This window comes from Miniopterus schreibersii (genome assembly GCF_964146895.1).
Source record: "Miniopterus schreibersii genome assembly, chromosome: 5".
NCBI lineage: Eukaryota > Metazoa > Chordata > Mammalia > Chiroptera > Miniopteridae > Miniopterus > Miniopterus schreibersii.
Window position 1 is genome coordinate 48244817 of NC_138106.1, and position 269845 is coordinate 48514661.

Here is a 269845-nt window from a genome sequence, read left to right on the forward strand (position 1 = left end):
CATTGTTTTTTGCTAACACTCCCAGTTAGAACTAAAGGGTAGTAGAATATTCCACCCAAAATATGACTGTAGGAGTTCAAGACATGCCATCTCCAAAATAAGCTGCTTTGGTATATTGATTATTTTGAGCTGTAGGGACTTATAAAACAGCAAACACAGGAAGAGGCTTTCTCTGAATTCTCCTCATCTATTAAAAGATAGAGCCTCCAAAAGGAACTCAGCTGTCATAAACCCCTCCCCAGGAGTTTCATGAACCAGGGAACATTGACTATTCACAGAAAAAGAGGCTAGAAGTCGCCCCACACCCAGACAAATGTCAAGCTATCCTATGCCTCATCTCATTCTTCTAAGGCCCATTCATCTTTCCCCAAAATAACTTACTCTCCCCTAAGAGACCTGCATCCCCCTGTCCCTTCAGCTATTAAGAGAGTATTTAAGTCTGAATTCTAAGCCATCTCCAGGAGTTATTCATTCTCTCTGGATCTCTTCCAGGTATGCATGAGGCATACATGTTATAAATTTCTGCATGTTTTTCTTTTGTTATTCTGTCTTTTATTACAGGGATGTCTCAGCCAAGAACTCAGAAGGGTAGAGGGAACATTATTTTTCCTCCCCTACAGAACATTCCCCTGGAGGGGGTGACTCACTCTGACCATCGTATACCTCAACCTTTTCTCTCTTTATGAAAACAGAGATTTAATGACGTTCATATAACTAAATGAAAACACCATTATCTTCCCACTGTCCAGTTAAGAAGGCAACAAATAACTGTATTTCTATAAGCCAATACTATGCCCTGCAAAGAAAGTCCTGCTCTCATTATAGGAATATTAAATTCTTTAAAAACCTAATTTTAACAATTTTACAGGATAATTCACTGCAAGTCGTGCTGCTCTTAACCCAACATGAAACATTCCCTGTATCTGTGCTCTTGCCTCCTGTGCCCATACACATTCTTGGTCCTTTTATAGTTATTATGGGTGTGTGCACATAATTTGGTATTCTTCCTTTTATGTAACGTGGTTTAACCAAATGTTTTCTATTTCCTCTATCATCTTTACATTTATGATGTTTAGTGTATCGTTAGAGTATATCATTTTGGTATACCACAGTTAGCATTTATATTTCTGTAATGTTGGATCTTAGCTTTCTTCCAGTGTTTCACTATCATAAAATAAACATTCTATATGTATACTTTTGTTTTTTATTAAACATTATTTCCTCAGGATAAATTTTATTACTTGGTCAGGGGTTAAGCATATTTATGATTTTTTTTCCAATAAAGTACCATTTCGCCCTTCAGAAAGACTGGCTCCCTTTACGTTGCTATCATTAATGCATGAGCTTGTGTGCTTTCCTGAAGCCTTGCAGGCTTGGGGCTTTATCACTTCTTAAGTTTTCCTAATTCTTTTTTAGGTACAAAATGAAACCTTCCAGTAGGTTTAATTTGCCGTTATTTTACTGACAAGTTTGACAAAATGTTTTAAAAGTCGTGATTTAAAATCATGTTTCTTTTTGTATGAACTTTTAATCATTTATACCTTTTCGTTATTGAACTTTTGTGTTTATGTGCAAACGTTTTCTCCATTCTTCTGAATTTTTAAATCTCAGCTTTATTGGTCTTTATTCCATCAAAGGTAAAACTATTTAAGTAATGAATCTGTCCATCTTTTTTATTTATTTCTACTCCATCAAGAGTCAAAAGGTAATTTCCTTTGTGCTAGTCTATTCACATATGTGGAAGTGTATTTCTTTTGACTTTTAAGTATTACACTTTTAATCCACCTGAAATCTTTTGGAGAATATGATGGAAAGCGTGGGTCTTTTAATATTCTCATTATTGATATTTTTATATACCAAGGGTCTCAAATTGGTTATCAGTACATTTTAATGTCTGCTAGGACAAATTCTTCTCATGACCCCTTTTGAATCAGGAATACTGTTTGATGTTCTTGTTCATTTATGCTCCCATATAAAGTAAAAATCACATTAATTTTCATTTTAAATTACATTTGTTCAATCTTTTTTTTTTTTTTTAAATATATCTTTATTGATTTCAGAGAGAGGAAAGGAGAGGGAGAGAGAGAGACAGAAACATCAATGATGAGAGAGTCATTGATCGGCTGCAGCCCATAACCCGGGCATGTGCCCTGACCAGGAATCAAACCCTGATCGCCTGGATCCTAGGTTGATGCTTAACCACTGAGCCACGCCCTGCCGGGCTACATTTGTTCAATCTTAACCCTGAACCCAATTTTTAAAATGTTCATGTACTTAAATGTATTTATCTTTGCCTCTATAATTTGTGCTTTTTTTGTCTTGCTTTCCAATTTTTAGTTTAAAACTATAATAAAATTTTCAATATAATTTTGGTATTATCTTAGTTAGCCCTGAAAAATAAGAAGGCAGGAATCGTTATCCTAATTTTAAATATGAAGGACTGAGGCTCTGAGAGTTTAAATGACTTGTTCAAGTTTACACAAGTAACACATTAGTTCTGGCATCAGGACTAAATCCAGATCTACCAATACTGGGCCAACACTAAGTGATGCCACCTCTTGAAATTCTAAAACTAGTTTTGTTTCTTATTTGTTTTTATTTCCAAACCCTTCTAATTGTCCCATTTCTCTAATAGGAGAGAGAAGGAACTGGGAAAAGAGATTCAAAGAGTCAATTCAAAACAAACACATGCCTTAGCATCTTGTCTCAATTGTGTATCACTGAGGAAGCTATTCATCCTAGAGTACCTTTCCTTTGGGAGTGGAGACACAGGAAAAGCATTGAGTTTTTTGTAGCTAAACACATAGGCCACTTGACTTTTTAATTAAAATTCATTTTAATTATATTTATTTATTTATTAATGTGGACAATTGTTTTATTTATTTATTTTTTAATGTTTCTTTATCTTTATTGTTGAGACCATTACCGATGTTCCCTTTTTAACCCCACTGACCCCCTCCACCCCACATCCATCTCACCCCCAGGCCCCTAGTTCTTGGCACACAGGTCTTAAAACCCTTGTAGTTTCCTGAGTGATAACAGCAGTAGGAGCAACTTTTGTTCTAAAATTTGACCTCAGGCCCAGCCGGATGTGGTTGAGTGTCGACCTAGGATCCAGGAGACCATGGTTCAATTCCAGGACAGGGCACATGCCCGGGTTGCGGGCTCGATCTCCAGTCGGGGGCGTGCAGGAGGCAGCCGATCAATGACTCTCTCATCATTGATGTTTCTGTCTCTCTCTCTCTCTCTCTCCCTCTCCCTCTCCCTTCCTCTCTCTGAAATCAATGAAGTTATATTTAAAATAAAATAAAATTTAACCTCAGTTCCTGATACAAAAGTTCTTAAATAACTTGGAATTTCCTAAGTGTGGTAATGTCCTATGTTCTAATGAGGTGACTCTTGGTGGGCTCCTGGGTAGGGGCTGGTCACCAGAGAGACCAAGCCATAATTAGAGACTTGGAACTGTTGACCTTAAACAAAAAGTCCCCTAGATATTCCTCCAACAAAAGGGGTTTACTCTGGGAAGAAGAGGGAATTGCAGTCCAATAAACCTTGGCAAGTTCACCAGCACAAATAAAGAGGAAGTTCTTTTACAGACAGGAAAAGGAAGTTAGGAGGGCTGTGATAACCAGAGTTCTTCCCATTCAGCTTCTCCAGTGACGGGGCATGAGAGTGCTCCCTACAGGCCCTCTGGATTCCAATCTGATTGAACTATTAATTTTTGTACAGAACTTTCAGCCCCATTGCCTATTCTCCAGAAAGGGAAGAGGAACTGGAAATTGAGTTGATGATTAATCGTGCCTAAGTGATGAAACCTCCATAAAAATCTCTAAGGGATAAAGTTCATGAGCTTCAGAGTTGGTGAGCACATGGAAGTGCTGAGAGAGTAGCTTGCTCTGAGCAAATGTGGAAGCTCCCTGCCCCTTCCCACATACCTTGTCCTATGTAACTCTTCCATTTGAATGTTCATCTGTATCCTTTATCATATCTTTCATAATAAGCCAGTAAACATAACTGTTTCCCTGAGTTCTGTGAGCCATTCTAGCAAGTTAGTGAACCCAAGGAGGGGCTTATGGGAACTCCAGTCAGTCAGAAGCACAGGTAACAAGATTAGCATCTGAAGTGTGTGTGGAAGGGAGGGAGGGAGGTAGTGTCAGAATTGAGTGAAACTGTCACAGGGAATTGCTTAGTGTAGGAAAAAAACACCCCACACATCTGGTGTCAGAAGTGTTGTGTGGTAAGTAGTGTGAGAATAAAAGAGAAACACAGAGGAAGATTGAATTTTTCCTAAACAGCTTGTAAATGTAATAATTTAATTAGTTAAGCTTGTAAAGCGTGTTTACTAAAAGAAACTGCATTTATTCTAATAAAGTATTTAGTAGAAATTGAATATTAGCTGTAAACAATCTTACTAGCCTTGTGACATTTAACCTACCACACTGTATGTAAATGAATTCACAAACCTTGTGTTCAATTAACATATCCCCATACATACTACATGGAATCTGACTGGCTCTCTACTACAGATGGGGGGAAAAATAAAAATGTGATCCCTGATTCATCTAAGCAGAGTGTGTGTTCTCATTTTTCCACAGGTGGGGGAAAGGATTGGAGTGGGGTGGGGGCAGGGGCTGAGAAGCAGAAAAATGCTAAGAGAAGTAAACAGAGAAGATATATGAGACAGTAAAGCCCTCTGTGAAAGCAGAGTCCAGAATGGTAGCCTGTGGTCTATGATCAATCAGGTACCATCAGCCTGAACTTTGGAAATCTACAGAGAAGAAAGCCTTTCCTCCAGAAGTAGAGAAGTAGAGACCTTTCTGGTCATATGCATAGAGGATGCCAAACCAGCTGGGAAACTGACTTAAAAGACAAAAAGACATGATTTAGACCCTGGCCAGATTGCTCAGCTGCTTAGAGTGACATGCCGATATGCCAAGATCGTCGGTTTTATCCCTGGTCAGGGCACATATAAGAATCAACCAATGGCCCTGGTGCGGCTCAGTGGTTTGAGCATTGGCCCTCTAACTAAAGGGTCAAGGGTTCAATTCCCGGTCAAAGGCCCATACCTGAGTTGCAGTTTCAATCCCCTATCGAAGTTTCTTTCTTTCTCTCTGTTTCTCCCTTTCACTCTATCTAAATTCAATGGGAAAATATCCTCAGGTGAGGATTAACAAAACAACATCAAAAGAATCAACCAATGAATGCATAGATAGGTGGAACAACAAATTGATGTTTCTCTCTCTCTCCTCCCCTCACCCCCTAAAAAGTCAAAAAAAAAAAGAAATGATTTAGCTTCAGACTGATGGAAGGTAAAATTTATAACTATATAATTATCAGTTGGTTTATATTTTCTTCTTTAAGAAACCATTACAACTTTAATAACATGGGAGGTTTATACTCATGACTTCTGTGTCTGACTACTGAAGTAGGAGTACAGCAAAATAAATTGGGGAGTCCTTGAGTAACAGCACCAGAGGAGACAGAAGAAGCCAATTTACATTATAAGTAAGCAGCTACCTTACCTAAGGAAAAGGAGTCATTCCGTGCTCCAACCGGTTTATTAGAATTCTCCGCTGGGATTGGGAGCCAAGGCCCAGGTCGTTAACAGAGCATTATTGACATTGTTGTATTCTCTAGGGCTTTATTTCCCTCCAGAAATCCAGGGAGTGGCATCTTGTTGAAGGCAGATTATGGTCTCTGCATTTCATATTCCAATCATATATTCATCTAGAAATGTAAGCACCCTCTTTTGACATGACATACATGCAAAAACGTACATTGAAATATGATTTAAATTATATATAAGGTATTTAATGACACATAAGGGGAAAATGATACATAAAAAGGAAAATATATAGCACATAACAACCATTAAGATTGTTTACAGAAAAAATCATCAATAGCATGAGAGAAATACTTATAATGTTAAGTGAAAAAATGTAGATACAGTGTTGTATAATTGGCTAATTGAATAAAGTGTGTTATTTTAATTTAATAACATGTGATCTTTACTTTCTTGAGGGTGGATAAAGAAACTAGAAGGGAGTACATAAGAATACTGGCAGTGGTTTCCTCGGAGTGTTGCAATTACGGGTGACGGAGTTTGGTGAGAATTTTTTTATGCATTTCTGTACTCTTTAAGTGTGCACGTGTTTTATTTATGATAACATAAATACTTCTTAAATGTCTGCAACTCTTGAAAAGTAGTGTTTCAGGATAAATAAGCTGCTAATTATTTTAAGAATTCACCTAACTTTAATATAAGGGATAAATTTGGAGGGCCACCATCTGTAAAAGAAATGAGATATGTTCTGTGTAAGTGTGGGTAGGACAGTGATCAGCAGGCAATAGACATAAAAGAATAGATTTCAACTCAGTGTAAGCAAGAGTTTTCTGATAATTAGAGCTGTCCCACAATAGAATAGGTTCTCTCAAGATGCTGTGTGCTGGAAGTGGTCAAGCAGAGGCTAGAGGGCTTTTTGCCCTAGGAGTGGAAGACAGTGAAGGGGTAAAGATGAGGGGTCAATGAGACTCAATGATCTCTAGTATCCTTTTCACTGCTAACATTTTATCAATTTATCACTGATTCACTTATTCATCTGACCTCCCAGATGGTCCCTTAAATAAGGCATGACCCTTGCCTACCGGTGTTCATGCCTTATTTAATTCCCTCCCACACCGAATGAGCTGATTCATGTAACCAACAGAATATTGTAGAGAGGGTGGAGTGTGACTTCAGAAGCTAGGTCACAGGAGACATCGTGGCTTCTGCCTTCTCTCTCCGGAACTGCTCACTGTGGAGTGAGCCAGCTGCCATGTCATGAGGACACTAAAGCAGCCTGCGGAGAGACCCATGTGGAGAGGAACTGAGGAGTCCTGCCAACAACCAGCAAACACTTGCCAGCTATTGGAGTGCTTCCCCTCGGAAGCAGATCTCCCAGCCCCAGCGAAGGCTTCAGATGACTGCCTCCCCTGCCGACACCTTCACTGCAGCTTCATGATAAACCTTCAGTAAGAACAACTTGACTAAGCCGCGCCTGAATTCCTTACCCACAAGGCTACCAAGTTTGGCAGTAGTTTGTTATGTAGTTAGATATCAATATAACACATCTTTACCTGATTTGTTCCACAACAAGCATGACATAATATTCTTTGATTCAGTCATTCTATTGCTAATAAGTGTTCATTAGGAGGCAAAATCCCCAGCTGTTACAGATGCACAATAGCAGCCTATTCATTTAATAGTATGGTTTAGCTCAACACAGTTTGATGTCTTAACATATTCCAATAAGAACAATGATAACTTGGCTTTAGAATGATTCATTTCATTTCCAATAGAAAAAGAGAAAGGTGCTCTTTGTTCTCCTATGGATTTGGTATCAAGAGTTGTAGCTATATATGCATATATACACAACCCAAGGACATGGACAATGGTGGGGAGAGGGACTGGGGAGGGGGAAGGAACGGGGTGGAATGGGTCATTGGGGAGAAAAAGGGACATCTGTAATATTTTAAACAATAATAAAATTAAAAAAAAAAAGCTGTAACTATAATTGTGTCACATTTCTCAGCTCCCACTCATCAATATGCTCAAAAAAAAAGTAGGCTAGAAATTGCAATAAAGCATTTTAAAAGGCTTTTTTCAGCATTATAGTAACTAAGATGGAGATTTTTTTAAAAATCTGTGTAAGCAAGACAAAGGCAAAGGCAAAAACTTTCTAAATTGTTCTTATAAATAGATGACTAAATCACCTCTGAGATTTTTTTAAATCCTCTCTTTTAACATCTGAAAGTTATGAGATATTCTGGGTAAGCTTGATTATCAAAGAATACCACAAATATACTTGGATGCTGTATATTGTCTGTGACAGAGTCAAACAGATCTGTGGAATTGTAAGGGTTCTTTGATGGAGGGGTAATTAATCCTTCATGCCCAAGTGTGTAGACTCCTGTAAGTACTCGTACAACATAAATGTGCTTCCTCCCATTGCTGTCTGGTCTGGAGTATTTATCATCAGCCGAATAGCTGGCATCAACAGCAAAATAGGTTCCTTTTCCATAGGCTACAGCTGTAAAGAGAAAGACAAAACCCTTCATAAGAACATAAAACTATCACAGTATGGAGAACCATGCCCAAACCTGACAATTAAAACTTCCATGCAGTTCTTGGTCACTAAAGCCACTCTTCATTATTTCTAAAATTCACCCCATCTGCCCTCAGAAGGTTGCCAGTCTCCTTTTGGGTGAAACAGAATGAGCTGTACCCTGACAATGGCAGCAAGGCTGCCACCTACGGCTGCGCTGCTCGGGATGAACATTCAACACCAGCCCTTCGTTCGCCTCACTCCACCGGCCAGACGACAGCTTGCTCACCATTCCTCCCGGCGTAGCTGCGGTTGAAGCCGAGCTGATTGACATGCGGCACCGAGCCCGCGTCCGTCCCGTGGAAGAGGATTCTCTCATTATCTGTACGGCCATTCTTGGTGTCCATGTGCTTTTTCTTTATCTGGTAGCTCTGCCAGAGAAATCCATTCTGTATCCTCTCAATCTGCAAATGACAAAGAGCAAAACATTTTGGAAATGACCCAAGAGCTCGGTGTAGTGTTTGTTGTGGCCTTTAAGCAATATAGAGAAGAGAAAGGGAAGGAACTGAAAATGAACAGCAAACTCTGAGTAGGTGATGACAAGAGAAAAATGCTGAGGTGTTCTAAATTGAATTACAGTGGGCTGGAGAGGGAGAGAAAGACAGAACAGCCAACGAGACTGCTGCCATTCCTGAGGGTGTGTTGCAATGTGAATTAACTCCCAGGTGGCTACTGCTGAGAGCATCTAAACAAGAGAAGGCCAGGCATCATCAAGCCCCAGGGGCCTCGGCTTCTTGTTTACACATGAACTTTCCAGACTGTTGCGGACCACCAATCGGAAGGAGCAAACACTTCTTCCTTACAGACTCCGTGTCTATCCCGAAACTAGCCCTGCTTCACCTTCTCCCACCCCCTTTATCTACAGCCAATGTAAATTCTTTCAAACCAACTTCCATCTTCCTCTGGCTGCTTGATGTATGAAAACACTCGCCAACTCCAGGAGGGTGGACATGGTGCCTTTTCCACCTGGCACTGCTGCGGGAGAATTAGACTTCACGCCCTAGGACCTGGTCTTTTTTCTTGCTAGCAATGACCCAATACTTTCAGCCATGGAAGCTGAAAATTTTGTTTAACGGTAGCTTTTTTGCCTTTCAAAAAAGGATAGGCTAAAAGTATCTGTATGTTGTAATAGTGCTTATTATTATCTATTTTACATAAAAGAACTTATAATGTATATTAAAATTTTTGCCTATATATATATATTCCCTGGAACTCCTGGAAATTTATTGACATTTCAATTCCTACTCAAAAATTTGTAATCATTTAATAATTACTTCCTTAGTTCCTTCTGATCTCCCAATCACAGTTCTTTCTGCATTGCTCCAATTATGGTCACAAATCACCTCATAACTGCTTAATTTAATAACTATTTCTTTCCAGAGATCTCAATAGCATTTCAAATCGTGAATCACCCCCATCTTGAAACTTTTTCCTTCTTTAACTTTTTTTTAAAATAAGAATCATTCTCAATTGGTTCTCATTCCTTCTAGGAAATGAATTTAGCATACGTTCACTAATCATTTATTAAACATCTAGTATGAGTCAAGCACTGTGTTTGGTCTCTGCCCTCAAGACACTTTCATTCTAGTGGGGGAGAAAGACAAGAAAATAAATCGCTGCCCCTCACAGTGATAAGAGATGGGTTAGGAGAACATACACAGAGGACGAAAGCATCAGCAAGGGGCCCACATAGTCTATGTCTCGGGGGAGAGGAGGAAATCTGAGCAAATGATGTTCTAGAAACAAAGGTTGGAGAAGATGGGAGTGGACATCGGCAGCAGATGTTGAGGAGAAGACAGGTGATAAAAGTGGGAGGGAAAGTTATTTTGCTGAGCATGATGGAGGCCTCGAAGGGATGAAGGTTTGGAATAGGGAATGCATGAGGGAGTTGATGGGAGGGAGCAAGGGAGGATTCCAGGTGCCCGGAGGGCCCAGCTGAGGTTGGAGACCATGAAAGAGTAATGATTTTATCTAGCAGGAGCAGGAGAGAAGAGAGGTTAGGGAATTAATCCAAAGGTGAGACTTTTCAAAATGGGTATGATAGGACAAGAGCCAATAATGTTGCAGATATTGGGTAAACACAATTGAAGCGAGGCTCCAGTACTCTCAGCAGCTTTTAACATAATGAAGCATCTCCTCCTTCAAATCTGTCTTTTCTGCAATCTCTCTTTTCTGATTCTCCTTCTTTTTCAGGAATTTTTATTCATTCCTTCAATAGGTATTGTGTCCCACAATATACTAAGTACTGGGAATGTAGAGATGAGTAGGAGGTGATTCCTACCTTATGAAGTCCACTGTCAAACAGGGGAGTCAGGCATGTGAAAGGTTACCAAAGCACAATTTCATAAGTGCTCTAAAGTAGTTAAGTACACAGTTTTATGGACACATCAGCTATACTTTAATTTACTAGGCTGTTATACCCTGCTCTGATGAAGATCTTCTAATAAACTCCTATACTTTACTGACTAATATTTTTATGCAGCATAGTGGATGACCATTGTAGAATCTCTGAACACCCATTCCACTTCATCCCCATTGTGGAGCAGCTTCTGGTTTGGATGGAGTTGGTCCTCCTTATAGTCGTAGGATGGAGCCTAATTGGGTTAAACAAATCTCGTGATGGGACCCAATAGCCCAGGTCCAAGCCAATCAGCATACGGCATTCTCCCAACCCAGACTGGTTGGAGTGGTCCACTCAACACAAAGCCTGGGATTCTTATCTATTAATTGTGGGACAGGCACAGTGTCTCTTCTGCAGAATGTGAATGGGGGAAGCTGAGACTCTCTGATTGCCACCAGCAGCCACCCTGTAATCACAAAGGGAATCCAGCCTTCAAACAAAGCTGACACTGTGGACAGCAAATCCAGAGAAACTGGATCCATGGCATTATTGAGCCACTAGATCAAACTGCTCCAAACACCATCCTACTTCTGGACTTTCCATTAATCTCCAGTACAGTTCTTCTTTTTAATCAGTTTTAGTGGGTTTATGAATTGTAAGTGAAAGAATCCCAACATATACATGTGACTTTTGGGAGTCTCCTTCGTTACTGCAAATGAATGAATCATGAGATTTGAGGTCTATGGAACTTGAGTGAGCCTAATTAAAATAAATATAATTTATTATATTATATTTATAAGGTATAAAAGAAGAAAGTGTTATATAAAAAGATAGCTTTCAGGTTAGTTCTTCAAAATTTAAAATAAGTCCTTTTTAAAATGCAATATTACCTTCTCTATTGTGTAAGAAAGACAAGTCTGAGAGAACTTGTTCTTCACAGCGTCATATTCTGACTGTCCAGGTTGTAGTGGGATCACACAAAACAGCTGCTGGTTCATGTCAGTCCAGTGTTCAGGAATATTATCTGGAAAGTTAGCATGACATTCATTACCACAGTTCTCTGAAAATCAAGGCATTTCCTATGCTCTTTTTTCTCATTCATCTAATCCTGGCCTTTGGGGTTGGGGGAAGCTACACTTTTACTATCCTAAATTTTATAAACACAGATGAAGTGAGCAGTCCTGACCCTAATACGACATAGGTTAATTAACGATTTAGCTAAAATATTTAGATAAACTTAGATTCACTATAGCTTGAAATGATAATCTTCCCAGAAAGTTCTATGGAATTAATTCCATAGAAGCTGATATGTAAACATGAAAGCTAATTTACTGATGTTTTCACTTTTATCAGTTCTATTTAGTGTGGCTATTATTTTTCTTTGGCAACAGGATTGCCCTGCTAAAGATACTTAAAGCACATTGCTCTATATCCCATCTTCCATGATAAGCAAACACCACCTAAAGAAAATAACAGAAGTGCTCAGTGAGTGCTTTCATATAAAGTGGTGATGCTCAAAGTTTTCCTTTACTTTCCAATGGCTTCCAGAAACTTTGAACACACTGAAGCTACACATCAATGTCCTGAGATGACATGACTAGTAGAAATATGGACAGATACTATTAAAGAAAGTACCACAATACCACAGATAAAAACCAAAAGATTTCTTTCTCCTTACAAACAAGGCCACAATTTTTAGTGAAAGATATGCCAGGCCTAGGAGAGGGATCCAGGGCACTCCCTTCCTGTTTATCAAGTCCATTCAGGGAATGAAATTGTAGTGACGAAGTGAAGCATCTATCCCTCATCTGGAAGGTCTTTTCAAATGCAATTTTCAAAGAGTGTTTCTGGAGAAGTTTCCCATGGTAGGGTGCATAGTTTCTGCAAATTAAGCTCTTTGCTTTCCTCCGCTGTCCATCCCTTCCAGATCTTTTGACCTAATCTTTTCTAGTCCTAGGCATTAGAGCCCTCTTGGACCTGCTCCTTTCTTTTTCTGAATGCAGCAGGCAAGACTGGAAAGTAAGGGAAGTGTTTCTTTGCCCCCCCTTCCCTTCATGGCATGAGGTTGCAGAGCAGAAAACTACCAACACTTGGAGTCAGGAGACCTGATAAGCCTCAACCTATGACCAACAATCTCAGTCTTCATTTTCTCATCTGTAAACTGGAGATGATAAGATCTGCTCTCTTCACCATCTCATGAGTTTGTTACAAGTTTAAAATATAATAAGAGGCATTAAAGCACTTTAGGGAATGCCAAGTCCTTTATAAACACATGGTTATTATTCTTAAAAAACGATTACATTTGATCTTTTCTACATCCCAGAGGTATTTGTACTTAAAAAGAGAGTAAAGCCCTGTCCAGTTTGGCTCAGTGGTTAGAGTGTCAGCCTGTGAGCCAAGGGTTTCGAGTTCGATTTCCTGTCAAGGGCACATATCTCGATTGCAGGTTCGATCCCTGGCCCCGGGTCAGGGCGTGGTGGGAGGCAACCAATCAATGTCTTTCTCATGTCAATGTTTCTCTCTCTCTCTTTCTCTCCCCCTCCTCCTTCTTACCCTCCCTCCCCCTTCTCCCCCCCTTCCACTCTAAAATAATCAATGGAAAAAATATTCTGGGGTGAGGATTTAAAAAAGGAAGGTGGAGTAAAGTATAAAGCCAAGGGTATTTTCTTGAGAGGAAGGACTTTTTTTTAAAATCCTCACTTGAGGATATTTTTTTCCGTTGCTTTTCAGGGAGAGTGGAAGGGAGACAGAGAGAGAGAGAAACATCGATTGGTTGCCTCCTGCATGCACCCCGACCAGGGCCAGGATCAAGCCTGCAACCAAGGTATGTGCCCTTGGCCAGAATCAAACCCAGGACCCTTCAGTCCACAGGCCAATACTCTAACCACTGAGCAAACTGGCTAGGGCGAGAGGAGGAACTTTTATTTTATTTTATTTTTAAACATATCTTTATTGATTTCAGAGAGAGGAAAGGAGGGGGAGAGAGAGAGAGAAAAACATCAATGATGAGAGAGTCACCGATCGGCTGCCTAGCCCGCAACCCGGGCATGTGCCCTGATCTGGAATCGAACCCCGATCTCCTGGGTCCTAGGGCGATGCTCAACTGCTGAGCTACGCCCAGCAGGGAGAGAAGAAGAACTTTTAAATCACACCCTTAGGCCACACCAGATTGTGCTACCTCCTCTGCCTGTGGACAAAAGGTGTCTCTGGCTAGACAATTTAAGGATGAGAAAATTGAGTCCCAGAAAAGCCGAATACTCAAGCATCCAACATTATGTGGAAGCCACCATCAAAGCAAGGAACAGAATTGTGTTCTGTTGTCATGCAGCCCAGTGCTTCATAAAAAATAACATAATAGCCACCTTTCTTTAAGAGTTTACTAGGCACTTTCTTGAGCTCTTTTCCTATAAATCTCTCTTAAAAGACAAATGTCCCTGTCCTTTCCCGTTCTGGGCACTGAAGATAAATGCCCTCCTACACCTCTCCTTGTGTACCTGCCTCAGTCTCCTCTCCACATGTGGAGGTGGGATAAACACCAAGAACCCTGACTCTGCCTTCAGTCTCCACTCTCTTCACCCTGCAAAGATGACCTAAGCTGGTCCAATCAGAAGGAATCTCAAGCCTTATAATGGTACTTCTGTTCCCAGGCCTAATTGGATATATTGTTACTGGATACTCTTTCCTATTGGACCTGATCATACGAGGATATGGACCTGAAGCTGCGAGCAGCCGTCTTTCACTATGTGAAGCCTGATAATAAAGACAACCCAGCTGAGGAGAGAATGAGAGATGAAAAAAGTCAGAGTCCAAGATAATATCATATGAGTACCTGGATCAAACTGGACCTGAAGCCAAGTATGTCTGGACTTTACGGACATGTGAGTCAATGAATTCCATTTTTTGCTTAAGCTAGTTTAAACTGGATTTTCTGTTACTTGCTACTGCTAGAGCCTCAACAGATCCAGCTATTATTTTTATTTATTTTGTGCGAGTGCGTGGAGCTCTTACATGTACTGTGTGTGGCAGCACATTGAGGAGAATAGTTTCAGGAAATAAGTGTAGGGAGAAATGAAATTCCTGCTGGCAGACAATTCTCAGTTTAAGAAGGCTGCTGGTGACAGGTGTGCCTCATTACTAGTAAAACTCACAGTGCTTCTGGGTAAGTGCTCAAAATGGATAAAAACAGCGATTGCAAGAGGAGGCTACATTTCTAGCTATTTTAACAGCAGTACAGAAGTTACAAAATGGGAGAAAGCTAGCTCAGAGGAGCAGGTCAACACAGATACTTTCACAGCAGGAATCTGTCTGCTCGTGATGTACAATCTGTACCGCCGGATGACCCTGGCCACTCAGGCATCTGCTTCTGTTCTCAGGCTAACTTATCTAGAGGTGGATGACCAATAAACCAGTATTGACCAGCTAGTTCATAGCTCCAAGGGGCACTGAGGGTCAATACCAATCAAAAAGGAAGAAAGTGAGATCATTGGCTTGGATTTTCAAAGTCTATTCTCCTGTTTCTGCTTCCTCACCTCTTCTCTCCTCTCCCTGTTCACTTGCTATTCCTGTTCTCCAGGCGTGATTTTGTCCCTCAGAAGAACAACCAGTTGACAGGAGATTGTGTTCCACATTTCTTCTACTTTTCCCAAATATTATACGCGGTTGTCTGTAAAGTCCTGGAACTGATAGAAACAGTGAGCATTCACATCTAAACATTTTCTAAGTGATATTAGACATAACCACATGATTTTTAAAGAACATCTTACATGCAGCCTTGGGGAATGTGGACTGAAAGGTAGGTGATGTGGTGTTTTCTCTTTTCTTCATGTTGTCATAGAATACAGTTAGCAGGTCGGCTCGAAAGACAACAACTTTAACTTTTTTTAATGATGGGTCAAAATGTTTCTCTGTGAAGTCTACAATAGCACTGATCATGTCATCAGCAACTCTGACGGGGTTTTTCCCAGCATTTCCTGGAAAAAAAAATTTTTTTTTAAGTGACAAAAGAAGTTTTAGGTGGGACCAGATTTGGCAAATGCAGTTCTCGGTGCTGAGGAAAAGGAAAGCAGCACCCGACAGCCAGGAACTGACCTGGCACTCACAGCTGGGTCCTGGTGTTTTCCAGCTGAACACAAACAATTTAATAGAACATCATCAAAAGTAACCACTCTGTAGCCGTGATGAATTAAGCCAAAACAAGACCACTGCATAGTCATGTCTGACCATAGACAAAAATCTGAACACTATCCAAACCACATAAATGGCTCAACACTTCCCATCTTGACTAATATAAGCAATCATTGCTTCATTAGCAATCACAGCTTTAGCTACACTCTTCTTCTAGATAAGATACCCAATCATAGAATTACTTCCTGGAAGCATCGGACATAGAGCAAAGTCCTACGTACTTGTAACTGCCATAAAGTCTTCTAACACAAGTTCAAATCTGTTAATAAGTCCTTCCTAACAACCTCTTGCTGAGATGCTGCATGGTTCCCCATAGTATGTTTTCCTAGTGGTTTTAGCTGAAGGGCATTGGAAGTGCAGAGAAAAGAACATGTAATTTGGATGCAGACAATCTGGGATTATGTCCTGGCTCCCCACTGATTAACTGTGTGATCTTAGATAAGTCATTTGATCCCTCTTATATTAGTTTGCTAGGGCTGTCATAACAAAGTACCATGGATTGGGGGCTTATGCAATAGAAATTCATTCTATTAAAATTCTGGAGGCTAAAAGTTTGAGATCAGGGTATTGGAAAGATTAGTTTCTTCTGAGGCCTCTCTTCTAGCCTAGTAGGTGGCCATCTTCTTGCTGTGTCTTCACATGGTCTTCCCTCTGTGTCTATCAGTGTCCTAATCTCCTCGTCTTACAAGGACACCAGCTGTATTGGATTAGGGACCACTCTAATAACCTCATTTTAACTTAATTACCTCTTCAAAGGCTGTATCTACAAATACAGTCACATTCTGAGATACTAGAAGTTAAGACATCAATATGTGAATTTGGGGGGACACAATTCAGCCCACAATACCTCTAAACTTCAGTTTACTCAGCTATAAAATTGGGGTGATAATAGAAGGGAAGAATATGGTAGCTAAGAATATAGCAATTAAGAGCACAGTGGTAAAAAAAAACAAACTCACAAAAACACAACAACAACATAAAAAAACAACAACACATGATGTAAAAAACCAAAAGGGTAATAGTTGAAATGTACAGGCCAGGCTGCCTGGGTTTGGACTTGGCTACGTTGCTCACTAGCTATATGACCTTCTGCTTTAATACCTGAAGTTCTTATCTACAAAGTGGGGAAACTAATAGTCAAGGCTGGGTCCAGGTTTTGTAGGTTTTGAAATTTATACATCTCAGGAAAAAAACCACAAAATTACAACTATAAAATTATGATAAAAGTGAATATTTAGAATCGGAAAAGAAATCACAACAAAGGATAAAATTTTAAATGCTGAAAATGTATTTCCAAGTCAAGCTGTTTTAGCTGTTTTCCAAAAATGCTTGCAGCCACGCCAACACCCAGTGCAGGGGAAGACTGAAAAGCCAAAGTAGGAAGTAACAGTGGTCTTAACCCATGGAGGTTAAAATGGCTCACTTTTGAAGTTTTGCAAAATCATATAACCATGTGAAGGCATCATTAGGGCCTCTCTCAGGGCTTTTTAAAAAGCTTGCGCAATTGGGTGTGAATGAATCAGGGAGTGGGTTATTAACATCATCTTCACCTAGGAGCGAATTATTGTATGATGTGATAGAGAGGATGAGGAAAGTGTTCCTAGAAACTGAGCAGGATGAACAGGAGCTTGTTGGTTAAGGATGGCGACTGCATCTTACTCATAGTTTTATCCCCAGTGCCTTGCATGGGGCCTGGGAAACCGCATTTCAATCTAATGAATGAGGAGCTACTGCAGTAAACTGGATGGGAGCAGTCTTAAGGCTTTGGAAACTGAAAGGAAGGCTGAAACTGAACAGCCCCCTGGAAGAAGATTTAATAGGGCCTGCTGACTATGGGAGTCTGGGACACAAAGAAGCAAGGGTGGCAGGACAGCTGAGAGCTCATGGCACCATCGAAGCAGGAAACTAGAAAACGAGACAACTCAAGAGATGATGACAAGTTTGGATTGTGATATAACTAGGTTTTTAGTGACAACCTCCCAGGGGAGATCCTGGAGAAGGCTAGAAATGCTGATTTTGGAGTCAGTGCAGAAATGGTCATTGATATAATGAGAGCAAATGAATCCCCCAAAGGAAAAAAAATGAACAGTGAGAAAACTATGAAGTTAAGGGCCAAACATGGAAAGATACTTAGGAAACCTAAAATAAAAAGATGGATGAAAGAGGCACAGGCCCCATGCATAGCCCTGAAAGGGTCTGAGAAGCTGCACCCTCTCTGCTTTACCTCACTATCGCTTTCTGGACTCAGCACTGAGTTCACTAAGAGTGAAGCTGTCTAAAGGAAACGGATTATTCCAAATCTTTGAGGGATGAGAGGCTGCAAACCTGTTCCAATGGCGGGAAGGGAAACAGATGTGTGCTTCCTCTGTTCACACTCTTCTAGAACACTGGAAACCGTTTTCTTGACATCATTTTCCCCAGGAACATGAATTATTATCTTGCACATTAAGTGTCCACCTTGTGTAACTATAAAATCTCTGTGAGGCTGTGTTGCTGGAAAAAAAGGTGGGGAGGGGAAGAAAAGGAAACACACAGAACACATGACTTATGGGAAGCAATGCTGATTACTGAGAAATGAAAATAGCTGACCAAGTCCAGCCTCTGTCCGTCTAGCTAGTTTCACTCTCTGGGACTGTGACAGGCTCACTTCCTTTACAACCTGGATTCTACACTGTTAAATATTTTGAGTACTCTTCAAAAGCACTCTACTTGTGTTAATCCACTCAATCCTCAAAACAAGCCTAGGGCGTAGGTTCTGTTTTCTCCTTTTCATGGATTAAACAAAAGCACAGAAAGGTTAAGGTCAGCAGCCCAAGATTGCCCAGGATTTGAACCTAACCAGTCACTGTCCAGAGCTCTTAACTCCCACCCTACTGTCCAGAAGAGTAATTTATATGCTCATTCAGCCAGATTCATTTTTCCAGAGGTGAAAGTAATGTATTCTGTGGTGTGGAAGTGTGAAAGGAGGTGCCCCTCCCTCAGGACCTATAGAGCTCTTGAGCACATGGAAATTATCAGGGCTTATTTTAATGCACCACCTTTTTGTACGCTGAGTGAAACAAGGCTCCAGGAAAACGCAGGAGGAGAGTTGGTCCCTGTCCTCCTGTGGAGCTCCCATTGCCCAGGCACTCCCTGCTGCCCCTTGGTTGTCCCACCTGCTTCCTCTCCCAGGTAGCATCCTTAGACTTTTCCAGCTGTTCAGCCAAGTTTCATTCTCTGCTTCTGCCTTCCAAGGTGCAGCTAGTTCTTCCAGCACACAAATAAATCCCTGCTAATGTCCTCATGTTGGGATCAATATTACCATCCTCTGATCTGTCTCCAGGAATTTATTCACTCCAGAGAAAATGTCTTAATCAGAGGAGAGCTATTAAGGTGGGAGTTTCAGGCATGATAGTAGGTCAGTAGTGGGAATGTATTGTCAAACATGAAACACTGTGATTTCTTCAAATCACACTCATAGCTACTCTGCAAGGTTCAGTCCTGGTTTTGAAGGATGAATAGGTTTTGATCACTCTTACAGTTTCCTCACTGTGCTGTAATAAAACATAAATATTTTGTTTCTGCAAATCTCCTGAGTGATAAGAGTGTCTTTTATGAGATGACTCTTGGAGGATGGGGGTGGTGGGAAGGGGGTGGAGTTAGATAGCTCCCGAAAGACCAAGCCCTCCTTCCAGGATTAGAACTCTCAGCCCCACCCCTTGACCTCTGGGAAAGGAGAAGGGCTAGAGATTGAGCTCAGGTGCAAATCCGATGGTCTAATCAATCATACCCATGTAATGAAACCTCCATAAAAACCCCTAAACAACAGAGTGCAGGAACTTCCTGGTTGGTAAGCACATCTAGGTGCTGGTAGGGTGGTGTCCCTGGAAGGGGCATGGAAGCTCTGTGCCCCTTCCCTCATACCCTGTCCTACGCTGGAATAAATTTTTAGGTCCACTCCCGCCAGGGGTGCCACAAGCAAACTGAACTTTCAAACCAAACCTTCATATTCCTATAAATGTTCCACTTAACCAGAAACACAGTATATCCATCCAGCCAGCTAATCCCCAAACAGCAACTCAACCAACCCTGGACTCCACACTTATTTCCTTGTGCCTTGATCTCTCTAAATAAGGTAAGATAAGGCACGCAACCCCAGCCAGTCACAGGCTGTCTCCACGGTTGCGCTTCGAACCCTCTATAAAACCCGCGCTTGCCCCCCCCCCCAGGAGAAGGCTCCCCTGCTTGTGAGGAGGCCCTGCGCTCCCCTCCACGGGTTGTTTTTCTTGAATCAAGGATGTCAAGCTCATTACTAAATTGTTTTAGTGTTGTCATTTGACACAGTGTGTCTTTCATTTGGCTGTTCCTGATTTGTGTTCTTTATAATATACTGGTAAATGTAAGAAAAGTGTTTTACTGAGCTCTGTGAGTTGTTCTGGTAAAGTGTTGAACCTAAGAAGGGGTGACTGGGAACCTCTAGAGCCAGCCGGGCAGAAGTACAGGTGGCCCCTGGGACTTGAAACTGGCGTTGGAGGTGGGGGCAGTCTTGTGGGACTAAGCCCTCGAGCTCGTGGGATCTGGCACTCGCTCCAGGTGGGTAGTGTTGGAGGTGGAGAACTGGTTGGTGGGGGAAAGCCCCCAGGCCCACATGGCCTCCTACATTCATTCATAATAGAAGCAGAAGTCAGCTGCATGGTGTGCTGTATGAAGCAGAACAAGACTGGGGGGCGTGGACGGTAGTTTGTACAGCACTTCACAGCTCACAAAACTTTTTTTACACTCCTTGTTCCTTCTCCTCTCACAACCACATGTGGGGCAGCCCTTCCAGGCTCCTCATCAGTAGAACCTTCTTATGGGGGAAAGAAGCGAAACTCGCAGAGGTTGGGTGACATGCCCGGGATCCCTCAGACGGGATAGAGCCTGGATTATCAGCACCCAGGCTGGGTTCTTTTTCATTCTCAGGAAGAGACAAGTGGGATGGTGGGATACAGGATCTCTCCCCAACAGCCACCGCATCCTATACCACCGATGTCTGCTCTCCCAGTGAACCGACCTTCTTCCAAAGCGCTCACCGCTTACTGCGCCATGGGCCCTCTCACAGCAGTCTCAGCCCTCAAATTTTCAATAGGTTGTAGGCAAAAGCAACATGTGACCATACCTAGCACAGCACATTCATCTTCCACAGCTGGTCCAGCACCTTCTAAAATTGCTTTTGACACCCCTACAGAAGACATGTTAGTGATATTAAGATATCTGTTAAAATTCAATAAGTGGTTATAGCTTTTGTACATTAGACTTTTATTCAGCTCACCCTTTGCATATCCATTGATGCTCCCTCCCTCCAAAATCACCCTTCCTTCATTCAATGGCTGATGAATGAACAATCTGATCCACAGGATGAGGGCACTGTCCAATAGCTGAGTCTCCAGTGTCTGCAATTTTACCGTCTGTATTTGTACCAGAATGTTTTTACAGTTGTTTAAGGGGTTGTTGTTTGTGTGTGTGTGTGTGTGTGTGTGTTCTATGCTTATTATTTTACAAAATTGAATTAAAAATATAAAAATAAAAGTTCTGATATGAATGAAAAGCATGGATCTCAAAACTATAACAAACCTGAGCATTTTACTTAAATTCTTTGATTTTGTTATTTAATTCTGTTTAGTTTGTTTTTTCACAATTAGACAGGCAGTTGGCTTCTTTGGTCCAATGACTCTTCTAATCAAGGCTGCAGCTTCACCACCTTGGTCATGTCTAAGGACAGCTGGGTTGAGCGGTTGAAAACATGGACTTTGCATTTTGGCACAGAGTCAGAGTTGACTCCACATCCTACTAGCTAGTATGTGACTAGTCAGTTCCTTATCTGTTACACAAAGGCTGGCACAGTACTTTTCTTACAGGGTTGTATGAACATTAAAAGAGATAATGGATGAAAAATGCTTAGCACAAAATCTAGCACACAGAAAGTATTGAATAAATGTTAGTTATTTTAACATCATGAACATCGATTGACCTATCATCTTCTATCTACCTATATCTCCTTGATTATGCATGTGTTATGAATTGTATCTTTTTAAAAATCTCTGTTTTTAAAAATTTGTTTTGGTCTCTGACTTTGCAATGGTGGAGGTTTTTCTCAAATATCAGGTGATATTTGTCACTCCATTGATATTTAACAGTGAGTTTGGAAGCTCCATGTGCAGGCGGCTTGCTGAGTGATAGGCTTCAGTGTAAGGTGAGCAGGCAGTAAATACTGGACTTTAGGGCAGTCAGGTTCTCCCCAGAAGGATCCTCCTGTCTCTTGTCTGGAGGGTGTAAGCCCCTCTGCTGCTCTGGGAGCCCTGCAGGGACAGGGGCTGGGCGCTCGCTGTTTACTACAGATGTTTCACTGAAATCCTCTTTTCAGTCTAGCTCCCCACCCATCTCACTTGTTCCCACTGTGCTAACTCCAGGTTCAGTTTCTCTAAAAAATACACTTCCCGTCTCTGGCCAGGAAAGAGCAAGGGAAGTTACTGCTGCAAGGGGGTAGCATCAAGAGCTCTAAGTGCTATGGATACAGAATTTCATCCAATTCCATTTTCATCTCTTTTTATGCCCTGCCTCCCAGGTTCCTGCTGCCTCCAGTTCCTGTGTTTCTAGGGGCTGCTGTTCTCTTCCACGGTACAAAGTTTTCTCCATTCCCTGTCAGTTACCTCCACTGGCTAGCTGCTTCCCATCTTCTGAAAATATGCTGCTATCTCTGTACACTGTTGTTTTTCCTCCAACTCTCTTTTTCTCTGTGGGTTTATCCCCTTTTAATTCCTTTACTGTTGCTTTGATGGAATTTCAAGAGGGGGCAAAGATAAATGCATATGTTCAATTTACTATGTTTTAAATAACTAAATGTTCTTTATTTTTTTTAATTGAATGGATAGTCTAAAGATTCACTTCTGCATAATAAGTTCCATAATATTTTGCAATTCAGAAAATACTTAAGTTTCTACTTATATTTGTTTTATCTTGCCCTTTTAATTTAAAAATTAATGTTTTGTAATATACAAACTGCATCAGCATACGAGTATATGTATTTAAGCTATAAATGAATAGGTGCTCAAAGGTGTTATATCAGTTGGGGTGGTCAAATATTTTAGAGAAAATCAAGAAAAAGAGGTTGAATTTCATTTTGATCAGTATAGTGTAGAGGAGAGTTACAGGAAGTGAGATGTGAGTACTAACTGAATTACATAAAAAAGGAACTAAAAATAGAAGAACTTAAAGCTGATTAAATTAGAAGTGTGTAACTTTGATAGTTCAGAGCTAACAAGGGGATGAGAGCTGACATTGACTAAATATAATGCATCAGTTACACCCCACCTTTACATCACTTAAACCCCATCTAATACTTCTTTGGGAAATAGGCATTTCACAGGCAAAGGGGTTAAGTGATTTATCCAAGGCCACAGAATGGTAGGTGGCATAGCTGGGATTCAAACCCAGGTCTTTCTGATTCCAGGGCCTGCATATTTACTACATGCCTCTCTGTCTACTCAGGGCAACATTAGCCACCATTTCCCTCCCAGAAATTAGTCATGTTAATAGTTACAATCAAGTATGCTACTTAAATGAAGTACCTGATTTCAGATTAAACATCCTTGTTGTTGAGTTTACAATAACATCTACACTTTCTTCTGTGATATCTCCAACAGCAACCTGGAAAGTAAGTGCACCAATTTTCATTTCATACGTTGTGGAGTTGGGGTTAGTGACAGTCCTGGAGATACCTGTACAGAAAGAGAATGGATGCAAGAATAGCTGGCGCCTGCAGGAAGAACAAACGTGACGGGGCCCTACTCTCTTCCCGGTCCTCCTCTTTCTTTCCCTCGACATAAATCCAAACATTACCCTGTTTAACATGGCCTGTTAAATTGCTGGGTGTTCTTTTTAAAGGAAATCGGAAAACAACGCTTTGAGCAGTAGGAGCACCTACATTTTCTCTGCTAAATAGGATGAGGCAGGAACATCTGAGGGGTGAAGGGTGAGAAAGTAGGGGAGAGTGCAAAGTGCACTCTCCTTTCACACTGACATTTCTGGGAGATTCTTTTTTCCCTCCAGCTTTATTGACATATGATTAACAAATAAAAATTGCATATATTTAAGGTGTACATTGTCAGGTTTTCATTGTTAAATGATTGCCACAATTGAACTAATTAATATACCCATTCTCACCTAGTTACCTTGTGTGTGTGTGTGTGTGTGTGTGTGTGTGTGTGTGTGTGTGGTGAGAACACTTGAGATCCACTGTCTTAGCAAATTTCAAGTATATGATACATTATTATTAGCTATAGTCCCCATGCTGTACATTAGGTCTCCAAAGTTTATTCATTTTATAACTGAAAGTTTGTACTTCTGGGAGGTCCTTTTATTACTTTTTTACAAAAAGGAAATGGTCTTAGAATGGCTAGGTCATTTGTCCAATGTTAAACAACAACTTACTAACCAAACATGAGCTCTTCCTGCCCCTTCACATCCCACTGAAATAGCAGTATCAAGGCTGCTCTAGGAAAATTACCTTTAATATGTTGACATATTACTGTCCACTCTATACTCTGGGCCTTTACAACTTAGATGTGCCTTTTCTACTCATCCTGTAAACTCTTTAGGCCTCTCCTTCCACATTTATACAGTGCCAATAGAACCAACCACCTGCTTATGGGGCCATGGTATAGGGTTAAGTAATATATATGAAAGCAATAAGTAAAGTTCAGTGTGTCATGTACATTTTAGTTATCTTTTATTATCATATCTTAGAAATTCTGGCCTCATTACCAATGATTTGGTTCCCAACAATATGATTTATTCTTTGGAATGCTCTAACGCCTTCTCCATTACTGATTTGTTCTTTGTGGGAATCTGTCTCCTTCTTTTGGGCTTTAACACAGAAAAGTCACTAAGCAAAGGGAAATATTTCCCCAGCAGAACAATTTCACCAGACCTTGAGTACCTCCAGCCATGAGATTCCTGTGCTTTTTGGGCTTTCCACTGGACCATCTAGTGAATCTATCTAAAAATGCCTGAAGAGAAAGAAACACAGTTACTGATCACAACAGTGCTCTGTAGAAATATTCATCCAGTTCTTTGGAACATGGAGCATCAGACATCAAACAGGAACAATTGTTCTCAATAGATTTTCTCATCTCAGAGACTTTTAATTAAAGGGTTGTGATTCAACCTAGGAATTTTTTCAATAAATACCAGTGCTGACTTACATTATTTCATGGGAAGACCATACTTCTATCTTAAATTCCCGAGAATAACTAAGAACTCAGAAAACAAAAGTATATTTGATATCTTTTTTTTTTTTTTTTTAATATATCTTCACTGATTTCAGAGAGTGGAAAGGATAGGGAGAGAGAGAGTCATTGATCGGCTGCCTAGCCCGCAACCCAGGCATGTGCCCTGACAGGGAATCGAACCCCAATCGCCTGGATCCTAGGTTGACACTCAACCGCTGAGCCACACCAGACCGGGCTTGATATCTTAAGTGCTCATTTTAGAAAGTTGTAGCACTTGCCCTTAAAGTCAAGCAATAATAACCACTTCTACAATCAGTTTTGAGACTTCCTATGTGCTAGAAACTTCAAATACATCCTCTCTTAATTCTCACAGCTGAAAGGTATTGTTGCCATGCTGTTTACACATAATAAAACTGAGATTCAAAGAGGTTACTTCATTCGACCTTTAAATGGCAAAGCCAAGATTCAAACCTAGCTGTACCTTTCTTCTTCATACTCTTTCCTATTGTTTGCATTTTTGTTATGAGTATACAATTTATACAAAATCAATAAAACTTTTTCAAGGGTGAAAAATAGATTTTGATACTCAGAGTAGGCCAACCAGCTGAGGATCATGTCTCAAGGAAGGACACTTTACAAGGGCAGGGCTACTGGGAAGTACTTGGTAAGTGTGCTCTAGCTGATTCTCCAAGACTAAACATGGTATGACGTTTCCAGCTTTAGACTCTCATAGACCTGTATGGACAGGCTATATTCTATTTAAATAAGTACATTCTTGAGGCTACTCATGCCTGGCTTTTTCTCTATAGATAAAGTCATGACTTAGCTTTCCTTTAGTCATTGTTAAAATATCTGGGCCACTTTTACACCAATAACTTTCTTCTTCTTTCTAAGAATTTATTTATTATAAATTATCTTGTCCTTTGATAAACTGTCTAAGAAGGATTGTATGTGTTGTCAATGTTACCTTATAGTTAAGCCATATGACAACTCCCATCAGCAACCCACACTTATGGGCAAAGAAGTAGAAAATGCTGTTATTTATAGATTTTCTAAGACATCAGACTGCACTTAGGTTTCTTGCCAGAATGACAGAAGAGATACATAACCATACCTGAGGGCTTTCATCATCATCTAGATGTACCAGAAAGTGCACTTCTTGTAAGGTTTTCAGCCATGAACTGCTACTAAATTTAGACACTTCTGAGAGCATTATTTTAGCAAATATAGCTTTGGGAAATCCCAAATTTCCTGTTCCAATCATGGGAAATGTGATTGATGAGAAGGATAGCTCTTCTACAGTCATCAAACATTTCTTGATTATACTTGCCATGATCTGAAATGTACAAAATACATCTATATAAGCAAGGGCTCAAGTTAGTAGCAGTCGTAACAAGCCAAATGTTCTCCCCATGAGATAAATGTGAATTTATCTCATGGGGGGAACAGATCTATACCATGCCAGAAGATTACCAATGCTATCAAGTGAAATGGAAAACTAAGGACTTTTTCTACCTGCTGAGAAGACCCCATTCCATTATCCCAGTCTGGAGCCACAACATGGAGCACAGCTTTGCAGTCCAGATTGTAGCCACTTGTCATGAATATGCTACCCACTTCCTCCTCTGTTTCCTGTTTGGTGGCATTTAACTCTTCCTGGAGGATGGGACCAGCTTTCTGCAAAAGAGCCTGAGAGAGTGGTCCTCTTCCAAGCTGAAGATCCGTGGGTACAGTGTTGACAATGACATCAGCCTTAATGAAAACATCAACAATTTGTTAAAGGTTGAATCAATAAATACTTACTGAGCACCTATGACCTATTAAGTATTGTGGGGTAATGCACAAGATATGTGTTGCCCTACCCTCAGGGGGAGTTATATTCTGTTGTTAGTACTTAGATACCATAATGACGTGAGCCCCAAAACTTAAAAATTAAAGAAATGTATTACCCACTACCATCAGGTCAACATGTTATAAGTCAGAGTAGAGCTATGAAAATGACTGAAACAGACTAGAGATAGAGAGATATAGAAAAAAAAAAGTGTGAGAGTGAAAGGCAGAGGCAGAAAGAGAAACATAGTGAGACTGAGGAAAAAACACAGAAAGATTGAGAGAGACTGAGGAAGAAAGAGAGAATTGTTTTTAGGCTGGCAGGAACTGAGAGTAATTGTTTTGACTTTATTAATATACATAAATAAAGAATGGGTCCCTCTAAAAAGGGGAGTTCTGGTCAGTCCTAAGAGCCTAGTCAAAGGAAAGTCACTGGAGTGAAGGTTGGCAGTGTCCATGCAGCCTCTTTCCAGGGCACTCTGTTCTCCAGTGTCTGTTCTGAGGCCATCTCTTTGGTGAGATGGGGTCATTGCCTGATGCTAACAGATATTAGATATTCAATTCATCTAATTCATTTACTCCAATTTTGTGTTCAAATTTGGAGGGAGAATGCTCTGATCATGTGGATTTTGAGGATTCTGGGTCCTTGGGGTGCTCTTCCTCATATAAATTCAAAGGTATATATGTCTCTGGGCCACATAACAGTACTATTTCACACTCTAAGTTAACAATAGGCCTCTGTGGGTCCACCTCAATCTTATATGAGGTTAGTTAACATAAACTAATCTCTGGGCCCAAGAAGCTCCCTGCAGGGATAAGAGTGAGTGAGCCTTCCAAAAAAAACAACTAGATCCAGCCCACTTTCGCCTCACTCCCACTTGTAGCCTCACTCTCTACTTACTAATTCAATACACTAATATGTAAAAAGTAAAATAGTCTTAATGTTCAAATCAGTTCAAGATAACCAAAACCACTCTGTGTTAAATATACAATTATTAATTGCTATAGAATTCAAAGAAGATAGGTATCCCTTAGATTGGATTGGCTAGTAAAGACTTTACAAAGAGGATAAGGGATATAAAGAGGACAAGTAGAAAGAAGGCAGGAAAGCATTCTAGGTGGGCTATCATCTAAGAAAATGCATGGAATTGAGGAACGTCAGAGAGTTGGCCTATTTAGCTAAAGGAGAGTTACAATAGTGAGAAACACTATTTACTCCAATAAATAGTGTCTGGCTGGAAATAGATTTGGGGCCAGATGATGGAGGACTCTGAAAACCCACCTTTTTCTGGACTTTATCCTAGAAGCAGTAGGGAGCACCTGACAAAACAATGTTTTTGGAAGATGCACCAAGCAGCAGCATAGAGGACAGGCTGGAGGGTGAGAGCCTGAAGGCAAGAAGGCGAGGCCAGTGCTAAGGGGATGAAAAGGAAAGGGCATGTACAAGGGACATTGGGCAAGGAGTCTTGGAAATTAACTTGATAGGGAAAGGAGTTCAGAGATGAAAGAGTTTAAGAGGGTTCCAAAGTTTATACAGCATCATCCAATGGTAAGAATAAGTACCCTGACATGATTGACAAGAGTTTAACAATCAATAGAAAGTGTAGAGGAAGGACCTCAGTTTCCTAGACTATAAGATGAGGGTAAATAATATCTCTCTCAATTAGACTGTTGTGGTAATTGTGTGAGGTGAAATTTAAAGTGGTCAGTTGTAAGTGGATAATGATAATAGCTGTCATTTTCTGAGTCTTTACTATGTGCCAGGAAGGTGCTAAGGGCTTTTATATGACGTAATTTTTTTAAACCTCACAACAACTCTAATATCATCATCACCCACATTTATAGATAAGGACACTGAGGCATAGGGAGATATTGACCGAGATCAGTGGATGCTCAGTGGTAGAGTGGTATTTGAACCCTGCCAGTACTGGCTTTACAATTGGTCTGGGTAACCACTGCACTGTGCTGCCTCCTAGAGTGACAAAGAAATTTAGTGTACTTTTATGTCGTTCGGTTTCTTTCTAGTCTGATTATATTCACCAAGCAATCTCAGAATAGTCATCTACAGAGCTCACTATTACCAGGAGCCATGGCAATTAGCTTTCTCATTGCAAATTAAATAATTACAATTCCATTTTACAAATGAGTTTCTTGAATTTGGTTAGTGTCAGATCAAGTCTGGTTAAAATGATAAGATTCAACTTCTCAACCTGCAGATCAAAGGACAAAGTCCTGAACCCATGTGACAAAAGAGTCTAAGGGCTCTATTTACTCTAGAGAACATGAAGAAAGTGGCTGGCTGCCACCCCTCTGCCCTCTCCTTAGCTGCAGCAAAAGCAAAGAATATTAGCTCATAATCCATAGGAGTCTCTAAATTTCTCAGAAGGGTTCTCTACCCATTAGTCTTGAATGTGTGCCATCTGAAGGTAAATATCAAGTGTCAAAATGGTGGACATTTTAGAATTCTGAAGAAGACTCCAAATCAATAATAATTCTCAGCCCTAGATTAGAACCACCTGGAATGCTTTCAAAAACTACTGACACTTAATCCACGTACCTGACCAACTAAAATCAGGATCTCTTGGGGTGAGGTCTGGGCATTGGTATTTTTTAAAAGTTTTCCAGGTGATTCTGAATTGCAGTCAGGATTGAGTTTCATGGATGTCAACTTTAGATGGAACACATGGCCTGTTAATTGGTGATTCCAAGGAAAAGAAAGGAATAGGAGGAGAGGGACAGGCAAGAGCCCAGCTGAGCATTTAGTGCCTGTACTGATAACATTTCTCCCTCCTCATTTCTCCCGTGCCTTAGAAGGTGATCAGGCAGGAGCAATGGTGTGTGTGTGTGAAGGGTGATATTATAATGTGATATATATGTGTCTTCCCCATTAATGCTGATGAAACAGGAGAAGAAAACAGAGTTGAGTTCAGAATAGGTCAAGATAAGTTATAGAGAAATAAAAGAGGTGGATTTGTAGAACCTGCTTGGTGGTTAAACTTGGATCTCTCCACATGAGTACAGGTGGAAAGATATAAGAGATGGTAAGTACAGTGCTGCATGAACCTCAGGTGGGTCTAACTTCTCAAATTTATACGATCTTAATCGTTGACCCTAAATCACAGAACCAGTTCACTAGACCCCACTGTTCTTATGTAGGCTTACTAAATAGAACCACTTACACAGAAATATGAAACATCTCCACTTATCAACACGAGGTTCAAACCTTCTTTGGTTTGGGTTGAGGCTATAACATTTCTGTTTGAAAAACAATCTTTCAAGCTGACATGATCCCTTGACTGTAAAGAAAACAGCAAAAAGCATTACCAGGTAACGCCATTTGAAGACTTTCCCCATAGGTGCCCAAACAAAAAATAACTATTAGATTTCACAGACTTCTCTAACTCAACTCATAATCGACCCTAAGATTCAAAAGCAAGTAATTTATTATCACAATGTTTTAGTATTATATTTAGCATTGTACCCCAACTGCCAATGAGCACTTTTACTTATTCTCCCAAGAATCCTAGCCTAGCAGACCCTGTCCATTTCCCCTGGCTCTTACTATTTAAAGGTCCCTCGGTCATATTGGCAACTGTATTTCCTGCCTGGGGACTTTCCATACATAGTGCGAAGGTCTGCTTTGCTTGCCAGTGTAGCAGAGAGGAAGTGCAGGTAAATTAAGCTGCCCTCCCTTGCCCTCAAGCCCTCATTCAATGATTGGCAGAAGCTGGTGTAAAACTATCCCAGCAACCTTGCCTGCCAGATAAGACTAACTCTGATTTGCCCAGTGGGATTAAGTAGTAACTGATTTGATAACACACCCTATCTGTGTCCTTTACTTTTCTATATAAATCACTTGCACTTGAATCTGTCTCAGTTCTTCTTCTGGGGGAACCCATAAGTAAGATACACCCCATAGTTTTCCACAGTAATGCATTAGCAGTTTGACTAGTAATCAGTCACACTGATAGTCAAAATTCTAATAGAATTTTGGAATTTAAAGAGTCAGCACAGATCATTCAGTACAGAAACTTCATTCTCCTAAAAGGGAAACCAGTGTGCAAAGAGATGAAGCCGCTTGCTCCACATCAAATTACTAGCTAATGAGAGATACAATACTTGAATCTGCTCTTCACAGAAGAGGAGCCAAACAGTAAAAACATGCCATATGTCTCATACACACACACACACACACACACACACACACACACACACACACACCCCGGTCCCCACACCTGTGACAGACATTATTCATTGGTATCTGTACTCTTTTTCAATAAACCCAGATACAGTCTCAAAATCTTTCTCAACACAGAGCTCAGGCAACAACTATCATTTGATCAGCAATAACCCATTAAATGAAATGTATTTTCCATGTCTGATCTAACTCAAAAAGGATATGAATTTTCTTTGCTTAAAATAATCTTAGAGAATTTTTCACACTCTACTTTGTGTAACAAACAGAAAACGCCAGAAGGACTGGGAATGGGCTTCCTGAGCAATCCTTTTCACTTGCTCCAGAATGTCATTCTTCTTTTGTACTGTCCTTCCTGCGGTCTGGTATGAATGGTGAAAGCAATATCAATGATCTCCCACACTCAGAATTCCTTTGGTATAGACTCTTCAAAGCACTGATGTGAAGACTAGAAAACCTTTCAGAAGAACCAGCCACCTTCTCTGTCACAATGTTTTGGTTGGTGTCTTTAGTTGCATTACAATTCTTTTCACATCCTCCAAACAACCTGTTATTATGGCCATCTCCTTGAACGTATCAATCAAAACCCTTTCATCTTCATGCAGTTTTTTATGCCCTCCCATACTACTGGCTTCACATTCATTTTGGTGGCTTGATATTTAGACATGATATGAGAAAAATTTTTAGAAACGCCTCCTTTCCAGATCTTGATGACATTGACCTTTGTTCTTCCTTGAGTGAACTAGGTGGCCTCAGACCTGAGTGTTACCTCCAGCTGACTACCTCCAGCTGACTTGGGGCCAGGTTACCTCACAGTGGCCCCTTCCCCTTTTATAATTTATCATTCCAATCAGGTGATGCTTTCTCTGTAAGATTCTTCCTTATGAGAGGATCCAAGGCCACCAGGAATGGTGCCTGCAACTTTCTCAAAGGCTCCTCCCTTCCGTACAAGGCTGTGTTGAAAGAAACATAATAGGAAAACACAGATGTGGGCCTTTCATTGAAGACAAGATTTTTGATCAAGTAGGTGTCCACCACTAAAAAATTAAAAAATTAAAAGGTTAGATATTATACAGCCAAAATCTTTGGCACAAGAAGAAATCCTGATATTAATGAGACTCTGAAATACGGTGTGTCTACTATCTAAAATGGTACCACTGTCAAGCAGTTCAGTGAAGGATGTGACATGCATAAATGCAGTGGAGCTAATCCTCACCTAATGAAATAGATCTATTCCATTCATGGTTACTTTGCAGTGAAGTTTTATAAAACTAATTTGATTTTCCCATGGACATCCATTATACTGGAGAGGTGATTTTTTTTCTGAAAAAAAAATCTGCCCCTTAGAGATTCAATAAATGCAAACAATAATGCATGAGCAATTCAGAATAACTTGTTAGAAATTAAGCCAATGCCATTCTTTAAGGGAATAGTTATAATAATCAAAAATATTAAAAACAATTGTGTGCTGTAGTCAAAAGAAGTCATAAAATTAGGTCAGATTCTCTAGAAGCAGAGCCAGAGATGGGGATTCATATACAAGTGATTTTTTAAAGTTGTGCCCTCAGGAGAAACCTGTAAAAAGTGAGAGAAGAAGATAGAGAATGTGGTTTAGGTTAAGCCTGGCTTCTGTGTGATCGTGTAAGGAGCTTTGGATTATATAAATTATATATATATAAGTTGTCCTAACTTTGACACAAGGGAGCTGGGTTCTTGTTCCTCCATACCAATCAGTTATTGTCTAAGGGCCCTCCTGGTTGGGAGATGAACGTAAACTCCCAGGCACCTCTAGTTTCCAGACATTCAGTCTCCCAAAGTCCTTCACAGCAAGACATACAGCAGTTATAATTGCACCTAATAAATAAAAGAGATCCCAGGGCATCTGCGAGAGGCACCAATGGAAAGAAAGAGCACTTAGGGAAGTCCAAAAATTAACTACATAAGTCTGGGAGAAAGAGAATGTGACTTAGTAGTGAAGTCATGCAAAAACATCTAAGGGATTTTGGTTGACAGTAAACTCAGTATAAATTAACAGTGATGTAGCTATGTTTGAGGGAGGAAACAAAGGTTACCAAATGCTGGCAGAGATGTGAAGCAAAAAGAACTCTCATTCATTGTTGGTGGGAATGCAAAATGGTGTAGCCACCTTGGAAGACAGTCTGGCAGATTTTTACAAAACTAAATATACTCCTTACCATATGGTCCAGCATTTGCTCTCCTTGGTATTTACCCAAATGAGTTGAAAACTTATGTCCACACAAAGCCTACACATGAATGCTTACAGCAGCAATATAGCTTTATTCATAATAACCAAAACTTGGAAACAACCAAGATGTCCTTCAATAAGTGAATGTATAATAAATTGTGGTACTTCCATAAAATATAACATTATTTAGAGATAAAAAGAAATGAGCTGTCAAGCTACAAAAAGACAGGGAGGAAACTCAAATGCCTATTGCTAACTAAAAGAGCCACTCTGTAAGGCTACATTTTTGCATGTTTCTAACTATATGACATTCTGAAAAAAAACAAAACTATGGAGACAGAACATAGATAGTATACAAATATCAGTGGCTGCCAGAGGTTTGGAGAAGGGAGGAAGGAATGAATAGGTGGAGCACAGGGAGGTTTTAGGGCACTGAAATTTTTCTGTATGAAACTGTAATTGTAGACACATAACATTATGCATTTGTCAAAACCCAAAGAACCATATAACAAAAAGACTGAACTCTAATGTAATGGACTTTTAATTAATAATAATGTATCAATACTTTTCATCAATTGTAACAAATATACTAAAATAATGCAAGATGTTAATATTAGGGAAAACTGGGGCCAGGGTAATTCTCTTTACTTTCTGCTCAATTTTTCTGTAAACATAAAACTGCCCTAAAAATAAAATCCATTCATTTAAAGATAAAAAGACAATGGTGAGGCTATAATAAGAGAAATAGTAACAAAAATGTGGGTGGTGAAAACTCTATTCTACATTTCACTGTTAAAAACAGACAACTCCTGGGTATTGTATTGTGCTTAGTTCAAGGTGTCAACTTTGCAAAGGGAATATGAAAACTAACTCTGTTCAGAAGAGGGAAGCTGATGCTATAAAAGGACTCTCATCACATCAGGCTATATAAAAGGAATTAAACATATTTAACTTGCAGAAGTAGAGAAGTAAGATGGGGTGGGGAGGGGTGGGATGCAGGGAGCAGGACATAATATAGCCCTTAAACAGTTGAAGGGCTATCTTAAAAAAAAATTTATTTCTACAACTCTAAAGGAAGAACAAAGACTAATAGATAGAACTATAGAAAAATATATTTGGGCTTAATATAATGCAGATTTTAAAAATTCTCACCCAAGGGTGTTTTTCATTGATTCTAAAGAGAGAGGAAAGGAGGGAGGGAAGAAGCGAGAGAGAGAGAAACACTGATAGGTTGCCTCCCACATGGGCCCCGAACTGGGAATGAAACCACAACCTGGGTAAGTGCCCTAGCTGGAAATCGAACCAGAGACACTCCAACCACTGTGCTACATCAGCCAGGGCTATAATGCTAAGGTTTAAAAAAATAATTAGAACTATTGTAATAACTAAGTTTGGTGCCAGGTGGGTACTAGACTTATTGTGGGAATCACTTCATAAAATAGTAACTTGTGTTTCCCATTTTAGCTAATTTTATAATTGTAATAGCTTTATTTATTGAATATCTGTTATGTGTCAGATGGTTTACAAATATTATCCCACTTAATTTAATCTTCACAATGACCCTGTGAGATAGATTTTATCTCTACTTTTTTTTTTTTGCACGCAATTGAATTTACTGAGATGACACTGGTTAACAAAATTATACAGGTTTCAGGTGCACATCTCAGTCTCTATTTGGATGTGTAATTATCATAAAGGTAAAGTCCTATAACTATTAAAACTCACTGAAAATTTGGGGGCACATGTACAGTGGTTAAGACAATACACTCAGAAGTCAGAATGTCTAATTTGGAATTTTGACTCAAATACTTATGAGCTGTGTGACTATGAGCAAGCAATTTACTCCTTTCTAAGCCCAGATTTCTTCATCTTTACAATGAAGACAATAATAGTATCTATCTCATAGTGCTAATATGTTATGAGATAAAGTAAGTAAAAACTTAGCATAGAGCAAGCACTTGATAAATGTTAGCTATTAAAAGTACCAGAAGTAGTAATACATATTTCCTTGCAATTATCTCACTGGGAGTTAGAAAGAGCACAACTTTTAAAGACCCATTGTGAGATGCCTGGAATCTCAAAGTTGGATACAACCACAATTTGTAGATGAAGGGTTAAAAGTTATCATCTGTCTTACCAATATTTTTGAGAAAAGTGACAACAGCAACTTTAGTATTCTGTATTGCTTCCATCCTGAAGTCAGCATTGGCTTCTGACAGGCCACAAGTCAAGTCCAAAAGCAAAGGTCACCCATTCTCAGTCACGGTGTCTTGGATATTATAAAATGCAACCAACAGAGAGGCTTTACGAAGGGTCTTTTTAAACTTCATCAATTTCATCCACTTCCATTTCATCCACTGTACTCACTCTTCTGGAAAGTTTTACTTTTGTACTGAGGTCTCCCAACTCAGCAATTTTTAGGGAGACAAAAACACTTAAGATGTTAGTTTTTATACCTGATTTGAGACTTGAAAGGCTCTGTTCTTTATGTTACTTACTGATGTTTTAAGTACTTAAAAAAATAGATTTCACTCATTGCCTTATTTTTAAAAAAAGTAACTCTTTGGCTAAATGATCATGTGAAGTTAAACATTATACATTGTAAAGACAGATTTACTCACCCAATCACAGGAAAACAAAAGTAATAAACATGACAGTAAATGATGGTGTTCATCTACTGACGTAAACAGAGCTACAACTTGTTACTGAAAAGAAAGAAATTTCCATTATGGCATAATGAAAGGGCAATCTACAGAGATAACCAAAGTACAAAAACGCTGCCTATTTACTAAGAAGATTGGGTATGAGTAGGCATTTATAGACATAGGGAGAACAGAGACTTCTAAAGACTTCTCAAAAAATGCATTTTTAAGTAATAAGTACAAAACTAAATAGTTCTAAATTAAGAATAGGTAATATGACAAGAGTAGAATAAAAATTCCAGAAATAAGTCTCAATCTAGGAAAAAGTGCAGTGTATGAAGTATTAAGAGGAATAAGAAAGTGGAGAGATGAATCATAATTTAATAAATATTGCTGGGAAAGATGACGGCAGACTGAGTGGAAGCTACACTGACACTCTCCCGGGACCAACTGGAATTACAACTAAAATATAGAAAAACCATCCTGAATAATCAATTGCAACTGAGGACGAGCTGGAGAGCACCCTCATAACCAAGGAGGAAAAGTGGAGACCGCATAGAGACTGATAGGAAGTGCAGAGGCACAAGAGGGCTGGCTGGGCTCCCACAGGAAGCAGCTGAAGGTCCAGAGGGATATCTCAGCTGTGGGGGGTTCCCAGTGAGGATTCTGGGGCCTAAACCCCAGGCTGGGCTTCCCAGTCAAGAGCAGCAGAACTCAGAAAGGTGCCCACATAACATCTGGCTGTGAAAAGCAGCTGGGTTTCTGTCAGCTGAAAATGCAGGCACTCTCTTAAAGAGCCAATGCACAAAGTTTCGTGTGCAGCCACTCACCTTGGGCTCCAGCAGAGGGAGGGCAGAATGGACTGGAGCTGTGCGATGAGAATCTAAGGTTGTGGGCTCTGGATATAGAGCTCAGAGGGCACCCCTCTGATTCCTGTGCCAAGTCATTCCCCCATACTGCAGAGACAGACATTTACTTTCCAAGCAGTTTTGCCTGAGGGGGAAGCAATTGTCCCACCCTACTGGAAAACCTCTCTCCCTACCCTGTGGAGTTTCTACAGCTGGAGGCTCATTAAGAGAATCAAATTAATCAGCCTGCAGCCAGAGGCAGATCTCAGAGTGCTTTGAGTCTTTGTTTGATCTGCTCCTGGACCTAGGCCTTGGAAAAGCAGACTTTGGTGTGCATCTCAGTCCTGTCCAAATGCACCCAGCCCCAGCAGAGGAGACCTCAAGCCAAGGATTGTTGACAGCTCCAAACAGGTTACTCAAAGCCAGTCACAAACAGCATCTGAAATTGGCCTGCACCAGAGACCTTCCAAAAATCCTGAGAGTCCTAGCAGGCCTACCTAACACATAGAAACAAACCCAAACAGGCAGCCAAAATGGGGAGACCAAAAAACAAGCCCCAAATGAAAGAACAAGAGAAGTCTCCAGAAAACAGCTAAATGGCCCAGCTGAGTGTGGCTCAGCGGTTGAGCATTGACCTAGGATCCAGGAGATAGAGGTTCAATTCCTGGTCAGGGCACATGCCTGGGTTGCAGGCTAGATTCCCAGTTGGGGGTGTTTAGGAGGCAGCCGATCAATGATGACTCTCTCATCACTGATGTTTCTATCTTTCTCTCTCCCTCTCTCTCCCTCTCTCTGAAATCAATAAAGATATATTTAAAAAAGAAAAAGAAAAAAGCTAAATGAAACAGAGATAAACAATCTATCAGATATAGAGTTCAGGTACTGATTGTAGGGACGCTCAACAGCATGAAAAAAGATATGGAAACTATGAAAAATGACCAGTCAGAAATGAAGAATGGCATAGCAGAAATAAAGAATACATTGGAAGGAATAGACAACAGATTAGAGGAAGCTGAGGATCGGATCAGCGAATTAGAAGACAAGGTAGAAAAAATTACTCAATCAGAGATCCAAAAAACAAACAATTAAAAAACAGGAAGACAGTCTAAGGGAATTGTGGAACAACATAAAATGTAACAATATTCACATCATAGGAGTGCCAGAAGAGGTTGAAAGTAAGCAAAGGTTAGAGAACTTGTTTAGAGAAATAATGGCAGAAAACTTCCCTAACCTGATGAAGGAAAAAGTCACACAAGTTCAGAAGGCACAGAGTCCCAAGCAAGAAGAATCCAAAGAGGCCCATGCCCAGACACATCATAATTAAAATGCCAAAAATTAAAGACAAAGAATATTAAAGGCAGCAAGAGAAAGGCCGTCTATTACCTACAAAGGAGCTCCCATAACATTGTCAGCTGACTTCTCATCAGAAACTCTACAGGCCAAAAAGGAATGGCATGAAGTATTCAAGGTAATGCAAAACAAGGATCTGAAACCAAGACTACTCTATCCAGCAAGGCTATCATTCAAAATAGATGGTGAAATAAAGAACTTCCCAGACAAAAAAAAAATCTAAAGGAGTTTATCACCACCAAATCAGCATTGCAGGAAATGTTAAAGGGATGGCTGTAATAATAAGAAGAAATAGAGAAACATAGGCATAAAGAATTAAAATGGCAATAAATAAGGACCTAGCAATAATAACCTTAGGACTTTAAGAGAGAGATCAACAGCAATACAGTCATAGTCATGGACTTTAACACCCCAGTGACTTCACTACATAGATCTTCCAGACAAAAAGTCAACACAGAAACAGTGACTTTAAATGGCACACTAGATCAGATAGATTTAAGTGATATTTTCAGAACATTTCACCCTAAAACTGCAGAATATACATTCCCCTCAGGCGCCATGAGTCATTCTCAAAGACAGACCACATGTTTCGACACAAAACTAGTCTCTACAAGTTCAAGAAGATTGAAATCATATCAAGCATCTCAGATAATAATGGCATGAAATTACAAATCAACTGCATTAAAAGCACTCAAAAACATTCTAACACTTGGAGGCTAAATAGCATGTTATTAAACAATGAATGGGTTACCAAAAAGATCAAGAAAGAAATCAGCCCAGCTGGGCTTGGCTCAGCGGTTGAGCATTAAACTAGGATCCTGGAGATCACGGTTGGATTCCTGGTCAGGGCACATGCCCAGGTGGCGGGCTGGATCCCCAGTTGGGGGCGTGCAGGAGGCAGCCGATCAATGACTCTCTCATCATTGATGTTTCTTTCTCTCTCTCTACCTCTCCCTTCCTCTCTCTGAAATCAATAAAGGTACATTTTTAAAAGAAAAAAATATTAAATGAGATCCATTCCTTAGACCACATACAAGAATAAATCCCAAATGTACTAGAGATCTAAATATAAAAAACAAAAAAAGCATGGGTGATGATAAACTGGGTATAGGGGAAAAGTTTTAAAATATGACTAAAGTCCTGATGCAATAAAACAAAAGGTTGGTAAATTGTATTACATGAAAACAAACAAAAAAGTTTTGCGTGGGGAAAAAAGCCACCATAAGCAAGCTCAAAAGACAAATGACAAACTGGAAGGAAATATTCATAACATATATCAGAGATAAAGGATCAATATTCCTAACTTATAAGGAACTTTTAAAAATTTCAGGGGGAAATTCTCAACGCAGTCTATGGAAAAAGATGCCCCACACTCTCTTCCTGGACAAGTCAGGGTGGTAATTGCCTTCCTAGAAGAGAGGGTTCTGAGGGAGTGGGGGGTCTCTGCGCAGCCTTGTGCTACGCATGCGCGGAGAGCCTGGCAGGTCAACCCTGTCGCCCCCTCCTCACCCCTTCCCCGGGCGAGCCTCTCACCATCCTGCCAACAAAGAGCCCCAGGAAGCGGGGCGGGCTGCCCAGCTCCTGGCAGACCTCAGGCTCCCCGCCTCCGATCTCTTCCGGCTCTGGAGGTCCTCCTGAAACTTGGTGTGCAAGTTCTTAGGTAGACCGGGGCCCAGAGCCCCAGGACTCCCACACCAGCAGCCAGGGGCTGGGCGTGGCCATCCCCAGCTCCATCTGCCCCCACTGCCGGCCTGCCCCACCCGACAGGCTGGTGCCTAGATCTTTCGCTTTCATTTCTATGAAAACTGCTTCTGCTTTAGGTTGCAGTCTTGGCTAACAAACAGCAGCTGCCTCGAATTTATGTCACCCTTTTGAAACAAATATTGCTGTCAATCAAATTTTGGATCTAAGTCTTGGGCTCTATAGTTTCTCAGTCAAGTAACAGCAGTCAATGGCATCTGTACAATGGGCATAGCCATAACTACTTCATGATATTATTGTGAGGATTCAATGAGATAAAGTCTGTAGAGTGTCTAGCACATTTTTTAAAAATCAGTATTCTCAGGGATCTCGGACCCTTGATAAGGCTTTTCCAGGGGATCCTGAACTGCTGGAGTGGGGGCCACCGGAGCAGCAGGAGGTCCTGTCCCCCGGGGAGCCACTGGTTTGCCCAGCTGAGATCAACAGCTCCTGCACTTCTATACAGGGCAGTGCCAGAGCCACCACTCAGCACTGCAGGCAGCTGTGGTGGCCCTGATGTCCAGCCACCATGGGTCAAACAACCCCCATGCCTCTTTGTGCCCCATGGTAAGCAGGTGATGGTAGCTGCTCACTGCCTGGTGTTTATTGGGACCACCCTGGACCAGCCGGCAGCCTCCCCCCTTCTCTAAGCACAGGTCAGGGCTGCAGGTACAGCACTGGGCCAGGCATTGTGGGCTACTGTGCTCCCTGGCAAGGGAGCTGCCTTGGGCTACCCATCCCGTTCTGCAGCCCAAGAGATGGTGCAGTGTGCAACACAGCTGGAAGGGCAGGCCCTGCAATCCACCACCCTGCTCACCAGTCCGGCCCCATAAGGGTCCCTTGGCCCTGCTCTGCCCCTCCCCTGCCTGCCCCAGCCCTCTTCTAGTCCTCGGGCAGCTGGAGGCTATGTTTTAGAGACTAGGAGAGGTGGTGGTATCTTTCCCCATTCTTGCCCCTTTCAGTCATCTGTGTCTCACAGAGGCATCTCTTCCACCACCCACAGGTGTTTGTATGAACCATTTTGTAGAAATTATTTTTCTTTAATACTATTTTTTGCTTTGTCAGGGGCAGGTGCCAGGTCCTCTGGGGGAGGAAGGAACTGAATGGAGATCAGGTGGCTGAAACTTGGGCCACCTGGAACCCCTTTCTTGTCCTGTTTTTTGGCTCTAGGACATCAGTGCCTCACTGTTCGTTGGGAATGAGGCAGGACATTGACCACTTAGAATGTGAAGGTCTGAGAGAAGCCAGAGGAAAGTTGGAGAGATCTGGACCTCGAGCACTATGCATGCACCTCAATAAATCCTATTGTCTAGTTAAACAAACAAAAAAAATCTGTATTAGTTCCCCTTTCTCCTGGGCATCCCATTCCTAACCCACCCCTTTCCCTACCTACTCATCTTCAGAAAAATATACTGGGTCCTTTTCATGCCCACTAAGACGGGTGGTGGTGGCTGCTCACTGCCTGGTGTTTCCTGGAATCAGGTCTAGCCTGACAAGACATTATTTAATTCAACCAACATGTATTGAAAACCCTTGATATGCCTGGCATTGTGTTAAGATTATAAAGAGCAATTGAACACAGACCCCTTCTCTCTGGGGTGAGCATGGGAGTAAAGAGAAGGAAGCAAAAAAGCACCTTAATACACATTTATCTGGTATATCACACCTGGTGTATCCTGGTGTATTATGGTACACTCAAAATAGGTAATTGAGGAGAGTTTAATAAAGGGATTAGATAGGCGTGGGCAAAGAGTAAAGAGAAACCAGTGAGAAATGGTGAAACACCATTGCCTTCTCCTTAATATCTAGGCTGAAGGGGCAAGGAGGGGGCATGTACTGAGCCTGGTAAGAGCCGTACCTATAGGAGAAAGCCACTGCAAGAGAACCATAGCTGATTTGGCAAGACAGCAAGGGGAGTGAGTCCCCCGACCACTCTCTCTGCTGAACCTCCAATCTCTTGCTGGTACCTCCCTTTGCTGAACCCAGCCAGTAATCAGAGGGCATGAGAATGGGGTTGCTGCAGTACTTAGAGGTCAGTGCCCAGCACCACGCCAAGGCAGAAAGCTGGGTAAATGGATTCTGGCATCACTGATGGTTGCTGGTGCCGATTCAATGGGAATCTCCGATTTGGGGTGTGGTGAAGAAAGAAACTATTCAGTGCAAAACAGCTCAATTGTGATACAGCAGGGCTGAGGTGGCCCTGGGGTCAGACCCCTCTCAGGCTAGACAGCTCTGCTCTACTCCTCTCTGATCTGCTTTGTTCTGCACCAGTCTACCTGTTCTGGCCTGTGCTGCTCTGCTCTGCTCTGTTCTAGTGAGACATCTGCATTTCAACCCCAACAGGGAAACAGTTTTTTTGTATGTTTTTTTAATTTATTTTTAAAAATTTTATTATTGTTTAAAATATTACAGATGTCCCTTTTTCTCCCCAATGACCCGTTCCACCCTGTTCCTTCCCCCTCCACAGTCCCTCTCCCTACCATTGTCCATGTCCTTGGGTTGTGTATATATGCACATAAATTCTTTGGTTACTCTCTCCCCCTCCACCCACCCGCCCTCCTCCATCCCTCTGACATTCATCAGAAACAGTTTTTGGTGGAAAGGGAAAGCGCACTCTCAGGGCCAGAGGAAAACTGACTTATATAGACAGAAGTCCCTGCCCCTGGCCCCTGATTGGTCTGTCTTCATGCAAATGAGGACTCCAAATCCAGTTTGATTGTGAGGCATTGTCCTGGTTGGTCAGGGCCATTCTGATTAGTTGATGAAGAAGCTGATGGGGACATAGCTGCACAGCTCTGGTTAGATGGAAAAAGCCTCAGTCCTATTGTTTGAAATAGGATTCCAGGAACTTCTTTATAAGGGCTGGCCCAGATGGCAGAAACAATACAGGCAGGCAGTGCAGACACAGGTAGTTCAGTGCAGGTTTTTCCCTGAAGTGCAGTTTATATGAGAGGTTCCTGGGTAGAAATGGGTGCTGGGATGTTTTTGTTTTTAATTTGAGCCCAGTTAGCCACTAGAAGCCCTTTTTACTAAGTATCTTATTTCTCAAGGTCCACAGCGTTAATAGAGATAGGTATAAATTATTAAGGAACACAGGGAAATACATGATTCATAATTTAGAGGCAAGACTGAATGAAAGTTCATCTAGTAGTGACATTTGAGACCTTGAATGATGAATAGGAGAGTTCTAAGAGATGAATGAGGTGGAGAGGCATCCCAGAGGGAGGACACATAGAGCAAAGGCCATAATAATAAATGTATGGACTAAAAGTTTGGAAAAGCTGGTGGTGTGGTGTGACTAGACCATGGGGTTTTGGTAAGGAGGGAAGGACACGAGGTAAGGACATGAGAAACCCCTGATGGACATGCTGGGGAGTTTGACTTTATTTTCTAGGCCAGTGGTCCTCAAAATGTGGTCTGAAGATCATCATCATCAGCAGCAGCAGCAATGGGAACTTGTTAGAAATGCAAATCCGTGAGCCCGACTTCACACCTACTGGGTCAGAAATTCTGGGGGTGGGTCTTAGCAATCTGCACTTTATTGAGCCCGCCAATGATTCTGACACAAGATCAAGTTTGACAAGCACTGCTCTGGGCATCAGGGAATCACTAATGGCTTATCATCAGAGGAGTGATGAGATCAGAGCTATTTTTTTCAAAAGATAGTTTTCAGTGGGAGGAAGAAGAGAGATGGGGACAGAGAGTTTTTAGTGGTGAGAGAACTATGAAAATACCAGCTGGGAAGCGAGATTTGAAGTGGAGACAGGGCTGGTGATGATGAACATGCGGGACAAGAGGGAGAAGCCAAAGGTGCCACCAAGACTACATTTTAATGTATACTATTACTATATTTTACATTGTTGTTTTCCCAGGAAATAAAACTAAGTTTCCTACTCTATAAAATAAGACATTTCAACATAATTTTTGCAGTCCTTTTCAACTCCTGTGCCAAGCAAATAAAGCTGCGGAGTGACCTGCTGTCTTTTCACAGCTTTATGAAGCAGTGGCTGGGCATTGCATTGTATCACGTCTTAGGTGGCCTCACTTCTCTTTTTGCTTGTCCTTACCTTCACTGTCCTGGGCCTGCACCTCCCAAATAAGTTGGCAGCATCTTGATTTTTGCCTAAGGCTCTGTTTTAGAGGACTCAGAACCCAATCAATAGAAAATAGTACCCAACTCCCATATGGAAATCAAAGCAAAACCAGTACTACACAGTACGATAAATGTAAGGAAATACCACAAAGGTTTGATTTTTCTCCAAAAGTCTGCTTTGATGCTATCTGTGATATTGTGATTTATAATAGGAAATATGTATTTGGCCTTTGTCCCAGTTTGTGGCACAGACCTCCTAAGACCCTTGGAATTTCCTAAAAGCTGAGAGCCCATAAAGATGTCTTTTATGTTAATGGAGTGATTTATAATGAGGTGACTAAAAATGGGGCCTGGCTGCCAAAGGAACCAACCACATGATTAGAGGGTTGGAACTTTCAGTCCACCCCCTGACCTCTGGGGAGGAAAGAGGGGCTAGAAATTAAGTTAAATTACCAATGGCCGATGATTTACTCATCATGCCTATGTAATGAAGCTTCCAAAAAATCCCAAAAGGACAGGGTTCAGAGAGCTTCTGGGTTGGTGATCAAGTGAAGGTGCTGGCAGAGTGGGATGCTCAGAGGGCATGGATGTTCCATGCTCTTTTCCACATACTTTGCCCTGGGCATCTCCTCCATCTGGTCTGTCATTTCTGAGTTATATCCTTTTGTAATACACAGATAATCGCATGAGTAAACTCGTTTCCTGAGTTCTGGGAGTTGCTCTAGCAAATTAGTTAAATCCAAGGAGCAGGTCATGGAAAGGAAGGAAGAGATGAAACCTGCAGCCTACTCTTACCTTTGTAGTACTCTGTGTGTTAAGGGGGGAAAATATTAAGAAATGTGATTTTCACAGCTGAAAGTGACAGCAATGAAGTTGAATGTAGTTTGTTATACACTGTATGTGTTGCAGGAAACCACCAGAATCTCAACCTAAGAAAAAAGGAGTGGGGAAAGAACACAGACAATCTGTTCCTAATGTGTAACTTTATTTAAAGCAGATACAGATGATAATACCTCCCACAGAGCAAAAGCAGCAATCCAAAGGCTCACCAACCACTCACACCATTAAACTGCCCATGCACACACTACATTGCAATCAAGCATCTAGACCTAAGCAGGAACCAAACTTTTGGTTTTTTGAAGCAAGCTAGCTAAAAGGTGAGTAGATACAAAACAACTACTTGTAACAGTGAAGACTTCAATGAATCACCAAAAATTAAATGTATCATCTGATTAACCAAAAAAAAAAAAAAAAGGCTACCATTTAGTTTAAGCTTCCTCAACTCTCTGGACAAAGGAAGAGATTCTGGATTCTTCAAATAGGACTTCTTCAGGGGAAATTTGCTGTGAGCACTGTGTAGAAATGCATTTCTGAGAGAGGCCCGGAATAATAGGCACTCCCCAGCCAGCTCCATGGAGGAGAAGTCCCCCTATGGGAGGCAGTATAGCTCTGGGGTGCAGAAGCTGTGGGGACAGACTATCTCCTTCAAATCCCAGCACTTCTACTAATTAACTATGTGACCTTTGTCAAGGTATCCTTTCTGTACATTAGTTTTCTCAGTTATAAAATGAGGGTACTAATAGTATCAATCACACAGATATAAAGATCTTATAAAGGGGATAAAATAAGTCCACAATAAATATTGACTATTACCCTCTAACCAAAAATATATGTGTGTGTATATGTGTATCCGTAGGGAAAGAAAAAGACATCCTGTTCATCCTTTTCGGAGAGAAGCTGGGATGTGGATGACCAGATAAGAAACTCAGTTTTTCAAATCAGGGTGAGGATTCTAGAAATGGATTCCTTATTCCTGCCTCTGCTAAAGATTTAGGGAGCACATATCCCTCTGCTGGGGTATTAACCCCGAGTCAGGCAGCAAAAACTTATTAAGCACCAACTGTATATACCAGGCTCTGAGTCATGACAAATAGCCTTATGCTATTTATTACCCAAGGTTGCACAATCTTTGCTCCTGGCAACTTTTCTGGCCTTGAGGGAGGGGAACATGTGTCTTTTAATAATTTACCATAGCCAAAGCGTTCCCCCATACCCCCCTCCCCCATTCACACTAGGATTTTACCTTTAGGGTACTTAAAGGGCAAACCAACCAACCAGCAAACAAAAAACTAAAGGACCACCCCAGAGATGGTAATAAAAAGAGGACCAATTGGCAGCTAGTATTTCAAATGAAGAGCACAGAAGATGATTTCAGACCCACAGCACTCCATTCCCCTCTCTCCCCAACAATGACACAAGAACGAGGCACAACACCTCTGCAGCAAAAAATCACACAGGTCTTTGGGGCTTTTATCTTTCATAAAAAGTAAGACTCCAGAAATGACAGACTATCAGATTCTTGCTCTTACATGAATCCCCTTGAGATGAGCATTTTAAAAAGGTGTTTCTACATTAGGATTTAGATTGGTATGTACTCTGCTTCTTCAACCGTGTCTTTTGAAAGCTTGGCTCAAGATATCCTGCCAGCAGTCTTCTTACTCAATTCCTTTATCTTTCAGCTCCAGCTTGACGCGTGTCAGATAATTAGCATCAGGGTAGCCAAACCTGCAGAAGTAAAAGCCCTTTAGCTTTATCACACATGATTTTAAAGAATCTGTTAAGCAGGTAACTGGCATTAACATTGTGTTGCAAACATTAACAAGCAATCCTGCGGCAGATGATTTATAATTATTTGTAAGTGTGCAGATGTGAGTCATTTAGCTAGTGAGTAAGCCTAACTGTGTGTCTAGGATCTGCCTTCCAACAAGATATTTTTATTTTCAGCTCGTGGTAAGCAGTGACTCCCAAGAAATTATACTATACTATAAATTTATACTATACTATAAAATATATATAAAAACATGTTATATATAAAAATATAATATAGTATATATATTTATATTTTATATATAAAAATGTAGTATATGCTACAAGAGGATTTTCAAATTTGGAAAATTTGCAAAAGTCTCAGGGCCCTTTTGAATTCTAAGGGTCTGAGGTATTCTATCTGAATTTCACTAGGAACAATTGGGTTGCCTACAACACAACTTCCACAACATTAAATAAGAGTTTTTCTAAAGTACTATTAGCGAAGTGAATTAAGGATCTCTACAGAATGATGGAGGAGAGGGTAGAAGAAAGGATGCTCTTAAAAGAAGGCAAAGTAAATAACATTCTTAGGATCTACCCTTCAAATAAACAGGAAACCTCAAATCAAGTCATCTGAGATATCACTGATCCTGGATTCTGAAGACCCCTGCCTTTGATGAAAAATTTAGTAACTGTATGATGCTTTCTGGTTGGGAGAGTAGAAGGTGATGGGAACCAATCTTTTTGCCTTTGAGATTAACATCTCTCAAAATACTGTACTATATCCAATCCCACTGCGAAAAAGAGTCCCTGATAGCCGTATCCTCAAATTGCCATAGTTTACAACCTCTAAATTCTGTTTAGCAAGTATTATATTTCAAAAGGTTCTCACTTTGCTGGTCCGCCATACTGGGACGTTTTGTGGTGGATATCATTCCATGTAATGACATTTGACATTCCTGAAGCTCGAGAAGTCCCCACTGTGAAAATTAGCTTTTGCTCAAAGGCCTTACGAAGCAGTGCCAAAACCTCTTCTCCTTCCTTGTTAGCAGGCAAGTATGCAGTTCGCAGTGTTCCAGAATATGGAAATCCTGGGTTTGGGTGCTCTTTCTGTGTGAAAACAAAACAATGTCACGTGAAAACACTCCGAGTCTAAATTTTACTATACTATGCAGATAGAGCAAATCAAAAGCAAAAAAAAGTATTAAAGGTTTGCTCATATTCCCATTAGTTCATATTTCTCCTCTTTCCCTAAATTCATGCTGGGAATATCATCCATCTTCCTGACTCCCCCCACCTTGACACATAATCATCACCCACCCCTTCTCTCCCTTAATAGACACAAGAGATAAGTTATAAGCAAACACTGTTACTTTCATAACTACTTAAAGCGATTGCCTATGACCATGGAAATAAGTCCCTGCAAAATCCACTAATTGGTAACAGCACAGTCTCTTGTGTGCTGGTAATCCTAGCACATTAGAAAGAAACCCAGAGATCTCAGAAACACTTACTGTTTGTATGCCTCCCTTCATCTCATAAATAATCTCGATGGAGCCACAGCTTTCATAACCTGGAAGTGAAGTTTTTAGGTAACGGGTCTTCATGGTTCCCTCTGGCTGATTTCCTTTCTGGACACCATAGGGAACCTGGCACAGAGGACAGACTGGCTTATACACCATGGCTTGGTCGATACAACGGGTGCAGAATTCGTGCTTGCACTTTGATAGCACTTTCTTGTTCTTAATGGGCTCCATACAGATGGGACATGGATCTTCTTCCTTGTCTACTCCTGACGCCCCAGAACTGGCAGAGCGCTGGGATGTTGGTAAAGCTGTTTCTGAATCATTACTATCAACGTCCATGGGTGTTTCATGATCCCCATTTGACTTCTCTCCAGCTAACAGGGGTATTCCCCTTGTGTTTAAGACATACTGCTTTGCCTTTACAAGGTGATTTGGCAGCCCAATAAAAGTTATTGATTCTTTATTTAGCAACAAGTGTACCCCTGGATGCTTTTTTCTAAAGTCAACAGTGAACTTGGTCCCAAACAAGTTCTTTCTCTCCTTGCCCAGAGGTTTCAGTGAAAGAACTTCTCTAATCAGCTGACAAGAAATATGTTGATAGGCATCGATGAAACTTGCATAAGCATGCACAGACAAATCTAACTCCTTGTCCTTAGGTTCAAATATAATGTAGGTTTTCTGACTTTTCCCCAAAACCTTATATTGAGTGTTGTACTTTTTTTCTATCTCTGATATCTCCTGGAGTAATTCAGCTTCTAAAAGCTTATAGTGAGCTATGTCAACCTCAATTCCATTCATCATGCACCTGGGAGTCAATATTTTCACAGGTGCCTTGACAAGACTTTCAGAGATTCGGAGGGCAAGAAAATGTTTGGCAGCTGAAATGTCATTTTCTGTCCCAAGGAGAGTTAATTCTGCTCCATTCTCCTTTATAAAAAGCTTTTCAAACTGGTGACTCAATTCCTGTTTGATTTTATTTGCCTGCTTACTGTCTGATAATGCAACACTTTCCTGCCTTGTAGTTCCCATGATTTTCTGAAATTCACTGATAAAACAGTCTTGAGCTGCTACTCTGAGGTCATGTGATTGACTTGAGGTGAATTCTAAAGAGATCGTGTTCAGAGAACTCTCCCAGCTTTTTATTTTTACACCAAATCTTTTCTCTATTGACTCCATTTTTTCAGGATTGGTATATTTGAAGTATTCGAAGAAAGGCAGGGGAATTTCATAACAGTTGCCTTTTCCTTCTGACCTCGTTTTTGGTTCAGAGAGAGAACCGTAGCTGTTCTGGTCCAACTGATGGGGTGGCTCCCTCTCTGTTGTCAAACGGGATGATTCGTGTTTCTGCTCACTTTTTAGGAGTTGCTCACTGAAGAAGCCATGTATTTTTTCAATATCTCTGAAGTCACCACACACCTTCTCAATTCCATCATAGCCCTCCATTTTTTTGACATTGGGACAGAGAGTGGTTATGTGTTCCCTCTGCTCTTTAGAGAACAGGTTACAGTTCAGGTCAGCTGTGACACTGAGGAAGATCTGAAATTTAAAAGGAACAAATGAAATCTCTCAGACACCCAAGCCCACAGTCTCCTCTCAGGAGAAACAACAACTTAGCAGAGGGTGACTTCTTCCAAATCCTTTTCACAGAGGACATAGCACACTGTCACCCAGAGGTTCTCCACCCTGTCTGCACATCAGAATCACCTGGGAAGTTAAAAGGGGGAAAAAAAAAAAAAGGCCAACGACCAGACACGTCGCCAGAGATTCTGATGTAAATGTAGAGCCTGGGCATGAACACTTTTAAAGGCTCTGTGGACAAGCAGTTTGGATTCTAGAGCTGCCACTATCTGTTTGACCTTGGGGAATGGGGTGGAGGGAAGGCATTTTGTCTTTCCATGCAAGCTGCTGTTGTTCTCACAAAAGTCTGAGAGCCTGGAAGGGAGTCATAAATTTGAGAAATACGGTTTTTTTCCTATTACTTTTTTTCTAGTCTTCAACCACCTCTTATTTATTTATTTATTTATTTTACTAAACACCTAAGTGGATGAAGTGTTGCTGGACTCTCTAAACCCTAGCCTTTAGATGCTCAAGTATAAGGCAAGCACAACAAATTAGGCTAAAAAAAAGACAGGCAAATTGAATGGAATAAAAAAAACAAGATTTCTAATGTTTTGTTCCCCCTCAAGGCCTTTGCACATGCTATTTCCTCTGCATGTAACATCCTCATTCTAGATCTTCCTTCAAAATATTTCCTGAATCCAGCCACTTCACACACCTCCATCGGGACCACCCAGAGTCCAAGCTATTATTGTCTTGCACCTGGCCCACTGCAAATCCTCCTAATTGGACCCTGACCTTCCACTCTAGCCCCTTCCTACAATCAGTTATCCACACAGCAGCGTAAGTGATCCTTTAGAGACCCAAATCAAAGTATTCCACTCCCCTGGCTCAAAACTATCTGATGAATCCCCTAACATTTAAGTGAAAATCCAAAGTCCTTACCTTCATCCCCCAAAATCTGACCTCTCAAAGTTCCTCTTATAACACTCTCTCCCTTGCTCACTGCCCTAGCCACACTGGCTTCCCTCCTTGAAGCTCCTGGAGCTCAAGATGTAAGCTCCTGTCTTGAGGTCTTTGCTCTTGTGCTTCCCTCTGTCATTTATCTTGCTGTATTCTTCTTCCTAGCACTTGTCACTGGCAGACATTTTATTATAAATCTATTTGTTTACTATTAGTGTCTTTTTCCTTCACTAGAACATAAGGTACCTGAGGGCAGGGTCTGCTGTGTTCCTGGCTATAACCCCAGCTCCTGTGACAGTGCCTAGCACACACTGTCACATTGATTTGTCAAATGACTCTGCATGGCTGATTCCTTCTCATTCAAGTCTCAGGCCCAATGTCACCTCAGAGAATTTGTCTCTGACTCCTGGTCACAAGTAGCATGATCTCCTTTCCTTCCTTGCTCTGGCCCAGTCACTGTCTAAGGCACACAGCACTCTCTAAAATTGTTTTATTGTCCTTCTATGTAGCTCCCCACCCCCAGCAGGGACCTGTTATCCTCTGTGCCCCAGTGCCTAAAACAGTGCCTGGCTTAGCCAATGGTTGTTGGACCAATAATGAAAGCAAGGTGACTGGAGAGAAAGTTGCAAGTACATACCCAGCTGCTTCTTTCAATACTCACCTTTTGGACACGGGAATCCACAGCATTAGGAATATGTTCTTCATTTGGATGCTTCTCACCAGACTTAGCCCCTTCCTGTGATGGTGTTTGCACTTGAGACATTCCATTCTCCTCTATTGGATTTTCAGAGGGTTCCAGGAAAATAGTCACAAGTTTGTCGTCAACTGTAATTTGGTGCTTTCCTTTTTTCAACACTCGCTCCTTAGCTTCAGTGGAGACATTAAACACACACATACACATAGACATGGGAGTGATTTCAAATAATCGTGTTATTCAGGCATCTGCACCCTGCCCAAGCACCCCACAGTACGGGCTCCCTGCATGCTGGGATGGCCTGTTGCGATAGGGATGTGAGGGAGCTATTCAAAACTCACAGGTGGGCAGCTTCAGTTTTACTGTACAAATGAAAGCTCAATAATAATAAAACATCAACAACTCATGAAAAGTCGTCTCTGAAACTCTCTCGGTTTCCCTTTTCAGTCATATGGAATAATACTCATATGGAATAATACTCATATAAAGTAGATTAAAAAACAGGGAGTGAACAGTGCAGACTCAGAATTTTGTAATTATCCGTATGTGTTTACTGACATTCATAGAAAAAGGCTGGAAGAACCAGACTGGTGTTCTTCTTCATTCTTTTCTCTCTCTTTTCTATAGTGTGCATATATTACTTTTGTAATCCTCAAAAATAAATCAATGGAACAGTTGTTTAAAACATAAAAATGCAATACCTAAATGGCAAAGGGTGACAGGCGTGGGGGGAAGGAAAAGGTGTTCTTCGGGGAGCTGAGAAAGACGAGTCAGGACCGGCCTGCTGGAAGGTGGCCCCGTCAGGCCAGGTCACCAACCAGACGCGTTGGGCTCGATCCTCCACCGGGGGCGGCGTTTCTTGGCAGCAAGAGCCCCCGGTTGCTGCGGCCGCACCAGACGCGCCACACCTTCCCCCACCCTCTCCCCTGGGTCGGCCCGCCGGGCCTGCCCGCAACCCCGCGGGGCTGGGCCCCAGGGACGACCTTTGCGCCCCCAGTCCCAGGCCTGGGGCTCACCTGCCCTTTCCAAGAACTCCACCTGGTAGGTGTGGGGGGTGCCGGGGCCCAGGTGTCGGACGGTGCACTCCCCGCCGCCCGACGGCCGGCTCTGGAAGTAGCTTTCCAGCTTCCGACGTACGTTCGTCGGGGGGCCGGGCTCGGACACCCGAACGAGCAGCGGGGACGGCGGGCAGGGCGCCGAGGCCATGGCTTCGGACATGGGGCTGCCGTGGCGGCTCCGGACGTGGCTGGGCCTGGACTGAGGCAGGGGTGCGTCCCGCCCCGCCTTCCGGGGCTGCAAAGTTTCAGTTTCGCTTTCCCGAAGGTCCCTCCCCGTTCCCGGCAGAGCCGTTCCCCCTCCTCTCCTCGCAGCCTTCTCCTCGACAGTTCGCCTGGTGAGTGGGTAGCGTCCGCGTCCCCCGCGCGGTGGGCGACCGTCGCCCGGGGGTCTCCTCTCCCGCGGGCTTGGGCGCGGGCTTGGGCGGGCGCGCGGGCTTGGGCGGGCGCCAGGGCCAGGCCCCCCATGTGAGGATGAGACCGGGGAGAGGCTGAAGTCCAAGTTTCTCCTGAGTCGGTGATTACTTTGAGCTCTTGGTGGTGTTACCATTAAACGCAGCTAAAATGTAATTCCCATTTGGAATTCAGATTAATACCTGCATTTTTTTAAAAATTGCGTTCACTTGCGTTATGACATATCACCTGTTACCTCCCTCCAACTTTAGCCTTTAGACTGGCTCTCCGGGTCTGCATGCCCTCATTCCTGGACTTGACCAAACAGTATGGACCACTGTGTACTAGGGAATAAAGGTGATCATGGAGCCCCTCACCTCACCGGAGAGTAAAGGGAGGTGGGGAGATGGTGGGTGGCATCTGAGACACAGGGACCATTGTGACCTGAAGCACAAACCGAGCACTGGAGCCTTGGAGGAGAATGAGATGGGTAAGGGATGTGATGGAGGAAGGGGCTAGATCATTGCTGTCTAGTACAAATATAATGGAACCAAATATGTAATTTAAAAGCTTTTATGAGCCATAACTTAAAAAGTATAAACAGGTGAAATCAATTTTAATGATGTTATTTAACTCATTATATCCTAAATTTAATCATTTAATTTGTATACATCCTAAATTAATCATTCATTATGTAATCAGTGTTAAAACTTATGACATATTTTTACATTCCTTTTGTCATATTAAGTCTTTTCAATCCAGTGTTTATCTCACACTTACATCTCAGTTTTGGGACTAGCCACATTTCAGAAGCTTAAGAGTTGCATGTGACTCATGGCCCACATTGGACAGATAGCACAGGTCTAGGTAGTGAAAGGTCTTGGAAGATCAGTGGGGAGAAATGGAAGGGTTGTGAGCAGGGGAAACAGGAGAGTGATTTGTCAGATGTGCATTTTAGAAAAATGGTGTTGACAGCCATGTGGAGGACACATTTCCAAGCAGGGATCAACAGAGGCAGAGAGGCCAGAGAAGGTTTTTCACATGGCTGGTAAGACTGGAAATGGGTCAGTCTTTATGGAGAGCAATTTGGCAGTACTGTCAGAATTACAACTGCATAGACTTTACGATTCTGCAGTTAGGGGTCGGAGGGAGCCTTTCACACTTCTAAATTGAATCCAGGAAACATAATACCTATCCAAAAATAAAATGTAAATTGAATACATTTAAATCTTTAAAGAGAGTGTATTGACATAGCTCAGGCAAGAGGTCCTGAGGCCCTGAAGTGGTCAGTGGGCAAGGAGTGTAGGGGCATGAGTGACTTAGGTGTTCTAACCTAGTTGATGGGTTGGTTATGGCACAAAAGAAAAGATTCTAGATTTCTGACTTGAGTAGATAAATGGTGTATCATTGATTGAACTGTGGAGTCGAGGAGAGAAAGCATGGATTTTGGAGGAGGTCATATAAGGGTAGGGAGGTGAATCTAGGCAAAAGGCCTATAAAGGTAAAGTGAAAGGTTACAAAAGAACCACTGGAAGATGGCATAGGAGAAGCTAAGAAAGCAGAGTTTTAGGATCCAAAGAAAGAGGTCAAACAAAGATTAGAACAGAAGAGAGTGTATTGGGATTAACCTCATGGAGGACACTAACGATCAGTTTCAGAGGAGTGCTGGGAGTGAGGCAGGAGCCCACTACAGTGGGCTGAGCAGGCAGATGGATGGAGGAGAGTCAACTTCTTCATGTTGCCCATGCAGAGAAAAGAACACAGTAGGAACCAGTGATGGAAAGTTGGGAAGGGGATTAAATATTCCCCCTTCAAGTCTATCCCTATGCCTTTAAAGCCTGATCTAAAGGAAAAAACAAGTGAAATACCATCTAAAGCAAAAGCCCACTGGAAGCCTGCTGCCAAAGCAAACACAGACTTCCTTCTTTTGTGAAAACAGCAGTGCCCTCTGGAGGCAAAAATTCATCTTGTCCTCTTACTGTAGGATTGTTCGGGACTTGCTGTTTTTCCTGACCTGTAAGAATAATAGTGCTTTGATGCTGTACATAGCCGCACAAAATTTTTCTATTGCAAAGGCATTGAAAATCATTTTAGAGGCCTTTTGGCAACTATGTGGGCAGCAAGTATAGGCTACTGTGTCGTTAAGCATTTTCATTTCTACCTATTAGATGGAAAATCATTAAAATAGTTTTTCCAGAGTTTCTGATTTTTATCCAAATATTCCCCTTCCTTATTAGATCAAGGAATTTATTACAAACTCAGTACACACACCCTGATAGGCGTAAGTACAGTTCCTTTCTTCAGACACTCTCCAAGGTTCTTTACACTCACTCATAAGGCTTGTTTTTCCTCATTGCTTTTTTGAATGCTGTGCCCAGTCTTACCACTTGGTATCAATCTGCTCTTCTAACTATGTAAGAACCTGTTCCATCCTTCAAGGTCTGGTTCTAGTCTCACTTTCTCCCTAAAGCTTTCCTTGCTGTAGCCCACATGGCTCTTTCCCTTCTCTGAATTGTCATTACGATTTCAATTGGAACCTCTCTGTAAAGGTTAGAAGGTAAATAGTAACTATAGCAGCAAAACAATATTGCCTTTTCACCAGTAAAACTAAAACCTACTCAAGATCAGAAATCATGTTCAGTCTTCCTATGATGCATTCTTACCAAATTCCCTAAGATGCTGGTCAATGCTTATTGCATCCTTTGTGTTCATTCCTAGAAGTGGGCCCCCATATTTGGGAACAGCAGTCTATATTGGAAAAGCAAAACAGAGTGTAAAGATTTGAAGACCCCAGGGCCCTGGAGGATGGACTTTTCCAAGGTAAAAGTACTTATATATAAACGTATATAAATCATGAACTTTGATCAGCACATGAATAGTTCTTCCTATAACAGTAAGAAATCTGGGTCTTTGGTTTGGTATTAGTAGCCCAATAAAAGTTTCTCCTTACACCATGTGAGACAAAGGGAATAAAGAATACGCTAATCTAATCAATGGAGGCACCAGGAGGATGGATGATTTGTAAAAATGTGCCCTTGGTGTCATTTTTATTTTGTCTACTTATTCAGCAATTCTGCTTTTGCAGGATGGGAAGAGGAGGATTGTGGAGGAAGAATAAAAACAAAGAAATAGAGAAAAAACACCTCATATGTTTAACCATAAAATTCTACATTCATGCTTTTGTCATGAAATAAGTAATTGAAAGTGGGTCCTTACTGGTAGATGGGGAGGTGTAGCTGATGAAGCTCATGTCCCCAAGTCTTCTGTCTAGAAAAAACCCACAAGCCTTTGGAAACTGGAGGTCTGTCAGAAAGCTTTGGGTCATTTTGGTCTGTGACATTTGGGCCTTTACCAGTGTTAATCTCTAACCCTTCAGCTCAGCCTGAATTAGAAATGCATTGATTGGCCCCCTAGGAAGCCGCATAGGGTCAATGTTTGCTAAACATTTAGTATTTCAAGTATGTCAGGCACACAGATTAAACAAATGAACAAACGTGTTCCACTTCCCCCTCAAACCCAGGGCTTTTAGTAGAATTTCTGTTGCGTTGTGATTATTAAACTGTATTTGTTATCAGTAATCTGTAGTCACTCAGTTTCCATTTTTTTTCACAGGGTGCTGGAGCAGCAGCTTACAATGAGAAGTCAGGTAGTACCAACTTAATCCCAGTCTTGTGTCAGAAATTGTTTGCTCAGATCTATCCTCAGTGGAAAAAGGGGAATACAGAACGAGACTGTCTCCCCTGCAAGAATTCAGGTGCGTGATTGCAGGACCTTATGGCAACCCGGTGCCTCAGAAGGGGAACTGCCTCAGGGCCAGTGTACATCAGCAGGCATGTTCTCTTAGGGTTTCCACTGATCCCTTGCTTTGCCCACAAGATGTGAGACTCTTCTGACCACAGCCTGAGAACTTGGTCAGAAGAGGTGATCCACTGATTGTCCCTTGTTCAACAAGGGCTGTAAGAGGCAAATGGAACTTGCCTAATTCTAAGGATGGCCCACTTGAATTTTCAACCAAAGTGCAGGCCAGTGGGATCTGGCTACTCCCATGCTGCTTCTTTTAGGTAAATGAAGCCACCAGAGGTTTTTCTAGGTGGCTGAGATTAGAAATGGGAGTTAAAGTAAAATATAATTACTACATTTTACCTATTTTAGAACACACAGCTTTTCACATCTCTGAAATACAGCTATTCTCTGTCAATCATTAGTGTGCCATGGTTTAACCGGCATTGTTTTTAAGTGGCATATAATAATGATGTCTTAGCCCGTCTGGAGTAGCTTAGTTGGTTGAGTTGTCAGTTGTCCTTTGCACCAAAAGGTTGCCAGTTCGATTCCCCATCAGGGCACATACCTGGGTTGTGGGTTTGATCCCTGGTCAAGGTATATACTGAAGGCAGCCAATCAATGTTTCTCTCTCACATCGATGTTTCTCTCTCTCCCTTCTCCTCTCTAAGCATGTCCTCGAGTGAAGATTAAAAAACAATAATGATGATGTCTTAGATTCCATGAAATACAGTGTCACAGGTTGGGTTCTTAAGGAAGGTAGAAACTGAGAGGGAGTTAGGAATGCAAAAGGTTTATCGTGAAAGGAAAAGAGAAGAAACTGGATTGAATAGGTGGAGCCGTCAGACTGTAAGGAAAACCTGATGAAGCTCTGCCAGTCTTAGATTGCCCATCAGGAAAGTCCCACATTGGACATAAATGACCTTGATCAGCCATTGATGGGGGCCACTCTGAGAATAGGATGGCCTTGGCTGGAAAGCTGAGATGGACCCTGAGGGGCTAACAACTGGCAGCTGGTGGCTAACTGTAGTCCCTCCTTCATAACCATATTGAAGGGGGAATCACATCTTCTTTTCCGCCACATGTAGTAAATAATTTTTAGTCAATCAGTTTTAATTCCACAAAACTAGAGTATGATGTTCTACCCATTTGCTGGACCATGACCCCCACAGAACATCCTTGACCAATGACTGACAGAAGTTGGATGAATATTCCAACTCCTTTCCCTTCCGGTGATATAACTCTAAGACACACTGTCGCCTGGTGGAGTCAAGTTTCATTTGATTTGTAACACATCCTTTGTTCATTTCCTTCCCTTTTCTGTCTTACTTTCCTACTCTGCCCTCCCATCTCATGCCTCTGATATTTTCTAGGATCAACTCCCAAGTAAATTTACACTCAAATCCTTATCTCAGAGTCTGCTTCTAAGAGAACCCAGACTGTGGCACTAAGACTAAGCAAACAAGTTATGAATAAAGCCTCCACTTGATTTTGACTCATAATTAATTCCTTTTCAACATTTGTGCCTTAAACATGGTTCTTCCCAAGCTTACCATTTTTATGTGGATTTTAAAATTCATGAGCCCCTGCCCAGCCAGTGTGGCTCAGTGGTTAAACATCAACCTATGATCCAGGAGATGGAGGTTCAATTCCTGGTCAGGGCACATGCCCAGGTTGCAGCCTCAATCCCCAGCGGGGGGCGTGCAGGAGGCAGCCGATCAATGACTCTCTCTCATCAGACTCTCTCTCATCATTGATGTTCCTCTCTCTCTCTCCCTCTCCCTTCCTCTCTCTGAAATCAATAAAAAAATATATATTTAAACAAAAAATAGCCCAGCCAGGCGTGGCTCAGCGGTTGAGCGTCGACCTAGGATCCAGGCGATCGGGGTTCGATTCCCGGTCAGGGCACATACCCGGGTTGTGGGCTCGATCAATGACTTTCTCATCATTGATGTTTCTATCTCTCCCTCTCCCTCTCCTTTCCTCTCTCTGAAATCAATAAAGATATATTTTAAATAAATAAATAAATAAATAAAATTCATGAGCCCCCAAATACATAGTTTTCTTACCACCATCATTGTATCATAGTAGAGTAGCTACCACTTAATGGAGTATTTACTATATGCCAGACAGAAGACTAAGCACTTCATGGGTGATTTACCATTGAAAACTCTTGGGTATTCTTGGTCTAATTACATATCTAGGTGAGAAAGAGAATCAGGAAGGAGGCTAGAGGAAGTTCCTCTCTCTTTTGTATATAGGACACTCATTCTCCTCATGTGAAGCGGAATTACATTCTTTTCAAAAGAACCCTTGCTCATTTCTTGATTTTTTTTTTAATCTTCTCTCCTTTTCCAGAGACGGACATTCTTGGAGAAAACTATATTTGGCAAATACCCGTTAATCACAATGACTTCAAAATTTTAAAAAATAATGAGAGTCAGCTGTGTGAAGTCCTCCGGAATAAATTTGGCTGTGTCTCTACCCTAGTCTCTCCAGCCCGGGAAAGTAACAGCGAGTCTCGGCAAGTCTTCAGGAAAAGGCTGACTCCTGGGCTAGAGCTATCTGTCTGGAAGGATGACCTCACCAGACATGCTGTTGATGTTGTGGTGAATGCAGCCAATGAAGAACTTAGACATGGGGGAGGCCTGGCCCAGGCCCTGGTGAAAGCTGGCGGCCAAGAAATCCAAGAGGAGAGTATACGAGTTGTTTCCACACATGGTAAAATACCAACTGGTGAGATAGCTGTCACAGGAGCAGGGAAGCTTCCCTGCAAACACATTATTCATGCTGTTGGGCCTCAGTGGGTGGAGACGGAGAGAGAGAGATGTATCATTTTTCTGCAAAAGGCCATTTTAAATATTCTGAGGTGTGTCACTTCTGGCCATCTGCACAACACTGAGACAGTAGCAATTCCAGCCCTAAGCTCTGGGATTTTCCGGTTCCCTCTGAATTTGTGCACAAGCACCATTGTGGAAACTATCGTTCATTTCCAAAGGAAGAACCCTGCCTATAATTTAAAAGAAATTCACCTGGTAAGCAACGAGGGCCCTACTGTTGATGCCTTTAAAACTGCTTCCGAAGTCTTCCTAGGGAGCAATGAGCTGGGGACCTTGGTGAGTCAAGGAGCCATCCTTCCTTCCAATACAATGGTTGTGAACAGCCTGACTCTCCAGATTGTCCTAGGCCACATCGAACTGCAGGGGGTAAGCCTTTGTTTCTATTCTCTTGCACTGCCAAAGGGGATCCCTGAACTGTTTATTACCTATCAAGTATGTTTTGAGTATATACTATTTCAAACACTGTTTAATCTTGTTAAGGTTAAGAGTATGGACTTTAGAGATGGACCATCTGGATTTGAATACTAGCTTTGCCATTTACTAACTGGGTGACGTGAATCTAGTTACTTTATCTTTTGGTCCTCAGTTTCCTCATCTGGAAAATGAGGGTAATAATAACACTTATATCTTAGAGTTGGAATCAATACACATAAAATGCTTAGAATAGAGCTCGGCACATGACAAGTATTTATAACTATTATTGGTATTATTCTTAGGCATCATGAGGAAATAAAACAATCCTTGATTCCAAGGAACTTAAAAGCTATTATACTCTTTTTATGTTAAAAAATTCTTTATTTGAAAAGTCTCATTGGTAGACAAACGATCTGAACATTTCTGAAGCAACCTACCAAGAGTAAACAAAAAAATCTTAATACAAAACAAATTCATAGTATTTAAGAGTATGTCAATTTGTGACAAGAGTGGAGTGGACTAAGAAAGATTACTTCAGAAGATGTGAGTTTTGGATCTGATCTCAAGTTATAATGGATATGGATTGCCAGGAGGAATGTCCTGGTTGTTAGAATGACTTGATCAGAGAAACACAGAGGATAATAGATAGAAAATAATGGGCTGGACCAGTCAGGAGGCTTAGGTGGGGCTGTAAGTTGTTTTCTGAGTATATGGCTCTGTGCCAGGGGCCAGGAGGATATGAAGTGTGACTTAGCATTTAGCCAGGGTTCAGTGAGCTCAAAGGAGAGGACTCAGGCAGGGAGGGGAGGGAGTCAGGGTAACAGTGAACCTAGGTATTTCTGGGTTAATGCAGCTCCCTTGCTAGGCAGAGAGCACCTTGAGGATGGGGATCATGGCTAGTTCATCTCTGTAGCCCCAGAGCCCAATCTGGGCATGCTTCTAGGTGTTAGCAAATTATTGGTGAATAAGTGAAGGAGGAAGCAGGGAGCAGGGGGCTGCAACAGAAAAAGAAAAAGAATATAAATATTCTTTTTATTTTCTGGATCAATGATGTCATACTTAAGACTCTCCTTTGGTCACAATCAAATAGACTTAATCGTATGTGAAAAAATACCACGTACTGCCTGCAAGACAATAGAAAGAAGGTTGAGGGGACCCCCACAAAATGCAATGCAGTCAAACCTCAGTTCTTGACCATCTCTGATCTTGAACAATTCAGTTCTTGACCAAGTTGTTCATGGAAAAATGTCTCAGTTGTCCAACAAAACTTTCAGTTCTAGAACCCTTTCATTCTGATACCTGTATGATCAGTCACACGTCTCTCAGGCAACAAAGGAGAGAATGCTCGAGTATGAGTGAGTTTACCCCTAAACCCCGAACTGTTAACATCTCAGGAAATTGTGCTGTGAATATTTTCATGTTTTGTTTTTGTTGCTGCTTATTATTATTAAATATGTACAGTAAGTCACCATGGGTCCTAAGAAGGTTAGTGATAGCAGCAAAGTAAAAAGGAAAGTTGTGAGAACAATGATAGAGCTTAGACATGTACTGTATATAAGAAAGGTTAGAACAGGAAATCATTTGGGGGTCTGGAACAAATTAACTCAATTTACATTATTTCTATTGGGAAAATGATTCGGTTTTTAAACAAATCACTTCTCGAACAGCCTTCGGAATGAATTAAGTTCAAGAACCGAGGTTCCAATGTATTTATTTGATAAGTCATTAATATGCCAATTTGAAATTAAAGTGGAAACATCCTGATTGAATAACTTGTTCCTTTAACTAAAATTTTATTGTATTTATTTATTGCCAAGAACATTAGGAACCTTAAAATTTTTAAAGGGGGCCAGTTCCCCCAAATTGCAAATTCTGATTGTACTTTCAAAATGAAGCATTAATTAACATCTATAAGAAATACCTAAGTTACCCCCAAAGGGAGCCAAAACCATCAAGATGATTTAGGGGGATTTGGGCATGGTGGATGAAAAAGATTACAACCCTTTTAGCACAGTTCTTACAGCTAAATAGGTGATATTACTTAAAATGTAAATACAGCCCATATGAATGTACAGTCTGTTTCTGAAAGGACATACGAAGAACTGGTAAAAGCATTTGCCTATGGGACAGGTGGGTGAGTGCGGGATCTGAGGACCCCACTAAGATGGAGGCCTACTTTTCACTGAAGATTTTTTGGTCTCATTTTTACTTTCTTTAACCATGTACTACTAAACTTAAAAAAAAAAAAAATAGAAGGTAGAAATTTCCTGAGAAATTTTACTTCTGCTCTGTTTAAAGCAAAATAGAAAATTCACACAAAAATAGCAAAAAGAGATGACAGTGGGGCAGGGAATGAAACCATTCATTAATAAAACTTAAAATAAATCACAGGGAATGCTCAGAATCTGGGGATATGGGAGGTATAAGCCAGCAAGGGGCTGACAGATATTTGCAATAAAAATTGTATCATCCACACACCTTACCTAATTACTGAATAGGATAAACAGACTGATCAGATGATCGTTCTTTGGAAATATGAGTTTCTATCCATTATTAAATGGTATTTTTTGTGAATTTAGGATCTTCAAAAGTATTTTTCAAAGCTCTTCAGGGATATAAAGATTTAAATTAGTCATTTAACAAAAAGTAATTTAACAAGGAATCTTGTCCATTTTTCCCCTTTCAGACGGATATAATTGTTAATTCTGTTCATCCAGAATCTGGTATCAGATCTGGTCCTGTGTCAAAATCAGTTTTACAAAAAGCAGGAAATGCAATGGAAGAGGAATTTATCAAAGAACAGAGTCTGAAATCTCAGGATTCCCAGCTGCTACTGGTCACAAGAGGATTCGGATTGTCCTGTCAATATATATTCCATGTGTTGTGGTCTTCAGAATATTCTGGACAAGTTCTGGTAAGGTCACAATAAATTTATCTATGTAGCTTGTAGTCTGTGTGGTCTTTGTTGAATTTCCATCATGCCATTACATTCATGAAATATTGTCAAGTGGTATAGTCCCCATTTTCTACCACTCCTGTAAACACCTGAAATAATGAATAACTCTTGTGGTCTTAATAAATTATCTTAAGAAGTTCAATCTAAAATATTACCTAATACATGTCTAAATTTTAAGTGGGCGTACCGCCAATAGGCACAGAAACATCAGTCTGCACACCCATCCACCTCACCACACTGTGACCCTGTAGGCCGTTTCCCAAGTGGGCCCGGCAGGCAGCCTCTCCATATTTCCCTCCATCTGTTAAATTCCAAGAGGACCTGGGATTTCCTTTCTAGCACCATGCTGGTCAAACTTAACTATCTGTGGTGCCTTCCCACCTGCCTTAGTCTATATTTTGTCACCATTTCTGGTTCTTTCCTGGCTAGAGGGCCCTGTAACCCCAAATTGGTCCTCCAGTCATCTCTACCCCTCAGTTTTCCAAGGTCAACCTCCCGGTGTTAGTATTCAGTTTGGATGTTGAAACATTAAGAGAAAGTTTAAATCTGCCAAATATACTAGCACTTCTCAAGGAGAAATTACATGACAGACCTTAAGTGACACTGAATAAATGCTGCTTGCTTATTTTAACCTCTGTTTCCTTTATGAAACTCCCGGGAGCTCTTTATGTTGACCTGGAAGTGGCAGGTGAGCAGAGATAAACTGGACGGGTCAGCAAGGCCACATAAACTGGGGAAAATCATGGTGCCCAAAGGTCCTGAATAGCACATAAAGGACCACTCAGTTACTTCAGTTTCTTCAGCCCTTTCGTTTTTCATCATTTAACCTTATAGCTGTAGTGGGTTCCCTATGGAGTGGGACTTTTCCTGCCCTCTGAGGAGGCGTGGACACAGCCCCTAGGGAGAGTGGAGATTAACATTGTTAAACATGGGCAAGATCAAGGGGTAAGTGAAGTCTTATTTTTGATTTGAAGACTGATCTTAAAATTGTTTTTTTCCCCCCCTACAGATATTGAAAAATGCAATGAAGGAGTGTTTGGAAAAATGCCATGAGCTAAATAAAACTTCCATTTCTTTTCCTGCCCTTGGAACTGGACTCATTGGCATTAGGAAGGAGAAAGCAGCAGAGATTATGTTTGATGAAGTTTTAATGTTTGCCAGAAACTCTTCTGGTAAACCGCTAACTATAAAGTTTGTGATCTTGCCTCAAGAACTGGAGACATGTAAGGTAAGTTAATATCTTAGAAATGTCCTACAGTTCGTTCGTTCATTCATTCATTCATTCAGTCAGTCAGTCAGTCACATCTGTTTAGTATCTCCAGTGTAAGACATGGGGCTAAACTGTATGGCGTGGTGATATTCTAATTTGGTGAAATTTAACTTTTATAAATTTTCCACTTCAAGCATAGTAAAGAACGCCATTAGAGAAACCATGTTTAACCGACTGCCTAGCTTTCCTCTTTTCCTTTGTTGGCACTTATTCTTCCCTCTGGTCCTTAAAGGTAAGCAAACTCCTAGTTTCAGTGCGGGGTCCTGTGCTCCTCTCTCTTCTTTCTTCCTCTAAGAACACAGCTGTTCTTAAACTTCTGCCATAACTTCTGCAGAATCCTATCTTCTGAGCCAACTCCATCCCCAACCGTCATCCCCAACTCTCTCTCATTTCCACTTAGATACCTGACTCTCATCTTAAATTTAACATATTTAAAGCAAATTCTTTGTCTTTTCCCCTCCAATCAATCAATGTCTGTGGGCCAGTTAAGTTCCTTATTTGTACCTCAGTTTCTTCAGCTTTAATATGGGTATAATAACTACCATCTTAGAGAGCTATTGTGAGAATTCAGTGAGTTAATACATGTAAAACACTTAGAACAGTACCTGGCATACAATAACTCCTGTCATATTAGCTGTAATGAGCTGCAGTTCACTTAAGTGCTGAACTGAATACTAAATTAAGTGAATTATTTTTTTCCAATTAGAGTATAAGTTTTTTAACATCAAGAGTATATGTAACTACTTTTGCCATGTCCCCAGTATTGCCCTCAAATTCAATCTATTCTTTCTTAACTCGTCTGTAGGTGACTTCAGAAGGAAATCAGCTGTGGTCTGACACAAATGGAGGGACATGTGGGGGGCAGGGGCAAGTGTCTATATATGTCTGAGTGCAGAGATCTGGTGTCCAGCTTCTTTCGTTTTCACTGCATCTCAGCTTTTTGCTTTCAAGTGGCCAGGTCAGCTGAGTTTCTCACATGTGAATAGGTCGTTGATATATTCAGCATAATTAGTATTGCTGTGCTGCCTTTAAAGTGCCATCTCTGCTTTATTCTCGCTTAGCTGGCATTTTCAGAAAGGACTTTAATGATGTTAAGGAAAACTAAAAAAGAAATGAGAGAAGATACATTACCTTACACTAGATTTTGAAGACATTAAGTTTCTGATTCTATCTACAGCAACATGGAAGTGCTAGTGCGACCTCCCAGGCGTGTGTCTGGGTTCTGGGTGTAAAGGGCCTTCTGAGTGCCCGGCCCAGAGTGGCTCCGAACATTAGTCCTGTTTCCCTCTCTCAGCCTGTCTCCATGTGGGTGGTTGCCATTTTATCTCCTTGTACAGGAAAACAGATTTATATTGGTTCCAACCTGCTCTTTCCAGGAACAAGTGTAAAGGTTCTTACTCCTTTTGCTGCCTGACTAGACACAAGGAGGTTTGTAGTGTTGCTGACTTCAAACTATCAGTGTGACACCACTGAAGGTGGAGTTGAGAAGACATGTGAACAATGGGCTCTTGTGAGCCATTGTCAGCCTCTGCCAGCATACCACTGTGTCTCGTCCCAGCCGACCTGCAACAAGGTGGTGAATTACTGCTTCTTGACAAAATGAATCATCCTGTCCTTCAAATGAAGTCCACCAGTTCCCCCAAGCAGAGGACTATAACTGGGCCCACATAGGTGTTCTGAGTATATTTTTGTACTGTTCATGAAGGACCATATCCCTACAAGAGGAATTAGCCACATCTAGAAAAGAAGGTTCATTCTTTCCAAACTACAATAAAAAATGTACATGGAAGTTCAATAAATGTAGAAAGATTAACCACAGTCTGAGGGCTGATAATAAAAATAGCTGCCCTGTATTACATCAGCCAAGTACTGTGCTAAGAAACTCATTCCATTCTCCCCCCAATCCTGTGATGAAACCACTGTTGTCATCTCCGCTTTACAAATGGTAAAACTATTAACCCAGAGGTTAATAATATACACACAGCTAATCAAATGGCCAAACCAAGATTCCAACCTAGGTCTGTCTGTCCCCAAAGCCTGTGTTCTGAACTACTAAAGAAAAACAGAAAAAATAACTTGAGAGATGATACATCTTTCAGTTCTATAACTCAAAGGAAAGGACTATGTTATACAGTAACTTACATTATACCCTGACACTGACCATCCCTTCAGGTTTTTTTTAATATCAACCCTATATTATATCCATGTGGAAGTATGATGAGTGTGCATGCATATGTATACCCTCTGGCCTTCTGATAAACACAACTTTTCTCCCTAAACAAGTCTTTCAGTGAGGAGTGTGTGTTCAGAGAGGTCAGAGGGCAACTTACACATTTCTCTCAGCGGGTGTTACCTTGGCAAGTCCCAACAGTTCAGAAAATGGCTTTGTCAGACATCCAGAGATGACCTGACTCAGGAAGAACAACCTACACTAAACTCGCAATAAGGTGATACTTATATTCACACTCATGAATTTTCCAATTCATGAATGACAGTGAGCAAGTAACTTCCCAGCTGACTGAACTGCTTGTGTTCACCAGTATTTCATGGTGATTAGAGTCCTGGTTGGAGCTGAGTATCTGTAAAAGGTGATGGAAAATCATTCATCTGTTGAGTTAACAAATATTTATTGTGTATCTACCTTGTGCCAGGCATTATGTCTCAGAATAAGGAACACCTCTTTAGGAACACACTACTAACGTCCTCACATTAGGCATTGGTCATTTGTGGACAGAGCTGGAAAAACTGCCAAATTCTTGCCATATTGTTCCACTTTTCCAAACTTACAGACCACCTGCTTGTTATCTACACATTTCTTCTAAGTTATTATACTAATTAAGTTACTGATTTCTTTCAAATTTAATTCAAAAGCCTTGCCTGATTGACTTCTCACCCTGCAACACATCCTGACATTTAAAGGGACTTTGAGAGAGAGCTGATTTTTATCCATTTTGTGTTGGCAGCTCTTCTTAATCTATTTATCAGCAGACGATGTTATCTTATTTGTTTTTTTCCAAGTTTTTGGATAGGGAGTGCAGGGAAATGCCCCATAATGACCTCTCCAGGTACAAAATATGGTAAGATGGAGGGCTTTTTGCTCTGGAAATAGCAGCTGCAAATATAATTCATGAAGAAAATGCCTACAGATTAAGAAATTTTATTGTTAAAGTTTCAGATGCAAAGCAAAATCTAGCTTTCACTTCATTATTTACCATCTTTTCCATGAAGCAATTAATGCCAATTGTATCAACTTTAAAAAAGGAAGACGCTGCTTATGGTAATTCCAAACTCTAGGAGAGATGAGATTTTTTGTTTTTGTTTTTTGAAATAGACAAATCTTTGTCCATAGACTGCCATGTAATAATAATTACAATAACTAACATATTGAATATTTACTAAGTGCCAGATACAATATTAAGCACTTTATAGGAATTGATCATTTATTTGATCTACAGAAAAAGCAATGTGTATATAACTTTTTAAATATGAATTTATGTTATTAATTACAAGAGCATCTGCCTGTGTATATTTCTTCTTCAGGGCCATATCCAGAGCTTTAGTTCAGTGCCTAACACACAATAAGCAAGGCATTAATATCTGTTGAATGAATGAATGATAATATTTGCCTTGGAATATACGTTCTTCTTTTTTATACCAGATTTTGGTTTTCTTTCCATTTTTCCTATACTTGTTTCCCCTACATATTCAAATAGGTTGTGGCGCTGTACTTGCTGTTCCCCAAGATTTTCCTACAGGCCGCTTTATATTTGTAGCAGTGGAAATGGGGACTCACAGAGTGGATGAGGTCAAGTGTGGTGTGTGCAGGTAGAGGGAGGGATTTTGATGACATTGGTTAAAAGCCCTGTTCTGTTTTGCTTCTTGTAGGCTTTCATGACTGCAATGGAGAAGAGTAAGTCCAAGCTGCAGCCTCCCAACAACTACAGTGGTGAGTAAGAAATATATGGGCCTAGAAGTAGCATCTCCCACCCGAGGCTCATTCTGTTCTTGGTCATCTAAACTAGTGGAGGGAAGAAGAATAATAAAGAAGCCAAATACATTTCATTGTGCTCCTGCTTAGATACCAACCTGCTCTATACCTGACCGAGTTCTTGCTCAGTCCAGTTTTACGATATGAGCAGAGCGAGGCAAAGTTGCATTAGGTAATCCACAGTGTGGATAGTTCATTTACAAATGCTGTGTATAATTTTTTTCTAAGAAGAAGTTCTGCCCTTCAAAAGCTGACTTAGCCAGCACTCTTTCTACTTTGAATGAGCAACCATCTTAATGGAGTTACCCTTTAATAATTATAGAAAAAACATCTCAGTAATACCAGATAACAATAAATGGATTAATCCAATGCTACCCAAACCTAAGTAATCACTGGGATCATAATGGAAGCTTTAAAAAGCAAGCACACCAACAATCGTATGTATAAGCCCCAACTCTACAGATTCTGATTTAGGAACTCTGGGTCTGGGCCAGGCATGTGTATTTTTCAATGCCCCCTTTTTCAGTAGTTTTGCTACTGAACCACGTATGGGGATCACTGGAACTAAACCAATCCTGGTTGTTGGGAGCTGGAGAATGTTTAACTTTGTCTTATAATTATATTCCTTCAGTGGAGTTTAGGTGAACTGAGATGGAATTGCCTCATGACAGCTAGGTTGTGTACATCTGAAATAGTCTTTTCATCTAAAGTATTCGGTAGATGTTAAGAACACTAGACATTCAACCAGCAATAGAAACTGTTAGGAGATTTCCCATTAGGGTCAAAATGATTTGTTTATACCTTTTAATAGAAGAGTTCAGTTATGGATGTTCAGTGGTCCAGCAGTGCTGGAAATAAAGGGGGTATTTTAAGAGCCCTGGTCTGTGACTGCACTTCTTATGAACCTGTTTATGTTAATCTGTAAAATGATAATGGCAGACTGTTGTGAGGATTAGAGATTATGTATGTAAAAATGTTCTGTAAATTGCAAAGCATGAAATAAATGCCAGGGGATAAATAATGAATGGACAAACTTCCCTTGTAGCCAAGAGGAGGGAGAGATTCCTTCTACTGCAAGGGATCAAGAAGAGCTTCATGGATGAGATGGTTCTAAGCTTGGCTTTGAGGATGGCAAGGTTTTCAATGACCAGAGTTGGTAGGGTGGGGCACCCAAGGTGAAGAAAGCCCACAGAAGCAAACAAACACAGCGCATGTTTGGGGATGCTAGATAGCAGGAGTTTTGGGTGGGAATAATATGAAAAAGAAACATACAAATGTTGCTGTGCCATTTATCTGAATTATGGAGCCAGGCATTATTACCATTTGCTTCAGTAATTCTTAAGGACATCTATAAAGGAATTATAGCCCAGGACAATAATTGACATTAATAATGACGAATGATGATGATCTCAGATTATAAAGGAAAAGTTAAACCGTTTAGGAAGGCAGTGTGGTTCCATTAGAAATATTTAACTAATAGTTAAAATTAAGTATGTTTTGGTGTTAGAAGAGTATCCTTTAAGTGATCTGAACAATGTAGTTACCTAGAACAGTTCTTATTTCATGATAGTGATAAATAAATTATCAACATGTATTGTTTTTATTTTCTCCTGAAAAATAATGTAAGCTCCCAAGCAGAACAACGGTTAAACCTCCCCACCCCCTACCCCCCTCACCAAACCCTGCCCAGCCGGGCATGACTCAGCAGTTGAGCATCAGCCCAAGATCCAAGAGATAGAGGTTCGATTCTGGTCAGGGCACATGCCCGGGTTGCAGGCTCAGGGGGCGTGCAGGAGGCAGCTGATCAATGACTCTCTCATCATTGATGTTTCAACTCTCTCTCTCTCTCTCTCTCTCTCTCTCCCTCTCCCTCTCCCTCTCTCTGAAATCAGTAAAGATATATTTTTAAATTAAAAAAACACCCCTACACCCACACTCACACACACACACAGTTGTCTAAAACATTGGTTTATATTTTTACTCAGTGGGAGACCATCTTCCCTCTCTTCTAGGCCTGTCCTGATACTTTTTCATAGTTCCTGGTACCACCCAACTACTACATTAGGTAAAATATGCTAATTGCCACTATTGTCCTGGGATCACTCACTGGGAGGCAGAATTGTGTGAGCACTGGAGTCAGACTGCCCACACCTACTAATTCCATGGCCACCACTTACTAGTCTTAAAACCATGGGCAAGTTACTTACTAACTCTGAATTCATTCCCTCATTTGTAAGATGGGGCTACTAATAGTATCTATCTCATTGGGTTGTGAGGATTGAGTGACATATGTAAAGCTCCTAGAATAACACCTAGAACATAGTAAGTTCTCAACTTACTTTTTCCCCCTCAAAATATGTTACTGAGATTCATCCATGTAGCTAAATTCACTACTTTTCATTGCTATAATATTCCATTGTTGAAGGACACGGGTTATTTCCAGGTCTTGGCTGTTACAAACAAGAATGCAAACTTCCTTGTGCACGTTCCCTGATACATGTGTGCCAAAGTTTCTTTACTATGATTACAGGAGTGGTTGTTTACATCAATCATGAATACGAAAGAATGCCAGTTGTTCTTCACCCTTCCCAACACTTGAGATTGTCAGACATATGAATTTTTGCCAATCTGGTAATTTTTTATATTCCTGGTTACCAATGAAGAGGAACATCTTTTCACACGTACGTGGGCCATTTGTGTTTCCTTTTCTGTGAATTCTTTTGCCTACCTGGCTACTGGATTGTTTCTTTTTTTTAATGATTTGAGGGAATTCTTTCTGTATTTTAGATACTGCCTCACCTATGAATTCTCTCTCAACTAGTCCATCCCCCCATCACTTTGGTGTGTTTTTTTGCAGTTTGGGTTCAGAGCCACCCTAATCCATCAGCAATTCTTCTCCTTCTCCTTCTCCTTGTTAATCCTCACCTGAGGATATTTTTCCCATTAATATTTAGAAAGAATGGAAGGCTGGGATTGAACCTGCAACCCAGGTACATGCCCTTGACTGGGAATCGAACCCTTCCGTGCGCGGGCTGACACTCTAACCACTGAGTACACCAGCCAGGGCAGTGATTCTTCTTCTTGATACATATCTTTACTCCTTGTGGAGGGGGTTGCAGAGAGAAGTATACATGATGGGTATGAATCAAGTTCCATTTCCTTTTCTGCTGGAATATACTGTGTCCAGCAGCAGGAGCTGCTAAGCTCCCAGCTCTGGTTGTGCAGGTGCAAAAGGTCCTGTCACACACAGATAAGATGTAAACAGGAATCCTAGGTAGTGGAATTACAGGTATTTCCTTCTTTCTTTCTACTTCGATAATTTTCCAGTTTTTCAGCAATAAACATCTATTATTTTTACCACCAGAAATACATTTTTTAAAGGTATTTTCAATCTTTAAGCTCTACGGCTTTCTGAGATGTTTGAATCTGTAAATTGGTAAATGCAACACAGCAGGGGCAAGACATGATAAATCCAACCTCTTACAAGCTAACTGTGTTCTCAAGGAAACTGGAAACTATACATTTAGATTTCCTTTATACCCTGCACGGCTCTCAGAGATAGTACTTAATTGAAGCTGCTGTGGCAGACCATGGTGACAATATCCTGGGGCAAACACTGGCCATGGCGTATTGTTCTGCTCTGGTTTAAAACCCACCAGTCTTCTGTGGTTGCTTATAATAGTCTTTTCAGTCCCCCAGGGAACCAGAGAGAACCAAGAAAATGGGCTAAAAGCTAAATCTCCTGCCATCAATCTGATGGGATCTAACCGGGATAAGATGTTTGAGGCCCAAGAGTGGATCCAAAGGACACTGGCCCACCAGGACCCTCACATCATTGAGAATAATCATATCTTCTACCTTGGAAAAAAGGAACATGACACCTTGTCTCGGCTTCAGGACATCTCAAGGGTCTCTATCTCAGAGGTTCTCAGTCTGGGAAAGGCAACTTTAGAGATTAAAGGAGCCCAGCCTGACCTCCTTGAGGTGGTTCTAATCATTGAACAAATGCTGTGTGAAATTCAAGAGGAAATGGCAAGAAAAAAGGAGCAAGCCCTTTGGAGCTTGTCAGGTGAGTAACTTCCTATGAAGTTGGAAAGTCAGCTCTCCCAGCTGTCCTTTTGGGTGTGATTATGCATATATATATTTGGATAAGAGGTATATTAGAAGAGACAGAGAACAAACTATGTAGGTTCTGGGCTAGGCCATAAACTTTTATAACCATTTTGGGGCTCTGTTTGTAAGAGCAGGGTTAATGAATAGTAAATCAACACACACACACACACACACAAAATTGAATTTACTTATGATGACATGGATTGCCTAAGAGGCAATTATCTGGAAAGCCTGGAGTAATCCATTCCCTGGCAGTGGGGGAGGAGGGGGTACATCTTTAATTCTGCAGATGGAGCATTCAAATGTGGACACATTCCACTTGATTTTTTTAAATTGAGTTTTATTGCATTTATTTGTTGCTGGCAACCTTAGGAACCCTAAAGTTACTTTGAGCCTTCTCACCAAAGTAAATTATTAATTGATACTGTTAAGTACACACAAGCATCACCCATTTAGTGGGGCAAAATCCATCAGGATGACTAGGAATTCGGGTCTGGAGGGATCCTTTTAACATAGCTCTAGAGCTAAGTAGGAAATTATACATTGAAAACACCACCTTAGGAGACAGAGGCTTATTTCATTCATTTATTCAATTAATGAATATTGCATCTATGATATGTACCAGGCATTGTTCTAGGTGCTAGATATACATGATAAAATGGACATTGTTTTCACTCAAAAATCCAATTGGGGATATAGAGAAGCAAGCAGGGTTAGTTATGAAAGAGGGTGAAAGTGCTCTGGGTGCACTTAGGAGAGGCCCCTAACCCAGATTTGGGAGGTCGGGGGAAAGCTGCTAGGTGGTAGTGTCATAAATGGGAACCTGGCTCTAGCCAGTTTTGCTCAGTGGTTAGAGCGTCGGCCTGTGGACTGAAGGTTCTCGGGTTCAATTCCAGTCAAGGGCACGTACCTCAGTTGCAGACTCGGAGGGGCGTGCGGGAGGCAACCAATCGATGTGTCTTTCTCACATGGACGTTTCTCTCTCTCCCCCTTCCACTCTCTCTGAAAAACAATGGAAAAAATATCCTCGGCTAAAGATTAAAAAAAGTCTGTCATTCATTAAATAAATAGAAAACTGAAGGAAAGGAGACCTTAGTAAGGCAAAGAAAGAAATTTTTAAGAAATCAGACCATAGTAGGGCCTAGATTATGCAAGACTTTATAGGCCCCATGAAAGGATTCAGTTTTTCTTGAAACAAACGGGGAGCCTTAAAGGATTTTAAGCAAAGATAAGGTCAGACTTGTATTTTAGAAAGATCACTGGTTGTAACATAGAGAATGGATTTAATACAGAAATTCAGATGCAAAATTTCAAAGAATACCTTATATTCACCATGTGTTTATAAAAATAATGTAGACAGAAATAGTCAAAGTGAGTGGGAGTTTGTGGTAAATGTTGTATCCACATTCCATAGAAAACCCAGTGCCCAAAAACATGGACAACAATAATACACAAGAATGAGACCCAAGATTATGATTTCTACTTAGCTTTTTAAGTGTAATGTCTGTGGATATGTAAACTGACACTGATACCTCTCAAGAGAACAAGAGACAAAAAAATACTGATCTCCTGTAAAGTAATGCTTATGGCATTACTTTAACTGCATTTATAAGGTTGGCCCATCCTCCCAGCTACTGGCAATTTAGTTGTGTAAGTCCCTTGTTCTGCTGCAAGGTGGCATTTTTAGTAGCTGATGACTAAGCATACTATTCCACAGCAGCAGTCCAGAGGTTCATACAGACTCATCCTCTCTTAATCAGATTAAGATCATCACTAACAAAATGGATCAGTTTGAAATGAGCTATTACTGCAGAGAACATCAATGATCCATCAGAATGATAAAATTTAAATAATAGAAGTTAGGCATCTCCTCTCTTTTATGTTGCTCTTTTAATACTTCTTGGCAAGCTTTTCTGACAGCAAGAGTTTGTAGATTTTGAGTCTCCAGTGCATGGCATGTAATAGGAATTCAATAAATGTTTGCTGAACTCAAGTCAACTGAACTTAATACTGTACTTCATCAGTGCGAGCTATTGCTCTCCAGTTTAACTTAGTCTCTTCCTTTGAAATTTCTCGGCTTTGGAGTTCCTTTGCTATGGAGTTTTGTCCCTCCTGCCTTCCAGATTTACAACTTGACCTTCAATTGAGTTTCTCTGGACTTATCATCTGTTTTTTGTAGTTAAATTCAGCCCACTCAATTAGATAATGTGCTGGGAATTAGGTCATTTTAGTATGCTTGGTCTAAAGTCAAAACTCAAACTGAAAGAAAGCCTTTTCGGGGAGTTTCCATTTTGTCTACCTGTATATTTAGTCCAATAAGGAGCTTCTTTGGACAATAACAGGTTGTCCCTTGAACTTAAAAAAGGAAGGAAGGAAGTTAAGCAAGAAAGAAAGGAAAAAAGGGAGGAAATACATGATACAATTTACTGTTAATCTCCAAACTTTGCTCTTCTTGGTTGTGTGGTGGCATATGAGTGATATATATGCCAAATATTCTGCCTTGCCCCCTACAGAAAGTACTGATGAAAGCCAGGTTTATAATCTTGGATCTCTCTACTTATTAGCTGTGTGATATTGGGCAAGTCACATAAGTCTCTGGGTTTTAATTTCCTTATTTGTAAAATTGTGGTTGTATTTGTAATGATCAAATGAGGTAGAGGTGTGAAATCTCTTTGAAAACCTTGCTTTGTTATATAAATGGCATATCGTTTTTCATCTTCCTTAAAGTTTTCTTATGCCTCTTTTTTTGTTGCTGGGCATCTTGACTTAAAATGCAAACATTTCCTATGAGCATCACAATTATATATCATCATTACAACATTAGTGGGGGGAGATATATTAATGTTCTTTTTTTCTCAGCCTCATAATCCAAATCATCTGAGGGCAAATGTATTAATCCTCTTATTTTTTCTTATGGCATCTCACAGTATTGTAACTCTCCTTGCCTGCCCTAAACATATGAGGCATACAGTTTAAACTGGCTAATCTATTCCTCCAAATTTCTTTAATTTGTTTCATCAAATTATTTTACAAACCTGTTGCCTCTTACAGAGCATTGAAAAAGAGTTCTGTGTTGTTCATTTTTAGGACAATGGACTAATCAGCAACCAAAGCACCAAGATGAAATGAAAGAAAATAAGTTTCTGAAATGTCTAATGCTTTCAGCTCCAGAAATTCAGGATCAAAAGAAACTGTTTGAAAACTGTGGTTTGCACGTTTTAAAGGTATACATAATTAAGGGAAAGATTTGACTTATTTTGCTATTAATCCACTTGGTTCTGTAGCTGAAAGAAAACACTTACCTGCTGATGGCTCTAAGCTAGCTGCTCATTGATCAGGAATTTCAGAAATAAGGCTGAGAGGAGGCTAGAGATGGGCAGGTACTAGGGTATAGCTGGAATCAGGAGGTAGAAATTCAGGATGTATAGAAGCATAGATCAAGATCCAGGAAAAAGCTGCCTATCTTGATGCAAAATAAAAGAACTGGTATAGCATTTTTCACAGTGCATTATTATAATTTTTATCTCGCATTGAACTAGGAGCTTTCAGAGGGCAAACACGGTAAATATATTGTTGACCATTTCATTACCAGTGCCTGCACGTGATTGTTCGGTGCATTTTTATTAAATGAATTTGTCAAAGAAAGGACAGGGAATTTTGAAGAGATAGAAGTCAAACTAGTAGAAGGTTGGGGCCAGGAGAGACTCTTAGTACTTTGAAATGAAAAGCAAATTGCATGCAAAGGAATATGCACATAAGTGCCTTTATTTTTGAAGCAGTGGGGCAGGCCATTTAAATAGTAGTTCTCCAGTCTCTTTTTCAGTTTTTCATCCCCTTGGGTTCTAGGTAGAGAAGATAGACAACATGGCTCTCATGGCTGCCTTCCAAATAAAGAAGAAAATGATGAGCGAGAGAATGACTGGGAAACCTGTGAGCCACAGATTGTTTCAGCAAGTCCCACAGCAGTTCTGCGAATTGATAAGCAGAGCTGGCTTTCAAAGAATGTACTCAGTGCCCTGCGGTAGGTGTCAGCCCCTCAGTATTGCAGCTACTGTGTGTGGGAATTGGTGAGCAGACATTAGCAGAGGACTCACCACAAATAGCATTAGTTGCTGTGATGAGGGGATCATTTGCAGCTAGGATTTAGTTTCTATCAACTAGGAATGATGTTTCTCTCTCTCCCTCCCTCTCCCTTCCTCTCTTTGAAATCAATAGACATATTTAAAAAATAATAATTGTCTATTATATACATACCTGCATACATATCATATACATGTCTGTTCAGTTGACTTTGTTCTGAGCTTTGTCCTCTCTGCCCCGGAGGTAACAAGTAGCAAGAACTCAATGGGTGGAGGAACAGAGAACAAGAAGAAACTCCCAGGAAAGAAATCTTTGATTTTTTTAATCTCAAAATATTTCCTTGCCACATAAAATTGTACTATAATTTATCTGTTTACATATGGGGAGTTCCCTTTTATGAACTTCTGAAAATAAGGATCACGTCTGAGTCATTTTTGAAACTCTAGAGCTGTACAGCCCAGTATGGTAGCCACAAGCCAGCCACATGTGGCTGTTGAGCACTTGAAATGTGGTTAATCTTAATTGAGATACACTGTAAGTATAAAATACACACTGTATTTTAAAGACCACTACCAAAGAAAAACATGTAAAATATCTCCTCAATAATTTTGCATATTGATTACATGTTGAAATGATAACATTTGGATATAATAGGTTAAATAAATTTATTATTAAATTAATTTCACCTGTATTTTTTTACCTTTTTTTTAATGTGGCTACTAGAGAATTTAAAATTATATACGTGGCTTACATTGCATTTCTTTATTTTTAAATATGTTTTTATTGATTGTTAGAGATGAAGGGAGAGGGATAGAGATAGAAACATCGATGAGAGAGAAACATCATTGATCGGCTGTCTCCTGTATGCCCCCTACTGGGGATCGAGCCTGCAACCCGGGCCTGACCTCTTGGTTCCTGGGTTAACGTTCAACAACTGCGCCACACCAGCCAGGCTTACATTGCGTTTCTATTGTTGAGTGCTGCTCTAGAGCCTGATACAGTGTTTGGTTAAGTTCCAAGTAAGTGTAAAGAAAGAAAGATGGAGGTGAGGGAGGAAGGGAAGAAGGGACAGTAGGAAGGAAGGAAGCTATATTTAAATGTAAGCTATTATTATATTGATGATATCAGTATTTTGTTTCAAGGGAACAACTTTGGGTCTCTTTGCTACAGACACAGGAACTTGGGACCAGAAAGTTGTGATTATTTGGAGGACTAGAGAATATATATTAGTACCCAAATAGGCAATATGACTCTCCAGATCATAATAACTGTTTACTTTTTTTTTCTTTTATCAGACCCAAAGTATGGAGCTGGCATATACTTCACCAAGAACCTAGCATTCCGGGGCAAGAAAGCATCTGCCACAGATAAGCTGATCTATGTGTTTGAGGCTGAAGTACTCACAGGCTCCTTCTGTCAGGGTCATCAGGAAGATATTATTCCCCCACCATTGAGTCCTGGAGCCATAGATAGACATGACAGTGTGGTTGACAATGTCTCCAGCCCTGAAATCTTTGTTATATTTAGCAGTGTACAGGCCATGCCCCAATACTTGTGGACCTGCACCCAGAGTCCTGTATAGCCAAAAGAGCACTCATCAAAATCAATGATGCTGGCGCCACAGTCGAATTGGGGGAAATTCTCAAGAGGCAGTCCTATTGATTTACCTCCATATCATTTTAACAACTGACATGGCCTTGCTTTGGAGGAACTAACCAATAATGACCATCGATGACTCAAAGGGTGGTTTGAATTGTCAAGTGGGTTGTCTGTATGGACTCATTGCGTTAGAAGGAACCAGCTACATACTACTGGCATCTTAGTCTTTGTCTCCTGGGGCTGGGATAGATAGATACCAACTAAAACACTGTCAGGATCATCCCTCTCCTTCAAGTTGTTCTTTCACCTCTTTTACTATAGGTAATATCAAAAATGTTTTACATATAATGAAGAGACTTTTCTAGTATATAATCCAAGTCTTTTATTTTCTAAAATGATGAGAGTGTGACATTTTAGGACAGAGGATGATTTTAGATTTTCCAGATAATCTTATATAGTGCTCTAGATATCAAAATAAATCACCTTTGCTTTGAAAAATTACACGTAAAATGAAATTATTTTAAGTGGAAGGACATCAAAAGGCTGATATTCTACTGATAACCTGTGTGGATTCAGCCATATCAAGCAATACCACTCAAGCACCACTAGGCCAAATTATTAATTAACCATGTATTTCTTGAGTATCCTTACAATCAGTATTCTGAACTCTATATCTAATTGATTGCTTATCTCCATTTCATTTAGCTCTTTTTCTGGAGACTTCTCTTGTTCTTTCATTTGGGGCTTATTTTTTGGTCTCCCCATTTTGGCTGCCTGTTTGGGTTTGTTTCTATGTATTAGGTAGATCTGCTAGGACTCTCAGTCTTTTTGGAGGGTCTCTGGTGCAGGCCAATGTCAGACACAGTTTGTCACAGGCCCTTACTATCCTGTTTGGAGCTATCAACAACCCTCAGCTTGAGGTCTCCACTGCTGGGGCTGGGTGCGTTTGGACAGGACTAAGATGCCCACCAAAGTCTGCTTTTCCAAGGCCCAGGTCCAGAAGCAGATCAGGCAAAGACTCAAAGCACTCTGAGGTCTTCCTCTGGCTGCAGGCTAATTAATCTGATTCTCTTAATGAGCCTCAGGCTGTAGAAACTCCTCTGGGTAATGAGAGAGGCTCTCCAGCAGGGTGGGGCAATTGCTTCCCCCCTCAGGCAAAAGCCGTAAATTGTCTGCCTGAGAAAGATGCCTCCAGAGTCTGGGGAATAACTCGGCACAGGAATCCAGACGAGGGTCCCCTGATCTCACTCTCCAGAGCCCACAGCCCCAGATTCTCCCCACACAGCTCCAGTCCCCTCTGTCCTCCCTCTGCTGGAGCCCAACGTGAGTGGCTGCACGCGAAACTTTGTGCATTGGCTCTGTAAGAGGGTGCCTGCATTTTCAGCCATCCCTCCCTGGCAGACAGAAACCCGGCTGCTTTTCACAGCCAGATGTTATGTGGGCACCTTTCTCAGCTCTGGTGCTTTTGGCTGGGAAGCCCAGCCTGGGCTTCCAGAGTCCTCAGTGGGAACCCCCCACAGCTGAGATATCCCTCGGGACCTTCAGCTGCTGCCTGTGGGAGCCCAGCCAGCCCTCTTGTGCCTCCACACTTCCTACCAGTCCCTATGTGGTCTCCACTTTTCCTCCTTGGTTATGAGGGTGCTCTCCAGCTCGTTTTTAGTTGCAATGGATCATTCAGGATGGTTTTTCTCTATTTTAGTTGTAATTCCAGTTGGTCCCGGGAGAGTGTCAGTGTAGCTTCCACTCAGTCTGCCACCATCTTTAATCCAAGCAGCCATACATTTCTTGACCACCAGATGTTTTTCAGTCACTTTCTGGGTGCTAGGGATATGATGCTGGACAAGACAAATGTCTTCATACAGCTTTCAGCCTGAATAATTAGAAAGGCAGCTATGGACAAATGAGGAATTACAGATTCTTTGGGAAAATGTAAGGGGGAGAGGGATCACGGGTTGGGTGGGAAGGCCTTCTAAAAAAGTGAAACTAAAGCAGGGACCTGAAAAATTTGTTAAGAGTCAGATAAGTCGGGTGCAGCAAATAGCGAACAGAGTCAAAGAGTATTTATGCAGAGAGAATAGCTCTGTGACTGTGCCCAAATTTGGCTTCAGTTCTGCAATGTAGAGGCCAGCTAATCCCTCCATGCATCTCTTGCCTATTCTGAAATCCATATTTCTCTATGCTTCCAAACTTTTCTGACTCTCACATCCTCAACCTCTTGCATGAACACACTTTCCTTCTCATCTTGCCATAATCAGCCTTATTCCTCTTGAAAAAAGCATGCTTATTGTTTCATATGGTACTGCCCTTGGATTGGACAGGAGGACCCTGCTGCAGCCTTCCTCTCGCTGTGCCCATCTCCACAAAGTGAGGGGTTGGCATGTTCATGTATACCTCACTCCTAAACCAGCCAGTAGGTACCTGGAACCCCCAAATTTCCTGCCTAAACAGCTCTATGTCTACTTACAGGACCTGATGGGCCTCTTCTTGGGTCTCTCCTCTCAAGGGTGGAATATGCCACAGTCTGCATCAAGAATGGCCTCAGGGTGACTGTTTGCAGGGATGGGGCTTGGACATGAGTCTCAGGTATTCATGTGCCTGTGGATGATGCCTGTGGCTCAGAGCTGAGGATGACAAGATAGCTTTGAAATATCGAGCATATGTTTAATAGGGATTTCGAAAGAGAATGGAGGAGAAGCAATATTCACAAGGGCAAGAACAAAAGAAAATCCATACCAAGAAACAGTGAAACTGTAGACCACCAAAGAGGCAATCTGTAAAGCGCCTAGAGAAAACAACCAGATAATCTACAAAGAAATGACAATTAGACCGACGGCACAGGTCTTGTGGTAGGCAGAATAATGTCCTCCCCAGCCCATTGCAAAGATATCCAGGCTTTAATCTGAATCTGAATGTGTTACCTTACCAGGCAAAAGGAATTTTGCAGATGTGATTAAGGTTACCCTTCAGATGAGAATATTAGCTAGACTATTCAGGTGAGCCCAATCTAATCACATAAAAAAAGTAGAGAACCTTTCCTAGCTGGGTCAGAGACATAGCAGCATGAGAAGGACTTAATGCCCTGTGCTGGTTACGAGATGCAGGGGGTTATGTGCAAGGACCAGAAAGAAGCTTCTAGCAGGGAAGGGTAGCCCCCAGCTGACAAACAGCAAGGAAACTGATATCTCAGTCCTTTAACTGCGTGGAATTGAATTCTGCTTATACCTGAGAGAGCAAGGAAGTAGACCGAAAAGGCTTCCAGAATGGAGTGAAGCCTGCCAACACTTTGATTTTAGTCCAGTGAGGCCCATAGCTGACTTCTGACCGACAGAACTGTGAAACAATAAATCTGTGCTCTTTTAAGTCACTAAGTCATTGTAATTTGTTACGGCAGTAATAGAAAACTAATACGCTTTTTTAACAGCAATAATAGAAACCTGAAGACATTAGTATAATATTTTCAAAGAGGCCGAGAGAAATTAACTGTTAACCAAGAATTCTGTATTTAGCTAAACTTTTATTTTGCCTTAATTTTTGAATAAAGACACTCTCAGACCATCCAAAAACTGAATTATCAAAGAGACTCTCATTTAAGAAACTTAAAGGGTAGACTTCAGGAAGGAGGGGGGGGAACAAAAATTGAAGCTGCAAGAAGGCATGATGAGCAAAGAAATGGTAAATACGGACACACGTAAACAAGCATTGTCTTCATAAAACAGTAACAGGAACTTGGAGAGTAAAATAAGAATGAAATAAAATACTGAAAAGTGAACCATGTAAAATGGTAGAGTAATGACTACAGTTAAAGGGGTTTAAAGGCCTTGTGTTGTTCAAGAGATTAGAGTTAAATTTCTTAAACAGATTAAGACTTAAGGGCAGCTACTATAAGGAAAGAAATAAAGTATCTAACTTCTAAATAGTAGACCTAAAAAAGGGAATTTAATTGTAGGTTTGATTCCCAGTCAGGGCACATGCCCAGGTTGTGGGTTCAATCTTAGTCAGGGCACGTGTGGGAGGCAACCAATCGATGTTTCTCTCTCTCCCTTTCTCTCTAAAATCAATGAAAACATCCTCAGGTAAAGATTTTTTTTTAAAGGGAATTAAAAAAAACAAAAACTGGGAAAGCAAGGAAGGGGGAAAAGGGAATTAAGGGAAAATAAGTCAGACAAACAGCACAAAATGGTAGAAGTAATTCCGAACACATAAGTGACCAAAGTGTGTGTAATTTGGACTAAACTTGCTAGTTAAATCACAGACTGATAGATTGGGTTTTAAAAATCCAACTACATACTGTTTACTGGAGATATAAAAAGGTATTAAAATACAGAAAGATTGAAAATATAGAAAAATGTAATTAGCAAATACCAAAAGAAACCTGGTGTAGCTTTATTAATAACAACAAAATAGACCTTAAGTTAAAAAATGTTATTTGAGAATAAAGATGACTTCTGATAATAACAAAAGATTCAGTTAATGTGTATGCAGTTAATAATATAGCCCCAAACTATATAAAGCAAAAACTGACAGAATTACAGGCAAAACTGGCAACTCCACTATCCCAGAGATTTAACATAGCCTTCTGAGTAATTAGATCAGCAGTAAAAAGAGAAAAAATTATACTATAGAAGATCGGAAAAACACAATGTTTAACTAATGTACTTTTTAGAACTCTATACCCAGTAATTACAGAATACACATTCTTCTCAATTTTACACTAAACCTTTATGTATACTGACCATATTCTAAGTTCAACAATTTTAAAGACATTTTCAGCTGGACCATGTTCTCTGACTACCATCCATGGTGCAATAAACTTAGAAATCAGTAAAAAACAGCTTAAAAAAAAAATGTTTGGAGATTAGCTATACACTTCAAAATAACACTTCATGGGTCATGAAAATGTAACAAATTAGAAAATATTTTAAACCGAATGATACAATATTACTAATACAGTTTGTGACATAAAGCTAAAATAGTGCTTAAATTATTCCTAACCTTAAAGCTTATATTAAAAAATATAAGCAGTGCACCCTAGTACACTCCTGGTGCTAAAATTTATATGGAACCAAAAAACACCCCGAATAGCCACGGCAATCTTGAGAAAGAAGAACAAAGTTGGAGGGATCACAATACCAGATATCAAGTTATACTACAAAGCCACTGTAATCAAAACAGCCTGGTACTGGCACAAGAACAGACATATGGATCAATGGAACAGAACAGAGAACCCAGAAATTGACCCATGCCATTATGGTCAATTAATATTTGACAAAGGAGTCAAGAACATACAATGGAGTAAAGACAGTCTCTTCAATAAATGGTGCTGGGAAAATTGGACAGGTACATGCAAAAAAATGAAACTAGACCACCAACTTACACCATACACAAAAGTAAATTCAAAATGAATAAAAGACTTAAATGTAAGACATGAAACCATAAAAATCCTAGAGGAAAACATAGGGAACAAAATCTCAGACATCTCTCGTAGCAATATGTTTGTTGATACATCTCCTAGGGCAAGAGAAACTAAGGAGAAAATAAACAAGTGGGACTGCATCAAAATAAAAAGCTTCTGCACAGCAAAAGAAACCATCAACAAAACGAAAAGGGAGCCCACTGTATGGGAGAACATATTTGCCAACTAACGACACATCTGATAAAGGGTTAATATCCAAAATATATAAGGAACTCATACAACTTAACAAAAGGAAGACAAACAATCTAATTAAAAAATGGGCAAAGGACCTAAACAGACAATTCTCCAAAGAGGGACATACAAATGGCCAAGAGACATATGAAAAAATGCTCAACATCACTGCTAATCAGAGAGATGCAAATTAAAACCACAATGAGGTATCACCTCACACCTGCCAGAATAACTACCATCAACAAATCAATGAACTACAAGTGCTGGCGAGGGTGTGGAGAAAAGGGAACCCTGGTACACTGCTGGTGGGAATGCAGACTGGTGCAGCCACTATGGAAAACAGTATGGAGTTTCCTCAAAAGATTAAAAATTGACCTGTCATTTGACCCAGTGATCCCACTTCTAGGAATATATCCTAAGGAACCCAAAACACCAATCACAAAAAACTTATGCACCCCTATGTTTATAGCAGCACAATTTATCATAGCTAAGATCTGGAAACAGCCCAAGTGCCCAGCAGTAGATAGTGGATAAGAAAGCTGTGGCACATTTATACCATGGAGTACTATCAGCTATAAAAAAGGATCTTTTATCCTTTGGCACAGAATGGAGGGAACTAGAAAGTATTATGCTAAGTGAAATAAGCCAGTCAGAGAAAGACAAATACCACATGATCTCACTCATATGTGTAATATAATAAACAAAATAAACTGATGAACAAAATGGACCCAGAGACATAGAAGCATGGAACAGACTGAGGGATCACAGACATTGGTCTGGGGAAAGCCTGGGGATGGGATAGATATAGGGTGGAGGGGATCAGTGGGGATTAAAAGGGGACATCTGTAATACTTTCAACAATATAGATAAAGAAAGTTGAAAGGGAAAAAAGAATGTATCCAGACACATGGAAGCATGGAACAACAGACTGGTGAGAAATAAATAAATAAATAAATAAATAAATAAATAAATAAATAAATGCAGAAATTAAAGGACCCAACTTAAGAAAAGAAAATCAGAATAAACTTTTAGAATAAACACAGAAAATAAGAGAATAGAAGAAAAAAATACAACAGGGAGAAGTAATAAAGCCAATAGCTATTTCTTTGTAAAGATTTGAAAAATAGACAAATCTTTGGTAATACTGATCAAGAAAAAACAAGAAAAGGTACAAATAAAGAATTTGAGGAATAAAAAGAGGATGTAACTAAAATATATTAGAGATCTAAAAGTAATAACACTAGAAGTAATTTTGTGCTGAAGTCGAAAATTAGACAAAATGTAGATTTTCTTAGCAAAATATAACACCAAAACTGACTGAAGAAATAGAAATCCTGAATTTTTAAATATGTATAAGTTGAATTAGTAATTGAAAATTAACCTACCAATTAAACAAGTAAATTCAACAGGTTAAATTGATTTTACTAGTGACATTTATGTAAATAGATGCACAAATCCTAATCAAAATATTCACAAATACAATTCAGCTCTGTATAAATAAATAAATCATAGTCAATTTGGGTTTATCTCAGATATACAAAGATAAATTAACTTTAGAAAATCTATTAATGTAACTCACCATATAAACATAGTTGACCCTTGAATAACTCTGGGGTGAGGGGCACCAGCTTTCCAGCACAGTTGAAAATCCTTATATAACTTGATTCCCCATGGATACCAAAATCTTTGGATGCTCAAATCCCCTATATACAATGGCGTAGATCAGTGCATATAGTTGGCCCTCCACACCTGCGGAATCCCAACTGCAGATGGAATACATTACAGATATTTATAGAAAAAAATTTGCACATAAGTGTACCCATGCGGTTCAAACTCATGTTGTTTAGGGTCAACAGTATATTAAAGGGTATGCTCATTTCAATACATAGAGAAAAATCATTTGAAAAATGTAGGTTTACAGTTGTGAGAACAGGGAACAGAGTCTATTCTTGTATTATTAGTTATTGTATTATTTTCCATACAAACAACTGTAAACCTACTTTTGCCCCACTCTGTATATGTATTTCTATATATGTATTGAACATATATGATACATAAAAATGCCTGAATATATATATTTAAGATACACATCTCTCAAGTTTATATATTATATATACTATACAAATTACAGAAATATATATTCTACAATATTTATAATCCACCTTTTCACATTGCAGGCTTTATGGTGTCAATATTTTATGGTACATTTTAAAATTTCCAGCCTGGCTGGTGTGGCTCAGCGGTTGAGCATCAACCTATGATCCAGGCGATCGAGGTTTAATTCCCCGTCAGGGCACATGCCCAGGTTTCAGGCTTGATCCCCATGCAGAAGGCAGCTGATCAGTGACTCATCATTGATGTTTTTCTCTACCTCTCCCTTCCTCTTATTGAAATCAATAAAGATATATTTAAAAACAAAAATTTCTAGTCCTGGTCATGGCTCAGTTGGTTGGGCATCATCCTGTCCACCAAAAGGTTGCTGGTTCAATTCCCAGTCAAGGCACATGCCCAAGTTTTGGGCTCAGTCCTCAGTAGGGGATGTGCAGGAGGCAGCTAATCAATGTTCTGCTCTCACATCAATGTCTCTCTCTCCCTTCCTCTCTTTCTAAAAATCAGTTTAAAAATCTTTTTAAAAAATGTCCAGCAAGTATTTTTAATTAGAAGCTAAATACCATTTAAAAGTCAGAATTTGTGGGATGAAGAATATAATTGATTTCTTATTCAAGCTTCCATGATCAAGTCAAAACTGCTACTCAATACTTGCATTTTTGCTCACTAGTTCTTTTTATTTTCTGAGTATCCTGTGACTATATGCATAGTTTTCTCAATATAGAGCTCTGAGTGTGTGCTCTTGTATGACTGACAGAGGTAAAATTGCAGATTACTGGGAAAACAATGGACTATCTCAGTAAGTGGTCTTGGCCAACTGGTTAAGGAAATGGAAAACAGTACATTTGGATCATGTTCTAGGTCGGGTTCCCTAGAAGCAGAGCCTGAGATGGGGATTCTTGTTCAAGTGATTTATTGGGGGAGTGCTTTCAGAAATATGGGGATGAGGGAGACAGCACAGGGCAGGGGAAAACTAGCAAAAGTGTGGTCTCAGCTGATGACTAGCTTTAGTCTTATTACAGGGGGAAGATCTAGAACACAAATTGTAACCATTAGAGTAAGTCCCGCACTGCAGCAAGGGTTGGCCTTTTGAACTCTGATACTAGTTATTGGCCTAGATCGGTCCTTGGGGGTGGGAGTGGGAGCCTTCTAGCAAGCTGGGCAGTTAGGCCTGCAATTCTTCAGAGAAGGGTGCAGCGGAGTGTTATCAGCCAGCACTCATAGCAGGTAGGGGAAGGGTGTACTGGCTAGATGAAGGGGCTACATCTGGCCAGTGCAAGTGGAAAAGAGTCATCAATTGTCCTTATTTGCCTGACCTTCCAGGTTTTAGCATCAAAATTCCCACACCCTGGATAACCCTCCCAGGACACACACACAAGTTCCTGGTCTTCTGTGATGGATGTGGGAAGTTGGGGGGAAAACTACAAAATCCATGACTGCCCCCAAAAATAGGGGATGAAAGCAACACTGCTTTTAGTGTCAAATGGATACAGCATAGATTATTTGACATCTATGTTTTTTTCCTGACCACTGATATGGATAACCATGAGCTGCAGTTCATAGTAATGATCATTCATTGTTGCATCATTCTGAAGGATGTGACCTAAGTGTACAATTTAAGTACATTGTAATCATAAACACTAGCAGTCTATCCTTGGCTTTGCCTGTGGATTAACCATTGTGACTCGTATAAGTTAAATTTTTTAGCATTGTGAATATGGCGGCCATATAGAATGAGTTAAGATAATAAAAATGAGAATGATTACAATACCAACAACAGCATGACCCACACATCACTGAAAAAGAAAGCTAAACGACTGTGTAATATTAACGACAGAGGGCAATATAACTGGATTAGGAAGGTAAATAACAAAAACAGAGCATACTGCATAATATGCAGAGAAGAATTTGGGATTGGGTATGGTGGAGAAGGGGGTGTGAAAGCACATATGGAGACTGAAATTTTTAAGTCTGGAATGAGACAGACGAGTACTTCAAAATCAATCAAAAGTCTTATAGTTTTCCCTAAAGACACCCATACTCGGTTGAAAATAGTGGGCATCACACGAACCAACATACATTATTTTATCGTGCCTTTGATTGCTCCATGAGTTCGTAAGGTTACATTTCCAGATTCAAAAAAGTGTTCCCCCAGCTCTTAAGGTAATTTGACATGAAAAATGGAGTTCAAATTGTCATCTTGATATCGATTTAGATTTTAATGAAGCCACAACACATAAAACAAAGGATATTATATCTTGTCCAAAGACAAAGTAGATTTGACTCATTTATCTGCTTTCAGTGCAAATGTTAATTTTGACAAATTCTACTCAGTTTATAAATTTCTTACCAAAGAAAATGAAATGATCTCACCCGGTAAACACCTTATACAGAACACTGTTAAAAGAGGGGTGTGGTATGATTGATTACCTGTGATATGGAGGTTTTCATAATGAAAGTGTTTGGTCATTTTACTTTCCTCACAATGTGAAGAAGCATTTAATGAATTTTTTTACTTTATACAAATAGAAGGAGATAGCTCCCTTAAATATGTGTCTACAAGATAGTTATCATTGTTGCCAGCCATAGAAAAATGTTAAAATGTTGGCCTGTCATAAAGTCATATTTTGAAGTATGGAACAAGAAGAATGTCTTGCTCCAATTTGAAAATATGTTGAAGATGAGAATGGAGAGAAAGATTTCAGTGAAACAGAAACTTGTTGGTTCTCCAAAACTGTCTAATAATCTTTGAAGAAGCCATAAGGAGTCTAGAAAAGGAACAACCAACTGCATCTGAGTTATTCAGTGTTGTATGTAGATTGTGACAAAAACTTCAGAACCTAAAAAAAAAAAATGTCCCTAGAAAAAGGCAACCACATTAAACAGAACTTTCTGAGGAGAGAGGAAAGGGGGGACAAATGGTGATGAAATGCAGCTTGACTTGGGGTGTTGGACACACAATACAATATACAGATGATGTATTATAGAATTATACCCTGAAACCTATATATTTTATTAACCAATATCACCCCAATAAATTCTGTTTTAAAAAGAACTTTCTGAATTTCTTTACTAAAACTGTGATCTTAGTTGGGTTCTAACTTCAGTTTCACAAGTTCAAATTACCTCTATTCTTTTTTTTCTTTTTTTTAAAATCCTTACCAAAGGATATGTTTTCATTGATTTTAGAGAGAGAGGAAGGGGGAGAGAGAAACATCGATGTGAGAGACAAACATCAATCAGTTGCCTCCAATACGCACCCCGACAGGGGATCTAACCTGAAATGTAGGCATGTGCCCTGACTGGGAATCGAACCCACAACCTTTTGGTATACAGGATAGCACTCCAAATGAGCCAAGGCCAAATAACCTCTATTCTTTAAAACCATTTTCCCTGGGGAAGAGAGGTTTAACTTAACATGACATACAATGTGCTTCAGAGTGTTTTAAAAATGATGGGCATTTTAGATAAGGAGAGCCTGCATGGTTAATTTATAGATGCTAAGGACCCTGATTGACAAGCAGTTGGTTTACGAAAGTAAATCTTAGATACAAAAATGGGTGGACATTTTAGAGAGTTGGAAATGAATTCCAGTAAGTTTAAAAATCTGCTATGCTAGTAAATAAAACCTATGGCCAAACAGTGTTGTTGAGAGAATATTTAGTTTGACATCATTTGTACCAACAATAACAGTCAATGTAGGCAGAATAACAGAGCTGTAAGTAAAAATTAATTTTATACTTGATTGTATGTAGTTTCACCATTACATTGAAGAAAAGAAAGATGTCCTAAAGGCTCCAGGCAGTTCAGAGGAGTATTAATGAAAAAAAGAATAAAAATATCCCACTGTATCATGGGACAGAAACATATCACGGCATTCTTTTTTTTTTATCCTCGCCTGAGGATATTTTTTTATTGCTTTTCAGAGAGAGTGGAACAGGGAGACAGGGAGAGAGAGAGAAACATTGATGTGAGAGAGACACATCGATTGGTTGCCTCCCGAACGAGCCCTCCCCAGGGCTGGGGATCGAGCCTGCAACTGAGGTGCTTGCCCTTTGCCAGAATCGAACCCGGGACCCTTCTGTTTGCAAGCCGACGCTCTAACCCGTGAGCCAAACTGGCCAGGGCTGCATTCTTTAATTTAATATAGGTAGTATGTTTAATTAGTTCTATTGTATTTACATTCTCCTTTAAAAATTAGTATAGAAACATAAAAATATTGTTATATTTTCTCACACATATTATTTGCTTGGTTAATCCTTCTATTAATTATTACTAGTTGCCATTTTTAACTAGTTCTATTGCTATTTTGTTTAATAGCATTTATGCAACAGAAATGTAACAATACATAATTTCAAGTAAGTACCAATTTTTCATGTTTTTAAGTTAAATAACATGTGTGATTATTATATATTATTTTCACACACATCAGATTGGCAAAAATAAAAAATGTCAGCCATTTCCAAATATTATCAAGAATGTTTAGAAAAAAGAATCTTATACATTGCTTATGGAGTATAAATTGGTACAATCACTGTGAAATAATCCAACAATATCTAGTACATTAGTTTTCTCTTGCTGTTGAAACCTAGTGACCTAACATACCTATTATCTCACAGTGTCTTCAGGCCAGGAGTCAAGGTAGAGCTTAGCTGGTTCCTCTCTTCAGGGTCTCACAAGCTGCAATCAAGGTATAAGTCAAGCCATCATTTCATCTGGAGGCTTGACTAGGGAGCGTCTACTTTCAAGCTCTCTTAGGTTGTTGGCAGAATTTATTTCCTTGTGAGTAGGACTGAGGGCGCTAGCTTCTTACTGGCTATCACCTGGAGCTATACTCAGGTCCTAGAGACCATTCATAGTTTTCAGCCATGTGACCCTCTCTGTAGGCAGTTCACAACATGACAGCTCACTTCTTTAGGGCAAGCTCCAGGCTGTTAAAAAACTTACATATGAAATGTGATCATGGGAGTGGCATCATATCATTGTTGCCACATTCTATTGGCTAAAGTCAAATGTTCTACCCACATTACAGGGGTAGGGATTATACAGAGCAACACCAAGTAGGCAAAGACTATGGGAGCATTTTAGAATTCTGTCTACCATCTCAAGTAAAATTAAAGATGCAGTGTCCTAGTATCTAGCACATTCCCTGTATACATGAAGATATGTACATGAATGTTCATAGCATCATTGTTTATAATAGCAAAACTATTGTTTTATAGTTTTTAAATTTCTCAAAATACAAAAGATATAGTCAGAGACATTAGCTAATAAAATACCAGGTATGATATGATAACATTTTAATAAAAGCAACATATATATAGGAATTCTGTTTTGATAATGGCCAACTGCTGTTGTCTTGAACAAATCCTCCCACCATTGAAAACTGGACAAATATAAAGAAGATTAAGGCAGTGAACGGCTACCATGGCAGTGAGAATTTATGGGTCTAGGATTTGGAAGAAAAGGGAGCCATAAGGGATGAGCCAGGCATTTGCCATAACTTTTCCACCTGAGGTGATTGCTAATTCTGAAAGCAGTGGCTAGATAAAGCTTTTGGCTGTTTCTCATCAGGCTTAAGAGGCCTGACTGAGGAAGAGAGGCCCTACTAAATATGCCAGACTTTCGGTTTTGTTAACCTAAAAATAAAAGGCCTTTCAAAGTAAGAGGCAACAAGCATTTATTTGAGATCAAAGAATAGCTATTCAGGAATCACTGATTCAGAAAGAAACCCAAATAGTCTTCCAATTAGAGACTAAGGCAAGGGATATTTATGAGAAAGGGGAACAATTACACCAAGAAAAAGAAGTCATTTGTATTGGTGCAAATAACAATAGTGATGCTAATTCCACACAGTTTTAAAAAATTTCAGTATAGTATTCATCACTCTGGTGAAATAATATCTGCTTTTTCTTTATCTTTGCAACCAGTTCTTTGGGACACAGTGTTGCCTTAGGCCCAATCCAAAGGTTATTTTGCCCTGCTTTAAGTTTGAGGCATAAGATGTGTAAGGCTGTTCCTCTGGGATGGCACCTCCGGCTCCATTTTAAAGTGACTCTGTTTATATTATTTTTACAGTTGGAATCCTCAAGAGATAGGATACCCTAGTTAGGATTAAGGATGAACTGGAAATAAACTAGTTTTCACAAAGACTAAAGTCCACCTCTGAATAATCTTAGCTCCTGAATGGAATAAAGTGATCTGTCCTCAGATTTACTGTGGTCAGGCATGCTTGCCCCTAAGCCTCTCAGAATACCTTCCCTTTCCCTAGGCCTCTAACTCAAATTCAACTCTGATCTTAGAAAACACACAATCAATGTTGAATACTGATGCTGCAGAGAGAGATCCAGGACAAATGAGCATTGTATAGCCTAGGATTCAGGTAATGTGATCCTCTTTCCCACACTTATGAATGTATTAAGCTATCCCATCTCTTTCATCTTGCTTCTTAGTGGGTGTTTTAAATCGATATGATAAACCATGTCACACGTGAGACTTTCTATTTCTTGATCTCTGCTCGTCTGGCTTCAGTCTTTCTTCGCTCGAAGCCACTGCTCAAAAAGAATTCACCAAAAATATTCCATCCAATTTAACAGTAACAGTTAGTTGCCTCAAATTTTCGTTTGAGGGCACTGATTGAGAGTCAAGCAAGATTCTGTGTTTCGTTTAATTTCTTAATGATTTTTTATAACCCTCATACAAAATACAAAGGGGATGGGAGAGAGCTAAAAAAAGAAATAACCAGAAGCTTCCTCAAGCATGCTGCACGTGAATGCCTGAGACTCGAGGCACCGACTTTTAACACTTTCGTTATACTCCCTCACACTTCATTCATCCCATCCTGCATTCAAGAAACGTGTACTTGATACCAACTGTGCTAGGGGCTAGATACGGATAGAGGTGAGCGAAGACCGATCCGCCTGGAAGAGCTTCGAAGATAGGTTTGTGGACTTAACCTTGCAATTCAACCTAAGAAGCACCGTTTAGTTGTCACCCCACCACGACTCTGCAGCCTTTGCCATTGACTGCAGCCTTCGCAGCGACTCCGTCTTCCGGCCTCGGACTCTTCCACTGGCTCGGGGCTAACCGCTAGGGCTTCCAGTGAAAGGCCTCGGAAAGACTACAACTCCCGGCAGCCTCTGCAGCAAGGCAGCGGAGGGGCGTGCGCAGGCGCGCGGTCCGGCCCCTATGCGCAGACGCACTGCGAACGCCGGCTGAGCTGGGTCTTGCTGCTGGTGCGCGGCGGCGGAGAGTGAGGCCTGGTGAGCACCGCCCGGGTGCGAGCCGGCTCTTCGAGGCTGTGTGTGCGCGCTAGGTACGGCGGGCCGGCGAGTGAGCAAACGGCTCACCCCAACAGTGGCACCGACGTCGGTTGCCGTTAGCCTGGTGAGTGCTGGGGTCCCCTGCGGTCCCGGCCCCTCCCCCTCCCGCCGGCGGATCCGGCAGTTCGGCGGGACCCGGGAGAGGTCTCGGGCGAGGTCTTGGGCTGAGGGCGGGCGCCGGCCGTGCTCGAGCTGGGTTTCCTGGGCCCAGGAGCTCGCTGCGCGTCTGTGCGTCACGGGCCCGGCACTGTTAACGGCCGCACGCCCGGCGGAGTGGAGGGTGGGGGTGGGGAGCACTGGTGTGATCGCCATGGGGAACGCCGGTTGGGGCGGGGCGGCGGCGGGGCTGGAAGCGGCGCCGGGGACTGCGGGGCGCCGAGACGTTGGGGCGGAGAGGAGGCGAGCGCGGAGCGTGCGCCGCGGCCGGGCGCGAGCGGGCGGGGGTGGCCTGCGCGGGGAGCTGTGACAGAGGCTGGGAGGGGTGGGGGACGTTTAAAAATCTTAACCTTCGCGGGAAGGGACCGTCTCGGGATTCAGAAGTTACAGCCCAAGCGGGAGCCGCTGGTTTGGAGGGAGGTACAGGAGGTGGGGGACAAGGGTGGAGACCGACGACTGCAGTTTACCGATGTCATAACAACATGGGCCTGTAGTGGCTGACAGGGGTGTGGTAATTATAGGAATGACAGAACTTCGTCTGCACACAGAGTGTGTAAGTGGTGATTCCCGGGAAACAGCGGAGTATTAAGCTCAAAATGGGAGAAAACTGAAGGATTACTGGAGTCAGGGAAGTCGTCGTGAAGGAATGTTTCAGGTTCCAATGAAAGTATTTAATGTTCCACTTTTAAGTGGAAGATGCCACAATAATTGATTTTTAAGGTTTAAATTTAGAATAAACAATTTTGAAGCATTTTTCTAAAACTATTAAATAATATTGCTAACTTTTTCAATCCTTTTTCTTTAAAAAGTTTCTTCAAAATCTCTGTTTCTTAGCAGTAGATGAATGACTTTTTCCTCCCTCTTGTTGCTTCAAATCTCATTCTTGACATTGTTTTTTCCTTAACTTGTTCTTGCATTTGTAATATTTTGGAAGTAATTCACAAGTTATCCCCCCTCCATTTTAAAAATTGAAGAGATGAAATTTTAACTTTTCAAAGGAAAGTGAGAATGAACTGTATTTTTACTGTAGTACTTTATTCTTGGAAGGGACTGTTTTATGTGTAATACCTGATTTTAAGTTGGAGGACATGAGCGAAAGTAAAGGAATTAGCATTTATTGAGGTCCTTTCCAGGTATTGTGCTAAATACTTTATGTATATTAAAACATTTAACACGGTAACTCTGAAGTAGATACTAATTTTTCCTATTCTACAGATGAAAGCTTTGAAGGTCAGAGAAGTTAAGTAATTTAGGTAAGGTCATCCAGCTCCTGTTGGAACCGGCCTTAGAACCCAAAGTTTCTGCCATTTTAAGAATTATTGCTCTTCTCTTCTTAGTTGTGTTTTCTTTATTTAATCCATTCATTCAGTGAATACTTATGGAGTGATCAGGTGTCCTAAGACTGGGGATATAGACATGATCACGACACTGTTTTTGTCCACATGGAATTTATAGTGTAGTGGGGAAGACTAACAAATATCGAACATAAATACTACATGACATTTTATCTGTTGTCTTAATTGAGCAGAAACTGTACTTTACTGAATAGCAAAGGAAGTTCAAATAGAATCAAACAACATCATCCTTGAGTTTACAGTCTAGTAGGGAAACAAAACACGTTTATAAAAACTTAGAATAAACTAAACAACAAATAAATGCCTCACCTGAAGTCAGTATACTTGCACTATGTTACTTTAGGTCTTTATAGACGTTTCTTCACAGAACTACGAGTTAATAATGCACTGAGACTTTTATCTAGGATTGGTACTTAAGAAAAGGCACCGTGAAAAAAAATCTTCATTGCTGTCCAAGACATTATTTGTATTTTATTTATCAATTTTTATAAAGTAGAGACCTTAGAGACAATTAAAAAAAAAACAACAACAACCCAGTGATAGGCCTTTTACTTTTCTAGTTTTGCTTTTTTAAAAAAAAAATTTTTTTTTAAACGACCGCTTTTATTAGATCATTTGTGTTTTGTAAGCCATCCTGTTTCACTTTACATTTTGGCTGTTGGGAGGCTTAGAACTGGGTCCAATTTTTGTAATTTTCCTTAGCCTCAACTGTGTTATAAATTATACCATATAGTCTGGAATTGCTCTCAATTGACTCCTGGACTATTTCTTTGTTCCCTGTTGCTCTCAGTTTTGTTTTTATCTTTTCCCTTTCATTTGAAAGTAGAGATTGTATCTTATTTTTTTAATTTACAGTATTTTAGCTTAGTGTTTGTTGAATTAATGATAAAATCTTGATGATTTCTGATGTTTGTGTTTTTACATCTGTCAGATTGTTTTTAGAAGTGTGTATGGAAACTTTGTAGAAAATCCATTAAGACTTTTGGCCATGCAAGTAAAGATGACTGACCCTAGTGATAAAGATAATTCCCTATTACTCTCTTTGTTTTAAAATCTCTGTACTTTGCCAGGTATGAATTCAGTGATAATGGAAGAAAACATTGGAAATGGTAAACACTTTAATTAGCTGATTGGGGCTGATTTTACTCTCTTTTTGCTGTAGTAAGTAGGAGGTGGCCCCAGGTCAAAGAGGGGTCAGATAGGGCCTGCATTAGAAAATGTTGAGGCCCTGCAGTGAAAGAGCAGGGATGAAGACTGATCACAAACAGTACAGTTCTTTTTTTAAAAAAAGATTTTCCAACTCTATAAAACAGACCTAAGTGACAAAAATGGTTCTGACCTAGTGTAGTAGAGTAATTGGGACAGTTCTTGAAAGCAGGCAATAATCCACAATGTGGATAATGGGGATAATCTCCTCCACATAACAAGAATAATGCTGCCCGTCATATACAAAGATAAGTCTGCTTACTCATCATCATTGATTTTCCAGTGTGAGGAGGAATATATGCTGAGTTGTCCATGAGTTTCTATACTCTGACCAACAAAGCAGCTTGGGGTCAGAATGTGGGTTTGTAGCTATGGAACAGAGACAAGCAGAAAGTTTTAACGTCTATTGATGGGTCAGACACTACATCAGGTACTTTCACTTAATTATCCTTGCAAAACCACTTTGAGGAGGTGGTTATGTGTACAGGATGGTTAGGTAACTTGCCCTGCTTCACGGAGTAAGTGGTGGAGCTTGGATTCAGACACAGGGTTATTTGGACTATGTTCCCATCAATCATTAAAGCTTGATTTTGTTTTTTGTTTTGGTTTGCAGTTCAGTGTCTCCAGCAGAACAAACTAGACATAGTTTGTTTAGCATCAAGAAATAATTTTGTGAAGATTTAATTTACTGAAAGCTGAAAGCTGTTCATGTTCCCTGCTTTATTGTTATTAAAAAATAATTTAAAAAATTAGAATAATACCTAAAAACAATTGTCAGCTTTCCCAGCCTCTGCACATTAGAGGCTAACATTTTCTTTCTTTTAGCTGTTTCATATTTATAAATAACTTGGTTCTCTTGCTATTTCTTGATAAAGCAGTGTTGGACATTATTTAATAACTTTTCTCCACATCTCCACACTGCCTGTACTGTCCTCCCAATATAGTTATTGCAGGTGTTTATTAAGTAAATATTTAGTGTGTTTACAGTATTACAACTTTCAGTATGCACAGCTGAGTCATGTAGTGTATTGTGTCATTTATTCACTTAACCAATTTTTATTTTTCCAGGAGTTATTACCCCACCCCTTCATTTCCTGGGACAGTTGTCCTGCAAGCCTCTATTCTGTTAATGCAGTCTGGACTGGTTACTTTCTAGGCCTACTTCATAGTTGTTATCCTGGAGTTTCTTTTTATGTCATCCTTAAAATTCTCTTTGCCCCTTTCCTATATTGGATTTTTTATTTCCCATATTTTCTTAGCTTTCTGAGAAAGAGTACCTGGGAAGTAAAGACTTTCCGAAAGCTTCCACAATTGAAAAAAATCCTTATTTTACCTTAACATTATCAATTATTTGAGTATAAAATTCTAGGCTTAGAAATTATGGAAGTCATAACTCTATTGTTTTCTGCATTCTAGTGTTGCTGTTGAAATCCAAAGCCATTCTGATTCTTCTTTTTTATATGACCTTCCCTGTTATTCCTCCAGTCTCTAGAAGCTTTTAGGATATTACTTTTAACCCCTGAATTCCATAATGATGTGCCTAGATGTGGGTCTTGTTTCATTTAAGGGCACTCTATGGACCCTTACAAGCTCGGAATTCATGTCTGTTCTGGGAAATTTCTTTTATTATTATTTGACTTTTGGCAAAATAAGTCTTAGAATTATTCTTCTCAGTTCTTGACACCTATCAACAGACCATACAAGCTCCTTTAAATTTTTCTCTTTCATTTCTGAGCCCTACTTCCATTACCTTTTTCAGCAAGCACCCACTCCATTGTGATTGCTAGTTCCTGGATTGTATATGAATTATTGTAAAATATGTAGAGGGTATGTGTGTATTTAGTTTATGTGCAGTCATATACCACTTAATGACATTTCAGTCAACGATGGACCACATATACTACGGTGGTCCCATAAGATAACGGAGCTGAAAAATTCCTGTCGACTAGTGACATCATGACATTAGTCCTATGACATCTTAGCCTACGTGTTTGTGGTAATGCTTGTGTAGATAAACATACTGCGCTGCCAATCATATAAAACTATAGCATATGCAATTAAATGGTAGGCTATACCATGTAGGTTTGTGTAAGTGCACTCCATGATGTTTGCACAAGATGAGTCAATATCACATTTCTCAGAACATGTCCTCATTGTTAAGTGGTACATGATTGTACAGTTGACCCTTTAGCAGCTTGGTTGGAGCAACAACACCATGCAGGACAAAATCCAGGTATAACTTTGACTCCCAAAACTTAATTGTCCCTTGGTATCCTTGGGGGATTGGTTCTAGGACCTCCTCCCTTCCCTGTGGATACCAAAATCCACTGTTGCTCAAATCCCCAATATAAAGTGTCATAGATCAGTGCATACGGTTGGCTCTCTGCATCTGCAAACTCCCAACCGTGGGTCAAAAACAGTATTGGTATTTATTGGTAAAAAATTATTAGTGTAAGTGGACCTATACGTTTCAAATTTGTGTTGTTCAAAGGTCAGTTGTATTGTGTTATAGACTTGATCTCTATTTTACTTTTTTAACAGCATTGTTTTGCAGACCTTCCTGTTTTGCATGTATATATAGTTGTATGTAATGTAGAATTCCATAGTGTACATCTACCTCATTTTACTTTTTATTCCCTAATAATTGATTGAAACATGAATTGCCTTTCTGGCATCACAAATACATTGGTAAATATACTTTTACTTGTCATTCTTATGGATCTGTGTGAGAAGTCCTTTGGGATATACTATACCCAGGAGTGGGATTCCTGGATCATAGAATAGAGCTAGTTTATGTGCTTACTAGCAGTGCAGGAAGGTTCTTGTTTGTTCACATCTTTGCCAGTACTTGGTTTTATCCAACTTTCTATGTGGGATAGTTGTAAAGTGGTATCTCATTTTTTCAGTTTACATTGTTTGCTAATGAGTTTGAGCATCTTTTGGATCCTTTTGGTAATTGTCTATTTTGTCCTTTGTCTATCTTTTCTTTGGGTTTCCTGTCTTTGTTTTTAGTTGGTTGAAGTTCCTTGTGGAGATTAGATTGGAATGGACTGTTGTTTTGGGACTTGGAAAATATTTTCTCTAAACCTGTCATATTTCTGTTAATTTTGTCCTTATTGTCTTTTATTAAACAGATACTCTTAAGTTTGTTTAGAATATCCATTGTTCCTTTGATAATCTCTTCCTCATCAGTATTTTGTTTTCTCCATTGGAATTTGGGTATTGGGATTCTAAGGTGGTTCTTTTAATTTTCTTTTCCTTCCTATTTTCTCTCTCAGTCTTTTTGTTCTGTTGCCAGAGAGATTTCCTCAGTGTTATCTTCCAACCCTTCAAATGAAATTTTAATTTCTATATTTTAAATTTCTTAGAGCTCATTCTTATATTTTAAATATAGATTTTATTTCTTGGAAGAGTTTTAGGTTCACAGCAAAATTGAATGGAAAGTGCAGAGTTCCCATCTACCTGTACCCCCAAATGCACAGTCTCTCCTACCAACGTTTGTATCAGAGTGGTACATTTGTTATAATTGAATCAACACTGGCACGTCATTGTTACCCAAAGTCCATAGTTTACATTAGGGTTTATTCTTGGTGTTGTATGTTCTATGGGTTTTTACAAATGTATAATGACATATATCAGTCATTATACTATCATACAGAGTAGTTTCGCTGCTGTAAACGTCCTCTGTGCTTTGCTATTTATCCCTCCCACTCTTCATACCTCTTGCAAAGAACTGATGATCTTTTAACTGTCTCCATAGTTTTACCTCTTCCAAAGTGTCATATAATTGGAATCATACCCATACATTTTTCAAAAAGCTCTCAATGTGGCAAATATAATACACCTTCCCCTCCCAAAGAGGAGGGGAGTGGAGGGTATTTATATAATCAGTCAATCTCATTTATGGATACTGGTATAGAAATATTTAAGAAAATATTAACAGAATTAAAAAGCATGATACTCCATGACCAAGTGTGTTAATTCCAAGAATCAAGAGTCGTTCAGTATGAAGAAATCTATTAATAGCTCATTATATTTAATAGGTCAAAGGAGATAAACTGATCATTTTAATAACTGGCAAAAAGGCATTTGATATAATTCAACACACATTTCCGGTTTTAAAAATTTTAGTAAAGTAGGTACTTATTTATATATATATTTTAAAGAGAGTATCTCAAAACAGCACTGCAACATGGAGATCTCATTCATTGCTGGTAGGAATGCATGATGCTGCAAGCACTTTGGAAAATAGTTTGACAATTTCTTATAAAGTTAAACATATACTTACTATAGACCCAGCAGTCTCACTCCTAGGTCTTCACCCAGAAGGATGAAAATGTTTGTTCACACAAAAACCGTGTGCAAATGTTTATAGTGACTTATTCATAATCACCCAAAACTGCACACAACCTAAATGTCTAGTAAATGGTGAATAAACTAATTGTGGAAAACAGTTCAGCCAAAAAATTAATGAATTACTGATAGATGCAACAACATAGATGAATCTTAAATTAGTTAATAGTGAAAGAAGCCACACTTAAAAGGCTGCATACTATATGATCCCATTTATTTCACATTCTGGAAAATGTAAAACTATAAGGACAGGAAATACATAGTGATTGCCTGGGGCTTGAGGGACTAGATTTACTAGAAAGAGATCTGACAGAATGCTTTGTAGTGAAGAAAGTGTTCTTTATCTTAATTGTGGTGGTGTTTACTTAAATGGTAAATTTTACTGTATGTAAATTATACCTCAATAAACCTGGCCTTTTAAAAAAACCCAATATCATGTTTAATGGCAAAATACTGGACATAGATCAAAATTAGAAATGAAATAAAAATGCCAACTCTAACCTTTGTTGCTTAACATTGTTCCTGAAGTACTAGTAATATTTTTGGAAGGAAAGTGAAATGGGATACAAACTTTAAAATGGAAAAGGCATAAGTTACAATTTTTTAGAGGTAGTAAATCTTAAATTATCAGCTGAAAGTATTAGAAACAATTCAGTAGCTGATTTAATTCAATGGCTGGCTTAAAATTAATATATAGTAATGAGTAATTTTCCTGTATACAGACAGTAACCAATTAGAGTATAATTGAAGGATTTAGAATAGAAGGAAACTTCACATTTATTGTAACCAAAAAGGTAAATGGAAATACATATTTAATTCTTGAATGAAACATTGTAAACATGTTGTTTTCTTTTGACTGCTTATCTGAATACATCAGGGGACTCTTTTAACCAGACAGAAAAAATTATTTGGACCAGGGGTTCTCAAATTTTTTGGCTTCAGAACTTCTTTACACTCTTATTGAGGACCCCAAAGAACTTTTATGTTATTGTTTTGTATCTGTTAATATTTACTGTATTAGAAATTAAACAAAATTTCAAAACACAGGAATGTACAGCACATAGTTTGTTAGGAATAAGAATGACAAAGCCATCACATGTGAAGTCTCTGAAAAACTTATGAGTGAAAAAAGCATGTAATATCTTAGTATTACAAAAATAGTTGTCATGAGATGCTGTTTGTTTGTCTTTTTTAAACATATATTGTCAAATATGAAAAAGTTTGAATCAGTCCTGCGTTAGTGGTGGTGGTCATGGGGAACTGACTATCACACTCAATATTACTATAAATTTGTGCAGTATTGTAAGAGGATACTTTTATAACATCAAAGTTTTAAATGTACATACTTTTGACTTTGAGGTTCCATTGTTTAGAATTCATTCATGGATATAATTGCACAGTGTGTGCAAATAAATGAAAAAATATTGGTTATAGCATTGTTTGTGTTAGAAAGTTAGAGACAAGCTTAATTGTGTGATGTCTAGGGTCTGGTTATGGTATACTAGTTAATTACTGTATTAGTTAAAAAATGATTTAGCTCTATAGGTATCGATATAGAAAAGTTTGTCCAAAGTTGAAGTGCAGAACTCTATGTATAATTATCTCATCAGTGTACAATAAAAACCAAAAGAATATGTGTATTCTTGTATAAGTTTTTAAAATAAATCTCTTGCATCTGAATACTTTTTTAAAAGTATGTTTTTATTGACTTTAGAGAGAAAGGAAAGGGGAGAGAGAAAGAAACATCGATGTGAGCACACACCCCAACGGGGGATCGAGTCTTGGGCAGGTGCCCTGACCAGAAATCGAACCTGTGACCTTTCGGTGCACGGGATGACACTCAACCAACTGAGCCTCACCAGCCAGGGCTATAACCAGTTTTTGAAAGGATATACAGAGAATTTGAATGAGGCTTTCTTTAGAAACCAGGAGAAGTGTACTTTGATTTTTCTCTTTATACCCTTCCATATTTGGGTTTTTTTAAAAAACGAGTTTTTTTGTTGTTTTTTAAGATTTTTAACTGATTTTTAGAGAGGGAGAGAGAAATATCAGTGTGATGCTTAACATCAGTTGGCTGCCTCTTGAACATCCCCCACTGGGGAATCAAGCCTGAAACCTGAGCATGTGCCTTGACCAGGAATCAAACCGGCAACCTTTTGGTGCACTGGACAGCGCCCAACCAACTGAGCCACACTGACTGGCCAGGGCCTTTTTATAATTTAAAAGGAAGGAGTATTTGAAAGGCAGAAGTACACTGTATGGATGGGAGGAATTGTTAAGAGTGTTGGAGTCATTTGTGAGTTCTTGGATACTGCAGTTTAACAGAAAAAGTAAGAAAGAAAAAAACCTAGAGGCCCTGGCATTTCTCAAGTATACCTGCCCTTTTGAAGAGTAGTTGCTCCAGTCATTTGGGATTTACTGTTGTTCCTCTTCAGTTATATTTTCTAACATCTGTGTCTTTATTTTGTCGTCTTCTCTCTGCTTCGTGGGTCTTTCTCTTTCAACCTCAATTGCTGAAACTCATCTATTCTTCACAACCTATCTGAAACATCATCTTCTCTTTGAAGCCATCCTTGATCATTTTAGTAAGGAGATCTTTTTTTGAACTTTTAGAGCAGGGATGGGGAACCTTTTTTCTGCCAAGGGCCATTTGGATATTTATATCATCATTCATAGGCCATACAAAATTACCAACTTAAAATTAGCTATGAAAAAAGCTCCTAGATTTATTGAATTTTTGAGTCCCGCCTGTGGTTGCCTTTGCATGGCCAGATCACATGATTTTGGCCCTCAGACCAGACATTCCCCGCTCCTGTTTTAGAGCTAGTTGTAGCTATTTCTTCAAAACAAAATTTTATCAGGTGTGAGCTATATATGGGCCAGATAGTGGAAGTATGCTTTCATATGTTACTTCTCTTCCCCTCATAAGCTATCTCCACTGTGAAAATGAGGAAACCAAGACTTACAGAAGTTAAGTATTTTCCCTACATCATTGTGTTGAGAAGTAAAATTGAAAATGGGGGCCCAGCTGGGCGTGGCTCAGTGGTTGAGCATCGACCTAGGATCCAGGCAATCAGGGTTCGATTCCCGGTCAGGGCACATGCCCGGTTGCGGGCTCGATCAATGACTCTCTCATCATTGATGTTTCTAGCCCTCTTTCTCCCTCTCCATTCCTCTCTGAAATCAATAAAGATATATTTAAAAAAAAGGGGGGGGGCTTCAAGTCCAGACAACTTCTCTGGACTTGCTGCTTATGTCACTTTAATAAAAGAAAACAAGTGAATAATTTTTGTGTGAACATTCCTTTCCTCTTAGATTTTTTAAAAAATTTTGAAATAATTTCAAGCTTACAGAAGTTTTAAGAAGACCTCTACTCCTGTTTACCCTTCATCCACATTCCCCAATTATTCATTTTACCTTTACTCCATTTGTTTTATCATTTATTCTCTCAGTATATGTGTACTGTGTTCCCAATATGCCTTTTCTTAATTGCTTGTCCTTCCAATTCCATGTGGAATACAGGCTTCCAGTTACTTAAGTCTAGTTGGCTTTTGATCTTTTCTTGTTACTGTAGGCTTTCTCCTTCCTTTGACCTGAAATTTCTGATTCTTGACCTTAGATCATCATTGCAACACTGCTGTTATGCTATTTTGTGATATTTTGGAGCCAAAATGCTGCCTATTTCAGGAACCCAGCTCCTTGTATCATTTTTCAGCACTTAAATATGATTTCTTTAGAATTATTTGCAAAATCTTGTTTGTATTGCACCTACCTTTCAGTCTAATACAGTCCAATCTGTCAAAATACTTCTGGGTAAATGTATTAGTTGGCTTGGGATGCCATAAAAAAGTACCACAGACTGGGTGGCTTAAACAACAAAAAATTCATTTTCTTACAGTTCTGGAAGCTATAAGTCCAAAATCAAGGTCCCAACAGGGTTGATTTCTGGTAAGGCCTATTTCCCTGACTTGCAGGTGACCACCTTCCCCCTGTGCCCTCACATGGTCTTTCTCTGTGCACATGCTAAGAGAGAAGGGGAGAGAGTACAGTGTTTTCTTCCTGTTCTTACAAGGAAAACAGTCCTGTTGGATCAGGGCCCTAAAAGGCCCTATATCTAAATATAGTCACATTGAGAGTTAGGGTTTTAATATATAAATTGGAGGGGGAGGGCACAATTAAGTTCATAACAGTAGAGCACAGGGTTTATAATCAGGAGACCTAAAATCATGTCCTTGCTCTCTTTTCTATTAAGTGTGTAACCCTGGCCAAGTCACAACTTCTGTGAGCCTCCTGAAACCTTACTTATAAAAAGGATGAGAATAGTAATTCTTACCCTGTAGGTTTGTTAAGAGATTCAGATAAATTAGATGATGTTACACAGCACATTGTTAATCAGTTATTCTCAACCCTGGCTTGCATGAAAATCATCTTAATAACTCTTTTTGTGACTTCTAACCTGACAGCATAAGGAGCTCTGCAGATCAGCTCTCTAGTAAAACTGGGGGAAATAACTAAAAAACAATTATTTAAAGCCTCTGGAAGTGGTCCTAGTACATGCAGTTAATGAAGAGCTTCCAGTTGGAGGGAAGATTTTCTTACTGAGAGGAGCAGGACATCGGAATTTCTCATCTTGCCCCCAGCTACCTGCTGCTGAGGCTTAAATTCTGGGAGAATGCAGTGGACGGGTAGGAGACTACTTTTTGTCCAGTTCCCGTTTGTGGAAGAGAAGTTTTACCTTGGGCACAGAGCTACTGAGAGTACTAGGGAACAGATTACCTTTTCCCTTTTATAAAGGTGGTAGTTCCATGTCAGGAGAGTCAGGCTGAGAAAACCTCAGGCTACTGCCTATCCCCCACCAAATATGCAGCTCCTAAAAGGAGGTGTCACTCAGAGAAGTGTACTGTTCACACCCCCAGCTTGAGAGCCCTGATTCAGAGAATTTGCTTGGGGATATGGGGGAGGGAAGAAGTGGGTCCTAAAACAGATAGTTCTTTTCTTCTCCTGAAGGAACTGACTTCATTTGCAGTAGAGCTGGAGACGTTCAAACTTAAGAGTATTTTCAAAAATAGTGGAGGTTATGGTGAAAGGCAGAGGTAGTTAGGAGATTTGTAGATTCAAGAAGATACTGGCTAAATTGCAGGCTAGCTAGTTTTCTGGAAAGAACTGGAATAAGATATCTGGAAGGAGTCTTCCTGGGGCCAAAGCAAATTTCAAAACCTGACCTCTGGAACTACTTTAAAGGAACATGAATTTGATTGGATTTCTTTGTAGAGCAATTTATGCCTGAGACCATTGTTGAGAACAATAGAGTAATCAGCTGGCAATGATTAGTGGAGGTTAACAGCTGGGAGTTAACAGGGAAAGAAACAGAGCCTTGCCAAACTACTGTCTTGGCAAGGAGGCTGTGGGCATATTTAGGCTATCCTCCCTGAGGATCAACATCAGAGGCTTAACACTGCAGGGAGGGGTGTGAGGATGAGAAAGTAGTCTTCTTTAAAATAATCCAGCAAATTACTTAACAAATAAGCAACTAAAAACAAAGAAACCTGTGTGAGGTAACCAGAGTTGCCACAAAACATTATATAAAATATTGAATTTCCAGTAAAAAGTTATGACATGCAAAACAAACAAATAGACCAAAAAAGCAGGAAAGTATGTTTAATACACTGGAAAAAACAGACAGCAGAAACTGCCTGAGCCTGACCAGTGTGGCTCAGTGGTTGAGCGTCAACCCATGAACCAGGAGATCATGGTTTGATTCCTGGTAAAGGGCACATGCCCAGGTTGTGCACTGATCCCCAGTAGGGGGCATGTAGGAGGTAGCCGATCAATAATTCTCAATAAAAACATATTTTTAAAAAAGTTTTATAAGGACTAAAAAATATTTATCATGCAAACAAACACAAGAAAGCTGGAGTGGCTATACTAGTATCAGAAAAAAGTGGACTAAAACAAAAATGATACTAGAGATAAAGAGGGACATTTTATACAAATGAAAGAGTCAACTCACTAGAAAGATAGAACAGTTCTATGTGTACTTAATAAACAGCACAAAATACGTGAAGCAAAAACTGGCAGAGAAAGGGAGAAACAGATAATTCAACAATAATGGTTGGGAGACTTCAATATTCCACTTTCAAAAATGGATAAAACAACTAGGTGTAAGGCCAACAAGGAAACAACAGTATAAACCAAGTAGACCCAGCAGACATCTATAGACCACTCAGCAACAGCAGAATGTACAGGGTGGGCAAAAGTAGGTTTACAGGTATAATACAAATTAAGAATACAATCATAATACAAGAATAAGCTTTGTTTCACGTACTCACAACTGTGAACCTACTTTTGCCTACTAGGCCACAGAACAAACCCTAATACATTTAAAAAGATTAAACTTTAAAATAGCCCTAGCCAGTTTCGCTCAGTGGTTATTAGAGTGTTGGCCCGAGGGCTAAAGGATCCCGATTCCAGCCAAGGGCAGGTACCTCAGTTGCAGGCTCAATCCCTGGCCCTGGTTGGGGCATGTGTGGGAAGCAAACAATCAATGTGTCTCTCTCACATTGATGGTTTTCTCTCCCTCCCTCCTACTCTCTCTGAAAAACAATGGGAAAAATGTCTTCAGGGGAGGATTAAAATAATAATAAATAAGTGAAGAGATTAAAATAATACAAAGGATGTTCTCTGATGACAATGTAAAGAAATTAGAAATCAGAAAGAAATTTGGGGAAATCATAAATATGTGAAAATTAAAGAACATACTTTTGAGTAAACCGTGGGTCAAAGAAGAAATCAAAAGGGGAATCGGAAAATCTTTGAGATAAATGAAAATGAAGTTACCACCTAAGGAAACTTATGGGATACAACCAAAGCAGTGCTTAGAGGGAAACTTCTACCAATAAATGCCTGTATTAAGAAAGAAGAAGTGTTCTGGCCAGTGTGGCCTGGTTAGAATTTCCATATATCAAGAGGTGGTAGATTCAATTCCTGGTCAGGGCATATTACCAGGTTATGGGTTTTATTCCCAGTTGGGACGAGTATGCGAGGCAACTAATTGATGTTTTTCTCTCCCTCTTCCTTCTTCTTTCTAAAATCAATAGAAATTAAAATAAAATAGAAAGCAAAGTTCTGGAATCAATAACCTAACCTTCCACCTTAAGTCACTAGAAAAAGAAGAGTAAAGTAAATCTAAAGCAAGCAGAAGGGAGTATATAATGAAATTGGAGTAGAAATGAATGAACTAGAGAAAATTAAAAGCAATAGAGAAAATTAAGGAAACCAAAAACTGGTACTTTGAAAAGATCAACAAAATTGGCATACCTTTCGCTAAATTGACTTAGAAAAAGAGAGAAGATTCAAAGTACTAGAATCAGAAAGGAAAAAGGAAACATTACTACTGACCTTACAAAAGTTGAAAGGATTATAAAGGAACACTTTGAACAACTGTATACTAATGAATTACATAGCTTAGATAAAATTGATAATTTTTTAGAAAAATAAAAAGTACTAAAACTGACTTGGGAAATAGACAATCAGAATAGACCTATAACAGGCACAGAGATTGAATTTGAATTAATCATAAAGTTACCTACAAAGAGATGCCCAGGCCCATATGACTTTACTGCTGAATTCTACCAAACATTTACAGAAGAATTAATACTATTTCTTCACAAACTCCCCCCCAAAATTGAGGGAGAACACTTACCAACTTATGAAGCTAGTATTACCCTAATAGCAAAGACGTCACAAGAAAACTGCAAACCAGTATATCTCTTATGAATATGAACACAAAATCCTGAACAAAATACTAACAAGCTAAATTCAACAGCATGTGAAAAGATTTATATACCATGACCAAGTGTTATTTATCCCAGAAATGCAAGGTTGGTGTAAAGTTCACAAACCACTTAATGTAACATATCAGTGAAATAAAAACAAAAGTCACATTGTCCTTACAATAGATGCAGAAATGATAAAATCACTCAAAAACAGACTAGAAGGGAGCTTCTCAACATAATAAAAGATATCTATAAAAATGCAAAGGTAAAATACTTAATGGTGAAAGACTTGGAGACATCTAAGATTAGAGTTAAGACAAGATTGTCTGCTTTCTCCACTTCTATTCAACATTGTATCGGAAATTCTAAACTTGGTAATTATGCAAGAAATAGAAAAGGCATCAAGATTGGAAAGAAAAAAAGCAAAATTATCTCTGGCAGATGACATGAGCCTATATGTGGAGAATCCTAAGGATGCCACTAAAAAATTATTAGAACTAAGTTGAGCAGGGTTGCAGGATACAAAATCAGTATACAGAAATCAATTGTATTTCTTGTTATGAACAATTCAAAAGTGAAAATTAAGAAAACAATGCCATTTACAATAGCAGAGAGATTAAAATACCTGGGAATAAATTTAACAAGAAGTATGAAACAGTCTGAAAAGTACAAAACATTATTGAAAGAAATTAAGATCTAAGTAAATAGAAAACATCCCATATTCGTGGATTGCTAGATTTAACATTGTTGAAGTGACAGTACTCCCCAAATTGATTTACAGATTCAGTGCAGTCCACATCAGAATCGTAGCTGACTTCTTTGTAGAAATTGACAAACATTCTAAAATTCATATGCAGTTGTAAGTTATCCAGAAAAGCTAACAAAATCTTGAAAAGAATAAGATAGGAGAACTTACACTTCATGAGTTAAAAATTTATTACAAAAATGTTCATCAAGACTGTGAAATTGGCACAAGAATACACATGCAGATAAATGGAATAGAATTCAGAGTTGAGAAATAAAACCATGATTTTCAACAACTGTGCCAAGACCTTTCAATAGAGAATAGTCTTTTCAACAAATGATACTAGAACAACTGGGTAGCCAAATGCAAAAGAATGAATTTGGGTCCTTACCTCGTACCATATGCAAAAATTAATTCAAAATGGATGAGAGACCTAAATAAGAGCTAAAACTTTAAAACTCTTAGAGGGAAACTTAGGGTTAAGAATCCCTAAGTATGCCACTAAAAGTATGAGCAACAAAAGAAAAATTAGATTAACTTGGACTTTATCAAAATTAAGAACATTTGTGCTTCAAAGAACACCATCAAGAAAGTGAAAAGGCAACCTATAGAGTGGAAGAAAATATTTAAAAATCATATATCTGATAAAGGACTTTTATCTAGAATATATAAAGAACTCTTACAACTCTGAAAAAAGACAACCCAATTTGAAAATGGGCAAAGAATCCGAATAGACTTTTTTTAAATGGAGGATATACAGTTAGAAAATAATTTTGTGAAATGACATCTAGCCCACTAGGATGGCTAGAATCAAAAAGTTGATAGCAAGTGTTGGCTAGGATATGGAGAAACAGTCAACACTTACATGCTGGAGGGGATGTAAAATGGTGCAGCCACTTTGGAAAAATAGGCAGTTCCTCATATGATTAAACAGTTACCATATGACCCAGCACCTAAGAGGTATGAAAACATCTATGCCAAAACTTGTCCACAAATAGTTATAGAAGTATTAATCATAATAGTAAAAAAGTAGAACCCAAATGTCTATCAGCTGATGAACAGATAAATATAATGGGGTATATTCATACAGTATGATATTATTCAGCCATAAAACGGAATAAAGTACTGATACCTGCTGCAACATGGTTGAACCTTGAAAATATTATGCTAAGTAAGTGAAAGAAGCCAGACAGAAAAGATCACTTGTATGATTCATATGAAATACCTGGAATAGGAGTGATAACTAATGGTATAGGGTTTCTTTTTGAGGTGATGAAAATGTATTTAAAAATTGACTGTGGTAGTGGTTGCACCTAGCTAAAAACCATTGAATTGTATACTTTAATAAAGCTGTTAAGAACAGTAATCATTTCTGGTATCTCTATGAAATGGACCTGGGCATGTATACATGTAAAAGGCTGAGCTGTTAGAACAGAGCTCTTTACAGTAAGCTAAGCTCATCTGTTTCTTTCCTCTTATTTTTGTAGAAATCATGACTACCCCAGGAAAAGAGAACTTTCGCCTGAAAAGTTATAAAAATAAGTCCCTGAATCCTGATGAGATGCGCAGGAGGAGGGAAGAAGAAGGACTGCAGCTACGCAAGCAGAAAAGAGAAGAGCAGGTAAGTTCTTTATTATTAATTCCTTTTAACGAACTTAATGTTCCATTTTAAGCCTGAAACCATTTTCCATTAATTTTAACAATGTTATATCTATATCTGTATCTGTATCTGTATCTATATATATCATCATCTATATCATCTATATCTATCTGTATATACATGTACATATATATATATCCCACAGACACACTATCAAATCAACATATTTGGGGGTAGGGGAAAAGTGAAAAACAGGAATGAAGAAATCTGTTCGGTTCTCATTTTCCCACTATAACCACTGTTTGATACTTTGGCCTATTTGTTTTTAGTGTATTCTGTTTTTCTAAAGTTGTAACTTTCTTAAGACTTTATGTGCATTTGTTAATGAATTCTCAAGTGGCCAACAAAACATTGCTTTTCATTGTAAACCTTATTTGAAACTTGGTAAACCTGTACACAGGTAAAGAGCAAATAATTAAGTTCATAAACCTATCCTCTGGGTTCAGTAATTGTTAACAGTTCGCCTTACTTCATGTCTGTCTGTCTCTACATTTCTTTATTATGTAATATTTTAAAGCAGAGCCTAAGGAATATGTCTTTTCACCCTTAAATTGATTTTGTATTATTCAGAAGTACATGTAGGATATTACTTTTTTTTTAAAAAATATATCTTTATTGATTTCAGAGAGAGGAAAGGAGAGGGAGAGAGAGAGAAACATCAATGATGAGAGAGTCATTGATCGAGCCCGCAACCCGGGCATGTTCCCTGACTGGGAATCGAACCCCGATCGCCTGGATCCTAGGTCAACGCTCAACGGCTGAGCCACGCCCGGCCGGGCGATATTACTTATTTTTAAATTTTGAGTTAATTTTATTTTTAAAAATACCGGGTGTTGCCCGGCCAGGCGTGGCTCAGCGGTTGAGCATCGACCTAGGATCCAGGTGATCGGGGTTCGATTCCTGGTCAGGGCACATGCCCAGGTTGTGGGCTCGATCAGTGACTCTTTCATCATTGATGTTTCTACCTCTGTCTCTCCCCCTCTCCTTTTCTCTGTCTGAAATCAATAAAGATATATTTAAAAAAAAAAAAAATGCAGGGTGTCCCAAAACATATATACACACTTTAACAGCTGGTAACTCACTTAAAATTTTCACTCCTTTTCAGGTTTAACTGATTTGAAATAATGGATGAAGCCAGACTAAGCTTTGAACAAAGAAAATTTATCCACTAGACTTTTTAATTGGGATGCATACATAAAAGATAAAGTTTACAGTACAAAACGGGCAACAATTGATGAATTGAGGGCTCACAAATACTGAACCATCATTCTTGATTTTTCCAATTCCATTGCTTCGTGCTATCAGCAATGCCTGGATCAGAACAGTCATCAGTTTGAAAACAGGCATTGACAAAAAAATTACTCATTTCTGTAGGTTCTTTTAAAGTTTGAAAATGAACTGTTTTTAATAAACACTGACTTTGTAATCATTCAAAGTGTGTGTACAGTTTTTTGGGACACCCTATATATTTCCCAAAACCCATCCTCTGTTATTGATGGCTACTTGAAGTGTTTCTTCCACTCTTTCCATTGTAGAATATTTAGGGAGATAGAGGACACTAAAACATGTCTGTGCACTTATGGAATCTTTTTCATTTAAGTTTTCAGGACTGCAAAATGTTTTTATGTTTTTTAAAACTTCTACTTGAGTTCTGTCATTTCCTGTAAGAAACTCAGGAAATTTTATTTTCCTCTAAAGTCATTTTGTGTAAAGCCTTCCAAAACATCACTGTGGTGGGATGGGAATTGTCATATCCTTGTTCATAATGTGCATTCTTTTCAAATGTTTCCCAGTCATAATCTGTATTTCCAGTAATCTTTTATTTCCTCAGGATGGAAAAGAAAAATTCAGTAATTTCCTTGTCACGCAGCTTGTTAAATCCTTTTTGAAATTCTTCATAAACGCCTTTACAGAGATGTTGGAAATATATTTGGCATAGGTAGAAATAGTCTGTCCTGTTAGTCTGGACGACAGTTATGCAACTTCCATTCGGAATTAAGTCATTTTTATCCCAGTGCATATTAAAATGGATATAAAATACTTCTCCAAAGTCAGCACTGTCATCATCCGGAAGTGTTAGCAAACTCTTTCTGAAAACAGGACTGCGTTCTTTCAAGCCTTCCAGTCCTGGTGTTTGGTAGTACGTTATTTTTAAAAATCATTTTAACCTGAGAACATCTACAGGAGAATCTGGAACTCACCGTCAGTTTACCTTCCTCTAAAAATGCTTAGGACAAATCGTCCATCACTTTCTGCAAAGAAATTTAGAGACATAACACTTAGAATACTTAGGTGACCTTTTTTTTTTTTCTTCTTTTTTTCCCCCTGCTGCTAAGGAGAGACTTTTGAGCTTGGAAGGACCATTTGACCCCCACACTACAAAAGCTCAGTAAAAGGCAAATGAGTCAGAACCATTCATACCTGAGAAATAAGGTAGTCTTTCATAAATAGTTTGCAGTTATAGTGCGCTAGACCTGCACTACAAGCAGTGTTAAAGGGTGTCCTTTAGACAAAGTAAAATAATACCCTACGTTACTTTGACACAGATTCTAGATATCAAATTATTTTATTTATAAATATTTCAGTAAGTATCTCTAAAAGATAAAGACTTTGGAACTTAAACCAGAGTAGTGTTATTGTACCTTAAAAAGTTGACAGTTCTTTAACATCAAAGCACCTAATCAGTAGCCATCAGTTTTTCACCTCAGGCTTTAGCAACCTTTGATGGTCATTGCCTAGATCCATTACTAAATCATTAAATGACCATTGCAACGATCATTCCTTCTGCTTTTATTAGCTGGTAGGTCACTCAAAAGAAGAGCTTTTCCTCAATAAGTGTTTGGTTTTCCTGAATTACCTATCATACAGGAAAGAAATACTTTGATTCTTTCCCTTGTTTTTAAAATAAAGAGTTGGTTCCTTAGCATCCTTCAAAGGGACCAGTAGAGTGAGTCTGTTTTAATGTTATTAGGAACTTAAGATGTTTAACATAATATTTCAATTTATTTCAGTTACAACTCTATGCTGTCTTTAAAAAAAACCTTTTTGGTTGTATAGTTGACATATAATAAAGTGTATAATTTGATGTTTTGATATATTGTGTGAAACAACCACTGTAATTAAGATAGTGAACCTATTTATCGCTCTCAGAACTTTCTGCTACACCTTTATACCTTTTCTCCACCCCTTTCCTATCTCCAAGCAATTTATAATCTGTGTTCTGTCACCACTGATGAGTTTGCATAAGTGAAATCATACATGTATTTATTTTTTTGTCTGCCTTCTTTCAGTCAGCTTAATTAGTTTGAGGTTTGCTTATGCTTTGTATGTATCAGTAGTTCATTTTATTGTTGAGTAGTATTTTGTCGTATGGATAAACCACAGTTGGTTTATCCACTCGCCTGTTGATAGTAATTTGGGTTGTTTACAGGTTTGTTGATTGCCAATAAAGCTGCTGTGAACATTCATAGCCAGCTCTTATGGATACATATTTTCCTTTCTCTGGGATAAATATCTAGGAGCCGAATGGCTGGGTTGTTTAGTAGTTGCATAGTTAAGAAGCTGTCTGCTGTTTGCCAAAATGAATTGTACTGTTTGACCTTCCCCATCAGCAATGTATGGTGTTTTAGTTTCTTCACATCCTTGTCAACATTTGGTATGGTTAGTCTTTTTCATTTTACTTATTCTAAGGTGTGTGTAAGTAGTATGCCATTATGATTTTAAAATTTGCATTTTTCTAGTGACTAAAGTTGAGTGTACCTTTCCATGGGCTTATATACCGTCTATATATCCACCTTAGTGAAGTCTGTTTAAATATATTCTTTGACCAACAGGAATACGCTTGTGTTTTAGACATATTTTTTCAGCCTTTTTCTCTTTTATTTTGGAGTGTTTTTATTGCAGTGTCCATAAATCCATTAATCTTTTTTTTTTATATATAATATCTAATCTGTTAATCCCACTCAGCATACTTTTCATTTGAAAAAATTTTCATCTCTAGGTGTTTGATTTGCCTTTCCCCCCCGTTTTCTAATCTCTCCTTCTCATGGTTTATACTTTCCTCTACTTTTTGAATATGTGGATATATTTATAAAAACTATTTTAATGTCCTGGTCCAGTTTGCCGCCTTTGTCATTTCTAGGTGATTTTGATTGATGTGATTGATTTTTCTCTTCTTCATGGGTAGTCTTTTTCTACTTCTTTTGCGTGCTTGGTAGTTATTAATTGAATGCCAAGCATGTGACTTTGACCTCTTTTGGTGTTGGAGTTTTTTCTATGTATTTTTAATAAGTATAATTTTGTCTTTTAATGTATATAATTCTGACATTGTCATTGGATGTAGTTGAGCTACTTGGAGGCAGTTTGCTTTTATGTTTCGTCAGGCTGGACCAGAACAGCCTTTAAGGCTAATTTAGCATCACTACTGAGTCAATAACCCTTCTGAGTATTCTACTCAGTGCCCCATAGATTAGGAGTTCTGTTCTGTTCTGTTTTCTTTTTAATCCTCACCCAAGGATATTTTTTCCATTGCTTTTCAGAGGCGGGGGGGAGAGAAACATCAGTGTGAGAGAGAGACATTGATTGGTTTCCTCCTGCATGCATCCCAACTGGGACCAGTGATCAAGCCTGCAACCAAGATATATGCCCTTGGCCAGAATCGAACCTGGAACCCTTCAGTCTGTGGACCGATGCTCTAGCTACTTAGCCAAACTGGCTAGGGCTAGGGGTTTTTTTTTTTCTATTCCAGCCTGTCAAAACATAAACTACCCCTTGATCTCTGTGACCTCTGAAATTGTTCTGCATACCTCTCAGAAGTGATTCGTTTTCCAACTTTGGATCTTTTCCTCACACACCTGCAATGATCAGTACTAAGCTAAAGATTCAAGGAATACCTACAGATTTTTGGAGTTCTCTGTTGATATCTCCCCTTTAGGACTCTGCATTGTGGATTTCAGGGAAGAGGGAAATGGCCAAGCATGCCCCAGTTCCATTTTACAATCTTACCTTTTTTATATGTCATGCAGTGAGGGCTCTCAGTAAGTTTTACCTCATCAAGTGATAGTTGTAGTAGATTATGGGACTGTGGAAAATTCTGAAATAGTTGCTCATCAGGAAAGGTTGAAGGGGGCACAAACTTTAGAATTTTCCAAATGATTATCAAAAGGCTCCATCCTTATTACCTTTTAAGTGGGGTGACTAGTTTTTTGGTATTAAATGCCCTTGTGTTAAAATTACTTTAGTAACAGTCTTTTATTTTTCAGTTATTCAAGCGAAGAAATGTTGCTACAGCAGAAGAAGAAACAGAAGAGGAAGTTATGTCAGATGGAGGCTTCCATGAGGCTCAGATTAATAACATGGAGATGGCACCAGTAAGTAAGATAATGAAAGAAACTCTTAGTGTTTCTCTGATGATAGGAGGTTTAGATAGGTTACATGTCTACAAAGAGTACTTGACATTTGATTTTTAAAAAGAAGCCATATACGTAATCTCATGATTTACTAAATGTTTATTATATTTTGACTAACATGCAGATAAACAGGATTAACTGAATTATGAAGATTAATCCAGCTACTGAAATTTACAAAAATAATTAAAATAAAATTATTCCATAACCGTTGAATAACAGGATACGTTAATGGAAATCCCTATTTGTTACCCATTTCAATTACAAAATTGGATATGTTTGTATGATTTTAAAATTTGGTTCCTTATCACTTTTGGAATTTTTAACATAATCTGTTTTGTAACTGTCTTGAGGTTACGAAAACAGATAAAAATTGTGCTTTATATGGATCACACCTGTCTACATTTCCAGTTTATGATGATAAATTCGATACTGTTTTATTAGGACATATATATACACATGGTTTTCAAAGAGAAAATCCTTTTCTTTTACCTTAGTCACCCATTGTCTTTCCCTAGTGACAACCACTGTTATTAAGTTCTTACTCTTTTGAGAAAATAAATTTTCTCCCCCTCCTTTTTTTAAATGGTGGCATATTATGCACAGTATTGTAGATTTTTTCCTTTTTTCCACTTCATAGGTCTCCATTTTTTATGGACCATTTATACTATCATTTTGTGGTGAATTCTTCTAGACCCTTCAGAAAGTCAAGCTGTTCTCTTTTTTTTAAGTGGATGTTAAATGAATATGAAGTATTTTGTGGATTAGATTACGGTTCTACAGATGAAACAACCAGTAGGAGAGAGTTAGAGAGAGGTAATGATTGATTGATTTTAAGGAATTAGCTCATGTAATTGTTAGAGCTGGAAGTCCAAAATCCATAGGGCAAGCCTGCTGGCTGGAAATTCAGGTAAGAGTTGTAGTTTTGAGGCTGAATTCCTTCTTTAGGACACCTCAGTCTTTGCTCAACTGATTGAATGAGGTCCACTCACATTTTGGAGGGTAATCTGCTTTCCTCAAGTGTCATATCATATCTAAAAAGTACTTTCACAGCAACATCCTAGACTGGGTTTGTCCATATAGCTGGATACCATAACCCAACTAGGTTGACACACAAAATTAGCCATCCTAGTCCACTCTTTGTCAATTTGACATCCATATACAACTCCTTAAACCATACTGAGTCTCAGATAAACACCAAGAACAAAGCCATACCTCCACATAAAGTGATATAACTAACCTGCATGCAACTTATAATGCACTGACCTTTTCCCCAGAATAGGATGCAAAGTTCTTGATTGTTACTTGCTTTTCACCCTGATGTCCTGTAACTTAAATACTATGATGTAGCCTGGCCGGGCATGGCTCAGCGGTTGAGCATCGACCTAGGATCCAGGAGATCACGGTTCAATTCCCGGTCAGGGCACATTCCGGGTTGTGGGCTCGATCCCCAGCCAGGGGTGTGCAGGAGGTAGCCAATCAGTGACTCTTTCATCACTGATGTTTCTATCTCTCTCCCTCTTCCTTCCTCTCTCTGAAATCAATAAAGATATATTTAAAAAAATAGAAATAAAAATACAGTGAATGTAAAGTTAGTACATTTTGTTATTTGATAAGGAGATACAAGAGGGAAGAAAACAAAGATAAAGATACATATACATAATAGGATTATATAAGTACCTTTGTTTATTCAGGAGTTAGTCTTATAAGTTTCAAAGTACAGGTAGTTTATTTTCTGATTCTTAAGAACAGAATGCTTCATTCTCCCCATGGGAATTTCTAAGTATTAGATAATGCTTACCAACCATCCAGCATTTTCAACTCAGTGCAGCTTCCTTCACAGTTCATCTTGTTGACTGTACCCCTTCATGAAATAGTAAGAACTTTACTTCATTGGCAAATGATCTTGAGAAGAAAATTAACTACTAATACTGGGGATGGGTTATAGTAGAATGTGGAAGTGTTCTAATAAAGCAAGAAAATAGAAATTTTAAATAAATTTAAGGATCAGCTGTTCAGTTTAGCTGTGGCTGGAATCTGTGATTTATATAAGATGACTCTGTACTCATTCAGTAAATATTTGAGTGTCTACCGTATGCCAGCTATCAGTGATAGAGTGGTAAGATAGGGTCTTTGGCTTTCAAGGAGCTTACAGTATACTGGGGGAACCTGGGTAGTAAACAAATAACTAAGAAAAATATATATCTGATAGTGAAAAGGGGTGGACCCAGGGTTAAAATAGAGGGATGGGATGGAGATGGAGTAGACCCTTTACATTTGGAGGTCATGAAAAGCAGCCTTTTAGAATTTAACATTTAATCTGAATGACAAGGAATAGCTATCCTGTTGATAAGTAGGGAGAGGAAGAATAATGAACACCTTGTCTTAGTATTTACTGCTAAGATTACTACTTTCTCACTGTTGTGAGCTTTTTAATGATAGAGTTTGACTTCATCACATTACTAATCGTCATACATTTCTACATGTAAAGATTATCTTTTGTGTAAGTCTTCTAAATGTGATTAACTTAATAACATGGCCACAATTTATACTGTCTTTATCTTTGAATTAAAGTTAAAATTTCCTTATATTTGTTTTTTGTTTGTGATCCCAGGGTGGTGTTATTACTTCCGACATGATTGAAATGATATTTTCCAATAGCCCAGAGCAGCAACTTTCAGCCACGCAGAAATTCAGAAAACTGCTTTCAAAAGGTGAGTATACTATTTATTTACAAAATACTACTTTCCCATGACCTATTGTTCACACCACAGATAACTTGCTTTGGAGTTTGTCTATCAACAGAATACAAGGATGCATACAGACATATATATGTAATTAATAAGCCATAGCAAACTTTTTGATTTCCTTATTTATTTGTGTGATCTTACAGAGACCAGAAAACAGCATTATTTTTATTTCTGAGCCATCTTATAAAAGACCTTAAAGTGGTAAGAACAATAGTCAATATTTTATGTTAATTCATATTGAGAAACTACACTCTTTTTTAAGAAAAACTTCAAAAATACCACTGAAAGAGCAATAATTGTTGATTTTAATGCTTTAATGAAATTAAGTATGGATTTATTGGTGGCCAGGGTGACTACCTTTTGTAGAATTAGGGTAGAATGGAATATAATACTGTCATCTGGGCAAGTAAAAAGAACTCTGAACCATATTCATGTCAATAGTAAGTACTTAACTGACCGCCCCCAGTAGTAAGTTACGATTGTTTTATTAGTGAGAAGTTAACATACTCCTTGAGGCTAACTAGAATAAAAACCTACCACTATAACAACAACAAAAATTGTTTTTTGCATGACAGCTTATTAAATATTTGAAGGCCATTATCATGTACACCTTCCCCACCCCTCTAAAAATGTCTCTCTTCAGCAAGCTGAGCCTAATGGATTTCTCACATAATGTGTGGCTTTTTAAGGCCTTTCACTACTCTAGTACTTTCCTGCATGTATTGTAGTTTTCCATCCTCCTCTTTAGAAATGTGATAACTAGAATACAGTACTGCTGATGTGTTATTACTCTCAGGAGTGAGAGATTGCCTTCCTGAGACTATACATTACAGTAATGTACAGTAATGTACAGTACTTCGGTTTTCGAATGTCTCCCTTGACAAACATCTGGGCTTTCGAACACCATAAACCCGGAAGTAAATGCTTTGGTTTTCGAACTCACCTCGTAAATGGAACATGCCACACAGCTTCCTCTGAGGGCAAGACCCTGAGGCCTAGCTGTCAGCTATTGATCCCTCAGTTTTTGAACATTTCAGAACTCGAACGGTCTTGCGGAGCGGATTACATTAGAAAACCGAGGTACCATTGTATTCTAAGATAGCATCAGTTATTTCAGTAGTCATGGCACAGTAATGTTTCATTGTATTCACAGCATTCTAAACTCCTTAGTATTTTTCTTTATGAACTGTTTTTAAGTTTTGTCTGTGAAGTCATGCAGATTGTTCTTGTTTTTAATTTTTTAAAAATTCAGTTGCTGAGTTTTGCTTTACCTGTTGCTTTCTTGCCAACTTTGGCTTAATGTTGTTCTTTTTATATATTGTTTTTGTCAATCTAGCATATTAACTACTTTATTATATCACCAAATTTATTTGTTGTGTTTATCTGAATGGTTGGTAAAAATGTCAAACCAGGCAAAGAACATGTCATTAGAGTTCTCTCCAAGTTATCATTGTACCATTAGTCACCTCTTGCAGTAAAGCCATTGACTTGGCTAAGAATTCCTAGTAGTACTGTAGTCTAGCTGCCATTTGTCTTGGATTGCTACATAAATGTCATAAAAATTTTTGTCAGATCTCTTGCTGAAATTATTATGCTGATTGATTAGGATATTTCCTATTTATTTGCCCCCCAAGTTTCTACTGACTGACTTCATTTATAAGCTACTCTATTGTTATAGTTGAAAGTGAAGTTTCGCAAGTCATCCTTGGTGCATTCTTGCTCTGGTTTCTACTTAACAGCTGCAGAATTAAGTCTTGCAGGCACACTCAGAATATCCTAATCTAGTTCTTTTCTTCTTCTTCTTTTTTTTTTTTGAAAACTTCTAAGTCTTTTTGAGCCAAACTGACTTTTGCTGGAAAGCAAGATCTCAAATGCTCCCCTAATCCAGTTTCTTTTTTCCTTCCTTTCTTTTTTTGTTTTGTTTTGTTTTGTTTTGTTGTTAATACTCACCAGAGGATATTTTTCCCATTCTTTTTCAGAGAGAGAATGGAAGGGGGAGGGAGAGAGAGACATCAATGTGAGACAGATCAATTGGTTGCCTCCCACACACATCCTGACCTTGGGGTGGGGGGCGACCAGCAATCCAGGTACTGCCCTTGACCGGAAATTGAACCCACAGCCCTTCAGTCTGAGGGCTGATGTTTTAACCACTGAGTCAAACTGGCCATGGCCTAATTCAGTTTCTTAAGACAGTTTATGTTAAATAAAAAAGACAAACAATAAACCCATACACAGATAAAGGACTAGAAGGAAGTATACCAAAATAATAACAGTTGTTATCTTTGCTGGTTTTCCCTCTACTTTCTAAGTTTTCTAAAATACTTGAGGTAGTAATTTTAATTTTTAAGAATTCTGCCCATCATTTCCATGTTAAGGCTTACCTTATTGTGAAATCTTTCAAGCTACCATAGTCTCAAAGTCACTGAACTCAATTTTACATTTTTTTTCTTTTTTAGATTTCCAACATGAAAGAGATGCTAAAATAGAGGGAGGGATATTGTGAAATAATTTTGAGCTATAAATTTTTTGCATTGAAATCAAAGAATTATTTCTCTTCTTTCCTTTTATTTTATGGGGAGACAGAACCCAATCCTCCTATTGATGAAGTCATCAGCACACCAGGAGTAGTGGCCAGGTTTGTGGAATTTCTCAAACGAAAAGAGAATTGTACACTGCAGGTGCGAACCTTTTCATTTCTTTTCTCATACCTTCTCTTTGCAAACTCACATTTTGTTACTTATTTTACTATATATGAAGGGTTAGTTTTTTATAATGATACTCCCAATAACCGTATTGCAAGTTTCTTTGATAGTTTTAACATCCAGGCCCTTGGTTTTACTCTTTAGAATTTTTGTCATTTTTAGTCATGTAAAAGATTATTTTATGGTGATTGTGGATAATACTTAACCAGTAAGGAATCCACGTGTGAGCTATGTAAAATTTGGTTTTGAAGGATTTTTAGATTATACTCGTTAGCTTTCTCAGGGCTGTGTAACATGGGCTAGATCAGAGACTCACTAATCCCCCAATCTAATTAATCTTCCCCCCTACCTCAGGAGAGCTGATGGGGAGGTAGCCTTGTCAGGAATCCATGTGCTTTCTGCTGTTAATTTAGTCTATCAAGACTGTGCTATGTGAGAATTACAAGAGGAAATCCTCAACTTCTGGATTGGATAACTTTCACAGTAAAAAGAACTGCTGTGAACTGACTCATCCTGGGACTTATTTAGAAATTTTAAAATAATATTTTGTTCCTGAATAAAATTGGACTCTTAGTGAATTGGTAATTTTTCAGTAGCTAGACTTTCTTGGAGTTACCAACTGAATTAATTTCTCTCTTCTTTAGCAAATACCTGTGACACCTAAATCCTCAAGTACTTCTATGATCTCATCTGAAGGATTTAGGCAACTATAAAAACTGGTTAGGTACCAAGTAGATTACAAAATGGGGTTATTTTTCCATGTAAATACTTGCCAATAACAAGTTAATTATAGCGATTACTTTTGGCTCCTTGTTTGCTTTTGCCTTACTCTGAGGCTATAGGAATTGGGGCATTTTTGTACATAACTCTCTCTCCAGGTTCCTTACTGTCCAGAGTATTGTAGATAATTCTTAAGACTTGGTGCTTTGTCTTGATATTTTCTCTCCTTTCCTCCCACCCCATCTTTCTCCTCTTTTACTCTCTTTGTTGCGGTGATGAGTTTCTTCCAGAGGAAAAACAAGATATCCAGAAAAGGTAGAGTACTTCAGTGACCCATCAGTTTTTCTTCTCCAGTTTGACATTTACTAATCCCCAAGTTCATTTGAATTAAGATTCTGTTTTGCTAGCTGTCTCCTGGATTGTAATTCTGGTCCCCATCTAAGGCCAGGATCACCATCACCTGAAAAATTATCAGGTTCACCTAAAAAGCAAGGAAAGACTTTTCTCAGAAAAAAAGGAAATCCAGACAATCAACACTGCAGAGAACAGAGCCTGAGCCCATAAGCTACCTGCCAAGAGAACCAGAGGAACCAAATGAAGAGCCTTACTGCAGTTTATCATTTGAAAAGCTTTGTAGGAAGAGGGAGGTAGGGAAAATTATTTTGTTCATGTGAAAATATGTTTCTATCCTGTCTCTGACAATGAGAGTAGTTCCAAGGTACTGAATTTACTCCTGGATCTAACAGTTTTTAATAGGTGACTCCAGGGGTCCAGTTTCTTAATGCACTAAAGAAAAATGGTATAACCTAGACCTAAAATGGAAAGTCAGAGAAATGGGTGTTTCCCCATCTCTGCATTCTCCAGTACTCCCTACGGAGTACAGCATGTTCTCAGACAGTGCCCTCTCCTGGCTAACACATGTAAATTCTGTAATTTTTTATTCTAATCCTAGAATTTGTATCTTTAAAACATCTGAAGATGAATGCCTTCAGAAATCTCTAATTTGCTTCTATCTAAATTTTCAGATTCCACCCTTTTGAAAACTAATAATAGGCTGAAAGATCGAGAAATTATTCCTCTGGAAGTGACCACCTCATGATTTTCACCTTAGCTGTCCAAAGACTGAGAAATAGTCAACCTGTTTATTATCTAAAGGTCATCCCCACCTTTTCTTCTGTGTACATTTAAACACAACATGGTGTTCTTTCTCCAGTGTGACTAATGACCACCCCCAGAAGCAGGAGCAGTAAGTATATTGAAGGGGAGACCTTAGGGCCAGGAGGTTTCATGCTCAAATAATTAGATGTGCTCTGGTAAACTTGGAGGGTACTCCTTCCTCTGGCTTCTTGGAGAGCACTATGATGTAAGTTGTCTCAGATACTCCTACCTGCTTGCTAGAAAGTTGAATAGTGTGTCTTTGGAATGGGGCTTTTGCCATTTCTCTTCCAGGAAGAGAATAATAATATGGTCATAATAGCTAAACGCACTAATAAATCCTGTGGACAAACTTTATTCGTTCATTCCATAAAGGACTGTGAATCCTAGTAAAGGGTCTCTTCACTTCCTTTCTGGCTTTCCTTATTCTGAAATCAGTGAGGTGCCTCAAATCCGAGAGATAAAATCTCCTGCTTCGGGCAGTGCTACCCAGATGCTCTCTTACCCTTAAACGAGATGAACATGGGTGGAATCTAGGATTTTGGTAACAGACGGTACCATTTGCCTAAGAGCATCCTGAGTCCAGGCCCAGAATCTGTATTGTCCTTAGCAGTGCTAAGATGTTACATTCACAAACCTTATAGAAGCTTATAAAAATATTTAGAAGTAAGTAAATTGCCCCCTAGCTCCCATAATTAGACACGTACTCTCCTTAAAATCATAAATTTGAAAACAATTGGTTTAGTTTCCCCATTTCTGCCTCTCGCGTCCCTTCTAAAAGCTTAATGTGATAAGCTGCAGTAAGCCTTCATCCTCCTTCGTCTTTACCCATCTTCACTGAGCCCCTCTACCCTTCTTGCAGGGTTGCTCAGATGACTCAGGCGCTGTTCTCTGCAGAGTTTTCTATCTGGGTTTATTTTTCTGATGTGAGCCTTTCTTTTCACTTGCTCTCCAGGTGAGCCTGGCATTTGCTAGGAACCAGAGTGGACCCAGCAAAGTGGCCAGCAACAGAGTCCTGATCCAAATGGAGAAAGGGAACCAGGCGTACCTCAACCTGGAGTGGGAAACTTGATAGGAGGTCAGAAGTATTTCAGCTTTGGATTTTCATTTTCCTTATTTAAGGAACTAAGAACCAGAAGGTAGAGACAGAAAGGGAAGAGAGAAAATATCAAATCTTCAGTATGCCCTTCAGATTTCAGTTTTAGCCTTATTTAGCAAGTTTTGGATAGTGGAAAATAACGGAATTACAATTTATAAGCAATTACAGCTGCGTGACAGGTTGTTTCCTTGTATGGTGCCATTCTTGGAACACTAAGAATATAGTAGTTTAAAACGACAACCAGGAAATAAAGATGATAGTTATTCTTGCTACCATTTGTTACCTTAGGTAGTACTATTTTTTATATATAGTTTCATTTCTTCATGTTACTGATTTGTTTGTGAGTCACATGGTTACTTTACTTAAATTACTTTTCCTGGCCATTTCTATCATAACTTTATGCAATTGTGCTATCAATTCTGGGCTTTCCCATTTCACAACTATCTTTCATGTTAAAATCTAATCAGGCACACAGAGCCGAAACATTAACCAAAAAAGTGACCGCATTACCCAGTGAAAGCATTTATCACACACATAATACATGGGTATAGAAAATTGCACAAATATAGCTTGATGAGTTTTTATGAGGTAAACATTAATCAGCACCCAGTGTGTATGTATGTTTTAATGCCTTATTAATGCATGAATATGATTTAGTTTCCAGTGGCCTTCTGATTATAAGTTATTTGTCTATTTTTGTCCTGGTAATGGCAGAACTGATTTCTTATTTTCATTTTTACCAAGAGGGACCTTGAATCTTTGTGTTCAGAGGTTGTCATCATTGTGTACTTCTAAGTAATAAATGTGACTCTGGTACATTCTTCTTTTGATGAGATGTCCTGATTTCTAATTTTCTTCCATTCATATTTAGGCTATTTTTTACTTACTCCATATTTTCCTAATCATTGTCACTATTTTATTTTGCTTCTCCATTTTACTTACTTTAGTAGCATCTGAATTCTCTCTCATTTCCTGTGATACTGTTGGTCATCAGACAAATAGCAGTTTGGAATCTGGCAGCAATTAGTATTCTGGTTTCTTCTTGTTGATACCTCTTTAATATATCCTTTACTCAGATTATTGTTACCATTTGTTTTGCATTAAAATCACACTACAGTCTGTTTTCTCTTTGCTGTAGATTGGTATGTATGCTGATCTGACTCATTATTTACAGATTGCTTTGCCCCACAGTTTTCATTTCTTTGACTTGATCTTTACATACATGGTAACTCTTTGTTGAACTTTGAGCCTGTCTTCTGATAGGAAAGTTTGCTTTTGTATTCACATCATACATGTCTGTTTTACTAATGAATTTTCCTAGTAAGCAAAAGAAGCTGAATAATCTGACATCATTATTTGATATTTCTGTCGCTAGATACCAAAACTACAGTTGAAAGATTCTTGTTAGTGTTACAAGTAGGCTTCAGAGAGGAAACTACAAAAGAGGGAGCCAGAGAGGCAGGCTTTAAGTGTAGAATAGAAGGCTATAATCTAGTTCTCTTTGACTGGCTGTGTAACATTACTCAAGTCATTAGTCAGATTGTTGGATCTTTTTCCAATAGTTTCCTCATTCATAAACTAGAAGGGCCAGACTTCTCTGGGTTGCTGTGAGAAACACCTGAGAGTATGTGACTAATGCTTTGAAAATGCTATATAAAGTGCTGTATAAATGTAAAGTTTCAATTCAGACAGATTGAAATGGGTTTGAGCATTGGTCTCAGTAGTGATTTAGTTACAGGAGGATATTTGGTGGGTTATTGTAGAGCGAGAGAGAAACATTAATTGATTGCCTCCCATTGGCAACCTTTTTGGTGGATAGGACGATGCTCAACCAACTGAGCCACCCAGCTGGGCTGATCGGTTTAATTTGTGATAATTCAGCATTTAAAAGTCTCCTGAACTTTTCTCATAACAAAAAGTTAACAGACAGAAATATGTTCCTTTTACGTGTAAGGGTGCTCTTGATCCAGTACTCACTGCTGCTGTAATATCAGTGTTCAGCGTGGCTACCAAACCACTGCATCTCACTTGTGGATATCACATTTATAGGTTTCTTTGAACGTCCTCTTCTTTAAACATCTTGTGCTATGAATTTGCTATTATTCGTGTGACTTTGAACTGTGCTAACCAGATTGCCTTCCATTTCTTCTTCATCTTTTGCCTCTTAAGATTATTTGTTTTTCATGTGACAACTGCCTTTCAGTCTACCTAAAAACTTAGAAGAGTCATAGCTCATTTTTTTTTTTTTGATGACTTTTTATTGCTCTCTCATTCAAGGGGCATACCACTGGATTTTTTTTCTTCATATGAGCTTCATTAAAGAATAATTAAAAGACAAAATGGGAGAAGGAAACAAAAACTAAGAACTCAACTAAAATAGAACTGTAAGAGTTAATTTTGGGATTTTAATAATTTCTAATTTCTAGGTTCAAGAATCAAGTTACTATAGAATGGGTAGGATTGACCATAATGTCACATCAAGAGGGTATTTGCCATACCCTCTGTTTACCAGTTTATCAACCATTAAGAATGCTCTTTTTAAAGTCTTACCTCTATGCCTTGGTTTGGAGCCTTCCTATTTATTGGAAGGTCTTATGCTCTGAAGTTGCCATTTCTTTTAATTATATGCCTGTTAGTTTCTTTTGGCGTACTTCCTTATCATTTAACATATCTTTTGCCTTTTTCACTCTGCCTGTATTTTATACATTTTACACTAACATCCTCTCCCCATTTCACTTTTCCCATCCTATAGAAATTAATTTTTTTATTAGATAATGTACGTGGTTTGAGGCCAAAAGGTACAGAAAGCTTTACAGTAAGGAGTTTTTCCTTCCCATCCTTGTTCCCCATTCACCCTGACCTCTCCATGTAGGTAACAAGTATTTATAGTTTCTTGAGACTCCTTCCAGAGATAGTCTGTGCAATAAGTAATGCATATACATTCCTTCTTAGCCCTTTTAGAAAATATAGTATGGTATCATATTAATGTATACTGTTTTTCATTTTTAAATATAATTTGGGAGATCATTCCATATCAGTATATGAAGCACTCCCTCCTTCTTTTTATGGTCTTGTCAGCTCTGCCTTGATCTGAAATTTTAGACACCCTGAATAGTCCTCTAGGCTGCTGAGGTATTTCTTCTGGGAATTCTTTTAAAATTAATATAGTGTTCACCTGATACATTATATGCAAATAATCTCAGGGCTTTTTTCTTCATGTACAGAAAACCTTATTGTTATAAGTAAGCAAGCTGTTAAATTCTAATAAGATAATGAAATTATTTTTATCTTTATAGTTTGAATCAGCTTGGGTATTGACAAATATTGCTTCAGGAAATTCTCATCAGACCCGGATTGTGATTCAGGCAGGAGCTGTGCCTATCTTCATAGAGTTGCTCAGCTCAGAGTTTGAAGATGTCCAGGAGCAGGTAAAAAAATGAAACAGATAAAGAGAAGCAGGTGAAAGAATACAATTTTTCCCTTCGGTCTTACATTCAGGGCCTCAGTTTTACCACTTGGCCATGACAATCTATGATTCATTACAGGGAACATTCTAGAAATCTAAATTACCCAAATAGAAAATTTCCTAGTGAATGTAGGTAGAATTTCTCCTAGAAACAAAACCATTTTTCCTTCCAACCCTGAAATTCTTTAAGCCGTATAGATAAACTTTTTAGACTGTGTAAGCAGTTACTGAGCTTTTTCTTATAGGAATCTAGTATTTATTGAAGTAGCAGGTCTTTGCCGTTTTTGTGCACAAAAGACTTAGAAACATGAATTTTTTATTATTGCAAACTTTATCAAATTCATAAATATGAATCACTTCTAAATGAGAATGCTTTCCTCCTGCAGCTTTATTGAGGTATAATTGACTTACAATAAACTGCATTTATTTAAATCTGATAAGTTTTGACAAATGTATATACCCGTGAAACCATTATGACAATCAAGAAAGTTAATATATCCATCACCACTGAAAGTTTCCTGCATTTTGATTGTTCTTAAATTTTTGTTTACTATTTTCTTTTGTAAGCAAGCTTAAAAAACATTTTTAACCTGCTGAGTAAGCCATAGGAATCACTGCTCTGTACCAAGAGCTGTTGTGAACTGTTACATAGGGGTGGGTTCCCAAAAGGTAAAGAATATGTATAAGAACTGTTTTTTTCTTTATTAAGCTTACTACCATAAGTGTTCCCATGTACACTTTATAATATTATTGATCTTTCCCCAATCCCACAACTATTTCATCTGACTCCTTGATGAGGAACTTTGGGATATTGATAATGTCCATGTATAATATGTTGATTAACTACTGTATAATTTTGTAAAGAATTATTGTGATTTGTTGACTTTTTTTTTTTTTTTAAGAGTTGTAAGAGAATTAAACTCTACAACCTGCCATTAATGAATGATTTTTTCACAGGCAGTCTGGGCTCTTGGCAACATTGCTGGAGATAGTACCATGTGCAGGGATTATGTCTTAGACTGCAACATTCTTCCCCCTCTTTTGCAGTAAGTTTCTAATTTTTTTTTTAAGTAATGAAAATATGAGAAGTTCATTAGAAAGCAGTGCATCTTCGGAAATCATTTTGGATTTTCTGTTATTTTTTGTTGTAGACACTTGTTCAGATCATTTCTTTAGTCATCCTGTCTTATTCCAGTCCCCAAATTCTGAATTATTTGGTTAGAATTAAACTTTATTGTTCTGGAGAAAATGGCTTAGTATTTATATTAATGAGAATTAATGTTCATTGTATTGTTTACCTCTGTATCATCATACTTGTAGGTTATTTTCAAAGCAAAACCGCCTGACCATGACCCGGAATGCAGTATGGGCTTTGTCTAATCTCTGTAGAGGGAAAAGTCCACCTCCAGAATTTGCAAAGGTAAGGATTATACTTGTGGGAAATTGGCAGAAAAAGTACAATTAAAAGAGTGAGCAACTAATATTAATATGAAAGGAAAGAGATGATAAAATTCTAAGAAATTTTATTAAAAATTATCTGGCCCGGCCAGGCGTGGCTCAGCAGTTGAGCATCGACCTAGGATCCAGGCGATCATGGTTCCATTCCCAGTCAGGGCATATGCCCAGGTTGCAGACTTGATCCCCAGTCGGGAGCGTTCAGAAGGCAGCTGATCAATGACTCTCTCATCATTGATGTTTCTATCTCTCGCTCTCCTTTCCTCTCTCTGAAATCAATAAAGATGTATTTAAAAAAAAATTATCTGTTTTTAGGGAAATAGGGCTTGTTTTTATTTTTATTTGGGATACATTTTTGCTGCCTGTTAAAAGCTCTGAATTAATCTTTAAACTTACAAGTTTTTTGTTCGTAAAGTATCTAAAATACAGAATTTCTAGCTTTAGCACTTGGGAAAGTTCCTTTACTTGTTCTACAAGGGATCTCTCAGAATTGGTCTGTATTAAACTTTACTCCCTTAAATTATTTTCCTTGAGCTTTCACTGCCTCATCAAAGTAAGCTACAAGGCCACTGACAGCATTCCCAAAGATAGACATGCCACTTGGCCACTTGCTACTCCATCTCTAGAAGTACCACTAATCACCCCAAAAGTTAGCAAGTGTGTGCCTGGTTGTTTCTAGAGTTTATCACCTCACTTCTGGCTTTTATTCTATTGAATTTTATAATCATATCTTCCTTTTACAGGTTTCCCCCTGTCTGAATGTGCTTTCCTGGTTGCTCTTTGTCAGTGACACTGATGTACTGGCTGATGCCTGCTGGGCCCTCTCATATCTATCAGATGGACCTAATGATAAAATTCAAGCAGTCATTGATGCAGGAGTGTGTAGAAGACTTGTGGAGTTGCTGATGTAAGTTATCTTTAAGAAAATGAGTCTGCTTTTTCTGTCCCAATATTAATTTTTTTAGTTGCTGAACTCAAATATTTATTTGTTACATTGACTTACTGTGCTTTGGGCTTCTGTTCTTTAGGAACTTTTGGAAAACTGTGTAATTCCAGCTCAAGTTTAATTTCCTGAGACCAACCACTGGATAGTGAAAGGCATATTGCCACTAAAAATAGTCATTACTTTCTATCTCATTTAGACCTTATTCTGGACTGGTATACTTTGAATTTTATTTTGCTATATCTCCTTGTGATACTTCTGATTTATGGAGTGGAGAATTTACAACATAAATAAAGATTGTATTATTCAAATTTTTAGATAATACTAAAGAAAAAAATTAGAGTGATAAGATAATGGGGAAATGATACACAGTTACAAGGCACATGAAATTTAACTCAAGTAAGTACAAGGTAGATGCCGGGAGACACTGCCCCAAACAAGACATGTGGAATGAATTGGATCATTGTAATGTACACAATGCAAAACTCTGGCATTATAGCTGGTTGCAGACTGGGTGCACATCAGCAGCATAATGCTATTGTGAATTAAAAGCAATCTGATGCTCTAGGAGTCAGAAGTACAGCATTTAAAATCTGGGAAGTTATCTTTTGTACTCTTTGGTCACTAGATTACTATATATCTTAACTATTTCTTTTTAATCATCCAATCTTAAATATGAAGGAACTGTCACTGTTTTGAGAAGAGTAATCTTATTTAAAAGGGAGAGAAAATGGGATTTTTAAGGAAAGTTAAAGGATATTAACTTATTTAGCCTGAAATAAAGACTTAATATTTGTCTTCAAATATATAGTTTTGTGGAGGGTTTTATTTTATTTGTTTTTTGACCAGTATGTCAGGAGTGGTTTAGCAGAGTGAGTTCACTATTTGAAATGTGAAGCCTGGCTTTTATTTTCAGGTTATTTCAAGTTGATGTATTTTCAACTCTAAAAAAATGCTATATAAATGTTAACCATTGCTCTTCGTTGTATCAGCAACCATAGGGACCAAGTAAAGAGGAAATGAAGACTATAACAAACAATGAGAGGGAAACCTTAGAATCCTGGTGATAGAATACCTGGGAAATATTATTAGGAAAGATTTGTAGTGGTTTTTTTTTTTAATCCAAAATACTAAATAAAGGGAGAGACAGCTCTTCTAGGGGACAGCAAGCATTCTGTCATCATGACAGGGGTCCCTTAATAACCACCATTGGTAATTTTCTGTCACGTTATTTAGTTTGGATTTTAGCCCTAAGGTAAAGAGACTAAGGATAGAATTGATATAACATTTCTTTTTATGGTTGCAGGCATAATGATTACAAGGTGGTTTCTCCTGCTTTGCGGGCTGTGGGAAACATTGTCACAGGGGATGATATTCAGACACAGGTATGAATAAGTGGCAACTATTTTTTCCTTCAAAAATAGTATATTGAACCCCATGATTAAGTTTCTGTTATACTATTCAATTCCATATTATTGGGGAGAATTGATACTTTGTTTCATTAATGTTTGTTAAAAATTAGGCAACTACTTTCACTATCTGTCTGTTTTGACCTGGTACTTGTAGCAGTTTTGGGGTCCCTTTGATTTAACTTAACCTTTTGGTCAGGCAGGTTTATTTCCCTCTACCCCTACTTGAAATGGTTCTTGTGAGCATCAGAAGCCTCCAGTAGCATCTTTTCTCTGTCTCTGTCATCTTTGTCTCATCATCTCTGATAGCTTCCTTCTTTTTGTACATGGTAAGTCTGCTATGTGAGGAGGATTCTTGCCTTGTAGTTCCTAACGTCACTCCATTCAACTTCTACATCCAGATACATCATTCACAGTGGATTATCCTAGCCATTTTTCTTCTTGATCTCTCAAATACATTGGTGCATTGCTGTCGTCTTTAAATGATCTTTCTAGGCTTTGTGGTGGTGAAGTGTTTTCAGTCTCCTGCCTCACTGACTATTTCCCTTTAGTGAGCTCCTTTTTCTGTTTCTTCCTTTTTGTGGAAATCCTCTGGGAGATGATACTTCAGCCTCATTCACTGATCTTTTTTATAAATTCAATCATTACTTTGTGTGCATGAATTGAGAATTAGGTTTTAGCCTTACCTTAGCTTTTTCTTAACCACCATTTACTTTCACAAGACATTTAATGTCTTTTTTAATCTCTGAAATTTAGGAAGATTGGATTTGTTTTCTGAGGTGTCTTCAAACTTCAGTGTTTACTTTAAATTTATTCTGTCCATTAGGGAACTCATTATTTTCCCTTATCTATTTGAGCCTCTGCTTATTTATGTGCCCTGTTTTAGTGAAGGGCACCAACAGTTGCCTGAGGCAAAAACCTGGACATCAGCTTGATGCTTCTCCACTGCTCTCATTAGTCTCTAAGTCTGTTACTCCATCTCTCCTTATCCCTTGTAGTGCTTAGTTCACACATTTCTTGTACCATTCCCATGTTACCAGAAGGATGCTTGTAAAACACAAATTTGATCATGTATAATCTTTTACTTATAATTTTTTTATGGCCCTCTGTTGTCCCTGGGTGATGTTTAAGAACATTTAAAATCTGGTAGCTGTGGAATGGAATGCTGTGCAACAAAAAGCAGCAGCTCTTAAGCCCTGATATAGAAAGCCCTCCAGGTTATATTGCTTATAAAGAAAAACAAGGGGCCGTGGAGCAATGGCAGTGCCCCAAGGTCAGTGGTGTGACTTGTTGGCCAAGCTGCTAGTTCAGGATTCATCTCAGGCCTGTTCTGGCCCTGGACCCAGTGGCCTCAAGGAGAAGGGGAAGCAAATCCTGAAGGAACTAGGTGAGTACTATGAGAAGTTTAAATGGGAGACAGACAGAACCTGAAGAGGAGAGTGTTGCACTGCATTCAGAGAGCCCTGGTTTGGAGTCAGGAGCTAGGTGATGAGAAGATCCGGTTGTGAGTCGTATGGTGGAGAACTGGACCAGGCAGGTGGACAGTCATGTGGAACTCTTTGAGGCACACCAAGAGGTCAATGACACCACTGGCCACAGTGGCAAAGCCAGCTAGGATGAGTCCAAGAATGAGACAATCACACAGGCAGAAAAGCTCAGGAGGTGCCAGTTACAGCACAGAAATGAGAAAATTGGGAGAATGCAGCTAATGATCGTGACCATGATGTCGTCACCTCTGGAACGCCCAAGGAGAAGAAAGCAAAAGCCTCCTAAACAAGTGCTTCAAGGCCAAAGCAGAGAGGGAAGCATCTCCCGTAGACCTTCCCATTTAACCAAATGAGCTCACTTACTGTCTATGCAATCAGTTCTCCTATGGAGAAATAATCGATGAGTGCCCCATGGAATAGCTCCACTTCCCATGTGTAGGACTGAGTCATAAACCACAGAGCAAGTGGTACTGTCTCAGATGTCAAGGGGAGAACGAGAAAACCACAGACAAAGCCCCGGAGAAATCCAAAAACGAAAGGATTTATAGCAGGTAGATGGTGGATTTCCCTAACAGTGAGAACTAAGCCAGTATATTTATTACATCACCACCCTTGGTGAGGCGCAAAGACTGTACAATGTATATTTTTAAACAATGTTAGAAAAGGAGCCCTATTTTTGTGTGTCTGTGTGTGGGGATGGCAGTGATTCTCTTTGCCTTTTGTTTTCATTGGTACACATGTGTAACAAGAAAGTGGTCTGTGGATCAACATTTTAGGAACTACAAATATAGGTTTAAATTAAACACTAAAAAACAAGGGGCAGAATTGTGTGTAAAAAGGGGTAGGGAAGAAAGGAGGGAAAAATAGTATACTATATGTTTGATTATGTTTGCATAAAATTTCTCTGGAAGGATACATAGGAAACTAATAATATTGGTTGTCTCTGTAGAAAACTGGGTGTCGGGGGTACTGGAATGGAAAGGAGGCTTTTAAGTATATTGTTCTTCATACTTGCTGTATTTTTAAACCATTTCAGTGTATTTACTATTAAAAAGTTTCTATGTTCCCCTTCCCACACCATATTTTATGTTCTTGCCGTTTCCCCTTTAATTAGCTATGACCACACTCAGCTCTGAGCTTTAACACATACTTTCTTTCCCCTGCATGGAACATATCTACCCCCCATTCCTGCTCTGACCACTACCTCACATGGATCCACACCCTGCCACTGTTTTCTCATCTTCAGGTTTGGTATGACAAAAACAGTTTTCTCTGAGAAACTGTGTTTGCTCTCATACTCTTTTTTTTTTTTCTTTTTTAATTTTTAAATTTTATTTTTGTTTAAAATGTTACAGATGTCCCTTTTTCTCCCCAGTGACCCATTCCACCCCGTCCCATCCCCCTCCCCAGTCCCTCTCCCCACCATTGTCCATTTCCTTGGGTTGTGCATAGATGCTCTCATACTCTTAAGTTACGTGCTGCTGCTTTTGTTTCATCCATCATGGCACTTATCGCACTGTATCACACTGTCTAATTACTAGATTGTAAGCTTCTAAAGGGGAATCTGGGTCATTCTTGTTCATTTTTATGCCTCTGTAATCTAATAGTTCCTGATACAATGTATAGGAACTCAAATATTTATTGAAGTTCTGAATCTGTACATCTAGTTATGACTTCCTCTCAAGTTTCAGTCCCATGTCTCCAGTAGCCTGTTAGGTGTTTCTGCTTGCATGTCTCACATTTGTCTCTCTCAGTGTATGTTCTCCCGCAAAGCATGTTCCAGCTCTTGATTTTTCCCATTGCAACTAATGATATAACTCTTCATCTACACTTGAAACTTTGCAGTCATATTTGATGTTTCCATATCTCTCACACTTTGTATAGTAAGTCACCAGGTCTTGTTGATTCTTACTGTTACCAGATCCACTTCCTATTATCTTATTTTGGTTCCTGTTTTTTCACACACAGGGTTGTTGCTGTACCCACCTGATTTATCTTCCTACTCTCCCAGTTTATTCTCCCTAATAATGACTTAACCTTCCCTAAAATAACCTTGTTCACATTACTTGTTTTCCTCTTAGAAACAAGCTTCTTTAATGCCTATGAGATAAAGAGCTTTGAAAGACGTTAAGGAAGACTTGAAGGAATTTGTACTTAAAGATTTTAGTCTCATTCTTCTCTTTGGCCTACTGTTAATTTTGGCCTATTTTCTTAGTTTGGTACTTCGTGGTAGCCCAATCTCAGCATTTTCTCATTTTCAACCTACCTGCAGGGTCCTTTCTATTCTTTACTTTTGAAATCTTGTCTCTTTTAAAGTGCCCCCCCCCCACACACACACACACTCCCTATGAAGTCTTTGCCCTACTACTCCTCCTCAAGTATTGTTTAATTTCGGATGTGTTTATTTTCCAGACCATGTGTTTTGGCATTTTAAAAATTGCTTTGTGACATCTTTTATACTGTTACTTAGAAAGGTTGTACCTGTTTAAAGTTTTATTTTTGAGCTACGTTAATTTAATAGGCAAAAAAGAAAAGACTTCCTTTTAATTTGCATTCTTTTCATTCTCACATTCTTGTGAGATAATAGCATCCCTCTTATCTGTTGCATTTCCCCCCTATTTTTTTCATTGTTTTTATGCTTGATAAGTCCTTCACTATCCGAAAACCATCTATTTACTCATATTTTCTTCTGTCTTATGGTTTCTCTTTTATATTTACTCATTAAACCAGCTGCAAATTAATTTTTGTAATGGGTTAAGAACTGATTTTTTAAAAATGTTTTCAACAGGTTAACCCCTTTATTCTAGTTTCATCTATTAAATAAGACCACCAATTACTGTAGGAGGAAAGGATTAACTTTATTATATACTTAATTCTTTATAAAAAGCTGCATGTGATTTTGGACTTTATATCTATTCTGTTGTTCGTGATTGATTCTTGAGCCCGCCACCTATTATTTTAGTCATGACAACTCTATGATTTTAGGTTTTGGTAGGGTAGATCTCCTTCATGTGTATTTATATCTTATCTCCCTCATCTTTGTAAGCTTTTCTGGTAGCTGGGGATGTATTCTTTTTATCTTTGTATCTTATAAAGCACCTGGTATGCTTCATTATGTATTTGGTTCATTGACTACCAGGTAGAGGGTTATCAGAGGACTTAAAAATCCAAGACCACTTCTGAATTTCTGGCCACTTGATACAGTACTCATCCAAAGGCATTTTAATATGCTGTAGGGATAGGAAGGTAAATAAGACATTATTATGCCTTACTAAGTACAGGTTTAGTATTTGAGAATATGTACAGTGAAACTGCTTTAAATGATCTTAGAAACTAATTCTTACTAGCAGTGAATACTTTTTTCACATATATAAAGTTATTTGTTTCTAAAATTTCAAGGGGAGAAATTAAGTTATTTGCCTTTATTTTTTTCTAAAATAAAGTTTTTGAGTTAAAGATTTACTTATATCTGTTTGGATAAATACAAGAAGTAAAATTTTCAAACTTTTCCTTTAAGGTAATTTTGAATTGCTCAGCTCTGCAGAGTTTATTGCATTTGCTGAGTAGCCCGAAGGAATCTATCAAAAAGGAAGCATGTTGGACAATATCTAATATCACTGCGGGAAATAGGGCCCAGATCCAGGTAAATTCATATAGCACCTGTCTTTTTTGTATATTTTTGTAGATAAGTAAGACTCTTTTTCTGTCACCCTTTAAAATATATTTTTTCATTATTGCCTTGGAGACCATTTCCAACGTTGTTGTCTTATTTGATTTGTCTACGTCTGTCTTTTTTAAAAAGTCCTACTTTAAAGAGGTTAAATCTTTTGAACTTATATTTGGGCCTTGGTATTTTCCTTTGCCTTTAATGATGATTTGCCAAGATAGTGAAATAGTGTCTTGTATTCTTGCAGTATTTTGTTGGACTTGATGCTAAACAGATTAGCTTTACTCTTGCCAAGTAAAATACTTATTTTCTAGTGGACTAATGTATTAGATTGCTTCAATTTTTCATGAACCTTTGAGGACCCATTTTTCTCTAACTGATTATCTGCCTTTTCCTTTTATTCTTGTATCAATGGGAGAGTAACCCAAGTGGAAGACTAGCAGTGGGCCAAATGGTCCAGCATAGGCCATGAGAAAGGCTGGAACAGCAGGTTGAATTTATGAGACTTTGAGCTGAGTGGAATCAGAGGTCATCTAATCTAACGTTCTCATTTATAGATGGAACTGAGGCTTAGAAAAATAAAATGATTTGTTCAAGGGCACCTCTAGTAAATGACAGGACCAAGATGAAGTGTCTTTCTGCTAAACTTTGCTTACTTCCCTCATTGGTGTAATAGAAAAAGTTCTTGTCCAGGAAAGCATGGGTTAGTCATCCCCTAACAGAATGCTATCAGGGACTGACATTGGTAGCTATTGCAATTCATAGCTTACATACGAGAGGATATCAGCTGCAGTTGATTGCCTCATAATCCACCAGGCTCTTATGTAGAACTCAGTTTCTTGATATAGGAAATGATATGAACTCATTTTAGGTTCTTGAGCTAAAGAGAAGCATGAAGAAAGTAATTTGAGGAAGCCTACTTTCGTGTTAGTATATGAAAGGGACTGAGTAAAAGTACTCTGTACAACTAAAGGCTATTCTGGTAATCTGGATGGGAGGTGGTGGCTTGGAATATGATGATGGCAGTGCTAACGGAAAGGAAAAGATGGACTCAGAGCATTTTAAATTGAAAACCTAAAAGACGTGACTGACTGAATTTTGAATAAATAAATAAAAAAAGACTTTGTGAACTTCAGCGATTTGAAAGGAAACCTGATACAGAGGGCAGGTGATGTGTTTGAGGCAATTAGCAGATCTAAAGTAAGCGGTTGGCCATCCTGGGCTGGGGCTCCAGTGAGAGGAGTACCAGAGAGTTACAACTCATGTCAGGGTGGATGCTATGAGAGAAATGAGAATAGCAGAGGAACAGAGAATTGAACTTTTATATAAGTTATTGTGGAACAAGAGAGGACAATAAAAGAGGAAACTCAGAGGGAAAGGTAGATTATAAGGTCATAGACTCCAGGGAGGGTGTTATTGATACCAAGTATGGCCAAAAAATTAGGGATAATGAGAATTTAACTTCTTCCTGTTTATTTTTAACAGGGGGAGGGATGTCATTAGTGGAACTAGCTGAAAAGTTATCATTAGTATCACGAACACTTTAAAAAAAAATGTTTTTATTGATTTTAGAGAGAGAAGAAGGGGGGGGAGAGAGAGAGAGAGAAAGAAACATCGATCGGCTGCCTCATGCACACCCACTACTGGGGATGGAGCCTGAAAACCCAGGCATGTGCCCTGACCTGGAATCGAACTGGAGACCTTTTGGTGCACAGGACAATGGCTCCATCAACTGAGCTGCAGTGGCAAGGGCAAATCATGAACACTATTTTTATTATATTAGTTTCAAGTGTACTGCATAGTGGTTTAGAAATTGTCAATATTATAATTTCCCTTTCCATTTAATTTTTTCTTTAATTTCAGACTGTGATAGATGCCAACATTTTCCCAGCCCTCATTAGTATATTACAAACTGCTGAGTTTCGGACAAGGAAAGAAGCAGCTTGGGCCATCACAAATGCAACTTCTGGAGGATCAGCTGAACAGATCAAGTAAGTACTAGCCAGGTAGCATCTTACAAGTTAAAGGAAAAATTATTTTTTCTACCAGTTAAAAATGCTCCATTCTAGCCTTGTGGAAGATTGTTCTCAGTTTCATAATTAGACTCAAGTATGTATTTTATTCCTTATACCTTTCCCATGACTTCTTGCTGAAACAGATTCTGGGTTGTGGGAAGTCAGGCAAAGTTGAGGTTTGAAGCAGCAGAAAAATTATAGGGGTGGCTTCAGCCCACTCTGGAGCTGCTTGGTCAGAAACATCTTGAGTAATCTAGAAGGTTACTTGTAGAATCCTTAGAGTACAGCTTTAATAGCTAACTCTTGCTATTTCTAGTTATATGTCTTAATTGGACCAGACTTGAAAGAGAGGTATATCTTAGGGTAAAGTGCCAAATTCAGTAGAGGCAAGTGTCTCCTAAAGTACTATAGTATTCAGTAAAGTGAGAGATACCTGTATTAGCTTGAGACTTAAATGGCCCCTTGGGTAGCAGCTTATAATCTTAATGGCTAAAAAAGGCATATATGTGGGTAGGAATCATAGAAAAGAATGAAATCTTACATTTGTGACATTATGGATGGACCTAGAGGGTATTATACCAAGTGAAATAACTCAGGGAAAGATAAATACCATATGATTTCACTTACATGTGGAATCTAAAGGACAATATAAATGAAAAATATATATAAAGAAAATAGAAACAGACTCATAGGTACAGAGAACAGACTGACAGTTGCCAGAGGGGAGGAGGGGCTTGGGGGACAGTGAAAAAAATGAAGGGATTGAGAAGTACAAATGGGTAGTTACAAAATTGTCATGAGGATGGGATGTGAAGTACAGCACAGGGAATATAGTCAATAATATTGTAATAACTATGTATTTGGTGCCAGGTAGGTATTGGAAATAGGGAAACACTTCGTTAAAGTTTATATCATTGTCTAACCACTATGCTGTACACCTGAAACTAATACAAAATAATATGGAATATAAGCTGTAATTGGGGAAAAAAAAGAATATGGATAGAAATTAATTCCTCAAAAGAATATTTTATAATTACATGCTAAATTATGGACATTCAGTATTTCAGATAGAATAAACTGAGTAGTGAAGAAAAAAATGGATCCTTGCCTTAACTTTATGGGGAATTCAGATGAGGGGAAGATGGTTTTGAATGAGTTAAAACATCAGCCCCTTCCTTATCTGTAGTATCTGGGAAACAGCTACCTCTCATACTGTTGCTTTGTTGGTTAAATGTAGGCTGAACCAATGCTAATTTTTAGTGCTCTGTTGAAAATTTAAAAATGAAAAGGTAAAGTAATTCTAACATTTTTAGAATTTGATCAGGTACGAAAGATAAGAAGTATTTACCTGAAATAATAAAATTATAAATAGGTTAACACATGCAGTAGCTATTTTGGTAAAGTACATCATGGGCAGGTTATTCATGGAAGACTTTCAAGTGGTCTTGTATGAGGTTAGGCCTTTTTCAACTTCCAAGATTCTGGTTCTGGGGTATAGCTAGTCCTTGAATACCGTTTTGTTATAGTGTAGAAACTTAACTCTTGTTTATATCAATGAGCCTATGGCAAAATTGGTTTTGTTATGTGTTGTTTCACGTAAAGTTGCAGAATCTATGGACAGTGTTAAGTGAGGACTTAATGTATGTACTATGATTGTAAGTATACCACCACCAGATGGCAGTAATGTACAATACTATAGAAGTTGTTTGAAGCATTGATAGTCAAGTTTTATGTTCAAATTCAGATTTATAATTATTAGTGGTCTCTTCATTGTATACCAAATCTATTTTTTTAATTGAAGTGGTTAAACTGTACACATACATATTTTTAAAACATTTCTAATATATGTGGTAGCTTTCATCAGAAAGTATTTAGAGGTATTTCACTCTATTAGAGAAGAGTAGAATGGCTACTATCCTGTTTAAAATCTGGCGTAGCTATTTATAATAATTAAGTTAGTTTTCAATATCCTAGTAGTTTCTTCTTAACTAGATGAAGAATTTTCTTAAGATTATTAACAAAAATATTATAGTCCAAAATACAGAAAATAAACTGGTTTTATCTCTGATAAAGATATGTGTGGCTTCTGCTCATTCTGGTTGGGAAGACAAGATTTATATGCAAGAACCAGTTAGAATAACTTAGAAAATATCCATAATTCTATGTTAAATTAATCAAATACAAACATACTATTCTTAAGAATGAGGTATAAAGAATATTGCCTGGAATTAGAGAGAGTTTCATGTAAGAGGTGAAAGTTGTCATTTGGGTAGAGGTTTGGCAGTTTTAGAGGAGAGAGAATAGCATGAGGGAATATGCACAGTAAATGTTACTGGAAGAGGTAAATCAGTCTTGTTGCTATAGATTAGAAAGTCTTAGTCCTGGGAAGACTTGGAGTGAAAGAAAATAGTCTTTTGAGGAGAGGAAAGACAGCAATTCAGATGCCATTGCAGTAGTTTAGTGTACAGTGATGGCCACGATGAAGATAATAGCTGTAGCGTGGGATATGTATCTCAGCATGGGAAAGCAGGGTCTATAGGACTTAGTGGCAGGCTATAGGTAACAAAGGAAAGGGAAAAGTCAGAGATGACTGGGGAAAATGTTGGTGCTGTTGATAAAAATTAGGACACAGAGGAAGCAAAATCCTATTTGAAGGTGATGGTTTTAGACACAGTGAGTTTATTGCTCAGCTGAAGAAATCTGATTTTATCAGTTCTGTCTCTCAAAGCTCACTTTCCTCCATTCTAGAGTATGTGGATTTCTTCCCCATAAATTTCTCCTTCCTGAAGGAACTCCTAAATGTAAAATTACCAATTAGATCAGCCCTCTCAGGTTTGAGACATTGATATAATTTGAGAAATATAATTCACTTTTCCAGATAATGTATTCTTATGGAATAAATTTCCTGACCCCGAAAATTTTCTTAAGTAGCCTTTTCTGCCACAAAAGCCAGCTGGCATTGATGACCAGTGCCCAGTTTACTCAGTTGTTCGAAATGTACCACCCATAGGAGCCACTCCCAGATTTAACCATAGAATTGTGCTTGCTTTCCATGCAGTTTTCCAGTCATCTTTTCAAGTCTTCACACTTCTGAGGGTTTTCTCAAAATAATAAAGCTTTCCAACTCCTACACAGCCCAGATGCCGTGGTCACGTGTCTTGCATTTAGGTGCAGATTGTTGTCTTTAGAAAAATTTGCATCAGTAGTGAAATACCACTATGGTAGTCTTTAAATCTTTAGTGGTTGCATCAGAAAATAACACCTGAAATTCCTTCTGATCTTGTAAGGTATTTAAGGAATAGTAGTAGTATCTTTTGACTCAGTGATGCCACCACTGACCTGAAAGCAAATTGTCATCTGCTGTTTGTTTGCATCTGGTAATCTACATTAAAATATTTTAAATGGCTAGAATTCAGAACCCAAAACTCTTTAAATGAATAATGCCAGAATACAAAGTACTGATATTATATTTTCCAAATAAAATCTACTCATCTTCAGAAAGCTGGATTTACTTATTAGCATATTTTGGGGTAGAGTTTTTTTAATATTTTAGTCAATAATCTTGTAGTTCATTTTTAAATTATTCATTTATAAGTTCTAGAAGCTTTCTAAGAACCTTAAAATTTGTTTTCAGTCTTCAATCAAGTTTTTAGTACACTGGTTTTCATAAGCACCAATGTTACCAAACTAAATGAACTTTTAAAGGTAATGTAAGGGTCAGAGGTGAGCCAGGATTTTTAGTGGGAAGAAGATCACATCAAGAGCAGACCATGATCAAGTTTGAGGACAATTTGGAGATTGTGAACAAGTCTCTGAAATACCTATTGGTGTTCAATAGACTTGCCTATGTAGGCCAGTGAAGTTATAAGTGCAGACATGTAAGTCATCTATTTAATCAGCCACTATAAAATTTTGCTGTGGTTTTGTGACATAATGAATCTGTGGTTCCCAGATTTTTCCAGTTGAGGAAACTGAGGCACAGACAGCTCAAATAACTTTCCCAAAGTCATCCAGCTTGTAAATAGCACAGCGTGAATGTAATAGTGGTGGTTGTCTCTGGGTACTTTTTATCTTTCTCAGTGCTTTTTGTGTTTTCTAAATTTGCAACAACACATATTGACAATTATAAAAGAGGCTTGGTGTTTGTTTTTAAGAAAAATAATGAGAGCCCTGGCCAGGTAGCTCAGTTGGTTAGAGCCACGTTCCCATACACCAAGGTTGTGGGTTCAGTCCCCAATCAGGGCATATACAAGAATCAGCCAGTAAATGCATAAATTAGTGGAACATCAGCAACAAAAAAAGAGGGATAAAAAGAAAAATAACAAGAATTATATAGGTATGTTGAAGAAAAGGTTCACTAAAAATTGGTACAAAGGAAGGGGAAATGGTCAGCAATGGCTTTAAGGCTAGATAACTGACCTATTCTGTTCATAGCAATGTAGTTTTAATTGTCAGAAAGTATTTAAATAAAATTAGGCACAATATTGTTACATTTACTCCTAAGTAAATAATAATGCTAAATAAGACATAAAACTACTTCTTAAAAAAATTAAGACTTTTTTTACAATGTTTTTAGATTTATAGAGAAATTGAGATAATAGTACAGAGTAGAGTTCCTATTATAACGGGTGGGGGCCATATTCGGCCCCTGAAATCATGTGGTCTGGCCCTGCCAAGGCAACTGCAGGCAGGACCCAAAATTCAATAAATCTAGGAGCTTTTTTCATAGCTAATTTTTAAGTTGGTAATTTTGAATGGCCCATGAATGATGTTATAAATATCCAAGTGGCTGTTGGCAGAAAAAAGGTTCCCCACCCCTGCTATATACCTTCATCACCTGCACAATTTCCTCTATTAACATCTCTCATAGTGTGGTTACATTTTTTAGAGTTAATGAACTACTAGTGATACATTATTAACTAAAGTTCATAGTTTATATTAAGGATCACTCTTTCTGTTGTACAATTCCACAGGTTTTGATGAATGCATGTCATGTTTCCACCATTGTGTCATACAGAATAATTCACTGCCCTAAAAATCCCCTCTGCTTCACCTATTCATCTACTCCCACCCTTGAAATCTCTGGCAACCACTACTATTTCTGTTGTCCTTACAAAAATTTTACCTTTTCCAGAATGTCATATATTTGGAATCATAGTGTGGAGTCTTGTTACACCAGCTTCTTTCACATAGTAATACGCGCTTAAGGTTACTTCATGTTTTTTCATGGCTTGATTGCTCATTTATTTTTCTTTTTATTGCTGAATAATGTTCCATTGTCTGGGTGGACTACTATTTATCCATTTCACCTATTGAAGGACATCTTGGTTGCTTTCAGTTTTTGGCAGTTATGAATAAAACTGTTGTAAATATTGGTGTATAGGTTTTTGTATGGACATAAGTTTTTATCTCAGTTGGGTAAATACTTAGGAGTACGATTGCTGGGATTGTATAGAAAGCTTTGTAAAAACTTGACAAGCTGTCTTCCAAAGTGGTTTATCCTAATTTGCATTCCCACCGACAAAAAAATGAGTTTCTCTTCCACGTCCTTGCCAGGATTTGCTATTGTCAGTGTTTTGGGTTTTATTCATTTCAGTAGGTATGTAGTATCATTGTTGTTTTAATTTGCAGTCCAGTAATGACACAGAGTGTCCCAAAAAATGTATACTAACTTTAACAGCTGATTCTATTACATTTTGAAAAATGTATTTTAACAAACACTGCCTTTATAATTACTCAGAGTTTATATACATTTTTGGGGAGACTTGGGATACTCTGTATATGATATTGAGCATCTTTTCATATGCTTATTTGCCATTAGTATATCTTTGGTGGGGTGTACGTTCAAATCATTTGCCCATTTTTACGTTGAGTTGATTTCTTATTTTAATTTTTAAGAGCTTTTTGTACAAAATAGAATGGCCCTTGGGCCTATTGTGTTGTGCTGACTTTTGCAGTAGGTGTGTCATGTTTCAGAGGTGCAGTTACCTATAGAAGCAAAGATGAAATGAATCAAAATTACTCTATTTTATGAGTTGCTCATATTCAAAGAAAGAGAGTATTCCTGGAGTCCAATAATTGTGGAAGGAAAAAAGAATGGAACTGACTGCTAGAGAACTGGTTTTCATTTCTTTGTGTGTTTTTTGTGTGATAAGGTGTAGCTTGTATGGGTGCCTATTTTTATCTCTAGTCAGGTTGAAGATGACCTTTCCACCAACCTAATAAGTTTTATTGAATTAAAAGCTTTGTTTGACTAAATCATTCTTTTTCTTAATTTAGGTACCTCGTAGAACTGGGTTGTATCAAGCCACTCTGTGATCTCCTCACAGTCATGGACTCTAAGATTGTGCAGGTTGCCCTAAACGGCTTGGAAAATATCCTGAGGCTTGGAGAACAAGAAGCCAAAAGAAACGGCACTGGCATTAATCCTTACTGTGCTTTGATTGAAGAAGCTTATGGTAAGATAGAGTATTGATCAGATGTCCTGAAATTATTTTCTTTTTCTCTTTGCTTTTCTGGCCTGTCCATATCTGTCATCAGCAAACGCATACAAAAAATTGTTCTCTTACGAATGATAATGTTTAGTATGTAGAACTGGAAAAGAAAATGTATTGTAAATATGAAGAGAATTGAGTACCCTTCAGTTTAGCTAGTTTTACACTGGCCTCTTAGGATCTTCGCAGTTCCCTGACTGCTTTTCCTGTGGGTGCTCTTCCTTGTCCGTCTGCGTCTCAGTAGCATCCATATCTACTGTAGGTGACGCCTGACTCCCTTTCTCTTGTAAGATTGAGAGTTCTGATTTTACATTGCACCCCCTAGCTTTCTGTGTTCCTAAAGAGTTCCTGACTTCAAAGGTTTCTAAGAATTTCATCTTAAAGAGTCACTTGGTTTCCTCATTCTTCTAAATCTCAGTCTAAATTGTATTCTTAATCATCAGTTTACCAAGGTACTTTAACCTTTTAAGTTCCCTGAGTGATTTTAATGCATAGCCTGGGTTAAAAACCACTGTTCTGGGGTTTATTCCTGAAATTAGAATTAGGAGTCATGGGGGGTACATTCAGTTTTCAAATTTATCAGCTAATTCAGAATTGTTTTCTAAATGATTTTAACAATTTATTTTTTAAAAACATGATTATATAAATATACCTACTTAGTGTAAGGGATTTTGAAATATATAAAAAAGAAAAATGGTTTTTATCCAGAGGTCTTTCTCCACAGAGATAACTATTGTTACTTTTTAAATTTATATATATTTTAATATGGATATTAAAATGAATATATATTTTTACCTTTGAGCAATGTTAATATTTATTTCCGGTATTGTTATAGCTGCCAGACTGCTTATGGATGCAACTAAAAGAAAGCCTAGCTCAGATGGGCTTGCACTTAAAGGAAATATGTTGGCTAATTGTTCTAGTCTTTTAAGTTTAGGCAGTAGAAACAGATTCTGACTAAGGATATTACACATTCGTTGAAATGATACTGGATGTCTCAGAGCCTAGGTAGATAGAACTAGAGCCAAGAATTCATTAGGCCATAGGTACTGTCCACTAGGAAGGAACTATAATGCGACTGGCCCTCGGCACTGGATGATGTGCTGACTGTTATAGAAATTGCTGTTTCTGGGGACTGGCTGTTGCTTGCATATGGGTTTAAGGTATCAGTTTGTAATACTGTACTAGCATTCAGATGTAATCCCCAACAATACTTTCTGTGCTATACAGAATTCATATGAGATAAAAGTGGAGAAAAGAGTCTTTACCTCAAGGAAGGAGACATTGCTTCATTGGAATTTCCTACAGATAAACAACAGATTTTCCTTTATTCTGTATTCTAGGTCTGGATAAAATTGAGTTCTTACAGAGTCATGAAAACCAGGAGATCTACCAGAAGGCCTTTGATCTTATTGAGCATTACTTCGGTACCGAGGATGAGGACAGCAGCATTGCACCCCAGGTTGACCTTAGCCAGCAGCAGTACATCTTCCAGCAGTGTGAGGCTCCTATGGAAGGCTTCCAGCTTTGAGGCAATTCACTGCTTTCATGTTCCTGTGTCAGACCAGGCTACCCAGTCTCGTCCTCTTGTGGAGCCCACAGTCCTCATGGAGCTGACTTCTCAAATGTTTTCCATAATACTGTTTGCGCTCATTTGCTTGCCTTGCGCACCTGCTCTCTTACACACATCTGGAAAACCTCTGGCTCTCTGTGGTGGAATACCCTTCTAAGAAAAGAGTAACCAGAACAGCCCACTCTTAAGGAAAATCCCTAGGCTTTGGAGATCCGCACGTCTATATTATAAGAGTCACGGGAATATACACATATTAATGTGGCTCTGTTTTTGTTTTTTTGGCGGAAAAAAGAGGACTCCTCATTCCCTTTTAAGTGGGAAAAAATACTGACATTAAAAAGATAAGACTAAAACTTTATCTTGAATTTCACACAACTACTTGCAACAAGGGAGATATTTAGACCTGTTGTGTATACTTCAGAGTACTTTTCATGAGTTCTTCCACAGTGAACCCTTGGATTACCTGGTGGCTTTTTCTAGCCAAATTGCATTAATTCTTACTGAGATTGGATGGTTTTCTTTCCTCTGTTGGCGCCATTCTTCACAGATATTAAAGTTAAACCATCTGCTCTCTCACCTTCAGCCTTCAGTGAATGTGCTTTCTAGTTGTCAGGAATGCTGAAGAATTAATACTTTGATTTTCAAATGTGATACTGGTTTGAAGATTTCCTTAGAGCAGAAAGCAGAGGGGCACATATTAATTTGTGTGGCTGTTGCTTCTCTTTGGTCTTCTGTGTCTTAGGATTTAAAAGTGGTTAAATTCTAATGCTGGTTGAAGATTGATTTAGAATCCTTAGTAATCGAAACCATATTCTGTAATTCAATAGCAAAACAAAAAGCAAACAAAAGACCCCCTCCAATTTTCCCAAACTTAACCAGTGTGATTAGAGGCTGTGTTTCTGCATTTAAACAGATGTTTCAGGCTTTGTGGTCCTGATAAGGTCCTCATTAAATTGGAGTTCACCCTAGGTGCTTTTCCCCTCTGTGACTGGCAGAGAACACATACTTTTAAAGGTTACTTAGGGACTTTTTTTTCTTACTGGGTGCAGCTTGATTTTAATGTATTCATGCTGCCCATATGATCCCTTTAATGTAGCATCCTTACCTTGAACAAATAGCTATCTTCTCAACATGACCTGTTTAACCCAAGTAAGGGCAGTGATCTTTTTCTTACAACCTCTTTATCCCCTGATCATTTCATCTCCTACTAGCTGGTATTGCCCAGCCAAGTTGCCCTCCCCTGTCATGAAATAAAGTTTCTACCTTCTGACTCATTTCATGATGACTGCAATATGTACCTGCAAAAGGCGCTTCCAGTACTGTCTTCAGTGATCTTCATTTGTGCTTGGACTGGAACGAAAAAATAGCTTAATTGCCAAGAGAACTGCAACTGAACATACGACTTCTCGGTGCTAGTTGGCCATCTTGACTCAATGTTGGGACACACTATTGGAGATTTATATTTGTTGATGTGCTGTTCAGAATGAATTCTGAAGGAAAAGTTACTCATTTCTGTTTTAGAGAATACCCTTTTAATCCTCTTTAACCCTGTTCTCTTCTAGAATTTTAACCCCAAAGTGTAACGTTTATTTGCAAGTTCCCCTGACAAACTAGTATACATCTCTGGTAAATCCTGCTGAATGTTAGGGATATTCAGAGCTTTCGTACCTCATCATGTTGTCATTTAAGCAGTCAACTTATATGACCTGATTAAGACTTTTAAAAAATCCACTTCATTTAAAGTAGAAAGATAAAAACAAAGGACACTTCAGCCAAGCCTATGACACAGTCTTCGCATCTAGCCTGTAGTCTTGTCTGTGCTCTGGATGGATACCGTCTGATGTCTGTCCATCATTGATGGAACAGTCACTGCAAAACTAGTCAACTCTCATTTATAACTGTTACTTTATCTAGTGCTGCTTTGTGCTCAAAGGACATTTTAGTTTACTGCACTTGACCTGTAAAAGACTTTGATTCTTTGTAATTTTAGGGACAAGTTAGGTGGTTAATTTAAAGAAAAACTTTCAATGTTGCCTTGACATCACATTAAAATATAACTTCTTTCAGAAGGTTAATAGAAGCACTGATTCATAGTAAAAATCTTGTTTTTAGCTTTGAATTTTTTTTGTGGCTGAGTTTTTTAAAATTGTAAATTACTGGTAACATGTCATTTCTCTAGGATGTTTAAATTTATGTACCTTCTGTTGGATAATTTTAATAATTTTCAGTTCATGTTGATAAACCAATTTGAATGGAAAAAATATAAAGCACACAAAGTTGTTTCTCCAAGTTAGAATAGCATACGTTGGAAATTTTTGCTAGCAATTGCAGGTGTCTCAATGAATGAATGAATTAAAACGGTCCACTCAACTGATGTGGTCTATTTTCTGTTTAAAACAGAGGAATTTATCTTGCTCCTGTCCTAGAAGTTCATGAGTCATGAGATAGGAGCTAAATTTTTTTTAGAATAGAATTTTTTTTTTAAATATAAAAATTGGAATTGACCAAAAGTTAAATCCAGCATAACTATTAGAACTGAGAAAGCCTTTTTTTGGTAATAGAAATGACATTTCAGAAGGTAACTATAAGTCCTATTTTTAGTTCTGTGCCTGGCAGGTTCTATTAATTTATTTTCAATATATTGAATATACCCTATCACTAAGCTGTTACTCATTACAAAAGCATGTTAATTTCAACACAGGAAAACTGGTTTTATATACGGAGGAGGGGGAAAGTGGCTTGATTCCCTCTGCCCCCTTTTTTTCTCCTTCAAACTTTCAGGTATAGTCTTCATAATGAGAACTTCAGTGGGGGAAAAGCATTGAGAAGATTTGGGAGTAAAGGCACCTTGTATCTGAAGGACCAGAAGGTAGATATAATTATATTGGGAGATATTGGGAAAGGTAAAGATGATAGATGTGCAGAATGGTGAGATTTAGGAGATGGAGTTTTCCACGAAACACATTAGTTCGTATTCTTGTCACTAAGTAGTTACCTTTGTCAGCTGTACTACTATTGAAAACTAGATTACCCTAGGATTGTTTCTTCCATCTGCCAAATAAAACTGGGTCATTTTCATCACAGATGTAAACATTGACAATTATCCCGTAATAAATCTGAATTATCCCAGATTGTTGCTGATTTTGCCTAAGAAAATAGTATATTTTATAAACCAAACTTCCCCACCTAAATCCTTTGTTGTACATGGCTATCCACAGGCAACTTTGAATTTACTTCTCTAGTGTTAAATAAATATTTTAGTTATTTAATCCCCTAATTTGGGATTGTATTATGAAGGTTTACCTCGGGTTGAAGGATTTTTTTTTCTTGCTGACTAGTTTTGTGAACATTTATTATTAATAGATAAGTCATGGCCGTTTAGAAGTCGGTTTACAGTTGTGAGTATGGGAGACAGTATTGTTTTATTGTATTTTCCATATGAACAACTGGAAACCTATGTTTGCCATACACTGTGTGTTAGAAAATTGTGATGTCTAAGGGTGATGTTCAGTAAAGAAAAGAGGTCTACTTTTAGAAAGGGGCATTGTTTGTTTTTCATATAAGCTATATGCTACTTCCTACATTCCAGATTTTGCTCATTTGCAGTGATAGGTGTCCCTACACATGGGAGTCTCATCTGGATTTTTTGCCATCTGAAATTAACAAAGCCATTTTATTCTATTGTGAGGCGAGCAGATATATATATCCAGTAAGGAAATATTTGGCCTACCTTATCAAAAGTTATATATAAAAGTAATTAAATGCCAGGCGTAGCACTAACAAGTACAGCAAATCTAGTCCAACATGAGGAATATTCTGTGTTTTAATGTCAGAAAGGATAGGCAATAACAGTGGGTATCAGGGCATTAGAATAATGAGATCAAGTGAAACAAATATTAAATGCTAATTTTAACATCAAATTGCTTCTGGATATAAATGTATCTGGAAGTTTGGAGTAAGAAGAAAGCATTAAGGGTAACTGAAGTTCCATCCTGTTTTCAACTAAGGGGAGACAAGTCCCAGTGTGTTTCCTTACGGGTCAGATAAAGAGAACTATTTTAGCCCCTGTTGCGTTCCCAGTCCTTGGCTGAGGGCTTTCACTTGTTCTCATTTAATCCTCCAGCTGCTTTTTGAGGTGGCTAGTTGTCGCTATGCTCTAGGTGACAAAATCAAGACTTAGGAGGATTTACTTTGCCTGAGATCACAACCGTTAGATACTGTCAATCCAAAGATGGGGAAGAGTCTTGCAGGTTTTATGTCAAAGCAAGCAGCAGTCACGGTGGAGGTGTTCTGTGCCGGGAACTCCCAGAGCTAGACTTAGCCGCCACAGCTGGGCCAGCTTTTTTTTGGTGGGCCATTCTTTCTGAATCTTCCTCAGCAACAGCACCCTTCAAGTGACTAAATCAGGTATAACTTACTTTAAGGTTACATATTGTGTGTAGACCCTCTCGGCCCAAACATCTTTCCCCTTCTGTGGTGCTAAAATTGTGTATGGCTCCACCAATAAACAAATTTTAAAATAATACACAAATAATTGATTTTGAGTTAACCAAGCATAGTGGCTGCTAAAGTCAGAGCATATTTCCATTCAACAAACTCACAAGTAGAAGGTATAGACATAGAATGAAAGGCTTTGGAATGAAGAGTCCTGCCTTAGAAAGCGGTGCCATCCATGGATGTGAATTTAACACAGCTGACTTCCTAAAGGAATATCATCCCAAGGAGTGTCAAAAAGATCACCTTTTAATGTATGCTGTTGAGTATGTTCCACTTACCTCATCATTTTAACCACTCTATGCCCTTTTTCAAAGTGTTCTTATACTTTGGAATGGCTCTAATGATTCTTTGTGCTTGAATGCAGTATGTCAGGCCATGGGTGAGTGCCTTGCACCTATTAGACCTTCAATAAATACTAAGTGAAGGAAAATGTATCTATGTGATATTAGTAAAGGGTAGTTGGTTACGAAAAAGTTCAAAGGAATTTATGCTGCTGTTTGAAATTAGGATTAACAACTCCTAAAGCTATTGTCTTAAAATGTGTTTTTTAACCTTTCAGGAAACATGATTTGACCTGAAGTTTACAAAAGCAAACATTGTCATAGCAGAGGTTGGTTATATAAAAACAACCTATGCCTTCAGAGAGAAATTAATGGGTATATTTTACAGGATAGGATGGCTAATATAAAATCAACCCCATTTGTTTATATATACTAAAAATGGTTCACCAGTCTTCTGGCACAGTGTAAGGTTAAAAACTTGGCCAATTATATCCAACTGATGTGGAAGTTGGTGGTTGCCTTAGACTATTAAATAGGGTTTTCTTATTTTTACAAATATGTATTGGTGCATGAGAACATTATCCATTCCTCCAGTTTGACAGATCAGTAGAAACAGAAAGATGGTGTATTTCCTCATTACATGATTGCTTCTCTACTATTTTTGAGAGATTCCACTGACCACCTATTTTTTTCTCAAAACAAAAGAAAATCTTAAAGCAAAACACAGCCTTATTTCCTGCAGACTACACTCGTCTATAGTACAAAATTGTTGGGTTTATAAGTTTACTGTAGCCAGCTTAGATGATTGTTGCCCCTATTTCATTTGCCATTTTGAAAAAGTCTTGTTTTAGAAAAAAAGTAATTTCTGCCCCAGGCTGGGTGTGGCTCAGCAGTTGAGCGTCGACCTGGGATCCAGGCGATCAGGGTTCGATTCCCAGTCAGGGCACATGCCCGGGTTGCGGGCTTGATCAATGACTCTCTCATCATTGATGTTTCTGTCTCTCTCCCTCTCCTTTCCTCTCTCTGAAATCAATAAAGATGTGTTAAAAAAAAAAAAAAAGTCATTTCTGTGACATTGAATTTTTTCCCAAAGAATAAAGGTACTCTTTAAATTTCTTTTCTATACCCATTTAACCTGAGGAAGCCAATGAAGTCCAGCAGTGTGTGTCCACAATATGGGTCACTTCCTTACCTAAACCACTTGGGCCCAGCATTACTTAGTAGAGTGATGGGGAAGGAGAAAGTAGAAACCCAGACGACCACTGTGGTGGGGAGAGAACAGTACCAGGTTTGAGAGAGATCTTGGCAGGCTGGGGTGTAAAATGCCATAAAAGGAGTGTAGAACTTTGCCAGATTAAGTTGTGATTATGAGGAGAGTCCTCTTGAGAAGTCAGCAGTGGCTGTACTGGTTTGTTGGGGGCAGTCCCAGTTTTTGGATCAATTAACACCTGTTAATTATTTTAGTGCCTCCTTTCACTTTAAGAAAGTCTAAGGTTTGGTAAGTTACATGGCCAGCCCATATTTAAGCCCAAGTAGATTTTCATATGTTTAAATTGCTGGTGGTCTAAAACAACTGGATATGTACACAGTTCTATTAAGCTTGATTTTTGAGGACCGGATTTGGTCATCAGAGTTACTACTACAAAGCAAGTCAGTCAAGATGGCCCCGAATGTTGGAAATCACTCCCAGACAATGTTTAGGTCTGAAACACATACCGAAAAAAATTTTTTATTAAAAAACAACCATAGGCCCTGACCGGGTAGCTCAGTTGGTTGGAGCATCATCTCCATATGCCAACAACATTGGGGCTTCAATCCCTAGTCAGGGCACGTACACAAAACCACCAATGGATGCATAAATAAGTGGAACAATCTCAATCTCTCCCTCTCCCCCCTCCCCCTCCCCCTCCCTCTCTCTCCTCTCTCAAATCAATAAATTAAGTACCCTGGCCCGTGGGGCTCAGTTGGTTGAAGGTAGTCCCATACACCAAAAGGTCACTGGTTCAATTTCTAGTCAGGACACATAACTCGAGTTGTGGGCTCGGGCATGGGAGGCAACCAATCAATGTTTCTCACATTGATGTTTCTCCCTCTCCGTCTAAAATCAATTGAAACATTTTTATCAAGAGATTGATTTTGGTACTAAAATTTTTTCAATCAAGTTCTAGGAAAACGAAAATTATTTTTCTGGATAGTCCTGTCAACACATCTTGTGTGCCTCCTTTCCCTCATGATTGTGGTATTTCTAGTGGACTACACTCCTGCATCAACAACCCACCCTAGTCCTCATGTTATATGTTTACCTTGCCTAATTTTCTTTCTCTACCCTCCTAGTGTGTAGAACAGTTATTGGAAAAGTAGATTTGCTTAAATTTTTTGAAATGAAGCCTACACTTTGCTTTCTGAAGTGCTTTTAAATTTATTTTAATGAGTTAATTAAAATGGAAGTGATTTCAATTGATGCAGAATTTAGAGTGATTCTAAATTTCCCAGTAAAAAGTCACACTAATCCAGGCTAATGGGAGGATAGGAGAGGGAGGAGGCAGAGTTTAATCAGAATTGAACTTTAAGATACAGTACAGTGAAAAAGTTTTGTCTTTTAAAAATGTTACAGAGGGGAGGGAGGTCCATGTTATCTAAGAAGAGTCGTGTATAAATGGAAGCTCCAAACCATTTAAAAAATGCTCTTCCCATTCCCAGCACCCCCTCATTGTGTTTCTCTCATTGATTTGCACTAGCTAAGACTAAAGCATTTGTGCAATTTCTGTATAAATTCCAAACTAAAGTAGTAGGGTCTTAAAGTAATGAGGTTTTTCCTATAGTTGATGATTATAGGTGATCTAACTGTGCTGTTGTACCTTATAAAGGCAAGACTTGAGATTATCCCTTACATGGTTGGAAACCCTTTATTTCTAAATGGTTTTTCTTTTTTTAATCCTCACCTGAGGATATTTTTTCATTGCTTTTCAGAGAGAGTGGAAGGGAGGGTGGAGAGAAAGAAGAGAGAGAAACATTGAGAGAGACATCGATTGGCTGCCTCCCGCAGGCACCAACCGGGCCCCTTCAGTCCAAGGGCGGAGGCGCTGACCACGGAGCAGCCCGACCAGGGCATGTTTTAATTACTGACCGACAGAAAGCAGGCGGGGTGTCTGCCTCTTGACTTCAACTCGGCTCTAGGGAAAACCTTTTAAAACAGAACACTTAGGCACTCTTTATTGGGCAATTAGAGGACTGGAGAAACTACCAATTTGTTGGTAAACCTATTTTTGTTTTAAAGAGAGTGACATCTGAAAAACATGTACAGTTTAACACCTTCAAGTCCACTACTCATTTCTTAAAATTAGGGTAAGCTCTCTAACGCCTAATTATGAGCAACCTTACACATTCCTCGCCCCATTCCACCAACTACTTTGTTCTTTTCTGTCTCGAGCACCTATGCAGATCTGAACTTTTCTTAATTTTCTTTGGAAGCTTAAACCGTAAAGAGGGGCTGAAACGACGTTTACTCGGTTTCCCCAGCACGACCATGTGTATGCGAGGCCCCTAACACATTCTTCTGCCTTCCCTAAACGTTTAGGGAATACGTTACTATTTATTCTTTTTATTGTTTTTAGAGAAAGAGGGAGAGACGGAGGGGGATGGAGGGGGAGAGGAGGAGGAAGAGGAGGAAGAGGAGGGAGAGAGAAAAACATCAATTTGTTCCACTTCATGCTTTCATTAGCTGATCCTCAAGTGCCCTGACGGGATGTGTCTGTAACCTTGGCGCTCTAACCAACTGAGGTCCCCGGCCAGGGCTTTTAAAGAACACTTGAAAACCAGAAGTCGCTGCTCCTCCTGCCTATTTGCAGCCTTGCTGTACACGCCCCCAAGCTCTGCACCACAAGGAGAAGGGAGCAGAACCAAAGCCACCCGCGAAGGAGCTCACCGTGGTCACCGGCTCTGGGTGGGCCGACCACCGCAGCTGCATTTCCAAGATGTGCCCGTCTGGGCAGCTCGCGTCCCAAATGTGGGCTTAACCCTGAGGCTACGGGCAGGGGAAAATGCAGTCCTTTCTTGTGACACGGTTTACAAAAGGAAACAAATGTGTGCGTTACGTAGTCACTGCTGGCCAGTCAGCTGTGGTACATTCTCGTTCACCTTCCTCCCGGGCTAAGGCTGCTTAGCGTACTTCCGTGAGAAAGGCAGGGGCGAAAAAGACCGGAAGGAAACCCGGCTTTTTTGCGCAAGCGCACGAAGGCCTACCCCCATTGGTCACTTCACGCAGAAGTAGGAGGGGGCTTCCTCTGCGCATGCGCTCGGTGTCACGCCCGCTGTCTTAACAACTGACCTGGCGGCGAGGACCAGTTTGTATCTGCCGAACGTAGCCGGCTGGCCCGGGACTCAAGTACCGGTGTCTACGCAGATTTCCTCTTAGCTTCTGAAATCTTCTGTTTAAAGCGGTGATGCACTCATACTCAAGTACCTAAAGTATGTCAGACTGGTAGGGTTGCTCAGTGTTCTCAAAGCTGTCGTAATTGGGGGAGGGGCGGTGGGAGATTTTGTAGTTTGCCGCCCCGCGCCGCTTTGGACGGCTGTGTACGTTCGCAGAATACTCAACATTAATACCCTACTTGCCGACAGCGCATGGGACCCTTTTACTAGTATTTCTCAAGTACTTGTTTACAGAGGAGAGCGAGAAAAAACTGAAGTGGTCCAAGCCATGCTGCTGAATCAGTGATTATCGTAGTTTAAAGACGATCCAGAAATTACAATCATTAAAGACCATTTATTTTTTAGTCTGGTAGTCTAATGTTTTAATCTTCATTTTGCTGGGCAGAAAGTCAGAATACCGTACTGCCAGCTTCAGGGCCGGACGCCTAGCCAACCTGGTGACGTGGAGCTTCAGAGCCATGGCAACAGAGTCAGACGCCAAAGCGGAGTCGGCCCTCACCTCATCAGCCAATCCGAGCAAAGGCGTGTCTGAAAAACCAAACTATGCTCTCAGAAGTACTCTCGTGGGACATACGGAGGCAGTATCCTCGGTTAAGTTCAGTCCTAACGGAGAATGGCTAGCAAGTTCTTCTGCTGATAAAGTAATTATAATTTGGGGAGCCTATGATGGAAAATATGAGAAAACACTTTATGGTCATAGTCTGGAAATATCAGATGTTGACTGGTCATCAGATTCCAGTCGTCTTGTTTCTGCCTCAGATGATAAAACTCTAAAGATTTGGGATGTGAAATCTGGAAAATGTTTGAAAACGCTGAAGGGGCACAGTAATTATGTGTTTTGCTGTAATTTCAATCCACCATCCAACCTCATAATTTCAGGATCTTTTGATGAGAGTGTGAAAATATGGGAGGTGAAAACTGGAAAGTGCCTCAAGACTCTGTCTGCTCATTCTGACCCAGTTTCTGCTGTTCATTTTAATTGTAGTGGGTCCTTGATAGTGTCAGGTAGCTACGATGGTGTCTGTAGAATCTGGGATGCTGCATCAGGTCAATGTTTAAAAACACTTGTTGATGATGATAACCCTCCTGTCTCTTTTGTAAAATTTTCTCCAAATGGTAAATATATTCTCATTGCAACTTTGGATAATACTCTTAAACTATGGGATTACAGCAGAGGCAGATGCCTGAAGACATACACTGGTCATAAGAATGAGAAATACTGCATATTTGCCAACTTTTCAGTTACTGGTGGAAAGTGGATTGTGTCTGGTTCGGAGGATAACCTGGTTTACATTTGGAACCTTCAGACTAAAGAGATTGTACAGAAATTACAAGGTCATACAGATGTCGTAATCTCAGCAGCTTGTCACCCTACAGAAAACATCATTGCATCAGCAGCATTAGGAAATGACAGAACAATTAAACTGTGGATGAGTAACTACTAAACCCTTTAGGAATCAAGTAGTAGAGACAAGTTGGCAAAAAGTTAGATATTTTAAAAAATGGTCTCTCTTAATTTTGGCATGGTTTTGTATTTCTTTTTAACATTGTCTTGAATTATGTAAGATTTTTAAACCTATAACCTAAATTTACAAAGCAAGACAGTTGGAAAAGCAAGTCTAGAACCCATGGCTTCTGACTTTTAATCTTTTTTTTTTTTTTTTAATATGTTTATTGATTTCAGAGAGAGGAAGGGAAAGAGAGAGATAAAAACATCAATGATGAGAGTCATTGATTGGCTGCCTCCTGCATGCCCCCTACTGGAGATGGAGCCCGCAACTCAGGCATGTGCCCTGACTGGAAATCAGACTGAGGTCACCTGGATCATATGTCGGTCGATGCTCAACCACTGAGCCTCGCCCACCGGGCAAGATTACTTATTTTTAAAAGAAGTACATTAAAATTTACCCATATTTAAAACATTAGTTTAGGTAAGATATAACATAGGTGTTCCCAAATAATAAATAACTAATCTGCTAAAATGTATAAGAAATGATGCTTTTTGATAATAAATTTTCAAGTGATAAAAATCAAAGAATTTGGTATGGAATTTGGTATCTAAAAAGAAGCTATTACTCTAAAATAAAGTATATAGACAGACATTAACATCAGATTATGAAGCTATAGGTAGACTGGTATGTTACATTTTACTGAGTATTTTATTAAACCAAGTTCCCAAACAGCTGCAATTACTGCTTTTTAATCTGTTATAACCCTCTTAGGAGACCTAGCAGGTTAAGATGGCTGTGAGGACTTGTCACCCACTATTACTTGTGAGAGAATAAATGAAATACTTAAAACAGAAACTAGTATCCACACCTAAATATGAGACAGCTTGGCATCCCAAAGTGAGATACATACCAGATGCAAACGTTTATCTTTCAACACTAATAAGAAAATGCATTTGATAGACTTTCATAATTGAGTTTAGTGTAAAGGCAGCAGGACCAGGACCAGTTGGGAATTCTAAGCCATGGAGCAGAGGAGGTGACTGCTGGCCCCAAGCAACTCCATGATGCTTGGATTTCAAAGTCCTCAGAAACCTGTGGCCAGATCACTCTCATCACCTTGCCAGGACATTTTCAAGGACTGTGCTCCTAAAAGCTCTGTCTGCCAGCACACCCCAGAATGGCAAAATGTAGTCAGTCTGCTTTCTAGGGCTCTGAGAAGAACCATGGCACTTGAGGTCAGCTCTTTAAGTTGCACTTGGGCAGTGTACTCAGCTGGCCTTCCTTCTCTCTCCAGAAATGAATACAAAGAAGAGAGAAAGAGAAATGCAGAAAAGCCATTTTGGCTTCTGGGGAGAAGTCATTTTGGTAATGGGAATTAAAGTAAGATACAGAACCTGACTCTAAAAAACAGTTAACATTAAAGTTGAAATAAGTTGTCTCATTTTTCATTTCTTTCATTTTATCAAAAAAGCTGAGAGTCTGCATTTAACTTGGATCAAAGCCATGAAATTAGACAAGTCAGTTAAGAAAATTTATTTGTACCTCTAGAGTAAAAATAGGGAAATGGTATGTTTGCACAAACCATTCTTTTATGAAATGGATCCTCATACCACATTCTTTTTCATACAGGCTTGTTGATGACACATTCCTGGATTTTCAAAGCCAGCCAACATGGAGTCCTCTGCTACTCTGCTTTGGCCTTCATCGCTGCTTCCTCTCTCAGACGAGCTTTCTTTTCTAAGTTCAGGCTTGTTAAAGACTCATGTCTTTTGGCAGCCTAAAATGAAACAAATTTGAACAAGTAATTATGCCTGTTTGGAAACGATGTCATTATCTTCTACTGATGTCAGCAGATTAACGAAGGCAGTACAGGAATGGAATGGTCTGCTGCAAGCACACTGGGCACAACAGTCCCCTCTGTGTGACTTCTTCCTCTGATGCTTCACAGAACAGCAGTCCATCCATTCAAGCACTTCTCTTCCTCTCTGGCCTCATTCTTTAAGTCTTCTAGTCTCTTTTCTTCTCTGTTTTCTCTTATAATTTATTCCCTTCTTTCCCTTTTTCCTCTCTTTAGTATTAAATACCTTCTCATTTCCATTTTTATCCCTTTTTTCTTTTACTTTTCTTTGTTGCTACCATTTTTTCTTCTCCAACTTATTTGCATACTTTCACACCCTTCCAGCAGCTTGCTCCTTTTTTACCAAAAACATTGAGCTTTGGGGATCCCAGACTTTACCTAATACTACCATCGATGACTTCCAGCAGCATCTGTCCTACTGCTCCACCCTTTGACAGCAAATAGCAGTGGGAGAGAGGCAACCATCCTCTTTCCTTGCTTCCCTCCCTGTGACCTGTTACATTATATGTGAAGCTTATATTAACAGAGCAGTTTCAAAATTTTTGTACCAAATAAGTGACACCAGCACTCTATAAGGTAGTATTTTCTTATATCTGTGTAATTTCACATGTAAAGAATTCTAGAAACCCCTATCTCCTGTTCATATGCTTCTGCAGATTTCAATCTGAGAACTAAGCATGTGGGGTCAAAAAGGGAGACAGAAGAAAAACTGGAGTGGGGCGGGAAAAGAGCTGTCACCCAGGTCTGCACACTGCCCTTCATGCTCCCATAAGGTCAGGCTACATGGTCAGTATTTTCCATTCCAAGACTGAGAGCTGGAAGTTCATTTCCTTTTACTCTAGGCTCTTAGGATAAGGAGGCCAGTTACCACTGGGTTTGTAGAAAACCCTTTTTAATGTCTGATAATAGATACAAGACATCTCTTTCCACAGGGAAACTGATACACAGAATTAGACATGGTTGTAAAATAAGAATTTGACCAGTGCTGCTGCATATAAAACTATTTTAATCATAAGATAGTACAGTATGAAGTTTGGTAACTTGCAAACTTGGCTCTAAATTTCTATCTTGCCACTTATTAGCTATGTGACTTTGGAGAAATTAACATCTTTTAAGCTTTGTGTTCTTTTATAAAACACAGATAACAAGAGAATCTACCTCTTAGCTTATTAGGGTTACTGAGGTAATTAAATGAGTTTAACAGTGCCCGCTATAAAATCAGCACTCAGTAAGTGGGAGCAATTATACTATCACCTCAGTTAGGTCTAGGTTCAAACTGGCCCTGCCATCAAAGAGATGTATGACCTTGGGCAAGTTACTAAAGCTTTCTAAGCGGTATTTCCTCAGCTAGAAATGAAGTCCTAATGTACCTATCTTGCAGTGTTGTGAGGTTCAAATGAGATAATAACAGTACTCGGAGGACCGTACGTATTCAATTATTGACAGCTATTATTATCTATGTTAAAGATTTCTGGGCTTGCATTCCTATGTACCACTTAGGAACTATGGCTTTAGATATATGGCTCAGCTTGGCTGAAGAAGAGAACAGTGATAAGACTGCTCACCAAGATTAAAGCAGATAGAATGAAGATAAATAAGCCCATGTACTAAGAGTGCTTTATAGCCATGCCTGGAGCTCGCATTAAATTTGCTGGTTCATATTTCTTTTTCACATTATTTATGACATCTGTGAATTACTAAATACTTTTTATTTTATACAAAACTAACTTAGTCCTTCCCCTTGCCAAGGTTAGGATTTGCTGTTTATCCCCAGGCATGTTATCCTAGGTTTGGCCCTACTATATCTTTTTTTCTTTTTGATAATTTCTTGCGTAGAAAGTAGCCTCCTCAGAGAATAAATATGAGGGTCAATCCCTAATTTCTTCTAGGTCCTTTGTGGAAAACAGAGAGAGGAAGTCCACTCTCACCTTCTTGCCCTCAATCACCATCAAGATGCACCCTGCCACTGTTAGGGCAATCATTACATAGCTGATCTTCACCCGCATCTTGTTCTTGGCAGCATCAAGCATCTCAAACCTAGTAATACAAAAAGATTGTGAGGGGAAGTTAACTTTCTGAAGTTGCCAGCAGGATATAAAGCTCCATGAGCCACAAGTCAGAAGCAGAGTGGTGCCCTATAAATATAAAAAAGGAGGTGGGGCCTAGAAATCTTGTAGGACTTAAGGGAGGATGGGGTATTTTCACAACTCACTTTATATTCATATATAAAATACAGTAAGCACAGATTTAAAGTAGAAAAAAAGGAGAAGAAAGTGTAAGGCAGGAAGTGAAGCAAGGAACAAAGTCCTCTCTGCCCCCAACCCCCAAAAAAGGTAAGGCACATTAAGCTTTCTATGGTAGGCCCTGATTTTGGCTCTCAAGTTTCACATTAGTAGCCAGTGTTAAAAGTAAAACCAGTAGTTGTTTCTCCTTGAGGTTCTCAAGAGGATATTATATGATATAATGATTATCTGAACAACATCCTGACAATGGATACTATAATGAGCCTCATAAGTTTTAACACGAAGCACAATTCAGAAGAAAACAAACACAGGAGAGAGTTAATGTGATTTTATACCCAGCTTTCTGTTCTCTGCCTTTAACCAGGATAGATTTAAGAATATCTGGATCAGCAGAAAGACCCTTTAAGCAATAATCCCTTAATGTTTATCTTTAATGTTTTACTGAAATTGAGTGACAGTGAACTTTAGTTCTTTCACAATACCTCTTCTAACCTGTCCACTGAATACAGACCCATGTGCCTTAACAGAAAGTTGAGGGTTGGATTATAATTCTTGTGTGAAAGCTGAGAGGCCAAACAAGAAAGAAAAGGCCCTTCCACCTTGGTGATTCTGCAGGTGGGCAGTGGGTTGAAGTTCTATTACCTGAGTGTCTGGTAGAGCTTTAGGGCAGGGCATGTGGAGTCCCAATGGGCCCAGGATAGAGAACTGGGCTGTTTAGTGGGGTATAAATAGGAAATGATTACCTCTATATCACGGTATGGAATCTTTTTTCTGCCAAGGGCCAACTGGATATTAATAACATCATTCAAGGACCATAAAAAATTATCAAAAATTAGCTATAAAAAAAGCTCCTAGACTTATTGAATTTTGAGTCCCACCTGCAGTTGCCTTGGCAGGGCCAGACCAAGTGATTTCACAGGCCATATATGTCCTGTGGGCCCAGACGTTCCCTACTTCTGCTCTAGATGATGGGATTGAAGTGCTAACTTTCTCCCTGCCTCCCAGATTTTTAACACATATTACATTTGAAATCAAGGGACTTAAAATACTTTTAAAATGCTTGGGCCCTGCCCAGCTAGTGTTGCTCAGTGGTTGAACGTCGACCTATGCACCAAGAGTTTGCAGGTTCAATTCACGGTCAGGGTACATGCCCAGGTTGCAGGCTTGATCCCTAGTGGGGGGTGTGCAGGAGGCAGTCAATTGATGTTAATGTTTCTTTCTCATCAATGTTTCTCTCCCCCTCTCCCTTCCTCTCTCTCTGAAATCAATAAAAACCTATTTTAAAAAATGCTTGGGGCCCAACCGGGCATGGCTCAGTGGTTGAGCATCAACCTAGGATCCAGGCAATCGGGGTTCGATTCCCGGTCAGGGCACATGCCCGGGTTGCAGGCTCAATCCCCAGTTGGGGGCGTGCAGGAGGCAGCCAATCAATGACTCTCTCATCACTGATGTTTCTATCTCTCTCTCTCCCTCTCCTTTCCTCTCTCTGAAATCAATAAAGATATATTTTTAAAAAATAAAAAATGCTTGGGCCCTGTCCGTTGTGGCTTGGTTGGGCATCAACCCACACACGAAAAGGTAGCTGGTTCTATTTCCAGTCAGGGAACATGCCCAGGTTTTGGGTTTGATACCTGGTAGGGGGCATGCAGGAAGCAACCGATTAATGTTTCTCTCTCTGCCCCTCTCCCTTTCTCTCTAAAAATCAACAACAACAAAATCTTTAAAAAAAAACTTGGAAGGAAGCACAGGATTTGAGATGCTGCAGGTGGTAGGAGCAGCACCCTGAAAACATATCTACTGTGATGTAAGACCTGGGGCCCAGAGAGGCGGCAATGTGCACAGAGTTCTCCAGGCATTGAAGTTGGGCCTGCAGGTAGGAGGAACCAGGGACAACTGCTCAGGACAGTGAGTTGCTCTATTAAGAGCATCTAAGATCCCACCAACCACAAACTACCCATATTGACAATATTTTATGTAAACTGATATTTCCACTTGAAGTGCTGTGATCTTCATGAAAAGTGATACAGTTTACATCTAAGCGATCTGGAAATCACCTACAAGGCAAACTAAAGAAGGTGTTCCACAGCAAAGTCTATAGAGCACCTATTAGGGCCATGGGTATATACCAGCTTGTTTTCTGCTAAGATTTTTAGGAAGAAATTGGAACAGGCAAGAAATTGATGTCACTGATATTTCCCAGGAGAGTACATTGTCACTTGAGCAAAGAAGGCCAGGGCTCTCCCGCTGAAATAATTTTTCCTGATTTTTCCTGCTGAAAAGAATATGCTACTTAATTTGACATGTAAGCAAAAGGACTCTTTTTTTAAAGCTGTTGTAAACAGAAAGCAAATACTAGTTATCTTCCTGGAAAAAGATACCCTGAATGAGCCTACATCTTTTGCAATCATGACTTGAAACCAGAAACCAGAAGGTGCAGGAATAGTTTTCTTGCCAGAAGGGAACATCTAGGAGCTTTGTCGCAAGTTCTGGTCTCTGAAGAGGATGATACCCCACAGGGGAGATGGCATCTATTTCTCAGAATCTCTGTTGGCCAAGATGCAAACCAATCAGTGGAGCAGTGGTTCTCCACTGGGGGTGATTTTGCCCTATGGAGGGAAATTTGTCAATGTCCAGAGACATTAAAAAAAAAAAAAAAAGTATTGATTTCAGAGAGAGGAAGGGAGAGGGAGAGAAAGAGAGGGAAACATCAATGATGAAAGAATCATCGATCGGCTGCCTCCTGCACGCCCGCTACTGGGGATCGAGCCCGAAACCCAGGCATGTGCCCTGACCGGGAATTGAACCTTGATCTTCTGGATCATAGATTGATGCTCAACTGCTGAGCCACGCCGGCTGGCTGGAGACATTTTTGATTGTCATTAATGAGTGCTATTGGCATATATGGGGTGAAGAGGCCAGGGATGCTGCTAAACATCCTATGTACAAGATAGACCCCAGCAACAAAAATTATCTGGCCCAAAATATCAACAGTGCTGAGGCTGAGAAACCCTGGGTTAGAGGAATCTCTACTCATCATCTATAGACTCTGAAAAAGTCCCAAGATCTCAGCCAGAGCTGGGTTAAGGAAGCTGGTGGCAGGAGGCACTCTTTCCTGGATCCCAGAGAGAGAATATGTTGCTTTTAAATATTTTTATGCCTATGTCTGAACACTTGAGTGAATTGTATAGAATATAGTTATTGTCACTGGTACCTAACTCATACACCCAGATTACAAGAACCTAAAAAGAGTGAACATCACTGTTCAGTCACATTTCTGTAGCTAGGAGAAATCAATTCAGTTGACTTCAGAGTATGCTGTTCACTAGGCTCTACATGACATATCAACGATAAGACAGACTGTCTAGCCCTGTTTTTATACCAGGTACTTGATAAAGAGGAAACATTTAGAAAAGTGAAAACTGTTTTAAAATTTGGTTGAAAGGTTTGAAATAGTTAGACTCAGAGGAACTGCTTTTCCTTTAAAACAGATCAGTGAGAAACAATAGCTGCTTACAACCCTAGGTTCAGCACTCACGAGACAGTCTCTGGGATCTCATCTTCCTTTTTGAAGCGACCCGACCATATCAGGATCTTCCTCTCCCAGTCCGTGGGTCTGTGCAATGGCACCCTGTGGCTGTAAGTGTCTACGAGAAAAACAAGGCGAGGTAGCTCACTTATGTGAGATTACGACTCAAATTTAGCAACAAAAAAATGGTACTTGTGCCATTTTAGAGCTACTGGGTCTAAATTTGTATCACCTGAGTAGGTTTCATTACTAAGTCTGGAGTACAGACAACCATCAGCGAGGGTGAGGAAGAGAAGAAGGCCAAGGGCTGAGCCTTGGGCATGGCCCAAGAAAGGGGACAGGAGAAAGAGGCAGCAGGGGAATGGCCTCTTTGGAATGGCCAAAGAGGACGAATAAGAAAGGGACAAACCCACAAACTGGAAGAGGGAGTCTTTTACAGAAAGGTGAAGTCACTGAAGAGAAGGAGCAGAAAAGGTTAGGGAATCACAGAATGTCAAGGTTAGAAGGGACCTTGGAGGCAATCTCATCCAAATCCACATACTGCCTACACCTTTCTTACAGACGGACCTTCTCCTTGACTGTTACCTGCGTGTCACAGTCACTCCCACCTGCATATCTTTGTTTAGGCTGTTCCTTTCACTTAAGCAGAAGCCAACAGCAGAAGAACAGGAAAGTCAATAGGAAAAACATCCCAAGAACCAAGGTGAGAAAAGAAGTTTAGAAGTATAGAAACAGTGCCGTTGTAGTTTTATCTAGAACTTCTAGCACTTGGCACAACTCTCGCTAGAGTATTTTTCTTCTCATTTTAAGTACTATATACCCATTATAGACAATTCAAAGAGTAGAGATGTGAAAAAAGAAAAAGATAAAAACCATCCCTAATTCTTTTGTTGCAGCAAAATTCCTCTATTTTTATTTTGGTGTGTTTCCTTCGTCTTATCCCCATAAGTATCTATGTATGTGTCACTTATATCTGTATGATGCTTGTGCTACACACAATATAAAGTTTTTTATCCTGCTTTGCTCATTAACATTATAACACTTTTCATGCTAGTACATGGTATTTATAAGCACCATTTCCAACAGCTGCATAATCTCATCAAGTGGATCTGACAATAATTGATCATTCCCAGATTATCTGACATTTAGATTTACTTCTCATTTTCCTATTTCATATATTTCATATAAAAAATGGAAACATCTTTACACTCAAAGCTTTTCCCACATGTAGGGATTATGCCTTAGGATAGGTATCCAGAAGTGAAACACCAGGTCAAAAGGTATAAACATTTTTAAGCTCTTGATAAATATATTTTGAGGATGGTTCCTTTTTACTCACCAAGACCTGCCTGGCCCAAGGGTACTCCCAGGAAGAAGCAACAAGCAAATAGTTCCCAGGACCCTACAGTTTATAAATTATATGCCTTCTTCCTGTAGTGGTGACAGTGAGAAGGGTTTGAGTGAGGGACAGGACTACACATGGCTGAAGTTAATGCCCAAGCCAGAGCTTAGCCCAGGTTATATTTTGCCCAAAACATCATTTCTTAACTTGGTTCATCTTTGGGGCTCCTTAAAACATATATTCTAGACTACTATTTACTTTGGTGCCTCTATTCTCCTACAAAAAGTGACAGTCTAATCTTTGAGGCAAGAAATAAAAATGACAAATGAGGAAAATGAAGAAATAATTGATACCTGTGAGCACAGCCAATGGTAGTACAATTTGGGAGGCCTGAACTATGTGACAGTGTAATGTAGTGACCACCTGTCCTTTAGGTTCTTTTGATTCCAAATTGTCCTACTCTTCAGGAGCTGCCTAGTCCATAATTGGAAAAGCTAACAAAAACTTACGGGATGGAGGTTTTGGACTTTCCTGTGGTTTGGTGCAAAATCCATTTATTCTCTTCAAATCAGAGTTTCTGGTAAGCCTCAGAGATGAGGAAGCCTCACTTTCACATAACCTAAAACAATTTCCTACAAAAGAGAGAAAAATGTTTCAGAGAAAGAAAAGCTGATGTTGTCCCCAAAAGAGAAATGACTGTCAGGTATATATTTCATTTAACAAAATTAACTCATTTAGAAAATCAACATATTACTCCCTATATAAGATACATAAACTATGTTTAGGGGTGCCATGCTTGGTGTCGTTTTAAAATATACGTGTGTTGCTGACTAGAAAATTAGGGATTTACAACATAACATTTATCAGCTGTAAGTTTTATAAAAGTACTTCTCACAGGTCTTATCATAACAATAATGGTTCTGGTGGAAATATTATGTATTATGGCACCCAGCTGTTTAGGTAAAGATTAGCAACCTCCCAGACATGATAAGCCAAGATGCCAAGTTGCCAGTACTATTGGGGCCAACTCTGGGTAGGGCACTGCAATGGCAAGGGGCTCTGGAAAGCTTTGTTCCTTCCAAGTCATAATTTGCCAATTAACAATCAACTTTAGCCCTGGCTGGTGTGTGCGGGAGGCAACCAGTTAATGTTTCTCTCTCACATTGAAACAAACTGAATCGTTATTTGATCATAATGTGATGATAACAAGGAATAATTTTTTAGTAATACAAGTGGTATTCTAGACAGGATTTTGAAGTTATTGTTTCAAGATGCATACTGAAGTATTTATGGAAGAACTGATATGATGTTTGGGATTTGCTTTAAAATAATTATGTAGGGAGTGAGGAGTGGGTGGGGTTCAAATTAAACAATATTTATTGGCCATGTATTGATATTGTTGAAACAGGGTGGTAAATATATGGAGATTTGTAATACTTCTCTGCAGATGCCTAGAATTTAGATTTAAAAAATTACCAATCTAGCTGGTGGGGTGTGGCTCAACGGTTGAGCATCAACCTAGGATCCAAGAGATCGAGGTTCAATTCCCAGTCAGGGCACATCCCTGGGTTGCGGGCTGGATCCCCAGTAGGGGGTGTGAAGGAAGCAGCCGATCAATGACTCTCTCATCATTGATGTTTCAACTCTCTCTCTCCTTCTCCTTCTCTCTCTGAAACCAATAAAGATATATAAAAAAAAAATTTACCAATCTACATATTTATATATAATACAGTTTTATATATTTATATGTTTGTGTGTGTAGTTTGTCTTTTTAAAAATATCTTTATTGATTTCAGAGAGAGGAAGGGGAGGGGGAGAGAGAGATAGAAACATCAATGATGAAAGAGTCATTGATTGACTGCCTCCTGCATCCCCGGTACTGGGGGTCAAGCCTGCAACTGGGACATATGCCCCGACCCGGAATCGAACCTCAATCTCCCTGGGCTGTGTGAGTAGTTTTAAAATTACACATAACTCATGACTACATCCAAAGTTGATTTTTAAAATTGATTTCAGAGAGAAGAAGGGACGGGGGGGGGGGGCGGGGGGAGAGAGAAAGACACATGAGAAACATCCATCAGTTGCCTCCCGCATGAGGATCGAACCCACAACTCGGGTATGTGTCCTGATCTGGAACTGAACCCGTCACCTTCTCATGTACAGATGACATTCGAACTAACTGAGCCACACCAGCCAGGGCTAAAGTTGATTTTTTTGTTTTGTTGTTGTTGTTAATTCTCACCCAAGGATATTTTTTTCCATGGATTTTTATAGAGAGTGGAAGGGAGGGGGGAAAGAGAGAGAGGTGAGTTCAAAAGATATACAGGGACAAATGAGAATGACAATACGACATATCAAAACTTCTGGGATGAAAGCAGTAATAAGAGGGAAGTTGTATAACTGCAGGCCAATCTCAAGAAATGAGAGAAATCCCAAGTTAACAACCTAACATTACATCTTAAAGAACTGGAAAAAAAACAAAAGGAACCCAAAGTCAGCAGAAGGAAGAATATAATAAAAAATAGAGCTGAATTAAATGAAAGAGAACAAAAACACTATACAAAAAATTAATACAACAAAGAGCTGGTTCTTTGAAAAGATTAATAAAATTGACAAACTCTGGCCAGGCTCACTAAGGAAAGAAGAGAAAAGACATATAAACAAAATCAGAAATGAAATAGAAGTCACCACAGACATCACAGATATACAAAAGATCATACTAGAATATTATGAAAGACTATATGCCACCAAATTCAATAACCTAGAAGAAATGGATAAGTTCCTAGAAATATATAATCTTCCTAGACTGAATCATGAATAAATGGAAAATCTAAATAGACTGATAAACAGGAATCGAAATCATCATCAAAAACCTCCCAAAAAAATAAAAGTCCAGGACCAGGCTGGCTTCACTAGTGAATTACACCAAAACATTCAAAGAAGATCTGATACCTATCCTTTTCACTCTTCCAAAAAATTGAAGAAGCAATACTTCCTAAAACATTTTATGAGGCCAACATAACTCTGTTACCAAAACCTGGCAAGGCCCAGCTGGTGTGGTTCAGCGGCTGAACATCGACCTATGACCCAGGAGATCAAGGTTTGATTCCTGGTCAGGGCACAAGCCTGGGTTGCGGGCTCGATCCCAGGTAGGGGATGTGCAGGAGGCAGCTAATCAATGACTCATTGATGTTTCTATCTCTCTCTGCCTCTCCCTTCCTCTTTCTGAAATCAATAAAAATATATTTAAAAAAAACAAACCTGGCAAGGATAACACTAAAAAAGAAAACTACAGACCAATATCTCTAATGAATATGGATGCAAAAGCCCTAAACAAAACACTAGCAAACTGAATACAACAATACATCAAAAAAATAATACATCACGATCAGGGGGTTCATTACAGGGGCACAAAGGTGGTTCAGTGTATGAAAATTGATCAATATAATACACCACATTAACGAAACAAAGAATAAAAATAATGTGATCTTATCAATACATGCAGAAAAGCATTTGCTAAGATACATCCATTTATGATCAAAACACTCAATAAAAGGGTATAGAAGGAAAGTACTTCAACATAATAAAGGCCACATACAACAAACCCTCAGCCAGTATCATAATCAATGGTGAAAAACTGAAATATTTTCCTCTAAAATCAGGAAGAAGACAAGGATGCCCACTCTCACAACTCTTATTCAACATAGTTCTGGAAGCCCTAGCCAGAGCAATCAGGCAAACTAAAGGAATAAAAGTCATCCAAATTGGGAATGAAGAAGTAAAAGTATCACTTTTTGTAGCTGACATGATTCTGTATATAGAAAACCCTAAAAGCTCTACCAAAAATAAAAAAATTTTAGGAATAATAAAATACAGTAAACTTGCAGAATACACATCAATGTACAAAAATCTGCTTTCCTATATACTAACAATGAAACTCAGAAAAAGAAATGAAAAAACAATTCCTTTTGCAACTGCAACCAAAAAAATAAAATACCTAGGAATAAACTTAACAAAGGACCTATATACTGAAAACTACAAAACACTATTAAAAGAGATTGAAAAGATACAATTAAATGGAAACATATACCATATTCATGGATTGGAAGAATCAACATAGTTAAAATGGTCATACTACCCAAAGCAATATACAGATTTAATGCAATCCCCATCAAAATCCCAGTGTCATTTTTTAAAGAAACAGAAAAAGTCACCAGATTTGTATGGAACCACAAAAGACCCCAAATAGCCAAAGCAATCCTGAGAAAAAAGAACAAAGCTTGAGGTATCACACTATCTGACTTCAAAGTATACTCCAAAGCTACGATAATCAAAACAGCATGGTATTGGCAGAACAGACACACAAACCAAAGGAACAGAATTGACAGCCCAGAAGTAAAACCACTGGTAGGTATATGAGCAAATAATTTTTGACAAGGGAGCCAAAAACACACAATGGAGAAAAGAAAGCTTGTCCAATAAATGGTGCTGGCAAAATTGGAAAGCCACATGCAAAAGAATGAAACTAGATTACAGTTGGTCCCCTTGTATAAGAATTAATTCAAAAGGGATCAAAGACCTACATACATGTAAGATTAGAAACAATAAAGTACATAGAAGAAAACATAGGTACTAAACTTAGGAACCTTGGTTGTAGAGAACATTTTATGAACTTGAGACCCCAAAGGCAATGGAAGTAAAGGCAAAAATAAATGAATGGGATTATATCAAACTAAAAAGCTTGTGCACAGCAAAAGAAACTGACAAGAAAACAAAAAGGCAGCCAACAGAATGGGAGATGTTATTTGCAAACAACAGATAAAAGTTCCTTATCTGTTATATGATTACATACATTTTCTCCCATTTCATGGGTTGTCTTTTCACTATCTTGATGATGTCCTTTAAGTACAGAAGTTTCTAATTTTGATGAAGTCCGATTTCTTTTTCATTGCTTGAGCTTTGGTGTCATATGCATGGTCACAAAGGTTTACTCCTATGTTATCTTCTAAGAATGTTAGTTTTAGCCTTAACATCTAGGATTGTGATTATTTTCTTTTTACCCTATTTATCTTTAAATATATATATATTTATTTATTTCACTTTTTAAAAATTTTTTAATTTTTAAAATTTTATTTTTGTTTAAAATATTACAGATGTCCCTTTTTCTCCCCAATGACCCATTCCACCCCGTCCCTTCCCCCTCCCCAGTCCCTCTCCCCACCACTGTCCATGTCCTTGGGTTGTGCATATATGCATATAAATTCTTTGGTTACTCTCTCCCCCCCCACCCACCCACCCTCCTCTATCCCTCTGACATTTGTCAGTCTCATCTATGCTTCCATGTCATTGAATCTATTCTGTTCATCAGTTTATTAAGTTAAATATATATATATTTATTGACTTGAGAAACATTGATTTGTTGTTCCCCTTATTTATGCATTCATTGATTGCTTCTTGTATGTGCCCTGACTGGGCATCGAACCCACAACCTTGGTGTATTGGGACAACGCTCTAACCAACTGAGCTATCCAGCCAGGGAAGGATTGTGATTCATTTTGAGTTAATATTGGTACATTGTGTGTGGAAGGGAGGGATCCAACTGCATTCTTTTGCATGTCACTATCCAGTTCTCCCAGCATAATTTGTTGAAAAGGCTACCCCTTGGATTGTTTTGGCACAATATAGAAAATCAATTGTCCAAAAATGTGAGGGTTTATTTCTGACTCTCAGTTCTATTCCACTGATCCATAGATCCATATTCCCTTGTGTTCTTTGTTGTGTTTTGCCACAGAAGTCTATGTTCTGTGTTAGTTTGGTGGTCAGCCAATAACTGGACAGAGACTTCTTTAAATGCATTCCACCAATAGGTTTGCCAGCCTTTGCTGAAGGACTGTGTGTGTGTTGGGCCATGCTCCAGGGTAAGGGCTGTGGGGAGGGAGCTGTTGGCACTGAATTAGCTCTGGGTCTTGTAACAAAACAAAAAAAGAAAAAGCAAGCAACCCCCTGAGTGAGGGTTTCTAGGGAACTGCCAGACAGGTCAAATAGTAACAGTTCTCTGGGGCTGGGGGCTTGGGGCATTGCAAATACATTCTGCCTTCTTCAGTTCCTGCTAAACTGCTGGTTTCCATAGCTACTGTGATGGCAGGTCTATTAGTTTTCAAGGCTGCTGTAAAGCTGAGAGGAGATAGGAATCAGTTAAACTCCACCAGGCTTGCTGTTCTTACCATGATTAAGTCATTTTTCTTGGAAAAATTCTACTCATATTGCTACAACCTCTGGTTATTTTCTAGAGGTCTGCAAAAATAGATTTTAAGAATTTTTGGCAATGTTTTCATTACTTTTATATAAGAGTGGAGTTTCAGAGGTCCTTACTCTAACACACCAGAAGCTGGAACCTCTATTTGTGTAAAGATTTGTGGTTACCTGCATTCTGATTTCTTTCATAAGAGGCCTCATATATTCTAGTTTTCTAGGTCTGTAACCCAAGAAAGCTTTGCTGGGTCTCAGTAACCACACCATCAGTGCCACCTAGTGGCAGCAGGTATACACTACAATGAGCTTGATTGTTTCCTCATTTTATTTATTTATTATTATTATTTTTTATAAAGAGAACATTTAATATGTAATGGTTGAGAAGCTTTCAGACATAAGTGACAACAATCAATAAATGCAATAAGTCCAAATAAACTCAAGCATGATTTCAAACAAAAGATGTTTTAAAAAATTGGCCACACATTTAGTTAGGTACTAATAAATATCAGAAAACAATACCGTAAAGCACCAGAAAGTAAGCATAAATAAACCTCAAAGAATTGAGAGCATATAGATTATGAAGTCTTATCACTATGCAATTTAGTTAGGTGTTAAAAGCAAAGAGACATCAGCTAAATATTTTGAATTTATATGCATATATGCACAACCCAAGGACACGGACAATGGTGGGGAGAAGGACTGGGGAGGGGGAAGGGACGGGGTGGAATGGGTCATTGGGGAGAAAAAGGGACATCTGTAATATTTTAAACAAAAATAAAATTTAAAAAAAAGAAAAAAAGAGTACAACTGAAAGCACTGAAGCATTATGGCAGGGATGGGCAATGAGTTATTACTGTCTGCAGAATGGCAGAAACTTTTACCACACTTTGCAACTAATTTTTCAGAATTCAAATAGAATATAAAGGGAGTTATAATAAAAATAGCTGGCTGTGGGCCTGTCACTGTCACTGACACCCTGTGAGAGACTCTAGATACTAGCTAGAGGAATTTAATGAAGGGCTTCATTGTTCCATTTTACGTTTTGTTGAGGGTTTATTTATTTTTTTCCTAATTTCTTAGATCAAATACTTACCTCATTAATCTAGTCTTTATTACTAAAGTATGCATTGAAGGTAATCTTTTCCAATTACTTTTGTGATTGTTTTGTGTGTTTTTTACATGGGAGTTTATTGGAAGATATTGGAAGATTATTGCTTAATTTCAAAATGTTTCCTCATTTTAAATGTGGTTAATGTCTTTATTTCACCAGGGCTGATTTGAAGATTAAACAGAAAAAAATGTTATAGCATTTGGCAAGATGCTTGAAACACAGCAGGCACTCACAAATGTTGTTTGTTTTTTGAAACACTACTTAAAACATTAATCTTCAAAACATTTCCAGAGCACTTTTTCTGACCAAGATAATTATGCAGTTACCAGGGCATGAGAAGATTCTATGAAGCTCTTCAAAAGTCTTTTATGGCTGTCAGGATTAAAACAAAATTATTTAGTGGTGTGTTCTCAAACTTCACTGTGCATGAGAACCACCTGAATGGCTTGTTAAAACAAATCACTGAACACACCCACCTCTGGTTTCAGAATCAATAGTTCTGAGGTGGAGGTTGGGGGTTTGCATTTCTAACAAGTTTCTAGGTGAAGCTGCTACTTCTGGTTTGGAGCTACACTTTGAGAACCACTGTATTTTTTTGAAACAAATTGTGGTAAAATATACATAACACAAAATTTTACCATTTTAACCATTTTTAAATGTACAGTTGTGTGGTATTAAGGACATTCACACCTATTTACTATCGGTCACATAAATGCACGTTTGGAGATACTCAACAAATAATAATTGAGTACCTACCATGTGTCAGGCATTGTTCCAGGCAATACACAAAAACAGATAAAAATCTATGCCAGCAGAACTTACATTCTACTGGAGAAAAAAAATATACAGTTGATAGTAAGTGCCAGAGAGAAAACATAAACAGAGGGGACATGAAGTGTTTGTGTGCTTGGAATGGAGCATGTGTGTGAAATTTGAGATAGGGGAGTCAGGGAAAGTTCTCTTTGATAATGCCACTTTTGAGGAAGTGAGGAAGCTGGCTATACATACCTTTCTGAAGATATCAGAATGCTAGTCCAAATAGAAACAATAGTAAGTGCAAAGGCACTAGAGTGGTACTGGAAGAGTGAATAATGTGAAGAAAAGCAGGATCTGAGATCACAGAGGTACCTGAGGTGGAGGTGGGGGTAGGGACCTGAAGTCATGAGGGATTTATCTAGATCAGAAAATTCCTCCCAACTTTTTCTTACTACAACTTCATATTGGATGCCAATAATTTTTACCTCTCTAAGGTATAAATGCTGATTAAAACATATACAAATATGATCTTATTATACATATTAGCAATAATAGACCAATGTAAGAAAATAATTTAAAAAAATGACCACTAAAAAATGAAGTACTTGATGTGATCTCAGTTTTTACTTTGCAATTACAAAAAAATGAAAGCATACACGTTTTAGTATCATTATTAAGGCCTTCATTTTCTTTCTTTTTTTTTTAAATACATCTTTATTGATTTCAGAGAGAGCAAAGGAGAGGGAGAGAGAGAGACAGAAACATCAATGATGAGAGAGTCACTGATTGAGCCCACAACCCGGGCATGTGCCCTGACCGGGAATCGAACCCCGATCGCCTGGATCCCAGGTCACGACGCTCAACCGCTGAGCCATGCCCGGCCAGGCAGCCTTCATTTTCTATCTCAAGGAGATAGAAATTTTTGCCCCAGAAATCCAAGCCAAAAATTTTCCATCATCTGGTGGAGCACAATTAAAAGCAAACATACAGCTCCGCCAGTGTGGCTTAGTGGTTGAGTGTCGACCTATGATCCAGATCAAGGTTCGATTCCCAGGCAGGGCACATGCCCAGGTTTCAGGCTCGATTCCCAGTGGGGGGCATGCAGGAGGCAGCCGATCAATGACTCTCATCATTGATGTTTCTATCTATTTCTCTCCCTCTTCCTTCCTCTCCCGAAATCAATAAAGACATATACATTTTTTCAGTTAAAAAAAAACAAAAGCAAACATACAAATTAAAAAGAAAGCAGCCCTTTAGCTCTCTGGTTGAACTTGCAGCCTGTCCCTGGCTGACAGTTCTGCATCCCCAGGGCCTTAGCAGGAAGTCAAGATGAAGCCTCACAGCTGCCTCTAAGGCCCTGACTGGCAAATGGCTGGTTAATGTTAAGAGTAGAGGTTCTCACCCTGGCTGGGTAGCTTAGTTGATTAGAGTGTGTTCCCAATACACCAAGGTTGCAGGTTGAATCTCTGGTCAGGGCACACACAAGAAGCAACCAATGAATGCATAAATGAGTGAAACAACAAATCAATGTTTCTCTCTCTCTTCCTTCCTCTCTTTCTCAATTTTTAAAAATTAAAAAAAAAAAAAAAAAAAAAGAATAGAGGTTCTTAAACTTTAGTGTGCAAACCACCCAAAAGACTTGTAATCTAGATTATTAGACCCCATTTCCAGTTTCTGATTTAGTGAGTATGGGTGGAGCCTGAAAATTTGCGCTTCTTACAATTTCCCAAGTGATATTCATATTGTTGGTCCTGGGGCTCACAATTTGAAAAACAGTGCCTTAGAGGTATTGTTGCTAGCTGGACACTGTTATGGGTCAGCTGGGATGAGGCTGGTTCAAGTACTGGCTTCTACCCTGTTGTCCCCTCCTTTCCATACAAAGTCTTTCCTATCTCATGACAGACAGTACAGAGAGGTGGGGATGTCTTTTTTCTCAGAATCTTTTGAGACCCTCATGGAGAGAAGCATCAATGATGTGTCCTGGAACACGACCAATCTCTGGGAATCAGTGATGATAACTGAAGGTTCAATGAATGCTAGATGACAAAGAGGCTTTTAGAAGATTATCTAAGTTAGTGTTTCCTAACCTTTGTCAAGATCAGTTGTCAGGTGGGTTGCAAGTATGTTGCTAGCTATGAAGTCTGCCAATGATTTGCTTAAAAATAAAATAATGAGCCCTGCCCAGTGTGGCTCAGTTGATGGCCGTCATCCTGTGCACAGAAAGGTCGTGGGTTTAATTCCTAGTCAGGACACATACCTAGGTTGCAGGTTTGATCCCCCATTTGGGGAGCGTATGGTCGATGTTTTTTCTCACACTGGTGTTTTTTTTCTCTATCTCTCCCCACCCATTCCTCCTTCTCTAGAATCAAAAATAAATAAATAAATAATCAACCACGATGCTGGAGGAATCCCAGGATGGAATGCAGAATTTGACAAGCATCTCTAACTGTATTAGAAATGGATGAAATAACCTAACCTTATAACCTTCAAGGTGGGGAAAAAGGGAGCTGACCTAAGTAACTTTGGAGAACATCATTTTGACTGGAAACTTAAGACTAAAGATAAAAAGAGCTATACATAAACACTGTACTCTAATTGGCAGATTTTTTTTTTTTTACATGAGCATGGGTTAACAATTCTAAAACTGTTTTACAAGTATACTAGGGTTGAACAAATAAGTAAACAAATGCTGGATAATGAGCCAGGTTTCTCACTGTCAGAGAAAGAAGTTCCAAAAGCAAGGGTGGAAAGCTAGAAGAAACCCTATAGTGCCAGATGAGAGCCAGAGACCACTATATGTACTATTTTAGCTTTATATACTTACATGTTATATATATTGTTTATATGTTTGTAAATTATAGAAAGATGACATAAGATAGACAGGACAGGTACAGGATAATTACGTGTGTACACATGACTTAGCATACATGTATTTCCCAGCTCTGCACACTGGGTGGGCCTGGAATTAGTGACATTTCAGTAGCAACAGACACACTCAGTGCCCAGATCTTGGTTTCTAATACCAATATCTAATAAAGGGAACTGGAGCTCCTTGGAGAAAAACAGCTGATTCTAGGCAGGGGCAGAGAAAATACAAGATGAATCTGGAACATCCTGTAGCGCCAGAAAGAAAAAAAGTGTTCAAAAAACTAAAGGATAGGGGCACATAAAGGGACACAGGAGCAGATCTGATACAGCCTACACTGGAATGATTTGAGCAACAAAATAAATAATGTAGTAATAGATTATAACCTAAGGTATAACATATATGAGTCCATACTGATATAAATAATGACTGGATGAATGAATAAATGGGGGAAAAGGGACAAATCTTCCTTAAAGAAAAATCCCAAAGAGATGCAGATACTCTTCCCTCCTGGGTTCCTTTTTCCTGGAGTATGGGCTGGACTCGGTGACTTGCTTCTAAAGAACAGAGTATGGAAAGGAAAAAATAGTGACTTTACATGGAAGAAACAAACTGGCTAAAATCACCAGTCATAAATCATGTGGATATTGTGTACTGCCTAATATAATGTGATGAGGACACTTTACCTCTGTGCTATTTATTCTTCCCCCTAACCAATAACCCTAGTCTCATCATGAGAAAGCATCAAACAAACCCAAATTGAGAGACAGTCTACAAAATATCTGATTGGTGTTCTTCAAAACTATCAAGATCATGGCAATCAAAGCATGTGACTCTGTCACAGACTAGAAGAGAACAAGGAGACATGACAACTAAGTGCAATGTGATATCCTGGACTGAATCCTGAAACAGAAAATGGACAAGAGAATAACTGGTGAGAACGAAATTTTATGTTATTGCTATAAAAATGTCACTCACTCACTTGCACTCCAATATGCTTTTGGAATGGGAGAGAAAAAGAAAGAAATAGGGTACAGTAGGAAACGTGCCCAATTCAGAGTAGACCAAAGATCCACAGGTGAAGGTCACCTTGGTACCCTTGGCAGAAATGAAATGAGAAAATTACACATAATACTATATATCTTGTCACATCTTGTTATTCTCAAGTGTGGTTGACATGACCTGGGATCCTTTTAGAAATGCAGGCTCTCAGCTCCCACCTAGACCTACAAAATTTTCAATGAGATATCCAAATGATTCATATGAACATTAAAATTTGAGAATAAAGACACCCATATTCATTCAACAGCTGCTGAGTTCTTACTGTGTGCCAGACACATGGAAACCAATACAAGGTCTAGGCCAGTGTTATTTAGCCTCAGCTGGGAGCATCACAGAAACACAAATTCTCAGACCCCCACACCAAACCTTCAGAATCTTCTGAGGTGGGTCCTAAAAAATGCTTTTACAAGCCCTCCAAGTGATGCTTAGGCATACTAAAGTTGGAGATGCACTGCAGCAGAAAATTGGATTTCAAACTTTGCATACTGGAATCACCAGAATGAAATCCCAATTTCTGGGAGCAGGACCTCGACATCAATCTTTTAAAAAAGATTCTCTAAGTGATTCTAACGTGCTGCCATGTTTGAGAATTGCTGCTCTTTAACACAACCAGCTAGAGTCCTGTTGAACATAAGCTTCATGAACGGCCAGAGTATATCTGCAGAGCTTAATACTACGTCTCCCCTTTGTAACAGTTAACTTACTGACCAGAAGCTCAACTTTACTTCGAACCTGTGCATATCAATATGTAACTCATTACACTGGAAGTTTGGAATCTCTGTGAAGTATGTCCAGCTTTCAGATTTTACAGAGCCCGCAGTCTCTAATCCACTACTCAGTCCTTAATGATATGCAGTGTGAACTGGCCTACAGTTGTCTTTCCCTGTGGAAAAGGCTTTATTTCACATCCCTCCTCCACAGCAGCTGGCAGCCCCTCACGGGTAAACACAGCCACTATCTGATGATTTCACAGTGAATGACCAGAGCTCACAGAGCTGATCCTACCGCAGTGACATGACCGTTTGCCCAACCCCCTCATTCTCTTTTCCTAATGTTCCAGTAGCTGCTACCATGACCTCCACCGGGGGAAGCTTGTTTCTGGGGCAATGATGTTCCATTTTTCATGTCTCATGGAAAGATTTTCTAATATAAATACTTATAGTACTCATGATGGTCCACAAATGCCCATTTAATCCTTTTAGAATCGAAATAGGGTATGGCTAGTCCTAAAACGTTTCCTGTGATAAGAAAGGGCAAGTCTGAGGAAGTTTGTTGTGTGAATCAGTCCATTTTAAGTCTCAGGAATAAAAAGCTACATGTATGCCTATCCTGAGTATAGCACAGTTAATATACATACCCTATCTCATCAACACTGTATTTTATAATTACAATGAATTGTATGTCAAATGTTTGTAGCTGCTCTAACTGACCTAGTAGAAAGAAGAATTACTAAGTTAGGGTAATTCTCTCATTCAGAGAGAGAGAGAGAGAGATGTGAGAGAGAAACATCGAATGGTTGCCTCCCGCACTACTCTCCGACCGGGAATTGAACCCACAACCTAGGTATGTGCCCCAACCAGGAATCAAACCCACAACCTTTTGGTGTACGAGACAACATTGTGGCCAACTGAGTCACCTGCAGGGCCACCCAGAGAACTTTCGGAATACAGAACCACTGACGTAATTCCCACATTAGAGGCAAAGCTGGACTGCACTAAAGAGCAATCACAACAAAACAAATGAACAAGACTGAAATACAGGATATCCTGAAAATATATATATACACACTTTGAATAATGATTAATTCCAATAGGTTAAACCTGAAAAGAAATAAACACCTATTGAGCTATCAGCTGTTAAAGTGTGCATACATTTTTGGGGGGACACCCTGTATTAACTTGCTTTGAGCTTTCCAATGATCAGACCCAAATGGTTTGATTTCTCCTGTCTACAACTATTCTGACAAGGAATGGATTTTGTCTGACTTCAAATCTGATTTGCTTGCTCTTGTATGTGACATAAACTCCTGGATCTGCCTGCCAGGCTACCATCACAGCCTAATCCTGCCTTGTTAAGAGTGCGGGCTGAAGTTCGAGGACTCAGAATCTAAGTGATGACACTGGCCCAGCTCACTGGCTCTGGGTGTTGTGACTACCCATGCTCCCCCACAGAAAGAGTAGTCCTTTTGTCTGCTACGCCCTCAAAAGGAGGGAAACAGGAAAAATAGCTTTGAGCAGGAAAACAACAATAACAATGATATTTCTGGAAGATAAGTCCTAGTGCAGAATGTAGGACATGCCTGGGGGGCAGAAGGGGGGGGTAGTAGGGGTGGGAAGACATAAACATGGAACCTCCCTTCAGATGGTGTCACAACATTGTATTCAAGTGGGGTGTGTAAAGAAAATGGATAGCTATAGGTCCTAATGGAAAGGGCCCTAACACACTGAAAAATACTGGGAAGGAAAAACTGGCAAGACAGATTGACATAATAAGTTTTTGTGGACTGGCTAGATCTCTAATCACCATTTGTAACATTGGTTCTATGGGAAAAATCTTTTAGAGTTGGAAAAAACATATTTATAAATAAATCTTTGGCATCTGTCCAGTTTTTAATTTGGTGGAAAACTATGGAAAAAAGTCTTGCACTTCTATGTATCTGGTGGCCAGACTTCAGTGAGATAGGGCCACTTATTAGTGATTTCCCCCCCCCATCAATATTCCAGCCCACTTCCAACAGGGGCTGTTTCAAACTCTTGGCCTTGGCTGTTGACCTAAATCAGCTTTGTGACATAAACAGATTCCCTATTTCTCCATCTGTTTTCTCAGCCTTCCCTGCAGTCTCAGGAGAACACAAGTCTTTCACTCTGAAATAATGAACCCTTTCATCTGTGATCCCTCTTACCAAGGGACGCTGTACTAAACTTATACCTCACCACCTCTAGATCCTTCCTTTCCACTGTCCTTTTAATGCCAAACCTTGTCTCTGCACTCTTAAAAAAATAAACCTGAAATCATAAAAGTTAACACTTACCCATTACAGAAAATTTGGAGCTAAAAAATAAATAAATAAAAGTACCCATAATCAAACTATTCAGGAATAACAACTTAGTGTATTTCTTCCCAGACTTTTTCCTATGCTTACATATAACATATACATTAAACTTTTTTTAAATTGATTTGAGAGAGAGCTCGATTTTTTATTCATGAATTCACTGGTTGATTCTTGTATGTGCCCTGACCAGGGATCGAACCCACAACCTTGGTGTATTGGGATTATGCTCCAATCAACTGAGCTACCTGGCCAAGGCCATATACATTTTTTACAATCACATAATAAATACTCTATTTTACTTATGTCACAAATACTTTTCCTAGATATTAATTAAAAATATTTTTGATTAGCTGTGTAACATCCAACACACAGATACAACCTGAATTCAGTCATTCCCTATGGCTGGATTTGTCTCCCATTTTTACTATTACAAATAATGTCTCAGGAAACAGTTTTCTCCATAAATCTCTGACAGTATTTCTGATTATTTTCTTATAATCATGGTAATAGAGGGCTAAAGGATATGAACCTTTGCCTGGCTGGCATGGCTCAGTGGTAGAGCATCGACTTATGAACCAGGAGGTCACGGTTTGATTCCTTGTCAGGGAACATGCCCGGGTTGCGGGCCGGGTCCCCTAGTAGAGGGTGTGCAGGAGGCAGTTGATCAATGACACTCATCATTGATGTTTCTATCTGTCTCTCCCTCTCCCTGCCTCTATCTGAAATCAATAAAAATATATATTTTTTAAAAAGGATATGAACCCTTTTAAGATTCTTTATGTACAACAAACCACTTCTCAGAAGGGCTGACTCGGTTTACACTTCTCTGAAGTTGATGAGAATTCCCATTTCATCACACCACAGTGGCACTGAGAGTATACTATTTTGGACAAAACATTTACTTGTTCTTAACAGCTTCTATAAATAAAGTAATAATCTGCTTCCTTTCATAGCTTAAATGACTGAATAAGTGGCATGCATCCACTACCTTGACCTCACCACCCACATATTTTACTACATTGTTTCTTCTCCCACTCATTTTACTAAAATTGTACTAATAACATCATTGATCTTCCTAATCATATATTTTTTAGATTCTCATCATTAGCTCATCTGACTCCACTCTTCCCATCTTTGTGGCCATTTGACTCTACTAATCTTATCCTTCTACAAGGACTCAGTCCCTCCTGACATTCTACACCGTTTTCTATGACCTCCATGATCTACCTTCTTTGACGTCCTCTTTGCCACTTTGTTATTTACATTACGTGAGGACTCTAAGGTTCAGCCTTTGCCTCTATCCGGTACTCCTCTCAGGGAGGACTTCTCCATTCTGTTTTAATAATCAGCTCCACAATGATGACTCCCATATATTTCCCTAACTTTACCCCTCCTTTGTCCTCAGGTCTATGACTGAGAGGTCCCATCCTTACCTATAACTCTATGCCACCCACTACTCAATAATGCACCATCCTCTCTGCCAAACCCCTTCCCAACTTTCTTATTTTTGACGACAGGGCAACACTCTTTCAGTCCTCCATACTCAAAAACGTCAAATCTTTGAGTATTTCCTTTGAGCAGACAAAGACAAGTTTATGTCTCAATCATACTAGTAATTTCTTCAAAACACTTCCCAGATATATTCGTCTTGAGTCATTTCCATCATCACCTCACACATGGATTACTATACTATCTTCATAGGTAGCAGCTATTTGTATTATATGTAACAGCCATGTTAATTTTTAAAAATATTTAACAGTTTCTGCTCAAAGGCTTCCTTTTTGTCCAAACTCATCTGATCCAAAACCTTCAAATGGCCACACCTTATCTTCTATTACCTCCTGACCGATCATCCCAGATCATCCTTTCTCCTTACTGCCCTTTCGCCCCCCATACCCTCTCCAGACTCATTACCACCCCTGCCTGTGCTCATGTAACTCTCCCATCCCTTGTTTCAATGGAGCCTTCAATAGATAATCATAACCTACACTACTTTTCCTTTCTCTGAATTTTTAAACCCAGTGGAATGCTAGCTCTTGGGAGGGGAGTAGCAGAGAAAGGCCCTGATTTATAGTGTTTGCCAATAACCCTCACCATGGCAGACTTCAAGCTATCAATGTAACATCACTGATTGTGAAATTGGGAAGAGATGTGCACAAAGCCACTAGGAACTGGCTCCAGGACACCACAGAACTGAAAACCTGTTGCAATAAAAAACTTTATATTGCCATGTAAAAGCCCTCCAAGTGTACTATATAAGTATGTTTGTTCATTACAATAAACTTCAACCCAAGTAGTGGCAATCCACTCATTTTCTTTTCCTCCCTCCTCCCTCCCTCCCTCCTTTCCTTCCCTCTCTCTTTCTTTAAATCCTCACCCAAAGATATATATTTTTTCCCATTGTTTTTCAGAGAGAGAAAGAGAGAGAGAGAGAAACATCGATGTGAGAGAGACACATTGATTGGTTGCCTCCAGAGCCCCAACCAGGGCCAGGGACAAGCCTGCAACCCAGGTACATGCCCTTGGCTGGAATCGACCTGAGACCCTTCAGTCCGAGGGCTCTAACCACTGAGTCAAACCGGTCAGAGCAGCCCACCCATTTTAGAGCTTTCATAGCGTACAGGGCACAAAGTGTGTACTTAACAAAAACCTGTTGGCAAGACCTGGAGGGGGAGAGAGGCAAAGCCAAACACTGGAGCAGTAGAAATGGGCATGTACTCATTTAAGGTTGGTTAGCAAGAACAAACAAACAAACAAAATAAATGTAGTGGAAATAAAATCAGAATGGGAGCCAGGAGATTTTGGTTACGGACCACCTTTGTACTCATGTGACCCCTGGCAAGTCAATTTCTTTCTTGAGCCTTAAGTTTCTTCATCTTTAAAATTAGGGGCATGGACTACAGTACTTCTATGCTACCTCTTGATTCTAATGCTCTGTGATGTGGGCTGAACTGACAAGGAGGTTGCCATGGTCCACTGAATTGGTATAAAAGTGATAATAAATTCATTTTAAAATCCACTGATAAGTCGAAGGAGTTTAGGGCAGTAAAACTTTCTGAAAGTGTGAAGAAAGGTTCTTATAAGGCCCTTCCATTCCTTTGACTTAATAATTATTCTGTAGAAAGACACAATGTCCTGAAGGTTATATCTGTTTTCTTCTACTTTCAGAAAAGAGGTGAGATAACTCGCCTTGTATCTGCAGTGATACTTCCTAGTCTCTCTCATCCAAAAAAATATCTATTGCCTGTCTACTATGAGGTGGACACTGGTAAGTGCTGACGATTTAGTAAAAACAACACAGATCCAGTCTTTACCTTCATGAAACCCACACTAGTGTGGGTCAGTAGCTATTTAGTTCCAAATCATCTGTATCAATGCTTTTAAAGTTAAAGAATACAAATTGATCTGAGTAACTGATGCAAGCTATGGACCCTCTCTCCATAAACAGGTATATAAGCATAAAAATTTGAATGTGATTATATATTATATATATTACAATTTCAGATGTTCATAGGACCTCACATCTGTAAAGTGGTCCAAATATTGCAAGTTAACCCTGACCTACATCTACAAAACAATAAACAAATTCAAACTCATAAAAGCCCATATTCTGTTTGCTAAGGGAGCATAGCAAAGATTTTTGACAGAAACAATTAAAAATAAAAGGCCATCATTTAAATTATTAAGCTTTGGCTATTTGAAATTTCACTCACCTAAAGTATCTTATTCCAAGTAATATTCTGGATAAGTGAGGTATACAGTGGTCCCTTGATACCTGAGCGGTATTGGTTCCAGGACCCACTCAGATACCAAAATTCAAGGATGCTCAAGTCTCTTATATAAAATAGCATAATATTTGCATATAACCTATGCACATCTTCCCCAATGCTTTTAGTAGCCTTTAGAATACTTATAATACCTAATACATTGTAAATACTATGCAAATAGCTATTCTGCATTATTTAGGAAATAATGACAAGAAAAAGTGTACAAGTTCACTACAGATGCCACCATCATAGACCTAATTAGACAGTAGACATCAGCAACAAGGTACCACGTGTTTTTGTGGACTTTTTTTTTTTGAGTATTTTTGATTGGTGCTTGGTTGAATCTGTGGGTAGTAGGAGGACAGACCTCTACAGTATTTGGTTCAGGATGCTTGTCACATCAGTTTTCTTACTTGAAAATCCAATTGCATATGGATATGTGCTTCCCTTTCATAAGTAAATCTGCATTTCATGACTCTCATTGCACATGAGACCCAATTAGCCATGACAAATACATAAACACACTTCGAGGAGGCAACTTGAACAAGGGCAAAGAGCACTAGCTCCAGAATTAGAGGGCAGGCTCATCTCCTGGCTCTAACATTGTGAAGGGAAGTGATCTTGGACAAATCATTTAACCTTTTGACCTATGTTTCTTCATTTGTAAAATGGAGATGGGATGATAAGACTTACATAAGAAGGCTACAGTGAGAAATCAGTCAAAGTAAAATAATATATGTGAATGTATTTAGCTATAAAATGGGCAAAAGTTGGTGAGCAAGTTATTTGGACTTGCTCACAAAGCATCGGGCATTCATAGAAGATCACTTGGAAAGAGCTGCTTATAGAACATCTTCAGTGGATCTATCTGGAGTAAAATTGTTCTTAAATTGCTCAAGCAATTTTTTCTTCTTCTTTAAAACTGGGGAGAGCGCAAACGCAGTCCTCCACTACCACAAATTATGCAGTGGAGTTTCCCACATTTGAGAAAATTGCAGGGGTAAGCACATCCAGAGTGCAAAACCACCTTCCTGATTATGGTATCTCCCCTGCCAGGTAAATATGGAATTTTGTTTTGATTGAGTGCCCAACAGTGAAGTTCTTAAACATCAAAAGTCTGCTGAGAGGCTTTGGAGTCTTTATAATGCATAAATATATTCTCAAGGCAAGAAGATGAACTACTTATAAACACTCCCTTAGTTCCTATGTAGTCAAAGTCCCTTTTACTCACTATATTTTAGCTTTTTTACAGAGCAACAATTCTTTCATTTACAGTGCTGAAAAGCTTTGTAACAGTTAAAAGGGATGTACAGTAGCCCTGCCTTTTCGAGGGGGATACATTCCAAAACCCCCAGTGGATGCCTGAAACAAGGAATAGTACCAAACCCTGCATATACTACATTTTTTCCTATACATATGAACACTTTACAGTTTCTCTTTGGCATATCCGAATTGCCAGCATCACTACTCTTGTGCTCTGGAGCCATTATTAAGTAAAATAAGGGTTACTTGAACTCAAGCACTGCGATACCACAACAGTCAATCTAATAACCAAGACAGCTACTAAATGACTAGCAAGCTGGCAGTGTATACAGAGAAGATGAAGGAATGGTTCATGCCCAGGGGTGAGATGGAGCGGGAAGGTGCAAGATTTCATCATATTACTCAGAACGGCCTGAAACTTCAAATGTATAGGTTCTTTATTTCTGGAATTTCCCATTTAACACCTTGCTGACCAGCTATTTCAAACCAGAACTCGCCCGTGTGGCCAGCTACTTTGGTCAGTAAGGTGTTTAAAACTACTTAAATTAATGTAAGTGCAGACACGAGTTATCTCCTGACCCGTCAGCAAGGTGTATTTACAGACCACGATTGACCATGGGTAACAAACTGTGGGAAGCAAAACCGCAGATAAGGGGTGGGGGACACTACAGTATACAAAAGATTTTAGCCAAATTAGTTGAACAAAACTGAACAAATCAATAAAATCAATCTCTTTTAGTGGAGGGGGTATTTGTTTTCAAGTAAATAATATTCTCCAATTTGAGACATGTTTTCTAGTCCATGCTCCACTGGAATGCAAAATAAACTATGTATGTAAAGAATAACTTTTTTTACATTACTTAATTTACAACGTACACATATTATTTCCAAAGCCAAGTTTAAGGTGATTCTTCCTTTAGAATTTAAATTAAACGTCTTTTTAGTAATTTCGTACCAAGGAATAAAAGATAAATCATTGAGCCTTATCAAAACTTATTAAGGTGACCAAGAGTGATTTGCACTGGTGCCAAGAAAAGAGCCAAGAGGTAAATGCTAATTTCTTAGTCCCTAATCAGGAAAAGCTCTGCTGGTTCCCAAGAAGGCAAATTAGGCTCTGAATCCAAATACTCATTATATAAATGTCTACTAGGAAAACAAACTGCAGAGCCTGCATTTATATAACACTTGAAGAAATTCAAAGCACTTAATTGTAGAACTGTTTAAAAGAAATGCATCCCCCATTTTAAGGAAACAACTGTGAGACCTTTAAATCCTTTGCCTAATCAGACACTAAATTGGTAGGAAACTCCAGACTATAGGTTTTCTCGGACAGCAGAGATAAACTCCAGATGGGGGGCCAGGGGGGACTCAAGACTCAAGTAGAGTAACGGAGAGAAGGGAGAGGTTACGGTGTAAAGCTGCTGAACTATGAATCACGCAATGAGGGAATTCTAGGGATGGAGGGTGAACTAAGAGCCGAGCTCCGAGGAGGCTGGTGATGGGAGGGGGTTAGAGGCGGGGGAGCAAGGGCTCCTAAAGTTGGTGAGAGCTGTGTGGACGGACAGCCAGGCGCGAGTGTCAATCCGGGCCAACCCGCGCGCCTGCTCAGCAGTTGCTCGCTTATACTTGCTCGCTCCCATTATCACTACCATGCAGGGAGAATTCCGAGCAACTTGAGGGAAGTGCGTGATGGCACCAACCACCTACCAGGCCTGGGAAAGCTGCAGGAGTCCTCCAACCCCAGGGGCTAGGCTTCCCGCCCTCCCTCAGCCCGTCCCGCGTCTCACCCGCCGCCAGGCGCAGGCCGCGGAGGCTCCCCATGGCCACCTACTCCGCCGACCAGCAAGGCGCCTCGGGGGAGGCGATGACGCGGGAGCACGCAAAGTCACTGAGTGCGGTTCGGGGAAGGACGCGGGCGGCGAAGGAGGGGGGGGGCTGTGGGACGTGAGGGTGGAGCGAGCGGGTCGTGCGTGACGCACTGGACGCATGGGCGGGGCTTACGGGCGTGACTTAGGTGGTGTGTGGGACGTGCGTGACGCACAGAATGTGCGAGTGGCGCGTCCTGCGCTTCCGTCTTGGCGCAGGGTCGTCCGCGCGTCCTTAAAATGTTCTTGTACAGTATGGGCGCAGTGGGCGTTTGCAATACTATTCTTTGCGTTTAAGAAAGTAGTCGTTTAAAGTAGTGGTGTGCTCAGTGTAGAACTTTGGCGAACTGCAGACTCCTGAAGTCACACTGCCTAGGTGAATCAGTATTTCAGTACACTGTCCTAACAGTGTTTTCAACGAGTATGATCCTTTCTCAAAAACACGTAGCTGGGGCCCAGGGGCCCCCATCCCTTCTTGGCTTTGGGAGTATCTCTTAGGCTAATTGAGACATTAGTATGTATATTTCCTATTTCTTTTTACCGATTTTTATAAAACTAAACATTTGCACACCTAACACCTTTTCAACCCTCATGCACCCACGCTGCCAGAAATGTCTTTTCTTGGCACTTCTTAGTGGTCCCAAATTCTTAACAAACCAAGACCCCTCAGCTCTAGGGACGGGAGCTAGATAATAGAGTGGGAGGGTTAAGAAAAACCACTTCTCCAGGTTTCCTCCTCGATCGGCCTGGTTGGTGCGACCAGGAAATCGTTTCCCTTTTTATAGGAAGATGGGATTAGGGTAAAACGATCCCTTCAAGTTTTGACATTGTTCGATCCATGCACATAGGTCAGTTCTAAGAGGACATGACGAAGTTGCAATGAAAGTTATCTCATAAAGGGGTAGGAGTGAAATGAAGGACAGCAGAGTTCCAGGTTTTCAAGAGAATGATGACCAGGGAAAAGACAAGCCTAGAGCTCAGCTTTCTCGCTAATTTCCCTGGAAATATTTTGTCAGGCGGCGCGGCGGACACCTTTGCTCCCCGGTGATTGGCTCGCGGCCGGGGCCTCGCGTTTGTCCAATATGGCGGCGCCCAGTGGCGGTGTGAGCTGTGAAGAGTTCGCCGAGTTCCAGGTGATGGGGTTTTTCCCAGTGGCTGGTGTGTCCTTTCTTTTGTCCCCGTACTCTGTTCCCTCTTCTGGCTTAGGAGGGGGTGCGAAGCAGTCGTGGAAGAAGCGGGCAATTCAAAGCTCCTTTTTTCGAGCCATTGGAGGTCATGGGGGGCGCGGGGTTGGCCTTAGGGAGCCAGGCTGCTCCTCGGGGGTCATGGTTCTCTCTGAAGCCCAGGCCTTGAGTAACCGTGCTGGAAACTCCGGTGGTTGCGCGGTGGTAAAGCCGAGCTCCGGCCCGGTGGGTGGGGATTGTAACAATCTTTTAGCCGTTCGCCGAAATCTGTTCCTAGCCTGTACCATTCTCCTCGTATTTTAAGTTGAGCATTTGTAGGACATTTTAAAAAAATAGGTGGAGAGTTTATTTACTCGATAAAAAAAACACAGTTTGGTACAAGTTTTACTATTTTGGTGAAGTATAACATTTGGAGTCTTGGAGGGGCGATTAATTCTAGTACCTGCCCTGGTGTTGCTGCCTTTCTAAGCATTAGAGAAAATGTAACATTTAAGAAAAAGGCTGTATCTTTTATATATTCAAACACCAGAGGTCTGGGGTTAAATATTAACCCCAGAATTAAAGAACAAGGGTTTGGATTTTGACCAAGTCGCAAGGAAAGTTATCTGTTTCAATGTAGGCACAAATGTGAGACACTGTCTAGGTAAAGAATTGAATTAAAAAATCATGACCTTACAAATGTATTTTTAACTAAAGATATTGAAAAGTCATTTCACGTGTCATTGACTGATCTGTAGTAAACTTTGCTTTGAGCCATTTTGTAGAGAGTTGTATTCTTGAGGATAACCTCAACAGACTGAATTCTTTGACAAACATCATTTGACCGAAGAACTTTATGTGGGATTTTTTTTTTTTTTTTTTTTTTTAACGTGGGGTCATTATTTGCACCCACTTCAGCTGCTTCTCAGACTAGCTCAGCACAGCAGCTGACTTCAAATGTGATCCGTGTTCCCAATAAAGACAAACATTTGTAAAAATCTTAAATAGGATTAAAGAAGCATATTGAATTTTAAAGTATATGGGCTATTTAAGGTTTATTGGCCCATTTGTAGCCTTGGCTTTATCACATTAGTACTATGATTTAATTTGAGTTAATACACTCAATATAATTTTGCAATGATAGTTTTAAGGTTTATGAGAAAGAGCCTTGGTTAGTGAGTTAGAAGTTCAGGGTTCTAGGACTGCTTCTGTCATTAACAGCTGTGGAACCTTGAGCTAATAACTTAACCCCTTTGGGAATTAACTTTTGAATCTATAAAATAAGATTATGTTAAGTAACATTTAAAATTTCTTCCATCTCTATAGTTATTTGAATCTTTAAAACCAAATTTCAATGGATCTCTTTTTGCTATTAAAACACTGACTTTTCTTTGGGAAGGTCAGATAAAATATTGTAAGTGGGGCAAAAGCTAAACTGCCTTGCAGAACCAGTCCATTCAGAGATGAAAGATCATAAAATCAGTCTCATTAGTGAAACCTGGGGGAAGTTTCTAGATACTTTCTCTAGGGCTTTTCCAAATGCATGTTACAATGGAGAATATCCTAGGTTAAAAGTCAGAAGATCTGGTTTCCCAGAGCTGGCCTTGGCAGATCATTTAATCTCATTGTAAATGAGAATAACAGTTGCCCGTACTGCCTCAGGCACACAAGTACATAAGCGAAGGTGCTATAAAATTGTAAAACTTTAGGATAGCATTTAGGTTTTGGTGAATTTGGTAAAATTGTAAAGCGTGGTTAACTGGCATATTCACAAATTATTAAGCAAAGCTTAAATTTTTTAAAGCTATGCAACCATTACATTTTCTATGCAAGTACCCTAAATGTGAAAAGCACTGCATTGAATACTGTATTTCTTTTGATATTTTTTTCCTTCTTATATTTTTGTATGTATTTTTTTATTATAAAGATTGTGTTTTTTTCAGAATTTTATTATGAAAATACTCAAACACTACAGAAAAGTTGAAAGAATTGTACATTGAACACTCATGTACGCACCATCTAGATTCTGTAATTGGTGATTTGCGGTATTTATCAAATAACAATCCATCAATCCACCTTTTTATTTTTATTTTATTTATTCATTTTGAGAGAGAGCAAGGGAGAGGGAGAGAAACATTGACTGGTTGCCTCCTGGGAGTATGCACCTGGACTGGGGGTCAAACCCACAATCTGGGGATGTACCCTGATCGGAATCAGACCCAAGACCTTTTTGTGCACAGGATAATGCTCCAACCAACTGAGCCACACTGGCCAAGGCCACCTTTTTATTTTTTTGAAGCATGTCAAACTAAGTTGTGGACATCCCTAAACCTGTCTTTCATCATGCATATCATTAACTGGAGTTCAATATTTGTTTACTTGCTTTCTGTAAAATTTGCATTAGTGAAATACACAAATCTTAAGTATACCATTATTTAAATGAGTTTTGACATTTATATACAACTCCATCAACATAAAGAATAATACCATTATCTCTGAAAGTTTCTTCATGCTCCTTCCCAGTCAATCCCTGCCCCTGACAACTAGTGTTCTTATTTTTTTCCATATAGGTGCATGTTTATTTATTTACTTATTTGTTTATAAGTTTAGAGAGAGAAAGGCAGGGAAAGAGAAACATCGATTTTTTTTGTTTTGTTCCACTTATTTATGCATTCATTGGTTGATTGTTGTTCATACCCTCACCAAGGATCTAACGCGAAACCTGAGGCATCCAGCTGATGCTCTAACCAACTGAGCTACTTAGCCAGGGTATAGGTGTAAGTTTTGTTTTTGTTTTTTCTTTTTAATCCTCACCCGAGGATATTTTTTCCTTTTCTTTTTAGAGAAAAGAGTGGAAAGGAGGGGGAGAGAGAGAGAGAGAGAAACATCAATGTGAGAGAGACACATCAGTTGGTCACCTCCCACTTGCGCGCCGACTGGGGCTGGGGATTGAACCTGCAACTGAGGTGCTTGCCCTTGGCTGGAATCAAACCCAGACCCTCTGTCTGTGGGCCAATGCTCTAACCACTGAGCAATACTGGCTAGGGCATATGTTTTAAAGTTTAAGAGTTTTTAAAGTGTTTTAAATTTTTACAATTCTTATTTTTCTTTTATAAAAATTGGACTTAGCACTCCTGGAAAACATCCTATTTCCAAAGTGAAATAAAATCCAGGAAAGAATGTTTAAAATTGAATGTCTGGAATCCCATTTTAACACTCAGCAAGAATTTATTGGATATTGTATTAGTTTGCTAGGGCTGCCATAACAGATATCACAAATGGGTGGCTTAAACAACAGAAATTTATTTTTTCACAGTTCTGGAAGCTAGAAGTTCAAGACCAGAGTCCTATCAGGATTGGTTTCTGGTGAGCCTCTCTTCCTGGCTTGCAGATTGCTGCCTTCTTACTGCATTCTCACATGGCATCTTTATACACGTAGAGGGGGAAAGATCTCTGGTGTCTCTTTCTCTTACAAGGATACCAGTTCTGTGGGATTAGTGCCCTACCTTAATTACCTCCCTAAAGGCCCTATCTCCAGATATAGTCACAGGAATTTTGGGAGGACGCAATTCAGTTCCTAATAGTTATGCTAGGTACCAGGCACTTGGGAAGACCCAGTGGACTGGATATAAAACGTAGAAAATATTGAGAATATGAGTAAAATGCTGTAACAGTTCAGAGAGAGAAAACTCAAGATGGTAATTGAGTTGGGCTTTAAGTGAACGGGATCCAAGGGTATTTTAGGTAGAAAAAACAGTGTATAAGGCAATTTTATGTATTTTGGGAAAGCAGCCAGTCATTATTGGTAGAATTCAGGATATGGGCATGGGGTACATTGAGATTACACAAAAGATTGGAACCAGATTGCGGAAGGCTTTGGATGCCAAGTGTGAGGCTAGGGTATCATTTTTGACCGGGGGGGGGGGGGGGGATCAAATAGGTGTTTTAGGAAGATTCATCACTTAAGCCATGGTCTTTGTTTAGGCTCTGTCATTTTTGCAACCTGCTTTGTGATAGGTCTCCTTATTTTTAGGCAGCCCTTTCTCTAATATATCCCCCCTTCAATCTAACTTCCATAATTTTGTGGTTTTATACTGTTACCTTCTAAATTTTAGAATCTAAACCATGCGTCTAATTTTAGGCTTATATGACTAGGTCTACTTAACATGGCATACAATCCCAAAGTGCCTCTCTCTAGTTATATCTCTTATCACTGTCCTTATTCATGCAAGTTTCTCTCCTCCAAACCCATGCCTCCTCCAACATACATTTGATCTCTGTTTTCCAACCATGTAGGCCTACTTTTCTCTGAACACATTATGCTCTTTGTTGTTTCCATACTTTTTTTCACTGTGACTATGAAATCCTTTCTTCCTGACCCTTTCTGAGATCCAATTCATATATCACCTGAACAAAACCAACTAGTATTCCTTCCCAGGATGTTTAAGCCTTAGTATTTCTGCTAGGAATATTTATTCATTTATACACAGTTGATTTTGAGTTATATGGTAATTAGGTATAGACTAAATAGACTACCTCCTAGCATCAGTGATGGTTCCTCTTGCACATGTCCAGGTGCTCTCTGTCCCTGCACCTGGGGGTGCTGGCTGTTGGAGGACTCTGGCAGTTGCAGGCAACTCTTTGTCTCTGGCTTAGGGGGAACACAGTGTGAGACTGCTGTAAAAATGAGGTTTGAGGAATCAGGTCTGTCTGAAAAGAACACGTGGGATCTACTTGTGGGTACCTACAGGCAGAGGATGAGGAGAAGAAAGATTAAATCTGAGAGCATTTTTGGAGTACATTTATATTTTACTGAGCTATAATAGACCTTTTTCCACCCCCAACCCCCATGTACATGAAAAGCTGCCCAAAATAATAAAAGGAATTTACCGGGGGATTAACCTTAGGAGTAGAATATAGTATAATTATAGAAGCAATAAAAGTTTTTCTCTACTCTTTCCTACTACTAAACATGGGCCTCCTTCAGTACTAAAATTGCCTTCCAGGAGGATGAGATTTTACCCATAATTGCAGGTAAGAAATAAAATGCAATTCTAAGATAAAGTACCTAAATAATTTTAAAGAGCCTAAAATTAGAGATTCATGATATATTAGAATTTCTTCTTGTTTTGAGGAAGATAAAAGATAGGAGAAGCTGGAGGCACTACAAAATAGTTTGAATAGTTCTCTTTTTGTTATGCTTTGACATTTTTAAGCTGATTAGGGTTCCAGGTTCTATACAAAGCTGTAGCCTTCAGAGAGCTACTGACGTGTATTTTTGTATTATCTCTGTGAATTTGGGTTGCAGTCTATTGTGTACAATCTGCTCAGGGACATCTGTATATTTTCTTGGTGAATTTGTGAGAGAAAGAGGGTATGCCTTTGGGGCTAGGTGTCAGGTCGGTAGTCAGTAATTCCTTATAAATGAGACACATGATTTAATTTTTGTACTTACACCAACTTTCCAGTTGCTGTTAGTCTAGTGAGGGCCTCCCAGGCTTTCCTCTAGACCATTGATTTACAACTGGTATGCAGCAAGAATTTTTTAAACATGCAGTACCTGACTAGTCAGGGGCACTGACCTCTTTCCTTTAGATTGTCAAATTTAAAAAAATGACAACAGCCTGGCCTGCGTGGCTCAGTGGTTGAGCCAGGAGGTCATGGTTCAACTCCTGGTCAAGGCACATGCCTGGGTTGTGGGCCAATCCCCAGTGGGGGCATGCAGAAGGCAGCTGATCAGTGACTCTCTCTAATCATTGATGTTTCTATCTTCCCCTCTCCCTTCCTCGCTCTGAAATCAATAACAACATATATTTTTTAAAAAATAACAGCAGCCAACACTGCCACTTGGTGTGAATGAATAAAAATTATACCTATTTTTTGGGTCAGATTGGCAAAAAATATATTTTTTGGTGTGCCGCAGAATTTTAGTAATTAGTTTATATGTATCATGAGATGAAAAAGGTTGAAAATCACTGCTCTAGACCTCTAGGAGTTGTCTTGAGAGCGCTAGTGCTTTTTCCACTGTAAAGAAATGTATGCCTGGTGGGTTTATAGTTCTCCCTTTCCAATTTTGAGAGAAATTTCTCTTCTTTCCTTATCTTTAGCTTTTTTAGTATCTTTTTTATTGTTGTTAATTCTCGCCCGAGGATATTTTTTCCATTGATATTTTTTTTAGAGAGTGGAAGGGAGGGAGGGAGGTGGGGAAAGAGAGAGAAACATCAATGTGAGAGAGACACATCGATTGGTTGCCCCCCGGACTCACTCTAACTGGCGCCAGGAATTGAACCTGCAACCCAAGTATGTTCCCTTGACCGAGAATCAAACCCTCGACTCTAAGCACTGAGCCACACTGGCCAGGGCTTTTCTAGTATTTTTTCTGTGACATTTAAGAATAGCTTAGTCCTGCAGGCATGGCTCAGCGGTTGAGCATCAACCCATGATCCAGGAGATTGCGGTTTGACTCCTGGTCAGGGCACTGCACGGGTTGCAGGCTTGATCCCCAATGGGGGTCGTGCAGGAGGCAGCCGATCAATAACTCATCATTGATGTTTCTGTCTCTCTCTCCTCCTCTCCCTTCCTCTCTCTGAAATTAATAAAGACACTAAAAAAAAAAAAAAAAGAATAGCTTATAGTTCTTAACAATCCCTGAACAAGTACATTATTAGTTTAGAGACTGTCATATTTTCTTGAACTCAGCACTGTCCAATAGAACTTTCTGTGATGGTGGAATTTGTGCTATCCGGTATAAGTAGCCACTAGCAACAGGGGGCTCTTGAGCACTTGAAATGTGGCTAGTGCAGCTGAGGAACTAAATTTTAAATTCTATTTAATTTTAATCAAAATAACCTCATATGACTAGTCTCTACCATATAAAAGCCAAGCTCTAGATCATATATGGATAATTCTCTAGCACAGAGAAGAGTTGATATAGTTGATAATCCTCATTTGTAGGTTCTATTGGTAAGACTGTGAAATTGATTGATTCATCACCTAGTGATGAATTCCTACTGCTGTATAAGGAACTTAACAGAATGTTCAAATTGTTTCATTGGAGAAAATTTGACTATATAGCTACCATCAAACTCAGTTAAAGTTCCAGGTAATTCAAAACTCTAGGCAGTATCAAGCTAGATAATCTTTCACCTGGATTGCTTCATCAGTCTCCTAACTAGTACATCTGCGTCCGTCCTTGTTCTTGTACTTCCATTTTCCTCACTTTAACACTTTAAGCAATCGTTTCAGAACACAAGTCTGATTATGTAGTCCCACTTTACCTAAATACTTCATTGGTTCCCCATTGTTCCCAGGGGGAAAAAACTAAGATCCTGTCTTGTAACCTATAATGGTTGGCCTCATTTCACACCGTGTTTTCTCTATCTTAAGCCTCATTAACTTTTGAGCCTCATTAACTTTTGAGTCTCTATCTTAAGCCTCATTAACTTTTGAGTTCTTGATCGTTGGTCCCCTTCACAGCTATAGTTTATTTCAGTGATCTCTTCTAATCCTATGACTTTAAATAACATCAACTTGTTAATACAACTCTAGCCCTGCTCAGTGTCAGATTGGTATATTCAGTTTTCTACTCAGATATCTAAAAGGCATCTCAAACTTAATATCTCCAAAACAGAACTTAAAAGAAGCTTTTTATTCTAAAAAATTTTAACATACACAAAAGGAGAGATAGTCCCATGAAGTCCCACATACCCGTTCCTTAGCTCCAACAATTAATTCATGGCCACTGTTGTTTCGTCTGTATATTCCTACCACTCCCCCATCCTAACCAGATTATTCTGAAGCACATCCCAAATATATCTTTTTTCTATAAATATTTGTCGATTGCTGTAAAAGATTACAATTTTAAACATAATACAAGTATAACATACAATTAACAATAATCATAAATATCATCAAATACCCTGAGTCAGAATAGAACTATTGATCTGCCCACTCCTTCCAAATCTTTTCTTCCCCCAGTTTCTTCCTCATCATCAAAGGCCACAACATCCCTTCTATTGCTCAGGCTTCAAACCTAGAAGTTATCCCATATTTTTTTCTCACTCCCCTACCACCAATTCAACAGGTCTTATCAGCCCTACTTTCAAAATAAATCCTGAATTCAGCTTCCTTTCCCTAATTCTACTGCTATCACTTTATCAAACTACCTTTATCCTGCCTAGATCACCATAGTAATCTGCTAAATGCTCACCCTGTTTCCATTCGTCTCTTTCTAATCCATTCTCCATATAGCAGCCAAATTTTCTTTTAAAAAATTAGTCGTTTATATCATCTCCGTGCCTAAAACTTTGTTGCCTTTAGAACAGAATCCTTGTTTCCATGGTCTCTGTTGTCCTTCATTTTATTCTACTCTGACCTTACCTCATACTGCATTGGTACCTGGGTTTTTTGAATGTAACCCATTCAGGAAGACTGTTCAAGCTCTAAAACATTCGAAAACCGAGGGATCAACAGCCGACAGCTAGGCCTCAAGGTTCTGCCCTCAGCAGAAGCCATGTGGCATGTTCGATTTCCCAACCATGTTCCAAAACCGAAGCATTTCCTTCCGGGTTTATGGCGTTCGTAACCTGAAATGTTCGTCAAGAGAGACTTTGGAAACCCGAGGTAGCACTGTACTTTCTCCCTTACTCACTCCTAGCTTACTCACCTTCTTTCAGTTCTTCAAACCCTCTAAAGTTTGTTCTTGCCTCATAGTTTTTGACTTATTCCCCCAGATTTTCTTATAGTTGACTCATTCACATATAGGTCTCAGCTCAAATGCTTCATCCTCAGAGTGGCCTTTCTTGATCTCCCTATGTAAGGTAGACCCTTCAACCCCACCCAGTCGCTCTTCATCCCTGTTACCTTAGTTTGTCTTCTGAAACCCCTTATTTGCGGTTTCAACATATGGTCAACCACAGTCTAAAAATATTTGAAACAAAATTTCAGAAAGAAACAATTCATAGGGTTTAAATTCTGCACCTTTCTGAGTAGCATGCTGTCCTGCTTCAGCCCACCCAGGACATGATTCAATGAATCACTGCTTTGCTACCTGCCCATTAGTTATTTAGTAGCTGTCTTGGTTATCAGATCTACTGCCTTGATGTTGTAGTGCTTATATTCAAGTACTCTTACTAGTAATGGCGCCAGAGCATAAAAGGGCTGATGCTGGCAATTCAGGTATGTCAAAGAGAATCCATAAATTCCTTTAAGGGAGAAGGTACGTATGTATAAGGGGAAACACAGTATATATAGGGTTCAGTACTGTTCGTGGTTTCAGACATCCACTGAGTGTCTTGGAAAATGTATCCCCTATGGATGAGGTGGGGGGGAGGGATTATTTTACTGAAATTACCTTGTTTATTGCCTTGTCTCAGAATTTTTTTCCATAAAAGCAAGGAGCTTTTCTGTTTTATTTATCACTGTTGCTCTGGTGGTCAGAATGGTGCCTGACATATACTAGACATTAATGAATATTTTTTGAATGAAGAGTGAGTTAATAAATGAATGAACTCTGTGGTACTCTCTCTAATTACTATATGTTTTAAAAAGAAAGATTGTTGAGGCCTCTCAATCAAGGAAAGCTTTATCTAAAATGTATAACTTAAATGTTGGCCTCAGAAGATCAGTTCAATTTTAAAGGAGGCTTTTTTTTTTTTTTAATAATCAAGTTGTAGGAGGTAAAGTTGGCGAGGTAGGTTAATGTCTGCTACTTACCTGTTTTTTTTACTCTCTAAATAGTGCTAACTATCATTTGTTTGGAATTTGCCACTTACTGACATGATACACCCTCCACTGTACATTAAACATTATTTAAAGTTGCTTAGTGAATATGTTGAGATTAACCCCTAAGAATTCCAGTGTACAGAGAATGATGATGCTATTGACAAAAATAGAAAGATACAAGATCGAAAATAGAAAGATACAAGAAGAGGGGATAAGATAGTGAAGTTGGTTTTAGACCTGACATTGGCTTGTGTTTTATTAGTTGAAATTATGAGCCTTCTACAAGCTATTTTATTTCTAGATTGAAATTTAGAAAAGATCATTAACTTACTAATGAAAGATTAAAAACTGATAGGACTAGAACCTGGACCGCAGACTTAGTCTGAGTGGCCTAATGGTTATTATAATGGGGAACAACCTAAATGTTCATTAATGGGGAAGTGGTCGGATAAGTTGTGGTACCTCCACAGGATAGAATATTTATGTAACTATTAAAAATGTCTTCAAGGTGTTTTTTTTTTTTTAAAGGACATGCTTTTTTTTATTTTTATTTTTAATATATCTTTATTGATTTCAGAGAGAGAGGAAGGGAGAGGGAGAGAGATAGAAACATCAATGATGAGAGAATCGTCATTGATTGGCTGCCCTCGGCACGCCCCTGACTGGGGATTGAGCCTGCAACCTGGGCATGTGTCCCGACTGGGAATTGAACCGCGATCTCCTGGATCCTAGGTTGATGCTCAACTGCTGAACCATGCCCGGCCTGGCTTCAAGGCGTTTTTAATAACAAGGGCAAAATGCTCATGGTATAATGTCATGAAGCTAGACTTTAAAATGTTACATAGTACCTCAATTTTATAAAAATATTCATATTTATTTATAGGAAAAAACTAAAAGGATGTGTTAAAATGTTGATAATGATTAACTGAATGATTTTAACTTTCTTTAAAATTTAAAAAAAATTTTTCTAAAATGAATGTGTAATGCTTTAATGCTATTAAAAATTGTTTACAGCCTGGCCACGTGTGGCTCAGCAGTTGAGCATCGACCTAGGATCCAGAAGATTGTGGTTCGATTCCCTATCAGGGCACATGCCCAGATTGTGGGCTCGATCCCCAGTTGAGGGCGTGCAGGAGGCAGCCAATCAATGACAGCTCGCATCGTTGATGTTTCTATCTCTCTCTCCCCCTCTCCCTTTCTCTCTCTGAAATCAATAAAGATATATTTTTTTAAAAAGTTTTAAACAAATGGATGAATAAAGAAAGAAAGGAGTTGGTTTCAGTCATGGTTTTAAGTTTGGCGAAGGAAACAAATAGGATGTTATGCTGAGGGAAATCAGGCAGCATCCCATCTAGCAAATAGAAGGGAGTTCCCTACTTGAAATTCAAGCACATTAATATTGAGCACGAGCTTGGATGTTTTCAGTAATAAGTCTCTTCCTATAGACATCATATATGTCTGTTTTCTTGATGATTTTGCAGAGATTATGTTTGTTTGTTTATGGGTGGGGAAGGCAAATTTAAGAAATAATTTAAAGAGAAAGGTATACTAAACCTTTTCTAGTGTTTGTGCTGTCTGGAGGCAGAATGTAGCTGATGCCCAGTTTCTCTAGTGACAAATGAAAAGAAGTACCCTAGTCAAAATGTTGGGAGAAGGGTCTATGCTTGTAGGCTTACTCACCAGAGTCCAAGTCCTCTGCCCTGTTGTTACCATTTTTCTTTTGGTTGGCTTGAGAGTTGGAGCCTTTTTCAGGGAGAGGAGATCTTTGGGAAGTATGAGCTAGGGTTCCTATAAAAGGTAAAACTGATGCTTGCTTATTCTATAAACAAGAAGGCCACAAAGAGATTTGACTCCTTGTCTAGCAACATATTTGGTTTTACTTATTTTTGTTACAAAAATTATACACAACCATAGTAAAAAACAACTCAAAAACTAAAAGCCTAAAAGGGTATAGATTCATTTTAGCAAGTTAACCACTACCGATAGTTTCTTGTGTTATCTTTCCCGAAGTTTTCTACCTAGCACCACATTTTAGAATGACAGGGAATGGAAGAAGCAATTATGCTGGATTGATTTGGACAATGTGGTAATTGAGCTCAGTAGAACTCTTTGTATATTGGAGATGGAAAGAGCACACACTGTTTGTTATTACTGTGGATTTAAAAATGAGTAAAACAGTTTTTACCCTTAAGATGATCACATGGGAGCCAAGGAAACAGTGGTGGTGCCCATTATTAGAATTACTATTACATAATTCTTGTAATGAAGGTTTTCCTCTGGTTGCACTATGTTTGGCGTGGTTTCCCCATTCCTAACTTACAGGGTTGTAAAATATCCAAGAGCTTTATTTTTTGGTCTAAATGCCTTTTTTTAAAAAATCACTTAACTTCCCATTCAGGTTATTATTCTTTTATTTTAAATATATATAGGAATTACTCAAGGTGATGAGGACGATTGATGACAGAATAGTACATGAATTAAACACTACGGTTCCAACAGCTTCCTTTGCAGGGAAAATCGATGCCAGCCAAACCTGTAAACAACTTTATGAGTCTGTAAGTGTACCTTTTGAGTCTTTTTTGTGTGATTCCTTTATGCCTTTCTTTGCAGGCAAAATAAGAACTCATTTAATGTACAACTAAACTGTGGGTAAAAGAATGACATTTTTACTTGCCCACACCTGAGGGTGTGTATAAGTTTTGACCTTATTTTTACAAACTGAGGAAATGTGTGATCATGTGCACAGTTTGTGAAGAGATGGTTCTAAGGAATGGGGGTGGTCATTTGGGCCCCCCCTCGGGAAGCCTTTAACTTAAGGAAACCTTGTGCACAGAGGGATGAAGGAGAGAGGGAAAACAGTCAAGTAAATTAACAGGGAAACAAGACCAAGGGCTTAGAATAAATCAATCCTGAGAAGCCAGACAGCTGGTATAAGAATTAAAACCCTTTACCCCTTCTATGTCTTCCTTCACTCATCAGAATGGGGAATAGAAGCGTTTGGCAGTTGGGAGAGAAGGAAAGTTACAGATAAATTGTCTTTTTCTGAGACTGGTTTCTCAAGTATGTATTTTTATTATTAAAGATTCCCTTTATTTCTTTAATTTCCAAAAGTGGAAGGAAATGATGTAGCTAAGTATTTTTTATAGTTTACATACATATTTTCTTCAACATGGAAGCTAAAGTTCAAATGGCATTTGCTTTTTTAGGCTCTACTGCAAGATTACTATTTGAATTCATTATCTTATAAAGAAGGTATTACTTAAAACCAAAAGTCCATTTCTTAGTTATGAAAAAAAAAAAATCAGTTTTGGATGAGCTTATTCATATCTGTTAAATTCAGACTATTAACTGCTGCTGTATTTGTTTTGCTTTTAATGAAAGTATGTTATTTTACTGAGTGGTCAGGTAATTCTAGTGGCTTGAGAAAATCGCAGGGTTGTGAGCTTTAATGAGCCACACTGGCCATGGCTTTTGCTTGATTTTAATGATAGTTAACCAAGGGTCATTGTCAAGGTTCTAAAAAAACAAACAAATGGTGTTGGGTGAGATAGTTAGAATTTAATTTGGAGTTTATTTAGAATCAATCTTTGTTTTAGAAAGAAAAACACCAAAAATATAATTAGGAAAACTGTTGGCATTATATTTCCCTTAAAGACAAAACACATTGTTTTAAAATAATGATTAAAAGATGTGAAAGTTAGGAAAAAAGTTTCGAAGTTCTGATAAAATGAAATAAAACTGGAAAGTTCTAGATAAGCCCCCTTTAGACTAGTTTTGAGTCGTTCCCCTGCCTCCCCCACGCCGTTGTTTCAGGATTGTTTCCCCAAATCAGAGCAAGTACCTTTGTAATATGCTTATTGTTCAGTCCTTCCTGTAACCAAAGGCCTGCCTTGCCTTTTACCAAGTTTCTTAATAAATTTTACCTCAGTTCCTTTGATAAACACTTCATATATATCAGAAACAGTTCTCCTGTGACCAGATCCTAAGCATCTGAATTGCTGACGAGTTATGCCTGGTTTAGTGCGATATCTGGTAGGCTCCTGTCACATAATCTGTTCCTGTTCCTCGTTATCAAGCGTCCTCATTTCTTTGACTTAGATGTACAGAAAAGTCCATGCGTATTCCTCTTGCACATGGCTCTTAATTCTGAATTTTATTGAAGTATGGTCATGAAAACCAGATTAAAGTAATTGATTATACAGAGTAAAAGATGATTTGCCCAGCAATTTCTCTTCACATCGAGTGGGTTCCCAGGGCACTAATCTGAAGGAGAAGTAAGCAGCTGAGGGTAGGAAGGTGGTCTGCAGCTAGAAGCGTATCCACAGGAAGGGGGCAAGTTAAGGAGGGGAATAGTGGAGGAAAGCCTAACCAAAGAAGGAAACTTAATAGTGAGAAAGACTGAAAAGAAATGTACAAAATTTGAATGTGATTTTAAAATGCAGATAAAAAAATGTCAACTGTAATTGGAAAATAAAATTTTTAAATATTAAAATAAAATTCTAAAAACTAAAAATATAATATGCAGGCTGAAAAGGGAGACTATTTTGTTACACTTTTAGTTGGTGCTAGTGTTATTTCATAATTTGTTGGGGTATTAGACAAAATATCAAAATGATTAAATAGCATCTGGTATCTGAGCAGTGTATGGAGTCTTGTTGCCCCTAAATATTAGAGGTAGAAAGGATATCAGTGATTATTTTTTCAAAATCCATAATTTTACAAAAGAGGAAACTGAAGCCTGGAAATGCTAATGATTTAGCCAGTCTTACACAGCAGCAGGAGAGCTTCTTAACTCTGAGGATGGTTCTTTTCTTTCTATTCTCTTTTGGAAAGAGTAGTTCCCTACCCTCATTGGCTGCTTTAATTTCCTGTAATTGTACTTAAAGGAGTAAACAAGTAAAGAAGCAGCATATTAGCCCATTTCAAATATGGGCCTTGGGGCTGTCCTTGTGAGTCAAATGTTACAATGGAAAAAATTAGCATGTTAGAGAAATTTACTGTAGGTAGGGTTAATGTCTATCAGGCAGTTTACTTTTACTTTCCTTCTCTTTCCATGGTTATGATTTATAATTAATGTACTTTTAGTAACTGCACTCTAGAAATGCAAAGGTTTATTCTTTCCTGTTAAGTATTAGACTAGTCATTCTCAACCTTAGGGTCCCAGTATGATCATTTAAGAGACGTATTTCAAATAACTTATGAAGAATGCTTGTAGAATGGTTAAGTTAGCCCTACATTTTATATACATAATGGTTGGGTTATCCCTGTTATAACTAGCACATTAAGTTATTCTCTCTTCAGAGGGGAGGAATGATAATTACACAGAGCAAGTTAACACTTAAATTTTAGTTGGACCAGGTGAACCACTGTTATTTATCTACCATTATAATGGTGAATGCATATTATTTTAGCATTTTGCTTTTACTGTGCCCCAAGTTTTTGGGGTGTCATCAAATTAGGCTATGATATAGGAATGTGTTTGAAACATGACTATCACACTTCTTGAATCAAGGCAGAAAACAGATGTGAATTGTTATATTGAATTTGCTACATTAGCATGAAGGTTAGTAAAAAGTTGCCCTGTCAGATGTCCTGTCAATCAACACACACAATTGGTGGAACCAATAATCTGTACTTTATACATAATTTTTCCTTATTAATACTTAAACTTTAAAATCTTGAAAAGGACGGTCTTACATAGGTAATTTTATTTTCCTTTATTGTAAATAAGAGCTCCTTTACATCACTTACTTTTTAATTCCTTGTAATTGGTGACAATATGAGGCTGAAGAAAGCATGAAAGAACAGAAAAAGAGGAAGAATACCAATAGAAAGTGGCCCAGAAGATATGTGAGAGTGCACATGGTAGAGGAACACATGGATGGAACAAAGGGGAGGGGAGGGAAAAGGAGACCGAGATGATAAGCCCAGTGTGGGCTATGCTGGAAGAGGGAAGCCTGAAGAGGGCGGGATGCAGGAAGAGGGGCAGGAAGCCCTGGGAGCTTATTGAGGAACAACACAACCTTGACCACCGGCAGAGGTGCTTCCTTTGATCTTTTCTTAGGGGATTTAGCTGATTAGTACAACCTTCTCCTCCATAGATAGAATTTTTAAAAGTTGTTTTAGGGAGTATTACATTTCTATAGTCTAAGGATTTTTTTTTTTTTTAAACACTAAAATGTGATAAATTGGTGTGATTTTTCTCTTTTCATTCCTTTGTTCTTTTAGTTGATGGAGGCTCATGCCAGTAGGGACAGATTTATAAAAAATTGTATAGCTCAGACTTCATCAGTAGTAAAACACCTCCGAGAAGAGAGAGAAAAGAATTTGGATGATTTAACGTTATTAAAGCAACTTAGAAAAGAACAGACAAAGGTAAGTTGAATAAGGTTTTAATATCTGAGGCAAAGTTTTTCTAAACAGCCTTCAAAGTAAAAGCAGGTTTTTTGTTTGTTTTTCAAATGTATCTTTCTTAACTTCAGAGACAGAGGAAGGGAGAGGGAGAGAGAGATAGAAACATCAATGATGAGAGAGTCATTGATCGGCTGCCTCCTGCACACCCCACAGTGGAGATCCAGCCCGCAACCCAGGCATGTGCCCTGACCGGGAATCGAAGCACGATCTCCTTTATCATAAGTCGATGTTCAACCACTGAGCCATGCCAGCCAGGTTGAAAGCAGGTTTAAATATGAAAAATTTAGAGTAAGATATAGTTATTACTTTAAAAAATGACCAAGAAATTAAAACTTCATTTTTAGTGGACTTTATTACATTTGGAAATATCCAATAGTAAATTGATAAATTAATGTACATTGCATGAACGTATGTGGTGTAGCAGCTTCAGCTAAAAGAAATATGTAATCGTATTTCATTTCCATTCCTTTATATATTCTGCTGTTAAAGGTAAAAGGATTAATTTAGACCAATGCCACATCAGAAAATCTAGGGAAATCAGATCTGTATCTATGTCTTGAGGCTTGACTCGATTTCTTAAATGTATTTACATTTTGAAAATATTTACCTCTAGTTTTATCTGTAGAAATATGCTGAAATATAATACAGATAATTAACTTCAGGATGTTAAGCCTCTTCATCCATAAAAATATAGTATAATTTAATATAACTAGATACACTAGAACCTCTTTATAATTTACTTTCCTACTGTGGAGAAGTTGCTATGGGTCTTTGGCTCTTTTTGGACACTCCTTTGTTTCCATTTTCTCTCTCATTCCTGCAGTTTTTGCTTTTAAGAAAACAGCAAGTGTCCACTTAGTGATGCATCAGAGGAAGCCTTATTTTATAAGAGTAAATGAAGAAGAACACTTTCCTTATAGCCCTTAAATGTGACATGTCAGGAGAACAGTTGAAATGTCTATGTACCCTATTTTATTATGTGGAATGCATTGCTGCCTCTTGGGGGGTCACTGAAGGGATAGCTTTATTTTGATGTAATTTCAAACTTACAGAAAAGTTGCTAGAATAGTATAAGGAACTCCCATGTGCCTTTTACCTATATTCACCTATTTGTTTACATTTTGCCCTACTTGCTTTACATTTCATTCTCTTCACCATCCCTTCTCCCTTGATCCTTCCCTCCTTCTTTCCCAATCTTCCTTTCCCTCCCACCACATATGTACAACAGAGCCTTTTCCCCTGAACCTTTTTGAGAGTATGTTGGGTATATTGTACCCCTTTAGCCCTACGTATGTTGGTCATTTCCTAGGAGCGGGCATTTTCTTACATGACCACTGTACAATTATCGAAGTCATATCTGTATTTTAAGATGCCACATTAGATGACTTACTGAGCCTTGCATGTCAGGTGAGGGAAAATCCATTGTGGGATGGAATCATATTTTTCATACTGAACAGTTATGAAGTTTGCCCTGTGTTTAGTAGATGTAGCTGAGCTTTGAAAAGGGGGCCTTGTCATCTCTTTTAAGTCTTTCTTCTTGTCTCTGTGCACGGTGAGTGCACACTTTCTGAGTCCTCCCACTGATGCAGTATGTCTCACTGGATACAGGGTTTACCCGCTGTCTTCACTGCTCTCTTTGGTCAGGAGACTGCTTCAGCCCTGTTTCATACCTGCTTGTTCATGGGGCAGTGGTGGGCTTCTCAGTCAGGGAACTTCTGCTCTTATGGTCATCTTACTTTACTGTTAGGGTTTATGAAGGCCTAGAGATAATTTCTAGAACACTGGTGAAAATGTAGTTATTTTTGTATTTTGTATTTTGTATTTTACCAGACTCTTGAAGGTATTAACAAAACTGCAGGGCAGGGCTGGTAAATCAGAATCTGAAAAATAACTATTTGCTAATTAAGTCAAACAAGAAATAAAGTGACTTGTTAGTGGAGAGCAAAGTTCAGAAACCAGTGAGTGTTTGGGAGTGTCGCACTGTTTGCTCCACCCTTAGTTCTGCCCTCTGCCAGAGAATCACCAGGGCAACCACTGTAAAGGGGGAGCTTTAGAAACCAGTCAGTGAGTTAGGAAAGGTAGCTTTCTACCTGATATCATATAGGACTATAGGGAAACCATGAGTAATACTTAAGCAAATAAGGAAACTGGAATTTCTTTTAATTTTTATTTTTAAGTTTGCTGTGGAGATTATGGAATCAGAAAGAGACAGCTTTTTAAAAAAATGTTTGTTTGTTTATTTGATGAGAGAGAGAGAGAAACATCGATTTCTTGTTCCTCTTATTTATGCATTCACTGGTTGATTCTTGTATGTGCTCTGATCAGGGTTCAGACCTGCAACCTTGGCTTATTAGGACAGTGCTCTAACCAACTGAGTTTCCTGGCCAGGGCAGAAAGAGACAGTTCTTAAGAGCTGTTCCAGCTCTCCCTCCTCATTTTCTGTGTGAGGAAACTGAGACTCGGAGATACTGACATCCTTAAAAGCACAAGCTAGTAAGTGGTAGAACTGGGACTTTAATCCATCTCTTATGACTCTGGATTCAGTCGTGTTTTTACATTAAGTTGTGATAGATGGCCAAATTCTGATTACTTTAGTGGACATATTTTATTTATATACAGAGATGCCAGTCTAAAAGTCCCCAGTTCTTTACGTGAATCCTTAACTCAGAAAAATTACACTCCTTGCTGGAACTATATAACTGCTGTCACCTATTAGTGGCCTTTGAGAGGAAGTTTGCCTGTTTAAGACCCAGAGCTTTTTCAAAAATAACCATCTAAAAGGTAGCATTATGTTGGTGGCATTGAAATTTGTTACATTAATTATCTTCACAATATCTCCCTACCAGGGGTTTCCACCTTTTGTTTAACCACTACTTAAGGGGGCTAGGGATTCACTGTCTTCTGTGACAATGCATTCTCTCTTTGTAATTGTTCATAGGTTTTCTTATATATTGTGAAAACCTGCTTCCCTATAATGGGTAATTACTGCTCTTTAATGTTCTCTCTTGGAGCTATATAGGATAGGTCTATACCCATTGCTACTGATATCCCTTTAAATATTTGAGAGCAGTTATTTGGCATGTTGTTTGAAGCTGTTACTTCTTTGGCAGACAGTCTAGGCTTTGACTGAGTGGTGACGCTTTAATGATTTCTGGTCTATATAGCTGAAATCTGAAACTGAGGTGGCTTTGGTATATGCAGGTGGGCTTCTGTAGGCTTGTTGCTCCTTAACAGCAGAGTACCAGTGTTGGGAAATGCAGCCCTTCCCCTTGTTCCCCACTTCGGTCCTGTGTAATGGCCTAAACTCTGACACCAGTTCTGAGTCTAGGAAGGGCGTTTACAAGGAGCCATTGGATCGGTACCAAGTTCCAGTCTTATTAGTGTTACGTGCACATTTCTCATACCTCCTGCCTGAGCTATAATCCTATTGGTCAGGTTCCTTGGCCTGGTTCTCTGACTCATGGTTGCCCAGATGTTGTCTAGCACTCTGGCATTTTGTCCCCAAATTCCTGGCTTGGGTCTTGACTTTGGCCTGAGGAAGTCATCCTGGTTTAACCTCCTTGCTGTCTCAACCTGTAGTTCATGCTTTTTTCTCCTAACTTTCCTGAATATTTTCAAGCCCTTTTCCTAGAATTGCTAGCTTCTTTCCTTTCAGGTTTCTTTGGCCAGAAGTGACTAGGAGTATGATGGGCCGTCTCGGCCTAGCAATGGAATTTGCTAGTTTTATGATTAGGTTGGCAGTTATAAAGAAAATTAGAAAGACTTCAGCATTTTTTAACTCAGACCTCTGGAGCTGTATATGGTGTGGAAAACTCATGCCTTTCAAGGTCACTTGGGCCTTATATATTCCCCTTCTTCTCTCTGTTTTTTCCCCCTGATTCTTTTTTCTTAATTCAAATCAGGCTTCCACCTCTTTACCATCCTTTTTATTCTTCTGTGCGGTCTTTTGGAGATCCGTATTATAGGATCAATAACTAGAACTGGAATTATTGAGTTCAAGGACATGTGAATTTATAGATTTGTGATAAATCTTACCAAATTGTCCTTTATAGAGGTTGCACCCATTTATCTTTATAGGCCATTTTTATTTCTTCTGTGAACTACCTGGAAATTTGAGATTTTTTTTTTTTAAAGCTCTCAAGGTGATTATAATATGTAGAAAAGCTTGAGAACCTTAGGTGTTATAAGGTTTAACAGCTGATTGGTTATGGAAAGAATGGGCTATGTGTGTCAAAGAAGGTTCCAAAATCTAGCCCAGGTAATACTGTTAAAAAGAATGCAGGAGCAGCAGCTGATCTTGTTGGGAAAACATTATAGAGTTTGGTTTTAGTTTTTTAATTTAAATTTTCATAACTTAAATTTGTTTTTCTTGTCTTGCAGTTGAAATGGATGCAGTCAGAGCTGAATGTTGAAGAAGTGGTAAATGACAGGAGCTGGAAGGTATAAAATAATATTAGCTCTCTGAAAGACCTAGGAGGGAACCAGAGGAGGAGGAGAGAGGAGAGCCCCGGGGCTCCTAGAAGAATAGAGACCCTTCATTTACAAGAACTGAGGATTTTCACTTTGGGGGCTGTGGGTGGGGGAGCATGGTTAGCATCCAAATAGAGTCATCTTATAAAAATTAGCTTCACAGTTATGGTACAATTGTGACTTGTCATGGTAACAGAGTTGGAAACATTCTGTATGTTTCCTAATACTAATTATGGGCATATTTGATATTTAGAGTTTTTAGTATAGTTAACTCAGAACCTTCACCAAGGTTATTTGTTAAAATTCACCGTTTTGAGCCCATTTACTTTCCATAAATGTTTATATCATTAGCTACTCTTCACAGTTGCTTGTTTTCTAACATCTGATCCTGAAACATTTTTGTACATTGCTTTTTGATACCTGATACAGGGCTTTTTATGGCTCCTAGATTCACCTGCATAGCTCTAACTAGGAATTAAATAGAGGAATGGGGATTCCAGGACTTTCCATGTAGTTAAAAAAAAAAATCACGAAGTCCTGACTTTAGTGTTCTAAAAAGTTATATCTATATGCCCCTCTTCCTTTCTGGAGGGCAAAAATCTATTAAATCTGAAAGAATGCACTGAAAATTTTGTTTTATCCTTTGAAAATAACCAATGAAATGGGCTTAACCCAGAGAGAGGTTAACTGAACTAAAAACTAGCATGTACCAACTTGCAGAGCCATGAATAAATTGCAAAATACAAATTGATTTTCTTTGCTTTATTACTTTTTTTTTTCTCCAAACTCTAAGAGAAAGTTTATTTAGCAAGTCACAGATGTAGTAGAAGTGAGCCATAGAAGAAATGGGCTCAGGAAACAATTTAATGAGGCAAAAGAAGGGCCCATGGAGTTTAGGTGAAAAGGAGAGGCAAGAAAAATGCGCCTGGGGGAAGGGGGTGGGGAAAGGCTAGGGTGTGCTCCATAGAGAGAGCTGCATACATTTCTTTATTCTGTCCTTTTTGGCAATATTTGTCCATTTAAATTCTCCAGAGAGATAATATTTACTGATGGGATGGGGGAGGGGTACAATAAATAACTGGTTTGAAAAATCCAGTGCAGAGGTTGATGTATGTAAAGCATATCGTAGTGGGAAGAGTGAAGCATTTTTGGATTTGATACTAGTTTTAAAGGAAATATACTTCATTTGCCCCACAGAAAGTGAGGTTCCCCACTTGTTTTAAAAAGAAGAAAATGTAACTATGGTGCGTGCAGTCGGCCAGCAAAAGTGGTTAGGAAGTCATTTAGGAAAAGAATTTGGAGAAGCTCAGCTGGGTTGTTAATACTGTCCCAACTAGTGTGTCAAAGCCACTAATCTGAACCTCCTCTGGTCTGAGCATTGGGAACTTGAAGAAATGTCAGGGCTGGGAACTGACATGTGATGCACTATAAGCAGGAAGGGTCAGAAAGAGTCTATACATTTTAGACACGTTTTCTTTTAATTTTGAGATATACATACCAAGGAGTATGTAACATGTAGGATTTAAAGAATGTTAATAAAGTGAACATTGATGTATTTACCACCCAGCTTAAGAAGTTGAATAATGGCAGCACCTTAAAAGCTCCCTCTGTATATTTTGCTTTTATTTTTATTTATTATTTATTTATTTATTTGTTTTTTAAATATATCTTTATTGATTTCAGAGAGAGGAAAGTAGAGGGAGAGAGAGAGATAAACATCAGTGATGAGAGTCATTGATTGGCTGCCTCCTGCATGCCCCCTACTGGGGACTGAGCCCCCAACCTGGGCATGTGCCCTGACTAGGAATCCAACCGTGACCTCCTGGTTCATAGGTTGATGCTCAACCACTGAGCCACCAGCCAGGCTGCACCTTTTCTAATTTTATATATGTGCAAGTGCATGCATGCACACACACATTCCCCTTTGTCACACAAATGTAAGTGTACTGTCCACACTGTTTTTTTCCCTTAGTAGATCTTGGAGGTCCTTTAAAATCAGAATGTAAAGAGGTTCCTTATTCTTTTTAATGCTTACATTATATTTCATTGAATGGCTATATCAAAATTTTTTGATAGCCTAGCCCTATATTGACAGACAGTCATAGAATGCTCTTTTAACATTTATGATACATAATTTGTTTAGATTTTTAGGAAACAAAGTAAATAGAACAACACATTATATAAATTTATACAATTTAACCAAAGACTGGTCTCCCTTCAAGCATATCTGCCTGTGAGAAGGATCCGGCACTCATTTAGAAAAGCACAACAGATGTCTAAATAAATTTTAGCTTATAAAAAAAAGGAAAAAAACCTTAAACTTATTATACATATTTTTGCCTGTTCAAAATATGTCCAGAATATGAAACTGAAATGTTTGTTAGTTACTAAATATGCTAGCTTGTGATTATTTTCTTGAATAATTTAAATTTTATTAAAATATTAAAATTGCCTTATAAATGTATGTCAAGGCTTTCCATGCTCTTAGCACTTGATCAGTCCATTTGAACTGGTGAGAAAACTCTGCTTCCTAAAACTGTTGACCTGGGGCAAACGGTTATGTCTCCTAAGCCAGGATAAATTTAATTTAGCTCCAGGCCTGACTTACACGGGGTAACTCAATGGCTTCTTTCTCTTTAATATCTTAGGTGTTTAATGAACGCTGCCGAATTCACTTCAAACCTCCAAAGAATGAATAAAAAGATACATTTTTTAAAAAGGACTGGGTCATCTCGTAAGAGCTAACCATGACAGACATCAACAAGGCGGGCTTCCTAGGACGGTTTCTGAGCCAACAGTCCAAGACCTTTTGTTGATTTCAGCCCTACTTAGCAAAGACCTCAAGTATAAATAATTCTGATAATTATGGAGAAATCAACTGCTATTTTATACTGATTCTGTTAAAAAAAATGTTTTGTAACTATTAAAATAATTTTCTGACTCAGTGTATATATTTATTTGATTATTTTCCAAGTTGAGACAGTAAGTTTTTTCTTTTTAACCCTCACCCAAGGATGTTTGTTCCATTGCTTTTCAGAGAGAGTGGAAGGGAGAGAGAGAGAGACATTGATGTGAGGGAGACACATCAATTGGTTGCCTCGCGCACATGCCCCAATCGGGGTGGGGGATCAAGCCTGCCACCAAGGTAGGTGCCCTTGGCCAGAACTGAACCCAGACCCTGTAGTCCACGGGCAGACACCCTAAGCACTGAGCCAGACTGGCTAGGGCGAGACAGTAAGTTCTTATAGGAGAATATGAACATGATTTTAGTATCTGATTTTATTTGTATTAACATCTTTTTATTTTTACAAATTTATTGGCATGAACGTGGATCTTTTTAGCCATTGATGATTTTTATCCCTTTATTTATTTTTGTGGCTTTATTGCTCTTAAGTGAAAGGGCAGTATTATAGGCTAGATGCTGTCCAAAGAAACTTTCTCTTAGTACCTTAACTTCCTTGTTTTCAAATGCAAAGACTAACTTTGGGTGGGTTTTTTTCCTGGACAGTACTTCCATGGACAATGAAAAGGAAAGCAGTAAAACAAATTCAGAAAAGGGAAAGGCAGAGGAGGGCTTTATGATAATATTCAAATAAGTAAAAAAGCAATACCTATAATGTCAGGATTTGGTCATTGCAAAAAAAAGAAACACTAAAAAGATTATTGTATTAGTTTCTATTGCTGCGTAACAAATTACCACAATTTAGCAGCTTAAAATCACGCCTGTTATCTTGCACTTCTGTAGGTCAGAAGTCCAGGCAGGCTAGACTGGGTCTCAGCTCTGGGTCTTGCAGACATCAAGTTCTCAGCCAGGCTGCAGGCTGCAGGCTGCAGGCTGCATTCCCTAGGAGACTCTGCTTCCAGCCTCAGCCAATTTGTTGGCTGAATTTAGATCCTGTGTTGTAGGACTGAAGTCCCTGTTTCCTTGCTGTCTATACCCTTGGAAACCACCTATGTTTCTTGATACAAGGCCTCCTCCCTCTTCAAGCTAGCAACAGTACATTGAAACCTTTTTATTCTTGGAATATGACTTCCTATTCTGGTGTAAGCTACGTAAAACAGTTTTTACAGGGTCCGTGTGATTAGTTTAGGCCTACCGTGATAATCTCCCTTTTGGTTAACTCAGCATCAGTTGATTATAATCTGAATAAATCTGCAAATCCCTTTGGCCAGGTAATGTAACTTCACAGATACAATGTTTCACATTCACAGTCTGAGGGATTATTGTGCGATATCTTGGAGAGCCATTTTAGGATTCTGCTTACTACAATTTAAACAGCCACATGGCTCTGGCACAGATTGACTGACTGGGTCATGGGTAGGGCTGTGTATTCAGTATGTTGATCTTTGTCAGATTATGCACTTGAAAGTGAGCAATAGAACTATTAAGTGATTGCCATTCTTTTAATAAAACTTCTGAGCACTTAACTGTGGGTCAGATACTATCTTAGTTGTTGGGGATATTGATAAGACCCACTTAGGTGAAAATGGTAATCTAGTCTTTTCAAGAAAAAATTTTCCAGAGCCAGCAATAAAAAATATTGTTCATAGGGCTTACCCATTAAAGAATGGTGCCTGACAGAAAGTTGATGTTTAATAATTATTGGGAATATGAGTGAATTGCAAGAATACAAGTAAGACTCAACAAAGATCTTTCTGGTGCTCAGGAGGGAATTCAGAAACAGAATCTTAGGATTTATAACAACCTTTCCAGAATTCCAGGTCTGCTAAAAGACTAGCTCATCCAGTTAGGTTAGGATGCCCGAATCACTCCAATGTAACATGAAAAGTACAATTATGTCAATGTGAGTGACTTTAAGTGAATAGCAGGTTTTGTCTGTGATGAAAGCCACAGATATGAAGAAAGAAGGATGGTGTTGCTCTTGAAAGTTGGTTTACCTGCTGATCATAGTCTTGTATGTAACTGCTGCCTTAACAACAATTTGTTGATGTTTTTGCTTGAAGGATAGGTAGGATTTAGCCAAAATAAGAGAAGAAACAATGTGCAAAAGTTCAGAGATGAGTTTGGCGCTTCTTTGGCAGGACAGAAGATAGCCATGGGAGAAACACCCGAGATAACCCATTTGCAAATTCCTTTAACAAGTATTTGAATGCCTCCTATATTCTAGGCACTGTTAATACATCACTGAGTAAACATAAAAATACCTGCTCTTAATGAGCTTACATGTAGTGAGGGGAGGCAGATAGTAGTAAAGTAAGTTACGTAGTGTACCAAAAGGCGATGAGCTTCCCTGCCCTAAGAAGGGGGTAGCAACAGGGAGTGCACAGTGGGTTGCAAATGACTATTACCAGGTGATTAGGCTTTATGGTGCCCTGTCTTTGAAAAGATGATTTAAGTAGAGACTGAAATATACCAAATAAGTCCAGTAATAAAAAGGAAGTTTTCTAATAAGTCTCTTTTTAAAGTTGTGCTCCAAAGATAACCACTTTGGGAAGTGGAACGATAATGTGCTGTCGCAGTAGTCTATGCTTATGTGCCACACTACCTACTTTATTATTTTTAAATATGTCTTTATTGATTTCAGAAAGAGGACAGGAGAGGGGGGGAGAGAGCGAGAGAAACATCAGTGATGAGAGAGGCATTGATTGGCTGCCTCCTGCATGCCCCTCACTGGGAATCGAGCCCGAGCCCTGGGCATGTGCCCTGACCGGGAATCGAACCGAGATCTCCTAGTTCATGGTTGATGCTCAACCGCTGAGTCACACTGGCCGGGCCACACTACCTACTTTAGACCATTCAGGAATAACTTGTAAACTGGGAGATTAGTCAAATGCATGGTCTCATTTCAAATCAAGAAAATTGAATATTCTGTCTAGAGTTAGGTGATCTAATCAAATATGATAGAGATTACTTAGGTTGCTCATGATTTCCATGTGTACTTGCCCTTGTAGTTATGCATTGATTGCTCTTTAGAAAAGAAACCCAAAACTTTTTGTATAGTTGAGCATGAACATTGAAGAATAAAGAAAATAGTGAAAAAGTACTTTCTCCTGATCGGGGCAGCATTTTCAGAGGAAGCCTAATTTACCCCAGAGCATTATTGGGGTAAAAACCCAAATAATGTGTTGGGCAAGAAACCCAAAATGTTAATAAGGTTTAAGCAAAAGAACTCTCAGCTTCTAAATGCAGTGGCTGGCTGAGGGCAACCCTGTAGAAGGGGAGAGAATTGCTCCAGGTGAATGTGTGGGTCTCCTTGGGGCACTAGGAAGGGACAGCAAATCCACAGTCACTTAAAGATCATTGCTGCAGATTGAACTACTTTTTTTCACTTCAGTTTTTAAAACTGGTAAAATTTGCCTCCTGATTAAAATCCCTCAGTGGCTTCTCACTGCCTTGAAGATCACCAACTTCCTTAAATGGCTTGCGACATCCCTGGTGCTGTGGCGCCTGCTACCTCCAGCCTCGCCGCTCTCGCCATGCACTGTGCCCCACACCAACAGGGCACTGCTTTCTGATCGTAGAAAAGACCCAGTCTCACTTCCGAACTTCTGCACATGCTCCCTCTTCCCTGCCCTGCTTCAGCTCTCAGCTGTCACTCCTTTCAGCAAGCCTTTCATGACCTCTCAAATACATATTAAGTGTCCCTTTTATGTGCTCCCATGAGCAAACCTCTATCATGATCTTCACCCTGCTGCCCCACGGCTGGTTCCCCTCTCTACTGCCAGCTTTTGAGGACTGGCGCTGTGATTCTCAGTGCCTGGCACGGATAAGCCTGCGACACGGCTAATTCTCTTCCTTATATCCATTGTGCCCTTCCTGACGAACAGAGTCCTGACTTTGTCTCGAGTGGCAGTGTGCCCAGCTTCCCTTGCAGCCCCAGATAGCAGTGAGGCAGTTTTGGCTAATGAGATACCAACAGAAGGTGCTGGAGCATTTCTGAGAAACTAACTTACCTTCATAAAGGCATTGTCCCCTCCTCCTCCTTTCTACCTGGAGTGTGTTTAGGGTGGCTAGAAGTGACAAGGATAAGGGCTACTTGCCTGTGTGGTGACAAACACGAAGATAAAAAACATTAGGGATGACTGAGCAGAAAGGAGACAGCACTTTTTTTCTTTTTTTTTTTGAGGTTTTTGGCCTGGCCAGTTCTCTAAAGTCACCTCCTGCTATAAAATGCTGGATTTCCAAATTCCTGAAATGAGTCAACCTTGGTTGCTAAGTTAAGGTGCTCAGGAGGACTTGTTTCAGCACGCACAGAGGTGGATGTGATGATTTCGAAAACATGCTTGTTGTTTGTAAGCGCATGCTTCCAAATGCCAGAGGATCTTGGAGAGGTGGTCGGTCCTCTCAATATCTTGTTTACACCAATACCAATTGTATTGGTATAATTTGTTTGTGAAAACTTCCTTAACCCAGAGGACAAATAGAAAATGCAGCCCTCTCTGTCTATAACAGCATCATTTAGCAATGTGTAGAAATGCAAATTCCTGGGCCCCCTCCAGACCTTCTGAGAAGAACTGGGGTGCGGTTCTGCTCTTTGAGTTTTAAAAGCCCCAGGGTTTTCTGATGTGTCCTCAAAAAACTTTGAGGACCACTGTTCGAGATCACTGTTTTCCACATGAGATGTCCCTAAATGCTGATTTGCAGCCAAGGCTAGCAGGCTGGATATACTTCAATTTAAAATACCACTTTCAAATATTGGTGCTTTCCTGGGTGCCCCGCCTCCATTATGAAGGGGAGCACTGGAAAGAAAGGGCAATTCTGGTGCGGTGGGGCAGAGTAAAAACCCACCAGAACAGCACCTCAGGTTCTTAGAGAGGCCTTGGGTTCTAGTTCTGGCTGTGAGACCCAGTTCTGCACGGGTCCCTCTTCTCCATGAGGCCTGGCTGTTTGGCAGTTCCTAGATTCTTAAGCAGATGCATGTTTATGATAAATGCCTGCGATACACAGAATAAATTAAGTTCTCCTGAACCAGAGAAGCTATAAGAACATTCAGGTGGCCAAGCAATATCTCCATGTGTAAATATTCCATTGACATTAGGACACTCTTTCTTCACCCAGTACTTTTTCATATTGTTTAGAGCACCCAGGATGTGCTTGCACAGCTTCCTGAGGTCCCGTCACTGCGTCTGAACTTCAGGTTCCAACAAAGGAAGCCTCAGAAGAGTCTTTGGCCTTCTAAATAAGAAACCAGGCAGGAAACGATTGACTCACTCCCTTACGTAAGTGAAGAAACCTGTTTCCCAAGACAGAACCAAGTAGGAGTTGCCTATAACCCTGGGTAGAATTGTGCCCTCTGAGCCTTCATGGGGCCCAGTCCCAGTCATTTAAACTCACGCGCTGTGACAGACAATCCTGGGAGTGCCTGACAGACAGCTGGGGCTGAGTCCCTCACTCTTGCCAGGCAAGACTACATTCTCTCAGTCTCTCTCTCTTTGGGTAAGAGAAAATAATTTTTGCAACAGAATACAACTTCTCGATTCCAGAATCAACTTCAAATTTGGTGGGGGAAATATTTTAGCAATGTGATTTTTTCTTTGGTTGCAGTGGTACTGCTAAGGGAAGTCAGGTCTTTGGGGAAGAAACTTGTTCATTTATTTCGATAAGCCCTAAATGGCCAACTAACTTTTGAACACTTTTTCCGTCAGTATTTTATCCAGTTGTAGGTCTATTTTTTTTTTCTTCTTACTCTGGGAATCACAACAACTCTTGGAAAATAAGTCTAATTGTTCAAATACTACTTCCTTATCCTTTAAAACAAACCACTCCCTTTAAAAAAATCATCTCCTAGGTTAACATTGTTTTTAAACTATTCAAGTTTTTCACTTTTTAAGCAATTTGTAATTTACTATGGTATATATTAAATATGGGTCCAAGTGATTGTCTCCAGCCAAAATGTAAGTTTTCAACAGCATTTAGGAAATAAAAAATTATTTTCACACTGTTTTTATTTAACCTGGCTTAAACAGATTTAGGTTACATTTCCTGTCATTTTCTTTTTCTGTTTCCATCATCTATTCTGTTTTCACTGGCTCTCGGTAGAATACTTTGTAATAAATTTAAAAAATATATATCTTTATTGATTTCAAAGAGAGGAAAGGAGAGGGAGAGAGATAGAAACATCAATGATGAGAGAGAGTCATTGATCAGCTGCCTCCTGCACGCCCCCTGCTGGGGATGAAGCCCGAAGCCCAGGCATGTGCCCTGACCGGGAATCAAAGCCATATCGCCTGGATCCTAGGTTGACGCTCAACCACTGAGCCACGCCCGGCCGGGCTGTAATACATTTTTAACTATGAAATATATTTTCAATTTCATTAGGGCAAGTATTTACATTAAACTCTTTTTTCCTTTTAATCACAGCAGTACTCAACCCAGCTGACATTAGAATCACCTGGACTCTTTCCCAGAAAGTCTTATTTAATTGGTCTACAGTGGGACCTCAACCTGGATTTAAACAAAAATAAATTAAGTGATTCTAATATGAAGGCAAGATTAAGAATCACTGCACACATTACTTGACCTTCTTTCCTATTTATTCCTATTTATTATTGTCTTCTCTTTAACATGAAGTCTACCTAGCCAGCAGCAAGATACATTTACCCATTTATTCAGGTCTTTTATTTCTGACAGTGAAGTGCTGTAATTGTCTTTGCATAGGTTCTGTATGTTTCTTATTAGATTAATTCTTAAACAGTGATGTATTCAGACTTTCTATACCAAAATCAGGATAAAGTAAAATAAATCTAATTAAGCTAACTATTGAGTTTTGTATATCTTTGACCAGCTGCAGTGTGTATACAGCTATATATATTTATGTCCATGTTTGCATTGCTCAGAAAAGAATTCTTATTTTTAGGTCAGTGGGATCATCTCTGGTAATCCCTATTACCAAAGAACCCTACATCATTAATACTAGCCAACCAGTGGAGATTTTTTAGTTTACTTATTGAACTAAATGTCTGTGTGCTAGGAGCTGAAGGCAGATAAATAGGACTGTTTCTTTATTATGAAGCATTAAGAGTTGCCAGTGGTTATTTTAAAAATTCACTATTTCGAGCTCCCACTTATGTATCTCCTTCAGGGGTCAGAATAGCTGAACAAATGAATTCTGAGCTTGCGTTAGTAGAGTGTAGAGGTTAAGAGCATTAGTCCTGGAGGCAAACAGCCTCAGATCATGTTCTCACTTTACTCACTAGCCATGAGGACTTGGGCAAATACCTTAACTTCTCTACATTTAGACTTCTATAAAGAGAGGATAATAACAATATTCACCTCATGAGGTTGTTACAGGAATTAAATGAGTTATATGTGTAAACTGTTTAGAATACTATCTGGCATATAACAAGCACTTAATATATACTGTTATTATTATTTGGGGACAAAGGGGTTGGCACTAGTAGAGCAGAGTGCAGAGTACAGAGGGAGATGTTATTTAGGGCATCTTTAAAATTGTTTCCTCTTCTCTTTCCCCTCCCCTGTTCCCTCTCTTCTCTTTCCCTTCTCTTCCACTTCTTCTTCTCCTATCCTTTCTAAATAATTCAGTCCAAAATCCATTAGGTAGGGCCAAAGAAGGGATATTATGAATAATTATATGCCAATAAATTAGACAATATAGATGAAATGGACAAATTCCTAGAAAGAAACATTATCAAATCAACTCAAGAAGAAATTGTCAATCTAAATAGACTTATAATAAGTGAAGGGATCAAATTAGTAATAAAAAACTTCCCACAAAGAAAAACCCAGGCCCATATGGCTTCCCTGGTGAATTCTACCAGACATTTAAAGAATTAATACCAATTCTACACAAATTCTTCCAAAAAATAGAAGAGAGAGGAATACTTCCCAACTCATTCTATGAGACCGCTATTACCAAGATACCAAAACCAGACAAAACCATCACAAGAAAACTACATACCAATGAACATGAACTTAAAAATCCTCAACAAAACACTAGCAAATCAAATCTAGTACATAAAAAAGAATTACACCAAGACCACATGGGATTCATTCTAGGAATGCAAGGTTGGTTTAACATTCCCCAAGTTAATTAATTATTCATGTAATATACTGTGTGGATAGACTGAAAAATAAAACCACACGATCATCTCAGTAGGTGCATAATAAAATTGGACAAAATCTAATGTTCTTTCATGATAAAATACTCAAGAAAGTAGAAGTGAATTTTTTCAGCTTGATAAAGGACATCTACAAAAACCCCATAGCTAACATCATACTAAATGGTGAAATGCTTTCTGGATGCTTTCTCCCTAGGACCAGGAACAAGACAAGGATATCCACTCTCACCATTTCTGTTCAGCTTTGTACTGGAGGTTCTAACCAGTGCAATTAGTCAAGAAAAGAATAAAGATGATCCAGATTGGAAAGGAAGAAATAAAACTATCTTTGCAGGTGATATGATCTTGTAGTATATGAAAATCCTGAGAAATCTACCAACATACAAGTTCAGCACAGTTGAAGAATATAAGACCAATATACAAAAATCAATTGTATTTCTTTTCTTCTTTTTTTTTTAATCCTCACCTGAGGATATTTTTTTCCATTGCTTTTCCGAGAGAATGGAAGAGAGAAAGAGAGAGAGAAGCATCAGTGTAAGACACATCGATTGGCTGCCTCCTATACACTCCCTGGGGCCTGGGATCAAGCCTTCAACCGAGGTACATGCCCTTGGCCAGAATCAAACCCAGGACCCTTGTCTGCGGGCTGGTGCTCTAACCACTGAGCAAAACTGGCTAGAGCAAAAAAACAATTTTATTTCTATACACATGCAATTGACAAGCCGAAATGAAATTAAGAAAACAGTTTCATTTATAATAGCATCCATAAGAATAAAATACTTAGGAATAAATTTAACAAAAGAAGTGCAATATTTATACTCTGAAGACTATTAAAAATTGTTGAAAGAAACTTCAGAAGATATAAATAATTGAGAAAACATCTCATGTTTATGGATTGGAAGGTTTAATGTTAAGATGGCACTACTTCACAATCTGATCTACAGATTCAGCACAATCCCTATCAGAATCCTAGCTGACTTCCTTGCAGAAATTTATAAGCTGATTCTAAAACTCATATGGAATTTCAAAGGACCCAGAAGAACCAAAACATTCTTGAAAAAGAACAAAGTTGGAGGACTCACATTTGTTGAGTTCAAAACTTAACTACAAAGCAACAGTAATCAAGAAAGTATGGAACTGGCAAAAGGATAGACATGCAGATTAATGGAATAGAACTGAGAGTCCAGAAATGAATTCATGTGCTTATGATCAACTGGTTTCGACAAAGGAGCCAAGACCTTTCAATGTAGGAAAGAATAGTCTTTTCAGCAAGTGGTGCTGGAGCAACTAGACAGCCACATGCAAAAGGATGAAGTTGGATCCTTAACTCTAACTATTGATAAATATGAACAAAACATGTATAGGGCCCAGCTGGGCGTGGCTCAGCGGTGGAGCATCAACCTCGGCTCCAGAAGATGGCAGTTCAATTCCCAGTCGGGGCATATTCCTGGGTTGTGGGCTCAATCCCTGGTCCGGGGCATGCAGGAGGCAGCCCATCAATGATGACTCTCTCATCATTGATGTTTCAACTCTCTCTCCCTCTCCCTTCCTCTCTCTGAAATCAATAAATATATATTAAAACAAACAAACAAAAAACATGTATAGGATTTCTATGCTAAGAACTACAAAATATTGGTGAAAGGAATCAAAGAAAACCTAAATAAATGGAGAGATATATTGTGTTCATGGATTGAAAGACTTGACCTAGTAATTATATACATTTTCTCCAAATTGATCTATAAGATTAATTTAAATTCTTATCAACTTATTTATAAATATAGATAAACTTACTCTAAATTTGTAAGGGAAGGCAAAAGACATACAATAGCTAAAACAATTCTTTAAAAAGTGGGAGGAATCATTCTACTTGCTAAGACTTACTATATAGCTACAGTAATCAAGATTGTGTGGTACTGGTGGAGGAGAGATACATAAATCAATGAACAGAACAGAGGATGAGAAATAGATCCATACAAATAGGCCCAACTCATTTTTGACAATGGCACATAAGCCATTCAAAGAGGAAGGATAGCCTTCTCAGAAATGGCGCTGCAGCAATTAGACATCCATAGGCAAAAAAAAACAACACACCAAAAAAACAAAAAAAAACCCTTGACCTGAAAATTAACTTAAAAGGGACCAAAGACCTATATGTAAAAACTAAAACTTCACAACTCATTTTTTAAAATTAAAAAAAAAAAAAAATTAATGTTTTCATTGATTTCAGGGAGAGGAAGGGAGAGGGAAAGAGAGATAGAAACATCAATGGTGAGAGAGAGTCATTGATCTACTGCCTCCTACACACCCCTATTGGGCATCAAGCCTGTACTCCGGGCATGTGCCTTGAGCCAGAATTGAACCATGGCCTCCTGGTTCGTGGGTTGATGCTCAACCACTGAGGCACGCTGGCCGGGCAAAACTTCACAACTCTTGGTAGAAAATATAGGAGTAAATTATCATGAGCTTGGATTTGGCAAAAGATCCTTAGATCTGACACTAAAAGCACAAGCAAAAAAGAGAAAATACTGTAGATAATTTGCATTTCATTAAAATTAAAAACTTTTGTTCTTCAAAGGACACCATCAAGAAGTGAAAGACAATCACAGAATAAGCAAAAATATTTGCAAATCATAAATCTGATAAGGGACTTGTATCCAAAATATGCAAAGCACTCTCACAAGTCAATAATAAAAAGACAAATAGCCCAGTTAAAAAAATGGGCAAAGGATCTGAATAGACATTCTCCAATGAAGATATAATAAACTCATGCCAAGATACTTGACCTCACTCGTCATCAGGGAAATGCAAATTAAAACCCCAATTAGATAACAATCCACACCCACTAGAATGACTAGACTAAAAAAAAGTCAGGTAATAACAAATGTTGATGAGGCTGTAAGGAAACCCAAACCCTCACGCACTGCTGGGAGGGATGTGAAATGGTGCTCTGCTCTGGAAAACAGTCTGTTAGTTCCCTGAACAACTAAACAGAGTTACCGTATGAACCAGCAGTTTCACTTTTAGTATGTATCCAATTGAACTGGAAACGTGTAAACACAAAAACTTGTGCACAAGTATATATAGCAGCCTTGTTCATAACAGTCCAAAGGTGAAAGCAACTCAACTATTCATCGGCTGATGAATGGATAAGCAAACTGTAGAATATCCATAAAATGGGATATTATTTGGCCATAAAACATTGGTACATGCTACAAAATGGATGAAACTTGAAAACATTATGTTAAGTGAAAGAAGCCAGTTATCCAAGACCATATCTTATATGATTCCATATATATGAAATGTCTAGAATAGGCAAATGTGTAGAGACAGAAAGTAAGTAAATTAGTGGCTGCTTAGGGGCCGGGGCAGGGAAGAGAATGGGAGATGACAGCCAAAGAGCATGGAGTTTAAGGCGATGAAAATATCCTAAAATTGGCTGTGGTGATGGTCGCACACATTTTGAATATACTAAAAATCATTGAATTGTATACTTTTATTGGAAAAATTATACAGTACGTAAATTATATCTCAGTAAAGGTGTTTAAAAAGAGAAAAATGGCAATTAAATGAAACACATGGTTTTGAACTAGAGCTTTCTGCAATAAAGGACACTTTTGGGATGACTAGGGAAATTCGAATGTTATCTGGGGATTAGATGCAAGCAAATGTATCAGTGTTAATTTCTTCATTTTGGTGGTTGTATTTCAGTTATTCAGGAGACTGTATTTGCTTGTAAGAAATGCAAAATAAAGTAGTTGTTGGTGATTGGTGATAGGCAATTTACTCACAAATGTCCAGGAAAATGTTGTTTTGCAGCTTATCTGTAAGTTTGAGATTGTTTCAAAATATAAATATATTTTGTAAAATACTTGATTTAAATTTCAAATGTGAGAGTGGGGATGGAATGTCAGATTCTCAGCAGCCACAGGGCACTGATGGCTCACGGCATAGCCTGCCTAAGGTGGGGGGGGTGGGGGTGGGGGTGGTGAGGGTGGGGGTGGGGGTGGGGGTGGTGAGGGTGGGGGTGGGTGGGGTGGTAGTATTATCCTTTAGCCAGTTGAGTAGAGCTGACTAATTTTTACAAGATTTCCACTGGACATCAATTTGTATGGAATTTCTGCTCTAAAGCAATAACATCAATTTTGAGAAGGAAAAAAAAAGGTAATTATTCTTTAATACAATAGACAAATAGTTTAGGGGATTAATTTATTTAAAAAGAAATGTTACTTTATTGATAGTTGCATTTATTAGCAGGGATCATTAATCAGTAACCGGTGGAAGGAATCAGAGTGCTTTTTCTTGCCCATTTTTATTTTTAACTTTTAAATTTATCTTTATTGTTGAAAGGATTACAGATGTCCCCTGCCCCCCCATTGATTCCCTCCTCCCCACTCACACCCCCTCTCCAGGCCTTCACCACTCTATTGTCTGTGTCTATGGGTTATGCATATATGCATATAAGTTCTTTGGTTAATTTTTTTCCCACATACACTCCTTCCCTCTGAGAATCCTCCGTCTGTTGCATGCTTCCACGTCTCTGGAACATGCAGCTAAAAGCCCGCCAGCTCATCTTCCTTGCTTTTGTCAGTCTGGTAACCAGTAAGTGTCAAAGACTGCTGTTGTTGAGGAAGAGGTTTGAATATTTTTATGTGAATATAACTATCAGGACCTACCCGCACCTGAAAGAAAAAAACAAAGAAAAAACAGGAGATTCATTTGCATGGATCTATGACAAGTGAGAATCTATAGACTTCTGAAGACCTCACTGTGATAGCTTTTTCGGAACAGCATTCCTAGACCAGCCTCCTTAGACCCTTGATTTTCATAAACCTGCCATCTTATCCCATGAGAGAAAAGGCAGGCTAAAGGCATGGCAAGAGGCATAGGTCCTAGGTGTGTTTTATTTTACTATAATCTAGGAACAAATGAGTTGCATTTCATTTTTAAAGATGCACAGAGCAAGAAAACAAGTGACAGTCTTTTGGGTGATCCTGACTTCCAAATTGGGACACTTTATTTGCCACATAATTTAAGAAGGGAGAAGAAATGCAGAATTGTCCTAGAAAATTTGAGATTTGTGGTTCTCATATCTATATTAGAATCTACTTTTAAAATGGCCACTGGTAGGACTGACCAGGGCCCAAGGGGTGGACAGTCTGTTCTCCCTTCTAAAGTAAAGAGATATTGCTGGGAAGTTACTGGTATGAAGATTCAAATGGTAGTTTGGGCATGAATTCAGGACCTAGAAAGTCATGGTAAGAATTACCACTTTTGATCTTGGTTAAGACCATAAAAGTTTTGTCTTAGAATAATATTTATTGTGCTCTGATGTCCCTTCCTAACCTAATTTTAACAAATGCCACTTATCAAATGTTAAACATTGATAATGGGTCAGGCACTATAATGAGCATTTTACATACATGAGTATATTTACTTCTTATATGGGCCTGAAGAAAGGTGGATCAATGATGATTTTATACATGTGGAAGCAAAGCAGATTCAGGGAGATTAATTTTTCATAAATCTCTCAGCTAATAAATGACAGAGCCAAAATTCAAATCCAGGCTCCAACATTTATGTTCTTTTCACTCTACAGTGTAACTTTTTAAAAGCATTTGTTCTGTGCTTCAAACAGGGCACCAACCTTTGCATATATTATTAGAAGCAATAGTTAAGTATCAGACTCCCTGGGTTCTGCTTTTATAGTTGTGTGGCCTCTGTTAGTTACTTCACCTTCCCAGGGCTCAATTGTCTCATCAGTAACACAAGGAAAAAAAGCATACTTATCCAAGAGATTTGGTTGAGAGGATTAAATGAGATAATGTTACAATCCTAGATCTTAGAGCAGTGCCTGGTACATTCTACGTGCTAAGTAAATTTTTGGTTCATTTATTCCACAATACCCTGCAAAGTAGGTTATTATCTGCTTTGTGCAAATAAGGGAATGAAGGCTGGAGAACATGAGGAGCTGCAGTCACACAGGTTTTGATAGTCAAACAAGTCAAACAAGGGTTCAAACCCAGGACCAAAACTTACAGTCCTTCCTTTTTACCACCTGCCTCTTCATGGGTACTTGAGAAAGACCAGAGAAGGTCACATCACCATCAAGACCTTAAATCTAGAGAGTGGCTCAGAGCAAAGGGATTAACAGCTAGACTGACAGGAAGTCTGAGGGAGCTGGGCTCAGTGACTACAATCCAGTTGGAGAAATTTGATAGCAGAAGGAAGGAGCAGGAGGGAGGGAGAGAGTAGGGGGAGAAAAGAGATGGCAAGAGAAGACTGTGGTTAAGACTGAGCAGGTGATCTTAGGGAGGAAATTGTCAAGATAGTTTTCTGATGAGTTTTTTTAAGAAATACACAAGCTAATTAATATGTGAAAGTTATGCACTTAGATTAATTATATATTATTAATGATCCCAATTTTGGTGGAATGTTTCTTATTGAACAAAATCATTTTTTCATTGGAAAGCATTCTTTTCCAGCTGTGAAGAAAGCAGATTGCTTTCTGAGCACAGGGCAGGCTCTCATTCATGTGCACCCCGCACCCCCCCTTCCCCCCGGCCTGGCATATTTCAGGAGCTCAGATTTGGTGAACTGGGCTGATCCACTTACATAACCCAGTATTGTGATTTTCTCATGCTGAGCTGCTTAGCACCACTTATTTTCTTTGCTAAAAACATTTTTTAAAAATTATATATCTTAAGTAATTGTTTGTTAAAGAGAAATAAGCCAGACTATGCCCCATTCAAATAATTTAGTAAAGATCTAGTAAGTGCATTTGAATGCCCGCTGTTATTATTTATTAAATCAGGATTATCATTTTCTCAATACAAAAGGACAAAATAGCTCCCAAGTATCTGTGGTTGACTTGAACTAGTTCCCTCTCAGTAAATACACACGTTTTTTTCTTCAGTTGGAACTGGATCAATACATCATTTAATTTTTAGATATTGATATAAAATTAATTTAAAAACATTTTTAATATTCCAGTGCTTTAAACTATACCTTCAGTTCCACAGTTGAATCTATTTATTTGAGTTGCAAAAATTATTTAAATTATATTAATCCAAACGCAAAAAGGGAAAGAGTGGTTTAAATTATCTTCCCAGCTAATGATTCAAGTCATTCCTTAGATCCACTTTAGTGAGATGTGTAGAATCACGATGCTTTGAGGCAGAATAAGCTTCAAGAGAGCATTTGGTTTTGCCCTGGTTGGGTGGCTCAGTTGATTAGGACATTATCCCGGACACCAAAAGGTTGCCAGTTCAATTCCTGGTCAGGGCACATACCCAGGTTGTAGGTTCCATCTCTGGTTAGGGTGCATACAGGAGGCAACTGATCAATGTTTCTCTCTCGCTCCCATCCTCTCTCTCTGAAAATCAATAAAGACATATCCTCGGGTGAAGATTAAAAATAAAAATAAAATAATAGATAGCATCTGGTCAAGCCCAGGTCTTCAGGCTCCCACTTCACATATTAAGCAGCTGTAACTACAAGCTAGACATGATCTGAACTTTTATGAAACCTTTTTCTATACAATTTCTGGAAATCAGATTAAGAATCAATATAAGGAGGCTTTCTAAATTAATAAGAAAAAGATGAAGGAAAAATTCTAACAGATGCCAGAATACTCTTTTATGGGGCCATTATGTGTGGTTTTTTTCAGTATGGTTCCAAACAATTATTTTTGAAATTTTCTAACCTGTAATAAAACATATAATAAAATCTTTAAAAAAGAAAAAGAAAAAGATGATATAAAAATATACCGTCATCTATTAAATTTGATAGTTTACTACTCGGGAAGTATGCTATGTAGGCATCTTGATTTAGGACAAAGAGAAGGAACAGATTATAGGATAGAGGTGACAGGGAACATCACATAAAGTGAGAAATACAATGTCTTTTGGTGCCAAAATAGATACTGAGCTCTAACCTTGATGTAGTAATTTATTCCAGCAACCACTTGGGTTTTGTATTCTACAGCTTCAAATTCTTCGTAAGTCTCATTTGTTTTTTCTTCAAGCTGTGGCTTCACCTTAAGAAAAGAAGAAACAAATGATCAAAAATAAATTTGATTCCATTTATGTGGTTTACACACCTAGGACCTCATGTTCCTAAATGATGATACTGAGAAATATGAGCTATTTTCGTATTTCCAAGAAAAGAAAACGCCTACTTTAATAACATTACATGAGCTAACTAAAAGGTCAAATGTTGTTGCTTTAGGTGGTATTTACATCATCAGTGTGGTGATATGGTAATATGACAATGTGGTAATTTTTGACTGGCAAAGCTCTAATAATTATATATGTCTTTGATTAATAAAAAAGGGAGAGCAATAATTACTATTTCATTAAGAATTAAAAGAATAATTCCTGATTCAAAATTGCAAAAATAGCATCGTATATCTCAAGATCCTTCATTTAATCCCATCTGCAAGTCCCTTTGCCATGTACAGTCACATATTTACAGGACTCAGGAATCGGGATGGCCATCATTCTGTCTACCAAAGAGGAATATAAGCTTAGATCCCAGAATTTCTGAACCAAGGATGAGAAGGGAGCAAGAGAGTCTCAAATTCAGTATGTAAACTTGTACTGAATCCGCGTTGTCAGTGTGGGTGCTTCATTCCTGCTCCCAGCTGGGCCTCCTGTGTTAACACCCAGCGTGGCCTCTCCGACTCAGTCTGTGCTAAGAGCGAAGCTCTAGTCTCTGCCAGGATGAGGAAAGGAAATAGCTTGTCTTGCAGGGTGGGCAGTGAGGAGGAAGGATCGGGGCAGCCTCACTGCTCCTCATACAGATCTCCCACCAGCCGTCCTGGGTTTAGCCCCACGCCTCACTGTCCTCTCCATCAGTTTCTGGTGTTGCTCCCGCTTGAGGTATTTGGGGGTGTCCACAGCGTGAGTCTGCTTGCTTCTGGCTCAGACAGTCCCCTCGGTGGCTTAGGCTCTGGCTAGATGCCTCAGTCATTTCCCAATGTTCACCTGTTTTCCATCTTCCAAAGTTTTGTCGGTATCTCTAAGGGGGGCTTTGCCTATCTCCTGTTGTCTTTATATTCGTGTGTCTGTGCTCCTTCCCCCCCAACCCTTTCCTATTATTTAGAGGGAAAAGGGAAATAAATGTGTGTTACTGCCTCTTGTTTGTTGGGCAGCTGCCTCCCTGGCCCTCGCTGGAGCATTTTTGTGCGCATGTGCAGCTCCAGGCGGGCCTCCGGTGCATCTGGGGTTCTCTTGGGGCCGGCAAGCCCTGCCCAGGGGGTTCGGAATGTTTTGAAGCCTTTTCTGTCGGCGCCTCAGTTTGGGTGCCAGAACTGCTTTCAAACATGAAGACATTTGCAGACTAGGCGTCCCCAGAACACTTTGGAGGGGCAAACCCTTCATGGACTACCTACCACCTGTTTCTCCCGTAACCTTGAGATGGAAAAATGAAGCGCCAAGTAGAGAAAGGAAGGAGACAAATCGTGAGAGAAAATCAGAAACGGGGGGAGGCAGTGTGCAGGGCAGAGAGGAGAAGAGCGGACAAGGGCGGAGAGAGGAGTCAGCAGGGAAAGGGGTTGCTGTCCCACTGCAGTCAGCACTGCACACCAGACAAGTTAGAAAGAGTTGAAAAGGGTTAATCTCTATACAAAACCCCCAAATTATCTATTTAAACCTCTTTTACAAACAAGGAACCTGAGACTGTAAGGAGAACATGACTGCTTAAGGCTGATACATTACTAATTATAGTAATTTAAAGGATTAAGTTTCTCGCCTGATAACTTAAGTGTCTGATTTATCTGTTGCAGTTATCTGTGAGCCTTCTGGTTTCCAGTCTTTTGGTCACGTTTTTACCATATATCAGAAGTTTATATTTCTATCTCTCCTATCGAAATCTGCAACCTTTCCATTGTATTGATGCAGTCTGCGAGTCCAGAATTTTCATGAGAGAGCTGATTGCAGTGGTCCTGGTTTGTTTCTGTAAGTGCACCTACCAGAGTGTGCACCCTGATTCCACTCAGCCCCCGAGAATCTGGGGGGCATTGGTTCCAAGACCCCCTGCAGATACCCACAGATGCTCAAGTCCCTTATAGACAATGACATAGTACAGTATTTATACAGAGCCTGTGTTTGCATATAGGCTACAGTGTACTTTGTGTGTTTTTGGCATAGAGCTTGGTGTATGGCAAGTCCATTTTGCTTTTTGGAACTTTCTGGGATTCTTTCCCCAAAATATTTTTGATCCTTGGTTGGTTGAATTTGCAGATGTGAAGCTTGTGGATACGGAGGACCTACTTACTTATTACCTGTAGCCTTGCTCCCCCTTTCCAGGAAAATAGATTTGTGTTGCTCTAATGTTGGATGCTAGGAACCTGGGGTGAAGAGATTGAAGCTGAGGAGCAGGAGAAGGGGCAGAGTAGGAAGAAGCTCCTCAGTGAAACCTTGATTTTTCAGAAAGCAGCTTGGTGTTGAAAGGCCCCCCAGAATGGGTGCTAAGAGGGTGAAGGTCAGCTGGGAGCGGTGGTCAGGAGCCTGGTGGAAAACTGAGCTGAACACAGGTGGTGTTCACTGTCCTCAGCCTGCCATGCGTGGTGGTGGCTGAGGTGCTGGCACAAACAGTGTAGGCGTATCGCTTGGGCCCCAGCCAGGGGAAGGGTGCCACCAGGGAGCACCTGGTAAAATGCATTTTCCCCAGAGCTATTCAAGCATTACTGCTGCAGAGCATGGATCTTGGTGAATTGTTTCTCTGGAATCTGAGGATTCCAGCCACGTGGCACCCAACACCCAGGAGTTTACTTTGTAATTGTTCTGCAGAATCGTTTGGACTTTGCTTAATTTAGGAAAGAATGGATCGAAAGGTAACAGTGGCAACATGGACAGGCCATGTTTTGGGAAGTTTTACAGAGTAAGGGAGGAGAGTTCGGGGAGCAGCATGAAAGTGCAATAGGGCTGCTCAGAGGTGACTCGTGGACATTTGTTGTCTGATTATGTTTTGAGGGAAGGGGGGAAGTAAGGGCAAGGCACCTGGTACTCCAGAAGTGATGGCCCCTGGCTCAAGAGAGGAAGGGCTGGCTTTAGAAAGGAGAACAGAGTCTTAGATTGGAGGGAGGGATGAGATCAGCAGCGGGTAAGTAAACTGGGGCATTCTGACGCGGGATGACTGCAGTCTTCTAGGAGAGGAACCCAGGCACCCGCTGGAGGGGCCACGGCCACGGGAGGGACTGAGGAACTGAGGAGACACAAGGCTCAGCTCCATCTCCGTGCGGTTTCTAGGAAAGGACCAACAGGATATGACAAAGAGGATGCTCTGGCAGCCCCAGGGGTCTGTAGCGGTGTTTGTTGGCATGAATTCATAGATTTATGACGGGTTAGTTTTCTGTGGTTTTGCATCTTCTTTGAGCAAAGTTTCCTGAACCTGGAGCAGAAGCTGAGGAGGAGGTGGTGGCCGTGGGAGTGGTAGGATGCCAGAACTCGCGGGGTCATGGAAATCAGGGGTGGAGGAGAAGATGGAATCACCCACTGTAGGTCCAGGCTGGATGATTGATCCAGTGAGCCTACGTTTGTTCCGATGCAGATGGGAGGCTGAGTGCCTGAGGGATTCTGGTGTGGCTGAACGGCAGGTTCTCTGGGTGTGGGACAGTGGGAGAGGTGACTGATGAGGAGGCTATAGTCAGAGAGTGGAGCACAAAGTTGTGGGTGAGTGAGCGCCATGACATGCTAAGCCCCAGTGTGTGTCCATATGGCGTGCAAATGGAGTGTTTGTGTGGTGTCCTGGCAGACGAAAATTGTGATGTGTGTGTATGCCAAGAGTGGTGTCCAGTAATCAGGTTTGACGTGTATGTGTGTGTGTGTGTGTTGGTGTGTGTGTTTTATGTGCATGTGTAATAATAGCTCTTATTTCTAAAAATAATTATTTAACATTTCTTTCCTGCCCATAAACATTGTCGGAATTCTCATTCAAATTTTTTTTTCTTTCTTTTAACATATACTATAAGATAATGGATCAGCAATAACGGCCTAGAAGCTGTTGTTAGTAGGGTCATTCATTAGGTTCTTAATTACATATACAAAGTGGGGCAAAAGTAGGTTTACAGTTGTTTGTATACAAAATACAGTAGTTAGTACATAAATAATAATACAAGAATAAACCCTGTGTCTTTCGTACTCACAGCTGTAAACCTCCTTCTGCCCCACCCTGTATTATGGCTTTTCATGGGTGTGGCATGTATGGCTCTTTATTTCCATGGGTGTATCTCTTATCTTCAACCTATTTTGTGAATTTCCTTGAGGGCAGGGACTACTTTTATATCTTTTATATCCCTTCACACCCTATAGAAATTCACACAGTACTTTGTACATAATCAATGTTTTCTGAATGAAGAGACTAGGTTTTTATTGTGACAACTTGTTTCCCAAAATAGGAAAGAGGATAGGAGAGGGGCACAGCCAAGATGCCCAGCTAATACAGAGAATCTTGGAAGAGGAGGTTACTTTCGGGTGCACTCTGGCCCCAAGTACCCTTAGCATTCTTTAGTAATGATTCTACAATTACCACCCAGTCCTGTTATCTTCAGAATGGGCAAACTCTTTTCTTCTGCCTTCAAAAATGTTTGTCTTCTGAATCCCAAGCCCTTTGTTTGATCTTCTTTTTCTGACCTCATCCAACATCCCTCTTTCATTTTGATGTCAAATGCCTTGAATATGCAGTTATCATTTTTTATGTTCTCCGCCCTCTATGAGATGACTTCCCCTCCTTTCCCTCCGTCCCCAACGAGGTTCTTCCCTCAGTTGGCTTTCCACTAAGAAGCTCTCCAACAACAACAGGAAAAGCCGATAAACTTCAGCTCCTCCAAGAACACCTGCATTTTAATGGGTAATTTTTCAAAATAGAAATACATTTTAAAAAATCAAAGGAGCCCGGCCGGGCATGGCTCAGCGGTGGAGCGTCGACCTGGGATCCAGGTGATCCGGGTTCGATTCCCGGTCAGGGCACATGCCTGGGTTGTGGGCTCTATCAATGACTCTCTCATCATTGATGTTTCTATCTCCCTCTCCTTTCCTCTCTCTGAAATCAATAAATATATATTTTTTTAAAAAATCAAAGGAATAAATCTATAAGGTAAATGACAGGTAGTGGTGGTTGTCTTTGGGATTCACTCGGATCATACTAGGTATGTGATTACCAACACCTACTCATTTGCCTGGCCCTGCCTGGGGACCTAACTGATTCTATAATCTTGGAGAAGGTGTTGGTTAAATTTCCTCACTTAAAAGTGGTTATAGTAATACCTGTCTCTTGGGGTTGTTTGTAGAAGAACAAATGGTATAATTGGTGTGAAGGTGCTTCCTAAACTATAAAGTGCTTCCAAATGGACTATTGCCCTATCTTCCCTAAGGCTCTCTCCTGTAAGAGAGGGAAGATAAATGACAACTGGGAGTGTGACCCCGGAGAAGCTGAACTACCACACAGTAATTATTCACCTGAGAGTAAAGGGGTTTGACAAGCAACCTCTAATGTCTTTCCTGGTCCAAAACCTATGATTATAAAAAAGTACTTGATTGAACATTGTTTTATATGTTCCAGATATCTTGATTTCCCTAAATGGACTGGAAACTCCTTGAAGGCAGGAGCCATATCTTATAGCCTTGTATCTTCTTTAATATTTAATACAGTGCCGACACCTAAGAGATATTCAAGAATAGATTCATTGATATCCATTTCCCATATTGATTTAAATCCGAGGCCTGCTGCTTGCACAGAGAAGGTAAATTTGCCACACAGTATCTCCCCAGGGTATTTCCCTCACCCCACACACTTCTCCGTGTTCCTGCCACTGTCTGGTGGGAAAGGCAGGAGGTCAAAAATCTGGAGATAGGCTAGCTTCTTGACTAGGTGGTTATTACCATCTTTGAATCTCAGTTTCATTATCTGAAAAATGGGCGTGATGCCTTTCCTCCCTGCCCCAGGAGTTATAAAGATCAAATGAGAGGTTGAATGGAGGGCAAAGCTTTTAAAACTGCAAAGCACCTTTCTGGAATGATGTAGCTACTATAAACACCTCTCTCTCAGTCTAAGTCTCTGACAGGATTTGAGCCTGAGATACACAGCAAGAAAAACACTTTCAAATAAATTTTATCATTTAAGACGTGGCTCAAAGATGGGTGTTATTAACAATGCAAAGCCTTTTGATAGCTTTTTATTTAAGAAGAAAAATTCTTGCTAATCAAGACAGGTTTTTAAAGATCGTTAAAATTAAAATTTTCCACCCTGCACCAAACCAGCATTGCAGGAAATGTGAAAGGGACTGCTGTAATAATAAGAAGAAACAGAGAGAGAAACATAGGCATAAAGAATTAAAATGGCAATAAATAAGGACCTGTCAATAATAACCTTAAGGGCTTTAAGGGAGAGACCAACAGCAATACATTCATAGTTGTGGACTTTAACACCCCAATGACTTCACTGGATAGATCTTTCAGACAAAAAGTGAACACAGAAACAGTGACTAAATGGCACACAAGATCAGATGGATTTAATTGATATTTACAGAACATTTCACCCCAAAGCTGCAGAATATACGTTCCTCTAAAGTGCACATGGGTCATGTTCAAAGATAGACCATATCTTAGGACACAAAACCAGTCTCTACAAGTTCAAGAAGACTGAAATCATATCAAGCATCTCACATCACAAGGGCATGAAATTAGAAATCAGCTACAGTAAAAACACTCAAAACCATTCAAACACATGGAGGCTAAATAACATGTTATTAAACAGTGAGTGGGTTACCAATAAGATTGAGAAAGAAATAAAAAACCTCCTGGAAACAAATGAAAATGAACACACAACCACCCAAAATCTATGGGACACAGCGAAAGCAGTCCTAAGAGGGAAGTTCATAGCACTGCAGGCCTACCTCAAAAAGCAAGAAAAATTTTTAGTAAACTATCTAACCCTACAACTTAAAGAATTAGAAAGCTCCCCTCTGAAGCCATCTGGACCAGGGCCTCTGTTCGCTGGGAGTTTTTTTATTGCTGCTTCAACTTTATCAGATGTTATTGCCCTGTTCAGGTTTTCTGATTCTTCCTGACTCAGTTTTACATGATCTCACTCATATGTGGAATCTAATAAACAAAATAAACTGAGGAACAAAATAGATCCAGAGATATAGAAGCATGGAACAGACTGAGGGACCTCAGTGGGAAGGCGGGGGTGGGGTGAGTGGCGAGAGATTAATCAAAGAACTGATATGCATATATGCATAATCCATGGACACAGATAATAGTGTGGGGAAGGCCGGGGGGGGGGGGAATGTGGGGTGGAAGGAGTCAATGGGGAAAACAGGAGGAATATCTGTAATACTTTCAACAATAAGGATAAATTTAAAAAAGTAATTTTCCACCCTGGCTGGTGTGGCTCAGTGGTTGGAGCATCAGCCCGTGCACAGAAGGGTCTCAGGTTTGATTCTTGGTAAAAAGGCGCTTACTTGGGTTGCAGGTTCAGTCCCCTGCCCTGGCTGGGGCACGTTCGGGAGGCAACCAGGGCCCTAACATAGAGGATCCCGTCTGTTCCATTTACACAGGAAACTGATCTTGTTTGCCAAACAGTGTCGTAGAACGAAGTTTCAGAGAGAAAAAGGAAGAAGGAACGATACAAGAAAATAGAAAATGATACAAGCCTAAAATAGTAATTTATATATTTCTCTTTTCATAAAATATGCAATAGAATAAATGTTATTATATGGATGACAGCTAATCAAACAACATTTAAAAAGTTGTATCAACTTGCTAAAAAACATTCAGAGTTCTATTTTCATCATAATGAATTTTGGAATCACCATAGACAATTCTACTTTTCTACTGAATAATCTTCTTCTAAATACAAAAATTCTCCTTCTAAATAGGAAATTCTAAAAACCTAAATCATCTTCTAAATACTAAAAGCCTAAAACATTTTTCTACTTGGCCAAGTTTGTAGGAAGTTTGTAAGTGGACTGCCTTTACAATGTTGTTCTTCATTAACCCATTTAAAAAAATTTCCCTGCAGTGCGTTTGAAGTCTAGTTTGTCAAATTGTTAACAACTTCAGACTTTAATTACATGTTGGCTCCACTTGGTGAGATTAGAGAAGTTTCATCAGAAACTGAGTTAAGAATCCTAGAATCATACATTGTCAAAGCTTTAGAGATGGTCCAATACAAAGTCTTCTTTTACAAGTGGGAAAACTGAGGCTCAGAGAAGGGATGTGACTTCCTCAAGGCCACTTTCACAGTTGGGATTATTAGAGGTTTCATCTAAAAATACTTTTAGTTCTAAGAAAGCCTAAACAAAACTACACATTTCCCAGTGTGCTGGTTTTCATGTTCACCCACATCACTCAGGGCCAACCTAGGAACCAAGATTTTGGATCAAACCCTTCCATGGGGTGCATCAACTCACCTCATTAGCAATCTCCTGAATTTCTGGAGTGGCAGGTTTGGCTTTAGTTAAACCTCCAGGCATCATTTTGGCTACCTGTGTCTTTGCTGGGCAGGAGACTGGAACTGAAGTGATCAGGTAAACGTGGAGACTCCTGTTTTTAAAGAGGGTGTTGGTGTGTTGCTCACAAGCTCCGCCTTCAGAATGTTTTATTTTTCTTAAAGAGCAAAAGGCACAAGAAAAATGAGTATGTCTTGAGACAAATCTTCTTGCTTCCTCAACAGAATAGCGAACAGGAATTTGGAGTTAGGAGGGGCTGAGGGTGAGTAAGTGGGCGTGCACAGGGAGTCCTCCCAAGCACTCCCTGCATTCCCTGACAGTGGTTCCCTCCTGGAGCCTCTGAGGAAACAATCTAGCTAAGTCAGGGTTTTCCCATGGTTTAAAACCTCTTACATAATATTTCATTTTTTAAAGGAATATTTATGAATAATGTCAGGACTGATTGTTTAGAATTTACTTGATTTTATAAAGAAAGTAAAAGATTTATCTGGAGAACCATGGCTGGATAATTGTATCTTACATCTATTTACATTTCTAGAACTGTTTAAAATCCAGAAAAAGACAAAGACTAAAACAACAAACACCTGTATTCCTATTACCCAGAATGAAAACTTTTAACATTTTGTCCTATTTACTTTCTGTCTTTTCTTGTACTTGTTTTTGAGAAATAAAATATCCCCCTTTCCCCCCAACACACACACAGAGGGAAACTACATTGTGAGTTTGGTATTTTCTAGCCCATTTTTATACTTTGACTTAGTCATATGCTAAACATATATTCTGTTATGCTTTTTTTCTCCTCAACTTGTTTTTGTCACTTCCTGTTGATACACGGATGGATCAATCTAATTCGTTTCCTTTAACTTTATTCCATGATAGATCCATCCATCATCTCTACCCGCTGCCTGCTATAGGCGGTCCCATGCTTCATACGCTTACTCCCCTACTGCTGGAGATTTTGGTGGTTTCTAGTTTTTCATGCTTATAAACAATATTGCATTTTCCCCCTTTTGTACAGATATGAGGGCTTCTGCACACAATTTATCTAGAAGTAAAATTGTTGTTTTGTGTGAATATTTATTTGTATTATTTTATTCAATTTTTGTAATATGTAACATAGACACATAATAAAAATGTTCAAAAGGAACAAGAATTTGCAATATAAGGAATTCTTCACCCCCTCTATTCCTCAGCCACCCTCTAATCTCCAGAGACAACTACTGCCATCAGATTCTTGCAGCCTTCAGAGATATTCTTCACACACACAAATGTGTAAATAATTAACTACACACCTACATATACACACATGCATATATACTTTTCTTTCATAAATGGTGCAAATGGTACTCTACTACATAAACTATTATATACTTTGCTTTATCCCTAACAATATATTTTGGATATTGTCCTACATTCTTCATAGAAAGGTGCTTCATTCATTGTAATGTTTGGCAGGTGCTTGACAAGTTCTTGGAGACAGGTAGGTGTCTTGCTGGGTAACCTAAGGGGTGCTATGCAGACGGCTGTCCGTGGAATGCTTTCACCCAAGTATTGAGAAGAACAGCAAATATGGAAGACATGGTGCTTACTCAAGAGGTCACAAATCCACTTAAGACTTTGGCTCAGCTCTGACCACAATAATTCTTGACTTTTTCCAGTGAGTTTCCTGTCAGGTTCTTTCATATCTTGGCCTCCAACTTTTTTCCAAGGCCACAGCCCATTTCTCTGTTCACCAGCTAGTCCAGGTGATCCGTACCTAATCTCCCCAGTGGTCACATGTAGTGTAAACAGCATATCTTCTGTTTCCTTTCTAGAGTCTGTGCCCTGTTACTGTCAGGTATTCCCTCTTGATTTGCAATAATTTCTTTTAAAAGCAAAAACTATTGTCCCAAAGCAAATATTGCTTTAGTCTTCACACTCCTACTATGATATCCTGGTTCTTTTCAAGGTGGTATGGAAACCTCTGGCTGACAGTCATATACAAGGAAGAGTAGAAAAGAAAAGCATAAAGAGTAATATCTCTGTGTTAATGATTTAATTCATTAAAACACACAATTAAATACACATTTATTTTTAAGTACCTTTAAGATTGCTTTATTGGATATTGTTTTATTTGTATCAGTTAATCAAGCTATTTTTTTCTTTAAATATGTCTTTATTGACTTCAGAGAGAGGAAGGGAGAGGGAGAGAGAGAAATAGAAACATCAATGATGAGAGAGTCGTTGATCGGCTGCCTCCTGCACGCCCCCGACTGGAGATCGAGCCCGCAGCCCGGGCATGTGCCCTGACTGGGAATCAAACCTCCATCTCCTGGATCCTAAGTCGATGCTCAACCACTGAGCCACCCTGGGCAGGGCAATCAGGCTATTTTTATGGAACAGCTTTCTTATATGTCTCATATTTTTGTCTGTGAGCTCATCTTCTACAGGTTTTACCTTTTATAGGAGACTTCCCTTGTGGGGGACTGGGTTATGGGCTTCCGTATTGGGTGGTAGCTTCTACAGGACCCTACAGGGCCCAAACTAGGTCTTATTTTACTGTTGGCTTAGGGCTGTAAAATCATGAAGATACTGAGAATTTGGGCTTATCTCCAGCTTCCCGTACAGGCCTGGGGCCTGGACTTTGCCAGCTGACTGGGCTTCTACCCATGGCTGGGGTGAATGTATGGATACACTCACTGTACACCCCACCATTTCTATTCTAGGTATTTACCCAATGAAATGAAAACATGTCCACACAAATACTTGTGTACAAATGTCATAGTTTTGTAATCATAATAGCCTAAAACTGAGAATGACCCAAATGTCTACCAATAGGTAAATAGATATTCATATGATAGAGTACTACTCAACCACAAAAAAGAACAAATTATTAATACATTCAATAGCATACTAACTTTGACTTAAACACAAGTGGAAGTGAAAAAAACATCAAGCAAAAGAAGTCAAAAGCAAAAGACTATGTACTATATTATTCCATTTGTATGAAACCCCAGAAGAGGCAACATTATAGCAACAAACAACAGATCAGAGATTGCCTGGGGCTGGGGGTGGGAGAAAGGGTCAGCTCAAAAGGGCACAAGGAGCCCTTTTAGGGTGATAACTGTTCTACATCTGCGTAATATAAAATTATACACTTAAAAACAATGGGCTTTATTGTATGCCTCCCCAAATCAGGATTTTTTTCTAGGTGTTATTTAAAAACAAATTTATAAACTTTAACCATTTACCAGCCTTTCCCTATATCCCCTACTCCCAGCCTCTGGCAACTACCATTTGACTCTCTGTTTCTATGAGTTTGACTTTTTTTTTTTTTTAAAGATTCCACATATAAGTGATACCATGCAGTATTTATTTTATTTAGTATAATGTCCTTCAGGTTCATCCATGTTGTCATAAGTACCAGGATTTTCTTTTTTTAAGACTGAATAATATTCCATTGTGTGTGTGTGTATCTATATCTATATTTATGTCTGTAATCTATATCTATATGTACATCACTTTTTCTTTATCCATTCATCTATTGGACACTTAGGTTGTTTCCATACCTTGGTTATTGTGAACAATGCTGCAATGAATAAAAGTACTGGTATCTCTTCAAGATAGTGAATTTGTTTCCTTTGGATATATATACCCAGAAGTGGAATTGCTGGATCATATAGTAATTCTATTTTTAATGTCTGGAGGAACCTCCATGCTCTTTTCCACAGTGGTTGTAACAGTTTACATTCCTACCAACAATGCGCAAGGGTTTTCTTTTCCCACATACTCACCAGTATTTGTTATCTTTTATCTTTTTTCTCCAGTCTTATTGAGATATTGTTGACATACAACATTGTATAAGTTTAAGATGCACAATATGATGATTTAATTTTTGTACATATTGCAAAATAATTACCACAATAAAGTTAGTTAATACAACCATCACCTTTTTGTTTTGTGTGTGTGGCAAGAACTTTTATAATCTACTCTCTTAACAACTTTTAAGTATACAGTACAGTATTGTTAACTATAATCACCATGCTGAACATTATATCCCCAGAACTTAGTCATCTTACAACTAGAAGTTTGTACCTTTGACCACCTTCACCCATTTCCCCCAACCTCTGCCCCTGGTATTGACCAATTCACTCCCTGTTTTCTGTGAGTGTTTTTGTGTGTGCGTGTTTTTTTAAGATTCTACATATAAGTGAGACGATAGAGTATTTGCTTTTCTCTGTCTGACTTATTTCACTTTGCATAATGCCCACAAATTCTGTGCATGTTGTTGCAAATGGCAGGTTGTCTTTCTTTTATATGACTAATATATACATATATATATTAATCCACTTATCTGTAGATGGACATTTAGGTTGCTATATCATATGGTAACTTTATCTTTAAATTTTTGAGGAACCTCCATACTGTTTTCCATAGTAGTTGCACGAGGTTCCCTTTTCTCCACATTCTCGTCAACACTTGTTGTGTGTTGATTTACTGATAATAGCATTCTGACAGGTGTGAGGTGATAGCTCATTGTGGTTTAGATTTGCATTTTTCTGATGATTAGTGATGTTGAGGACCTTTTCATTTACTGTGGTTTTGGGTCTTATGTTCAAGCCTAATCTATGTCGAACTGATTTTTATGTAAGGTGTAAGATAGGGTCCATTTTCATTCTTTTGCATGTGGATATCCAGTTTTCCCAACATTACTTATTAAAGAGACTGTCCTTTCCTCATTGTGTATTTTTGCTCCTTTGTCAAAAATTAATTGAACATATACACATGGGTTTATTGTTGAACTCTGTTCTGTTCCATTGATCTATGTGTCTGTTTTTATACCAGTACTATGCTGTTTTGATTACTATAGCTTTGTAATATAGTTTGAAATCAGGAAATAGGATGCCTCCAGCTTTATTCTTGTTCATCAAGACTGTTTTGACTATTCAGGTTCTTTTGTGGTCCATTTGAATTTTAAAATTGTTTTTTTCCATTTTTGTGAAAAATACCATTGGAATTTTTATAGGGATTACATTAAATCTATAACTTGCTTTAGGTAGTATGGGTATTTTAACAATATTAATTATTCTAATCCATGGACATAGAATATATTTCCATTTATTTGTGTCTTCAACTTCTTTCATCAATGTCTTATTGTTTTCAGTGTACAGATTTTTTCAAGTTAAGTTTATTCCTTGGTTAAATTTGGTACCCAGTATTTAATTCATTTTGGTGCAGTTGTTAATAGGATTGTTTTCTTAATTTCTCTTTCTGATAGTTTATGGTTAATGTATAGAAACACAGCTGCTTTTTTGTGTACTGATTTTGTATTCTGCAACTTTACTGAATTTGTTTACTAGTTCTAACTGTTTTTGCTGGAGTTTTTATGGTTTTCTATATATAATATCATATCATTTGCAAACAGAGACAATTCTACTTCTTCCTTTTGGATTTGGATGCCTTTTATTTCTTGCTTAAATACTCTGGCTAGAACTTTCAGTTGATAGTTATTGTGCTGATAGTTATTTTTTTTAAAGTAGAATGTACATATGAATTAATCTCTTAGGAAACTTCATCCTAATTATATGGCTTATGGCATTCTAGTCACTTGGAGTTTCCTGGACATCCCTAACATCTCTGACCATGGAAAATTCCTGAAACTGCAGGAAAATGTTTTTATTGCAAAAGGTAACAAAAATTTTAGCCAAAATAAGGCAAAGAAAAAAATAATTCTGGTCATAGGAGGCTCTGGCTTTCCACTGAAATGTGGTTTCCATTAAGGGATAGAGAATGAGGCCCCAAAGAGATCCCTAAAAGGTGAGTTCTGAGCCTCCATGTGTTGGAGGTTAATACCTTGCAGTGGATTAAGGATGGAGATGCAGTAGGAGGAAGGAGGCTGGGATTGGGATGTAATGTGGCTGTTTAACCTATATTTGCTTCTATGGGCCTCAACTTGGCTAACTTCAATGAGGCTTATGCAGATGTGGGACTATGAAGGTGAGACTGTGAAGGTGACACTAACGTAGTTAAAGCCAAAGGGTCTGGCTGCTGTGCCTGTCCTGGAAACCTCTCTGAGTGCTAAGACACTAAGGATGACGGTAGGAGCATAGTTTGGAGAGTTATAGAAACAATGATGTTGTCAAAGTTCCTTCAAGAATAAATCTTTCAGCACTCTGCGGTTTTTTCCACTTAAAAAGTAAGTGTATGGTTTCATGTCTTATATTTAAGTCTTTTATCCATTTTGAGTTTATTTTTGTGTATGGTGTAATATGGTGGTCTAGTTTCATTTTTTTGCATGTACCTGTCCAATTTTCCCAGCACCATTTATTGAAGAGACTGTCTTTACTCCATTGTATGTTCTTGCTTCCTTTCTCAAATATTAATGGATCATAATGGCATGGGTCAATTTCTGGGTTCTCTGTTCTGTTCCACTGATCTATATGCCTGTTCTTGTGCCAGTACCAGGTTGTTTTGATTACAGTGGCTTTGTAGTATAACTTGATATCTGGTATTGTGATCCCTCCAACTTTGTTCTTCTTTCTCAAGATTGCTATAGCTATTAGGGGTCTTTTTCGGTTCCATATAAATTTTTGGAGTATTTGTTCTAGATCTGTGAAATATGCTATTGGTATTTTAATTTTTAATTGCATTGAATCTATAGATTGCTTTGGGCAGTACGGACATTTTAATGATGTTAATTCTTTCAGTCCATGAACACAGTGTATTCTTCCACTTGTTTATATCTTCCTCTATCTCTTTGTGAAATATCCTGTAGTTTTCTGAGTACAGGCCTTTTATTTCCTTGGTTAAGTTTATTCCTAAGTATCTTAATTTTTTTGTTGCAATGGTAATTGGGATTTAAAAAATATATATATATCTTTATTGATTTTGGAGAGAGGAAAGGAGAGGGGGAGAGAGAGAGAGATAGAAACATCAATGATGAGAGAGCCATTGATTGAGCCTGTAACCTGGGCATGTGCCCTGACCTGGAATTGAACCCCGATCACCTGGATCCTAGGTCAACACTCAACCGCTGAGCCACGCCTGGCTGGGGGGGATTTTTTTTTAGTTTCTCTTTCTGAGAATTCATTATTGGTGTATAAAAATGCCCTCAATTTGTGGGTGTTAGTTTTGTGTCCTGCTACCTTGCTGAATTGATTTATTAAATCTAGTAGTTTTCAGTGGAGTCTTTCGGATTTTCTATGTACAGTATCATGTCATCTGCAAATAATGACAGTTTTACTTCCTCCTTTCCAATTTGGATGCCTTTTACGTTTTCTTCTTTTCTGATCACTGTGGCCAGGACTTCTTGTACTATGCTGAATAAGAGTGGTGAAAGTGGACACCCCTGTCTTTTTCCTGTTCTTGGGGAAATGCTTTTAATTTTTGCCCATTGAGTATGATGTTGGGTGTAGGTTTGTCATATATGTCCTTTATTATGTTGAGGTATGATCCCTCTATTCCTACTTTGTTGAGAGTTTTTATCAAAAATGGGTGTTGGATTTTGTCAAATGTTTTTCTGCGTCTATTGATATGATCATGTGATTTTTGTCTTTCAATTTGTTTATGTGATGTATCACATTTATTGATTTGCAAATGTGGTGCAGCCACTATGGAAAACAGTATGGAGTTTCCTCAAAAAATTAAATATGGAACTCCCATTTGACCCAGTGACCCCACTTCCAGGAATATATCCTAAGAAACCCGAAACACCAATCAGAAAGAACTTATGCACCCCTATGTTCATAGCAGCACAATTTACAATAGCTAAGATCTGGAAATAGCCCAAGTATCCATCAGTAGATGAGTGGATAAAAAAGCTGTGGTACATTTACACCATGGTATACTACACAGCTGTAAAAAAGGATTTCTTACCCTTTGGACAGCATGGATGGAGCTGGAGAGTATTATGCTAAGTGAAATAAGCCAGTCAGAGAAAGACAAGTATCACATGATCTTACTTATTTGTGGAACATAATGAACAAAATTAATTGATGAACAAAATAGATCCAGAGACAGAAGCAAGGAACAGACTGACAAATCTCAGAGGTAAGGCAGGGATGGGAGAGTGGGTGGGAAGAGATTAATCAAAGAACTTATATGCATAGATGCATAACCCATGGACACAGACAATTGTATGGGGGAGGTCTGGGGGTGGGGAGGATGCAGGATGGAAGGGGGTCAATGTGGGGGGAAAACAGACATTTGTAATACTTTCAACAAAAAAGATAAATTAAAAACAAACAAACAAAACAACAAAAAAGCAGTATAGCAATCATCATCTTCTTCTCCTTTTCCATAGGACAAAGGAACTGGTGATCTCAACAATCACAATGGCCTTTGGGCACTCTCAGAGCAATGCAAAAACATTTGTATGACCTCAGGGATCATTCAAATATTGGCTCAGTTGCCTGGTCCTTGAGTGGAGTTGTGTTTTTGCCCTTTGAGGAGAGAGGGAAGGGAATTGTAGGAGTTTACCTACCCTGGATACTGATCAAGTGACCTGGCAACAATGGGGTTGGCTGTCAATTTTTATGACTAACAATAAATGCCAGGGTGGAGTAATGTTATGCAATCAATGTTACTGCACCTCTTCTTGGGGTGAAAATTCTTTCCTTGTAGAAACACACTGGGATCATAGGCATCTCCTAGCATGACTTTGCAAGCTTATGCCTTGGGATAAATGGACCCATGCATAAACATAGGGCCATGCTCTCAAAGGTTTCTAGATAAATATTAATTTATGAATTTGGCTTTGACTTGGATTACTTGTGTTGCTGGGTTCAATGTAGCAGTGCTTCCCAGCATAGGATCTGGGGCCCACCTACACCAGAATCCCCTGGGATGCTTATTCAATGCAGATTCCTGAGCCCTATCCCATGTTTATTAAATTGCAATCTCTGGGGTGGGTCCTAGAATCTGCATTTTTAAAAAGCTCCCTAGGTGATTCTTGTGTGCATTAAATTTAGAAGCCCAGCAACTTACAATGTTTGTCTCCTAAACTTACAGATGCAGTAGGGAGGTGAAAAGGTAGAAATTTGGACAAGCAGTCCATTGCTACATGAAAGCCATTTTACAAAGAGAAAACAAATGAAAACAGGTCAAGGAAAGAGCTAGAGCAGATGTTGGAAACATGTACTATTCATATTGAGTTAGATGCAAGTCAATTGTAGAACATCCAGCAGGAGGCATGTAATATTCCAGTCCTTAAAAGTAGTTTGTTCTAGCTCAATTGCCATGCCACCAATACTAGCTGAGAATTTTGTGCTTGGACGGGTGAAACTCTTTAATCAACAGGGGACAGATGTTGGTCACAACATTATCCCATTGTCAATCAAAAGCCAACTGATTAATATTTCTCCATAACAAGTGGAGTCTCTTTGCCTTCTGTGTTACTTCTATTTTAACCTTTCTAGTGTTCCTTTTCCCCTGCATTGATCCAGCCACCCTGGATCAGTGCAGAGTTAGACATTAAATATTCTTTTATTTTACATCTACTGATATTTAGAAATACTGTATTCTTATAGAGGGCTTTCTAAAGACTTAAATAGAGCATTAGCAACCCAAAACTTACATTAAACTGAATAAATTAGGTCTAGTACTTCTTAGATGCTAGAAACCTCCAACTTAAAAGCTTATTGCACAGAAACCCAGGGGTAATATTGCTAGAAATTACTCAAATACACTGACAGTTATTGTTTCACAAGTTCTTTTAAATTCATGCTTCCTTGCTGTTCTTACAGGTATCACTCCATCAAATCTTTCATCACCCCCTTCCTGGATTATTGCTGACACTTCCTGCTGGGTCTACCCTTCTAGTACCTCCTGAAAACCAAACTCTTTCTCATAACTTTAAAAATTATTGCTCCATAACTTGGAAACTCCCTGTCATCTATCAAATCTATTCTAAATTCTTAAGAATCTCACCTGAGTACTCAAGGTTCTTCTTGAGCCAGCCTTCTCTCTCGGAGCTCCCCTCCAGCTGAGCCTCTGTGTCTCTCACCACACCCCCATTCTCATTTATGCCCCATGCTCTTGCTCAAATGATGGCCCTGGAAAGGGATGCTACGCTTCCTCTTCTCCATCAGCTTACATTCAGTGCTGCTTTAAAAATCATACCACTCAGTCTCTGTGGTTCCTCTTAGCACTTGGTTTGCACTATGTATTCTTATTATCTCAGTTATTACACTCACATTCTGTTTATCTTCTCTGTGATCTGATTCTAATCTCTTCCATGGCAGACATGGTTGTCTTGGCTGCTACCCACCGTATCTCCTAGATTATCAAACACAACATCTGCCCAGCAAATTCATAGGTCTCACCACTTTCTTATTGGGAGAATGGGCAACTTCCGATGTAGTCTTATGGAGTCCTTGAAGGTCATTGCCTGAACATATCTTGGTCAAGTTCTCCATTTTGTAGTTGAAAAAACTGAAGATCAGTTTGGGTTCATAGTGCTTGTTAATCACAGGACTGGGACTAGACTTAACCACCAATTCAAATGGTCTTAAGTATCCAAAATAAAGAAAAATCCAGTCTATCACTTTGCCAGCAGCTTGTAATACTATCTGTTGTCTATCTGCTTACTTGTGTCTCACTAATGATAAAACATAGTTCCACACATGACAGAATGATAAGGGTAACCGTCTTCTTTTCTTCATACAGATTAAGCTGGGCTTATATTTTCTGCATTTTTATACAGAAAATGGCTGGGTTCTAGAGACACAAACAGCTTACAAAAGCAGGGCACTCCTGCCACCTGTGAAAAGCCAGAGCCTTGTCAATCTCGGTCATGGGCAGCAACTGAGGATGAGTCAGGGAGCAGGTCAGAATTGATAAACCTGTGGAACAACCGAAGCAGGTTTTGAAATTGCAAACAGAACCCTTATTTGGCTCTGGTTATCATTCCTTACTTATCTACCTGGGTTTAAATATAACTCACACAACCCTAATCATGACCTTCGATTTTCCATCTTGAATTGACTTGTTTCCACCCTGAGATATTCTAAAAAAGGATTTAAATCTGCATTCCTATGTGCTTAAAACACAGTACAAGATAAACTTGAACTGTAGCGTCATTGAGGAAACGAACTGGAAGAGCGAAGAAAAATAAGAGTAAGAAGAAGAAAAAATTAAAGCCAAGGTGAGGTTATTACACCGGTAGGGTTAGCTGCCAAAGGCAAGCCTGCAGATTTGTCTTTTAAGGTCCTTGGGGCCAAAGCAAAGACAGAAACAAGGTCAGTTACACAACCGGGGAAGAAAAAAGAACAAACTAGCTGCTTATGATAAGCACAGCTATTTCCTGACAGCAAGGCATGATGGACATGTCTGGGAGGGGATATATGTAAAGTCGTGAGGGCTATCTTCAACACATCCCCACAGTAAATGCAAGATCCACGAGACAGAAATTGTTTCTGTCCAGCTCAGTTCAGAAAAAGCAATTTTGAGTAGCAAAATGATCAGTGTGAAAACGCCTTAAGCTAGCTTAATTCAAAGATAAAATCTAAGTATCTAGAAAACTGGATTTATTGGGTCACCTTTAGGCAGTCTTCCATAAATATTATTTTTATAGCATAGTAAAATCTAGGAAAATTCCAGGACAAGCGGAATGGGGAAACAGAGACAGATAGTTAAATAGCAGTTTGAAACCGCTTAGTAAATCCTGCCTTCCCTAAACCAAGGACACTTGAGAGTAAACGGTTTGTGTTAGATGGGCCAGATACAGAAACCCAGGTACAGAAATTAGGGTACAGAGACCTACCAGGGCAGGAAGCCCTGGATGCCTACAAGGGGCAAAACTGGGAAAACAAGAACTTCACCTCAGGGTAACCTATCCTCCCCTATCATATTGCTTGTCATGTTGTTTAGACCCCCTGAGCTTTTCCTCCCTAAAGATAACATCTAGGCCTCAGTTGTATTTCAGCTCCAGGCCCAAATAAGCAGCGAAGCCAGACTAGTGACACTGTGGCTGCCTCAGGACCAGCTACATTGACTGACCCCCTGCCCTGGCACCTACCAATCAATGGAGACCATGACCCTGAGAGAGCACACCTGGAAAGCTGATGAATATTCTATTGAGACCCTCCCCTGAGACCTCCCCTAAGATTTCCTGCCTGCAAGAAAGAGATAAATATGCTCAGGACAAAAGGAAGCACACCAGTGCCATTTCCTTTCCTCCTCTGAGGGGACCCCATGAGACTTGCAAGCAAGGGAGCAATGGGCAGCAGCAGCTTGTCCAGGGCTTATCCCCTGAACCTGTCTCCCAGGTCCCCAAACCTGTCCCCTTCTCTCTCTCTGACTTCTCAGTGAGCCAAAGCAGCCCAGCCCAGGCCCTCCTGTTGTTTCTTCTATGCCCTTCCTTGTTTCATTGTCTTAAGTATATTTTTGCTGCGGCCAATAAATTCTGGCTTTATTTTCTATACTTCGTCTCTTGATTGAAATCTTTCCCTCAAGAAGACAAGAACCGAGGTCTCCTCATTGTCTCCCTGGTAACATTATTTCTCGAAGGTGGGCAGCCAGGAGTTCAAGGTTATACCCCTTGATGAACAGCTGGGCTTCTGATTCTCTGCACTGCTGATCAAAGGCTGGTTCAGATGTTTTTACAGTTTGATGAGTCACTCATCTAATCTGTTTTTATAAATGAGTTGTTTGGCATTGATATGCCTGGTCTGAACCTAAGCTTAAGGCTTAAGTTTGATCCGATAGTTTGATCCAAGCCAGTATAGTCACAAGGCTGCGAGGTTGTCGAATTCCAGGGGCATTATTCACACTGTGCCTTAAAAGGGAGCTCAAGTTTGTGGGATGCTTTTATTAAGGATATTTTCTAATTTTTCAGTAAAAATGTATGTAAAGGGCAAGAAACCTTTTATGGGATGGACTTAAATTCATCTGAGTTTTCAAAGAAAGGCTTGCTGGAGGTAGAATGCATAGTGGTTATTATAATGGGCTTCAGAATCAGAGATGGCTGGGTTTAAGAATCTGTGTAATGCCCTAGCCTGCCTGTTTGGCTCAGGGGTTAGAGAGTCAGCCCACAGACCGAAGGGTCTCAGGCTCGATTCTGGCCAAGGGCATGTACCTCGGTTTCAGGCTTGATCCCCGGCCCCAGTCAGGGTGTGTGTGAGAGGCAACCAATCAATGTGTCTCTCTCACTTCAATGTCTCTCTCTCTCTCCTTTTCACTCTCTCTGAAAAAGCAATGGAAAAAAATATCCTAGGGCGAGGATTAAAAAGAAAGAAAAAAAAGAATCTACATAGTTCTGTAATCCTTGGCAAGAATTTTGCTTTTCTGAGTATCAGTTCCTTGTCTGCAAATGAAGATAATAGTGAGTACTTCACAGGCTGTGAGGATTAAGTAGAAAATATGCAGAGTATTTTGCTCAGTGTCTAGCATATGTATAGTTAGTGTTCCATAAGTGGAAGCTAGTTGTAGTTTCATTTTCAGATATCCTAGCAATCATCCTGACACTTTGCATCATCAGCTGCATCCTGAAGGATCTAGAAATGCAAAGAGAAATGAAGAGAGTAGAACAGGATAGAATAATGCACTTGGATTTTTGGTTTAATTTTTAATATTTGAAATAGGTAAGATAGAAAGTCTCATCATTATAACAACACCAAGTTGAGTATCTAAGTACTTTTATCTTTTTTCCTTTTTCGATATAAAGTGTGGTCTTTAGTGGAGTTCTGGGTGGGTAATGCTGGATGGTCTCTTGGTTTCAGGGTCTGCTTTTTTGCGTGATTAATTTTCAGAGAGAGAGGAAGGGAGAGGGATAGAGAGATAGAAACATCGACAAGAGAGAAACATCACTGATCGGCTGCCTCCTGCATGCCCCTCACTGGGAATTGAGCCTGGAACCCTGTGCCCTGATCAGGAATCAAACGGTGACCTCTTGGTTCCTGGATAGGCGCTCAACCACTGAGCCACGCCAGCCAGGCTCAGGGTCTACTTCTGACCGAACCCTTCATCTTCTGGTTCTCCTCCTTCACTGTTCCATAACTTGTCCTCCCACTCCCCAAGTCAGAAAGATGGGTGTCACCCTCCACTGTTCCCTCACTCTCAGCCCCCTCCTCCAGCAATCACCAGCTCTTGTTAGTTACACTGGACTCTATTCACTCCTCTGCATCTAGCCTGCACCACCCCCTTCACTGCCTCTCCTCTGAATCACAGCAATTACCCCCCAAACACTCTCCTCTTCATTCATTCTGCACACAACGACCAAAAATTTCTTCTAAAAATTAAATCTGATCACATTGTATTCTTAATTAAAACCCTTTAATAGTGTTCCATTGTCCATAGGATACAGTTCTCACTCTTTACCATGGCTCACAAGATCTTTCAGATTTGGTTCCTGCTGACTTCTCCTAGGGTGCCTTTCTCTCTGTCGCTTTGCTTGTGCTGGAAATCCCTCCCTGTCTATCCATTTGGCTGGCTGATTTCCTCTTTATCTTTCAGGCTTGCTATGGGCTGAAGTGTGTCCCCTCCCAAAATTCATGTGGTGAATTCCTAACCCCCCAGTACCTCAGAATGTGACTGTTTGAAGACAGGGTCTTTATAGAGGTAATTAAGTTAAAATGAGGTCACTAGGGTGGCCTTAATCCAATATGACTGGTGTCCTTATAAAAAGAGGAAATTAGAACACAAACATACAGAGGGAAGAAAGACCATATGAAGACACAGGGAGAAAATGGCCATCTACAAGCCAAAGAGGGAGGCCATAGAAGAAACCAACCTGGCTGACACATTGAGCTCAGACTTCTAGCCTCCAAAATTGTTAGAAAACAAATTCCTGTTGTTTAAACTACTCAGTCTGTAGTACTTTGTCATGGCAACTCTAGCAAATTAATATCCTAAGATTTAAATCCTTAGGACACACACAACCCTGGCCCCCCACTCCCCAACCGCCACCTGTATGTCTCTGCTACCTACTCCTATAACACTTTATAATTGTAATTTCTCTATCAGAGCTCTTACCACAGTGCATTGTATTGTCTGTTTTACCTTTTTCTGATTGCTTATTTTGCTTTTTTTTTTTTTTGGTTTGTATGCCTGTCTACCTCATATGCTTCATAGGCAGAGACTATGTCTGTTCACCATTCCATCCCCAGTGTCTAGCATAGTGTCTTACACATTCCAGGCATTCAAAAAATAGTTGAATGAATTAGTGAACAAACTGAAGATGGCTTAAATCCTCGATCAAGAGACCCAGGATGTAATTTTGAGGCTTTTTCTGAAGATTCAATGTCAGATGGTTTAAAAGGATGTTAACCAGTGAGGGGAGGTAGAAGAGGATATAGGGGGGATAAGTGGTGATGGAAGGAAACTTGACTTGGGGTGGTAAACACACAATACAATATATAGATGATGTATTATAGAATTGTACACCTGAAGCCTATATAATTTTATTAACCAATGTCACCACAATAAATTCAATTTAAAGAAAAAAGGAATGTTAACCAGATTATGATTCTCAGCACAAATCACGGGAATCATCTCCCTTCTACTACTCTGGTTACACAGCAATCCTAAAGCCAAACAAGACAATGGGGATGGCAAACCACTTTATAGCTCCAAATAGAACTAAAGATAACTGATTCAGATGTAAGAAGAAAAATAAAGTGGTTATAGGTGAAATTAGATCCAGATTCAGCAATGACAGAAGAGTTCTTATCTTTCATAATTCTTCACTAGACGTGACTCAGTCAAGTGCCATTCCTCCTGCTGAGCACCATTAATTACTCCGCCTCATCTGGTCTGCAAGCCCACGTGAGAAGGTGGGGCTGCCAGATAGGCAGAGCAGAGCCTGGAGACAGAGGGTGGAGTCAGGAGTTATAAAGTCCAGGCCGGGTAGTCAGACCAGATTTTCACCCAACAGGCTCTTAATGACTCAGCTAACCTGTGAACCAAAACTCTCATAACCTGTATGACATACTCAGGTTATTTCCTGTTTCTGCAGCCAACTGCGGAGAGATGGTACAATTGTAGCAAATCTCCTCTTTGATTTGCCGAATACTCTTATTAAGCACATTAATATCTGAGAATTAAAAGAAAAAATAAGCACATTTTCTGTGAGACAATCAAGAAATTGACAAAAGACTTATTTGTTGAGCAAGGGAGCCTGATCAGGGCCGAGGTGATCTCAGATTTTTCTTTTCTTTCTTACTCTCGTTGTTGAAGATCCCTGCTCTTGTTTATTTTTAAAGGTCTTTTTATTGAGGTATAGCATATATGTGATACACAAATCATAAGCTCAATAAATGCTTCTGGTTTTCAAAATAATATTATTTCTCTGATTATGAAAACAACAAATGAGGGGTGTAGAAAAATTTGAATATGTGCAAAAGAAAATAATGATTATTGATGATCCCAATCATAATTCTACCACACAGAGATTCCTTTTAACATTCTGGCGAGGAACTTCCCAGCTTTTTGCTATAGCCTCTGTTCAAGTGTGTACTTTATAAAATGTTGATTGCACAGTTCATACTTCCTTTATTATTTTTATTGTGAATATTTCCCTGTATTACCACATTATGACATTTAACAGCACATAGAATTTTATCATGTGATCTTACACTATTTAAACAATTCTCTATTACGGAGCATTTAGGTTGTTTCCAATTTTTTGCCAATACGAATAATGCTACATAAACATTATTCTATATAAAGTCCTGCCCATGTATGTCTATTGATTATAGGAGGTTACTGTTCTACTTTCCTTAATGAAGATGATCAGATGCCCTGCTTTTGTGGATTAGGTTTATTTTATACTTTCTAGTCCCAGGATCCTTGGTATTTTTGGAAACATATGGCCACAGTAGAAAGAAATACTCAGCTGAGGAAAGTGGGGTTAGAAGTAGAAAGTAAATTTGCCAACTTATGTCAGTTGATGGGATGATAATGATAGATGCAAATTGTATAAGCAAGGCATCTAAGGACCCATGTAAATACTGAAAAATACAAGTGTGGCCAAATAATATTTCAGATACGTACCTATATTTTTACTCTTCTTATATGCCTTACCTGCCCATTCAAGCTAGTGGTCACCCTGCTCTTGCTGTCTTTTTTCCCCCCAATTATTTTACTTTATTTTTATTCAGAGAGGAAGGGAGAGGGAGAGAGAGATAAAAACATCAATGATGAGAGAGAATCACTGATCGGCTGCTTCCTGCACGGCCCCTACTGGGGATCCAGCTGAAACCCAAGTATGTGCCCTGACCGGGAATCGAACAGTGACCTCCTGGTTCATAGTTGATGCTCAACCACTGAGCCACATAGGCCGGGCTTTTTTTTCCTTTTTGTTTTTCCAATTTATGATGGCTTTACTGGGGCATAATTCCATCTGAAGTCGAGGAGTATCTGTACCTATTTTCCATAACAAAAAGAAATCCGAAGAGGATTTTTGCTTTTACAAAAAAAGGTGAAAATGAAAATGTCTTTCAGCGTTTGCGCTGCAGTAAGCCATGAAAGGCAGCATAGACCCTGAGGGCTGAGAGTGGCACTGCTTTTATTATACGTTACTGTTATTTTAGGTTCTATGTACTATATGGTATGATTTAGTACGTTATTTTCAGGGCTTGGTGACAAACATTTTTTTCCATGTAAATTAATGGTAATTATGTACTTTTTGGCTTTACACCATTTTGGCCTACAAGGTTTCAGAGGAATGCTTTTCTTTCAGATAGTGGGGGAAACCTGTACAATTCTGAGGCAGATCCTCAGGCCAAAGCACGAATAAAAGTAAATACCAAAGTCTGGTCCCTGATTGAGAACATCTTCTATTCTGATGGGAAGGAACACTTGCGTTAATTCAGGTGTTCTGGGCAGAGTCTTCTGGTCAAGGCTCAGCCACTATTCAGTGTCAGGCATCCCAGAAAACACCCTAGTTTTATTTTTAAATTTTTTACATGAATTGTTTTATTATTTATTTATTTATTTATTTATTTATTTATTTATTTAATTTTATTTTTGTTTAAAATATTACAGATGTCCCTTTTTCTCCCCAATGACCCGTTCCACCCCGTCCCTTCCCCCTCCCCAGTCCCTCTCCCCACCACTCTCTGTGTCCTTGGGTTGTGCATATGTGCATATAAATTCTTTGGTTACTCTCTCCCCCTCCACCCACCCGCCCTCCTCCATCCTTCTGACATTCGTGAGTCTCATCTATGCTTCCATGTTATTGAATCTATTCTGTTCATCAGTTTATTAAGTTCTTTAGATTCCACGTATAAGCAAGGTCATGTGACATTTGTCTTTCTCTGCCTGGCTTATTTCACTTAGCATAATATTCTCCAGGTCCATCCATGCTGTCCCAAAGGGTGGAGATTCTTCTTCTTTACAGCTGCGTAGTATTCCATGGTGTAAATGTCCCACAGCTTTTTATCCACTCACCTACTGATGGGCACTTGGGGCAGAGAACACCCTAGTTTTAAAGCTGAAGGGGCCGAGCAAACCCAGGCATCTGGTTACCCTCGCTTGAGACGTGGTCAGGGGAACGCAATTCAAACGTTTATGGGGAAAATGTTATACATCAGTCTCTACCCAGTAAAGTGAACTGCCTGGATCTGAGAGTCTCTCATCTCTGCCAGTTCTACATTTGCGTGACTCTCGCCCTGAAGCTGGCCCGCGGCACGGGCCCACCGTCCTCGGACATCTTTCAGGGCCTCCTGGAAGCACAGGCCGTGGCGATGACCTCCCTGGCCAGCCTGCCCTCCGGGAGCCGCTCTCCGGGTGTCACTCCACTGGCCGCTCCTGCTCGGGCTCCAGCCGGTCCCTCCGCCTGAACACGGAGCGCCCCTGCTGCCGCTCCAGGCTCGCTCCCGGCGACCCCCGCTGGGAAGCCCCGCCCGGGCGGTCCCGGCCTCGGGCCTACGGGGCGCGGCGGGCGGGGTGGGCTGGGGGCCCCGCCCCCACACCTCCCTCACTCCCCTCCCCCCTCGCCTCCAGCTTCTTCGGCGGCGGAAACTGGCGCGGAGCCGGGCCGGGGGCGGCGGCCGGGGCGGGCTGTTCGGGCTGCTGGGCGCGGGCGCGGAGCGGGAGCCGGAGCGCGGGCCCGGGTTCCCCGCCGTGGCCGAGGGGCCGCTGGGGCGCGGGCGGGGGGCGGCGGCTCCGGGGGGCCGGCGGCTCGGGCGAAGCTGCCGCTGCCGGCGCTGCCGTCTGAAAGGAGGGCTGGCGCGTGTCGGAGGGCAGGAGTCCGCGAGGCTTCCCGGCCCCGGCTCCCGCGAGGTTCCAGTCGAGAGTCGAGAGAAGGCAGACAGGGTGTCTATCTGAGGCCCAAATGAGATGGAAACGATTGGCCCGGCTAAGGGGGGGGGGTGATGGAGGGAGAGGTCTGCGGGGCACGGAGCGCAGCAGGGGTGGGGACCTCGAGGAGGCGCTGGCCGGGTGGGGTATCCGTCGGTTAGAGCCTTGGCCCCAAAAGCCAAGGTTGAAGGTCAGGCCGCATAGAGGAATCAGCCAACGAATGCATAACTAAGTGGAACAAATCGATGTTTGTCTCTCTCTCTAAAATCAGTAAATACATAAAAATGTTTTTTTAAAAAAACAAAACACACCTTAAAGAGGAAGTAGCTTCGCCCCGCCGGGCGTGGCTCAGCGGTTGAGCGTCGGCCTGGGATCCGGCGATGGGGGTTCGATTCCCGGTCAGGGCACAGGCCCGGGTGGCGGGCTGCAGCCGACCAATGACTCTCTCATCATTGATGTTTCTCTCTCTCTCTCCCCCTCCTTTCCTCTCTCTGAAATTAATAAAGATATGTTAGAAAAAAAAAAGAGGAAGTAGCTTCAAGGTGCGTTCAGGCAGATGGGATCCCAGGCCCCCTGGCAAAGGCTCCTGTGCCTGCGTGGGGCGGGGCAGAGGCCCGCTGCCCGGGCTGGCCGGCGTCTCCCCTGCACACCGGGTACACTCCACACTTGGAGCCAGCCTGCCACTCCTGTTTCCCCAGCTTTGGCACCCTGTAGGGTTCTGGAACATGGCACAACCCAAAGGGAGTGAGGGGAACCCCCAAGGAGTTGAGGCGGTTACCTTGTGAGATGAGAGAGCAAAATAGAAACAAATATAGAAAATCAAGTTATATTTCTTTAACAGTTAGGCTTTTGATTTGAGATTTATATCCACTCTAATTTTTACATTTTTTTTTTGGTAGAAATTAACACAAATTTAAAAAATCTTAAGAGTACTATTGTTTCAAATCCCAAGATATTTTTATGAGGCATAAAGTTTGTTTTTAAATCATTTTTTATTTTCAATTATAGTTGACATACATTATTATATTAGTTTCAGGTGTACATCCCAGTGATTAGACACTACATAACCTAATAAGTGATCATTCTGACAAATCTCACACCCATCTGACACCATACAGAGTTATTAGACTATTATTGGCTATATTCCCCATGACTGTTCTGTAACAACCAATTTGTACTTTTTACTCCCTTCACCTTTGGTGCCCATCCATTAACCTCCTTTCTCATCTGTAAACTGTCAAGATATTCTCTGTATCTGTGATTCTGTTTCTGTTCTGCTTGTTCATTTATTTATTTATTTATTTTAGATTCAATTGTTGATGGATATGTATTTATTGCCATTTTGTTCATATTTTTTATCTTTTTTTTCTTCTTAACAAAGACCCTTTAACATTTTATATAATACTGGTCTGGAGGTGATGAACTCCTTTAGCTTTGTCTTGTCTGGGGTGCTCTTTATTTGTCCTTTGATTCTAAATGATAGCTTTGCTGTGTAGAATAATCTTGGTTATTCATCACTTTGAATATTTCTTGCCTACCCTTTCTGGCCTGAAAAGTTTCTGTTGAGAAATCAACTGACAGTCTTATAGGAGCTCCCTTGTAGGTAACTAACTGCTTTTCTCTCACTGCTTTTAAGAGTTTTTCTTTGTCTTTAACCTTTTACATTTTAATTATGATGTCTCTTGGTGTGGGACTCTTTGGGTTCATCTTGCCCTTCCTGGACTTGTATATCTACATCCTTCAAGTTAGGGAAGTTTTCTGTCATTATTTTTTCAAATAGGTTTTCAGTTTCTTGCATTCTCGGTTCATGTCCCCAGTGTGCTCCCCTTTTCTGATGAGACTCCTTAACAGAGAAAAACTTACTTCTGGAGAAAGGCCATTTTATAATCCCTGTGTCCTTCCAGAAGTTTTAAGTCTGCTTGTTGCAAGGAATTGGTCTAAAAGCAGCTGACTTCTTTTTCTTCTATCCACAATTTAAAGACATTTTACACAGACTGCCCATAACTGTAGATTCCCTACATTTTGTTCTTGTAGCTATTATAGTCATCAAGCTGACCTGGGGAGAAGAACAAATGCAGAGGTCCTTGTTTCCTCTCACACTTTGGAGTCTGACTGTGTGGAAGAAAGAAAACACCGAGAGGAAGTCCAGTCCAGTCTTACACAGAATTCGCTGTTGTGTGAAGCAGTCTAAGTTATCCTCCTCAATCACAGCAGAGTTCGTGGAAAACTGATGTTTTTTCCAGCAGAAAGGAGAAGTAAGGTTGGGGGGGGGGGCTTTCTAACCAGAATTTTCAAGTAAAAGCTACTGTAAGGCAGCGATTCTCAAACACAAGAGGACGAGTCTGGGAATCTCTGAGGTGAAGAGAGAGGAAGGACAGGTGAAGTTTGAAAAACCTGCATTTGTAAATCTGTTTGGAAGATCAAAGAAAACTATTCAAGAATATAGAAAATAATGGATATTCTCTTAATGTAATAAAATATATACAATTCAGTCCTAAAGCCAGAATCTTACAGATGAAATAATAGTATATCAACAAAATCTTAGGAAGAGGTGTTAAGTTTTGTCAAATATTTTTTCAGTCTTTCTGGAGATTATCATATGATTTTTTTCACTTAGATCTCTTAATATGGTGAATTATAGTAATTTATTTTCTAATAATGAACCAGCCTTGTATTCTGGGAAAAAATCCATTGGATATGGTGTGTTATTTTCTTAACATGGCATTGCATCTTGTTCACTAATATTTTATTTTAGGATTTTTTGTATCGATGTACATAAGAAATATTGTCCTGTCATTTTATTTGTGCAATTTCTGTCAGGTTTAACAATCAGTGCTATGCTTTATTTCATAAAAAGAATTTGGATATTTTCTCTTCTTTAGAATAATTTATGTTGCATTGGGACTATCTGGTCTTGGGAGATGTGATATAATTTCCCTTTGAAACCGAGCCTGGTGCCTTTTTGTGGGTAGTTCTTTGATAAGTTTCCCAATTTTTTTTTAATGGACATTGGTCTGTTTAAGCTTTTTATCTCTACTGGAGTCCATTTTTATAGACTGTATTTTAGTAGGATCTTATCCATTTTATCTGACTCTTCAGATGCATTTGCATAGCCCTGTACAAAGTAGTTGCTTATGACTTTTAAAAATATTTTCTGTCTCAATGGTTGTTTCTCTTTTGTCATTTATTATTTTGTTTGATTTTTGTTAGTTTTTCAGAAAACCAGAATTTTGATTTTTTAACTAGTTCTTCCTGTTCACCTCCTGCAGTTTTTCCCCTGTAATTCAGTTATGCTCCACTAGGTGGTACTAGATACCTTGGCTAAGCCATCTACGAGCTCAAATTAGTTTTTTGCTTAAATTCCATTATAGATTTTAACTGAATATTTTTCAAATAGAAATCAACAACATCCAGTATTTTAATAAAAACTTTAAATTTAAGTGTTTTTTTAATATCAATAGAAATCAGCATTGACCAATCATATATATGTACTTTAAAAAGCCTAAAAGGCAAACTATATGAAAATATTTTTCATTCTATCAATAGCTAATCCTTTTCTTACCTCTGGACTGACTAGAATGCTATTTCTTAATTTCCTCTGATGTTCTCTTGTAGTAATATGTCAATAGGAAACTGGGTAACATAATTTTCTTGCAGTTTCCTTCTGCTACTAGTTCTAGGATGTTGGGGTTTAGGGAATAATTTTGTGCCTGATTTCTTTTACTTGACCTTAAGTTTCCTTCTTTTTTTTTAAATATTCAAAGTTTCATTTTTATCCCTTCTCTTGACAAAATCAAGAAATGAAAATATGTGATCTGCTGAGACCAAAAATCCCCATCCCACCAGGTTACTTTCTTCAATTACAGGGCAGTAACTTTCCACTGATTCATAGAATGACATCACTTTTTTCCCCATCAGCTTTCTAACTGGAAACTCATTTAGACTATTTTACATATGATGGTTACTTATCTTGTCACATCCTAGCCACAAATCTGTCATTGCAAATAATTTTAGAAAGTTCTATGCACAGAAACACATGTAAAGTTTCTGAGCAATAAACATCCCTATACCACCACTCAGATTAAATAATTATTAATATTTTGCCTTATATTTTAACAAATATCTGTATTTTGGTGAAACATTTAAAAGTAAGTTGCAAGTATTGTGACATTTACCCAAAAACTATTCAGTCATCATCCCCTAATAATAAGGACATTATAATAAAGATAAAAACTACATTATCACATCTAAGAAAATTAACACTTTCTTAATTTCATCTAGTAAGTAGTCCACATACACATTTTCCAAATTTTCCGCAAATTCAAGTTTCACACATTACTTTTGGTTGTTATTTAAAATTTTTTAGTCTAGAAAGGCTTTGGAAAATAATGACACTGACTTTTTGAAGACAACCAGCCAGGACAGTTGTGTAACTTTTTGTTGCATTGTCATTTAATTCTAAGGGCATATTGTCAAATTAACTTTAGGACAACTAATTCCTATTGCCATGTGAAAGTTTTCAGGAGTTGCAGTGGTTTGAAGCCACAAAATCTTTTGGTATGACTGATTTCTTTCATGGTTCGGGAAGTCTGGCAACCATAGAAAGCCAGAGCAGAAACGCCCACCCCTTGCTGACACCTACCATTAGAAAAGGGTAAGTGTAATAGTTTCCTATTGCTGCTGTAACAAATTACTCCAAAACTAGTGGCTTAAAACAACACAAAGGTCAGCAGTCCGAAATGTGTCTCACTGGGCTAAAATCAAGATGTTGGCAGGGCTGTGTTCCTTTCTGGAGACTCTAAGGGAAACTTCTTCCTTGTTTTTCCCAGCTTCTAGAGACCACCTGCATTCCTTGGTTTAGGGTGCCTTCCTCCAACTTCGAAGCCAACAGTGTAGAATCTTCAAATCTCTCTCTGACTCTGACCTGGACTTTATTGCTTCCTTCTTCCACTTATCAGGACTCTTTTAACTACAATGGGCCGGCCTGAATAATCCAGGATATTCCCCCTATCTCAAGGTCAGCTAATTAGCAATCTTAATTGCATACACAATAGAATTTTCCCTTGCCATGTAAGGTAACATATTCACAGTTTTGGGCATGCAAATGTAGACATGTGGGGGCTATTATTCTGCCTAAGACAGGAAGTGACCTGACAAAGATTTCTAAGTTACTCACAAGAGTCTTTTTAATACATTGCAACCTTATATGTTTGTTTGTTTTGCATGGGAATTCAGTAAAGGATGATCCTATGATTAAGCCTATTCAAGGGACTTTAATAAAAGAGGCATTAGAAGGATTTTATTACAAAATTACATTCTCATAACCTTGTGGTTCTAGAGGATAGTGATGGTTTGTGTATCTGATAATCTGAAGTCAGATTGTTTCGCTTGTTAGTTTTGATTTTGATAAGGAATCCTAGTTAAGTGGTTTTTGTGACTATAATTACAGAACCCAAATGACTTAAATCTTCTAATTCAGTTCAACCCAACATTCTAGTTATCTTCTTCCATCTCTTCAAGGTACAGTAAGAGTCTAAAAATGTAAGTGGGCTCACACACCTCCTTCCTGGATTATCTGTTCAAATTAGATTTGAAGTGAATCATACTGTTGACACCTAGTATGAAGGCTTAACACTTAACTGAAAGGTGAGATTCTGGAGTGGTCTGGAGCCCACTCAACATTCACAGGGCTCTTTGGGTGCTGACCTCTTGTTATGATAATTTTTATAATTGTTTATGCAATAGAATTTTTGTTACTGGCTAAATAAATATTTTTTTCTCAGCTTTAAGAAAAATCAGACTCATTGATGTTTCATTAAATGCAATAAAAATCTGTCCCACTAGTGTAAGTGGCAGATGAAAATTGTTAAGTATTACTGATCAGGTAGGGAAATCCAGTTTATTGGGAAAGAAAAATTAAGAGGTTTTAGTTACTAGAAGTGAAATGTTTTAAGTGAGTGAATTTAGGGGGTCCTTTGGGGGAGTCAGACAAAATAAGAAAGAAGAAACTACAGAATCTTGAGTATATAACAGGGAGTTGAGCTAAAAAAAAAAAAAAAGCTAGAATTGAACTAGATGTATCAGAGGGTTCAGTTAAGTCTGAAATCTCTCTTCTTGGGTGCCCTGATTATGAAGTCTACTCTTTAAATTAATGATATTACAATGGGAAAACCACAACCTCCACCTTGGGAGAAGGTCTAGAAGGAGTTTGGGAGGGGCTTGTGCAGTGGACCACAGAAGTGATCCTGAGGGCATGGTCTTGGATTGCAGATCACAGAGAAATCAAGAATATTTTGGGAACTTTAACTATGCTGAATGTCCCACCAAAGTGGTTGTTTCAGGGGAAATAAACCGAAGTGTTTTTGTGTATCTGCATTACATCATTTATTCTACCCGATGGGAAAGAATCCCAAGGCAATGAGAATTTAGAGTTTATTTCTTCTGTGTGCCCTTAGATCCTGACCAAGAGAGCCACCTGTAGGGGAAAACAGAGAAACTAGAGATACTGCAGGATTCCTAGGAGCTAAGTGAGGAGAGTGCCTCACCTCCATTAAGAAATGTGCAGGAGAGGGGTCTTCCAACCATGGAGGTGGTCTCCAAAGAACATATGAGGGCCCGCCCCATGAACAAGAGTCAGCTTTAAACACCTTCTGGGTACCAGTCATTATGGGGGCTTTCTGCCCAACTTAACTTTTCTTCCTCTCTGTGCCCCAGCCTTAGAGGGGTTAGCCATAGATGTAGGGAGGAAAGGTCATAGGGCTCATGGAGTAAATAAGGAAATAGCTGACCACACCCCATTTTCTGACTATTGGTTTCTCTTTCTGCAGGAGGCCTGAGCTGAGGGAAAGGGAAGAGGCCTCAATAAAACCGTGTTATTCAGACTTTGACTCCCATGTAAAATTGGACATTTTAATTACTGATTAGGACCTTGTGTCTCCTAAGAGTTACCGGAAAGGCCATACCTAAGTTTTTTATTTAGAGGCAGAACTAGCCTCATGGAGCAGATTTTAGATGGATGGTGGGAAACAAAAAGTTACTTCAGGGTTATATCCCACGAGTCTTGCTCGTTCCATATGATTATACAATTGCAAAAGTCTAGGACAGAGATGTCTGGTGCCTTAATTAGCACTCTGAGGGGAGGGAAAGAGGTCAAGAGACTTAAAAAGAGGTGAGATTGAGGAAGGCTAATACCATTTTGTTTGTTCTATGTTTGGCTTAAAGTTTACTTAGCCATATTGTGTAACAAAAAAAGTGATTTTTAAAATTATTCTTTGAATGTTTTACCTTCCACCTTATCTAAAGTCACTTAAGATTGGCCAGGGTGTAGGGAAATGGATTAACACTCTCCAGAGCCTAGCCAATCAAGAGCCCACAATTGATTTCTTCTAATCTACCGTCCACCCTAATCTAGGCATTATTAGACCTTAAATTGTAGCTAAAATACCTCAGGTAAGGCTGTGTTTCTTCCTTCCCACTCCCCCCACCCCCTTTCCTCATTTCAGTGAAGTTATATAACTTTACAAAAGAAAGAAGCAAACAAACAACAAACTACTTTCCTCCCCTGCACTCATTCCCTCTTCTTCCTTTCCAGTGAAACTTCATTCATGTTATTCTGCGTGGACATGCTCTTCTGTGCCCTGCTCTCCCCCTTAACCTTACTTCTAAATTTGATTACGTGTTTTGACATAGCGCACACACTTGTCACATCTGACGTCTGTGGCTCTCCCGCAATGGGATTATAGTGTAATTTCATTTCCTTAGCCGTCCCCCGGGTGTTGGGCATCTGGATTATTTCCTGTTTGCATCACAGGACCTCGGCAGTGTGTCAATGCTCCCCTGGGCGTAGGTCTCCTGGCACGTGGCCCAGGCAGTTTTTCATTTTGCCAAAACACATTGGTGCTAATTAATTTTGTTGCCTTTTGTATTATTTCCTTGGGAGTGCAAAGCCCAAGAAGGATCTGTCCAAGCCTTTTAAACAGATTGCCCTTTTGCCAGAGGACAACCAGAAAACTTGAACCAGCTCTCAGTTGGTTCATCTCAGGATAAGATAGATCATAATAGATCACGTAAGAAAATACAGAGAGACTTAGCCTCTCAAGGAGGCCTTTCTGATATGCTTCAAAGAATTACTTTTTTTTTTTTTGACTTAACAGAAATTTATTTTCTAACAGTTCTGGAGGCAGGAAGCCTAAGATCAAAGTGCCAGCAGGAGTGGTTTCTGGCAAAGCCTCTCTCCTTAGTTTGCAGTTGGAGCATCAAATAATTACTTTTGGAACCTTGTTGTAAAGATCTTAATTTTATTTAAAAATGTTTGCTTTTCAACTAAAATGCTAGCTGCTTGGCAGACTTTCAGGTTCTTTTTGTTTGGGTGTTTGATGGACTGACTTCTTTTGTGACAAATGGAACCAGTCAAATTATTGAAACTCTTTTGTGTGATTTTTTGACTGATGAATTTTTTTTACCCTTTAACAGATTTTTAACATTGATATTTTATTATAGAAATTAAAAGTAACTTACAAAAAAAGAAGAAATAGAAAAATGAAGCCCCATGTACCAATCACCAGCTTCAACAACCATTAATTTTGCACTGTTTTTTCTTATCTTTCTCCCTATATACTTATCCCTCTCTCCCACCTCAAGGTATATTAAAGCAAATCCCAGGCATTCTATGGTTTCACCCATAAATACTTCAGTGTATGTCATGTTTTTTTAAAAGACCAGTATAGATAAGAGCACAAATGGGGTAAAATGTTATCAATAAGTAAATTTGGGTAGAAGGGGTATAAGTGTTTTTTGTATTACTTATTTTTGCAAATTTTCTGTAAGTGTGAAATTATTTTTAAATAAAAAGTAAAAATAAACAAACAAAAAACACACGACCATAATATCATCACACCTGATAATCCAGGAACAGATTTTTCTTGTTTTACTATAAGTCATGTTCATAGGAAGAAATTAAGGGAAAGCCCCAAAAATATTTAAAAAAAAAAAAAAATTACTCATATTTCTAAACCCAGACTTAATCACTATTAAATGATTATGATTTTTCTACAGGTTATTAAATAGACATATATACACACAGACAGACAGACACACAAACAAACATATGCATATTATGTAAAAAGTCAAATAGGACTGATGGGCCTATAATCAAACATACCGATTCCCATCTTCCCGTCGCCTCCATCCCCTGAGGTGCTTGCCCTTGTGCACGCTCTTTCATCTGACAGCAGGCTCTCGTTCATGGAAAAATGCCAGCTGCAACTCTGTTTTAAGCATAATATCTTTCTGATTTATCACAGCTGTTAAGATGAAAGGGAATAATATTTTGCTTTTTTCCCCTGGCAGGAGTGTTTTTCATTTTGTGTTTGATCTTAAAAATACTTTGTGGGCAGTGGATATTCTAGAATGTCTCATTCATTACTCACTCTGACCTCCTTCTAGCATGTCTTCCTATACTATAGAGGCTGGAGAGCAAAAGCTACATTTCCAGACTCCCTTGCAGCTAAGGTTCTGCACATGGTCAATAGAAGATTTAGAAAGCTGATGTAAATGGGACCAAGCACAGTGGCGGAGAAGTTTGGTTCCTCTTGCTGCAATATAGGTTCTGGTGTCTGGTTCCCTGTGCCATTGGTGCTAAGTGGAAGGCAGGTGAGGTAATGAGGCTTCTGTCAGAAAAAAACCATGGAGGGGTTAGGTATTTCTCCTGGCTTCATTGTTCCTGAATGTGTAGCATCCAAGCTTGATCATCAGAAGTTTAGAAGCATCTTAATACAATATAACAAATCCCTTTCTGCTTAAACTAGCTAGAGTGAACTCTATTGTCTCCAACTAAGAAGCTCGATAGTAGAAATCATTGAATTCTATGCTACTTCTTGAGTATGTATAAGAAAACCCTCTAAACTTTGGTCATCTGTGGTTTTAACGATTTTCTATATTTTTCCTATGCTTCGGAAGGTGACACTTTTACATCAATCATTTTATTTGGCAAATAACAACAGTTGGCAATTATGGCAGGTAATATTATATCCTCTTTATATAAAAAACTGAGACAAAGAAAGATTAAGTTCTTTATCCAAGGATGTAAAGCTTATCTGTTATATTGCTTAGAATCCCACTTCTGGTTTTCCACTATTTCATATACCTAGCCTGTTCATGAGTAAATAAAACAAATAAAAAATAGTTCCATAAAAGTCCTGGGACCAAGTATAGTTCTGGCAAAATTTTACAACTGACCTAACAGGGTGATTCTTATCTAAGTAGGTATGCTTATCTGTTTAAAACTTCATTACATGGTTATTATTTTAAATTCTTGATTTTCTGATATAATTTAATGCTTACTGTACAAAATTTTGGAAGTATAGACAATTCTAAAGAAGCAGAAGTCTCTGTTTATAATTTGAATGTTTTCAGAGATCAGTTAGAAATGAAACATTTGAAGAAAATTGGGAGATTTTGAGCAATAACCACATCTTTGGGTTGATGTTGAGGAGAACAGCCACATTCTTCCAAAGTCATTTCCTGATGTTTCTGTCAGGGATCAAGTCCTGTACTGACCCTGAAGGTTGTCTTGGGCTTTGACCTCTTACCTGTTTTCATTATACTCACAAACACTTGCTCAGCGTGTGCTGGGAACTCAGTCCTAAAGTTAATTGATTTTATTGGTTCTAGCCTCCTACTCTAGCTAATTATCTGAGTAGCCAGTGTCTAAATTTCAGAGGGAGGTGACATATCTCCTTAGCTCCCTGCTGCTTCTAATCCAGCTGTTGGTATAAACAGGTACCTCTACCTCCACTCTAAACTCCCTCAATTCTTGTGAAGGATTCAGGGGAGGGCAAGGATGTGCTGGTCATCGCAGCAGAGAAGATGGTCCCCATTTGCCCCATTTGATGCCTTGGTTGTCCCTTCAGATCCCAGATGCACCTTCATGCTGGTTCTGCCCAGTTTCCTGCCCTCCACTTGGCCTTCTTCTAGTAGTAGTTCACCACTTCTCATACCCCTTGCTGAGCAGTTCCCCTCAAGGCTAAAACTCTTCTCCCTATCCTTGAAATGCACCTTGGTTCCCATGACTGGTCCTACCCTGTACCAATAGTATCCCTGACTCCTATTTCACTCCTTGCACAGTAGCAAAGTTCTCACTCAACCCCTAGTATTCTTTTATGATCCAGGATAGGAAATCCAGGGTCTCCAGGAGTGACCTCACGACAATAACTTTCTTCCACCTACCCCAATTCCACCCACCTTTGGGGGATGACTTTGTCTCCAATAGACTCCTAAAATGACCTGCTAGCTCAGACCTATGCAGGCCACCTCCTCTAGTGATTAACCAGCACTCCTGTTGATGTTCTATTATTTTTCTATCACTGATAAGTCAAATGCAGATGAGAGGAGGGAAACTCTGGCTCCATTCAGAGCTAGCCCACAGCTTATATTACTTTAGTCAGGCCAAAAGGAGAAATAACATCGCCCTTAAGCACAACTGTTGTAGACAGAGGTAGGGCAGCCCTAACTTCCCCAGAATTGAAGCTAATGCAATTAGGCAACTTTTAATGATCATAGGGAGTTTCAGGGTGAGTGTTATATGCTAATCATTACCTCTAAACTTCCAACATAAAATTTTAAAGTCTTCTAGGAAACTTTTTCATTTCAGTGAAAATCCTTAATACTGTGTAATTCATTTTTATTTTCAAAAGAAAGATAAACAGTTTCTCATTACCAGAAGACTCTAAGGAATCTTTCCAGAGAATCTAAAGAAAAAACTTCTGACCTATTTTACAGAAAAGAAAAACAAACCCAGGTTTGTTGAAGCCACTGTTTTTCAAGTTTCTACGACTAACAGATAATAGATTGAAAATGGTTGCTAATGATCTAAAACCAAAACCCAGAAAGACTCAGAAAACAAGATTTATACTTCTCCAAACAGATTTGGAGAAAAAGAATATTACCAGAATTTTCTTCTGGGAGGAGAGAGAAGGAGCTAAAGAGAGAGCAGGTGTGGATCTCTGAGAAAGGCCCTGGCCTATTCCCTGAGCTGGCAATGCTCAGGGAAGGAGATGACAATAAAAATGTTGTGCTAATTTCTTGTTGCTGCTGTAACAGATTACCACAAACTTAGTGGCTGAAGACAGCATAAATGTGTTATCTTATAGTTCTGGTGGCCAGAATTCCAAAAAGGGTGTCATTGGGCTAAAATCAAGATGTTGACAGGGCTGGTTCCTTCTGGAAACTGGAGAGAATAGGTATTTTTGTTTTTTCCAACTTCTAGAAGCCGCCTGCATTCCTTGCTCATGGCTTCCTTCCATATTCAAAGGTAGCAATGGCCAGTGGAGTCATTTTCACATTGAGTCACTCTGACACTGATTCTTCTGCTTCCCTCTTCCACTTTTAAGGAGACTTGTGATTATCCAGGGTCCACCTGGATAATTCAGAATCATTTCCTATCTCAAGGTCAGCTGATTAGCAACTTTAATTCCATCTGCAGCCTTAATATGTAATCCTTGCTATGTAACATATCATCATAGGTTCTGGAGATTAGGATGTGGGCATCTTTGGGGGCCCTTATTTGGCCTTCCACAAATGCCTATACAGGTTTAGAGATATGTGTCCCATTTTTCTTCTGGAAGCTTGTTAGCCTCCATGAATTCTTCATACGAGCATGAGAGGCAGCAGTCAAGCAGCCACGGCAGTGTAGGGTGCTAGGAGGGAGGGCCTGAGAGCTGCCCTGTAGTTCCCAGGCCCCAGTGCCCTCTCTCATGAGAGAACTGGTAGGCCTGGGACGGGCTTAGCAGTTGGGACAAAGCAATGCAACTGAGCAGATCACTGTGGATCCCATGACTGGGGACCATATGAGAATTCAGTGCCTCAGAGGATGCTAGCATGAAGGCATGTCAATTACTGGGGGACCAGATAAGAATGTTCTCAGAGTCCGGCCGGGCGTGGCTCAGCAGTTGAGCGTTGACCTAGGATCCAGGCGTTTGGGGTTCGATTTCCAGTTAGGGCACATGCCCGGGTTGCGGGCTGCAGCCTATCAATGACTCTCTCATCATTGATGTTTCTCTCTCTCTCCCTCTCCCTTCCTCTCGCTGAAATCAATAAAGATATATTTAAAAAAAAAAAAAAGAATGTTCTCAGAGATGTCAACAGCAGCTGCCCATGTCTGAAAAACCCTCCTGGAAGGAAGGAGGAAGAAACCTCTGAAGTCAGACCCCCAGAAATTTAAATTGATTCAGAAAACTGTACACCCCCCTTCAGTGCTCACAGCCCACAGGTAAGGAGGTTGGACATTGGTTCGAGGTTGCAACTTACTCTGGCATGGGTATACGATGAGAGGCCCACTCTGATTCAGAAAATTTGAAGTTACTGAGAAAAATCTCATGTTGACTAAGATGAAGTTTCTGTCACTAGGCTGAATGGGAATTTGAGACAGAAACTAGGCTGT

At 39.2% G+C, this 269845-nt stretch overlaps 8 protein-coding genes and 1 pseudogene across 17 annotated transcripts; 5 read left to right on the plus strand and 4 right to left on the minus strand.

Moving 5' to 3' along the window:
- Positions 1-5792: 5792 nt before the first annotated feature.
- On the minus strand, positions 5793-39699 carry PARP15 (poly(ADP-ribose) polymerase family member 15). Of its 2 annotated transcripts, XM_081138469.1 has the most exons (13): positions 39522-39699; positions 29927-30043; positions 26433-26669; positions 26032-26253; positions 24617-24695; positions 23256-23405; positions 20807-20869; positions 17995-18162; positions 15249-15455; positions 15015-15164; positions 11376-11509; positions 8374-8548; positions 5793-8069 (listed from the first exon to the last, which is right to left on the minus strand). In XM_081138469.1, the coding sequence occupies exons 1-13, from the start codon at positions 39522-39524 to the stop codon at positions 7780-7782; spliced, it is 1995 nt and encodes a 664-aa protein (XP_080994595.1). In that variant the 5' UTR covers positions 39525-39699; the 3' UTR covers positions 5793-7779. The 2 variants fall into 2 exon arrangements, with proteins under 2 accessions (XP_080994595.1, XP_080994596.1); XM_081138470.1 differs by lacking the exon at positions 15015-15164 and having other exon boundaries at positions 7161-8069; positions 39522-39576.
- Positions 39700-46202: 6503 nt separating this feature from the next.
- On the minus strand, positions 46203-52368 carry DTX3L (deltex E3 ubiquitin ligase 3L; the record flags this gene model as incomplete). The annotated part of the gene is given in 6 exon segments (XM_081139172.1): positions 46203-46318; positions 46320-46386; positions 47303-47520; positions 47925-49472; positions 51118-51323; positions 52167-52368. Coding segments are annotated over 6 exon segments (2268 nt in total). The 3' UTR covers positions 46203-46291.
- Positions 52369-52467: 99 nt separating this feature from the next.
- Positions 52468-81196, plus strand: PARP9 (poly(ADP-ribose) polymerase family member 9). Of its 6 annotated transcripts, none has more exons than XM_081139167.1 (11): positions 52468-52543; positions 55317-55418; positions 56211-56352; positions 58737-59584; positions 62319-62546; positions 63598-63816; positions 67744-67804; positions 71538-71915; positions 75047-75183; positions 75806-75980; positions 77335-81196. In XM_081139167.1, the coding sequence occupies exons 2-11, from the start codon at positions 55404-55406 to the stop codon at positions 77619-77621; spliced, it is 2490 nt and encodes an 829-aa protein (XP_080995293.1). In that variant the 5' UTR covers positions 52468-52543; positions 55317-55403; the 3' UTR covers positions 77622-81196. The 6 variants fall into 6 exon arrangements, with proteins under 6 accessions (XP_080995293.1, XP_080995295.1, XP_080995297.1 ...); XM_081139169.1 differs by having other exon boundaries at positions 52470-52543; positions 56211-56244; XM_081139171.1 differs by having other exon boundaries at positions 52517-52543; positions 55320-55418.
- An 11383-nt stretch (positions 81197-92579) lies between these two features.
- Positions 92580-148422, plus strand: KPNA1 (karyopherin subunit alpha 1). The gene is made up of 14 exons (XM_081137596.1): positions 92580-92777; positions 109791-109924; positions 115225-115332; positions 117983-118082; positions 120702-120796; positions 127091-127222; positions 128218-128306; positions 128581-128680; positions 129459-129622; positions 130965-131043; positions 136072-136197; positions 138085-138212; positions 144516-144694; positions 146074-148422. The coding sequence occupies exons 2-14, from the start codon at positions 109796-109798 to the stop codon at positions 146259-146261; spliced, it is 1617 nt and encodes a 538-aa protein (XP_080993722.1). The 5' UTR covers positions 92580-92777; positions 109791-109795; the 3' UTR covers positions 146262-148422.
- On the plus strand, positions 132325-133109 carry LOC308557898 (inhibitor of growth protein 1 pseudogene; annotated as a pseudogene). Its single transcript has one exon. The product of its transcript is annotated as an inhibitor of growth protein 1 pseudogene (transcript).
- A 6919-nt stretch (positions 148423-155341) lies between the features above and the next one.
- Positions 155342-158403, plus strand: WDR5B (WD repeat domain 5B). The gene is made up of 2 exons (XM_081139301.1): positions 155342-155548; positions 155898-158403. The coding sequence occupies exon 2, from the start codon at positions 155971-155973 to the stop codon at positions 156955-156957; it is 987 nt and encodes a 328-aa protein (XP_080995427.1). The 5' UTR covers positions 155342-155548; positions 155898-155970; the 3' UTR covers positions 156958-158403.
- Positions 158404-158481: 78 nt separating this feature from the next.
- FAM162A (family with sequence similarity 162 member A) lies at positions 158482-188041 on the minus strand. The gene is made up of 5 exons (XM_081139302.1): positions 187849-188041; positions 166442-166564; positions 164600-164708; positions 160750-160858; positions 158482-158740 (listed from the first exon to the last, which is right to left on the minus strand). Exons 1-5 carry the CDS (start codon positions 187880-187882, stop codon positions 158648-158650), a joined length of 468 nt encoding a protein of 155 aa, XP_080995428.1. The 5' UTR covers positions 187883-188041; the 3' UTR covers positions 158482-158647.
- A 27-nt stretch (positions 188042-188068) lies between these two features.
- Positions 188069-212643, plus strand: MIX23 (mitochondrial matrix import factor 23). 3 transcript variants are annotated; one of them, XM_081138628.1, is made up of 6 exons: positions 188069-188302; positions 188943-189059; positions 201242-201367; positions 205041-205187; positions 209607-209666; positions 212345-212643. In XM_081138628.1, the coding sequence occupies exons 2-6, from the start codon at positions 189009-189011 to the stop codon at positions 212393-212395; spliced, it is 435 nt and encodes a 144-aa protein (XP_080994754.1). In that variant the 5' UTR covers positions 188069-188302; positions 188943-189008; the 3' UTR covers positions 212396-212643. The 3 variants fall into 3 exon arrangements, with proteins under 3 accessions (XP_080994754.1, XP_080994753.1, XP_080994752.1); XM_081138626.1 differs by lacking the exon at positions 188069-188302 and adding an exon at positions 192406-192455 and having other exon boundaries at positions 188994-189084; XM_081138627.1 differs by lacking the exon at positions 188069-188302 and having other exon boundaries at positions 188771-189059.
- Positions 212644-225053: 12410 nt separating this feature from the next.
- Positions 225054-237259, minus strand: CSTA (cystatin A). Its single transcript, XM_081137676.1, has 3 exons — positions 237151-237259; positions 228670-228771; positions 225054-225415 (listed from the first exon to the last, which is right to left on the minus strand). The coding sequence occupies exons 1-3, from the start codon at positions 237214-237216 to the stop codon at positions 225287-225289; spliced, it is 297 nt and encodes a 98-aa protein (XP_080993802.1). The 5' UTR covers positions 237217-237259; the 3' UTR covers positions 225054-225286.
- Between the last annotated feature and the right edge of the window lie 32586 nt (positions 237260-269845).

Bases quoted from the DNA above. Each gene is read 5' to 3' on its own strand.
- PARP9 (XM_081139166.1), top strand. The intron at 56,353-58,736 runs GTGCGTGATTGC...CTCCTTTTCCAG, and splicing joins TCTCCCCTGCAAGAATTCAG to AGACGGACATTCTTGGAGAA. The intron at 59,585-62,318 runs GTAAGCCTTTGT...TTCCCCTTTCAG, and splicing joins GCCACATCGAACTGCAGGGG to ACGGATATAATTGTTAATTC.
- PARP15 (XM_081138469.1), bottom strand. The intron at 26,254-26,432 runs GTAGAAAAAGTC...TGTACATTTCAG, and splicing joins GAATGGGGTCTTCTCAGCAG to ATCATGGCAAGTATAATCAA. The intron at 24,696-26,031 runs GTATGGTTATGT...CTTTCTCTTCAG, and splicing joins ATGATGATGAAAGCCCTCAG to GCATTTTTAGATAGATTCAC.
- CSTA (XM_081137676.1), bottom strand. From the start codon at position 237,216: ATGATGCCTGGAGGTTTAACTAAAGCCAAACCTGCCACTCCAGAAATT. The intron at 228,772-237,150 runs GTGAGTTGATGC...TCTTTTCTTAAG, and splicing joins TTCAGGAGATTGCTAATGAG to GTGAAGCCACAGCTTGAAGA. The intron at 225,416-228,669 runs GTTAGAGCTCAG...TTTTTCTTTCAG, and splicing joins GAATAAATTACTACATCAAG to GTGCGGGTAGGTCCTGATAG.
- MIX23 (XM_081138626.1), top strand. From the start codon at position 189,009: ATGGCGGCGCCCAGTGGCGGTGTGAGCTGTGAAGAGTTCGCCGAGTTC. The intron at 189,085-192,405 runs GTGTGTCCTTTC...ATTTTTTCACAG, and splicing joins GGGGTTTTTCCCAGTGGCTG to TTCTGGAAGCTAGAAGTTCA. The intron at 205,188-209,606 runs GTAAGTTGAATA...CTTGTCTTGCAG, and splicing joins TTAGAAAAGAACAGACAAAG to TTGAAATGGATGCAGTCAGA.
- WDR5B (XM_081139301.1), top strand. From the start codon at position 155,971: ATGGCAACAGAGTCAGACGCCAAAGCGGAGTCGGCCCTCACCTCATCA.
- FAM162A (XM_081139302.1), bottom strand. From the start codon at position 187,882: ATGGGGAGCCTCCGCGGCCTGCGCCTGGCGGCGG. The intron at 160,859-164,599 runs GTGAGTGCTGAA...TTGTATTACTAG, and splicing joins GAGATCCCAGAGACTGTCTC to GTTTGAGATGCTTGATGCTG. The intron at 158,741-160,749 runs GTGAGAGTGGAC...GTTTCATTTTAG, and splicing joins TGGTGATTGAGGGCAAGAAG to GCTGCCAAAAGACATGAGTC.
- KPNA1 (XM_081137596.1), top strand. From the start codon at position 109,796: ATGACTACCCCAGGAAAAGAGAACTTTCGCCTGAAAAGTTATAAAAAT. The intron at 109,925-115,224 runs GTAAGTTCTTTA...TTTATTTTTCAG, and splicing joins AGCAGAAAAGAGAAGAGCAG to TTATTCAAGCGAAGAAATGT. The intron at 115,333-117,982 runs GTAAGTAAGATA...TTGTGATCCCAG, and splicing joins ATAACATGGAGATGGCACCA to GGTGGTGTTATTACTTCCGA.